Raw genomic sequence first — 288358 nt, forward strand, 5'->3', positions numbered from 1 at the left:
GAGGATCTACAAAATGAAACATAGGATATCTGCCTAAACCGAGAGCTCTATATAGATATAGGGAGTTATGCTGAGTTATGCAAGGATGAGAGAGAGACCTCTTAAATCCATAAACATTGTATTCGAACAATTTTGCTCCATTTTATAATATATATTGTATTCACGTGGCTATACTTGAATTCTATTAAATGGCCATTGCATCCACTCCACGTACATATGCTCCAGGTATGTTCTCACAAGCAGGGACACTCCTCAGTGTGTTGTGAAAGTCTGATATGCCGACGAGCACTGCGCTCCGAGTGCGATGGAGACTGAGGCTGCAAATCGTGAAGGAGGTGATCTGTCTCTGCTCATAGATGTTGCTTGTCCCTCCACTAGATCTAGTTGATTGGATGAAAGAGACGCTAAGAAGCACTACTACTACTTCTTAGCGTCTCTTTCGCTCGATCAAGTAGACCTAGTGGAGGGGTGAGCAGCATCTATGAGCAGAGATGGATCACCTCCTTCACGATTGCAGCCTCAACCTCCATCGCACTCAAAGCGCGGTGCTTTTACAAGATACGTAAAATGCACATGGGAGACAAATTCACTAGAACTTTATAGGAATCTCTCTACACAATAATCCCTCCCACTTTATGAGTTCTCTCTCTCTCTCTCCTCTCTCTCTCTCTCTCTCTACTTCTCCATGTTTTCTTCTCCATTCAATATTAAGATTAAATGTTCGTGTGTTTTCTGTAGGTATGGATGATGATGAGTTTCTTTCTTCTTTGTCACCCCAACAGAGGCAATGGTACGAGGATCATCATCGCTCTAGAGCACCATCACGTCGTTCTACTCCTTCAGCGTCTCCCTCTATTTTGTAGCATTGAGCATGCTCTGAAGCTTCGGTGTCGACGAGACGATCTTCACAATCGTCTAGGCACGGACGTTCTAGTGGTGGCAGCGGGGGTTGTTGTGGGAATGCCACCGCTGATGCCTCGACACCGCCTCATGTTCGACAAGGCTCTTCACCTTCCCCTTCTTTGCCCGCCTCCACATCAGCGACGACATTGCCATCTATGCCATGTTTTGCCTGGCTACTGGCTGTACCTGGCTACACATCACTACCTACTCCTCCAGGAGTCATCCGAGTCGACACTCTCGCTTCGGGGCCCAGACTCCAGTGGAGACACCTGACGTCCGTACCCCCATCGACACGCCGCTAGAGACCCCTGTTGAGACAATACTTTCATCAATTTACTTTTGTCAGTTTTGTATCTTTATTCTACAAACAATACTATGGGTGATGGCATTCATGGTTATATTGTCTTGTGGGTGACTAGTTCGGGTCTATACCTTGCATTTTCTTTCAAAAGGTGAATCTGGGCTTATCTTGGATTCATTTAGGCTTACTTTATTATTGAAACATTCAATATGGTTGATGGGTGATGCCCTGTCACCCAAAACATTTTACTCTCGGACATCGCTATATAAGGCTCTGCAACGTCGCTATGAGCGTCGCTATAAGTAGTTTGTAACCATCACTATATGCGTTGCTATATAGCGACAAGTATAGTTATGCATATAGCGACGCTCATAGCAACGTTCCCGTAGCGACGGTCTTAGCGAAGCCGGGAAGTATAAAAACCCAATGTATTTTCGTCGCTAAAAATGTCACAAGTGCACACAACCTCTTGTAGTGGCTTGCATTTCTTTGCTATTTTTCTCATCATGGAAGCGAAGCTCCACGACAATGATAGGTGATTTAATACCTTGCTAGTGACCGTTATTGACTTCAAGCTTTATCTAGTCAATTGGTATTTGTGACTACACCCTAGAAACCTTTCTACCATTCTTTGGTTGAATGTGCTTGTTAACTTTGACTCCATCATATCTGACAGGAGCTCATGTACATGGTATATCTACATACCTAAGGTGAAGCCCTCAGGCTCCTTACCTTAAGGTTTAGGATTCATCCCTGTAAGTGTTTTAAACCTAATTATGTGCCCAAGGAAAATCTGCATGTCACCCTTGACAACGAGAGAATCATCCTGCTCGTTCATGAAGTTTCATCAACATCAACTTGATTCTATCCTAGAAACCCAAGAAGGAAAGCTTGGATATAGAACTTTTGTTGAGAAGTATATTGTATCTTGAAAGGAGGGTGTAGAAGATGGTACCTAGGTTGGGATGATTGTAAGGTCTCTATTCTTCTTTTTTATTGAAAATATCTCTTTTACTTCACTGCATACTGATATAGTGGTTGCACTAGGTAAGTTGAACTAGCGTTATGTACCTGTTTTATACATGGTAAGATCATGACATTGTATGAATGCTAAGTTTTTTACTATTAGATTGGGAGTGAAATAAATGTGGACATTGCACGAGTGAGTGACGACGGTCATGCCGATAGCTGCAGGTTAGGCCAAACATTGGTAAAATTAGCAGCCCTGGAAAAGGCCGAATTATTTTCTTCATGAGCTTCAATTGGAAATTAACAAGGATAGGACTCTTTGAGAGGCAAGAATTGATGACAGAAAGAGTTCTCCAAATGATTTCGTTATTTATGGTTACAATAATTACCTTTGAATGTAATACATATTGAGAAGAGGTGGGTTTCAAAATGTGGGAATATTTATTTACATATATGCTAAACCTAATAACAAGGGCAGATAAGGACGTGGGCTCAGTTATATATAAGGCATGCTACTCTTTAGGGCTCGGCATTTCTACGATGGCCAAGCGGAAGTGCGTTTCCAGCGCTGGTCTTCTTGTGACTGTGGTGGTGCTGCTGTTGGCCGGGACGTATAGCTCTGATCATGTGGTGTCAGCTGATGATAGTAAGTATAGTTAAGCGTTGTGTCTGGATTAAGTGTTGATGAGTGAATTTTGATTACTGCTCATGGGCCTGCGCATGGGCAGTGGCCTCACTGCTGGGCTTCATGCAGCGCGTCCACAGCGATCCCAATGGCGCACTGTCGACTTGGGATCCAAACCCCCTGTTGGGCGGTCCTTGCGGTGGCGCCTGGGCTCACGTCACCTGCGATGGCAACAATCGCGTTATCAGCCTGTAATTAAACGATCATGATTATGTTTTTACAAGCTATATGTGGCGGACGTACTGCAGACTGCGTAATATATAATTAATCATACCGTTTATTGATGAATGCAGGGAGCTTCCAAAGCTGAGCCTCGGCGGCACTTTGGCGGCTGAGCTCGGCGATCTCGACCGCTTGCAAACTCTGTAAGCAATTTGTGCATTAATTGCAATTGGTGCGCGCAGTCTGTGAATGCGTTAATTAAGCTTTGCTGTCGCCTTCAGTGATTTGTCGCCTTCAGTGATTTGTCGCCTTCAGTGATTTGTTCATCGGGCTTATTCCCAGAGAGCTCTCCAGGATCGGGACTCTTGCAACCCTCGATCTCAGTGGCAACCAGCTCTCCGGAGAGATCCCGTGCGAGTTCGACGACTTTCTGACGGCCAACGCCCTCAAGATCTTGTGAGGCCCATTTTAGTTTCCATGTCATACCAATATATTGCAGCAGGCCACGCATCGTAATTTCCTCATTTGTCTCTGTATGCAGGCGCCTCAATAACAACGGCCTTACGGGCAGCCTAACAGCACGCATGGGCTTGATCTCCCTCCACATTCTGTAAGCGCCGGCCTCCGCCGATCCAATCTCGCTCCTTCAATTATAATTAGTGACTCGTTACAGTTCTAATCATTCCATGTTTGCTTCTGAGCAGGAACCTCTCTAGTAATGACCTCAGTGGCCTTGTGCCGCCTACTTATGCCCGCTTTGACGCTACCGAGTGAGCCCCTCTCTCTCTCTCTCTCTCTCTCTCTCTCTCTCTCTCTCTCTCTTATGCCATTAGTTGACGTCTCACGTTTTTTCTCCTGTAGCTTCTTCCCTGGAAACGCCGGTCTCTGCGGAGGGCCTCCAATCAACAAACCAACATGCCCACCGCAAACCCCAAGATGCCCATCCTGATGGGTGTCTGGCGATATATTATTGTAGCTTTCACTTCTTGACGTTAATCTTTGGAATTCTTGTAGCCGCTTAAGCAACCATACTCATTTCTTGAGTCACTTTCTCCCTGCATTCTCCATCTTCTGTTCTTACTTTTAGATGTGAATTTGCACATTACTTGTAAGCAACCATGGTGTCAATCCACTAGCTTCTTGAAAATGCAAAATACCCTATCTATACATGGATCATGTTTTCTACAAACAAAAAACTCTAAATAGATTCTTTAATATGGGAATCTATCGCACCTTTGGGTGCATTGAACATTAGATACAAAGTATTCATGTGGTTTGCTGGTAAATATTGAATACACTATGGAGTTTGCATTTGCAACAATATTTGTATGCATAACTGTCTCTTGCATATTGTATTTTATCATTTACAAGGAAATAGCTACAAGTAATACGGCACTTGACAATCCTATTGGTTTTATATAGACGTGTGATATAAATATAAATATATATATATATATATATATATATATATATATATATATTGATTGCTAGAGACAACAACGTGGCTAGCAGGTGTAATTTTAAAAAGAATTCCGCACGCGCGCGCGAGAGAGAGAGAGAGAGAGAGAGAGAGAGAGAGAGAAAATACTAGGGTGGGAAAATTTGTTTTGAAGAAATCCTGACATCCCCACATTTATGACATACCGAAGAAATCAAATAAACCAACCCAAATAGCATCATCTATAGTAGAGAACAACCCAAATGTCAGAATGTATTTGGTGCAATCAATACCTCATGAACCATTTCCCCAATATTAACCCAAGCCCACCAGTATGTAACTTCTCTACATCCCCAAAATAAGTGTCTCACTATGTCCGATGGTTTTTCTCCCTCTTTGGGTGTGAGAATAGGACAAGTAGACATTCGTTTTTATTTTTTGGGCATTTTGGATGCATTGGTCGTGTCAAAAGCTTCAAATTCTAACACTAATTAAAATTTTTATGATTTGTTTCATTTCAATGATGACAAAAGCCATATTGAATGAATGGCACCTACTTCATAAGAAGGACACTCGCATTTAATAAATAGGTGGCCGTTTTTTAGTATTGCCAAAAGTTAGGTCCGTTTTTCAAACTGTCTATTTATCCTTTTGGATGTACTCAATAAGAGCAAGTATATTTTGAGAAAATTTTCTAGAGAGAGAAATAGAGTTTCTTAGAACGTCCTTCAAATGACCTTCGAAATCTCCTAATTTAATCATGGCATGTGCTCTTTGGCAAATAGAGGTCCAAAAACACTCGATCTACACCTAGAGAGTGCTTAGTGTATCTATCCATCCCCTTCCATATTAGCTAACGAGATGCAAATTGTTGGAGCTATATATGGCTCACTCTATTGAACTTGGTCTCACTTATATATTTGTATCTTGTCCTCAATATGAATCAGTCTTTGGGAGCGTATATGGTGTCTCTTGTCTCGTCTCTCTCTTTCTCTCTACATCTCAACATGGTATCAGAGCGGTAACTGTGGTTGTTTTGTGTTAAGAAGAATATGATGAGTGTTTTATGTGGCGTTTATTTCTAATCAATCTAATCGTTGATTACGTTTTTTTGTTGATGACACCCTGAACCTCATCTCAATTTTTCTGCTCAAAATTTGGAGAAACGGAAAAAGCGCAATGGAGCGTAGCGCAATGGCACTTATCATCCAAAACTTATTCGTCTCCTCGAGCTCTTCGATTTGAGTTCTAGGTTTGCATCAATCGGAGTTCGCAGCTTTCTTCATCCTACTTCTTCATGAAGCGTCCGCAATCTTTTTTTATTTTGGCGTTAACTTTTTCGAGAAGATTTAGCTTTTTTCTATTCGTATTGTGGCCGTCAATCTTGCGTCTCACACCACTCTATTTTGAGGACTCGTTTATTATTAACGTCTCCTTTACCCTGCCTTTTTTGGGTGACGTCTCTCACATCTTTGGACGTTCCTTGAGCATCCTTCTTAGGTTTATCGTTGACAGAACGCAGTACTCATATCTCTCTCATTCTCAATTGTGGCCTTCACTATATATGGTGTGCAGATTCTGCGATCTTATCTTATACGTCTTCTCGCAACAAAATATGGCTATGAATATTCTCATCAACGGCTTTCCTTCTGGCCAGTGTTCTGTTCCTTCTTTCCAAAGTCAAGGATTTTCAGGCTGGAAAGCAAAGATGATGTTAATTCTTGAAGGCGATGAACTTGCAGATGTTGTTCTTGGAAATCGTATTTGTCCGCCTCAACCTGTTGATACGGATAATGATAACGTGCTTACCATCACTGAAGGACCTATATTTGAAGATTGGAATGTTGCCTATACGGATTGGCAATGACGTGATAAAGCAGCTAGTCGGTATATTCTTTCTACTCTTACTGATTCCCTTTTTTTTGGTATGTATAAACTGCCTACTTCCCACGACGTATGGAAGTACCTTATTGCAAACTTTCAGAAGAAATCTATTATAGAAATACTTTATTTGAGAGGGTTGCTTAACAAGTTACAATATGAAGTTGGTACTGCCATAATGGAACATATTGAATCTTTCAAATCTATTATTAATCAACTTGCTGTTGCCGGTGATCCTGTTCCACAAAAGCAACTGATTACACTTCTCCTTGATACGGTGAAGGACTCTTCTTATGATAACATTGCTACTATTCTCTCTATTAAAGATGGTCTTGATTTCGACCAAGCTTGCATGTCTTTAATTGAATACTCTCAACGTCAAGAACGTGAGAATGCTGGTCACGATACAGCTATGATTTCAGAAGAGGAGACTGAGTCACAACAGATGGAACGTGCTTTTTATGCTCGAAGGCGTCCATTTCAACGAGAAAACTGTAGAGGTGACCGTCGTGGTAATATTTTCTCTCGTCTCAAATTTCCTAATAAGGAATGTTCTTACTGCAACAAAAATGGCCATACTGAAGATGATTGTTGGGCACGTCAATATGATGAAGAAAACAATATTACCACAAAACAACCACGTTTATTTAGAGACTGTTCTTCTTCTTCTTGTGAATATTGTGGACGATCTATAAGCGTCGATTCGACACAGATCGGAATAGAGCATATGCTACTGAATATCAAAAAAACATTGTACCAGAAACAAGCTGCGTCCTATGTTCAGTTGCTCCAGACAGAATACTTCATGTACGTGATGGATCACTTTTTATTGTCGATTCTGGTGCTACAAGAAATATGACATATCAGTCTAAGTGGCTCCATAATTATCATCCACTGCCAGTTCAACGTGTTGTTTATCTTGCTGATGATACTACTTGTCAAGTAAAGAGTATTGGAGACTTATATCTTGGTACCTTATCTTCTTCCACTCGAATTTTGCGAGGAGTATTACATGTACCAGATCTTCAACATAATCTTCTTTCAGTTGCTAGAATTGTTGATCTTGATCTGTTTGTTGGATTTGATCATACCAAATGACGAATTGAGAAAGATGGACAGACTATAGCCACTGCTCCTCGAAACGATAATTTGTTTGAACTCTCTGTCAACGATGCTGTAGCAAATATTGTCACTGCTCCAGGTGATCATGATTGCAAAGTACGGCATCACCGTTTTGTTCATGCTGATTTCTCATACTCCTTGATCTTCAACGTCGTGATCTTGTTCATGGAATGGATCTTAAAGCCCATCCCGATATGGGAATTTGTGAATTTTGTGCTCTTGGGAAACACAATCATAAACCCTTTCCTCTTTCAAATACAACTCATTCTCATGACATATTGGATCTTGTTCATACTGATATATGTGGACCTCTACCTTCTTCGAGATCACAATATCGCTACTTCATTACTTTCATTGATGATTTCTCAAGGTATACGACTGTATTTCTACTTAGACAAAAATTTGAAGCCTTATCTGTTTTCAAACAATTCCACAAGGCTGCGGAACTTCAAAGTGGTCATCGCCTTAAGAAGCTTCGTAGTGACAATGGAGGCGAATATGTTTCTCGAGAGTTTGTGAGTTACTGTGCTGATAGTGGAATTCATCATGAACACACTATTTCATATTCACCTCAACAGAACGGTGTTGCTGAACGAAAGAATCGTACTATTCTCAATGCTGTAAAATGTATGCTGATTCATTCCAGCTTATCTCGTATTTTCTGGGCTGAAGCTACTTTGACAAAAGCATTTATTCAGAATCATCTTCCTACTACTGCACTCTCTGGTAAGATACCCATCACAGCATGGATTTTCGAACCTTTGGATGTATTGCTTATATTCATGTTTCCAAAGAAACACAAACAAAGCTTAATGCTCCTGGTCTTAAAGTTATTTTTATTGGATATTCTGACACTTCCAAAGGCTACAAATTCTTCTGTATCTCATTTTCGAACCTTTGGATGTATTGTTTATATTCATGTTTCCAAAGAAACACAAACAAAGCTTAATGCTCCTGGTCTTAAAGTTATTTTTATTGGATATTCTGACACTTCCAAAGGCTACAAATTCTATGACCATTCCTCCAAGAAAGTAATTGTGAATCATGATGCTACTTTTAACGAACAGCTTATGGGAGGCTCATGGTCCATGGATGATTCTGATGATACTAAATCATTGCTTCAGGCTTTTCCATTTCTTTTAGAAGATGAAACTCTTCCTATCGAGAAACTTTCTTCTTCACAACCATCCATTCCAAATGTTGCCAATGATGATATTGATATTTTTGTTGATCTGCCTATTGATTTTGAACATGGCTCATGTCATGTTTATGATGACGATATTGCTGATAATGCTTTTTCTACTTCTGAAGATCCCGTTAGTTATGATGAAGCTATCTTTTCACCATAAAAGGATCAATGGCAAGAGGCTATGGAAGCAGAGTACGATTCTCTTATCTCTAAAGGTACATGGATACTAATTGAATTACCTCCTGGTCGTACAACTATTAAATGTAAGTGGGTGTATAAGACAAAAGTAAAATCAGATGGATCTTTTGACAAGTTCAAGGCACGTTTAGTTGCAAAAGGTTACTCCCAAGTAGCTGGTGTTGATTATCAAGAGACTTTTCACCAGTTGTTCGCATTACAAGTGTTCGAGTTTTATTGGCATTTGCTGTTCAATTTGATTTAGAAGCTCATCAAATGGATGTGCGAACTGCTTTTCTTAATGGTGACTTGGAAGAGGAAATTTATATGGAACAACCAGAAGGGTTTGTTATTCCAGGTAAAGAAGACCTTGTCGCTCAACTCCATAAGGCACTATATGGTCTCAAACAAGCTTCGCGAGCGTGGTATACAAAATTTGATCTTTTTCTCACCTCTAAAGGATTCATCTCTTGCTCGTCAGACACACTTATACATAAAACGCCAAGGTATCAGTTTTGTGATTCTTGCTCTTTATGTGGATGATACCATCCTTGTTTCCAATGATTTGGGATTTCTTCAGCAAGTGAAAAAGTTATTGTCTTCTGTATTTGATATGGTGGATCTTGGAGAGATTGACTCTTGTCTTGGCATTCAAATCCAAAGGAACCGTACAAAAGGTATTTTATTCCTTGAACAGTGAAAGTTTATTGCGGATACTATTCAAAAATTTGGCATGGAATCTGCACATTCAGCCGACACACCTTGTCTTGCGAGCTCTACGAAGAACACTTCTGACAATGGCGGTCAACTTGTCACAAATCAACCTTATGCTAACTTGATTGGATGTCTTCAGTTTGTTGGCTTGAACACTCGTCCTGATTTTGTTTGTTGCTAATTATCTTGGACAACATCTTGCATGTCCTTCTCTTAAGCATTGGTCTGCTGGAAAGCGTGTATTGAAATACTTGAAGGGCACTACAGATTTTGGTTTAGTCTATCGATGACAACTCACATCGGATTCTATGCAATCTCTTTCTCTTTTGGGCTACACAAATGCAGACTGGGCAAGCTCACATTTATCTATGAGATCTACTAGTAAAAATTGCTTCTTTATAAATGGTTGTCTTGTTTCTTGGACCAGCAAGACACAACGTTGTGTTGCAGTTTCTACGACTAAGTCGGAATATGTTGCGGCATCACTTGCAGCTCGTGAGTTGATTTGGATTCGACAAATGCTGGTTGATATTGGTCACTCTCCTCTTTCTAGCACACCCTTGCGGTGTGACAACCAAAGTGCTATTAGTCTTGCAAAAGACTATGTTCAACATAATAAGTCAAAGCACATTGGTGTCCATTATCATTATGTCAGGTATGAAGTACGCAAAGGAACCATTATGGTTGAACACTGTCCAAGTGACCAGATGATTGCAGACATTTTGACCAAAGGCCTCAACGAGTCACGTTTCATCCTCTTGCGCTCGGATCTTGGAGTTTCTTCGGCCTCACTCTTTCTAGATTAGCTTCTTTGCTATTGTAATAGCTTTGTACATATGACATTGTAATCCCTTAGGTACCATGCACTATGCACACTCCACATTTTCACATTGTGATATCTAAGTCACTTGAATATTTATACATAGATGCACAATTCACTTTCACATCATCACCGCTGGTTCATATTTTCACATTGTATAGGGGCTTGGGTTTTTCCCTTGAACTCACCAAGGGTTTTTTCATCCAAAGCTAGAGACCTTTGTTTGAGTGGGGGTGTTGGAGCTATATATGGCTCACTCTACTGAACTTGGTTTCACCTATATATTTGTATCTTGTCCTCAATATGAATCAGTCTTTGGGAGCGTATATGGTGTGTCTCTTGTCTCGTCTCTCTCTCTCTTTCTCTCTACATCTCAACACAAATTTCCTAGAGGAGACCAATATCTAGGAGATCTTGAATATCCAGTTTTATGAGGGGTAATAGAGAACACTTTATCTCATCAATGTAATAGGACTAATATTTGAAGTTCTTAAAGTCGAAAAGAATGTAGCAGGGCATATCTTTCGTTAGCACGATTTGAAAGATTGTTGAATAGTCTATTAAATAGAGCTTATACGAATGAGTTGAAATATTAAGAGAGAACATATATTCTTTTTTTCTAAATAATACACTAAATACGGATTTGATAAAGATTAATGAATAACAGATAGTCTGTCTATGAACAGTAAAATTGAGATTTTTATTAATATCAATGTTTTATATTTATGTGTTTTAGCTTAAAATGCATGGGTAGGCTTAAAATAAGTTGTAAAAGTAGTGGATATCCAAAAATAGAGGTTTTATGAGTCGCGACCTAAAAGTTGCGTTTTTAGCCAAACAAAGACGTTTTTCGCAATTCTGTCCGCGTAGTCTTGTAGACCAGATCTATTCCCGTCGTTTTGAGTACCTGAATTGCTGTGTTCTGAGTTCGTTTGTAAAAGTTATGATGAAAACAAACAGAAGGCAGCAGCAGTGTAATGTACACAGGGACAGACAGACCTACAACATCATACAGTTCTCCCTGCTATCAACCAAGAAGTGGATTGTTTCTTCATGATAGAGTATGTCAATTGAGATTATGAAGGTATATAATTATGTTTTTTACTTTGATTATCATGTTGAATTGGTTGTACGAGTATGTTCTTTTGGCTATTTTGTAGGCGATGCAGAAATCAATGTGTGAAACACGATCTGTGCAAAGTGTCATGATAGAAATCTAACCTTTACGGATCGTAATTTTGCATTTTATATTTTTTTAATCAACTTTCTATACTTGTTTTTTTTGGATTCATATTGTCCAATAAATTTCATTTTGGCGACGAGTGCACAAAACCTTCCCCATTCAAGCACTTGATGACCAAGGGGCATCTCCGGTGAATTTCTTAGAAAACCGGCCAATGAGAGAGGCATCAAATGTGGCGGGACACCCATCTTGCATGTTGGTGCCCGACGGGTGCGATGGTACGAAAAAAACCCTTGTACACAATGGCGCACAAGGGGCAATTTTGACCTTTAAAAACCCTATCGCTACGATGTGCAGGGGGCAATTTTGACCAAGTCAAAACTATCCTCTACACGTCATAGTGCACAGGGTTTTTTCTGCATGGTCAAACCCCGTCGGACACCAATGTGCATGGTGGACGACGTCCCACCACCTCTGTAGGTCCCCCCCCCCCCCCCCCCCCCCCCCCCGCCCCGCTCGATCTTGTAAAAAATTCACCGGCCAATGCCTTCTGGCCATCGGGTGCTTGAATGGTGGAGGTGAGTTTAAATTTAACAACTTGAGCAATTCAAATACTAAAAGAACACAATGTACATGATCGATTGTTACAATTTAACCGAATGATAAAAATCGCATAAAGAGAGGTTCCATGGGATAAACTAATTCTTATGCAAGAACCCTTTATTTTGCAAATTGATTGCTAGAGCTAAATCTGTATATTTTAGGGTAACTCACTTAGCATGCACAATACACAAAATTCCATCCTAGAGCACCTGCACCAAAATGTCATTGGCAGCATCCTATAGGGACAATAAAGCTGCGCGTTGTATGAGGGTCATAGAATCACTATATTCATCCATTATCTCTCTCACCACCCAAGAGAAGGCCGCTTTTTGTATGCTCGGCTCTGTACTCTTCCTTCACTTTCGGATCTCTTACAAAGCAACTATGCCTGATCTCCATCTCCGTTTTGTTTGTATTGTTGGGGGCGGTGGAGGAGCCCCATGTCTCGCCCTTTGAGGAATCATTTTTGTACTTTTTCCTCCTCTCCTCGTAGGCCCTTTTCTCTTCGGGTGTCAGCTTGTCCTTCTTCTTCTTTGCACATTGTTTTGGTCTTTGAGGAATTTTTGAAGGCTTGGAGCTCCCACCCTTTGCTTGTTGGGTGGCTTGATCTCTATCCTCTATTGCTTTCCTCTCCACCTCTGCTCGTGCTTGTAAATTAGCCAAGTGAGCTCTCTCAACCTTAGCTCTCTGCCACTCCTCTTGCTCCCTATGTCTTTTCTATCTGTCTTGCATTCTTTTTGCTTCTCTCTCAACTGCCTCTTTCTTCTCCATCTCTTCCTTCTCTTGGCTTCTCATGCTTTAGAAAGTGGAGTCACATGGTATTACTTTGATCAACCTTTGTTTGAACCATTGGGAAAATTTTTATGGTGTAGTTGCCGCGGTTTCTTGAGCATCAGGTGTTGTGAAAGTAGGCGAGGTGTCCTCATTTATTAGCAAACCGTGATATTCTTCTTCACTTGCTCTTGTTCTTGTGGTGGTCTATTTAGAGATGAGATTGGTGGGGGAACTACTAGAGGTGTGTTTTTGGCATGATGTAGTGGTGAGAGATCACCAAAAAGTTTCCGCATGGTGGGTTGATCATCTCATATCTGGATTGGAAGGTTGGGGAGGCTGTTGGGCATGTTGAGAGGGTTGTAGTGTTGGGTTATCCACATGTGATTGAGGATGTGAATTTTAAGCTGTAGATTTTGCATGAGTTGCTGGCTATGGATTTTCAATGGTGTAAGTGATGGTGGTGACATTGATGTGCATAGTGGTCTGCTCTTGTGTATCGTCCATGCGGTGCAAGATATGAGTGGGTGCTCGTTTGGGCTTGAGAGGATCTTTTAGAATGTGCAAACAAGAAATGAACTTCAAGTTGTGAGTTTTGACTTAAATAGTACTTAAAGTTTTAAAGAATTTAAAAACTCAATTAAACTAATAATAACAAACTTTAAGGTGGATATCTCATCACATGTTTTCTTTGGCTTTCAAGCAGACAAAACATATCATCACACCGCCACACACACGGGCATGCTTAATCCCTAGCACTACTTTGTTAACTATGTAGGTGGTAATGTAACACACCTTTTTCCATAACTGAAACTCATTAAGACTTTAAGAGTATGAATAGTCTGAGAAAAAATGCATAAATTGACTTCCACACATACATATTTTATTAGGGCGATCTTGTGTACTTCTAGATGCCTTCTTGTCTTTTGATAGCTCAACTACCCCACCATGTACACCAACACTCGATAGAATAACCTCTAGCTCTCTTATAAACTCTTCCCTTATTTCTGTAGGGTCCATATTCCAAGCATAATTAATATGGAGCATTAGCAACTTGTCAAGAATATGTAAACGGGCATAAAGGGTGCACACGTGCACATTCATTAGTGGAATTGATAGAAGAGGATGCCAATTTGGATCGTCTATGTCTCAATTAGGGGGTAAACTTTTGTCACAATTGAGGATACTTTGAAACCATTGTTGTAGTGCTTTACCCACTATTTGTGTAGTGGGCACACCGTCGCAGATTTGACTGCAACTTTGCCACTGGACAAAAAGTAGCCTCACTTTCAATAGCATTGGGTCCTCTCATCATATGAATTTTCCATTTTGGATGCTTCTCTAGCCATGCCATTCACTACTTAGGTTGTCCCTCTTGTGGTTGAGCTTCTAGCATTTCCTATTCAATGGCTGCTTTCCTATGTATACGTTCATATTTTAACAGGGTCAAAGATGGAGAGAGTGGGTGTACTAGTCTTCATTTATGGTCATTGTCTTGAGAAGCCACAACAATTACAGAATGGAGAAGTTGGAAGTCCCATTCCCTTCCCTTCTTCTAGGGCTCTTCCTTTGTTTCTATATTTCTTCTTTCATCTAAGCTATGGACCCTTTTGTTAGGCACTGTGCTCTCTTTGAATATTTTCCTTTGAGCTTTACTTAGTCTTGGGGATATCTTGTGTAGCCTGATGCTTCCCTTTTTGTTGACCCTTACTTGATATCAAATGAGTAGTTTTAGAGGATAACCTTGGTTGTTGGGTCTATTGTGGTTCTTCTTGAGTATCCTTCTCTGGATGTGATTCATCTTGCTCATCCTGGTCATCGTCTCCATGATTGCCCATGTCAATAAAACCCAATTTCTTACAATCAAGCTTAGATAGTAAGGTAGCTACTAGGGTTTTCAAATCTTTGTTTTCCTTCTTGATAACTGCATTTTCTGCCTCGAGTCTCTCCTTGTGAGCCATTGCATTGGCATCGTGTCACATTCTCTCTTGCACTTTGACTGGCCTTTCTAGTTTTGAAATTCAAGAACTTGCACCATAAGGTGTTGTATTGGTTTTTACTAGTTGTGTCAATCAAGGGCTGGCCTTGATTTTGTCGATTATGCGGTGTTGGGCCATTAACTCTATTACCATATACATGTGGTAGTGATGTGTGTGAACACACTAGGACTGCCGGGGCATTTTTTCCCTCTTTAGGAGGTTTTTTCCCTCGAGCATTGTATATACGCCCATCACTCTAGGGCTATCCATCTTTCCGTTGCACACTAAGTAACACACTCTCATTTGTGTGCCTTGAGCTTCCTTCGTCTTCTCCAATTTGTGTGCGCTTCCCTGCAACCCTAATTCCAAAAATTGGTATCAAAGCAGGTTACGTCCTCCCAGGCTTAGGCGCCAGCAGCTCCAGCACACACCTGCTCACTTTCTTCGATTTTTCATTCGGGCTCATTTCGGCCTCCCTTTCCACTACAGGCAGCCTTTCACAGGAATTTTTGTCATTTTGTGCACAATTTTTGTCTGTGCCGTTTTTTGCATAACAGGTCCTATACAGTCTATTGCGGGTTGTGCTATATAGCACGTGCAAGTCTCACTCGGTTTCTCCTCATTTTGGGCAATTTTCACATCAGGTGTAGACATTTACCATGGCTGACAACAACACAGATGTGTTCAAGATGTTTGCTACTACTGAGGAAAGATTGGATGGGGACAATTACCCTATCTGGGCTTACATGATGCAACATGTTCTTGTGTCAAAGGGCGTCTGGAATATTGTGCAGGGAATTGATGTACATCCTGGTTCTGAGGATGCAAGCGATGTTGAGGATGTTGCAGGTCTTTATGCAATAATTGTTGCTATTAGAGTTGTTTTGCCTACGATAGAACAATCTGGTTGGGATGTAAAGGATGCCTAGGCTCATGCATTGATTGTGTTGTCTATGAAGTGCACCATTGTTCCTTACATTGGTTCAACAAAATCTGCAAAACAGGCTTGGGATATTCTAGCAGGTCTTTATGCAAGCCGCAATGAGGCTAAAATTGCTTTGCTGTGTAAAGAGCTGGAATCAAAAGACTATGAGGAAGATAATATGGACACTTTCCTTGCTGGTGTCAAGGATATCAATGAGAAACTTATTTCTACTGGTGAAGTCATTTCAAATAGTTCCCTTGTGCACACTATTCTTGATGCCTTACCAGATTCATACCAGACTTTTGCTAGTACTTGGAGACTAATGACCCAAGGAAATCCTGAATTTGTCAAGTTTGATGCATTATGCACATTGCTGTTGCAAAAGTCACTTTCCAGAAAAAACAGGAATAGGCAGCGTGCATTTGAACATACTTTTATTGCTTCTCAAAGAAAGGGGTGTAACAACAATCCAACCACTTCTTATTATTCTGCTTCGAGTGGCAAAACTTTTGTTCCTAATGCTTCTACAGGCAACAATGCGTCTGGAAATTTTGGTGATAACGGCAAAAAGAAGATGTGTTGCCATTATTGTAGAGATAATGATCATTTGATCAAGTAGTGTCCTAAGTTGAAGGCTAAAGAGGCTAAGAAGAAAGAGGGTGGTTCCACTGCAAATGCTGGTTCCATGACAAATGCAGCCATTGTTGAGTCTTCTGTAAAACAAGATTGTGATGATGATGTTGATGCAGACTGGGCTTTTAGTGCAGAGTGCACTTACAATCTTGTTGTCCATGATGCATGCTTGTCAGTTGCTGCAGATTCACATGTGTGATATTTCGACAGCGGTGCTACAAAGCACATTACCTCACATCATGAATTGTTCATCTCTCTTGAGTCTGTCCCTCACAGGAATTCAGTCACCTATGCCAACAATGCCTCTTATCCGGTTCAGGGAGTTGGAAATATTGTGCTTACTACTATAAATGGAAGTTCCTTCACACTTGTTGATGCACTTTATGTACCTAGGATCAAGAAGAATCTCTTCTCTATACCCGCACTTGGTAGACTTAGACTTGTAGTCAAATTTGTGGATGACAGATGTAAAATTCATGATCTCAGTTTTGGTGATGAAATTGTCGGATCTGGCCTTTTGTGTTGTGGGCTGTATAAGCTCACTTTGTATGACAAGTGGGGACAAAATTTTGCAAATGCAGTTGCAGATTCAAGGGCTATTTTAGATGCAAAACTTTGGCATGCACATTTTGGGCATCTGAATTTTGCTAATTTGCTGCGTTTGCAGAAATCTGATATGGTTGCTTCTTTGCCGCCTCTTGAAGCACCTGTCAAACATGTTTGTGAAGGCTGTATTTTGGGTAAGATGCAGCGTTCTAAATTTCCAAAGGATGGTTTAGTTCGGGCCACATGCAGGTTGCAGCTTGTGCATAGTGATGTTTGTGGGCCCATGCAAACTCCGTCCTTGGGCAATTACCTGTACTTCGTGACTTTCATTGATGATTACTCCAGGCATGCATGGATATTTCTGCTTAAAGAGAAGTCCGAAGTTTTTATGTGCTTCAAACAATTTCTCGCTATGGCTGAAAATGTCTCGAAATGTACTATGGGCACCCTCCGTTCCGATCGAGGGGGCAGTATATGTCTCACAAATTTAATGCATTTATGGCTAGTCGTGGGATAAAACACCAATGTAAAGTGATGTATACACCTTAGCAAAATGGTGTTGCTAAGAGAAAAAACAGGTCTCTTACAAAAATGGCAAGATGTATGGTCAAGAGTCAAGCTTTACCACATTCATTTTGGCTCGAGGCTATTGTGTGTGCCACTTATATACTCAACAGGTGTCCTACGAAAGCGTTGCAGTCTATGACTCCATCTGAAGCATGGCATGATAGAAAGCCACCTATTGAGGTTACAGGTTGTATCATCCACAAACAAACCGTATTCTGGTTTCACGGGATGTAGTGTTTGTGGAAGGTTTATTTTAGCCCTTGCTGTCATGTAGTAGAGACAATAATGTAAGCTCAGAGGACATTTATGACACTTTGTCGCCTCTTTTCAGTGGTGGAAGTTTGAATGTAAATTCCAATGAGGCAAATGTACAACCTATGGGGGTTTCAAAAAATGTTATATATCAGCCTATTACTGATGCAGATGTACATATGTACTTAATGAGGAAAGGGCTGAAAATGAGCAGGCTAGAGGTATGCCAAAATGGCTGGTGCATACATTGCGTGACAGTTAATTGGATGCACCTTTGTCTAGTCGTACTCATTCAGGCTCTCGCCATGCATCTTATGCGTCAGATTGTTATGCTTTGGACGTGTCTAGCTTACATGATGTTGAGGAACCTCTATCTTTTGATGAAGCACAGAATTCAAAAAAGTAGAAAGCACATAGAAACATTCCTGTGTACGTTTGGACTTGAGGATTGCAAACCTATTGTCACTCCCATGGAAACAGGTTTGAAATTGAGTCTACATGATGCTGGTGATCCTGCAGATGTCACTCTTTACCAAACTGTCGTTGGATGCCTCATTTATGTATGCAACACGAGGCCAGATATTCAGTTTGCATTCTCACAGGTCAGTAGATTTATGCATAGACCAGGGTCTAAGCATTGGCAGGCTGTGAAGAGGATTTTTCACTACCTTAGTGGCACTTTACATCTTGGCTTGTTTTATCCCAAGGAGGGATCATTGGCGCCAGACTTACATAATCTTTTGGACTCAGATTGGGCTGGTTGTTTTGACACGCGAGTGTCCATAAGTGGTTTTTCTTTCATGCTTGGCAGTTCATGTATATCATGGTTGAGCAAGAAGCAACCTACTGTGGCCACTTCGAGTTGCGAGGCTGAGTATAGAGAAATATTCATAGCTACGATTGAGTGTGTATGGCTCAGACACCTTATGGTTGATTTGGGTGTTGGATAGGACACTGCCAACACTTTCTACACTGATAGTCAGAGTGCATTGCCAGTTGCGAGAAGCCCAGTTTTTCATGCTCACACAAAGCACATTGAGGTGCATTACCACTATGTCACAAAGCCATTGTCTCTTGAGAAGCTTGAAGCTTTTTACAAAGATTTGGGCTTACTCCCCTTTGTGGACTGATCGTGTCCTCGGGGCATGGCACTTCCCTTTACTCATGTGCCAGCTCTCGTTCACCGCATCACTCCAGGGGGGGGTTTGTTACCGTATACATGTGGTAGTGATGTGTGTGAACACACTAGGACTGCCTGGGCATTTTTTCCCTCTTTCGGATGTTTTTTCCCCGAGCATTGTATATACGCCCATCACTCTAGGGCTATCCATCTTTCCATTGCACACTAAGTAACACACTCTCAGTTGTGTGCCTTGAGCTTCCTTTTTCTTCTCCAAGCTGTGTGGGTTTCTCTGCAACCCTAATTCCAACAAACTGATCTTCAACACTTACTAATTGAATCTCAACTAGTACGAGTTGATTTTCTAGTGTGTTGGCTTGGTTGAGGACATCAGTGAAAACCACCTACATATCTTCAATTACTTCTCTATGTTTGGCAATTGCTTGATGGGTGGTTGCTATCTTCTCACAAGCTTTAGCTAGTTTCTTTTGTTGGGAAAGTAGCTGGCTCTTTGATTCCTAGGCTTGCTACCTTGCAATCCCAGCTCCTGTGACCAAATCTTCTTGTTCATTTTTTAGCGTATGTAGCTCAACATAAGCTTCATTAAGCTCAACTTGTATTGTTGAGATCTTGTTTGTGCTATTGCATAGCAACATGATACATGCTAGCATCTACCCTTTGGAGTGCTTGGTAATAAGGGTCGATCATACTCTATTGCCAATCAGAGGTACTAGGTATGGCCTTACAGCTCTACTAAGCAAACCTGATCAATAACCTTGTCATGCCAAAAATTATTCTTGCCCTGGCAAGAGAATGATAATTTGATTCTTGTGAAAGATCCATTGTTGGGTAGTATAGTAACCGAAGGAATTGGTAAAATGATATTGTAGAGATAAAAATCAAAGTAGAAACAAAACAAAGGATCCACATTGACCTCTTTAGATTTTTGTGGATGCCCCAACTTATACCTAGGAGCTATGTTGCTTGATTGCATATACATGGACAACCCATTTGGAGTGTTTTTAGACTTGCAGTTTAAGAAATTTAGTCTTTTGGAACTTAGGTGTATGTAATAAAATTTAAAATAAAACCTAGAAGATTTGAGTATCTCCATTGGTGCTTTGTAGCACTCCTTATAAGCACGTGTCGTGGTTGAGTGCACACTTGAGTATTTTTTCAGGCAGAAGGAAGGGATTTTCTCCTTGGAAGGCTGAAACTACCTTATCAAATAGTCTGAGAAAAGAGAAACATTCAAATCCAAAGTAAATTTATGAGACTTACAACAACTTTTGAGGTGGATTTACTTTCAAGCATTTTTTTTAGTGACCTTGACGCTCTCATTTTTGGAAGAAATTGCATATTGTAGAATAAAAGGGGTTGATGATGTGTTAATGGCAGCTAATCTTTTTGGCCCAAACATACTACAAGTTTTTCTTTGAAATTTCAATTTAGTGCTCAAAAATGATATATGCATTATGCCTAGCAATTGGAAAAAGTTGTATAAAAGTCTTCTTGGTTCATAGCAAGACCAGGAAGAGGCTCAAATCTTAGAGAAGGAAGCGTTTCCCACAATTTTCTGGGCTCAATAAGAAACACTAATAATTTTTGGAAGTGAGTTAACCCAGAGAAGCCAGATGAGAGAATTCTAAGTACTAGGCGCAAAGAAAAATCAAGATTGGAAGGAAAAAGAAGAAAGTCTTACAATACAATTCCCATACAAACTTGATCGTGATGAGGAATGTGACACAATTTTTATTACTCAAGTTACGCAAGCTTGACCTTGATTTGAAGAAGGAGAAATAAGATATTCCCTTGTGTATCTAGGCTCATATGTATCTAGGCCTTGTGAATCCTGATGTGTATATACACCCTATAAATTTTCATGCCTTTCCCAAACCTGTAAGTTCTCATGTGTGTCCAAACTCTTCAAGTCTTCATGTATTCCTACCTTATAAGTCTTTAGCTTCAACCATTGGCAAGGGATCTACAATTCCAAGCTTTTCATAGACAACTCCAACTTCTTCATCATCTTTAACATGTAATAGCCTATTATTCTCAAGAAACAACTCATCGATAACATTTTCAAGATAAGCTTGATTTTTCTTGCAAATTTTGACACAGGTAAGCACATTAAGACAATCGGTTGATTCATCTTCATACATGCTTGGATCCCAATGTTCTCGGATAACGATGTTAGGAGTTCTTTGGAAGACGTGATTGTACATATGTACATACACATGCATGCTGCATTGAATAATGGATTGTCCATTTTCCAGAGCTAGGTGGTTACGTGGGGCCCACATGTGTACAGGTAGGATAGCATGTACATAATGCATCAACTTTCATTATCACCAGTACCAATGTGTTTTTTCTATAATAATGAGGAGTTGGTAGGTGTAAAACTTCTCAAGGAAGCTATTTGTGGGCCGAAGACATGAGGTAAGCAGGTGCGTCAAATGGCATCTAGTGGCGTCAGGAGGTCGAATGGGGTCAATACTTGCACGTGGGTAAAGCGAGGACACAACGTGGGTGTTTTCTTATGATGATTATGCAGAAAGGTCATCATGAGGACTATATTTGGGGGGCACTTCACATGATTACGGGATGCATTATTGGAAAAAGCTGAGTGCCATGCGTGCAAATGATGCAAAAAGGTAACAAAAATGCACTGCGTGGCCAGTTTTTGGCATGTTCGGGGTCCGTTTGAGGTCAACTAAAAATCCAAAGGTGCCTAAGGGATAAAGTGAAGTGTGGACACTAAAAAACCTGAGAAAAAGACCAGAAAATGTGGAGAGAAGAGGAGGAACAGCCGTAACTCAGTTTTGCTATGTTGGAGCCTATTTTGGCCATAAACTGCTCATCCGAGGTGGGATTCGAGCGCTTTGATATTGTAGACTGGGGTTTTTTGGCTGCTCCAGATGGAATGGTTCTGTCCATTTTGCCAAATTCTTCACTTTTTCCTACTGTTTTGGCTGTGTAAGTTTCTCCTGTGAGTGAAGCCTCTGTTCAAATTTGTGATTGTATATGGCATATTTCATCCATATTGTGTGAGCTATTTGCCCCGTTGGTGTTGGCCCAAGATCAATTGTATGTAAACATAAAAAATATTTCTCTTTTGAGCTGAGTTTTTTTTGTGTGTGTGTGTCTCTATGTTGAGTGGACAAATGGATATTCTCTCTCCTCTCACTCCATCAGTGTGTTCCATGTCTCGGCCAGGTGGGTTTTATAAGCCGAGTGGTTCCCCATAGTGTGTGTGTGTGTGTGTGTGTGTGTGTGTGTGTGTGTGTGTGTGTGTGTGTGTGTGTGTGTGTATCATCCCAAGAGTGTGTGTTGGGTCATTATAGAGGTGTTGTGTGTATTTCCATCCCGCTCACATTCTTTTGGCGTCCCCACGGAGGATCTTCTTTGAGTACCTTTAACGTCGGGAGTATAGATATAAGATTACAGGTTACAGGTTACAGGTACAGGTACATGTGATTCACACAGGTACAAGTAGTTGGAGTAGAGTGATACACTAGCAAGTGGGAGTCGCTTGCAGTTGCCCTGGGTATGCATCATTTGGCGCCTGTTTGAGCGCATTGTTTGGTATTGTACATTACTTGTGGATACTTCCATTGTAAGTTTTTGTGGAGCCATACTTGGTTTTATTTGGTAGTACCAACCATTTTTGAGACTTGGTCTAGAAGATAGTCATTTCTGAGACTTGATTATACGAGATTTGCATAAGCTTTTGTGAGAGGGTCAATAGCGTGATGTTTTATTGAGCTAGGGGATTCTCAAATGTGAGATCCTTTCGATGATACAGGTGGCTGGAACACCCTTTTTGTGACCTTGCCATAGGCTATGTAGTAGTGATTCCTACTTGATGCTCGGGTTCTATTGTTGGCAGGTTATGCATACATATACAGTCTATGTTTTGGGTTCTTACTGCTCTACTTATGGGGAAACTCTGCCAAAATGTTTCCAATTTGTGAAGGTTGGTTTTTTGGTCTTTTTATCCATTGATGTTGTTATGTTGCTGAAATTCTCGCAAAATCAGAGGATAAGCAGGTGTGCCTTCTTGGGAGCTGCATGGTTGGCTTTAATGGATGATCAAAATGGACCGCCACACTCCTTTTCATTTTGTACAAAGAATCCAGATAAATGTTAATCCAGGTTTTTTTTTCCAGTAGTGCATAGTGTTTACGTTCGGGCCAAGAAGATTAAGAGAGATACTAGAATCCCCTTTGCCTGTTATAATTCCGATGATTAACTACGAAAACTCATTTGATGTGCATGTGTTTGTCCTTATCTAAAGACGAGCTCCATTGAAGTTTCTTGGGATTGAGTCAGTAAAAAGTTTGGGTTCTTGCACGTGTGTTATAACGGGTTCTCAAAGCATTGAAACTTGGGTAGCCATGGCTTTCTATTATTTAGAATTTCATGAAAGAAGTGATGAAGATGTGGAAGACTTTTTAGAAAAGATGGAGGTTTCCTGCATTAACAATTAGATTCATGATCCTGCACAGATGTTACGTCTTCTCAAATTTGTTTGAAGAGTCATGAATGAGCTTGGTCCAAATCATTTGAAGAGGAGTTGTGTGCGGCAGATCCACCTATGAGATTAAGTTGGGACAATGTAAGGAATGGATTGGAAGTGGATTTTGTGAAGACAGAAGATCCTGACAAAGTGTGGCAAGAAGTACAGGGTTTGGTGGAAAGGGAAGGTGAGCCAGTAGATGCGTACATACGTAAAATTTCAATGGCATGCAAGCAGATGTGCAAGGCCTTAGCACCACAAGTACTCCCACCTGACGTGATGAAGAAGGAAAAGTTCTTGGTTGGTCTTTGGGAGAATATACATTGGAGACTGGAGCTAAAGAAGCATAGGACATGTGAAGATGCACTAGAGGTAGCAAGGAACAAAGAGCGGAAGCTGAGAAGAATGAGTCAGCTAGGAGCAGAGTCTTTGCCAAGGATTTCATTAACGTAATCATGATCGGGTGATTACGTCAATAACTATAGTATTTACACAAAAAAATCACGTAATCATGGTAATTGTTAACGTGACTTGTATTATGACCTGCAAAAACCTATAGAGCCGGTTAGCCAGTCAAGAGTTCTTAGAGACAAATATTAACTCCACAGATCCTATAGTGACGCCAACTAACCTTGGAGAACAACATGCGCAAGGAGAGGAAATTCCAGGTAGTGTTCCTTTTAAGAGCATCACAATGAAGGTAGGCTTAGTCAAATGCATCAAAAATCATTAGATCAAAGCTTTCCAGTGCAATCTCTAGAAGGAGCACAAACTACACTCGCCAAAGCAATATTCTTTACTGGAAGTGCTTTGGTCATGGTAGATAGCAATCATTGGAAAGCTGCTTGGAAGCAAATCATCACGTTTGGTCCAGGATTATGAGCTCCTTCTTATCACACGATAAGAAATGTTTCTTGGACAAATGTTACATCGAAGTCAAAGAGCGTGTTGGCTAAATAATACTTGGGAATATTTCGCTTTCATTATGTATGATTTTGAGTGATGGCTGGTCAAATGTTCAAAGAAGACCGCTGATCAATGTAATGCTGGTTTGTCGAAGGGGAGAAACGTTTAAAAAGGCGATTGATAGTTCTCATGCAATTAAAAGTGGCAAATATATTTTTAAGGTCTTGATTGATGTAATTAAAGAAATTCGTGTTGAACATGTTGTTCAGGTAGTCATGGACAATACAAAGAATTGTAAAAACGCTGGTAATTCAATAAAGAAGTTCTTTCCACACATTTTTGCCAATGGTTGTAATACGCACAGCTGATACTTGCTCCTGCTGAAAGATTGGTACACTAGCGAAGAAACCACATGGTTCGCCAAAATAATTGATACAACACATCAGGTTGTGAAATTTATCTTGAAACGACAAAGAGTGCTCGATTTTTATAGGATGTGCATGTCAGTGATGTTGAAACTTCCCGCTGAAACTGAGTTCTACACACACTTTTATACCTTGGAATCACTTCTCCGTAATAAATGCGCGGTGATTGACACATTCAATTGCGTGGCCTTTGATCAATGGTAGTTTGAGCAGAAAGAAAAAGTGAAACATAAAATTGCATGTCTATGTAGCAATGTAAACAAGGCTGCTTGGTGGAGGAGTGTAATGGATGCATACCATGTAATGATGCCCGTTATGTTCGCGATCCGCAATCTTGATCAAAGGGTGCCAAACTTGGGCAAAGTCTGGATGACATGGTGGTTAGTCCAACAGAGTCTTGAAAATTCCGAAGAGCTAAAAGAGTCTATAGTAGAGAAGCAGTGGCGATTACCATTCTCTGGCAAACAACAAAAAAATTTGGCCAAGTATTTTCATGCAAGGTGGAAGAACGCTCATAGTCCTCTCCATAGTGTTGCTTACATGCTCGATCTAGAGTATTGGAATTTACATTGGATGTCCAATACAGAGGTGGCAAGCGATTTTTATCACATGGTCAACACGTTCTACTCCAACGTTCATGATCGAATTGATTGCATCAAAGAAATGAGTGCATTTAGATTACAAGAAGATTATTTTGTGAATGATTTTGTACAAGTAATGGCAAAAGAGCAACATGCATGGAAGTGGTGGATAATGAATGGTGGAGAGCATTACTCTACTGAGGGCGAGCTTTTTGAAATGGGGCCTCTAAACCCAAACCAATGGGCCTACCCTCACAAAATGTTCGTAAAGAGGTACACACACTACTTGGGGCACCACCTTCTTTTGGGAGTGGAGAAGGAAACCGATAAAAATAACACTTGCACTCACCCACTCAAGCAACACACTTTGAAAACCCCCTTACTCTATATACACTTTGGACACTTGAACACCATCAACGATTATGCAACCCAATGCCGTGCATCAAATGAAATATGCAATTTGTGGAATAGCATTCACCTTCTCCCCATAAGAATACCCATAATACATCCAAACTCCTCCTCTCTGAAGCACTCATCAAAAAATCATGCGCACAAGACTTTCCTCTCAAACACACAAGAGAATCACTTACAAACTAACACACTTTGCATAGAGAGCTCATGTCCATCTATGCAATGCCGTGACATAAATAAAATCACCATGAGAGGTAGCCACATGCATATGTAATGAAGCAAAAGAGAGTTGGAGTGAGAAATTTCTTTAGACCAATTGAATAAGTGTGGAGAAACAAACCAATGGTAAATTGAGAATAGAACACTTACTTGATTTCTCGCACACCTTTTAAGGGGAGGACCGACGCTGGCTAACCATCACGAATTGCGACACTTGAAAGTTTTGAAGATGATTTAATGATCACTAACATAATCATGAGAGAGATCATGATGTATTTACAAGTTATTGAGGTGCTACAAATGATTTATTGGGTTGATGGAGTAAGAGATTGTAGAATAGAAAGAGTGGAGGATAGAGTTGCACTTCCTCCAAAGAGGAGGGTTAGGAGGGAGGATGTGAAAGAGGGAGAGTTGGGGTTTTCTCTACCATTGATCAAGAAATAACATGAAGTTGAAAATATAGGTGTGTGTCCTTGAGTCTCTCCAAGGGGGGCTATTTATAGTTGTGTAGGAGTGGGATTATGCTACACTTAATTAGGGTGAGTGATTAGCCCTAATTAAGTGTCCTTTGACCACTCATTGAATATTGGACATAAAAGGGACTATTTATTCACCAAAAATATCATTTTAGACCATGAAAGATCCATAGGGGTGCATAATGTAGGTGGGCCCCACCATGAGGCCCTACGGGTGGCTCCTGCGAGGTATCTCAACTTGTCCGTCTTGGCATTTAGAAAGCATCTTTAGGTTGGTCCCATCACATGCAAGTGACCTTGAACACTCATTGCTCTTCTGGAAGATGAGTAGGGGGAAAATAAGATCTCACTCTCTTGATTTACTTGATTTAGAGTTCCCTTTTGCTGCGAATCTGAAAGATTTACACTATTTTGACCATAACTTTTTACCTTTAGCTCGGAATGACATGCTTCAAAAGGCAAATTTGACCTTCTCAACATGTTTGATATGAATTTGGACTATTCTTCACACCCATGGACCAAGGAACTTGGTTTGGAAGGTCCACACTAGGCTAGGGAACCTTTTGCTTCCAAGTCTTCTTGTATGGGCCATTTGCTTGTATGCATCCAAGGGGAATCATGCTTTTTCAAAAGGCTATGATGCTTAAACAAATAGAGGAGGGCCCAATATTATTTTCTTATGAAAAGAATATACAATTGGAGTGTTTTTGAAAAGAGAAAAACTATATGTATATTCTTAAGAGATATTGGGCCACCTATGTAGGGGGCATAAAAGACTTGTAGAGATGGACCATAATCTTTGGTAAAGACAAGTGGAGAGTTGATTTCCATGGTAATTTATCTATATGGGATGGAAGATGGATATATTATTTTTCTACTACTAATTCACAAGAGGTAAGAAAGTTTGGGGATAGATAGTTGGTTATTGTATGCTTACTTTTATTTACAAAGCAAAAAAGAAAAGGGTGGTAATATAAATATATGAATAAGGTGACATTTTTGGGAAGAGTACAATGTATGTGTTGCCACAAAGGTTAAACGACGAGGGGGAATTTACTCTAGATAACTTAATAGCGTAGAAAAGTATATACACATATGAGGAAGAGGACGTTGAGTAGGCTGAAAAATGTTGCAAAAAGATGGTTACCATTTTGTGCCACTCAAATCAGCCCTCCCCCAAGCCTAGAGATATTCATATTTTTAGGAGGACGGTGTTGCTTCTTTTTCTTCTTCTTTTTTTTCTCTTTTTTTGGTCATTTTTTCTTCTTCACTTTTTTTTTTTTCAATAGGAGGAGTGTCATGCACTCTTTTACTCCATTAGACCTGCTTTTCATTACCTCAATCCCATAAATCGGAGATGGGAGGGTTTTCTTGGGTATGTTCAGATTCTAAGGCTGGTTCTTCTTTGCACATCAAAGCTTTAAAAATAGGTGGATCATTTGCCAAGCCGAAGGGAGCCATGCCAATTTGGAGCTTAGACGATGTAGGCAGATGACTTCCTATCAACGGATTGATACGTTGAAAGTAGGGCTTTAATCTCCATCCATTGACTCTGGTCTTGTGGAGTTTTCCTGATAAATATACTAATCTGTAACTACCATTCCCAAACTTTGTTTTTATCATGAAAGGTCCCTCCCATATTTGCAAAAACTTTTTGTCAAGTCGAGTATCAAGTCGGTTATCATAGCGAAGAACCAACATACCTTCCTTCAATCCTTTCCCCTTGAGCTTCTTGTTGATTTTGTCCCTTTGGCTTGTCGCTTTGGTGATGTAGTGATCAATGGACTCTTCTCTATCTAGCTCAAGTCGTTGGAGATCTAAGATCCTTGCATGTAAAACCTCTTTTGGTTTTTTTGCCACTCTTGCAAGAACACGCAAGCTTGAGAGCTCTACCTCAATGGGGAGAAGTGACTCCTGTCCATAAACTAGATGAAAAGGGGTGAATTGGGTAGATACCTTGAAAGATGTCCCATACGCCCAAAGAGCAGCCATCAAATGGCGATCCCAATCATTAGGCCGGTCCACAACCTGCTTAGAAATGATCTTACATATCATTCCATTCACTTTTTCCACCAATCCATTACATTGAGGATAGTAGGGTGTGGAATGCAGGTGTTTCACTTTTAACCTCCTCAAGAGATCATTCAGAAGGTCAGCCCTAAAACCTGAGCCTCGATCTGATAAAATTTCTAGGGGTGTTCCAAACCTACTACAAATATGGTCAAAAATAAACTTTGATACCTCTTCAGCTGTAATTCGGGTTGTGCTTGTTGCTTCCGCCCATCGTGTCATGTAGTCAACACCCATGATGATGAAAATCTGTAGAAGTACGAGGTAGGGGACCTATTGCTGTTGGGTTAAAGGCCCCTGTGCCCGGCTGCCCGGCTGCCCGTTGTTCAGTCGCCCATGTACAGCCACTCATTTACTCATTCATAATAACTATACTCATAACTACACATTGTAGTGTGAGTACCGCCCCGCCATACACTGTGTCTATCTCCTTCTTCGTGTTGGCTCTCTGTGTATGTGCTCTCCGATCCCAAAAAGTGGTATCAGAGCTTGGTAGTGAGAGCATTGAGAGCTTCATCATCATTGTTGAGTGTGTTGAAACTTGCTGCTGTTTCATTGCCGTTTTTCGGTTTCGCGCACGCGCGCATTTCTAAAGAGCAGAAGGTTTTTCTGAGCTTGGCATTGGAAGGTTCAGCACTCCGCGAGTATTTTCAGCAGGCGTCTTGGGGTTTAACCCCCCTTTCGGAGCCATTCGTGCCATTAGAAATCCCATCTGAGCTACAGACTAGGAGCTGCGTTTTTCAGCTCTCTTTGGTAGTTTTCTGCTGCCAGAGCTTCCATAGCCATTACAGGTGCCTTTGTTGTAGTGTCTTCCACTTACGTGAGCCCACAACTCATTTGAGAGTGTGTAGCCTCTTCTTGGAGTGGCCTCATACACACAGATAGAGTGGGAGTTTGGCGACATTGTCTTCTTCGACTACAAGTACAGGTACAGGTGCAGGTACAGGTACGGCTACAGGTTACAGGTTACAGGGAGCTTTGGATACAGGTTTCTTCTGTGGTTACAAAACATGTATTTTGACTGTGGGATAGCCATGTATATGGTTGTGGTTTGAGTGGGAGCTTCTACTCTTCTGGGCAATCTGTTTATGCGTGTTCTTGAGCTACAGGTTTACATCATCTATGTATGTTGATGGATGTGGATATGGCAGTTTGACAGACACTCTTTATGCATGATATTGTGGAGATTTGGTTCACTTATACATAGAGCGGGTTTGCTCTTGCTTGTAGTGTTGCGGTTTGAGTACGGATAGGTACTTGGTTGACACTAGAGATTGGACTTCGTTGAGCTTGTGCATTGGTTATATGCTCACTTGGATCCATTTATGCTCACGGATTTGTGTAAGCTTGGTCAGCTTATGTCTCTATTGTGGTTATTCAGACATGGAGTATGTTTATGCCTCTATGACAGCTCATTGTTGATGCATTTTATGGCACAGTTTGCCTAGGCCGGTTGAGTTACAGGTGTCACGGGTTTATGCATTTGTTTGTGGATTTCTACGTACGTTTTTTTTTTTACCATATTATGGGCTGATTTATACTCTATGCGTTTGCTCTTTGATTGAGCAGCAGGTGTTGTCAGATTTGCAACACTACTTTGTTGTGGCAGTTTGTTGGTTGGTTACAGGTTTCTCATTGTTGCATTCTTGTTGTAATGGGAACTAAAGAGGACACAGTTTTCAATATTGAGAAATTGGATGGTGCTAATTTCTCATATTCGAAAGATCAGATTTGGGATGTCTTGGTGCAGAAGAAACAGATTCGACCTCTAAAGTTGCAGGGAGTTAAGCCAGAGAACATGGAGAGGGATGACTGGGAGGAGTTGGATGAGATGTGCAGGTCTACCATTAGGCTTTCCCTTTCAAAGTCTGTTTATTACAATGTGAAAGATGCACAGGGTGGAGCTTATGAGCTATGGCAGCGGATTTGCGATATGTATGATAAGCATTCGGCTGCTTCTATGGTGTATTGGATTAAAAAGCTTATTGATTTGCGAATGGAGGAAGGTGCTTCCATGAATGCGCATTTGAATGAGTTCAATACAATTTTCAGCCAACTTGCTACGCAGAAAATTACGTTTGAGGACAATGTAAAAGCTATGTTTTTACTTGTCACGTTGCCTGAGTCATGGGACACATTTAGGACAGCCATAAGTAACTCAGTTCCTGCGGATGAGTTGACAAGTACTAATGTGGAGTCTAGTCTTCTCACGGAAGAGATTAATCGAAAGAATAATGCAGGTAGTAAGTCTTCTAGTGCAATGGTTGTCAGAGGCAGGACTATGGACAAGTATAAGTCCAACAGAGGTAAATCTAGAAGCAAGTCCCGTGCAGGCACAAGTAAAAAGGATGTGGAATGTTTTCATTGTGGTAGAAAAGGCCATTTCAAAAAGGATTGCTACAAGTGGAAAAGGGAAAATGGAGATGGTAAGAAGAAAGACCATGATGCTAAGGACAAGCCTAAATCCAATGTCAAGATTGAGGAGTTAAATGCAACACAGGGAGAGTGTAGCTCTCAAGATGACCATGTATGTGCTCCGACTAGTGCTACTAGTGAAGAGCTTGGTGATGTGTTGCTTGCATCCTATTTTGATGACGCTTTTCTTCTCACTCATGAGCGTAGTATGCCTATGGATTGGGTCATTGACAGTGGTGCTTCTTTTCACGTTACGCCTCATAGGTCGTGGTTTCATGACTATGATGCTTCGAGCACAGGTACTGTCGGGATTGCCGATGGGCGTTCTATGCAGATTCATGGCATTGGGGATATTCATTTGGCTATGCCAAACTCTACTACGTTTGTCTTGTAGTGTGTGCGTCATGTGCCGGCTCTTGCAAAAATCTTGATTAGTGTGGGTTTCAATGTATCTTTTGGTGATGGAGGTTGGAAGATCACTAAGGGCAGCCTTGTTTTGGTTAAAGGTGCTAAGAGGAATACGTTGTATTCCCTTTGTGTAGCTAGTGTGGCTGATCACATTGTGGGGATCACTGAGCAACCTCCTGCTTCTTTATGGCATCAGCGTTTGGGGCATATGTCACTAAAAGGTTTGAAGTTGTTGGCACGTGCGGATTACATTCCCGTTTCAGATTTTGGTGGTTTTGAGTTTTGTGAGCATTGCCTTTATGGTCGACATGCTCGGTCTTCTCATAAGAAAAGTGTTCCACACAGATCTTTGGAAAAGCTAGCTTTGGTGCATAGTGATGTATGTGGGCCGATGCCCAATGCTTCTCTTGGAGGTGCTATGTACTTTGTTACGTTCATTGATGATGCTAGCAGGAAGGTATGGGCATACCCCATTCGTAAGAAGGATATGGTGTTTGATATATTTAAGCAATGGTTGGCTCTTGTCGAGAACCAATCAGGTTGTAAGTTGAAGTGCTTACGTACGGACAATGGGGGTGAATTTATGTCTCATGCTTTCACAACATTATGTGTTGAGAAGGGTATATGGCGCGAGCTTAGTGCTCCCTATACACCTCCTCAAAATGGTGTGGCAGAGCGCATGAACAGGACTATACAGGAAAAAGTCCGTAGTATGCTTTCTATGGCTGGTTTGTCAAATGGGTTTTGGGCTGAAGCTGTTGCCACTTCTGTGAATTTGATAAATCGTTCACCTAGTGTTCCTTTGGGCTTCAAAGTGCCTGAAGAGGTATGGACAGGTTTACCACCTTCGTATGGTCACCTTCGTGTTTTTGGCTGTGAAGCGTATGTACATGTACCTAAGGCAAAACGCAACAAATTGGATCCAAAGAGCAAGAGATGTATCTTCTTGGGTTATGGTAGCTCTGGTGAGATGGGTTATCGATTGTGGGATCCTATTGACAGGAAGATTGTGCACAGCCATGATGTTGTTTTTCATGAGGACTCTATGTATAGAGCATCACCGCGAACTGTTGAGGTTCGGCGTGTGATATTTGAGGAGGATGGTCATCGGTATGATGGTCCCATGGCTGCTTGTGGGCAGCCCATTGACCCTCAAGTGGGAGATCAGCCCTTGTTGGGAGATCATGTAGATGTGGGACAGCCAGATGCACCTCCTGCACAGTCTTTGAGGCGTTCAGAGCGGCGTGCAAGACAGCCTCAGCGTTTTGTGCCTTCTATGGATTATGTATTGTTGACTGATTGCGGGGAGCCATCATGTTATGATGAGGCCATGTCTAGTGTTGACAAGCTCAAGTGGGAAGAGGCTATGCAGGCAGAGATGGATTCGTTGATCCAAAATGAAACGTGGGAGCTTACTCCTTTGCCAAAGGGTAAGAAGGCACTACCATGCAAGTAGGTTTACAAGATAAAATTGTTTTCAATGGATGCAAAGCCTAGGTACAAAGCAAGGCTTGTGGCTAAAGGATTCAAGCAACAGAAGGGCATTGATTTTGACGAGATCTTCTCCCCAGTGGTGAAGATGTCTACTTTGCGTATGTTGTTTGCTTTGGTAGCTACAGAAGACATGGAATTGAAGCAAATGGATGTAAAGACAACTTTCTTACATCCGGACTTGCATGAGGATTTGTACATGGAGCAACCAAGTGGGTTTGTTATTCATGGCTCAAAGAAGATGGTATGCCGGCTTCTTAAGACCTTGTATGGGCTGAAGCAATCATCTCGTGAATGGTATCGTAAGTTTGATGCATTCATGAGTTCATTGGGCTATGTACGCAATTATGAGGACCCATGCCTCTATACTCGCAAGGCTATAGATGGTAGTCTTATTGTTTTGGTTTTGTATGTGGATGACATGCTGATCGCAGGGAAGTGTATTTCTGATGTGGATGCCTTGAAACATAGGCTACATGAGACCTTTTCCATGAAGGATCTTGGGGATGCCAGTCATATTTTGGGTATGCGGATCACTCGTGATCGTTCTCGCAAGATGCTCTTTCTTAGTCAGAAAGAGTACATTGACAGGGTGCTTGAGCGTTTTCATATGGAAAGGGGGAAGGCCATTAGTACCCCGTTGCCTCCATATGTAAAACTCAGCCATGATGACTACCCTCAGAGGAGACTACAGAGATGTCTCAGATTCCCTATGCGTCAGCTGTTGGTTCCTTGATGTATGCCATGGTGGCTACGCGTCCAGATCTTGCTCATGCAATTGGTGTGGTAAGCAGGTACATGTCTAACCCGGTCAAGCGTCATTGGGATGCAGTGAGAGGTATTCTCAGATACTTGAGAGGGACTTCAGAGTTGTCCCTATGTTATGGTGAGAAGGATATGTATGTTTGCGGATATACAGATTCAGACTATGCAGGGTCAGTGGACTCGAGGAAGTCTACTAGCGGCTATGTGTTCGCAGTTGCAGGTGGACCGGTTTCGTGGGCATCACGTTTACAGCCATGCGTTGCTTTGAGAACTACAGAGGCTGAATATATGGCTGCCACTGAGGCTGCCAAGGAGGCCGTATGGCTCTCACGACTAGTGGGAGATCTTGGTATAGCTGGTGATGCTCCGATTCTACATTGTGATAGCCAGAGTGCCATAGCGTTGGCACGGAATCTTGTCTTCCATGCGAAGACAAAGCACATTGAGGTGAGGTATCACTTCATACGAGAGGTGCTAGAGGACAAGCGCATAGAGCTTGTCAAGGTACACACTGACGATAACCCTGCTGATCTACTCACGAAGTCGTTACCCTCACAGCGGTTTGCACACTGTAGATCGCTAATAGGTATGGCTTGACTTCTTTTGCTGTACTTTGGCCACTTTAAAGGCACACTGCCTTTAAGTGGGAGATTGTTGGGTTAAAGGCCCGTGTGCCCGGCTGCCCGTTGTTCAGCCGCCCATGTACAACCATTCATTTACTCATTCATAATAACTATACTCATAACTACACGTTGTAGTGTGAGTACCGCCCCGCCATACACTATGTCTATCTCCTTCTTCGTGTTGGCTCTCTGTGTGTGTGCTCTCCGATCCCAATTGTTGGGTTAAAGGCCCATGTGCCCGGCTGCCCGTTGTTCAGCCGCCCATGTACAGCCATTCATTTACTCATTCATAATAACTATACTCATAACTACACATTGTAGTGTGAGTACCGCCCCGCCATACACTGTGTCTATCTCCTTCTTCGTGTTGGCTCTCTGTGTGTGTGCTCTCCGATCCTAACAATTGCATCCACACCCCACTTTTCAAAAGGGCCATAAGATATTATTGGGACTCGAGGCTCATATTTTAGTCATCTATCCCCAGCAATTTGGCATGGCTTACATGCCTTACACCAATATTTGACATCACGATGTAAGCTCGGCCAAATAAACCCTACTTGTAAAATCTTTCTACTTGTAATATCTTGAGAAAAGTGACCACCACAGACATCATCATGACATGAAAGAAGAATTTTCTCTATCTCTTGCAGACTTGGTACTCTCCTCAAGACCAAATCTTTCCCTTTGTGATATAAATCATCCCCGATCAACTGGTAAGGTGTGGCCTTCTTAACTAGTCTATGTCTTTGCACCTTGTCTAAGTGTTTGGGATACTCACCTGCTTGTAGAAAGAAGATAATGTCTTTTAGCTCCTCTTGACCTTGATATTTGGGTTCATATAGTTTCACACCTCCTACCGCCATTTGAAGCTTTTCATTTGCGAGTAAGTTTACTTCCTTGTTATGAGTTCTCACAATGTGTTGTACCTGTGTTGCTTGAAAACCCTTCATCAAAGCTCTTACACTACTAAGCCACTCAAAAAATGTACGATTCTTGCACCTACAAGTCCCTTGGATTTTCTTGACCACTAGCAAAGAATCACATTTTATAATAAGTCTTTGTATGCCTAATTCTTTGCATTCGTCTAACCCAAGGGTTAGAGCAGCATACTCAGCCTCATTGTTAGAGTGAACATTGGGTAGAGTAATACCTTTTCTAACCATTACCTCCTTTTGTGGGTTCAAAATGATGATCCCCCGTGATGCTTTGTCTTGTTGGCGTAAATAAGCTCCGTCAAAGCTTAAAGTATGGGCATTATCAATCTCCTTCACTTTGAACTATTTTAAGACTTCCTCTCTTTGTAGTCGTGATCCTTCCCTTTCTCTCACTTTGTAGGTGAGAATGTCTGCAAGTCCCGCTCTTGTGCTATCTTCTACAAGGAAAGTGTATTCAAATTCTTGGAGTTCAAGCACCCACTTTGCTATTCTAGATGAGAGGATCATGTGTTGTACTACATATGGTAGATTGTGCTCTAAGGTGAGAAAAACAAATGGCACAGAGAGAAGATACGATAAAAACTTCCTTACCGCAAACAAGATTGCAAAGACTACTTTCTCCATTTCAGTGTATCCCTTCTCAGCCAGAGTCATCACCTTGCTTGCAAAATAGATCGGCCTCATGTATGATGTTTTAGGATCTTTTTGCATCAAAAAAACACCAATTGCTTTGAAACCTACACTTGGAGTGACATAGTAGGTCTCCTTTGGATCTGGTGGCATTAGGATTGGGAGAGAGCTAAGAATGCCCTTCACTTCCTTAAAACATTTTGCATGTTCCCTCCCCCATTCAAATGTAGATTGGATTGCCAACCTATGCAAAGGGGGATCCACTTGAATTCCTTGTGAAGAAACCACATGGCCTAGCAAAACCACCTGAGATTCACCGATATGACACTTCTCTCGGTTGAGTTGTCCCCCAAATTGATGGAGCCTCTTAAGCCCCTCTTCAACCTTTTGGCAGTGAAGTGATCTACAACTATAAATACAGAAATCATCCATAAAGACTCTTATAGATTTTCCAAAGAATGGTTGAAATACAAATATTGTGAATCTCATGAAGGTGCTAGGAGCATTGGTGAGCCCAAAAGGCATTACTCTGAATGCAAAACATCCCCAAGGTGTGATGAAGGTGGTTTTTGGTTGGTCCTCTATTGCTATTCTAATTTGAAAATATCCTGAATACCCATCACACACAGTGTAGCATTTGTGACCTGCTACTTCATTCAAAATTTCATCTTGGAAAGGGAGAGGGAAGTGGTCCCTCTTTGTCGCAGCGTTGAGGGGTATGTAATCCACGCAGACCCTCCACTTACCATTCTTCTTGGGAGTGACTACAATAGGTGATACCCATTCGGAGTTGGATACTGGATAGATGAAGCCATCCTTCAAGAGTCGATTCACTTCTTATAGGAGAGCCTTTTGTTTCACAGATCCTAGTCGCCTTAACTTTTGAGCCACGGGTTTGGTCCCTGGTTTCAATTCAATTCGATGCTCTATTACATCTACAGCTCTTATTTGTGAGTAGTCAGTGATAAACAAATTGGGATACCTCCTTAACATATTGATGTAGGACCTCTTCTCCTCACAAGTAAGATCTTTTGCAAGCATCTTCTCAAATCCTTCTTCGAGGTGGTGGCATCTTTCATCCCCTCGTGTGTGATTGTCTGTTGGCTTTTCTTCTACAGAAACATCTTGGGTGTTGGTGTTGAATACAATTCCCATTACCTCCAAAGAAGACTCCTCTTCACTGGTTGATGCACTGGTTGATGCTTCCTCATCACTTGAGTAAGGACTCTCCTCCTCGCTCTCTTCATCTTACATGGTTTCATTGTTGATATCTAGTTACTTTCCTTCTCGCCAATCATACACCACCGGTTGACCCTTCTTAAGAATCAAACGACCACTTCCCCATTTTTGATCTGCATTCATAGCAATGAGCCAAGGCCTCCCTAGGATGATGGGATAGCCCTCCCCCTTAGCTGTCATGACATACATATCCATTTGTGCATCTATGTTACATACAGAGACTTTTACATTTTCAATGATCCCCAAACACTTCACACTTGAGTTGTTGGCTAGCCTAGCTTGACAATTAGAGGACTTTGTAATTTCAAGCCCTAACCTATTCATTGATTTTTCCGTGATCACACACATTTGACCTCCACCATCAACATATACATTAGACACCTTTCTACCCCTTATGTAAGCATCCACAATGGGTTCCACATCTTTTTGTAGCTTTGAGGCCACAACCTTAATGGAAATATTTGCTTTCTTCTTTGGAATTCTTGTACTTACCAACTTTGGCCATTGCCTTCTTACTTTGGCTGATAGGTGTAGAAGTTGAGGCCATGAAATGTTTGGCTTTTGGGTTTGTAAATCCTCTAGGATGCTGTAGGGCTCTAGCTCCTTTCCCAATGGGAAGTCGTTGATACCAATTTCCCTTCGCCTTGATCTTTTCTTCCTGCTACTTTCAACTTCTTCCATCTTTGACTTCTTCTTCTTGTCCCTTCTGGCTGAATTTGTTCCTTCACTTCTCATGTCTTCATCCTTATCATGTGCTCTTGTGCGTTTTTCTGCCGGCAGAACATCAAAGTTTAGAGTATGCTCATCTATTACCTCTGCTAGCTTGATGATGTTGACTCCTCTTTCTTCCTCCTCATGTGGGACGGGAGGTATATTTGCTGGTGGTGGTGGTCGACGAAGGATTTGTGGGCCTTGAGCTAGTTCTTGCTGCACAGTGAGAGGAGGCGGTCTGGGGGATATATGTCTCCCGGAAGTTGCCTTGGATGTGGACAATTGTACATGCCATGGCCCATTTCATTGCAATTCCAACATCGCAACTCTTGAGCTTGTCTTTGTTGATTGCGATTTCCTTCTCTTGGTTGTCGTTGTTGAGGTAGACCCTGTACTAGATTCAGAGTGAGGTTCTCAAGCTGTTGAGTTAGCCTTTGTAAAACCTCTTGTTGAGAGTTATCTCCTATTTGTGAAGATTTTGCAAGAGGGGCCCTAATTGATGCTTCCATGGTTTTTGAAGACTCCCTCTCACTCACTTCATTCAAACCCCTTGCTCTATGTGCTTGGAAGTGCAATTTTCTAAACTTGATGATGGCTACCTCACGTGATTCTTCGAAGGTGGATGGGAATTTTAGCTCTACTTTAGCCTTTAAAAGTGGATACAAGCCAACCATGAATCTGTCTTTTTTTAGAAAGTTGGGTGCACCACCATGATTTTCTAATGTAGCCTCCCACCTACCCCATAGATTGACAAAGGTTGCTTCATAAGAGGGATAGTCTTCAAGTGATACTTGCTTATGTCCAATAAGACATTCCCATAGTCCTTCAGAAGTATCACCTTGCCCGAACTTGGAGAGGAAGCTTGCTCGCAGTCTCTCCTAGTTGGACTTGATTTGGGGTTGCAAGGTCTCATACCATGCTTTAGCTTCTGCTTTTAGAACCAACAGGAAGGCTCGTAGCTTTACTTCCTCTTCATCTCTCCCGGATATGAGATGTGCCATCTCCAAGTTGTCAAGAAACTCTTGCGCATCTTCCCCACTTATTGCATAGAACGTGGGAAAATAACTTGACATTTTGTTTAGACTTTTTGAATTTTTTTTTTTCCAAGTAACTTTTCTCTTACGGGTCGCACCAGATTGTTGACACTATAAATCTGATTACATTAAAATGAAGATGTACACATCCATTGTTAATTCATACTTTATCATAGGTAGAATAAATGGATTAATTGAAGCATTGATTTCATTGAGGCGAGTGGATCCAAATATCCTCCTTATGATAGATTGAAACCTAAACTTAGTTGCAATGATTATATGAATGGATTGCCGAGCAATAGGCCTAAAAGGTTCATTGTTTTGATCGTGATTCATGTGCTACTCTTCGTTGTTGGTTTGAAGACCTCGTTCCTTCATATGGCCCTTGAGCACCCCTTCACCACTCCTTGTTCCTGCCTTTAAAACAAAATGAAAATGTGAACATCAAAAGAAGTTTCATAATTGATGATTGGAAGTATAATTGGATTGGGTGATGCCAATATTTCTCTAAGTCTTTCTGCACCAAATATAAAAACAATGCGTTGCTGGAAAAAGACTTTTCTATCTATGTGAACATTTACTCTAATGTGTTGTGCAAAATGAAATGGATATATGGGAACTCCATTGTTCATCACTAAAACATTTTAAGGTAACTTGGAAATATGTTCCTCAGTGGGGGCACCACTAGGGCGAGCTTTTTGAAATGGGGCCTCTAAACCCAAACCAATGGGCCTACCCTCACAAAATGTTTGTAAAGAGGTACACACACTACTTGGGGCACCACCTTCTTTTGGGAGTGGAGAAGGAAACCAATCAAAATAACACTTGCACTCACCTACTCAAGCAACACACTTTGAAAACCCCCTTACTCTATATACACTTTGGACACTTGAACACCATCAACGATTATGCAACCAATGCCGTGCATCAAATGAAATATGCAATTTGTGGAATAGCATTCACCTTCTCCCCATAAGAATACCCATAATACATCCAAACTCCTCCTCTCTGAAGCACTCATCAAAAAATCATGCGCACAAGACTTTCCTCTCAAACACACAAGAGAATCACTTACAAACTAACACACTTTGCATAGAGAGCTCATCTCCATCTATGCAATGCCGTGACATAAATAAAATCACCATGAGAGGTAGCCACATGCATATGTAATGAAGCAAAAGAGAGTTGGAGTGAGAAATTTCTTTAGACCAATTGAATAAGTGTGGAGAAACAAACCAATGGTAAATTGAGATTAGAACACTTACTTGATTTCTCGCACACCTTTTAAGGGGAGGACCGACGCTGGCTAACCTTTTAAGGGGAGGACCGACGCTGGCTAACCATCACGAATTGCGACACTTGAAAGTTTTGAAGATGATTTAATGATCACTAACATACTCATGAGAGAGATCATGATGTATTTACAAGTTATTGAGGTGCTACAAATGATTTATTGGATTGATGGAGTAAGAGATTGTAGAATAGAAAGAGTGGAGGATAGAGTTGCACTTCCTCCAAAGAGGAGGGTTAGGAGGGAGGATGTGAAAGAGGGAGAGTTAGGGTTTTATCTATTATTGATCAAGAAACAACATGAAGTTGAAAATATAGGTGTGTGTCCTTGAGTCTCTCCAAGGGGGGCTATTTATAGTTGTGTAGGAGTGGGATTATGCTACACTTAATTAGGGTGAGTGATTAGCCCTAATTAAGTGTCCTTTGACCACTCATTGAATATTGGACATAAAAGGGACTATTTATTCACCAAAAATATCATTTTAGACCATGAAGGCTCCACAGGGGTGCATAATGTAGCTGGGCCCCACCATGAGGCCCTACAGTGGCTCCTGCGGGGTATCTCAACTTGTCTGTCTTGGCATTTAGAAAGCATCTTTAGGTTGGTCCCATCACATGCAAGTGACCTTGAACACTCATTTCTCTTCTAGAATATGAGTAGGGGAAAAATAAGATCTCACTCTCTTGATTTACTTGATTTAGAGTTCCCTTTTGCTGCGAATCTGATAGATTTACACTATTTTGACCATAACTTTTTACCTGTAGCTCGGAATGACATGCTTCAAAAGGAAAATTTGACCTTCTCAACATGTTTGATATGAATTTGGACTATTATTCACGCCCATGCACCAAGGAATTCGGTTTGGAAGGTCCACACTAGGCTAGGGAACCTTTTGCTTCCAAGTCTTCTTGTATGGGCCCTTTGCTTGTATGCATCCAAGGGGAATCATGCCTTTTCAAAAGGCTATGATGCTTAAACAAATAGAGGAGGGCCCAACATTATTTTCTTGTGAAAAGAATATACAATTGGAGTCTTTTTGAAAAGAGAAAAACTATATGTATATTCTTAAGAGATATTGGGCCACCTATGTAGGGGGCATAGAAGACTTGTAGAGATGGACCATAATCTTTGGTAAAGACAAGTGGAGAGTTGATTTCCATGGTAATTTATCTATATGGGATGGAGGATGGATATATTATTTTTCTACTACTAATTCACAAGAGGTAAGAAAGTTTGGGGATAGATAGTTGGTTATTGTATGCTTACTTTTATTTACAAAACAAAAAAGAAAAGCGTGGTAATATAAATATATGACTAAGGTGACATTTTTGGGGAGAGTACAATGTATGTGTCGCCACAAAGGTTAAACGAAGAGGGGGAATTTACTCTAGATAACTTAATAGTGTAGAAAAATATATACACATATGAGGAAGAGGACGTTGAGTAGGTTGAAAAATGTTGCAAAAAGATGGTTACCATTTTGTGCTACTCACAAGGTCAAGGATTTCCAGGCTAGAAAGCAAAGATGTTCTTAATTCTTGAAGGCGATGAACTTTCCGATGTTGCTCTTGGAAATCGTGTTTGTCCGCCTCAGCCTGTTGATACGGATAATGATAACGTGCTTATCACTGAAGGACCTATATTTGAAGATTGGAATGTTCCCTATACGGATCGGCATTGACGTGATAAAGCAGCTCGTCGGTATATTCTTTCTGCTTTTACTGATTCCCTTTTGCTTGATATGTATGAACTTCGTACTTCCCACGACGTATGGAAGTACCTTATTGCAAAATTTCAGAAGAAATCTGTTACAGAAATACTTTATTTGAAAGGGTTGCTTAACAAGTGACAATATGAAGTTGGTACTGCCATGACGGGACATATTGAATCTTTCAAATCTATTATTAATCAACTTGCTGATGTCGGTGATCCTGTTCCACAAAAGCAACTGATTACACTTCTCCTTGATACGGTGAAGGACTCTTCTTATGATAACATTGTTACTATTCTCTCTAATAAAGATGGTCTTGATTTCGACCAAGCCTGCATGTCTTTAATGGAATACTCTCAATGTCAAGAACGTCGGAATGTTGGTCACGATATAGCTATGATTTCATAAGAGGAGACTGAGTCACAACAGATGGAACGGGCTGAGATGCAGAGAGAAAGAGAGAGAGACGAGACAAGAGACACACCATATACGCTCCCAAAAACTGATTCATATTGAGGACAAGATACAAATATATAGGTGAGACCAAGTTGAGTAGAGTGAGCCATATATAGCTCCAACACCCCCACTCAAACAAAGGTCTCTAGCTTTGGATGAAAAAACCCTTGGGGAGTTCAAGGGAAAAACCCAAGCCCCTATACAATGTGAAAATATGAACCAGCGATGATGATGTGAAAGTGAATTGTGCATCTACGTACAAATATTCAAGTGACTTAGAGATCACAATGTGCAAATGTGGAGTGTGCATAGTGCATGGTACCTAAAAGATTACAATGTCATATGTACAAAGCTATTACAATAGCAAAGAAGCTAATCTAGAAAGAGTGAGGTCGAAGCAACTCCAAGCTCCGAGCGCAAGAGGATGAAACGTGACTCGTTGAGGCCTTTGGTCAAAATGTCTGCAATCATCTGGTCACTTGGACAGTGTTCAACCATAATGGTTCCTTTGCGTACTTCATACCTGACATAATGATAATGGACAGCAATGTGCTTTGACTTATTATGTTGAACATAGTCTTTTGCAAGACTAATAGCACTTTGGTTGTCACACCCCAAGGGTGTGCTAGAAAGAGGAGAGTGACCAATATCAACCAGCATTTGTCGAAGCCAAATCAACTCACGAGCTGCAAGTGATGCCGCAACATATTCTGACTCAATCGTAGAAACTGCAACACAACGTTGTTTCTTGCTAGTCCAAGAAACAAGACAACCATTTATAAAGAAGCAATTTCCACTAGTAGATCGCATAGATAAATGTGAGCTTGCCCAGTCTGCATCTGTGTAACCCAAAAGAGAAAGAGATTGCATAGAATCCGATGTGAGTTGTCGTCGATAGACTAAACCAAAATCCGTAGTGCCTTTCAAATATTTCAACACACGCTTTGCAGCAGACCAATGCTTAAGAGAAGGACATGCAAGATGTTGTCCAAGATAATTAGCAGAAAACAGAATATCAGGACGAGTGTTCATGCCAACAAACTGAAGACATCCAATCAAGTTAGCATAAGGTCAATTTGTGACAAGTTGACCGCCATTGTCAGAAGTGTTCTTCGTAGAGCTTGCAAGACAAGGTGTGTTGGCTGAATGTGCAGATTCCATACCAAATTTTTGAATAGTATCTGCAATAAAATTTGACTGTCGAAGGAATAAAATACCTTTTGTACGGTTCCGTTGGATTTGAATCCCAAGATACGAGTGAATCTCTCCAAGATCCACCATATCAAATGCAGAAGACAATAACTTTTTCACTTGCTGAAGAAATCCCAAATCATTGGAAACAAGGATGGTATCATCCACATAAAGAGCAAGAATCACAAAACTGCTACCTTGGCGTTTTATGTATAAGTTGGGGTCTGACGAGCAAGAGATGAATCCTTTAGAGGTGAGAAAAAGATCAAATTTTGTATACCAGGCTCGCGAAGCTTGTTTGAGACCATATAGTGCCTTATGGAGTTGAGCAACAAGGTCTTCTTTACCTGGAATAACAAACCCTTCTCGTTGTTCCATATAAATTTCCTCTTCCAAGTCACCATTAAGAAAAGCAGTTCGCACATCCATTTGATGAGCTTCTAAATCAAATTGAACAGCAAATGCCAATAAAACTCGAACACTTGTAATGCGAACAACTGGTGAAAAAGTATCTTGATAATCAACACCAGCTACTTGGGAATAACCTTTTGCAACTAAACGCGCCTTGAACTTGTCAAAAGATCTATCTGCTTTTACTTTTGTCTTATACACCCACTTACATTTAATAGCTATACGACCAGGAGGTAATTCAGTTAGTATCCATGTACCTTTAGAGATAAGAGAATCGTACTCTGCTTCCATAGCCTCTTGCCATTGATCCTTTTGTGGTGAAGAGATAGCTTCATCATAAGTAATGGGATCTTCGGAAGTACAAAAATCATTATCAGCAATATCGTCATCATAAACATGACATGAGCCATGTTCAAAATCAATAGGCAGATCAACAAAAATATCAATATCATCATTGGCGACATTCGGAATGGATGGTTGTGAAGAGGAAAGTTTCTCTATAGGAAGAGTTTCATCTTCTGAAAGAAATGGAAAAGCTTGAAGCAATGATTTAGTATCATCAGAATCTTCCATGGACCATGAGCCTCCCATAAGCTGTTCGTTAAAAGTAGCATCACGATTCACAATTACTTTCTTGGAGGAAGGGTCATAGAATTTGTAGCCTTTGGAAGTGTCAGAATATCCAATAAAAATAACTTTAAGACCAGGAGCATCAAGCTTTGGTCGTGTTTCTTTGGGAACATGAATATAAGCAATACATCCAAAGGTTCGAAAATGAGATACAGAAGGAATGTCACCTGTCCATGCTGTGATGGGTATCTTACCAGAGGGTGCAGTAGTAGGAAGATGATTCTGAATAAATACTGCTGTCAAAGTAGCTTCAGCCCAAAAAACACGAGATAAGCCAGAATGAATCAGCATACATCTTACAACATTGAGAATAGTGCGATTCTTTCGTTCAGCAACTCCGTTCTGTTGAGGCGAATATGGAATAGTGTGTTCATGATGAATTCCACTGTCAGCACAGTAACTCACAAACTCTCGAGAAACATATTCGCCTCCATTGTCACTACGAAGCTTCTTAAGGCGACGACCAGTTTGAAGTTCCGCAGCCTTGTGGAATTGTTTGAAAACAGATAAGGCTTCAGATTTTTGTCTAAGTAGAAATACAGTCGTATACCTTGAGAAATCATCAATGAAAGTAATGAAGTAGCGATATTGTGATCTCGAAGAAGGTAGAGGTCCACATATATCAGTATGAACAAGATCCAATATGTCATGAGAATGAGTTGTATTTGAAAGAGGAAAGGGTTTGCGATTGTGTTTCCCAAGAGCACAAAATTCACAAATTCCCATATGAGGATGGGCTTTAAGATCCATGCCATGAACAAGATCACGACGTTGAAGATCAAGGAGTTTTGAGAAATCAGCATGAACAAAACGGTGATACCATACTTTGCAATCATGATCACCTGGAGCAGTGACAACATTTGCTACAGCATCGTTGAGAGAGAGTTCAAACAAATTACCATTTCGAGGAGCAGTGGCTATAGTCTGTCCATCTTTCTCAATTCGGCATTTGGTATGATCAAATCCAACAAACAGACCAAGATCAACAAGTCTAGCAACTGAAAGAAGATTACGTTGAAGATCTGGTACATGTAATACTCCTTGCAAAATTCGAGTGGAAGAAGATAAGGTACCAAGATATAAGTCTCCAATACCCTTTACTTGACAAGTAGTATCATCAGCAAGATAAACAACACGTTGAACTGGCAGTGGATGATAGTTATGGAGCCACTTAGACTGATATGTCATATTTCCTGTAGCACCAGAATCGACAATAAAAAGTGATCCATCGCGTACATGAAGTATTCTGTCTGGAGCAACTGAACATAGGACGCAGCTTGTTTCTGGTACAATGTTGTTTCGATGTTCAGTAGCATATGCTCTATTCCGATCTGTGTCGAATCGACGCTTATAGCACATATGAGTGGGATGATCAGATCGTCCACAATATTCACAAGAAGAAGAAGAAGAGTCTCTAGATAAACGTGGTTGTTTTGTGGTAATATTGTGTTCTTCATCATATTGATGTGCCCAACAATCATCTTCAGTATGGCCATTTCTGTTGCAGTAAGAACATTGCTTATTAGGAAATTTGAGACGAGAGAAAATATTACCGCAACGGCCACCTCTGCGGTTTCCTCGTTGAAATGGACGCCTTCGAGCATAAAAAGCCCGTTCCATCTGTTGTGACTCACTCTCCTCGTGTGAAATCATAGCTATATCATGACTAGCATTACGACGTTCTTGACGTTGAGAGTATTCAATTAAAGACATGCAGGCTTGGTCGAAATCAAGACCATCTTTATTAGAGAGAATAGTAACAATGTTATCATAAGAAGAGTCCTTCACCGTATCAAGGAGAAGTGTAATCAGTTGCTTTTGTGGAACAGGATCACCGGCAGCAGCAAGTTGATTAATAATAGATTTGAAAGATTCAATATGTCCCGTCATGGCAGTACCAACTTCATATTGTCACTTGTTAAGCAACCCTTTCAAATAAAGTATTTCTGTAACAGATTTCTTCTGAAATTTTGCAATAAGGTACTTCCATACGTCGTGGGAAGTACGAAGTTCATACATATCAAGCAAAAGGGAATCAGTAAAAGCAGAAAGAATATACCGACGAGCTGCTTTATCACGTCATTGCCGATCCGTATAGGGAACATTCCAATCTTCAAATATAGGTCCTTCAGTGATAAGCACGTTATCATTATCCGTATCAACAGGCTGAGGCGGACAAACACGATTTCCAAGAGCAACATCGGAAAGTTCATCGCCTTCAAGAATTAAGAACATCTTTGCTTTCTAGCCTGGAAATCCTTGACCTTGTGAGTGGCACAAAATGGTAACCATCTTTTTGCAACATTTTTCAACCTACTCAACGTCCTCTTCCTCATATGTGTATATATTTTGCTACACTATTAAGTTATCTAGAGTAAATTCCCCCTCTTCGTTTAACCTTTGTGGCGACACATACATTGTACTCTTCCCAAAAATGTCACCTTAGTCATATATTTATATTACCACGCTTTTCTTTTTTGCTTTGTAAATAAAAGTAAGCATACAATAACCAACTATCTATCCCCAAACTTTCTTACCTCTTGTGAATTAGTAGTAGAAAAATAATATATCCATCCTCCATCCCATATAGATAAATTACCTATTAAGCAACCCTTTCAAATAAAGTATTTCTGTAACAGATTTCTTCTGAAATTTTGCAATAAGGTACTTCCATACGTCGTGGGAAGTAGGCAGTTCGTACATATCAAGCAAAAGGGAATCAGTAAGAGCAGAAAGAATATACCGACGAGCTCCTTTATCACGTCGTTGCCAATCCGTATAGGCAACATTCCAATCTTCAAATATAGGTCCTTCAGTGATAAGCACGTTATCATTATCAGTATCAACAGGCTGAGGCGGACAAACACGATTTCCAAGAACAACATCGAAGAGTTCATCGCCTTCAAGAATTAACAACATCTTTGCTTTCCAGCCTGGAAAACCTTGACCTTGGAAAGGAGGAACAGAACGCTGGCCAGAAGGAAAGCCGTTGACGAGAATATTCATAGCCATATCTTGTTGCGAGAAGACGTATAAGATAAGATCGCAGAATTTGCACACCATATATGGTGAAGGCCGCAATTGAGAATGAGAGAGATATGAGGACTGCGTTCTGTCAACGATAAACGTAAGAAGGACGCTCAAGGAACTTCCAAAGATGTGAGAGACGTCACTCAAAAAGGGCAGGGTAAAGGAGACGTTAATAATAAAAGAGTCCTCAAAATAGAGTGGCGTGAGACGCAAGATTGACGGCCAGAATATGAATAGCGAAAAGCTAAATTTTCTCGAAAAAGTTAACGCCAAAATAAGAAAAACGATCGCGGACGCTTCACGAAGAAGTAGGACGAAGAAAGCTGCGTCAAGCTCAATTGCAGTAAAAACAGCATAACTTTCTGCTGCGAACTCCGATTGACGCAAACCTAGAACTCAAATCGAAGAGCTCGAGGAGACGAACAGCAAGAAAAATTGAGATGAAGTTCAGGGTGTCATCAACAAGAAAACGTAATCAACGATTAGATTGATTAGCAATAAACGTCACACAAAACACTAATCATATTCTTCTTAACACAAAACAACCACAATTAACAAGAATCAATGCTCAAAAATAAAATTTGTAGCAATTTTTGAATCTTACATGCAAATCGCATACACATACTGTTTTGTCACCATGAATTGAATCGGCGCATGATCGTTACTGCTCTGATACCATGTTGAGATGCAGAGAGAAAGAGAGAGAGACAAGACAAGAGACACACCATATACGCTCCCAAAGACTGATTCATATTGAGGACAAGATACAAATATATAGGTGAGACCAAGTTGAGTAGAGTGAGCCATATATAGCTCCAACAAAACGTTCTTTTTATGCTCGAAGGCGTCCATTCCAACGAGGAAACTCCAGAGGTGGCCGTCGCGGTAATATTTTCTCTCGTCTCAAATTTCCTAATAAGCAATGTTCTTACTGCAACAGAAATGGCCATACTGAAGATGATTGTTGGGCACGTCAATATGATGAAGAACACAATATTACCACAAAACAACCACGTTTATCTAGAGCCTCTTCTTCTTATTCTTGTGAATATTGTGGACGATCTGATCATCCCACTCATATGTGCTATAAGCGTCGATTCAACACAGATCGGAATAGAGCATATGCTACTGAACATCGAAACAACATTGTACCAAAAACAAGATGCGTCCTATGTTCAATTGCTCCAGATAGAATACTTCATGTACGTGATGGATCACTTTTTATTGTCGATTCTGGTGCTACAGAAAATATGAGATATCAGTCTAAGTGGCTCCATAACTATCATCCACTGCCAGTTCAACGTGTTGTTTATCTTGCTGATGATACTACTTGTCAAGTAAAGGGTATTGGAGACTTATATCTTGGTACCAGATCTTCAACGTAATCTTCTTTCAGTTGCTAAACTTGTTGATCTTGGTCTGTTTGTTGGATTTGATCATACCAAATTCCGAATTGAGAAAGATGGACAGACTATAGCCACTGCTCCTCGAAACGGTAATTTGTTTGAACTCTCTCTCAACGATGTTGTAGAAAATATTTTCACTTCTCCACGTGATCATGATTGCAAAGTATGGCATCACCGTTTTGTTCATGCTGATTTCTCAAAACTCCTTGATCTTCAACGTCGTGATCTTGTTCATGGAATGGATCTTAAAGCCCATCCCCATATGGGAATTTGTGAATTTTGTGCTCTTGGGAAACACAATCGTAAACCCTTTCCTCTTTCAAATACAACTCATTCTCATGACATATTGGATCTTGTTCATACTTATATATGTGGACCTCTACCTTCTTCGAGATCAGGATATCGCTACTTCATCACTTACATTGATGATTTCTCAAGGTATACGACTGTATTTCTACTTAGACAAAAATCTGAAGCCTTATCTGTTTTCAAACAATTCCACAAGGCTGCGGAACTTCAAACTGGTCGTCGCCTTAAGAAGCTTCGTAGTGACAATGGAGGTGAATATGTTTCTCAAGAGTTTGTGAGTTACTGTGCTGACAGTGGAATTCATCATGAACACACTATTCCATATTCGCCTCAACAGAACGGTGTTGCTGAACGAAAGAATCGTACTGTTCTCAATGTTGTAAGATGTATGCTGATTCATTCTGGCTTATCTCGTGTTTTCTGGGCTGAAGCTACTTTGACAGCAGCATTTATTCAGAATCATCTTCCTACTACTGCACCCTCTGGTAAGATACCCATCACAGCATGGACAGGTGACATTCCTTCTGTATCTCATTTTAGAACCTTTGGATGTTGGGGCGGTCCGGGGCGGGCAACAAGAAGAGTGGCCTCTAGACACCCTTCAAGGCTCCCGTGCTGCTCAATGGGGCTGGGGCACAACACAACACAAACCAAAACAACAAACCCACCGCCAAATCCCAACTACACAAGGGGCACCACCTAGTTTAAGAGCGAACTAGGACGCAAAAGAGGAGAATCGTTAGAGCAACCCACAAACAAGCAAGGAATTTACACTAACCCTAACACCAATGGAATACTCTCACACACTAAAACACGAGAGAGAGAGAGAGAGAGAGAGAGAGAGAGAGAGAGAGAGAGAGATAGTGAGATAGATAGATAGAGAGAGAGAGAGAGAGAGAGATAGTGAGATAGATAGAGAGAGAGAGAGAGAGAGATAGTGCTCGGGATGCTTTGAAACGTATCGGCGATGATCAAGCAAACACAATTATATATTTAAGAAAGAGAGAGAAAGGGGGAGGGGGTGCTTGTTGCATTAATACCTTCTTACAAATCTGTCATGACAAATCAAAGTGAGATTAGTACTTGTTCAACATAGCTTGCGTAAATTTCACCACAACACATCACAAGAAAAGCCACCCCAATCACTGTCTTAAGGCTAGGGGAGTCCTCTCCACCCTGTCGCCCTCTTACAGTATGTGGGATTTATGGCTAGATTGATGACAACACCAGAGACAAGCTATCAAGAACTTAACAAAAAAAAAACACCAAGACACTTACGCATCATTGTTGTCCATTACTTCACGTTGGAAGGGAGACAAAGTATCCAAGCTTAGTCCAAATCCACCCTCCTTGATTCAGCGAATGTTGGGCTTACACTAGTAGGAGAAATGATAGATTTCCTACTCTCAATTGAATGATCACTCTCTCTCTTACAATGGCATAGATTTCCCTTGCTAATCCCCTATTACAACACATGCACATGCATAAGACAATGAGCTTCCACTCAAGAGCTCCTTCTAGAGAGGTTGAGCTTGGCTTCTCAAGCTATAGCATAGTGCTCTTGCTTATGGCTCCCCCCTTTTATGCTAGCTACACCCTCCTTTTATAGCAATTTTGAAGGCTAGGGTTACTCCTCTAACCATGGTTGGGTTAGATTTTCAGCAATTTATCTATTTTCTTTTGCTTGGAATTATCAAGAAGTTGGTGGGGAAAGAGAGAGGAGAGAAATGGAGGTGATAGGACTTTTCATAGTGGGTTAGTGTTAGTAGAGTTAGTATTAATTTGCAAATGGAATTGGATATTTACAATGGGAGTATCCATGTAGGATACAAATAAGGAAGAAAAACTCTTAAGAGGTAAGAAAAGGTGGATTTCTTACAAGGTTGATACTCCAAGTGTCTTGAGTAGGGCCAATTTTGACGCTTGTTGTTGATCCACTAGCTTTGACGGTACATTTTTTCTCCACTCTTGACCTTCCTTGAGAGACAAGGTAATTGAAGCTGAGTAATCAACCACCATGATGCTGTCTTTTAAGAGAAGGGGCTGAATTTTGTGGTTTTTTGATAGATATCGGTAATTTGGAGGAGGAAAAATAATACTAGGTGGTCAATTTTGGAATGGAATTGTGTGTGGGAGGTATGAGTTCACCATGGTTTCTCTTATTCTTCAAGGTTGAGGAGAAGGTGAGTAGTGTGCAGAGAGGAGTGGTGAGAGAGATGGGGATGATGAGTGGAGAAGTGTGTGTGAAAGAGGAAAATGATAAAGTGGAAGAGAGAGTGTGGCTGCATAGCATGGGAAAATTGGGGTCCACTAAAAAAATCATAGCTCACAGCTGGTAGCTCCAAAAATCATGAAAAAATTTGGGGTGATTATTCAGAGCGTGGGCTACATTTTCTCTTTTGACCACCGCTCCAAATTTGAAGTGGAGATAGGTGCCAAAATTCTCACCAAAAAGCCTGTTTTTTATGCCTGCAAAATTCTTTTAGTGGCCCCCTCCTTTGTTGAATTTGTACAATGCATCCAAGAGTGAGCCCCTCCTTTGTCATATTATAATACAAAGCATTCAAGTTGCCCTTGACGCATGCATGGAGGAGGATCTTCATAAGTAGAAAAATCATTATCAGCAATATCGTCATCATAAACATGACATGAGCCATGTTCAAAATCTTCTGAAAGAAATGGAAAAGCCTGAAAGATATGTAGAAAGGCTTTTCCATAAGTAGAAAGATATGTTCACCACAAAAGGATCAATGGCAAGAGGCTATGGAAGCAGAGTACGATTCTCTTATCTCTAAAGGTACATGGATACTAACTGAATTACCTCCTGGTCGTACAGCTATTAAATGTAAGTGGGTGTATAAGACAAAAGTAAAAGCAGATGGATCTTTTGACAAGTTCAAGGCGCGTTTAGTTGCAAAAGGTTTCTCCCAAGTAGCTGGTGTTGATTATCAAGATACTTTTTCACCAGTTGTTCGCATTACAAGTGTTCGAGTTTTATTGGCATTTGCTGTTCAATTTGATTTAGAAGCTCATCAAATGGATGTGCGAACTGCTTTTCTTAATGGTGACTTGGAAGAGGAAATTTATATGGAACAACCAGAAGGGTTTGTTATACCAAGTAAAGAAGCCCTTGTTGCTCAACTCCATAAGGCACTATATGGTCTCAAACAAGCTTCGCGAGCCTGGTATACCAAATTTGATCTTTTTCTCACCTCTAAAGGATTCATCTTTTTCTCTTGAGACCCCAACTTATACATAAAACGCCAAGGTAGCAGTTTTGTGATTCTTGCTCTTTATGTGGATGATACCGTCCTTGTTTCCAATGATTTGGGATTTCTTCAGCAAGTGAAAAAGTTATTGTCTTTTGCATTTGATATGGTGGATCTTGGAGAGATTCACTCTTGTCTTGGCATTCAAATCCAACGGAACCGTACAAAAGGTATTTTATTCCTTCGACAGTCAAAGTCAGCCAACACACCTTGTCTTGCGAGCTCTACGAAGAACACTTCTGACAATGGCGGTCAACTTGTCACAAATCAACCTTATGCTTACTTGATTGGATGTCTTCAGTTTGTTCGCATGAACACTCGTCCTGATATTCTGTTTGCTGCTAATTATCTTGGACAACATCTTGCATGTCCTTCTCTTAAGCATTGGTCTGCTAGAAAGCGTGTATTGAAATACTTGAAGGGCACTACAGATTTTGGTTTAGTCTATCGACGACAACTCACATCGGATTCTATGCAATCTCTTTCTCTTTTGGGTTACATAGATGCAGACTGGGCAAGCTCACATTTATCTATGCGATCTACTAGTGGAAATTGCTTCTTTATAAATGGTTGTCTTGTTTTTTGGACCAGCAAGAAACAACGTTGTGTTGCACTTTCTACGACTGAGTCGGAATATGTTACGGCATCACTTGCAGCTCGTGAGTTGATTTGGCTTCGACAAATGCTGGTTGATATTGGTCACTCTCCTCTTTCTAGAACACCCTTGCGGTGTGACAACCAAAGTGCTATTAGTCTTGCAAAAGACTATGTTCAACATAATAAGTCAAAGCACATTACTGTCCATTATCATTATGTCAGGTATGAAGTACGCAAAGGAACCATTATGGTTGAGCATTGTCCAAGTGACCAGATGATTGCAGACATTCTGACCAAAGGCCTCAATGAGTCACGTTTCATCCTCTTGCACTCGAAGCTTGGAGTTGCTTCGGCCTCACTCTTTCTAGATTAGCTTCTTTGCTATTGTAATAGCGTTGTACATATGACATTGTAATCTTTTAGGTACCATGCACTATTCACACTCCACATTTGCACATTGTGATATCTAAGTCACTTGAATATTTGTACATAGATGCACAATTCACTTTCACATAATCACCGCTGGTTCATATTTTCACATTGTATAGGGGCTTGGGTTTTTCCCTTGAACTCCCCAAGGGTTTTTTCATCCAAAGCTAGAGACCTTTGTTTGAGTGGGGGTGTTGGAGCTATATATGGCTCACTCTACTGAACTTGGTTTCACCTATATATTTGTATCTTGTCCTCAATATGAATCAATCTTTGGGAGCGTATATGGTGTGTCTCTTGTCTCGTCTCTCTCTCTTTCTCTCTACATCTCAAAACAAATTTCCTAGAGGAGACCGATATCTAGGAGATCTCGAATATCCAATTTTATGAGGGTTGATAGAGAACACCTTATCTCATCTTGATAGATTCTAGATTCCATGAAAGTATACCACTAAGAAGTATATCAGTACCCATATAACCTAGTCTATGTCTTTGAGCAAAGCATATTTGAGCAAGGTGCGGCTCTTGACATCAGCGTTAACTTCAAGGTTTAGCCACCCCAATCCTCCTTGACCACATTGTCTCAATCAATACTAAATAAGCAGCAGTGTGTGTCTCCAATATAAATCTATCTAGCTATAGCCAACTTGAACGGTGCAAGAGTTTTATTTGTCTATTGGAATAAGGGACGGTAGTATGAGAGATAGGGGAGAAGTATAGATTGAGCAATTTGAATCCAAACGTGCAAAGGCCACTCATCACAGTGCCATTTGGCCACCTTGGTCAAAACTCTATCCATTATCCAAGTGGAGAGACTTGTCATAGCTACATTCACATCAACTGGATATCCCAAGTGTTTTCAGAATACATGAACTTTATGGAGACTCTTCACATTCCATACCATCCCATCAAAGTCGCCAAAGATTATATCTATCAATGTGGATTTCACCAAATTAATCTACAAACCTGCTGCAAGTTCATAGGTAGATAAGAAGGATGTGCATCTTGTAATGTTGACATTGTAGCCTTCAAAAAAATGATGGTTTCATCAGCAAATCCCTACCCAATAAGTTGTTTAGAGCCCACATGAGGTTTATCAAAGGGCTCACTGAACAAGATTTTACGACAAAGGGTGCGGATGACCTCATTCGGACTTGGGCATGGGATGCATAGGCACCCAATTCATTTCCTCGGACATGGTTTTGGTCTTACTTGTGCTTGAGTGCATGGAGAAGGAAAAATCGAAGAAAAACTATTCTGGAGGAATCAAATGAAGTTCTCAAAGAGGTTGATGAGCAGAGTAAAGCATTTATGGCACTCGTCCTCTTGCAAAATCCCAGTTCCACTACGGAGAAAGATCGGATGATAGATTGAGATGAGCTATTGGAGGAAGTCCCTGACCTCCAAATTCTCACTCTGCACGTAGGTGTGGTATATGGTCATCCCTTTTTGTTCCTTGACAACATGGCCAAAACACTAGGAGTCAAAGAAGATATGTCACTCTTAGTGCTTGCTATCTATGCGAGCATGAAGGATCCCAGTGGAAAGGAACAAGGTCTCCCAGCCCAATGAAAATGAACAGAAGTTGGTGCAAATGGTGACCTTACAAGGAAAACTCTTGAAGAGATGGATGAAGAAATGAAGAAACGACCGTCTATTGTTCCTTACAACAAGTGTTAAATTTGTTTAAAATATTTTGCAGACTGCATACCATGTTGATAAGTTCGCAATGCGAATAGGAGATTCTCGCAACGTGCCAACGGGTAGGGATAGCTCCCTGTGGCACTACTTGAGCCGCCTAGGGCCATTGATTATTTGAGTTTCTCACATAGAGTTCTCCAAGCATGGTAGTGTAGAGCTACTTAAGTACAAAGCATTAAGTGCCATCCTCGTTGAAGATTCCCTCGCCCCTTAAGTCTCACAAATGTATGTTGGTGGACCAGGAGGCGACATTGTATGCCTTTATAGGCAAGCACCATGGGTTAGTCCTCTCCCACTGTGCCTTAAGCCTAGATCAAGGGGTGACAAAACCAGAAGAAATTGTAAAAACCCTTATTGTCAGGTCAGCCATTAGCCCCATACCCACATATGTAATTCGCAAAAACATTAATCAGTCATGATGTAATATCCAGAGCACTACATAATAATTTTGTATTTTATATTTTTTTAATCAACTTTCTATACTTGTTTTTTTTGGATTCATATTGTCCAATAAATTTCATTTTGGCGACGAGTGCACAAAACCTTCCCCATTCAAGCACTTGATGACCAAGGGGCATCTCCGGTGAATTTCTTACAAAACCGGCCAATGAGAGGGGCATCAAATGTGGGAGGACACCCATCTTGCATATTGGTGCCCGATGGGTCCGATGGTACAAAAAAAACCCTTGTACACAATGGCGCACAAGGGGCAATTTTGACCTTTAAAAACCCTATAGCTACGATGTGCACGGGGCAATTTGGACCAAGTCAAAACTATCCGCTACACGTCATGGTGCACAAGGTTTTTTTTGCATGTTCAAACCCCGTCGGACAACGATGTGCATGGTGGACGACGTCCCACCACCTCTATACGTCCCCCCCCCCCGCCCCGCTCGATCTTGTAAAAAATTCACCGGCCAATGCCTCCTGGCCATCGGGTGCTTGAATGGTGGAGGTGAGTTTAAATTTAACAACTTGAGCAATTCAAATACTAAAAGAACACAATGTACATGATCGATTGTTACAATTTAACCGAATGATAAAAATCGCATAAAGAGAGGTTCCATGGGATAAACTAATTCTTATGAAAGAACCCTTTATTTTGCAAATTGATTGCTAGAGCTAAATCCGTATATTTTAGGGTAACTCACTTAGCATGCACAATACACAAAATTCCATCCTAGAGCACCTGCACAAAAATGTCATTGGCAGCATCCTATAGGGACAATAAAGCTGCGCATTGTATGAGGGTCATAGATTCGCTATATTCATCCATTATCTCTCTCACCACCCAAGAGAAGGCCGCTTTTGGTATGCTCGGCTCTGTACTCTTCCTTCACTTTCGGATCTCTTACAAAGCAACTATGCCCGATCTCCATCTCCGTTTTGTTTGTGTTGTTGGGGGCGGTGGAGGAGCCCCATGTCTCGCCCTTTGAGGAATCATTTTTGTACTTTTTCCTCCTCTCCTCCTAGGCCCTTTTCTCTTGGGGTGTCAGCTTGTCCTTCTTCTTCTTTGCACATTGTTTTGCTCTTTGAGGAATTCTAGAAGGCTTGGAGTTCCCACCCTTTGCTTGTTGGGTGGCATGATCTCTATCCTCTATTGCTTTCCTCTTCACCTCTCCTCATGCTTGTAAATTAGCCAAGTGAGCTCTCTCAACCTTAGCTCTCTGCCCCTCCTCTTGCTCCCTATGTCTTTTCTATTTGTCTTGCATTCTTTTTGCTTCTCTCTCAACTGCGTCTTTCTTCTCCATCTCTTCCTTCTCTTGGCTTCTCATGCTTTAGAAAGTGGAGTCACCTGGTATTACTTTGATCAACCTTTGTTTGAACCATTGGGAAAATTTTTATGGTGTAGTTGCCGCGGTTTCTTGAGCATCAGATGCTGTGACAGTAGGCGAGGGGTCCTCATTTAGTAGCAGACCGTGATATTCTTCTTTACTTGCTCTTGTTCTTGTAGTTGTCTATTTAGAGATGAGATTGGTGGGGGATCTACTAGAGGTGTGTTTTTGGCATGATGTAGTGGTGAGAGATCACCAAAAAGTTTCCGCATGGTGAGTTGATCATCTCATATCTGGATTGGAAGCTTAGGGAGGATGTTGGGCATGTTGAGAGGGTCGTAGTGTTGTTTTATCCACATGTGATTGAGGATGTGAATTTTAAACTGTAGATTTTGCACGAGTTGCTGGCTATGGATTTTCAATGGTGTAAGTGATGGTGGTGACATTCATGTGCATAGTGGTCTGCTCTTGTGTATCGTCCATGCGGTGCAAGAAATGAGTGGGTGCTCGTTTGGGATTAAGAGGATCTTTTAGAATGTGCAAACAAGAAATGAACTTCAAGTTGTGAGTTTTGACTTAAATAGCACTTAAAGTTTTAAAGAATTTAAAAACTCAATTAAACTAATAATAACAAACTTTAAGGTGGATATCTCATCACATGTTTTCTTTGTCTTTTCAAGCAGACAAAACATATCATCACACCGCCACACACACGGGCATGCTTAATCCCTAGCGCTACTTTGTTAACTATGTAGGTGGTAATGTCACACACCTTTTTCCATAACTGAAACTCATTAAGACTTTAAGAGTATGAATAGTCTGAAAGAAAATGCATAAATTTACTTCCACACATACATATTTTGTTAGGGAGATCTTGTGTACTTCTAGATGCCTTCTTGTCCTTTGATAGCTCAACTGCCCCACCATGTAGACAAACACTCGATAGAATAACCTCTAGCTCTCTTATAAACTCTTCCCTTATTTCTGTAGGGTCCATATTCCAAGCATAATTAATATGGAGCATTAGCAACTTGTCAAGAATATGTAAACGGGCATAAAGGGTGCACACGTGCACATTCATTAGTGGAATTGATAGAAGAGGATACCAAGTTGGATCGTCTATGTCTCGATTAGGGGGTACACTTTTGTCACAATTGAGGATACTTTGAAACCATTGTTGTAGTGCTTTACCCACTATTTGTGTAGTGGGCACACCTTCACATATTTGACTGCAACTTTGCAACCCTTGCCCTTACCACCCTTTCACTTGTTGGCTTTTGCACCCTTGCCCTCAATTCCAATTGAGACTTTATTGTGGAAACAATAAATGCATGGAAAGAGGGTTATTGCACCTTGCTTGCACCCTAACACACTTGAGAGTTTCAAGTCTCCTACCAAATTCCACTCAACTTGGAACATAATCCTACTCAAAAGCAGCGTTTATTCGATATCAGTTTCACTTATTAGTAATGTCTTGTAGTGGAAGGGGATTGAATGACATTTGTGTTAGTTTATCAAGTAAATTAGAGAGAGAATGTGTAATGGTGACTGCTACAAGTAGGGGAACCTGGTTGTGAAGTAAGAGGGTATGAACATGAGGCGTGCAAAGAAGCCATGTATAATTCTTTCATCTGGCTGCATACCAAGGTCTTAGACTAAGCCCCAATTTCCTTCCAAAAAGGATATCAATGGAGTTTCTAAAATCCACGGCTTGTGATACATGGTAATGCATGCAACCATCATTCTACAGATCGTCTACTGCATCTGAAAGACATATTAGAAAGCCCCTCATAATGTTTGACTACTTCATGGAGAGTGTTAAGCATGTACTTTTTATCAAATATTTCTTTTTCTCTAGATCTTGGTAGTGATGGATATTTCAGTCAATTGTGATGTTTCATGCTGAATCCATCTGCGACTTGGGGCATTGGACAAAAAGTAGCATCACTTTCAATAGAATTGGGTCCTCTCATCATATGAATTTTCCATTTTGGATGCTTCTCTAGCGATGCCATTCACTACTTAGGTTGTCCCTCTTGTGGTTGAGCTTCTAGCGTTTCCTATTCAATGGCTGCTTTCCTATGTATACGTTCATATTTTAACAGGGTCAAAGATGGAGAGAGTGGGTGTACTAGTCTTCATTTACGGTCATTATCTTGAGAAGCTACAACAATTACAGAATGGAGAAGTTGGAATTCCCATTCCATTCCCTTCTTCTAGGGCTCTTCCTTTGTTTCTATAATTCTTCTTTCATCTCAGCTATGGACCCTTTTGTTAGGCACTGTGCTCTCTTTGAATCTTTTCCTTTGAGCTTTACTTGGTCTTGGGGATATTTTGTGTAGCCTGATGCTTCCCTTTCTGTTGACCCTTACTTGATATCAAATGAGTAGTTTTAGAGGATAACCTTGGTTGTTGGGTCTATTGTGGTTCTTCTTAAGTATCCTTCTCTAGATGTGATTCATCTTGCTCATCCTGGTCATCGTCTCCATGATTGCCCATGTCAATAAAACCCGATTTCTTACAATCAAGCTTAGATAGTAAGGTAGCTACTAGGGTTTTCAAATCTTTGTTTTCCTTCTTGATAACTGCATTTTCTGCCTCGAGTCTCTCCTTGTGAGCCATTGCAATGGCATCATGTCACATTCTCTCTTGCACTTTGACTGGCCTTTCTAGTTTTAAAATTCAAGAACTTACACCATAAGGTGTTGTATTGGTTTTCACTAGTTGTGTCAATCAAGGGCTGGCCTTGATTTTGTCGATTATGCGGTGTTGGGCCATTAACTCTGTTACCATATACATGTGGTAGTGATGTGTGTGAACACACTACGACTACCGGGGCATTTTTTCCCTCTTTAGGAGGTTTTTTCCCTCGAGCATTGTATATACGCCCATCACTCTAGGGCTATCCATCTTTCCGTTGCACACTAAGTAACACACTCTCATTTGTGTGCCTTGAGCTTCCTTCATCTTCTCCAATTTGTGTGCGTTTCCCTGCAACCCTAATTCCAACAATTGGTATCAAAGCACATTACATCCTCCCAGGCTTAGCCGCCAGCAGCTCCAGCACACTCCTGCTCACTTTCTTCGATTTTCGGCTATTTCTACTTATATACACACACCTAGGGGCATGATTTGGCGTTTGGCCCCATATACATACTAGCATCTACCCTTTGGAGTGCTTGGTAATAAGGTTCGATCATACTCTATTGCCAATCAGAGGTACTAGGTATGGCCTTACAGCTCTACTAAGCAAACCTGATCAATAACCTTGTCATGCCAAAAATTGTTCTTGCCCTGGCAAGAGAATGATAATTTGATTCTTGTGAAAGATCCATTGTTGGGTAGTATAATAACCGAAGGAAGTGGTAAAATGATATTATAGAGATAAAAATCAAAGTAGAAACAAAACAAAGGATCCACATTGACATCTTTAGATTTTTGTGGATGCCCCAACTTATACCTAGGAGCTATGTTGCTTGATTGCATATACATGGACAACCCATTTGGAGTGTTTTTAGCCTTGCAGTTTAAGAAATTTAGTCTTTTGGAACTTAGGTGTATGTAAGAAAATTTAAAATAAAACCTAGAAGATTTGAGTATCTCCATTGGTGCTTTGTAGCACTCCTTATAAGCACGTGTCGTGGTTGAGTGCACACTTGAGTATTTTTTCAGACAGAAGGAAGGGATTTTCTCCTTGGAAGGCTGAAACTACCTTATCAAATAGTCTGAGAAAAGAGAAACATTCAAATCCAAAGTAAATTTATGAGACTTACAACAAGTTTTGAGGTGGACTTACTTTCAAGCATTTTTTTTAGTGACCTTGACGCTCTCATTTTTGGAAGAAATTGCATAGTGTAGAATAAAAGGGCTTGATGATGTGTTAATGGCAGCTAATCTTTTTGGCCCAAACATACTACAAGTTTTCCTTTGAAATTTCAATTTAGTGCTCAAAAATGATATATGCATTATGCCTAGCAATTGGGAAAAGTCTTCTTGGTTCATAGCAAGACCAGGAAGAGGCTCAAATCTTAGAGAAAGAAGAGTTTCCCACAATTTTTTGGGCTCAATAAGAAACACTAATAATTGTCGGAAGTGAGTTAACCCAGAGAAGCCAGATGAGAGAATTCTAAGTACTAGGCGCAAAGAAAAATCAAGATTGGAAGGAAAAAGAAGAAATTCTTACAATACAATTCCCATACAAACTTGATCGTGATGGTGAATGTGACACAATTTTTATTACTCAAGTTACGCAAGCTTGACCTTGATTTGAAGAAGGAGAAAAAAGATATTCCCTTCAATACATAGCTTAATTCACCGGCAATAAGGCTATTGGTTAGATAAGATTATATAGAGCGCATGAGATAGCATATCAGAATACTAGTATGAGCTTGTCTTGTTAGAGTGAAAGAGATTTTCTTGAGAGAGATCTTGGTCCTCTTCTTTGGAAAAATCTTCTATTTGGAACATCTCAAGATGCAAGCTAGGCTTTCCACTTGTGACATGTATACTAGCCACATCTGCATGCATGTTGAAGATGGCATCTACTTCCCTATATCTTCGGTATAATGGATTTAATCGTATGTGATAACAAAAGATTGGAGTTCATTTGTCACCCCTGCTAAATAGGCATCATTAGATTTAGGATCAACCAACCACTTTGTGAGATTTATCGTATAAAACCTTGCTAAATTAGGAGTCTACACACCCTCTAATTTGTCACCTTTCAGATTTTCAAATCCATACTCTTGCGCATCCAAGCCCTGTAAATCTAGTATACCCAAGCCTTGTACATGCTAATATGTATCTAGGCCTTGTGAATCCTCATGTGTATATACACCCTATAAATTTTCATGCGTTTCACAAACGTGTAAGTTCTCATGTGTGTCCAAACTCTTCAAGTCTTCATGTATTCCTACCTTATAAGTCTTTAGCTACAACCATTGACAAGGGATCTACAATTCCAAGCTTTTCATAGACAACTCCAACTTCTTCATCATCTTTAACATGTAATAGCCTATTATTCTCAAGAAAGAACTCATCGATAACATTTTCAAGATAAGCTTGATTTTTCTTGCAAATTTTGACACGGGTAGGCACATTAAGACAATCGGTTGATTCATCTTCATACATGCTTGGATCCCAATGTTCTCGGATAACAATGTTAGGAGTTCTTTGTACGACGTGATTGTACATATGTACATACACGTGCATGCTACATTGAATAATGGATTGTCCATTTTCCAGAGCCAGGTGGTTATGTGGGGCCCACATGTGTACAGGTAGGATAGCATGTACATAATGCATCAACTTTCATTATCACCAGTACCAATGTGTTTTTTCTATAATAATGAGAAGTTGGTAGGTGCAAAAATTCTCGAGGAAGCTATTTGTGGGCCGACGACATGAGGTAAGCAGGTGCGTCAAATGGCATCTAGTGGCGTCAGGAGGTCGAATGGGGTCAATACTTGCACGTGGGTAAAGCGAGGACACAACGTTGGTGTTTTCTTGTGATGATTATGCAAAAAGGTCATCATGAGGACTATATTTGGGGGGCACTTCACGTGATTACGGGATGCATTATTGGAAAAAACTGAGTGCCACGCATGCAAATGATGCAAAAAGGTAACAAAAATGCACTGCGTGGCCAGTTTTTGGCATGTTCGGGGTCCGTTTGAGGTCAACTAAAAAGCCAAAGGTGCCTAAGGGATAAAGTGAAGTGTGGACACTAAAAAACCTAAGAAAAAGACCATAAAAATGTGGAGAGAAGAGGAGGAACAGTCGTAACTCAGTTTTGCTGTGTTGGAGCCTGTTTTGGCCATAAACTATTCATCCGAGGTCGGATTCGAGCGCTTTGATATTGTAGACTGGGGTTTTTTGGTCGCTCCAGATGGAATGGTTCTGTCCATTTTGCCAAATTCTTCACTTTTTCCTACTGTTTTGGCTGTGTAAGTTTCTCCTGTGAGTGCAACCTCTGTTCAAATATGTGATTGTATATGGCATATTTCATCCATATTGTGTGAGCTATTTTCCCCGTTGGTGTTGGCCCAAGCTCAATTGTATGTAAACATAAAAAATATTTCTCTTTTGAGCTGAGTTTTTTTTGTGTGTGTGTCTCTATGTTGAGTGGACAAATGGATAGTCTCTCTCCTCTCACTCCATCGGTGTGTTCCATGTCTCGGCCAGGTGGGTTGTATAAGCCGAGTGGTGCCCCATAGTGTGTGTGTGTGTGTGTGTGTGTGTGTGTGTGTGTGTGTGTGTGTGTGTGTGTGTATCATCCCAAGAGTGTGTGTCGGGTCATTATAGAGGTGTTGTCTATATTTCCATCCCGCTCACATTCTTTTGGCTTCCCCACGGAGGATCTTCTTTGAGTACCTTCAACTTCGGGAGTACAGATTGCAGATTACAGGTTACAGGTTACACGTACAGGTACATGTGATTCACACAGGTACAAGTAGCTGGAGTAGAGTGATACACTGGCAAGTGGGAGTCGCTTGCAGTTGCCCTAGGTATGCATCATTTGGCGCCTGTTTGAGCGCATTGTCTGGTATTGTACATTACTTGTGGATACTGCCATTGTACGTCTTGTGGATCCATACTTGGTTTTATTTGGCAGTCCCAACCATTTTTGAGACTTGGTTTATAAGATAGTCATTTCTGAGACTTGATTATACGAGATTTGCATAAGCTTTTGTGAGAGGGTCAATAGCGTGATGTTTTATTGAGGTGGGGGATTCTCAAATGTGAGATCCTTTCAATGATACAGGTGGTTGGAACACCCTTTTTGTGACCTTGCCATAGGCTATGTAGTAGTGATTCCTACTTGATGCTCGGGTTCTATTGTTGGCAGGTTATGCATACATATACAGTCTATATTTTGGGTTTTTACTGCTCTACTTATGGGGAACCTCTGCCAAAATGTTTCCAAGTTGTGAAGGTTGGTTTTTCTATCTTTTTATCCATTGATGTTGTTATGCTGCTGAAATTCTCGCAAAATCAGAGGATAAGCAGGTGTGCCTTCTTCGGAGCTGCATGGTTGGCTTTAATGGATGATCAAAATGGACCGCTACACTCCTTTTCATTTTGTAGAAAGAATCCAGATAAATGTTAATCGAGGTTTTTTTTTTCCAGCAGTGCATAGTGTTTACGTTCGGGCCAAGAAGATTAAGAGAGATACTAGAATCCCCTTTGCCTATTATAATTCCGATGATTAACTACGAAAACTCATTTGATGTGCATGTGTTTGTCATTATCTAAAGACGAGCTCCATTGAAGTCTCTCGGGATTGAGTCAGTAAAAAGTTTGGGTTCTTGCACGTGTGTTAGAAGGGGTTCTCAAAGCATTGAAACTTGGGTAGCCATGGATTTCTATTATCTAGAATTTCATGAAAGAAGTGATGAAGATGTGGAAGACTTTTTAGACAAGATGGAGGTTGCCTGCATTAACAATTAGATTCATGATCCTGCACAGATGTTATGTCTTCTCCAAATTTCTTTGAAGAGTGATAAATGAGCTTGGTCCAAATCATTTGAAGATCCACCTATGAGATTAAGTTGGGACAATGTAAGGCAGATCCACCTATGAGATTAAGTTGGGACAATGTAAGGCATGGATTGGAAGTGGATTTTGTGAAGACAGAAGATCCTGAAAAAGTGTGGCAAGAAGTACAGGGTTTGGTGGAAAGGGAAGGTGAGCCAGTAGATGCGTACATACGTAAGTTTTCAATGGCATGCGAGCGGATGTGCAAGGCCTTAGCACCACAAGTACCCCCACCTGACGTGATGAAGAAGGAAAAGTTCTTGGTTGGTCTTTGGGAGAATATACATTGGAGACTGGAGCTAAAGAAGCATAGGACATATGAAGATGCATTAGAGGTAGCAAGGAACAAAGAGCGGAAGCTGAGAAGAATGAGTGAGCTAGGAGCAGAGTCTTTGCCAAGGATTTCATTAACGTAATCACAATCGGGTGATTACGTCAATAACTCTAGTATTTACACAAAAAATCACGTAATCACGTTAATTGTTAACGTGACTTTGATTATGACCTGCAAAAACCTATAGAGCCGGTTTGATTGGAGGCCCTCAGCAGAGACCGGCATTTCCAGGGAAGAAGCTACAGGAGAAAAAACGTGAGACGTCAAGTAATGGCATGAGAGAGAGAGAGAGAGAGAGAGAGAGAGAGGCTCACTCGGTAGCGTCAAAGCGGGCATAAGTAGGCAGCACAAGGCCACTTAGGTCATTACTAGAGAGGTTCCTGCTCAGAAACAAACATGGAATGATTAGAACTGTAACGAGTCACTTATAATTGAAGGACCGAGATTGGATCGGCGGAGGCCGGCGCTTACAAAATGTGGAGGGAGATCAAGCCCATGCGTGCTGTTAGGCTGCCCGTAAGTCCATTGTTATTGAGGCTCCTGCATACAGAGACAAATGAGGAAATTACGATGCGTGGCCTGCTGCAATATATTGGCATGACATGGAAACTAAAATGGGCCTCACAAGATCTTGAGGGCGTTGGCCGTCAGAAAGTCGTCGAACTCGCACGGGATCTCTCCGGAGAGCTGGTTGCCACTGAGATCGAGGGTTGCAAGAGTCCCGATCCTGGAGAGCTCTCTGGGAATAAGCCCGATGAACTGGTTTTGGTACAAATCACTGAAGGCAACAGCAAAGCTTAATTAACGCATTCACAGACTGCGCGCGCCAATTGCAATTAATGCACAAATTGCTTACAAAATTTGCAAGCGGTCGAGATCGCCGAGCTCAGCAGCCAAAGTGCCGCCGAGGCTCAGCTTTGGAAGCTCCCTGCATTCATCAATAAACGGTATGATTAATTATATATTACGCAGTCTGCAGTACGTCCGCGCCATATAGCTTGTAAAAACATGATCATGATCGCTTAATTACAGGCTGATAACGCGATTGTTGCCATCGCCGGTGACGTGAGCCCAGGCGCCGCCGCAAGGACCGCCCAACAGGGGGTTTGGATCCCAAGTCGACAGTGCGCCATTGGGATCCCTGTGGACGTGCTGCATGAAGCCCAACAGTGAGGCCACTGCCCATGCGCAGGCCCATGAGCAGTAATCAAAATTCACTCATCAACACTTAATCCAGACACAACGCTTAACTATACTTACTATCATCAGCTGACACCACATGATCAGAGCTATACGTCCCGGCCAACAGCAGCACCACCACAGTCACAAGAAGACCAGCGCTGGAAACGCACTTCCGCTTGGCCATCGTAGAAATGCCGAGCCCTAAAGAGTAGCATGCCTTATATATAACTGAGCCCACGTCCTGATCTGCTCTTGTTATTAGGTTTAGCATATATGTAAATAAATATTCCCACATTTTGAAACCCACGTCTTCTCAATATGTATTACATTCAAAGGTAATTATTGTAACTATAAATAACGAAATCATTTGGAGAACTCTTTCTGTCATCAATTCTTGCCTCTCAAAGATTCCTATCCTTGTTAATTTCCAACTGAAGCTCATGAAGAAAATAATTTGGCCTTTTCCCAGGGCTCCTAATTTTACCAATGTTTGGCCTAACCTGCAGCTATCGGCATGACCGTCGTCACTCACTCGTGCAATGTCCACATTTATTTCACTCCTAATCTAATAGTAAAAAACTTAGCATTCATACAATGTCATGATCTTACCATGTATAAAACAGGTACATAACGCTAGTTCAACTTACCTAGTGCAACCACTATATCAGTATGCAGTGAAGTAAAAGAGATATTTTCAATAAAAAAGAAGAATAGAAACCTTACAATCATCCCAACCTAGGTACCATCTTCTACACCCTCCTTTCAAGATACAATATACTTCTCAACAAAAGTTCTATATCCAAGCTTTCCTTCTTGGGTTTCTAGGATAGAATCAAGTTGATGTTGAGGAAACTTCATGAACGAGCAGGATGATTCTCTCGTTGTCAAGGGTGACATGCGGATTTTCCTTGGGCACATAATTAGGTTTAAAACACTTACAGGGATGAATCCTAAACCTTAAGGTAAGGAGCCTGAGGGCTTCACCTTAGGTATGTAGATATACCATGTACACGAGCTCCTGTCAGATATGAGGGAGTCAAAGTTAACAAGCACATTCAACCAAAGAATGGTAGAAAGGTTTCTAGAGTGTAGTCACAAATACCAATTGACTAGATAAAGCTTGAAGTCAATAACGGTCACTAGCAAGGTATTAAATCACCTATCATTGTCGTGCAGCTTCGCTTCCATGATGAGAAAAATAGCAAAGAAATGCAAGCCACTACAAGAGGTTGTGTGCACTTGTGACGTTTTTAGCGACGAAAATACATTGGGTTTTTATACTTCCCGGCCTCGCTAAGACCTTCGCTACGAGAACGTTGCTATGAGCGTCGCTATATGCATAACTATACATGTCGCTATATAGCAACGCATATAGTGATGGTTACAAACTACTTATAGCGACACTCATAGCGACATTGCAAAGCCTTTTATAGCGATGTCCGAAAGTAAAATTTTTTGGGTGGCAGGGCATCACCCATCAACCATATTGAATGTTTCAATAATAAAGTAAGCCTAAATGAATCCAAGATAAGCCCAGATTCACCTTTTGAAAGAAAATGCAAGGTATAGACCCAAACTAGTCACCCACAAGACAATATAACCATGAATGCCATCACCCATAGTATTGTTTGTAGAATAAAGATACAAAACTGACAAAAGTAAATTGATGAAAGTAAGTCAATGAAAATTGTACACATCACAGGCAAAATCACTTGATTGTTAAGCTTTGCAAATGTAATAGTTACAACCCCATTGTCATTATAGATAATATACATGGTTTTCCAATAGTTACAAAAAGACGTATACACGTCATCTCATTATACATGCTATGACAAAAGGAAACCAATGCTATCTAGCTACGGCTAGACTGACATCGTCTAATGAGACGTCTCATCGCATCCAAGCGGCGTATCTGTCGGATTCTGCAAAAAAAAACAATAAGACATCTTTTCGTAAGTATAAACATATAATTTACAAAACAATACACCAAATAAAATATAGTAAACCCTAATACTAACCATGTTTCCACGAGAACTCAGAGTGTCCATCAGGGCGTTTAAGCCCTTTCTCCCTGCGTACTTGCGCTCGTACGGTGTGGGATCACGTTTTATCATCGACCACTGTTCAAAACATACAAAGAATCCATTATGTTAGAATTTAAAAGTACAAATAGATGTAACTACCAAACCTAAAGAGCAATGCAAAAACACTTACAAAATCGGCCTGAAATGATGTCCACCCGCTGCTCCCCAAGTGGTGCGAGCTCCCTGCCTCTACTCGCGCTTTGGCTATCTCTTTTTGTTGCTTCCGCTTGTCAGGATTCTCGTGTACTACTCGCTTCGCATTCTTCCAATCTTCTTTGGCGAGCCAATCTGCTTTGTTCCACCCATGCTTTATTTCTTTTTGCACTTCAGAACGCTTGTGCTTGCAGTATTCGCGCATTCGAACCTTCACGGGGTCTTCATTGAAGGACTCATCCCATGTTGACATGAGAAACTCGTCATGCAGCATGCTGATGACTCTGTCTTTTAATTCACTTGGCACTCAACTCCAAGTGTTTAGTATGTAGTGTCTAAATACCTAAGAGAAAAGACCGCGCATGCGCGATATACCTTCTTTCCTTCATCATCCAAGGTGATGCCGCCGCTAATGTCGACGAAGTACGGCAAGCCCTCTCGCGTGTGACGCATGAACCTGAGTGTCTCAAAAGGGTTCTCTAGCAGCGTGGCAATGGGGGTACGGACGTCAGGTGTCTCCACTGGAGTCTGGGCCCCGAAGTGAGAGTGTCGACGCGGATGACTCCTGGAGGAGTAGGTAGTGATGTGTAGCCAGGTACGGCCAGTAGCCACGCAAAACATGGCATAGATGGCAATGTCGTGGCTGGTGTGGGGATGGGCAAAGAAGGGGAAGGTGAAGAGCCTCGTCGAACATGAGGCGGTGTCGAGGCATGAGCGGTGGCATCCCCACAACAACCCCCGCCGCCACCACTAGAACGTCCGTGCCTAGACGATTGTGAAGATCGTCTCGTCGACACCGAAGCTTCAGAGCGTGCTCAATGCTTCAAAATAGAGAGAAACGCTAAAGGAGTAGAACGACGTGATGGTGCTCTAGAGCGATGATGATCCTCATACCATTGCCTCTGCTGGGGTGACAAAGACGAAAGAAACTCATCATCATCCATACCTGCATAAAACACACTAACATTTAATCTTAATATTGAATGGAGAAGAAAACATGGACAAGTAGAGAGAGAGAGAGAGGAGAGAGAGAGAGAGAGAACTCATAAAGTGGGAGGGATTCCTGTGTAGAGAGATTCCTATGAAGTTCTAGTGAATTTGTCTCCCATTTGCATTTTACGTATCTTGTAAAAGCACCGCGCTCTGAGTGCGATGGAGACTGAGGCTGCAATCGTGAAGGAGGTGATCCATCTCTGCTCGTAGTAGTGCTTCTTAGCGTCTCTTTCATCTGATCAACTAGATCTAGTGGAGGGACAAGCAACATCTATGAGCAGAGACAGATCACCTCCTTCGTGATTTGCAGTCCCAGTCTCCATCGCACTTGGAGCGCAGTGCTCGTCGAGGTATCATACTTTCACAACACACTCAGGAGTTTCCCTGCTTGTGAGAACATACCTGGAGCATACGTACGTGGAGTGGATGCAATGGCCACGTGAATACAATATATATTATAAAACGGAGCAAAATTGTTTGAATACAATGTTTATGGCTTTAAGAGGTCTCTCCCTCATCCTTGCATAGCTCAACATAACTCCCTATATCTATATAGAGCTCTCGGTTTAGGCAGATATCCTCTGTTTCATTTTGTAGATCCCTTGCATGCACCCCATAGAGAGTAGCAGCTTGATGCTCGTCTGGCACCACCTCAGTGACTTCTGATAGAGCATCTTCTCGAATATCCTCCATTGATGCCGCTTTGATTGGCACATGGTAGCCCTCATACATCCATGCACTACGAGGGGCTACCTCTATGACGTACCACTAGTTTGATGCAGACTTTGTAGGATGAAATATCACCTGCTAGAGCCACATAACTTACACGACAGCTTCAAAGCACATGACTTCTAAAATTGGATGTTACCTATTTACATGCTTACTTGTTCACAATGCTCGGGTAGTACAAAAGTGTCTCTTAGGTCGGTTCATTTTTTAGTTGAAGCCACCTCAAGGAAACCACACTCTCCTCTTTGCACAGTAGCATTCAGATCCTCCATGTTTATCTTTAACCATTGCACGTTGAAAAAATCTACAAAAAATCCTCTATAATTGATTCTCAAAATTTCTGTACCATGCCAAAGTAAGTGAGTTCCGCCACCACAAGGATCTGCATCAGAGGACCGTCGTCGACTAGACTGTTCAAATTTTGCCATGATTCCACAATCTTGAGTAAAATGCATTTTGTCAATCTGTTCCACACTACAATATCGACCTTTACACCATGCTGCTATGTATGACTTATACACAACCAAAAAAGATTATGAGTGGCCGTTCAAACATGTAACAAGACTTGATTTCGAGGTGTTTTAGTAATAAATTTTGTTTTCTAGGAAGTTTTTGTCATTTTAAAGTTAGTCCACTGTGTAGAAGGATGTGTGGATTGTTTTCGTCCGATAAAATTTTTTGATCCGGAAGGCACTTTCTGGGGCATTTTTGAAGGCGTTAACGTGGGATTTTGAAAAAGTGATGTATGAAGCGATTGAAGCCTGCGTTATAAGGAACAACTTTGGTTCTTTGAGTCTTTAGAGATTTTGATGTTTTGATGCTCGTTGAAGGCCAAAGATTAAGAAAAAAAAGTTGGATTTGCTGTTTTTGCATCGTTTTTGTAGAAAATGCTGTTTTGCAGGTTGATTTTCAGCAAATCGGAGCAGGCTATGGAAATTTTCCATCACATAGCCGTCGAAGAGCGCATCGAGGGCAACAAGATTGTATGAGACGGACTTGGGCTGTTTTGGCTCCGTTTGGGAGTTATGTTCAGTTGAAGACAGCTAACCTCTACGGATCGCTTCGCGATCACGTTTTTTTACCTTGTTCTCGCAGGTATATTGACGCGCAAGTCGAGTCGACCGAGCGCAAAAAATAGAAAAGCGGCTATTTTAAGAGGTCGCAGGCTTTTTGGAGGAGAATAGAAGGACGGGTGGTGCGTTTTGGGGGGGATTCACCATTCTCTCTTCTGTGAGTGCGAGTGCGAGTGCGAGTGCGAGTGAGAGTGAGAGTGCGAGTGCGAGTGCGAGTGCGAGTGCGAGTGAGACGCTGCATGCAAGCGAATTGAAGCTCGGGGGTGGTCGGGAGGTTCGAGCTCCGTACAACGGAGTGCGCCCATATATATATTCAATTGCTCCTCTGTTGTATCAAACACTATCAATACAAAGATTTCTTCCTCTGTTTTGCTGTCTATCTCTATTATTCGGTTCCCGTGACAATTGGTATCAGAGCAAGCGGTTGATTCTGGACATGGACGGATACGAGAAGAAGATAAAGGAGCAAGAATACCTGATTCGACGACTACGAGAGGATCTGGAAATTTCAAATCAGGAGCGTGCTGAGGCTCTGCGAGGCAAAGCAACACGAGACCCTGATATCTATGTGGAAATTAATGGTGAACAGGAAGACGGAAACCATGCTATTCCACCAGGAAACAATAATCAACGAGTGGGCGCTGGGGCACCGGGCGGTGGAGATGGTGGTGATGATGGAGATGATGATGATGGGAACGGTGGTGATGGACGTCGCGGTCGTCCACACGAAAGAGAGCGGAATGACGGCGAAGCGGAAACTAATGAAAGGAGAGGACGAAGAAGGGGACGTGATGAAGAAGATGCAGATGAAGATTCTGAAAGGGCAGCTTTGCAGCAAGTCTTCAAGAAGGCAAAGATTAACGAGTTTAATGGCATCGAGAAAACTGGTGAAGATCTCGAAGCATGGATTGAAGAGTTAGAAGATTATTTTGCATTGAAGAAGTTCTCTGAAGAGGCAAAAGCAAAGGTTGCAGTTGTTCATCTTCGACAAACCGCAAAGCTTTGGTGGAAAGCATACCTTAAACAACGAACAAAGGTTACTCCAATCACTTGGGAGGAATTTAAAATGCAAGCGTATAAAAGGTATTGTTCTCCACACTATGAGATGGATAAAAAGATGGAGTTTTACAAGTTTCAGCAGCAACCTGAGGACGAGCCAAGTCTTACTGTACATGAGTATAAGGAGAAGTTTTTGCGACTTCACAAGTATGCACCGGAAGTAGAAGGAGAGGCGTTGACAAACAAATTTATCGAAGGACTGCATAAAGATCTGTATTATCAAGTAAAGGGTGCAGGGGCTACCGATTTTCTAGATGCTATTGCGAAGGCCGAAAATTATGAGAAGAAGGTGAAGTATGAGAGCCGCAACCCTACTCCAAGCAGAATTATACCTACCGGGCATAGAATGCAGAATAGGCCTTTTCAGACAAACACTGAGTTTCTCCAAAGGAATTTTACAAATAATCAGAGAAGACCACCCAATAATTATTCAAATCAGAATCAGAATTTCAATCGAAATCAGAGTACAAATCAGAATGTTGTAACCAACCGCAATCAAAATTTGGGACAGAATACTGTAAACAACCGCAATCAAAATTTGGGTCAAAATGATGCAAATCAGAATCAAAGAAGACGACAACCGCTGCGGTGGCAACATGATCCTGCTTTTCTAGAATGAGCAAGGAGATTTGGGTTATGTTTTCGTTGTAGTGAGCAAGGTCACAAGACGTTCGAATGCCCAAATAAGGAGATCGATCAGGCTGTTCTTGCACGAATGGAAGCCAATATGAATGCGATGGACACCACGATTGGGGAAGCGAGCGAGGAAGGTAAGTGCTCTGAAATTCCTATAAAATGCATGACAACGTCTGTCCATCATTTAAGGGCATCCGTTATAAGAATTCGGGGTAAGATAGGAACTGAAATTGTGAATTTTCTCATTGATTCGGGTAGTACGCATTGTTTTATGTCTAACAAGCTTGCGCAGACTTTGAAATTGAATTTTGATTCCCAGATTAGGAGACCTGTAGAATTGGCCAATGGGAAGAAACATTATACACAGGGTCATATTCAAAACTTACCTTTTTTGCTGAACAAAGAGAAACATTCGGGAGAATTTTATGTTATTAGCATGGGTGAACGGGATGTAATTTTGGGAATGGATTGGTTGGCTGCGAACCATGCATTGATTGATTGTGAGAGGGGTGAGTTGGTTTTTAAAAACAGAGATGGTCATGCGATTAAAGCTGAGGAGAGAAATACTAAATCACTTCTAATTTCTGCCATGAAACTTTTGAGGGGGGTGAGACAAGGGTGTGAGACGTTTCTTGTGTTTGCTAACGAGATTAAAGAGGATTCTGGGAATAAACAAAAAGGGGAAAATCCAAAATTTGTAGAGGATCTCTTACATGAATTTAAGGATGTGTTCCCGGACGATCTTCCTGGTATGCCTCCGCCTAGAGCGGTAGACCACGCCATAGATCTATATCCAGGAGCAACACCTTATTCAAGGGCTCCATACAGGTTCAATATTGATGAGCTTAAAGAGCTCAAGATACAACTTGATGACCTTTTGAAAAAGGGTTTTATTAAACCTAGTGTATCTCCTTGGGGCAGTCCTGTGTTATTCCAAAAGAAAAAGGATGGTACATATAGGTTATGCATTGACTACAGGGGGTTAAACAAACAGACCATTAAGAACAAATATCCTCTTCCTCACATAGATGAATTGCTTAGCCATTTGAGTGGTGCCACAATATTTTCAAAGGTTGATCTTCGTTCTAGCTACCATCAAATCCGCATTAAGGTCGAGGACATTCCAAAGACTGCTTTTCGTACACGTTATGGGCATTATGAATTTACAGTTCTTGCTTTTGGTTTGACTAATGCACCAGCAACTTTCATGTGCTTAATGAATAATATTTTTCACCCGTATCTTGATGACTTCATTCTGGTATTCTTAGATGATATTTTTGTGTATTCTAAGAATGAAGAAGATCATGCATTGCACTTAAAGAAAACATTTGAGGTTTTGCGTGAACATAAATTGTATGCCAAAGCAAGTAAGTGTACTTTTGCAAAGGATCAGATTGTGTGCTTGGGAAGAGTGATTTCTAAAGAGGGGATTCACATTGACCTTGACAAAGTTAAAACTATTGTGGAGTGGCCAACACCAAAGTCATTAAGGGATGTGAGAAGCTTTATGGGTCTAGCACAATATGAGAGAGCACACATTAAAGATTTCTCTAAGATAGCAAGTCCTTTGACCGAATTGACCAAGAAAGACAAGGGTTTTGTGTGGACTTCTACCTGTGAGACTGCTTTTGAGACCTTGAAGGCTAAAATAGCAGAAAATTGTGTTTTGAAAGTTCCTGAGATGGGCAAACCATTTGTTGTGTCATGTGATGCTAGTGGTGAACAACTAGGGTGTGTTTTGACACAAGAAGGAAGAGTGGTTGCATATGAGTCTAGGAAATTAAGACGACATGAATTGAACTATGCAACACATGATCTAGAATTGCTTGCTGTTGTTCATGCATTGAAACATTGGCGTCATCTTTTGCTTGGTGTCAAATTTGAATTGCGTACTGATCATCAAAGTTTGAAGTATATTTTCACGCAGCCATTGTTAAACAACAGACAAAGGAGATGGATTGAATTGTTGGCTGAGTATGATTTTGACTTGAAGTATTTGTGTGGGAAAGAAAATAAAGTTGCAGATGCATTGAGTCGTAGGCCCATGTGTAATTTGTTGACTGTTGTGCGATCCAATTTGGTTGATGAGATACATGCCGAAGTTCAAAGCGATTCTTTTTACTTGCCTATTTTGAAATTCTTGCGTGAGAATATTGGTGAGATGTATGAGAACAGATATCACTTGTATAAGGGAAATCTGTATTATTATGACCGCTTGTGTATTCCTGCAAATTTTGCTTTTAAGAGTCAAATTCTGCATGAGTGTCATAACTCACCTTTTTCTGGTCATCCTGGATTGAGTAAGACATATGAAAAGATTAAAAGTTCATTCTTTTGGCCACGTATGAAATTGGATGTTAAGAATTATGTGCGTGAATGCTTTCAATGTCAACAAGTTAAAATTGAACATAAGAGGATGCCTGGTGACCTTCAACCCTTAGACATTCCTTTACAGAAGTGGGAGTCTATATCCATGGACTTTATTATTAGACTTCCTACTACTCGTGGAGGGTATGACTCGATCTTTGTGGTAGTAGATAGACTCACAAAATAGGCTCACTTCTTTCCCGTGAAAATAACTGATACTGCTTTGACCATTGCACGCTTGTTTGTGAAAGAGATATTTCGTTTGCATGGCATGCCCAAGAGCATAGTGTCTGACAGAGATTCTAAGTTCACTTCACATTTCTGGAGAGCGACTTTTGACTCTATAGGTACCCAGTTACGCATGTCTACTGCTTTTCACCCTCAAACCGATGGGGAAACGGAGAGAGTGAATCGTATTTTAGAAGATATGTTACGAATGTATGTGAATGAAAACCAATCTAATTGGAATGAATATTTGCCTTTGGTTGAATTTGCATACAACAGTTCATATCATTCATCTATTAGGATGACCCCGTTTGAAGCAATGTATGGCTATAACTGTCCCACACCTATAAATTTTCTTAGCTCAAGGAATAAGGTAGAACTGTCACGTGAGATGCTTGAAAAGATGGATAACGAGTTGGCCAAAATCAGGGGGAATATTAGAGAAGCCCAAAAGAGACATAAATTGTATTATGACAAGAAACATCGGGTTGTGGAGTATGAAACTGGGGAGATGGTTTTCTTAAAAGTTATTCCCGAGAAGTCTCATTTAATTCTTGGGAAGGATAAGCGATTGTCTCCACGATTTGTTGGGCCATTTAAAATTTTGAAGCGCATTGGTTCATTAGCTTACAAATTGGAATTGCCTTCTCATGTCAAAGTGCATCCTGTATTTCATGTGAGTTTATTGAAAAAGTATGTTCCTAACGTGCACCATGTTTTACAGGACAACTCTAAGTTGAAAGATGACGGAACATTGACAGTAGAACCAGATTTAGTGCTAGATAGGCGTGTCAAACATTTGAGAAATAGAGACATTGTGGAAGTTTTGGTTAAGTGGCAGAACTATCCAGTAGAGGATGCATCTTGGGTTGATCTTAGTGTTTTGCAAAGCGAATTTCCCTCCTTCCAACTCTGAGGACAGAGTTAATTTTGAAAAGGGGAGATTGTAACAAGACTTGATTTCGAGGTGTTTTAGTAATAAATTTTGTTTTCTAGGAAGTTTTTGTCATTTTAAAGTTAGTCCACTGTGTAGAAGGATGTGTGGATTGTTTTCGTCCGATAAAATTTTTTGATCCGGAAGGCACTTTCTGGGGCATTTTTGAAAGCGTTAACGTGGGATTTTGAAAAAGTGATGTATGAAGCGATTGAAGCCTGCGTTATAAGGAACAACTTTGGTTCTTTGAGTCTTTAGAGATTTTGATGTTTTGATGCTCGTTGAAGGCCAAAGATTAAGAAAAAAAAGTTGGATTTGCTGTTTTTGCATCGTTTTTGTAGAAAATGCTGTTTTGCAGGCTGATTTTCAGCAAATCGGAGCAGGCTATGGAAATTTTCCATCACATAGCCGTCGAAGAGCGCAGCGAGGGCAACAAGATTGTATGAGACGGACTTGGGCTGTTTTGGCTCCGTTTGGGAGTTATGTTCAGTTGAAGACAGCTAACCTCTACGGATCGCTTCGCGATCACGTTTTTTTACCTTGTTCTCGCAGGTATATTGGCGCGCAAATCGAGTCGACCGAGCGCAAAAAATAGAAAAGCGGCTATTTTAAGAGGTCGCAGGCTTTTTGGAGGAGAATAGAAGGACGGGTGGTGCGTTTTGGGGGGGATTCACCATTCTCTCTTCTGCGAGTGCGAGTGCGAGTGCGAGTGTGAGTGCGAGTGCGAGTGAGACGCTGCATGCAAGCGAATTGAAGCTCGGGGGTGGTCGGGAGGTTCGAGCTCCGTACAACGGAGTGCGCCCATATATATATTCAATTGCTCCTCTGTTGTATCAAACACTATCAATACAAAGATTTCTTCCTCTGTTTTGCTGTCTATCTCTATTATTCGGTTCCCGTGACAAAACATCTAGAAAGTCACTAGTCGTACATTGCAAACTTACCTTGGTCGCGCAACCCCAAGAGTACTCCCACTCCTCCTCATCAGTCACTTCTTCACCGCACTGTTGTGCGCTTTTCAATTGGTTGTGCAACCATCTTAAGCTCATGAATGTTGGTAGGATCTCCAAACCCGCCAAATAATGCATCGATGGTCGTCTTCCCTGTCTCTGCTCGATCGTGCCCTTTGTCGCTCTTGCTTTGCATCCTCGTATTGTGAAATCCACTTTTGCATCACTGGATTGTGAAGCATGCAAAATTGATTGATTTTAGCCTCTAGATCTTCTGTCATCTTCTTCTCAACAGAACGTTCGAGCTTGCACGTTAGACGATCATGTTACACATTGGCGAGTCTGTCTATAGCATTGGTTTGTATGCATGTACAACTAGAGAGTTATGGCAAAGATTTTGTAATGCTTTTGGCACAAATGAGTCCAGAGAGATGCCTACAGCCAAAGGATGATCTCACAGACATATATATGTTGTGTGTTGGCATTGTGGTCATACAGAGCATGTACGTAGGCGTTGTTTTTGATGGATCAAACAACGCAAGAGACATCACAGGAGGGATGCTATCACTTTGGATGATGTGGGAGCAGATCTAGCGTATGTGGCTACGCATGACGGAGATGTTTCCTTTGCTTCCATGTTTAGTCTTGGCTTTCTTATGTCGTTTTTTGACGACACATTACCTTCGCATTGGATACTAGATGTGAGTGCTGGATTTCATGTCACGCCGAGTCGTGAGTGGTTTAGCATATATGCTAGTGGTATGGTTGGACGTGTGTGTCTAGCTGATGGTTGAGTGCATGACATAGTTGGTGCAGGATATGTCAGACTATCGTTGCCAAGTGGTGCATCATACGTGTTGCAAGATGTATGCCATGTGCTAGGTTTGACGCAGAGCTTTATCTCTGTGAGTCAGTTACGAGACAGCAGATACCATGCAGTGCTGGATGAGCACAGTTTGAGATTGCATTGTGGACAGCTAGTCATAGCGAGAGGTGTTAGTCTTAGTATGATTCATGCGATGCAAGAACGTCACATACAAGACGGCACAGTCTTCATGAGTACCCTTTGCGGATAGGCTGCATGATGCCCCAGTTTGTGAGCATGTTGAGCCAGTTTTGCATAAAGTTGTGCAGCAGGGCATGTCATTTGTGGATACGATGACGAATATGGATGGCTTGAGTGTTGAGGATTCAGCCGTGATTCATTCATTCATGGATATGCTTAGGCAAGAGGCTGATGCATGTGAGTTAGAGTTAGGCATGGCTCTTACCACACAGTGTTGAGGACAAACAACTGCTGACTCCCTCCCTTGTAACATTTTTCCACATATGTAATGTGGTCTGGAAAAAAAGAGATGCCTTTGATGGTGCACAATGTGCACACACTAAAGGATCCTGCTCCAATCGTCATACCTTCTACCAAGGCTTTGTGAGGGATGCCAACAAGATGAGCGAACTTTGAATTCAAAGCCGCACATGATTGTGCCGGTGCTACTGCATGGCATCGGATTGACCTCCCAAAGCTGCTTGCACATCTTGGGCCATCTTCAATCTCTTGGGTAAGGCTGCTTGGTCCTACACTTTCACACGCTTCATCTTTACCTTCTGTTCTTCCCACAATTTATCCCAGAGCTCTAATTTTGACATGTCCCAGGCAAGTGGGATATCTTTCTTTAAGTCTTTGCAACATACTTTCATATTGTCCAACACTGTCGTAACCTTGTGGTGGGGGTCAGATTCCCGAATCCCTGCTGGAATCAACAACTCATATTGGCCTTCAACTCGCAGCCTGCGCTCTGTGTTCTCCCATATAGCGCTAGTGAGGTCTTTGATGAAGACATCGCTTTCACTAATCTGCTGTATGCGATCATCTACACATGATGAGATTGCCAAAATACATTCTTTACGAATGGCACGCATAATACTTTTCTTTTGATCTGGCATCATATTTTCACTCGACAATAAAAACCAACATATCAAATACAAATTCATGGTTACGAATGACACTAACACTCTCACACTATTTCGAGCAAACCCTTAACCACCACTGGAAGACTTTAAGAAATATGCATGAAAATATTGATAAAAATTAAAAACAATCTTCACTTATAATTGCAATTTGTTACACGTGTAAAATGCAGATCAAACAAGTGGTCTATAAGAACTTAATTTAGATCAAACAATACATGTTAACAGTCTATCACATTTCAGCATATATTAAATTTTTAACTTATACTTTTCTCCGTGAGCACATATTAGTTCAAACAGAGCACACACCGAGTTAAAAACTTTCAAAAACACTTAAAACATTGGAAGTATACAAATTGGACTAGCAAATTGTGTTCACACACTTTTTTACATGGAAATTATGTAAATGTAGCAATCAAAAAAGCGATGATAAATGATGCTCTTTAAGATAGAAAAGAATATTTAACATGCAAATTGTGTGCAAATTCCTTTTTACAGAGAATTTATGTAAATGAAGCATTAAAAATTGCGATAATGCTTGAGGTCCTTTAAAAAATAAAAAAGAATATTGTGGTGTGTGGTCATGTAGGTTGTTTGATGATAGATCAAACGGGCGCCCAACTAGTCAGACACGAAGCCAGATACTACATTTGTACTCTATCAGTTTTCCGAGCTAGTGTAGTAATACTCTGTGAAAATCCCAATTCCAAAGTAACAGTCAATCCCTGAGTTCTAATTTTGTCATGTTATTTGTAAAGGTCCGTGTGAGCTGGCCACTGGCCATTTAGATTGCCCTAGGTATAAATATCAATAACCTTAACGTGAAAAGAAGGCTTATGTTTAGAAGAGGTGGGAGCTCAAAAAACGTACGCTCAAGCTACGAGCTGCTCCAAACCTGTAATCGACGCAACTAATGATTTGGTAATCGGTTTTCAAATCCAAAACTGTTACCATATACATGTGGTAGTGATGTGTGTGAACACACTAGGAGGTTTTTTCTCTCGTGCATTGTATATACGCCCATCACTCTAGGGCTATCTATCTTTCCATTACACAATAAGTAACACACTCTCTATTGTGTGCCTTGAGCTTCCTTCATCTTCCCCAAGCTGTGTGTGCTTCTCTGCAACCCTAATTCCAACAATTGGTATCAGAGCAAGTTGCGTCCTCTCGGGCTTAGTCGCCAGTTGCTCCAGTACACGCCTGCTCACTTTCTCCGATTTCAGTGAGCTTTGGTGAGCGTTCGCAGGTCGACAAATATTTCGGGATAGCTCGTAGAGCTTTGTCTGCTCAAATTTTTGATTTGGGCTCATTTCGGCCTCCGTTTCCACTACAAACAGTACTACACAGGCTATTTCATCATTTTGTACAGAACTTTTGTCAGTGTCGTTTCCTGCATAACAGGTGCCTTACAGTCTTCTACGGTTTGTGCTATATAGCACGTGTTGTTCCCACTCCATTTCTCCTATTTTCCGGCAGTTTTCACATCATGTGCAGCATTTACCATGGCTGACAACAACAACACAGATGTGTTTGAGATGTTTGCTTTTGAGGACAGGTTGGATGGGAACAATTACCCTATGTGGGCATATATGATTCAACACGTTCTTGTGTCAAAGGGCGTATGGAATATTGTGCAGGGCACTGATGTACGTTCTGGTTATGAGGATCTAGGCGATGTTGAGGATGTTGCAAGTCTTGCTGCAAGGATTACTGCTGTTAGAGTTGTTTTTCCTATGGCAGAACAAGCTCGTTGGGATGTTAAGGATGTACAGGCTCATGCATTGATTGCGTTGTCTGTGAAGCGTACCATTGTTCCTCACATCCGTTCAGCAAAATCTGCAAAACAGGCTTGGGATATTCTAACGGGTCTTTATGCAAGCCACAATGAGGCTAAAATTGCTTTGCTGCGTAAAGAGCTGGAGTCGAAGATTATGCATGAGGAAGATGATATGGACACTTTCCTTGCTAGTGTCAAGGATATCAATGAGCAACTTATTTCTACAGGTGCAGTCATTTCTACAGGTGCACTTACAATCCTATTGTCCATGATGCATGCTTGTCAGTTGCTTCAGATTCACATGTGTGGTATTTTGACAATGGTGCTACAAAGCACATTACCTCACATTGTGAATTGTTTACCTCTCTCGAGTCTGTCCCTCATGGGAATTCTGTCACTTGTGCCAACAATGCCTCTTATCCAGTTCAGGAAGTTGCAAAGATTGTGCTTACTGCTGCAAATGGCAGTTCCTTCACACTTGTTGATGCACTTTATGTACCTGGGATCAAGAAGAATCTCTAGTTTGTATCAACACTTGCTAGACTTGGACTTGTAGTCCAATTTGTGGATGTAAGATGACAGTTCATGATCTCAGTTTTGGTGATGAAATTGTTGCATCTGGCCTTTTGTGCCGTGCGCTGTATAAGCTCATTTTGTATGACAAGTGTGGACAAAATTTTGCAAATGCTGTTGTAGATTCAAGGGCTACTTCAGATGCAAAACTTTGGCATGCACGTTTTGGTCATTTGAATTTTGCCAGTTTGCTGCGTTTGCAAAAATCTGATATGGTTTGCTTCTTTGCCGCCTCTTGAAGCACATGTCAAACATGTTTGTGAAGGCTGTATTTTGGGTAAGATGCAGCGTTCAAAATTTCCAAAGGATGGTTCAGTTCGGGCCACATGCAGGTTGCAGCTTGTGCATAGTGATGTTTGTGGGCTGTTAACCCTCACGGCACACGGACACCCTATGATCTATAAACGTTGTATTATTTAGAGTCAGGTACCGGGCTTGTCGGACCAATAGGAACAGGGTAAGGGTGATCGTCGATGAGAGGCGCACTCTAACTGGGACATTCAAGGGATTAGTTGGCTAAGCATGGGCGCCCAAGTGTGAATGGGGTGAGCTCATATAAAAGCCAACTAAACCTAAAATTCACTCATTCTCTCATTTGTGCAATAGAAGAGTGCTCTTGCTCCATCTCCATCTCCATCTTCTTCTTCTTCACCTCCTTGTGTGTGTGTGTGTGTGTGTGTGTGTGTGAGAGAGAGAGAGAGAGAGAGAGGGAGAGTGTGTGTGCGATCGAGCATTACAAAGGCACGACGGCGGCGAGGCGGTTGAGCGCGGCACGACTGCAGCTTCTTCTTCATCGCGGGGAGGAATCCACCACGAAGGCAAGCGTAGAGCGGTGAGTGACACACCCTTTGCTCTCTTGAGCTTGCTAGTTTAGGCTTGTTGTGTGCTTGGAGCCATTTGTGGCTCGCACACTATGTATTGGCAAGTCCCTTGCTTCGATAGTGCGGCAAGGAGCGCACATTTTTGGCGCCGCTGCCGGGGAAATGCCCTACGCTAAGCTCGGATAAGCACTTTACGCTTTCTTGTGGTGCAATTTCTATCATAGGAAAGGCAGGGAATGAGTGTGTGTAGTTGTGTGGAGATTTCTGTTTTTTGCGTTTTCTGCGTTTTCTGGTTTGCACTGCACAGTTAGCATTTCTTGCGTTTCTGCGTTTTCTGCATTTTCTGGTTTGCACTGCACAGTTCTGTCAAGTTTTAATTTTCTGCATTTTCTGTGTTTTCTGGTTTGTGCACAGTTAGACGCACAGTTAGTTAATTAAGCAGGCTAGTAATTAGGTGAGACAGAAAGTAGGTAGGTGAGGTCAACGCGCACCAAAACGCGTGCCAAAAAAAAATAAAAATAATAAAAAAATAAAAATCGAAAAAAAAAATTCCGAAAAATAAAAACGTGAGTGAGGGGGAGGTTAAATTTTCGAAAATAAAAAACGTGAGTTTTAAAATGGACGGGTTGGTTTGTATAAAAGTTAGATTGGGATCATTTCCCCAAGCCCAAGACCAAGCCCAAGCCCAGGCCCAGGCCTCAGTCCTCAATCTTATGATATATACTAAACTCACTCTTATATATATACCCTACCCCCTCAAGAGGGAATGAGAGCATGTGGGACAAGTCCTCCACTCTCCTCCCTTCTCTTCCCACTTGCACCCTTAGACTTGCTATTTGGAGCCTAGTTCCCCATCTAGGAAAAGACTGTTTTGGGCTTTTCTGGAGCAAAATAGAACCAAACGGTGGGCTGTAAAGCACAGCGCGTCCCTCCTAGCGATACGCTCGTTTCGAGCTATCACACGGCCCATTCCACGACACGCTCTAAAAAATCTAGCAAAAAAACAAACAAAAAACACGCAAAAAACTAGTCACAAGGCCTCCTAGAGCAGCTTTTTGACACCTGAGGGTATCAAAAGCACATGCACTTACGCTCTGGGCGGGTGCTAGAACACGAGCATATTGAGGGTGCCTCTGTTCATACGGACACCCATTACCCATCCACGATAGGCTCTAGACCCTCAGCGGGGACACAAGGTAGCACAACCCAAGACCCTAAAATAGCCGCTAGTGATTCCTCCTCTGACTCAGAGATCATGGAAGCATACCCTACCCAAAACACTGAGAGAGAAGGCCATGCACCTCCGGAAGCTCCACAGCCTAGTACTAGTATGTTTAGCCGTTTCATGGAAACATTAGGTAGAGCTACTCGCTCGGAACCTGATGCAAATGAAGCACACGAAGGGGGTGGGAAAGTGGACTCTCCTTTCACATCGCACGTGGACCCCACACCCCCAAAGAGTGTCCATGTGGATATCCTGCCAACTTCTTACCAAGAAGGCCCTGTTGAGCTGCCTCCTTCAGAAGTTCCCTCTAGAGTACCGTTGGTGACAAGTAAAACCACGGGGAGCAACATTGCTTCTACCTCACAAGAAACCGTTAACACATCGACTCTTGAAGGATTGTTCATTAATGATCATTGGACATATGACCTCCACACTGAGGTGTTGACGGATCTACACTCTAGCCACGCCTACCATGTAGGATGGATAGAGATTGTACGATCCACCTCTAGTGCCACGAGCCTCGAAGATCAACAGAAAATGATCTGTAATGTTATCCATGGCATTATTCAATCAGAAAGGCAAAACCGAGGGGTAAATATACTCTCAACTGGCCCCATGAGATTTCTGGATACGAGCAAGGCTCAACAGCCTACTCTATCACAAATGGAGACTCCTCTAATGAGCCCCATGGACCCATCTTACGTCATTTCACCTGGGGTCTCTATGCAATCTGAGCCTCCGAGTGACAACTTTAGCTTCCCTAACTTGGCTCAACCCTCTATTAAGGAAAACACAGTGCTCACTCCAGGGATAAGCCTGACAGAGAATGTACCGATGACATCTACGGTTAGCGCAGTGCCACTACCTAGTGTCATAGTACCTAATATGGGGCCTCGACCGTATGTGCCTCTAGCCCCTTATGCACACATGGCCCCCACACCTCCAATTGTACCACTTGTTCATGCTCCTCGAGAGCCGCTCCCTAGCCCTTATCCGAGTGGACCTATGCCCGGTTATGTTCCATATCCTGCATCATCCACACATATGCCAAGACCGGTACCCGTCCCTCTCCCACATATGATTCCAAGAGTACCTCCACCGGCCCTGCCTCCTCACATAGGTGACTTGGCAACGTTTTCTCAAACCATAGGTTGATCTATCGCGGAAAATATGCGTCATGCATCTGATAGAGAGCCTAGAAGTAAGGCAGTACAAATTGCCAAACTCACGCAAAAATTCAATGGGGACGAAGATGCTAGAAAACACATTGAAGTGTTTGAACAAGTATGTGATTCCTTAGGGGAACGCAACGAACTACATAAGTGCAATGCCTTAAGCTTGACATTAAGTGGGAAGGCTGGAGATTGGTATAGAACCCTAAGGGTGGATGAGAAAACAATCTACCCTACCCTTCGAAGGTTGTTTCTAAAGGAGTACATACGAGAAGGTGTGCTTTGGGGTGTAGCATCTCAGCTACAGAAGGCCGAACGTAAGGAAGGAGAGTCAGTAAGGGACTTCATTAGTCGTCTAAAGCACTTAAACTCTCGCTGCCCTGTAAATGAGCGCTTCAAAAATAACCAACTGCTTGATCGATTCATTCGAGGGTTGAGGAATGAAGGAATCTATAATGGACTAGTGATTAGAGGTATCACAACCTGGGAAGATTTCACTGCCAATGCAATCCAATTAGAGGACAACTTGATGATAGCAGGCATGAGGGTGTCTACTGACACGAGATCCACTAGCTCACAAGCCATTGAGTATGAACCCATGACTACAAAGCCCATTGCCAATGAGCCAAAGGTATTTGAGACATTCTTGACAGACCTCACCAAGGCAATCCAAGAGTCTCTTAAGGATAATCGACCCCCTCAAAATAGTCACATGTATCCAAGAAGGGAGCAACAATGGTGTTCCATTTGCTTGAGTCCACATAGCACTAGTGAGTGCCCTACATTTAGAGTAAAATTTAATGGAACTTGCAACGCATGTGGTAGGTATGGTCACCAAGCTAAGGATTTTTTAATGATCAAACGTATGATGGAAAATAGACCACCTGTAGCCTGGACGGATGCGCCTCGAGCTCCTGTATTGATGCCTGCTCCACCTGTTGAGCAACTACCGCAACACATGGTCCCTAGATCTCAAAATGTTGTACAAGCTACACCGCTACCACCTCCTGTGCTAGGACCGCAGCCCCCGCATCCAAGAGTCGCCCCTATAAACCAAGTGGGTTGCGAGCCATCAAATGCTTATGCAGATGGCTGTGAGGAGGAAATAGACACTAGTATTGCCTACGGACTTGATACATTGGAAGAGTGTCCTATATAGTACATGGAAGATTGTTGGGGGCAAGTCAAGCCGGTTTATCAAGCTGCTGCTCTCGCATCCAGAGGTCAAAATATCAACACCCAGGCTAGGAGGCCACCTCTTCAATGCTACGAGTGTGGTGGACCACATCGGGCAGCGGAGTGCCCTATTAGGCTGCAAAAGAATGCTGCACAGATGCAAATGAATCAAGGGAGCACATCTGCAATGCCAATACTCACATGTAATCGTTGTGGCATAGATCACTTGATTGCCCAATGCCCCTAGAACCCAAATGTGCCTAAAATCACACCCCTAAATTTGGTTGAAATTGCTAGTGTGACATTGCCAATACCACCCGTCGCACCCGCTTATGCGATTACACGGTCCATGCTTCAAGGGCCAGGCCATATCCTCGAAGAGAGAGATACCGCGTCAGTTATCCAAGCAAAGAAAAAGAAGAAACGAAGGAAGAGGTCGCAGAATACGGAAAATTCAAAGCCAAGTTCCAAAACAAACATAGGAACAGGAGATGACCCCGTGTATATGAATGACCTCGAGGATGATTCAGATTCAGTCGAGACAATGGAGACTAGAACCAATACCACAAAGGGAAAGACCGACAAAGAAAACCGTAACATGGAACCAAATGAAAACCGAATAAGAGAAAACCATAAACAGCCTCTGAAAACACCACAAGTGTTTCCAAATCCAATCCAAGACCCCCAAGATAAACCGCAGGGGCAAAAAGGGAAGAATCGTAAAAAGAAGATTGGGACGTACCCAAACCCAGTAGACGAGATTGAGCAGGTGAAACATCTAAGAGGTTTAGTGGAGGAGACTCAAAGGAAACTAGAACCAGAACCCATGCATGTCAAAATTCATGACACAGTGTTTCCCACGCAAGTTCATCCACCCCACATGAACCATAGACCGTTAGCCATATCTAGTATCATCCAAGAAGGGAGTGAGGACGGGACATCAGAAAGTGAGCATACACCCTTCTTGTTGGAAAGAATGTTTAACGAAGGAATACCTGATACCATTGAGGAATATGAGATTCCATCCTCACCAGTTCCTAGTCAAGGACCTACACCCTGCAAAATGCCAATGAATGTTGCCAAACTAGTGGACTTCATGTCTTCTGAGGTCCGAACCACGATCATAGCAAAGCTGTATGGAGATCCTGAGTTATTCCTTCCACTTCGAGCATTCCTTAACGGAGAGCTACGAACGGGATTACAGCAGTTTGCGCAACCAAATAGGCCTGACTCGATTATGATTGATGAGGAAAATCATGTGCAATCACTTGACTTAGATGGACACGAGTCTGTGATCGAGGTACCCATTAACGAATTAGGGCAGTATTTTGAAGGCGACGAGTCTAATGCGACCCTACCCATCACTACCAAGGGATTAACTATAAAGGGAATTCTTGATGGTGGTGCGGGAGTTAGCATCATTACAAAAGATTGTTGGGAATCCATGGGAAAACCCCGCCTCAGTGTTACTAACATGTGGTAAGGATGGCAAATGGTACCATAGCCAAACCTATGGGGATGCTCAAGGATCTTAAGATCAAAGTTCTAGGACACAAGGTACGACATACGTTCATTGTAATGGATTTCTCTAAACACCTTATGTCATATGAAATGATTTTAGGACGACCATTCATGAGGGAAGCACAAATGGTTCATGATTGGTCTAAAAATCATGTCTATTTGCAATTCCAAGACTCTGTCCTTAGAGTGGATTTGGTGACTGGTAAGGTACACCCCTTAGGGAGTAAAACCATTATTGAATATCGCTCTGACACCACAATTCACTCGGCCCCACTACAATATTGTTACACTTGTAAGAAGGATACAGACATTGGCCAAGATTCTCCTTATATGGATATCCTACCTAGGATGACTAAGTCGGACAATGTGGATTGGGTCCACCTAGCAGCAACCATAGACACTTGGGGAAATAGGGGGATGACCTGGGTAACACCTGAGGGGGATGAAATGACTGTACCCTTAAATATGCTACAAGCAATGCATATCGCTTCCGACAAGACTCATCCTAATGTAACGAAGAAAACATACAAGTGGGTCCCTAAAGCTTCCTTAGTGACCATAGCTAGTGCTAAAAAACAGAATCCTTGTAAGAAACGTACCACTCGCTCCAAGCAAAGTAAGAAAATGTTGCGATGGATCCCTAAACGACTATTGGAAGCCCAAGGCTACTATCAAGGAAATGATCAAATCTGGGTGCCAAAACGTAGATTGTGCTCTTACCTATCACCTGACCCAAGTGAGCCCAATCCCGTAGCTCCAAAAAGAATCAATGATTGTGGAAAGAAAAAAATCACAGACTGCTACACACCCGCTCCCGAGCTAGTTTGGGTACCAAAGAAAGAACGATTTGTTCCACCTAGCTCAGGAAGGGGGGAGTCCCATGAAGCTTCTAGCTCCTCATGTAATACATCCATAGAGGTAAAAGCTTCTACACAGCCTCCATCTATAGTAGTGGACCTCCATGAAGCTACAAAAGAATCCACACCTCCCAATGTACATGTTCAAGAATCACCTGATGAACCACTTCAAGTTCGATCCTGGGAGAGTACCTTACCACCCTTGCAGCTTGAGGAGGCACCTAGGGTAATAGAAAACTATTGGCAAAAATCCTCACCTATTACCAACTGGAACAATTGGTTTCAAAGGGTGACAAGCTCATTTCAAACGGTATGATCTACCCAAGGAAGGGGGGAGTGTTTGCTGGCAGTCATCATTCATTTGTTTCCCTCTCAACCTTTCTCCCTGACCTCTATATCTTCCAATCTTAGGGAATGTACATATAAAGCTTTATACTCACAAAAAAAAAAAAAAAAAATAAAGAGCAAGAGCAATTAGCAAACGAGTATGCACATTAAAAGTCAAAACATTGACTCAGACCTACACATGTCACATCTGGTACAGTGAAACAGAAACCTATGCCATAAAACACCTTTGATCCTCATCACTTGAGTGATGGAGGGTAGGTAAGATTAGTACGATAGGAGTGTTTCTGTTTTAGAGTTGAGAGATTAGCGAAGTTCTCTTTTCCCACTAATGTGCCTCCTGGAGGTATTCCTTTTGTTTCCTAGTGTGTACAGGAGCGTGTTGCTATTGATAGGATTTGGACCTTCATGGAACCTTTCTCTCGTTCACACTTCAAATCAAGCGCGACCATCAACACAATCAGGTGTTTTATGTCCATTAGCATTGCCCCTTATCTTTTTGCATCCATGTTTGTCTGCCTTGATTGTGATTGGTAGCATAATATTCAATGCATTTTCTTAGTATCAAACATTTAATTCAATGTAATGTTTGTCATAATCACTTGTCTAGGTTTAAAAATCAAGCAGTCCGACTAAGCTAGTTTGACCAAGCTAGGTATTAGAAATCTTCTCTTAATACCATGGGGAATGCCTTCCTAATAAGCAATGGTTACTTAGGTTCTTAATCCGATTTAGGCACCATTGTATGAAATGTACTAGGGCTTTCTAGTGGGCTTAACCCTATTGAACTTTAGCTTAAGTATTATAAAGGGAGTTTACTAATGTGATGAGCCTGGGGAGGGTAACAGTGTTATATGACCCCCCAAAGTTACAAAATTAAAATGCTGAAAATGAAAAAACAAAAAATCAAAGTGCCACAATGTAAAATTTTAAGCTGGAAGAGAAATCCCTGCTTAAATTGGTACTTCACTCACATGTATCGCCTATGGTACTAGAGCCCTAGAGGTTCCCAGTGTGGGCGCTTTTCCTTGAAAAGCAAAAAACCCAAGGCATACAAAATAAGCACACACATCATAATTGAATCAATGTGAAAAGACTTTGGGGGGTCAAAGAAAAGGTAATCAGTCAGGCGATGATTTCATGAGAAATTCCTTTTATCGTAGCTTAACTACAAATCTTCTAGGTATAGCCTCTAGTCAGCCCTCGAACATGAATACTTGGCTCTCGCGATTAAACAACTTAATTGACCACTGAAAATTAAGAAGCTTACCCATGGTATTAATATTCGATCTCTAGTGCCTTTCGACCGTCAAATTAGCGACCCCGGACTTGTTTAATTTTTTACCTTTACATCTGTTTATGCATTTGATTATATTGCAATTCAATGTTTATTGCTAACAAATTGTTTGAAATTCTTTTACCAATCAATTTGTCTACCTAAAACTGCATATGCTTTTTAAGAGAATGCAATTACTGTGCCAATGTTGTTTGATTTTGCAGTGACTGAAGAAGGCTAAGGACATTCATCTCAAATGCTCTTCCACCTCGACGAACCAGCTTCAACTCAATAGCTTCCGAGGACGGAATCTACATCAAGAAGGGGGGCATGTTAACCCTCACGGCACACGGACACCCTATGATCTATAAACGTTGTATTATTTAGAGTCAAGTACCGGGCTTGTCGGACCAATAGGAACAGGGTAAGGGTGATCGCCGATGAGAGGCGCACTCTAACTGGGACATTCAAGGGATTAGTTGGCTAAGCATGGGCGCCCAAGTGTGAATGGGGTGAGCTCATATAAAAGCCAACTAAACCTAAAATTCACTCATTCTCTCATTTGTGCAATAGAAGAGTGCTCTTGCTCCATCTCCATCTCCATCTTCTTCTTCTTCACCTCCTTGTGTGTGTGTGTGTGTGTGTGTGTGTGTGTGTGTGTGTGTGTGTGTGTGTGTGTGTGTGTGTGTGTGTGTGTGTGTGTGTGTGTGTGTGTGTGTGAGAGAGAGAGAGAGAGAGGGAGAGTGTGTGTGTGATCGAGCATTACGAAGGCACGACGGCGGCGAGGCGGTTGAGCGCGGCACGACTGCAGCTTCTTCTTCATCGCGGCAAGGAATCCACCACGAAGGCGAGCATAGAGCGGTGAGTGACACACCCTTTTCTCTCTTGAGCTTGCTAGTTTACGCTTGTTGTGTGCTTGGAGCCATTTGTGGCTCGCACACGGTGTATTGGCAAGTCCCTTGCTTCGACAGTGCGGCAAGGAGCGCACATGGGCCCATGCAAACTCTGTCCTTGGGAAATTACCTGTACTTCGTGACTTTAATTGATGATTACTCGAGGCATGCATGGATATTTCTGCTTAAAGCGAAGTCCGAAGTTTTTATGTGCTTCAAACAATTTCTAGCTATGGCTGAAAATGTCTCGAAATGTACTATGGTCACCCTCTGTTCCGATCAAGGGGGGGAGTATGTGTCTCATGAATTTAATGCATTTCTGGCTAGACGTGGGATAAAACACCAATGTATAGTGCCTTATACACCTCAGCAAAATGGTGTTGCTGAGAGGAAAAATAGGTCACCGATGGAAATGGCACGATGTATGGTCAAAAGTCAAGCTTTGCCGCATTCTTTATTGCTTGAGGCCATCATGGGTGCCACTTATGTACTTAACAGGTGTCCTACAAAAGCTTTGCATTGTATTACTCCATATGAATCATGGCATGATAGAAAGCCTTCTATTGAGCACATGCGTGTTTTTGGCTGTTTGGCATATGCTTTGGTGCCCGGGGCAGTCACTCATCAAAAGACCCCTATATCACGTGCGTTCAAGAGGTAATTAATAATACCCCAATATACATACTATACTTACACTGTGAGCCTATTTAAAAAAACCCCCACCCCCCTCTGTATGTATACATTTTGGTCTTTTAATAATCCTCTCCGGTTAACTCACGTGATATCATACACATTCTGAAAAGTGACCGCCCCGAGCTTTGGTGCCACAAGTGCAGCGCAAAAAATTGGATGATAAGGCTTTCAAATGTATTTTTGTTGGTTATAGTGCTGAAAGCAAAGGTTACAGGTTGTATCATCCGCAAACAAAACGTATTCTGGTTTCACGGGATGTAGTGTTTGTGGAAGATTCTGTTCAACCCTTGCTGTCATGTACTAAAGACAGTAATGTAAGATGACAAGACATTTATGACACTTTGTTGCCTCTTTTCAGTGGTGGAAATAGGAATGTAAGTTCCAATGAGGCAAATGTACAGTCTATGGTGGTTTTTGAAAATGTTACAGATCATCCTATTACTAATGCAGATGTACATGATGTACTTGATGAGGAAAGGGCTGAAAATGAGCAGGCCAGAGGTATGCCAAAATGGCTAGTGCACACTTTGCGTGACAGTAGATTGGATGCACCTTTGTCTAGTCGTACTCGTTTAGGCTCTCGCCATGCATCTTATGCATCACATTGTTATGCTTTGGCTGTGTCTAGTTTACATGATGTTGAGGAGCTTCTATCTTTTGATAAAGCACAGAATTCAGAAAATTGGATGGCTGCCATGCAATCAGAATATGATGCACTTATAGAAAATGACACATGGAATTTATGTGATTTTCCTCCTGGCAAAAAGGCCATTGGTACGAAGTGGATTTACAAGTTGAAACGCAAGCCGGATGGTGAGATCGATCGCCATAAGGCTCGACTTGTTGCAAAGGGTTATGCACAGCAAAAATGCATAGATTATGAAGAGACTTTTGCTCCCACTTGTCGTATGACTACTGTGCATTTTCTATGTGCATTGGCATCTCATTTTGGTTGGGATGTACATCAATCAGACATTGTTACTATTTTCTTGAATGGTGACATATTTGAGGAAGTTTATGTAACGCAGCCTCGCGGTTTTGTCATAAAAGGACAAGAGGACAAAGTGTGCAGATGTAAGAAGGCTTTGTATGGGTTGAAGCAATCTGCTCGTGCTTGGTATGAGAAAGATGACACTCATTTGGTTAAAGGAGGCTTTCATAACAGTCCAATAGAAAGCACATTGTATGTAAAGCGTGAGGATGATGTACTTCTCATTGTGGTTCTTTATGCCGATGATTTGCTGATCACTGGACAAATGAGAGACATATTGCTGAATTTAAGGCTGATTTGAATGCTACTTTCAAGATGAAAGATTTGGGGCTGTTGCATCATTACTTGGGTATACAGTTTAAGTAGTGTGATGGTGGTATTGCCTTGTGTCAGAAAAGTTACATAGAGACATTGCTATGTATGTTTGGACTTGAGGATTGCAAACCTATTGCCACTCCCATGGAAACAGGTTTGAAGTTGAGTCTACATGATGTTGGCGATCCTGTTGATGTCACCCTTTACCAAACTGTTGTTGGCTGCCTTATTTATAAATGCTATACGACGCCATATATTCAGTTTGCAGTCTCACAGGTCAGCAGATTTATGCATAGCCCAGGGTCTAAGCATTGGCAGGCTGTCGAGAGGATTTTCTGCTACCTTAGTGGCACTTTACATCTTGGCTTGTTTTATCCCAAGGGAAGATCATTGCCGCCAGACTTACATGCTTTTTCAGACTCATATTGGGCTGGTTGTTTTGACACGCGAGTGTCCACAAGTGGTTTTTGTTTCATGCTTGGCAGTTCATATATATATCATGGTTGAGCAAGAAGCAACCTACTTTAGCCACTTCGAGTTGTGAGGCTGAGTACAGGGCAGTCTTCAAAGCTACGGTTGAGTGTGTATGGCTCAGACGCCTTATGGTTGATTTGGGTGTTGGACAGGACACTGCCAACACTATCTACACTGACAGCCAGAGCATGTACGTATGCTCGACTGTCGACACGCAAGCACGCATATTTACAATGTGCACACGTTGCACCTTTTTCCAAACTTGAAACCACTTTGCAAAGCTCCCAAATACACCTGGCCTAACCAGCCACATTAGGCTTTACCCCAACAACCTCCCATGTAAAGGCCAATGTGGCCGTGAGAGAGAAAAGAAAGCCGTACAAAACCTGTACAAGGCCATCACAAGTATGACCTCAGCCAATGCCCACTGGCTCACTGAATCTGTGTGCATCCAGCTCTAATCATAGAGAAAGTATAGAGCAATCGACACCATACTCCTCACCAAAGCCGGACACATCCTACAGGTATCTCACCATACGCTGCAATGTGCCCCTATGCTCAAGCCTAACGTCAGTCCACTGCATGACTAACTTTCCCACTGCAAATGCAGCTACTACAAATGCAATCTCAAGTCTCGAGATGAGTATCTCGTACATGAGACTCCTGAATGTTGATGCAATCCTAGCAATATCTGTCAATCTGACCATTTGAGTCAAATTTGGCTCAGAACTCCACTCTTCGAAATCACTCTGACACCCGAACTCTGATCCCTAGAATCCATCCTCGTGTCCATTGCATGTCACATGTGCACCAAGAGCAGTTTTCTGTCTGGAACCTTGTGTGGTAAGAGCCATGCCTAGCTCTAACTCACATCCATCAGCCTCTTGCCTAAGCATATCCATGAATGAATGAATCACGGCTGAATCCTCAACACTCAAGCCATCCATATTCGTCATCGTATCCACAAATGACATGCCCTGCTGCACAACTTTCTGCAAAACTGGCTCAACATGCTCACAAACTGGGGCATCATGCAGCCTATCCGCAAAGGAGACATGCCTCGTCTCTCAGCATGGCTGCGTACTCACGAAAACTGTGCCGTCTTGTATGTGACGTTCTTGCATCGCATGAATCATACTAAGACTAGCACCTATCGCTATGACTAGCTGTCCACAATGCAATCTCAAACTGTGCTCATCCAGCACTGCATGGTATCTGCTGTCTCGTAACTGACTCACAGAGATAAAGCTCTGCGTCAAACCTGGCACATGGCATACATCTTGCAACACGTATGATGCACCACTTGGCAACGATAGTCTGACATATCCTGCACCAACTATGTCATGCACTCAACCATCAGCTAGACACACACGTCCAACCATACCACTAGCATATATGCTAAACCACTCACGACTCGGCGTGACATGAAATCCAGCACTCACATCTAGTATCCAATGCGAAGGTAATGTGTCGTCAAAAAATGACATAAGAAAGCCAAGACTAAACATGGAAGCAAAGGAAACATCTCCGTCATGCGTAGCCACATACGCTAGATCTGCTCCCACATCATCCAAAGTGATAGCATCCCTCCTGTGCTGTCTCTTGCGTTGTTTGATCCATCGAAAACAACGCCTACGTACATGCTCTGTATGACCACAATGCCAACACACAACATATATATGTCTGTGAGATCATCCTCTGGCTGTAGGCATCTCTCTAGACTCATTTGTGCCAAAATCATTACAAAATCTTTGCCATAACTCTCTAGTTGTACATGCATACAAACCAATGCTATAGACAGACTCGCCAATGTGTAACATGATCGTCGAGCATGCAAGCTCGAACGTTCTGTTGAGAAGAAGATGACAGAAGATCTAGAGGCTAAAATCAATCAATTTTGCATGCTTCACAATCCAGTGATGCAAAACTGGATTTCACAATATGAGGATGCAAAGCAAGAGCGACAAAGGGCACGATCGAGCGGAGACAGGGAAGACGACCATCGATGCATTATCTGGCGGGTCTGGAGATCCTACAAACATTCATGAGCTTAAGATGGTTGCACAACCAATTGAAAAGCGCACAACAGTGCGGTGAAGAAGTGACTGATGAGGAGGAGTGGGAGTACTCTTGGGGTTGCGCGACCAAGGTAAGTTTGCAATGTACGACTAGTGACTTTCTAGATGTTTGAACGGCCACTCATAATCTTTTTTGGTTGTGTATAAGTCATACATAGCAGCATGGTGTAAAGGTCGATATTTTAGGGTGGAACGGATTGACAAAACGCATTTTACTCAAGATTGTGGAATCATGGCAAAATTTGAACAGTCTAGTCGACGACGGTCCTCTGATGCAGATCTTGTGGTGGCGGAACTCACTTACTTCGGCACGCTACAGAAATTTTGAGAATCAATTATAGAGGATTTTTTGTAGACTTTTTCGACGTGCAATGGTTAAAGATAAACATGGAGGATCTCAATGCTACTGTGCAAAGAGGAGAGTGTGGTTTCCTTGAGGTGGCTTCAACTAAAAAATGAACCGACCTAAGAGACACTTTTGTACTACCCGAGCATTGTGAACAAGTAAGCATGTATATAGGTAACATCCAATTTTAGAAGTTATGTGCTTTGAAGCTGTCGTGTAAGTTATGTGGCTCTGGCAGGTGATATTTCATCCTACAAAGTCTGCATCAAACTAGTGGTACGTCATAGAGGTAGCCCCTCGTAGTGCATGGATGTATGAGGGCTACCATGTGCCAATCAAAGCGGCATCAATGGAGGATATTGGAGAAGATGCTCTATAAGAAGTCACTGAGGTGGTGCCAGACGAGCATCAAGCTGCTACTCTCTATGGGGTGCATGCAGAGGATCTACAAAATGAAACAGAGGATATCTGCCTAAACGGAGTGCTCTATATAGATATAGGGAGTTATGCTGAGCTATGCAAGGATGAGAGAGAGACCTCTTAAAGCCATAAACATTGTATTCGAACAATTTTGCTCCGTTTTATAATATATATTGTATTCATGTGGCGATACTTGAATTTTATTAAATCGCCATTGCATCCACTCCACGTACGTATGCTCCAGGTATGTTCTCACAAGCAGGGAAACTCCTGAGTGTGTTGTGAAAGTCTGATACTTCGACGAGCACTGCGCTCCGAGTGCGATGGAGACTGAGGTTGCAAATCGCGAAGGAGGTGATCTGTCTCTGCTCATAGATGTTGCTTGTCCCTCCACTAGATCTAGTTGATCAGATGAAAGAGACGCTAAGAAGCACTACAACGAGCACAGATGGATCACCTCCTTCACGATTGCAGCCTCAGTCTCCATCGCACTCAGAGCGCGGTGCTTTTACAAGATACGTAAAATGCAAATGGGAGACAAATTCACTAGAACTTCATAGGAATCTCTCTACACAGGAATCCCTCCCACTTTATGAGTTCTCTCTCTCTCTCTCTCTCTCTCTCTCTCTCTACTTGTCCATGTTTTGTTCTCCATTCAATATTAAGATTAAATGTTCGTGTGTTTTATGCAAGTATGGATGATGATGAGTTTATTTCTTCTTTGTCACCCCAGCAGAGGCAATGGTACGAGGATCATCATCGATCTAGAGCACCATCACGTCGTTCTACTCCTTCAGCGTCTCTCTCTATTTTGAAGCATTGAGCACTCTCTGAAGCTTCGTGTCGAGGAGACGATCTTCACAATCGTCTAGGCACGGACGTTCTAGTGGTGGCGGCGGGGGTTGTTGTGGGGATTCCACCGCTCATGCCTCGACACCGCCTCATGTTCGACGAGGCTCTTCACCTTCCCCTTCTTTGCCCGCCCCCACACCAGCCACGGCATTGCCATCTATGCCATGTTTTGCGTGGCTACTGGCTGTACCTGGCTACACATCACTACCTACTCCTCTAGGAGTCATCAGAGTCGACACTCTCGCTTCGGGGCCAAACTCCAGTGGAGACACCTGACGTCCGTACCCCCATTGCCACGCCGCTAGAGAACCCTTTTGAGACACTCAGGTTCATGCGTCACACGCGAGAGGGCTTGCCGTACTTCGTCGACATTAGCGGCGGCATCACCTTGGATGATGAAGGCAAGAAGGTATATCACGCATGTGTGGTCTTTTCTCTCAGGTATTTAGACACTACATACTAAACACTTGGAGTTGAGTGCCAAGTGAATTAAAAGACAGAGTCATCAACATGCTGCATGACGAGTTTCTCATGTCAACATGGGATGAGTCCTTCAATGAAGACCCCATGAAGGTTCGAATGCGCGAATACTGCAAGCACAAGCGTTCTGAAGTGCAAAAAGAAATAAAGCATGGGTGGAACAAAGCAGATTGGCTGGCCAAAGAAGATTGGAAGAATGCGAAGAGAGTAGTACACGAGAATCCTGACAAGCGGAAGCAACGAAAAGAGATAGCCAAAGCGCGAGTAGAGGCAGGGAGCTCGCACCACTTGGGGAGCAGCGGGTGGACATCATTTCAGGCCGATTTTGTAAGTGTTTTTGCATTGCTCTTTAGGTTTGGTAGTTACATCTATTTGTACTTTTAAATTCTAACATAATGGATTCTTTGTATGTTTTGAACAGTGGTCGATGATAAAACGTGATCCCACAACGTAGGAGCGCAAGTACGCAGGCAGAAAGGGCTTAAACGCCCTTATGGACATTCTGAGTTCTCGTGGAAACATGGCTAGTATTAGGATTTACTATTTTTTATTTGTTGTATTGTTTTGTAAATTATATGTTTATACTTATGAAAAGATGTCTTATTGTTTTTTTTGCAGAATCCGACAGATACGCCGCTTAGATGCGATGAGACGTCTGATTAGACGATGTCAGTCTAGCCGTAGCTAGATAGCATTGGTTTCCTTTTGTCATAGCATGTATAATGAGATGACGTGTATACGTCTTTTTGTAACTATTGGAAAACCATGTATATTATCTATAATGACAATGGGGTTGTAACTATTACATTTGCAAAGCTTAACAATCAAGTGATTTTGCCTGTGATGTGTACAATTGTCATTGACTTACTTTCATCAATTTACTTTTGTGAGTTTTGTATCTTTATTCTAGCATATGTGCTAAAACACTCACGACTCGACGTGACATGAAATCTAGCACTCACATCTAGTATCCAATGCGAAAGTAATGTGTCGTCAAAAAACGACATAAGAAAGCCAAGACTAAACATGGAAGCAAAGGAAACATCTCCGTCATGCGTAGCCACATACGCTAGATCTGCTCCCACATCATCCAAAGTGATAGCATCCCTCCTGTGTTGTCTCTTGCGTTGTTTGATCCATCAAAAACAACACCTACGTACATGCTCTATATGACCACAATCCCAACACACAACATATATATGTCTGTGAGATCATCCTTTGACTGTAGGCATCTCTCTGGACTCATTTGTGCCAAAAGCATTACAGAATCTTTGCCATAACTCTCTAGTTGTATATGCATACAAACCAATGCTATAGACAGACTCGCCAATGTGTAACATGATCGTCGAACGTGCAAGCTCGAACGTTCTGTTGAGAAGAAGATGTCAGAAGATCTAGAGGCTAAAATCAATCAATTTTGCATTCTTCACAATCCAGTGATGCAAAAGTGGATTTCACAATACGAGGATGCAAAGCAAGAGCGACAAAGGGCACGATCGAGCGGAGACAGGGAAGACGACCATTGATGCATTATCTGGCGGGTCTAGAGAGCCTACCAACATTCATGAGCTTAAGATGGTTGCACAACCAATTGAAAAGCGCACAATAGTACGGTGAAGAAGTGACTGAGGAGGAGTGGGAGTACTCTTGGGGTTGCGTGACCAAGGTAAGTTTGCAATGTACGACTAGTGACTTTCTAGATGTTTGAACAACCACTCATAATCTTTTTTGGTTGTGTATAAGTCATACATAGCAGCATGGTGTAAAGGTCGATATTTTAGGGTGGAACGGATTGACAAAACGCGTTTTACTCAAGATTGTGGAATCATCGCAAAATTTGAACAGTCTAGTCGACGACGGTCCTCTGATGCAGATCCTGTGGTGGCGGAACTCACTTACTTCGGCACGCTACAGAAATTTTGAGAATCAATTATAGAGGATTTTTTGTAGACTTTTTCGACGTGCAATTGTTAAAGATAAACATGGAGGATCGCAACGCTCTGTGCAAAGAGGAGAGTGTGGTTTCCTTGAGGTGGATTCAACTAAAAAATGAACCGACCTAAGAAAAACTTTTGTACTACCCGAGCATTGTGAACAAGTAAGCATGTAAATAGGTAACATCCAATTTTAGAAGTTATGTGCTTTGAAGCTGTCGTGTAAGTTATGTGGCTCTGGCAGGTGATATTTCATCCTACAAAGTCTGCATCAAACTAGTGGTACGTCATAGAGGTAGCCCCTCGTAGTGCATGGATGTATGAGGGCTACCATGTGCCAATCAAAGCGGCATCAATGGAGGATATTGGAGAAGATGCTATGTCAGAAGTCACTGACGTGGTGCCAAACGAGCATCAAGCTGCTACTCTCTATGGGGTGCATGCAGAGGATCTACAAAATGAAACAGAGGATATCTGCCTAAACCGAGAGCTCTATACAGATATAGGGAGTTATGCTGAGCTATGCAAGGATGAGAGAGAGACCTCTTAAAGCCATAAACATTGTATTTGAACAATTTTGCTCCGTTTTATAATATATATTGTATTCATGTGGCTATACTTGAATTCTATTAAATCGCCATTGCATCCACTCCATGTACGTATGCTCCAGGTATGTTCTCACAAGTAGGGACACTCCTCAGTGTGTTGTGAAAGTCTGATATGCCGACGAGCACTGCGCTCCGAGTGCGATGGAGACTGAGGTTGCAAATCGCGAAGGAGGTGATCTGTCTCTGCTCATAGATGTTGCTTTTCCCTCCACTAGATCTAGTTGATCGGATGAAAGAGACGCTAAGAAGCACTACTACTACTTCTTAGCGTCTCTTTCGCTCGATCAAGTAGACCTAGTGGAGGGGCGAGCAGCATCTATGAGCAGAGATGGATCACCTCCTTCACGATTGCAGCCTCAGCCTCCATCGCACTCACAGCGCGGTGCTTTTACAAGATACGTAAAATGCACATGGGAGAGAAATTCACTAGAACTTCATAGGAATCTCTCTACACAGGAATCCCTCCCACTTTATGAGATCTCTATCTTTTTCCTCTCTCTCTCTCTCTCTCTCTCTCTCTCTCTCTCTCTCTCTCTCTCTACTTGTCCATGTTTTGTTCTCCATTCAATATTAAGATTAAATGTTCGTGTGTTTTATGCATGTATGGATGATGATGAGTTTCTTTCTTCTTTGTCACCCCAGCAGAGGCAATGGTACGAGGATGGTAGACAAAGCGCGAGTAGAGGCAGGGAGCTCGCACCACTTGGGGAGCAGCGGGTGGACATCATTTCAGGCCGATTTTGTAAGTGTTTTTTCATTGCTCTTTAGGTTTGGTACGTAGTTACATCTATTTGTACTTTTAAATTCTAACATAATGGATTCTTTGTATGTTTTGAACAGTGGTCGATGATAAAACGTGATCCCACACCGTACGAGCGCAAGTACGCAGGCAAAAAGGGCTTAAACGCCCTGATGGACATTCTGAGTTCTCGTGGCAGCATGGTTAGTATTAGGGTTTACTATTTTTTATTTGTTGTATTGTTTTGTAAATTATATGTTTATACTTACGAAAAGATGTCTTATTGTTTTTTTTTGCAGAATCCGATAAATACGCCGCTTGGATGCGATGAGACGTCTGATTAGACGATGTCAGTCTAGCCGTAGCTAGATAGCATTGGTTTTTTTTTGTCATGGCATGTATAATGAGATGACGTGTATACGTCTTTTTGTAACTATTGGAAAACCATGTATATTTTCTATAATGACAATGGGGTTGTAACTTTTACATTTGCAAAGCTTAACAATCAAGTGATTTTGCCTGTGATGTGTACAATTGTCAATGAGTTACGTTCATCAATTTACTTTTGTCAGTTTTGTATCTTTATTCTACAAACAATACTCTAGGTTATGGCATTCATGGTTATATTGTCTTGTGGGTGACTAGTTTGGGTCTATACCTTGCATTTTCTTTCAAAAGGTGAATCTGGGCTTATCTTAGCTTGGATTCATTTAGGCTTTCTTTATTATTGAAACATTCAATATGGTTGATGGGTGATTCCCTGCCACCCAAAAAATTTTACTCTCGGACGTCGCTATTTAAGGCTCTGCAACGTCGCTATGAGCGTCGCTATAAGTAGTTTGTAACCATCACTATATGCGTTGCTATTAGCGACAAGTATAGTTATGCATATAGCGACATTCATAGCAACGTTCCCGTAGCGACGGTCTTAGCGAGGCCGGGAAGTATTAAAACCCAATGTATTTTCGTCGCTAAAAACGTCACAAGTGATTTAATACCTTGCTATTGACCGTTATTGACTTCAAGCTTTATCTAGTCAATTGGTATTTGTGACTACACTCTAGAAACCTTTCTACCATTCTTTGGTTGAATGTGCTTGTTAACTTTGACTCCCTCATATCTGATAGGAGCTCGTGTACATGGTATATCTACATACCTAAGGTGAAGCCCTCAGGCTCCTTACCTTAAGGTTTAGGATTCATCCCTGTAAGTGTTTTAAACCTAATTATGTGCCCAAGGAAAATCTGCATGTCACCCTTGACAACGAGAAAATCATCCTGCTCGTTCATGAAGTTTCCTCAACATCAACTTGATTCTATCCTAGAAACCCAAGAAGGAAAGCTTGGATATAGAACTTTTGTTGAGAAGTATATTGTATCTTGAAAGGAGGGTGTAGAAGATGGTACCTAGGTTGGGATGATTGTAAGGTCTCTATTCTTCTTTTTTATTGAAAATATCTCTTTTACTTCACTGCATACTGATATAGTGGTTGCACTAGGTAAGTTGAACTAGCGTTATGTACATGTTTTATACATGGTAAGATCATGACATTGTATGAATGCTAAGTTTTTTACTATTAGATTGGGAGTGAAATAAATGTGGACATTGCACGAGTGAGTGACGACGGTCATGCCGATAGCTGCAGGTTAGGCCAAACATTGGTAAAATTAGCAGCTCTGGGAAAAGGCCGAATTATTTTCTTCATGAGCTTCAGTTGGAAATTAACAAGGATAGGAATCTTTGAGAGGCAAGAATTGATGACAGAAAGAGTTCTCCAAATGATTTCGTTATTTATAGTTACAATAATTACCTTTGAATGTAATACATATTGAGAAGACGTGGGTTTCAAAATGTGGGAATATTTATTTACATATATGCTAAACCTAATAACAAGAGCAGATCAGGACGTGGGCTCAGTTATATATAAGGCATGCTACTCTTTAGGGCTCGGCATTTCTACGATGGCCGAGCGGAAGTGCGTTTCCAGCGCTGGTCTTCTTGTGACTGTGGTGGTGCTGCTGTTGGCCGGGACGTATAGCTCTGATCATGTGGTGTCAGCTGATGATAGTAAGTATAGTTAAGCGTTGTGTCTGGATTAAGTGTTGATGAGTGAATTTTGATTACTGCTCATGGGCCTGCGCATGGGCAGTGGCCTCACTGTTGGGCTTCATGCAGCGCGTCCACAGCGATCCCAATGGCGCACTGTCGACTTGGGATCCAAACCCCCTGTTGGGCGGTCCTTGCGGCGGCGCCTGGGCTCACGTCACCTGCGATGGCAACAATCGCGTTATCAGCCTGTAATTAAGCGATCATGATCATGTTTTTACAAGCTATATGGCGCGGACGTACTGCAGACTGCGTAATATATAATTAATCATACCGTTTATTGATGAATGCAGGGAGCTTCCAAAGCTGAGCCTCGGCGGCACTTTGGCGGCTGAGCTCGGCGATCTCGACCGCTTGCAAACTCTGTAAGCAATTTGTGCATTAATTCCAATTGGCGGGCGCAGTTTGCGAATGCGTTAATTAAGCTTTGCTGTCGCCTTCAGTGATTTGTCCCAAAACCAGTTCATCGGGCTTATTCCTAGAGAGCTCTCCAGGATCGGGACTCTTGCAACCCTCGATCTCAGTGGCAACCAGCTCTCCGGAGAGATCCCGTGCGAGTTCGACGACTTTCTGACGGCCAACGCCCTCAAGATCTTGTGAGGCCCATTTTAGTTTCCATGTCATGCCAATATATTGCAGCAGGCCACGCATCGTAATTTCCTCATTTGTCTCTGTATGCAGGCGCCTCAATAACAACGGCCTTACGGGCAGCCTAACAGCACGCATGGGCTTGATCTCCCTCCACATTCTGTAAGCGCCGGCCTCCGCCGATCCAATCTCGCTCCTTCAATTATAAGTGACTCGTTACAGTTCTAATCATTCCATGTTTGTTTCTGAGCAGGAACCTCTCTAGTAATGACCTAAGTGGCCTTGTGCTGCCTACTTATGCCCGCTTTGACGCTACCGAGTGAGCCCCTCTCTCCCTCTCTCTCTCTCTCTCTCTTATGCCATTAGTTGACGTCTCACGTTTTTTCTCCTGTAGCTTCTTCCCTGGAAACGCCGGTCTCTGCGGAGGGCCTCCAATCAACAAACCAACATGCCCACCGCAAACCCCAAGATGCCCATCCTGATGGGTGTCTAGCTATATATTATTGTAGCTTTCACTTCTTGACGTTAATCTTTTGCTTTCTTGTAGCCGCTTAAGCAACCATACTCATTTCTTGAGTCACTTTCTCCCTGCATTCTCCATCTTCTGTTCTTACATTTAGATGTGAATTTGCACATTACTTGTAAGCAACCATGGTGTCAATCCACTAGCTTCTTGAAAATGCAAAATACCCTATCCATACATGGATCATGTTTTCTACAAACAAAAAACTCTGAATAGATTCTTTAATATGGGAATCTATCGCACCTTTGGGTGCACTGAACATTAGATACAAAGTATTCATGTGGTTTGCTGGTAAATATTGAATACACTATGGAGTTTTCATTTGCAACAATATGTGTATGCATAACTGCCTCTTGCATATTGTATTTTATCATTTACAAGGAAATAGCTACAAGTAATATGGCACTTGACAATCCTATTGGTTTTATATAGACCTGTGATATATATATATGTATATATTGATTGCTAGAAACAACAACGTGGCTAGCAGGTGTAATTTTAAAAAGAATTCCGCACGCGTGCGAGCGAGACACACACAAAGAGAGAGAGAGAGAGAGAGAGAGAGAGAGAATACTAGGGTGGAAAAATTTGTTTTAAAGAAATCCTGACATCCCCACATTTATGACATACCGAAGAAATCAAATAAACCAACCTCTAACTAAAGACAAGCAAAGGAGCATAGCATCATCTATAGTAGAGAACAACCCAAATGTCAGAATGTATTTGGTTCAATCAATACCTCATGAACCATTTCCCCAATATTAACCCAATCCCACCAGTATGTAACTTCTCTACATCCCCAAAATAAGTGTCTCACTATGTCCGATGGTTTTTCTCCCTCTCTGGGTGTGAGAATAGGACAAGTAGACATTCGTTTTTATTTTTTGGGCATTTTGGATGCATTGGTGGTGTCAAAAGCTTCAAATTCTAACACTAATTAAAATTTTTATGATTTGTTTCATTTCAATGATGACAAAATCCATATTGAATGAGTGGCACCTACTTCATAAGAAGGAGACTCGCATTTAATAAATAGCTGACCGTTTTTTAGAATTGCCAAAAGTTAGGTCCGTTTTTCAAACTGTCTATTTATCCTTTTGGATGTACTCAATAAGAGCAAGTATATTTTGAGAAAATTTTCTAGAGAGAGAAATAGAGTTTCTTAGAACGTCCTTCAAATGACCTTCGAAATCTCCTAATTTAATCATGGCATGTGCTCTTTGACAAATAGAGGTCCAAAAACACTCGATCTACACCTAGAGAGTGCTTAGTATATCTAACCATCCCCTTCCGTATTAGCTAACGAGATGAAAATTGTTGGAGCTATATATGGCTCACTCTACTGAACTTGATCTTATCTATATATTTGTATCTTGTCATCAATATGAATCAGTCTTTGGGAGCATATATGGTGTGTCTCTTGTCTCGTCTCTCTCTCTTTCTCTCTACATCTCAACATGGTATCAGAGCGGTAACGATCACACGCCGATTCAATTCATGGTGACACAACAGTATGTGTATGCGATTCGCATGTAAGATTCAAAATTGCTACAAATTTTATTTTTGAGTGTTGATTCTTGTTAACTGTGGTTGTTTTGTGTTAAGAAGAATATGATTAGTGTTTTATGTGGCATTTATTTCTAATCAATCAATCGTTGATTACGTTTTTTTGTTCGTCTCCTCACGCTCTTCGATTTGAGTTCTAGATTTGCTTCAATCGGAGTTCGCAGTAGAAAGTTATGCTATTTTTACTGCAATTGAGCTTGACGCAACTTTCTTCGTCATACTTCTTCGTGAAGAGTCCGTGATCGTTTCTCTTATTTTGACGTTAACTTTTTCGAGAAGATTTAGCTTTTTTCTATTCGTATTGTGGCCGTCAATCTTACGTCTCACGCCACTCTATTTTGAGAACTCGTTTATTATTAACGTCTCCTTTACCCTGCCCTTTTTGGGTGACGTCTCTCACATCTTTGGACGTTCCTTGAGCATCCTTCTTACGTTTATCGTTGACATAACGCAGTACTCATATCTCTCTCATTCTCAATTGTGGCCTTCACCATATATGGTGTGCAGATTCTGCGATCTTATCTTATACGTCTTCTCGCAACAAGATATGTCTATGAATATTCTCGTCAACGGCTTTCCTTCTGGCCAGCGTTCTGTTCCTCCTTTCCAAGGTCAAGGATTTCCAGGCTGGAAATCAAAGATGTTGTTAATTCTTGAAGGCGGTGAACTTTCCGATGTTGTTCTTGGAAATCGTGTTTGTCCGCCTCAGCCTGTTGATACGGATAATGATAACGTGCTTATCATTGAAGGGTCTATATTTGAAGATTGGAATGTTGCCTATACGGATTGGCAACGACGTGATAAAGCAGCTCGTCGGTATATTCTTTCTACTCTTACTGATTCCCTTTTGCTTGATATGTATGAACTGCCTACTTCTCACTACGTATTATTGCAAACTTTCAGAAGAAATCTGTTACAGAAATACTTTATTTGAGAGGGTTGCTTAACAAGTTACAATATGAAGTTGGTACTGCCATGACGGGACATATTGAATCTTTCAAATCTATTATTAATCAACTTGCTGCTGCCGGTGATCCTGTTCCACAAAAGCAACTGATTACACTTCTCCTTGATACGGTGAAGGACTCTTCTTATGATAACATTGTTACTATTCTCTCTAATAAAGATGGTCTTGATTTCGACCAAGCCTGCATGTCTTTAATTGAATACTCTCAACGTCAAGAACGTTGGAATGCTGGTCACGATACAGCTATGATTTCACAAGAGGAGACTGAGTCACAACAGATGGAACGTGCTTTTTATGCTCGAAGGCGTCCATTTCAACGAGGAAATCGCAGAGGTGGCCGTCGCAGTAATATTTTCTCTGGTCTCAAATTTCCTAATAAGGAATGTTCTTACTGCAACAAAAATGGCCATACTGAAGATGATTGTTGGGCACGTCAATATGATGAAGAACACAATATTACCACAAAACAACCACGTTTATCTAGAGACTCTTCTTCTTCTTCTTGTGAATATTGTGGACGATGTGATCATCCCACTAATATGTGCTATAAGCGTCGATTCGACACAGATCGGAATAGAGCATATGCTATTGAACATCGAAACAACATTGTACCAGAAACAAACTGCGTCCTATGTTCAGTTGCTCCAGACAGAATACTTCATGTACGTGATGGATCACTTTTTATTGTCGATTCTGGTGCTACAGGAAATATGACATATCAGTCTAAGTGGCTCCATAACTATCATCCACTGCCAGTTCATGGCATGGATCTTAAATCCCATCCCCATATGGGAATTTGTGAATTTTGTCCTCTTGGGAAACACAATCATAAACTCTTTCCTCTTTCAAATACAATTCATTCTCATGACATATTGGATCTTGTTTATACTGATATATGTGGACCTCTACCTTCTTCGAGATCACAATATCGCTACTTCATTACTTTCATTGATGATTTCTCAAGGTATACGACTGTATTTCTTCTTAGAAAAAAACCTGAAGCCTTATCTGTTTTCAAACAATTCCACAAGGCTGCGGAACTTCAAACTGGTCGTCACCTTAAGAAGCTTCGTAGTGACAATGGAGGCGAATATGTTTCTTGAGAGTTTGTGAGTTACTGTGGTGACAGTGGAATTCATCATGAACACACTATTTCATATTCGCCTCAAGAGAACGGTGTTGCTGAACGAAAGAATCGCACTATTCTCAATGCTGTAAGATGTATGTTGATTCATTCTGGCTTAGCTCGTGTTTTCTGGGTTGAAGCTACTTTGACAGCAGCATTTATTCAGAATCATCTTCCTACTACTGCACCCTCTAGTAAGATACCCATCACAGCATGGACAGGTGACATTCCTTCTGTATCTCATTTTCGAACCTTTGGATGTATTGCTTATATTCATGTTCCCAAAGAAACACGAACAAAGCTTGATGCTTCTGGTCTTAAAGTTATTTTTATTGGATATTCTGACACTTCCAAAGGCTACAAATTCTATGACCCTTCCTCCAAGAAAGTAATTGTGAATCGTGATGCTACTTTTAACGAATAGCTTATGGGAGGCTCATGATCCATGGATGATTTTGATGATACTAAATCATTGCTTTAGGCTTTTCCATTTCTTTCAAAAGATGAAACTCTTCCTATAGAGCAACTTTCCTCTTCACAACCATCCATTCCAAATGTTGCCAATGATGATATTGATATTTTTGTTGATCTGCCTATTGATTTTGAACATGGCTCATGTCATGTTTATGATGACGATATTGCTGATAATGCTTTTTCTACTTTTGAAGATCCCATAACTTATGATGAAGCTATCTCTTCACCACAAAAGGATCAATGGCAAGAGGCTATGGAAGCAGAGTACGATTCTCTTATCTCTAAAGGTACATGGACTCTAACTGAATTACCTCATGGTCGTACAACTATTAAATGTAAGTGGGTGTATAAGACAAAAGTAAAAGCATATGGATCTTTTGACAAGTTCAAGGCGCTTTTAGTTGCAAAAGGTTACTCCCAAGTAGCTGGTGTTGATTATCAAGATACTTTTTCACCAGTTGTTCGCATTACAAGTGTTCGAGTTTTATTGGCATTTGCTGTTCAATTTGATTTAGAAGCTCATCAAATGGATGTGCGAACTGCTTTTCTTAATGGTGACTTGGAAGAGGAAATTTATATGGAACAACCAGAAGGGTTTGTTATTCCAGGTAAAGAAGACCTTGTTGCTCAACTCCATAAGGCACTATATGGTCTCAAACAAGCTTCGCGAGCCTGGTATACAAAATTTGATCTTTTTCTCACCTCTAAAGGATTCATCTCTTGCTCATCAGACCCCAACTTATACATAAAACGCCAAGGTAGCAGTTTTGTGATTCTTGCTCTTTATGTGGATGATACCATCCTTGTTTCCAATGATTTGGGATTTCTTCAGCAAGTAAAAAAGTTATTGTCTTCTGCATTTGATATGGTGGAGCTTGGAGAGATTCACTCTTGTCTTGGCATTCAAATCCAACGGACCGTACAAAAGGTATTTTGTTCCTTCTACAGTCAAAGTTTATTGCAGATACTATTCAGAAATTTGGTATGGAATCTGCACATTCATCCAACAGACCTTGTCTTGCGAGCTCTACGAAGAACACTTCTGACAATGGCCGTCAACTTGTCACAAATCAACCTTATGCTAACTTGATTGGATGTCTTCAGTTTGTTGGCATGAACACTCGTCTTGATAGTTTGTTTGCTGCTAATTATCTTGGACAACATCTTGCATGTCCTTGTCTTAAGAATTGGTCTGTTGCAAAGCGTGTATTGAAATACTTAAAAGGCACTACAGATTTTGGTTTAGTCTATCGACGACAACTCACATCGGATTCTATGCAATCTCTTTCTCTTTTGGGTTACACAGATGCAGACTGGGCAAGCTCACATTTATCTATGTGATCTACTAGTGGAAATTGCTTCTTTATAAATGGTTGTATTGTTTCTTGGACCAGCAAGAAACAACGTTGTGTTGCAGTTCCTACAACTGAGTCGGAATATGTTGCGGCATCACTTGCAGCTCGTGAGTTGATTTGGCTTCGACAAATGCTGGTTGATATTGGTAACTCTTCTCTTTCTAGCACACCCTTGCGGTTTGACAACCAAAGTGCTATTAGTCTTGCAAAAGACTATGTTCAACATAATAATTCAAAGCACATTGCTTTCCATTATCATTATGTCAGGTATGAAGTACGCAAAGGAACCATTATGGTTGAACACTGTCCAAGTGACTAGATGATTGCACACATTCTGTCCAAAGTCCTCAACCAGTCACGTTTCATCCTCATGCGCTCGGAGCATGGAGTTTCTTCAGCCTCACTCTTTCTAGATTAGCTTCTTTGCTATTGTAATAGCTTTGTACATATGACATTGTAATCTTTTAGGTACCATGCACTATGCACACTCCACATTTGCACATTGTGATATCTAAGTCACTTGAATATTTGTACATAGATGCACAATTCACTTTCACATCATCACCGTTGGTTCATATTTTCACATTGTATAGGGGCTTGGGTTTTTCCCTTGAACTTCCCAAGGGTTTTTTCATCCAAAGCTAGAGACCTTTGTTTGAGTGGGGGTGTTGGAGCTATATATGGCTCACTCTACTGAACTTGGTCTCACCTATATATTTGTATCTTGTCCTCAATATGAATCATTCTTTGGGAGCGTATATGGTGTGTCTCTTGTCTCGTCTCTCTCTCTCTCTTTCTCTCTACATCTCAACACAAATTTCCTAGAGGAGACCAATATCTAGGAGATCTTGAATATCCAGTTTTATGAGGGGTAATAGAGAACACCTTATCTCATCTTGATAGATTCTAGATTCCATGAAAGTATACCACTAAGGAGTATATCAGTAACCATATAACCTAGTCTATGTCTTTGAGCAAAGCATATTTGAGCAAGGTGCGGCTCTTGACATCAGCGTGAACTTCAAGTTTTAGCCACCCCAATCCTCCTTGACCACATTGTCTCAATCAATACTAAATAAGTAGCAGTGTGTGTCTCCAATATAAATCTATCTATAGCCAACTTGAACGGTGCAAGAGTTTTATTTGTCTATTGGAATAAGGGACGGTAGTATGAGAGATAGGGGAGAAGTATAGATTGAGAAATTTGAATCCAAACATGCAAAGGCCACTCATCATAGTGCCATTTGGCCACCTTGGTCAAAACTCTATCCATTATCCAAGTGGAGAGACTTGTCATAGCTACATTCACATCAACTGGATATCCCAAGTGTTTTCAAAATACATGAACTTTATGGAGACTTTCTATACTTGTTTTTTTTGGATTCATATTGTCCAATAAATTTCATTTTGGCGACGAGTGCACAAAACCTTCCTCATTCACGCACTTGATGACCAAGGGGCATCTCCGGTGAATTTCTTACAAAACCGGCCAATGAGAGGGGCATCAAATGTGGCAGGACACCCATCTTGCATGTTGGTGCCCGACGGGTCCGATGGTACGAAAAAAACCATTGTACACAATGGAGCACAAGGGACAATTTTGACCTTTAAAAACCCTATCGCTACGATGTGCAGGGGGCAATTTTGACCAAGTCAAAACTATCCTCTACACGTCATGGTGCACAGGGTTTTTTTTGCATGGTCAAACCCCGTCGGACACCGATGTGGATGGTGGACGACGTCCCACCATCTCTATAGGTCCCCCCCCCCCCCCCCCCCCCCCCCCCCCCCCCCCCGCGCCCCGCTCGATCTTGTAAAAAATTCACCGGCCAATGCCTCCTGGCCATCGGGTGCTTGAATGGTGGAGGTGAGTTTAAATTTAACAACTTGAGCAATTCAAATACTAAAAGAACACAATGTACATGATCGATTGTTATAATTTAACCGAATGATAAAAATCGCATAAAGAGAGGTTCCATGGGATAAACTAATTCTTATGCAAGAACCCTTTATTTTGCAAATTAATTGCTAGAGCTAAATACGTATATTTTAGGGTAACTCACTTAGCATGCACAATACACAAAATTCCATCCTAGAGCACGTGCACCAAAATGTCATTGGCAGCATCCTATAGGGACAATAAAGTTGCGCGTTGTATGAGGGTCATAGAATCACTATATTCATCCATTATCTCTCTCACCACCCAAGAGAAGGCCGCTTTTGGTATGCTCGGCTTTGTACTCTTCCTTCACTTTCGGATCTCTTACAAAGCAACTATGCCTGATCTCCATCTCCGTTTTGTTTGTGTTGTTGGGGGCAGTGGAGGAGCCCCATGTCTCGCCCTTTGAGGAATCATTTTTGTACTTTTTCCTCCTCTCCTCCTAGGCCCTTTTCTCTTTGGGTGTCAGCTTGTCCTTCTTCTTCTTTGCACATTGTTTTGCTCTTTGAGGAATTTTTGAAGGCTTGGAGCTCCCACCCTTTTCTTGTTGGGTGGCTTGATCTCTATCCTCTATTGCTTTCCTCTTCACCTCTGCTCGTGCTTGTAAATTAGCCAAGTGAGCTCTCTCAACCTTAGCTCTCTGCCACTCCTCTTGCTCCCTATGTCTTTTCTATTTGTCTTGCATTCTTTTTGCTTCTCTCTCAACTGCCTCTTTCTTCTCCATCTCTTCCTTCTCTTGGCTTCTCATGCTTTAGAAAGTGGAGTCACCTGGTATTACTTTGATCAACCTTTGTTTGAACCATTGGGAAAATTTTTATGGTGTAGTTGCCGCGGTTCCTTGAGCATCGGGTGCTGTGGCACTAGGCGAGGGGTCCTCATTTAGTAGCAGACCGTGATATTCTTCTTCACTTGCTCTTGCTCTTGTTCTTGTGGTGGTCTATTTAGAGATGAGATTGGTGGGGGATCTACTAGAGGTGTGTTTTTGGCATGATGTAGTGGTGAGAGATCACCAAAAAGTTTCCGCATGGTGGGTTGATCATCTCATATCTAGATTGGAAGGTTGGGGAGGTTGTTGGACATGTTGAGAGGGTTGTAGTGTTGGGTTATCCACATGTGATTGAGGATGTGAATTTTAAGCTGTAGATTTTGCACGAGTTGCTGGCTATGGATTTTCAATGGTGTAAGTGATGGTGGTGACATTGATGTGCATAGTGGTCTGCTCTTGTGTATTGTCCATGCGGTGCAAGATATGAGTGGGTGCTCATTTGGGCTTGAGAGGATCTTTTAGAATGTGCAAACAAGAAATGAACTTCAAGTTGTGAGTTTTGAATTAAATAGTACTTAAAGTTTTAAAGAATTTAAAAACTCAATTAAACTAATAATAACAAACTTTAAGGTGGATATCTCATCACATGTTTTCTTTGGCTTTTCAAGCAGACAAAACATATCATCACACCGCCACACACACGGGCATGCTTAATCCCTAGCGCTACTTTGTTAACTATGTAGGTGGTAATGTCACACACCTTTTTCCATAACTGAAACTCATTAAGACTTTAAGAGTATGAATAGTCTGAAAGAAAATGCATAAATTTACTTCCACACATACATATTTTATTAGGGCGATCTTGTGTACTTCTAGATGCCTTCTTGTCCTTTGATAGCTCAACTGCCCCACCATGTAGACCAACACTCGATAGAATAGCCTCTAGTTGTCTTATAAACTCTTCCCTTATTTCTGTAGGGTCCATATTCCAAGCATAATTAATATGGAGCATTAGCAACTTGCCAAGAATATGTAAACGGGCATAAAGGGTGCACACGTGCACATTCATTAGTGGAATTGATAGAAGAGGATGCCAATTTGGATCTTCTATGTCTCGATTAGGGGGTACACTTTTGTCACAATTGGGGATACTTTGAAACCATTGTTGTAGTGCTTTACCCACTATTTGTGTAGTGGGCACACCTTCGCAGATTTGACTGCAACTTTGCCACCCTTGCCCTTACCACCCTTTCACTTGTTGGCTTTTGCACCCTTGCCCTCAATTCCAATTGAAACTTTATTGTGGCAACAATAAATGCATGGAAAGAGGGTTATTGCACCTTGCTTGCACCCTAACACACTTGAGAGTTTCAAGTCTCCTACCAAATGCCACTCAACTTGGAACATACTCCTACTCAAAAGCAGCGTTTATTCGATATCAGTTTCACTTATTAGTAATGTCTTGTAGTGGAAGGGGATTGAATGACATTTGTGTTAGTTTATCAAGTAAATTAGAGAGAGAATGTGTAATGGTGATTGCTACAAGTAGGGGAACTTGGTTGTGAAGTAAGAGCGTATGAACATGAGGCGTGCAAAGAAGCAATGTATAATTCTTTCATCTGGCTGCATACCAAGGTCTTAGACTAAGCACCCATTTCCTTCCAAAAAGGATATCAATTGAGTTTCTAAAATCCACGGCTTGTGATACATGGTAATGCATGTAACCATCATTCTACAGATCGTCTACTGCATCTGAAAGACATATTAGAAAGCCCCTCATATTGTTTGACTACTTCATGGAGAGTGTTAAGCATGTACTTTTCATCAAATATTTCTTTTTCTCTAGATCTTGGTAGTGATGGATATTTCAGTCAATTGTGATGTTTCATGCTAAATCCATCTGCGCACTTGGGGCACTGCACAAAAAGTAGCATCACTTTCAATAGCATTGGGTCCTCTCATCATATGAATTTTCCATTTTGGATGCTTCTCTAGCCATGCCATTCACTACTTAGGTTGTCCCTCTTGTGGTTGAGCTTCTAGTGTTTCCTATTCAATGGCTGCTTCCCTATGTATACGTTCATATTTTAACAGGGTCAAAGATGGAGAGAGTGGGTGTACTAGTCTTCATTTATGGTCATTGTCTTGAGAAGCTACAACAATTACAGAATGGAGAAGTTGGAATTCCCATTCCATTCCCTTCTTCTAGGGCTCTTCCTTTGTTTCTATAATTCTTCTTTCATCTCAGCTATGGACCCTTTTGTTAGGCAATGTGCTCTCTTTGAATCTTTTCCTTTGAGCTTTACTTGGTCTTGGGGATATCTTGTGTAGCCTGATGCTTCCCTTTCTGTTGACCCTTACTTGATATCAAATGAGTAGTTTTAGAGGATAACCTTGGTTGTTGGGTCTATTGTGGTTCTTCTTGAGTATCCTTCTCTGGATGTGATTCATCTTGCTCATCTTGGTCATCGTCTCCATGATTGCCCATGTCAATAAAACCCGATTTCTTACAATCAAGCTTAGATAGTAAGGTAGCTACTAGGGTTTTCAAATCTTTGTTTTCCTTCTTGATAACTGCATTTTCTGCCTCGAGTCTCTCCTTGTGAGCCATTGCAATGGCACCATGTCACATTCTCTCTTGCACTTTGACTGGCCTTTCTAGTTCTGAAATTCAAGAACTTGCACCATAAGGTGTTGTATTGGTTTTTACTAGTTGTGTCAATCAAGGGCTGGCCTTGATTTTGTCGATTATGCGGTGTTGGGCCATTAACTCTGTTACCATATACATGTGGTAGTGATGTGTGTGAACACGCTAGGACTGCCGGGGCATTTTTTCCCTCTTTAGGAGGTTTTTTCCCTCGAGCATTGTATATACGCCCATCAACCTAGGGCTATCCATCTTTCCGTTGCACACTAAGTAACACACTCTCATTTGTGTGCCTTGAGCTTCCTTCGTCTTCTCCAATTTGTGTGCGTTTCTCTGCAACCCTCATTCCAACAATTGGTATCAAAGCAGGTTACGTCCTCCCAGGCTTAGCCGCCAGCAGCTCCAGCACACGCCTGCTCACTTTCTTCGATTTTTCATTCGGGCTCATTTCGGCCTCCGTTTCCACTACAGGCAGCCTTTCACGGGCAATTTTGTCATTTTGTGCACAATTTTTGTCAGTGCCGTTTTTTGCATAACAGGTCCTATACAATCTATTGCGGATTGTGCTATATAGCACCTGCAGGTCTCACTCGGTTTCTCCTCATTTTGGGCAATTTTCACATCAGGTGCAGACATTTACCATGGTTGACAACAACACAGATGTGTTCAAGATGTTTGCTACTACTGAGGAAAGATTGGATGGGGAAAATTACCCTATGTGGGCTTACATGATGCAACATGTTCTTGTGTCGAAGGGCGTCTGGAATATTGTGCAGGGAATTGATGTATGTCCTGGTTCTGAGGATGTTGCAGGTATTTATGCAAGAATTGCTGCTATTAGAGTTGTTTTGCCTACGGTAGAACAATCTCGTTGGGATGTCAAGGATGCCCATGCTCATGCATTGATTGTGTTGTCTATGAAGTGCACCATTGTTTCTTACATTGGTTCAACAAAATCTGCAAAACAGGCTTGTGATATTCTAGCAGGTCTTTATGCAAGCCGCAATGAGGCTAAAATTGCTTTGCTGTGTAAAGAGCTGGAATCAAAAGACTATGAGGAAGATGATATGGACACTTTCCTTGCTGGTGTCAAGGATATCAATGAGAAACTTATTTCTACAGGTGAAGTCATTTCAGACAGTTCCCTTGTGCACACTGTTCTTGATGCCTTACCAGATTCATACAAGACTTTTGCTAGTACTTGGAGACTAATGACCCAAGGAAATCCTGAAGTTGTCAAGTTTGATGCATTATGCACATTGCTGTTGCAAAAGTCACTTTCCAGAAAAAACAGGACTAGGCAGCGTGCAGTTGAACATACTTTTATTGCTTCTCAAAGAAAGGGGTGTAACAGCAATGCAGCCACTTCTTATTATTCTACTGCGAGTGGCAAAACTTTTGTTCCTAATGCTTCTGCTGGCAACAATGCGTCTGGAAATTTCGGTGATAACGGCAAAAATAAGATGTGTTGCCATTATTGTAGAGCTAATGATCATTTGATCAAGTAGTGTCCTAAGTTGAAGGCTAAAGAGGCTAAGAAGAAAGAGGGTGGTTCCACTGCAAATGCTGGTTCCACTACAAATGGAGCCATTGTTGAGTCTTCTGTAAAAGAAGATTGTGATGATGATGTTGATGCAGATTGGGCTTTTAGTGCAGAGTGCACTTAAAATCCTGTTGTCCATGATGCATGCTTGTCAGTTGTTGCAGATTCACATGTGTGATATTTCGACAGCGGTGCTACAAAGCACATTACCTCACATCGTGAATTGTTCATCTCTCTTGAGTCTGTCCCTCACATGAATTCAGTCACCTATGCCAACAATGCCTCTTATCCGGTTCAGGGAGTTGGAAATATTGTGTTTACTACTATAAATGGTAGTTCCTTCACACTTGTTGATGCACTTTATGTACCTAGGATCAAGAAGAATCTCTTGTCTGTATCCGCACTTGGTAGACTTGGACTTGTAGTCAAATTTGTGGATGAAAGATGTACAATTCATGATCTCAGTTTTGGTGATCAAATTGTTGCATCTGGCCTTTTGTGTTGTGGGTTGTATAAGCTCAGTTTGTATGAAAAGTGTGGACAAAATTTTGCAAATGCAGTTGCAGATTCAAGGGCTATTTTAGATGCAAAACTTTGGCATGCACATTTTGGGCATCTGAATTTTGCTAGTTTGCTGCGTTTGCAGAAAACTAATATGGTTGCTTCTTTGCCGCCTCTTGAAGCACCTATCAAACATGTTTGTGAAGGCTGTATTTTGGGTAAGATGCATCGTTCTAAATTTCCAAAGGATGGTTCAGTTCGGGCCACATGCAGGTTGCAGCTTGTGCACAGTGATGTTTGTGGGCCCATGCAAACTCCGTCCTTGGGCAATTACCTATACTTCGTGACTTTCATTGAGGATTACTCCAGGCATGCATGGGTATTTCCGCTTAAAGCAAAGTCCAAAGTTTTTATGTGCTTCAAACAATTTCTAGCTATGGTTGAAAATGTCTCGAAATGTACTATGGGCACCCTCTGTTCCGATCAAGGGGGGGAGTATATGTCTCATGAATTTAATGCATTTATGGCTAGTCGTGGGATAAAACACCAATGTAAAGTGCCCTATACACCTCAGCAAAATGGTGTTGCTGAGAGAAAAAACAGGTCTCTTACGAAAATGGCAAGATGTATGGTCAAGAGTCAAGCTTTACCACATTCATTTTGGCTCGAGGCTATTGTGTGTACCACTTATATACTCAACAGGTGTCCTATGAAAGCATTGCAGTCTATGACTCCATGTGAAGCATGGCATGATAGAAAGCCACCTATTGAGCACATGCGTGTTTTTGGCTGTTTGGTTTATGGTCTAGTGCCACAAGTGCAGCACAGAAAACTGGATGATAAGGCTGTAAACTGTATTTTTGTTGGTTATAGTGCTGAAAGAAAAGGTTACAGGTTGTATCATCCACAAACAAACCGTATTCTGGTTTCATGGGATGTAGTGTTTGTGGAAGGTTCTGTTTAGCCCTTGCTGTCATGTCATTAGGAAATTTCGGAGGTCATTTGGAGGGCCTTCTAAGAAAATGTATTTTTTGCACTCTCTCTCTAGAAAAAATGGCAAATAAAAGAGCTAGGTCTTTCATAGTAAAAGTTCAAAAAGTGTACTTTAAGTAGATTCCTTACTCTTCTGAACATTCGTTCGTAGTGATTGAGGGATAATCCTCTTTTCAGTTGCATTGAATGAACCTCGTCAATATGGAGGGAATGAGGCTAACATGGAGGAACAAAGGCGCAGCCGCTATTCACTTTCCATTAAACCTGCACATTTGGCTAATGGCGCACTCCTCAAATGGCACAAATGTTACCCAAAAACGAGCCAAATATCACCTTCACATTGATTTGGACAATGAGTACCAACCATTGATTAAGCGCAGTAAAACAAACACACATATACCTCCCGCTTCCATAGACACGCTCAGAGCTCAGGGAGCTAAACACATAGATATCTGGACGAGAGGCTCTCTCTACCCTAAGAATCCAATGACTAATGCGTCTCCACCGTTTGTCAATCCTACAAGCTTATTGACCTTTGCTGGTGATGGAGAAAAGGGCCTTCTGGGTTATTGTAAATCTCTTACAAGAGAAGCTGAAACTCACAAGAGAATTCTCCAAGCTCAACAATGTGAGATTGTTCGCCTTTCACATTTACATTCTACAGATCAGGTTACCATTTTGCAACATAAAACAGAGGTACAAGAACTGAAAGGAAAGGTGCGAAGTTGTCAAATGAAGGACACCATCTTGGGTGGTCGTATCCGAAAGAAGAAATTGCGCAATCTTGAAACATTGCAGGTTGCATCAGGAGGTCTCAAGAAAAGAATCCGAGCATTAAGGTGATGCTTCTTGGTTGGCTACATTGTCTTAGTTAAGTAATCTTTTTGTTTTTTCTTGTTATGCATTGTTTTCATGTGCCTAAATAATGTTAGTGAAGCAAATTTTCTGTTATTTACTTATGCATTGTCTTCATGTAGAGATTCAATCTATCCTGACAAGGAAAACATTGACCCCAAAGCCAATATAGGAAAGAGATTGAAGCCACTTATAAGTAGAAGCCTGGCAGCAGATATAGTACATGACAAGAAGTTTAAGGTCCTACAACGAAATGTAGTGGACCGCTTTATTTCAGAGAACTCAGTGCCTGCAAAAGAGATACAAGGCACACTTGATTCACTTGGTGTAAGCAAAAGAGGATATTCGGATATCCAAAAGTCTGTCTCATCCATCTTTGTTAGGAAGGGTATAAAATCCAAACTTCTACCATCAGCCTCAAGTGTTTGGAAAGAGAGGCTTCAGCTTAACGAGGTACAGGGAGACTATCTTGGACAGCCCTTACATATTAAAGCAACTTACAGTGGCCATGGAGCAAACATGGCATATGATGAGTTCAAAAATATTTTTATGGACCTGCGGATATTACAGAAGAGAATGGTGGAGTTTTACAACATCACATTTGAAGAGTCACGTGGGGTATTACATTTTGTGTTAAAACTGGATGAGTGTGAGCTTGTTAAAGAGAAAAAGCTAGAGCGTGTTACTATTACTTTAATGAATAGAGCCCTCTCAAAGTGTCCCAGTGATGATCCTTTATATTTTAGTGTTCAATCAGAATCTAACATATGGTGGCTTGGTGCGTTTGAGGTAAGCGAGATTCTCAGGTAAGCTCAAATGTTCACATCTACTTAAGTCTCATTTATTTTGTATTGCAGGTAAAGAAAGAAGATCATGAGATTCTATATTGGGTGTTCCATCGAACTAATATTCCGGAGGTGATTGATCGACAGACTAGCCAGGGAGAGGTACTACGTCTAGATGGAAGGGGAGACTTTCAAGTTCAGTGGCATCTTGCAGGTGACCTCAAAACATTAAAGTGCATGTATAATTGTGGAATGGGTGCAATGGCAAAGTCGCCGTGTTTGTTCTGCATGGAGCCTGCAAAGGTCATGGACCCAAAGTGGTGGAGAAAAGCTCCAACACGTCACATTGAGGATCCTGCTTTTCGACCGGTTTTGAAAATACCACTTGTGAATGTCCACATTTGTACAATGCATGCCCTTTGTAGAATTGTGGAGAAATTGGTCTACTTATACATCGGGTTTGCTTGGAAGATTAAGAACTCCGCAGAACAACAAGTAGCCCTGCAGTGCTTAGAAATGGTACTGTCGGATATGGGGCTTCATGGTGGCAATGTGAAAATCCAGCGGGATGAAAAGAGATCAACTGCTAAGAAGGATGTCCCATGCAAACCATCCATCGGTGGGGTGAAGGCACGGAGGTTTTTATCTAAGCCCCAAGGTACAAGAGATCCGAAGCTAACAAAACATGGAAAAATATATAACACATCTTATGTTAGCAAGGTAGAGTATCAGAGCTGGAAAAAGCTACATATTGCAGTCAAAGACCACGAACCAACTACTCGTAACGCGAAGGCTGAGGTTTGGCGATCAATAGACATCCTATTTTTGATGTGCGACAAAGATGACTGGTCACAAGGTGATATGAACAAGTTCAAGGAAAATCTCAACCTTCTGAAAAAATCATTCAAGACAGCATGGACAGACACCCAGATTACTCACTACATGGTATTATCATGTATTTCTTTCTCTCTTATGTGCAAATATGTGACTGTAAAACATTCTAACTAATCTGTTTTCATATCCAGCACATCATCTTCAATCATTTACCATATTTTATACAAAAGTATGGGAACCCGGCAATATGGAATACCCAAGGGATGGAAAAGTCTCATTACATGGCGAGAAATGCTTATTTCAGGCACACACGACATGGTGGCTCTCGAATCAAGGCTAACAGTTTGAGAGAACTATTTGAATGGTTCTATCATAGAATCATTCATCGAATGCAGGCAAAAGAAGTCTTGGCAAATTCAGCAACAGCACAATCCATCAGACATTTACAACAACAAAAAGTTAAAAGATCAATGGCATACAACAACTCCGGAGCTCGTGAAAGTCAACGAAGGTGGAGAGAGACAATGGTGTATGTGAATCACAAGTGGAGAAAGATACTATGAGTGGATGACATTGTACAAAATTTATGTAATACATGATCTTATACAATTGCTACTTGAAGTGTATCAAGATTTTGAAGGTTCAATTTTGTTTTTTGGCACGTCACCCTTGTAACGAATCATGAGATGTTTGCCATACTCTAAAAGTTCATCTGAGTTTTGTCTACCAAGAGCTAGTGCCATTGCTGTGTAGGTGTAGTAATACGTTGCCCGACCACCAGTATAGCCCGGGCAGTAACCAAAACAATCTCTAGCAAACACTTTGTCCACAAGAATGACTTTATCTGCACTTTTGGGCAGCACCGGTCCACCCAAGAAGCGTGAGTGTCTTGAATGTGTAAGTTGCTATCGAACCCTCTTGTGACATGGAATTGTGAAAAACTACTATCGGCGACTCGCAAAGCTTTGAAAGGTACTGCGCTAGGGCCGCATCCCTTCCTCGATACTCTCGAGTCCGGCGCCGAAGGAAGTCATCCTTGTCAGCAATCCAAGACTTCACATACCATGTCAGAAGTGACACAAAGAGAGAGAGAGAGAGAGAGAGAGAGAGAGAGAGAGAGAGAGAGAGAGAGAGAGAGAGAGAGAGTTACCATGAAGCTCTCATCCTGTAGAAAGAGGTTTTCTTGCCACAGGTCTACAGATGTAGTTGACCCCTGACCTGAATGGTTAAACCAATCCTCCACTTCTTTGTTACTTGTTGATGGTCTTAGGCTTTGTCTTATTGCTTGGAAGGTGGCTTCATCAGGTAGTGTCTCCTTGTATTTTTCAGCTTTCTCAAAGCATCTTCGAAGGCATTCCATTGGATTGCTGGATGTTTCCATTGCCTCATCATCACTACTATCCTCAGAAACAAATCCACTCCTCTCCTCTTGGACTCTGGAAATAATAGCCAAGGAGAAATCCTCCCTTAAATAAAAGACACTTTGCACATCATGTAAGGAGATATAGGTCCTGTCTCCAATCCTGAAGTCAGGGACAACAGGCAACATCATCTGAGCATGCTTCTCAGTGAAGTTACTGACATCCAATGGAAGTTTGATTTCTGTGGTTTTCAAAGAGAGCATCTTACTTCTTTGTACTTCAATTGCCTCGACCTCAAGGTCGACTGTGTCTTCAACCTCCTCGACTTCTTGTATATGAGTTGTCTCCTCGCATTCTTCATCTGGTTCTGCATCCTGCTCCTCTAACACCTCATCAAGATTCTGCATGAGGAATCCAAACAGGCAGTTCAGGTAAATCATAAAGCCAAAGGCTTCCTTAATGAGTTTGCATTCTTTTTTATGCAAAGGGCATGCTGAATGTCGGCAAGAAGGTGGTAATTCCCTATACTTCTTCAGTCCCTGTCCCTTTCCACCACAGTCATTTAAATGCACAAGAGTCATAGTAGGCAGAACAACCCTCCCTACCTGCACCATCACTTCAAACTTATCTCTGTAGGACTGCAAGAAATTACTGTGCTGAGCTAACAGGTCTTCAATGTCAAACTTTGGATTAAACATAGAATGAACTAGATCAAACTTGTCCCCAGCACCACAAGATGCTGCAAAATCAAACAGCCTCTCATCAGTTGCAGCTGGGTCTTCCAGAGAAGACACATCCTCTTTGTCTTTACATTTAGTTGCACAGGGACTACTTTCTAGCACATCTGCATCATCTGAGAAGTCTATATTCCTCTTTCTTGTATTTTTCTTCAGAAGTACTGTACAGGGCACCACAGCCTTGTAGGGTGAGGGATCCTCTTGCCCTGGTGACCTCTCTGATTGATCTTCACCAATTGACTTTTCTTCAAATATGTCCTGACAAAAGTCAACAGTTCTTTTGGCAGATACATTAAGCAATTGAGCCTGCAAGGGTTGAAATCCTGGCACAAGCTCTGGATCTGGTTTCAGCCTCTTCTGCCTACTGGACCTTAATCCTATTCATCAGGAAACATGACAAGTCTCTCTCTCTCTCTCTCTCTCTCTCTCTCTCTCTCTCTCTCTCTCTCTCTCTCTCTCTCTCTCTCTCTCTCTCTCTCTCTCTCTCTCTCTCTCTCTCTCTCTCTCTCTCTCTCTCTCTCTTTGTATGTGTCTATTTGTACTAAAGGCGCGCAAGGACGAAAACGTGCTTTTTGCAACTCTCTACGCGCGCCTTAAGTGCAATTGAGGGAAAGACGCGTAAAGATGTAAACGTGCCTTTTGAGAGAGTCATAACTATACTATAGGCGCGCGGAGAGAGCTGGAGCCAGTGTTTGGTTGGCTCTGCGCACCGTTAGTAATGGGGACAGAGAGGGGAGGGAGAGAGAGAATGTGTATATCTCTGTGTGTGTGTGTGTGTGTGTGTCTCTGTCTATGGAAGTATGTGTTGAGGTGTGTGTGTTGAACAACAGTCTGGGTTTTTCTTTGTTTACACACACACACACACACACACACACACACACAATTTGTACCAACTGTTGGAAATACAGAGAGAAAGAGTGAGGGATCACCTTTTGTTGGTGGGGTTTGAAGGAACTCCAAGGGAGGTGTCTCCTCCATTGCTTTTTGTGTGTCAAACTGACTCTGTCTCTCTCCCTCCCTCTCTCTCTCTCTGAGAGTAAGGAGTCCCTCTCTCTATCTCTCTCTCAATCTGTGTCTCTCCCTCTCTCTATCTCTCTCACAATCTGTTCTCTCTTTCTCTCTCTTTCTGTCTCTCTATCACTCTCTCTCTCTCTCTCTTTATCACTCTCTCTCTCTCTCTCTCTCTCTCTCTCTCTCTCTCTCTCTCTCTCTCTCTCTCTCTCTCTCTCTCTCTCTCTCTCTCTCTCTCTCTCTCTCTCTCTATTGTTCTCTCTCTTTCTCTCTCTCAAAATCACACTTATAACGGATACACACGGTGGCGCCCCACGTGTCACTATAAATTAGAGTATAATTGCATATTGTCACACGTGCGGTCATTATTGAGACCGTATACTTTTGTACGTCATATATAGAGGTCAAGAGAGAGAAAAACCACACCTCGTGAAAGAGAGTGAGTGAAAGAGAGAGAGAGAGAGAGAGAGAGAGAGAGAGTGCCAGAGCCGTCGTCTGCGTCTTCGACAGCAAGCCGACCCATCGACATAACGAAGGTCTGCCTCTCCCTCTGCCTTTGCCTCTATCTCTCTATCTCTGTTTCTGTCACTGTACCAAGCTCAGTCTTAACAAACAACACACACAAACAGTCACAAACACAACACACATACACACACACTCACAAACACACAGACACACATATAAAACATACACACACACACACACACACAGACACAAATATAACATACACACATACACACACACAAATACAGACACACACACACACACACATACCCTCTCTCTCTCTCTCTCTCTCTCTCTCTCTCTCTCTCTCTCTCTCTCTCTCTCTATATATATATATATATATATATATATATATATACCAAAGGCGCGCGTAGAGAGGCATAACCGCTGTGCATGTCTCTATGCGCGCCGTTAGTACTGTGCATTGACCAGTGTATGTCTGAGTGTTATAGAGAGAGAGAGAGAGAGTGTGTGTATTTCTTTTACCTTATACTAACGGCGCGCGGAGGTGTTTGTGAAGGTAAAAACGTGCTCCACGCGCGCCTTTAGTAATGGGGTCTCTCACTCTCTCTCTCTCTCTCTCTCTCTCTCTCTCTCTCTCTCTCTCTCTCTCTCTCTCTCTCTCTCTCTCTCTCTCTCTCTCTCTCTCTATTTAAATATGCTAAGCTATAGAAAGGAGAGAGAGAGAGAGAGAGAGAGAGAGAGAGAGAGAGAGAGAGAGAGAGACTCTTCTTTTTGTGTACAGTGAAATGGCTAGAACAAAAGCCATTGCAAGGAAGGCAGGCAAGGGACCAAGATTAGCATCTAAAGCAAGTAGCAGATCTGCAACCCCAAAGAAAAGACCTAGAAAACCCAATAAAATTCTGAAAGGGGCAAGGATGAAGAAGTTACAAACCTGCATGGGACTTTTCAGAGAAATCAGAAAGGCACAGAAATGTGTAGATTTATGCATACCAAAGCTGCCCTTCCAGAGGATGGTGAGGTCCATATGTGATGAAGCTACCTGGGGCACCAAAAGGTGGAAGGTGGTGGCATTAATGGCTCTACAAGAAGCAGCAAAGGACTTCCTACTGGAGTACTTCAGTGACATGACCATTGTTGCATCCCATGCCCACAGGGTTACTATAATGGACAAAGATAGTGAGACACTGAAAAGAATAAGGTGGAGGTATGACAAACTACTGGTCCCCAATGTCTGCAAGGATAAGAAAATGAGGGAAATTTTGTTATACCCCCCGGAGCTGGTGCCACAACTCACAGTTGTAGATGTCACACATGATGTGAATACAAGGGCAAGGGCAGAGACTATTGCTCGCCAAACAGAGGACATGAGGGAAGCAGAGCTTAAGGAGAAAGCAAAAGTAGCAGTGGAGTCCCAGAGGCAAACAGAATGCAATGTGACCCTATCCATAGAGTCAAGCAATCAAGAAACTCTACTTTCAATGAAGGATGGTTTGCTTGCAGAGATACCATTTGTAGATGGAGCCAGAAAGATAGCTCTGGAAAAAGTGGACATTAATTTATTACAGAATCCAGATGCTCAGATTTCAGACACAATTATCTATGCTTGTCTTAAGTAAGTGTTACTATCTTGCTAGCTTTGAAAACTCAGATAATAGGTTTGCTAACTCAGGTAGAGTCTCTGCAGCCTGATCAAAAGTCAACTCCCACTGCACACCCACACAGAGGTGTTTCTTCTTGATCCACAAATGTCAGTGATTATTAGACAAAAGAACAGTCCATCTGGGACCTTTGAGAGTTGGTTTCTCCACTGTGCTATGCTGGAAGTTACTGTCATCATCTTTCCATATGAGAACAACCATCACTGGAGTCTCATATGCCTTGATGTTGACCAACCAGCAGTGTGGGTGTTCAATTCAATAAAAGGAACCCACCCTGAAATTAGGTTGTAAGTGTTTTGTATCAGAAAGTGTTTCTTATAGATATCCATGTAAATTTGAAGCCTCATGCTAACATCTTGACATTGCTTTGTGCAGTTGTATAAAGAGGTTGTTGCTTGCCTATGGCAAGCTATGTGGAAGGTATGAACTATACAAGGCCCCAATCAAAGATGTACCTGTCCCAAATCAAACCGATGGAAATTCTTGCGGCTGGAGATGTCTTCTCCATGCAGAATATGTCCTGCAAAGCTACTTTGCATTAAAACCTTTCATGACTAAGGTACCCATTTGGCAATGCATTCAGTTAGTTTTGGTTTAGTCTATAAAAGAATTCTCACCATGTGGTCTTTCAATTTTGCAGAGTGCTTTAAAAAACTACACATATGATTATTTGCAAAGATACCGGGTAAGTTTAATACAACACCTGCTTACTATGTCTAGCCCTAGAGAGCTTGAAGATAGCAGCTTGGATGACCGCGCTATTGATCTAACAAAACATGACATGCCACCACGACAAACCCGTGCATCCGATACAGTGGAATCACAACGGGCCAAGGGGGTCATATCAGCAGAAGATGAAAGAGTCGAGGATGAGGAAAGGTCAAATGAGCATATGGAAGGTGCTAGTGTACAACCAGAGGAGACAATGAAAGAGCCAAGTCAGCCAGTGGAGGAGCCAAAAGAGCCTATGGCTAAAACCCAAGATGAGGAAAGCAGGCCTATAGATGAGCAAAAGGATATGGATGAGGAAAGCAGGCCTAGGGATGAGCAAACTGATATGGATCAGGCAAGGATGTATGAGGCAAGCCGATCAACCGAGGGAGAGGAAAAGACCTTGGAGGAAACCTTGAATGAGGTAGAAAGAGCCATGGGGGAGACCCCTGATGAAGATGTGAATGATGACTATGAAGATAAAGCAGAGGAGAGCAACAACGACATGAACACTACAGAGACCCAGTATGGACCCTTGCTACCTGTAGATACGGTTGTTCCGGTAATGTCTATTCAAGTATGGCAAAATATGTTCAGCTTCTAACTACTTATATGTACTTGTCAACTTTTACAGAGGTTGATTATCTTGGACGTCAATGGATTGCTGCTGATGCGGGTGCCTCTCGGTGACAGAGAACCCTTAGAGGATTTGCAAACGTTTCGGATGGGAACTTGTCGAGTCGTGGTTCATCCAGGAACCAAGGAATTTATTCAGTTTGTTCTTCCGCGCTTCAGAGTTGCCATATGGTCTTCAATGCAAAGGCAAAACTTGTCGCCACTAGTTGCAATAGTTTGCAGTGTATGCCACGCTCACACGTCAGATTTTGCCTTTTTGTATGATCAAAGAAAATGCGTTACCGTTGAGGGCCACTACCACCCTAAAAAACCACACTTACCTCTTTTGTACAAACCGTTTAGCCAAACCGGTGTACCCTTTGATGCAACTAATACACTACTAATTGATGATAATCCTGAAAAGGGAGAACTAAATCCGCCGGGAACAACTATCTCACCACCTTCTTTCGAGGGGCATTCCTTCGATTTTTACCTTGAAGACATTCTGATTCCATACTTACAGAAATTGTATCTCAGTCCATTGTTCACGGACGAGTTTGTACTTTCTAATGAATTAAGATGACTCTTCTATCATGTCTTTGTCTTGTCTAACATTGAGAGAGAGAGAGAGATTTGACATGGTAAAGAAATGTATTTCAAGCACACTTTTTCACAGGGCACAATTGAAAAATGAGCTCAATAAACTTCATGTCTTGAAAGTCATTTGTATACACTTGGGTTCACAAGAATATCTGCTACATTGACACTACTTCAACCCGACCATCCAACTCTTTGCACAAAATATCTTTTTCCCTTCGCCGCATCACCTTACGGCCAACTAGGAAAAAGGAAAAATCTGATAGTTCCTTGTCCATTGACTCTTCAATTATGTCATGCCACAAACGTTGAAGACTGCATAGCTCCCTTATTGTAACCACCAACAGTAGGCCATGCTCTTTATCAATCACTTCCACATCCACAGCAGGATTATCTTCCAAACCTGCAGAAACCTGGTCCATAGGAATGTACTTACCGTTGAGCATTTGTGATCGCATATACCAAAATGAGAGTAACAGTGATTGGCTTGCAATCATGTACTTGACAACTAGAGTATCAAGTGCGACCTCGCACCGTAAACCAATCTCTTCCTTTGCATACCATCCTCTGTCAAGAAGTTTGTCACAGGATGACTGCTGAAATGACTTGCACATGAACATAGTTTTCGTAAGTCGGATGTTGTAGCTATGAAACAGCTCTATGAAGAGTGCAGCAGGACAGAAGTTTGCAATTCTAACCAGTTTGGTGGGAATAGAGATACGTAGAGACCTTTGTATATCCTTGTAGAGCTTACTTCGCATTGCCTCCACCATTGTTTCCTCGGGAACTGGCCAGTCCACAGTGTTCCAATCAGTTGGTAGAGGCACTTTCACCAACATGCCATTCTTATTCCCTGAGCTGAGTTGGTAGAAGTGGTCATTAAAAAATATTCCCTCATCAGCCAGTCTTTTGTTGCTCCTCCCTGAATACTGTAGAGAACCAATGTGGGCATGAACAGCATGGAAGAGGCCTATTATGCACTCCACAGGCTCCCATTGCTCATTAGAAGAGGGATAAACATCTGCAATATATATAAGAAGAGTTAAACTAAGAGTATCAATAAGTACAAATGACAAATCTAATGTAATTGAGCTGTGAAGAATGGAGACATTGCTCATAACAAGCGGGAGAAACATTGCAAAATATATAAGAAAAGTTATAATGAGAGTATCAGTAAGTTCACATGTCAAGAGTACTTACAATTGCAACGTGGTTGATGTATATCTGATACATTTCCACCGTTTGCTATCACCTCTGGATGGGTAAACACATGCTGAACAAGAACTTCCTTTACAGATCTTTTGCCAATTTCAACTTTGAAATCCAACACTCTGGCCTTCCATGCTGAGCGGTAAACGTTGATACCACTAGACCTCTTGGGTCTTCTTGGTTGCATGAGGACCCATGAACCTTTGTTTATCCTTTGTCCAACCCATTGGTTCTCTGTACTTATTGAAGCTGGTATTGTAATTGAGGATATGCTACTACTTGGCCTTCTAGGAAAAGTGCAGTTGTTGGTTGTTGGTGTGAGAGACAGTAAACACCTGGAGCCTCTTGGGCGAGAAGACGTGGACGCCATAGCTCTCAGAGAAAAGCTTTAGTGGAGGGAGATTAACTTTGAAAGCATTCTAATGGAGGGAAAGTGTTTTAGAATTCCAATATCTTGTGCGGGCTTAATGGTCACCCTCCAGTACGTTAATGACCATAAGAGAATATCAGAAGTGGGACCACATGCAAGCACCTAAAAGCTCGGTAAAAGGAAGGAAATTACGATGCTACAATCCTAGATTCGAGAAAGTTTTATGCTATTTTCCTATTTTGAGTCTTTCCACGTACTTTCCTATGTAACGTAGCCTTCGTGCTCATTGGACGCGCTCTATTATTCTCTCTCTTCATATGGCCCTCCAAATGACCTCTGAAATTTCCTAATGAGTAGAGACAGTAATGTAAGCTCAGAGGACATTTATGACACTTTGTCGCCTCTTTTGAGTGGTGGAAGTTCGAATGTAAATTCCAATGAGGCAAATGTACAGCCTATGGGGGTTTCAAAAAATGATATAGATCAGCCTATTATTGATGCAGATGTACATATGTACTTGATGATGAAAGGGCTGAAAATGAGCAGGCTAGAGGTATGCCAAAATGGCTGGTGCATACATTGCGTGACAGTTTATTGGATGCACCTTTGTCTAGTCGTACTCGTTCAGGCTCTCACCATGCATCTTATGTGTCACATTGTTATGCTTTGGACGTGTCTAGCTTACATGATGTTGAGGAACCTCTATCTTTTGATGAAGCACAGAATTCAAAATAGTGGAAAGCACATAGAAACATTCCTGTGTAAGTTTGGACTTGAGGATTGCAACCTATTGCCACTCCCATGGAAACAGGTTTGAAATTGATTCTACATGATGCTGCTGATCTTGCAGATGTCACTCTTTACCAAACTGTTGTTGGATGCCTCATTTATGTATGCAACACGAGGCCAGATATTCAGTTTGCATTCTCACAGGTCAGTAGATTTATGCATAGACCAGGGTCTAAGCATTGGCAGGCTGTGAAGAGGATTTTTCACTACCTTAGTGGCACTTTACATCTTGGCTTGTTTTATCCCAAGGAGGGATCATTGGCGCCAGACTTACATGCTTTTTTGGACTCAGATTGGGCTGGTTGTTTTGACACGCGAGTGTCCATAAGTGGTTTTTGTTTCATGCTTGGCAGTTCATGTATATCATGGTTGAGCAAGAAGCAACCTACTGTGGCCACTTCGATTTGTGAGGCTAAGTATAGAGAAATATTCATAGCTACGATTGAGTGTGTATGGCTCAGACGCCTTATGGCTGATTTGGGTGTTGGATAGGACACTGGCAACACTTTCTACACTGACAGTCAGAGCGCATTGCCAGTTGTGAGGAGCCCAGTTTTTCATGCTCACACAAAGCACATTGAGGTGCATTACCACTATGTCAGGGAGAGGCTCTCAACAGGAGAGATCAGCTTGGCTTATGTGCCAACATAGGACAACCTTGCATATATTTTCCCAAAGCCATTGTCTCGTGAGAAGCTTGAAGCTTTTTACAAAGATTTGGGCTTACTCCCCTTTGTGGATTGATCATGTCCTCGGGGCATGGCACTTCCCTTTACTCATGTGCCAGCTCTCGTTCACCGCATCACTCCAGGGGGGATTTGTTACCATATACATGTGGTAGTGATGTGTGTGAACACACTAGGATCGCCTGGGCATTTTTTCCCTCTTTAGGATGTTTTTTCCCCGAGCATTGTATTTACGCCCATCACTCTAGGGCTATCCATCTTTCCATTGCACACTAAGTAACACACTCTTAGTTGTGTGCCTTGAGCTTCCTTTTTCTTCTCCAAGCTGTGTGCGTTGCTCTGCAACCCTAATTCCAACAAACTCCTCTTCAACACTTACTAATTGAATCTCAACTAGTACGAGTTGATTTTCTAGTGTGTTGGCTTGGTTGAGGACATCAGTGAAAACCACCTACATATCTTCAATTACTTCTCTATGTTTGGCAATTGCTTGATGGGTGGTTGCTATCTTCTCACAAGCTTTAGCTAGTTTCTATTGTTGGGAAAGTAGCTGGCTCTTTGATTCCTAGGCTTGCTACCTTGCAATCCCAGCTCCTGTGACCAAATCTTCTTGTTCATTTTTTAGCGTATGTAGCTCAACATAAGCTTCATTAAGCTCACCTTGTATTGTTGAGATCTTGTTTGTGCTCTTGCATAGCAACATGATACATGCTAGCATCTACCCTTTGGAGTGCTTGGTAATAAGGGTCGATCATACTCTATTGCCAATCAGAGGTACTAGGTATGGCCTTACAGCTCTACTAAGCAAACCTGATCAATAACCTTGTCATGCCAAAAAAATTTCTTGCCCTGGCAAGAGAATGATAATTTGATTCTTGTGAAAGATCCATTGTTGGGTAGTATAATAACCGAAGGAAGTGGTAAAATGATATTGTAGAGATAAAAATCAAAGTAGAAACAAAACAAAGGATCCACATTGACCTCTTTAGATTTTTGTGGATGCCCCAAACTTATACCTAGGAGCTATGTTGCTTGATTGCATATACATGGAAAACCCATTTGGAGTGTTTTTAGCCTTGCAGTTTAAGAAATTTAGTCTTTTGGAACTTAGGTGTATGTAAGAAAATTTAAAATAAAACCTAGAAGATTTGAGTATCTCCATTGGTGCTTTGTAGCACTCCTTATAAGCACGTGTCGTGGTTGAGTGCACACTTGAGTATTTTTTCAGACAGAAGGAAGGGATTTTCTCCTTGGAAGGCTGAAACTACCTTATCAAATAGTCTGAGAAAAGAGGAAACAAATCCAAAGTAAATTTATGAGACTTACAACAAGTTTTGAGGTGGACTTACTTTCAAGCATTTTTTTTAGTGACCTTGACGCTCTCATTTTTGGAAGAAATTGCATAGTGTAGAATAAAAGGGCTTGATGATGTGTTAATGGCAGCTAATCTTTTTGGCCCAAACATACTACAAGTTTTCCTTTGAAATTTCAATTTAGTGCTCAAAAATGATATATGCATTATGCCTAGCAATTGGGAAAAGTCTTCTTGGTTCATAGCAAGACCAGGAAGAGGCTCAAATCTTAGAGAAAGAAGAGTTTCCCACAATTTTTTGGGCTCAATAAGAAACACTAATAATTGTCGGAAGTGAGTTAACCCAGAGAAGCCAGATGAGAGAATTCTAAGTACTAGGCGCAAAGAAAAATCAAGATTGGAAGGAAAAAGAAGAAAGTCTTACAATACAATTCCCATACAAACTTGATCGTGATGGTGAATGTGACACAATTTTTATTACTCAAGTTACGCAAGCTTGACCTTGATGAAGAAGGAGAAATAAGATATTCCCTTGAATACATAGCTTAATTCACCAGCAATAAGGCTTTATTGGTTAGATAAGATTATATAGAGCGCATGAGATAGCATATCAGAATACTAGTATGAGCTTGTCTTGTTAGAGTGAAAGAGATTTTCTTGAGAGAGATCTTGGTCCTCTTCTTTGGAAGAATCTTCTATTTGGAACATCTCAAGATGCAAGCTAGGCTTTCCACTTGTGACATGTATACTAGCCACATCTGCATGCATGTTAAAGATGGCATCTACTTCCCTATATCTTCGGTATAATGGATTTAATCATATGTGATAACAAAAGATTGGAGTTCATTTGGCACCCCTGCTAAATAGGCATAATTAGATTTAGGATCAACCAACCACTTTGTGAACTTTATCGTATAAAACCTTTCTAAATTAGGAGTCTACACACCCTCTAATTTATCACCTTGCAGATTTTCAAATCCATACTCTTGCGCATCCAAGCCCTGTAAATCTAGTATACCCAAGCCTTGTAAATGCTCATATGTATCTAGGCCTTGTGAATCCTCATGTGTATATACACCCTATAAATTTTCATGCCTTTCCAAAACCTGTAAGTTCTCATGTGTGTCCAAACTCTTCAAGTCTTCATGTATTCCTCCCTTATAGGTCTTTAGCTTCAACCATTGGCAAGGGATCTACAATTCCAAGCTTTTCATAGACAACTACAACTTCTTCATCATCTTTAACATGTAATAGCCTATTATTCTCAAGAAAGAACTCATCGATAACATTTTCAAGATAAGCTTGATTTTTCTTGCAAATTTTGACACGGGTAGGCACATTAAGACAATCGGTTGATTCATCTTCATACATGCCACTACAAGAGGTTGTGTGCTCTTGTGACGCTGTTAGCGACGGAAATACACTGGGTTTTTATCACCCCCGGTGTCGCTAAAACCGTCGCTAACAGCGTCACTATAGACGTCGCTATAGGCGTCGCTATAGGCGTCGCTATGAGCGCTCATAGCGACGCCTATAGCGACGCTCTCACAGAAGAGTATAGCGACGCATATAGCGACGCTACAGAGCCATAAATAGCGACGCTTATAGCGACGCCTGAGAGAATATTTTTTTGGTGGCAGGGCATTGAATGCCCTGCCACCCATCAACCATATTGTACTTGATTCAATTTTTAAAAAAAGTGCAAAAGTAGATAATAGACCCAAAATAGTCACCCACAAGACGCATTGTTTGCAAAATTGACAATTGTACACATCATAGGCAAACTGAATTGATTGGCAAATGTAATAATGACAATTGTACAACATCATAGGCATAAAGAATTGATTGGCAAAAGGAATTGCGGTGACAAATGTAATAATATACATGGTTCAAAAAGACGTATAAAATCCGTCTCATGATACATAAGCTACGAGAAACCCTAAACTAATGCTATCTAGCTACGGCTAAACTGACGTCGTCTAATCAGACGTCTCATCGCGTCCAAGCAGCGTATCTGTCGGATTCTGCAAAAAAAGACAATAAGACAGTTTTCAGTAAATATAAACATATAACGACATTTATAAAACAATACAAAAAATAAAAAAGAGTAAACCCTAATACTAACCATGCCGCCGCGAGAACTGAGAATGTCCATCAGGGCGTTTAAGCCCTTCCTGCCTGCGTACTCGCGCTCGTACGGTGTGGGATCACGTCCTGTCATCGACCACTGTCAAAACATACAAAGATTTCATTATGTTAGAACTAAAAAACTCATAAACCCTAAACTATCGAACATGCATAAAGAGCAATGTGAAAAGACTTACAAAATCGGCCTCAAATGATGCCCATCCACCGCTCCCCAAGTGGTGCGAGCTCCCTGCCTCTACTCGCGCTCTGGCTGCATCCTTTTGTTGCTTCCACTTGTCGGGATTCTCGCGCGCTGTTTTCTTCGCATTCTTCCAATCTTCTTTGGCCAGCCAATCTGGCCTATTCCACCCATTCTTGATTGCTTTTTGCACTTCGGAACGCTTGTGTTTGCAGTATTCGCGCATTCGAATCTTCATCAGGCCTTCATTGAAGCGCTGATCCCGTGTTGGAACGGGAAACTCATCATGAAGTATGCTGATGACTCTGTTTTTTAAATCACTTGGTACTTCACTCCATTTGTTTAGTATATAGTGTCTAAACAGCTGAGAGCAAAGACCACGCATGCGCGAGATCACCTTCTTGCCGTCATCATCCATGATGATGCCGCCGCTGATGTCGACGGAGTAAGGCAAGCCCTCTGGTCGGTGACGCGTGAACCTGGGTGTCCCGGCAGGGGTCTCTAGCGGCGTGTCGATGGGGGTACGGACGTCAGGTGTCTCCACCGGCGTCTGGGCGCCGAAGCGAGGAGTGTCAAGTGGGGTGGCTCCCGGCGGAGTAGGTAGAGGTGTGTAGCTTCTAGGAACAGTCAGCCGTGCAAAACCTGGCGTAGATGGCGATGCTGTGGCTGGTGTGGGGGCGGGCAAAGAAGGGGAGGGTAAAGAGCCTCGTCAAACACGAGGCGGTGTGGAGGCATCGGTGGCGGAATCCCCACAACAACCGCCACCGCCACCACTAGAGCGTCGGTGTCTAGACGAGTGTGACGCTCGTCTCGTCGACGCCGAAGCTTCGGAGCGCGCCGAATGCTCCGAAAGAGAGGGAGATGCGGATGGTGTAGGAACGCGCGATGATGCGCCAGAGCGATGACGCTCCACGTACCACTGTCTCTGCTGCGGTGACAAAGAAGAAAGAAACTCCTCATCATCCATACCTGCATTAAACACACGAATATTTAAACTTAATATTGAATGAATAGAGTAGACAATGACACAAAGACCATTAAATACAATGACGTAATGACGCATATAAATACAATGACGCATATAAATACAATGACGCAATGAATCGAGTGATAAAAGAGGCAAGTCGAAAACTCAGAATTTTCAATCAAAAGATGTGAGCGCGAGTAGAAAAGAGCGTTATACACCATGGAAGCTACTTAGAGAGCCAGAGCTTTTACAGCACGGAGCTTTCAAGCACATAACTTGTAAAAGGGGGATGTTAACTATTTATATACTTACTTGTTCACAATGCTCGGGTAGTACGAAAGTGTCTCTTAGGTCAGTCCATTTCTTAGTAGAATCCACCTCAAGAAAACCAGACTCTCCTCTACGCACAGTAGCGTTTCGACCCTCCATGATTATCTTGAACCATTGCACGTCGAACAAGTCGACAAAAAATCCTCTGTAATCGATCCTCAAAATCTCTTGCAGCGTGCCGAAGTAAGTGAGTTCCGCCACCACGGGATCTGCATCAGAGGAACGTCGTCGACTAGACTGTTCAAATTTTGCCATGATTCCACAATCTTGAGTAAAATGCTTTTTGTCGATTCGTTCCACCCTAAAATGTCGACCTTTACACCATGCTGTTGTGTATGACTTATACTACAACGAACAAAGATTATGAGTGGCCGTTCAAACGTTTATAAATAAAGTCACTTGCTAGTCGTACATTGCAAACTTACCTTGGTCGCGCAACCCCGAGAGTACTCCCACTCTTCTTCAGTCACTTCGTCACCGCATTGTTGTGCGCTTTTCAATTGGTTGTGCAACCATCTTAAGCTCATGAAGGTTGGTAGGCTCTCCAGAACCGCTGGATAGTGCATCGGTGGTCGTCTTCCCCGTCTCCACTCGATTCGTGCCCTTTGTTGCTCTTGCTTTGCATCCTCATATTGTGAAATCCACTTTTGCATCACTGGATTGTGAAGCATGCAAAATCGGTTGATTTTAGCCTCTAGATCTTCCGTCATCTTCTTCTCAACACCGAGATTACACATGACAATCCCAGATATGCGCTCATCATCTATGGTTCGCCATAGCGTGTCCCGGGATTTATCAAATCCGTCTAGCCACTCTCCAATGTACACTAGGGACTCTGATACCAACCAACCTTCTGCCATGCTACCCTCCGGACGTGCCTTTTGACGCACATATCCCTTAAGCGTTTTCATGAAACGCTCTAAGAAGAACATCCATCTGGAATGAACTGTGCCAGCTATTTCCACCTCATCAACTATGTGAACAAGAAGATGCACCTGAATGGTTAGTATTGTAGTAGGAAAATGTTTCTCAAACATGCACACAAGCTCCGCAGCATTTAGTTTGGCGAATGGTATGGAGTCTACGTCGATCTCCTTTTGTGAGATCCATTGCACCATCTTTGCAAGTTTGTAGATTGTGTTACGGATGTCGAGAGACAAACATCCCTCAATGGCAACCGGTAAAATAAACTATAAAGTATGTGCAGCAATGATATTAAAGTCCACATTTTATGCAATGATATTAAAGTCCACTATGAACGTACCTGACACATTTTATGCCAATCGTGTGACTTCAAACCGGTAAGCTTTCCTTCTTTAGTAAAACACGTTCGGAGCGAGTGCATTACGCCAGTGGGGGTCCGCAAAGATCGAATGGCCTCTTTTACTTTGCGTTCTTGGGCTCCTGTGAAAATCCATGGTGCTTTAGGAAGTTTTATCGATCCATCAGACGCTGTTTGCGGCCAATATTACTCCATACGATCCACATTTCTAAGGTCAACTCTAGCTCCCAAAGTATCTTTCTTGCCGGTCAAATGGTCCCATAGTAGATTACCCACATTCTTGAATATGTGCATTGGATCGAGCAAGTGATTGATCACGAGTCGGGGCCAGTATGGTAACTCGTACCATAGAGATAGTCTCTTCATCCCTGGAGGCAATCCGTCATCGCACATCTCCTTCTGCTCTAACCATGCTTGTGCAGACATCCTTGGTGGCTCTCTTCCCAAAAAGCCGTCGCGTAACACATGATTCTCCGGAAGATATGCTTGATGACCTTCGTAGATTTGCTTCTTCAGTGAGGGTGCCCTACGTGCATTCAGTCTAGGTCCACATGCGACACATGCTCTGTATCCGCTTGTTTGAAGCCCTGCATGTATACACATGATAATAGATCAACTATGGGAAAAAACAAGATTTACAGTGTCTGAGTGAGGAGTGTCAATAGATCACCTGAGCATTCTGTTAGCCCGGGATAGTCATGCATGGTCCACATTAGAATACCTCTGATCAAAGCATTCCGTCGTCCTGTGTGTCGGCTCATATCCACCACCTCTATGCCAATCCACAATTGTTGTAGCTCTTCCAATAGTGGACGAAGATACACATCCATATTCCCCACTTTATATCGCCCTGGCACAATCAATCTTAGCCATAGGTGCCCCTTCTTCGTAGTCAACCATGGGGGAATGTTGTAGTTGACGATGACAACGGGCCATACACTGTAAGATGTTGATCTTTGACCAAATGGATTTACGCCATCCATAGCCAGGCCTAAGCGCAAATTTCGAGCTTCCCTGGCAAAATCCGACCATGTTCCATCTATATGTTTCCAGGCTGCGCAATCTGCAGGAATTCGTAGCACACCATCCGAAGATTTATTCTCCTCATGCCATGATGCTAGGGCGGCCATGGACTTACATTCGAAGAAATGCTTGATGCGAGGAAGCAAAGGAAAATGTCGCAAAACCTTTTGTGGAATTTTTGTCCCGTGGAGATCTACTCGATATCTTTCGGAATCACATTTCGGACACTTCTCCATGTCTGTGTATTCCCCTCTGAAAAGAATGCAGTCATTAGGACAAGCGTGGATAGAATTGTAATCCATCCCCAAGTTTCGCAAAATCTTTCTTGCTTCATCTCGGGAATCTGGCATCACATTGTCAGCTGGTAGAATGTGCTCTTTCAGCAATCTACACAACATAAAAATATGATACAGTCGTGTAAAAATCTATCAGATCATTATACATTTAGAGTTCTATTAAAGTAAACTAATTGTAATGGATCACCTGAAAAGCGCTGTGACGCTAGTGTCACTCCATCCAAACTTTGCCTGCATGTTGAGAAGAACCAGGAGTGCTTTCAATCTAGACATACGTGCTCCATTATACAATGACATATCGGCTTCACTTTTCATATCATCATAGATAAGCCTTTCTGAATCCATGATCGTCTCGATCATTTCATCAATCTCGGGCTCAAACATTGCCTCGTTGGGAATGTGCTCTGCATGATCATCCCCCGAGATGTCAGAGGGTACATCTTGTGGCCTCACATATGCTGCTTGACCAAAGCGCCTGCGAATACGTCTATTGGGTTGCAAGATTGCTGCTTGTTGGCCAGCGTCAGAGTCCGACGAGTTATAATTGGCAACAACTCGATCTATAATAGATGGATCGAACTCGCCAAATTCGCGAACGTGCTGCAAAGAAACACGTCTTGTCCGTCGCACAGCATGCTTGCATTGATTACAAGGACATAAGACCCTCGTTGAGAGATAGGTGTTTCGGTTGGACGGTCCCACATCCTCGTCGCTACTCATAATGAGGATAAAAAACTTATAACCTGGACAACAAATTTAATATTCTATTGGCATTCTTCGTCTTATCTCTCTCTCTCTCTCTCTCTCTCTCTCTCTCTCTCTCTCTTTACCTCACATTCTCTAGTCATGTCCAATCCCCGCACACCTCGGTCTAGAGGTGCACGGAGATCAGAACCACCGGGTTATAATCTCGTCTTTATTGGTCAATACCTATATTTGTGGGTACAAGAAATCTACACACCCACGTCTACATGATACTGCATGTAGTGGACAAAATCCCTTTGCCTCTTCTCTAGTTGTAGCACTTCACTTCATCTTAACATCTTTTCACAGTAGATCTTTTCACTGTTCGTCTAACTCTAAACCCTAAACCGTAAGTAATTCTTGCGTGGACTCGATCTAACGTAAATAAGCGTAAATCTAAATAAACGTAAATCTAACTAAAAATAAATCTAAATCTAATTTAACGTAAGTCTAATGACTAGAGGTTGTTTAGATGGTCATTGTGTCGGGGATGTAGTGACTCTTGTCGCCCTGAAGATCCACCTTCTTCCCTATCTTCTGAAGACATTTCACCAGTACTTTTGGATCGACGGAGCCCACCATGAGTGAAGGCAGCAATACCCTATATTCCATTGAGGGCTTTCTTCACCCGCTTCATGCAGGCATCGCAGTCTATGGAGACCCGCATCTAATCTAATATAACGTAAATCTAAATCTAACTTAAATAAACGTAAATCTAGTTAAAAATAAACCTAAATCTAATTTAATGTAAGTCTACATATAACCTAATCTTTAACGTCTTTTAAGATAGTTTCCTACGACGTTATAACTCTCTTCTTCCTGTGTGTGTGCGCGTGTGTGGATGTGTGTGCCAATAAAAAGAGATAAATGGTATAACCTTTCTATCACCCATGCCAAGTATGATAGATTGATTATGCCATTTCCCTCTTGAATAATAGGTCTTCAGTTCAACTCCTCGTCGGCTAGATCTTTAGGTCTTTTAATTTTAATTAGTTTCCTACGACGCTCCCTTAGTTTCTCTTTCTTTCTCTCTCAATGTGTGTGCGTTTTTTTGGATCGTATGCATGTTTTCTTTCTCTTTTCCTCTTTCAATGTGTGCGTTTTTTGTTTATGCATGTTCTCTCTCTCTTTTCCTCTCTCAATGCGTGCGTTTTTTGTTTATGCATGCTCTCTCTCTCTTTTTCTCTCTCAATGTGTGTGTGCATTCTTTGTTTATGTATGTGTGTGCGTTTTTGTTTTTGTTTGTACTCTCTCTCTCTCTCTCTCTCTCTCTCTCTCTCTCTCTCTCTCTCTCTCTCTCTCTCTCTCTCTCAAAAACACTATGTGTGTGTGTATGTGTGTGTGTGAGAGAGAGAGAGAGGGAGAGAGAAAGAGGGGAAGGGAACATGAGAATGAGGAGAGGGAAGGAGCATACCTGGCTCTCCTTCCTCTCCTCGTGTGTGTGTGTGTGTGTGTGTGTGTGTGTGTGTGTGTGGAGAAGAAAAGAGAGAGAGAGAGAGAGAGAGTGAGGGAGAGCGTTACCTGCTCTTTGCTTGAGGGCGCCGAAAAACTCAGATCTGAGATCTGAGTTTTTGGGCGCGCTCGGTTATTTTTTTTACCCCAGCTGGCGTCGCTATGAGCGTCGCTATAAGCGTCGCAAATTTACAAATAAATTTGCGACGCTCATAGCGACGCCGGGAAAAAATTTTTTGAGCGTCGCTGTGTGAGCGTCGCTAATATGAAGAGCCTTTTGTAGTGTGCTTGGATCCCAATGTTCGCGGATAACGATGTTAGGAGTTCTTTGGAAGACATGATTGTACATATGTACATACACATGCATGCTGCATTGAATAATGGATTGTCCATTTTCCAGAGCCAGGTGGTTACGTGGGGCCCACATGTGTACAGGTAGGATAGCATGTACATAATGCATCAACTTTCATTATCACCAGTACCAATGTGTTTTTTCTATAATAATGAGGAGTTGGTAGGTGTAAAACTTCTCGAGGAAGCTATTTGTAGGCCGACGACATGAGGTAAGCAGGTGCGTCAAATGGCATCTAGTGGCGTCAGGAGGTCGAATGGGGTCAATACTTGCACGTGGGTAAAGTGAGGACACGACGTGGGTGTTTTCTTGTGATGATTATGCAGAAAGGTCATCATGAGGACTATATTTGGGGGGCACTTCACGTGATTACGGGATGCATTATTGGAAAAAGCTGAGTGCCACGCGTGCAAATGATGCAAAAAGGTAACAAAAATGCACTGCGTGGCCAGGTTTTGGCATGTTCGGGGTCCGTTTGAGGTCAACTAAAACGCCAAAGGTGCCTAAGGGATAAAGTGAAGTGTGGACACTAAAAAACCTGAGAAAAAGACCAGAAAAATGTGGAGAGAAGAGGAGGAACAGCCATAACTCAGTTTTGCTGTGTTGGAGCCTCTTTTGGCCATAAACTGCTCATCCGAGGTCGGATTCGAGCGCTTTGATATTGTAGACTGGGGTTTTTTGGCCGCTCCAGACGGAATGGTTCTTTCCATTTTGCCAAATTCTTCACTTTTTCCTATTGTTTTGGCTGTGTAAGTTTCTCCTGTGAGTGAAGCCTCTGTTCAAATATGTGATTGTATATGGCATATTTCATCCATATTGTGTGAGCTATTTGCCCCGTTGTTGTTGGCCCAAGCTCAATTGTATGTAAACATAAAAAATATTTCTCTTTTGAGCTGAGTTTTTTTGTGTGTGTGTCTCTATGTTGAGTGGACAAATGGATAGTCTCTCTCCTCTCACTCCATCGGTGTGTTCCATGTCTCGGCCAGGTGGGTTCTATAAGCAGAGTGGTGCCCCATAGTGTGTGTGTGTGTGTGTGTGTGTGTGTGTGTGTGTGTGTGTGTGTGTGTGTGTGTGTGTATCATCCCAAGAGTGTGTGTCGGGTCATTATAGAGGTGTTGTGTCTATTTCCATCCCGCTCACATTCTTTTGGCTTCCCCACGGAGGATCTTCTTTGAGTACCTTCAACTTTGGGAGTACAGATTGCAGATTACAGGTTACAGGTTACAGGTACAGGTACATGTGATTCACACAGGTACAAGTAGCTGGAGTAGAGTGATACACTGGCAAGTGGGAGTCGCTTGCAGTTGCCCTGGGTATGCATCATTTGGCGCCTGTTTGAGCGCATTGTCTCGTATTGTACATTACTTGTGGATACTGCCATTGTACGTCTTGTGGATCCATACTTGGTTTTATTTGGCATTCCCAACCATTTTTGAGACTTGGTCTAGAAGATAGTCATTTCTGATACTTGATTATACAAGATTTGCATAAGCTTTTGTGAGAGGGTCAATAGCGTGATGTTTTATTGAGCTGGGGGATTCTCAAATGTGAGATCCTTTCGATGATACAGGTGGTTGGAACACCCTTTCTGTGACCTTGCCATAGGCTATGTAGTAGTGATTCCTACTTGATGCTCAGGTTCTATTGTTGGCAGGTTATGCATACATATACAGTCTATATTTTGGGTTCTTACTGCTCTACTTATGGGGAAACTCTGCCAAAATGTTTCCAAGTTGTGAAGGTTGGTTTTTTGGTCTTTTTATCCATTGATGTTGTTATGCTGCTGAAATTCTCACAAAATCATAGGATAAGCAGGTGTGCCTTCTTGGGAGCTGCATGGTTGGCTTTAATGGATGATCAAAATGGACTGCCACACTCCTTTTAATTTTGTACAAAGAATCCAGATAAATGTTAATCCAGGTTTTTTTTTTCCAGCAGTGCATAGTGTTTACGTTCGGGCCAAGAAGATTAAGAGAGATACTAGAATCCCCTTTTCCTGTTATAATTCCGATGATTAACTACGAAAACTCATTAGATGTGCATGTGTTTGTCCTTATCTAAAGACGAGCTCCATCGAAGTTTCTCGGGATTGAGTCAGTAAAAAGTTTGGGTTCTTGCACGTGTGTTAGAAGGGGTTCTCAAAGCGTTGAAACTTGGGTAGCCATGGATTTCTATTATCTAGAATTTCATGAAAGAAGTGATGAAGATGTGGAAGACTTTTTAGAAAAGATGGAGGTTGCCTGCATTAACAATTAGATTCATGATCCTGCACAGATGTTACGTCTTCTCCAAATTTGTTTGAAGAGTGATGAATGAGCTTGGTCCAAATCATTTGAAGAGGAGTTGTGTGCGGTAGATCCACCTATGAGATTAAGTTGGGACAATGTAAGGCATGGATTGGAAGTGGATTTTGTGAAGACAGAAGATCCTGACAAAGTGTGGCAAGAAGTACAGGGTTTGGTGGAAAGGGAAGGTGAGCCAGTAGATGCGTACATATGTAAGTTTTCAATGGCATGCGAGCGGATGTGCAAGGCCTTAGCACCACAAGTACCCCCACCTGACGTGATGAAGAAGGAAAAGTTCTTGGTTGGTCTTTGGGAGAATATACATTGGAGACTAGAGCTAAAGAAGCATAGGACATATGAAGATGCACTCGAGGTAGCAAGGAACAAAGAGCGGAAGCTGAGAAGAATGAGTCAGCTAGGAGCAGAGTCTTTGCCAAGGATTTCATTAACGTAATCACGATCGGGTGATTACGTCAATAACTTTAGTATTTACACAAAAAAATCACGTAATCACGTTAATTGTTAACGTGACTTTGATTATGACCTACAAAAACCTATAGAGCCGGTTTGATTGGAGGCCCTCCGCAGAGATCGGCATTTCCAGGCAAGAAGCTACAGGAGAAAAAACGTGAGATGTCAAGTAATGGGATGAGAGAGAGAGAGAGAGAGAGAGAGAGAGAGGGGGGGGGGGGGGGGGGGGGGGGGGGGGGCTCACTCGGTAGCGTCAAAGCGGGCATAAGTAGGCGGCACAAGACCACTTAGGTCATTACTAGAGAGGTTCCTGCTCAGAAACAAACATGGAATGATTAGAACTGTAACGAGTCACTTATAATTGAAGGACTGAGATTGGATCGGCATAGGCCGGTGCTTACAAAATGTGGAGGGAGATCAAGCCCATGCGTGCTGTTAGGCTGCCCGTAAGGCCATTGTTATTGAGGCTCCTGCATACAGAGACAAATGAGGAAATTATGATGCGTGGCCTGATGCAATATATTGGCATGACATGGAAACTAAAATGGGCCTCACAAGATCTTGAGGGCGTTGGCCGTCAGAAAGTCGTCGAACTCGCACGGGATCTCTCCGGAGAGCTGGTTGCCACTGAGATCGAGGGTTGCAAGAGTCCCGATCCTGGAGAGCTCTCTGGGAATAATCCCGATGAACTGGTTTTGGGACAAATCACTGAAGGCGAGAGCAAAGCTTAATTAACGCATTCACAGACTGCGCGCGCCAATTGCAATTAATGCACAAATTGTTTACAAAGTTTGCAAGCGGTCGAGATCGCCGAGGCTCAGCTTTGGAAGCTCCCTGCATTCATCAATAAACGGTATGATTAATTATATATTACGCAGTCTGCAGTACATCCGCGACATATAGCTTGTAAAAACATGATCATGATCGCTTAATTACAGGCTGATAACGTGGTTGTTGCCATCGCAAGTGACATGAGCCCAGGCGCCGCCACAGGGACCGCCCAACAGGGGGTTTGGATCCCAAGTTGACAGTGCGCCATTGGGATCGCTGTGGGCGTGCTGCATGAAGCCCAACAGTGAGGCAACTGCCCATGCGCAGGCCCATGAGCAGTAATCAAATTCACTCATCAACACTTAATCCAGACACAACGCTTAACTATACTTACTATCATCAGCTGACACCACATGATCAGAGCTATACGTCCCGGCCAACAGTCACAAGAAGACCAGCGCTGGAAACGCACTTCCGCTTGGCCATCGTAGAAATGCCGAGCCCTAAAGAGTAGCATGCCTTATATATAATTGAGCCCACGTCTTGATCTGCTCTTGTTATTAGGTTTAGCATATATGTAAATAAATATTCCCACATTTTGAAACCCACCTCTTCTCAATATGTATTACATTCAAAGGTAATTATTGTAACTATAAATAACGAAATCATTTGGAGAACTCTTTCTGTCATCAATTCTTGCCTCTCAAAGATTCCTATCCTTGTTAATTTCCAACTGAATCTCATGAAGAAAATAATTCGGCCTTTTCCCAGGGCTGCTAATTTTACCAATGTTTGGCCTAACCTGCAGCTATCGGCATGGCCGTCGTCACTCACTCGTGAAATGTCCACATTTATTTCACTCCCAATCTAATAGTAAAAAACTTAGCATTCATACAATGTCATGATCTTACCATGTATAAAACAGGTACATAACGCTAGTTCAACTTACCTAGTGCAACCACTATATCAGTATGCAGTGAAGTAAAAGAGATATTTTCAATAAAAAAGAAGAATAGAGACCTTACAATCATCCCAACCTAGGTACCATCTTCTACACCCTCCTTTCAAGATACAATATACTTCTCAACAAAAGTTCTATATCCAAGCTTTCCTTCTTGGGTTTCTAGGATAGAATCAAGTTGATGTTGAGGAAACTTCATGAACGAGCAGGATGATTCTCTCGTTGTCAAGGGTGACATGTATATTTTCCTTGGGCACATAATTAGGTTTAAAACACTTACAGGGATGAAAAACCTTAAGGTAAGGAGCCTGAGGCTTCACCTTAGGTATGTAGATATACCATGTACACGAGCTCCTGTCAGATATGAGGGAGTCAAAGTTAACAAGCACATTCAACCAAAGAATGGTAGAAAGGTTTCTAGAGTGTAGTCACAAATACCAATTGACTAGATAAAGCTTGAAGTCAATAACGGTCACTAGCAAGGTATTAAATCACCTATCATTGTTGTGCAGCTTCGCTTCCATGATGAGAAAAATAGCAAAGAAATGCAAGCCACTACAAGAGGTTGTGTGCACTTGTGACGTTTTTAGCGACAAAAATACATTGGGTTTTTATACTTCCCGGCCTCGCTAAGACCGTCGCTACGAGAACGTTGCTATGAGCGTCGCTATATGCATAACTATACTTGTCGCTATATAGCAACGCATATAGTGATGGTTACAAACTACTTATAGCGACGCTCATAGTGACGTTGCAGAGCCTTATATAGCGACGTCCGAGAGTAAACTTTTTTGGGTGGCAGGGCATCACCCATCAACCATATTGAATGTTTCAATAATAAAGTAAGCCTAAATGAATCCAAGATAAGCCCAGATTCACCTTTTGAAAGAAAATGGAAGGTATAGACCCAAACTAGTCACCCACAAGACAATATAACCATGAATGCGATCACCCATAGTATTGTTTGTAGAATAAAGATACAAAACTAACAAAAGTAAATTGATGAAAGTAAGTCAATGACAATTGTACACATCACAGGCAAAATCACTTGATTGTTAAGCTTTGGAAATGTAATAGTTACAACCCCATTGTCATTATAGATGATAAACATGGTTTTCCAATAGTTACAAAAAGACGTATACACGTCATCTCATTATACATGCTATGAAAAAAGGAAACCAATGCTATCTAGCTACGGCTAGACTGGCATCGTCTAATCAGACGTCTCATCGCATCCAAGCAACGTATCTGTCGGATTCTGCAAAAAAAAATAATAAGACATCTTTTCGTAAATATAAACATATAATTTACAAAACAATACAACAAATAAAAAATAGTAAACCCTAATACTAACCATGCTGCTAGATTCCTATGAAGTTCTAGTGAATTTGTCTCCCATTTGCATTTTACGTATCTTGTAAAAGCACCGCGCTCTGTGTGCGATGGAGACTGAGGCTGTAATCGTGAAGGAGGTGATCCATCTCTGCTCATAGATTCTGCTCGCCCCTCCACTAGGTCTACTTGATCGAGCGAAAGAGACGCTAAGAAGTAGTAGTAGTGCTTCTTAGCGTCTCTTTCATCCGATCAACTAGATCTAGTGGAGGGACAAGCAACATCTATGAGCAGAGACAGATCACCTCCTTCGCGATTTGTAGCCTCAGTCTCCATCGCACTCAGAGCGCAATGCTCATCGGCATATCAGACTTTCACAACACACTGAGGAGTGTCCCTGCTTGTGAGAACATACCTGGAGCATATGTACGTGGAGTGGATGCAATGGCGATTTAATAGAATTCAAGTATAGCCACGTGAATACAATATATATTATAAAACGGAGCAAAATTGTTCGAATACAATGTTTATGGCTTAAAGAGGTCTCTCTCTCATCCTTGCATAGCTCAGCATAACTCCCTATATCTATATAGAGCTCTCGGTTTAGGCAGATATCCTCTGTTTCATTTTGTAGATCCTCTGCATGCACCCCATAGAGAGTAGCAGCTTGATGCTCGTCTGGCACCACCTCAGTGACTTCTGACTGAGCACCTTCTCCAATATCCTCCATTGATGCCGCTGTGATTGGCACATGGTAGCCCTCATACATCCATGCACTACGAGGGGCTACCTCTATGACGTACCACTAGTTTGATGCAGACTTTGTAGGATGAAATATCACCTGCCAGAGCCACATAACTTACACGACAGCTTCAAAGCACATAACTCTAAAATTGGATGTTACCTATTTACATGCTTACTTGTTCACAATGCTCGGGTAGTACAAAAGTGTCTCTTAGGTCGGTTCATTTTTTAGTTGAATCCACCTCAAGGAAACCACACTCTCCTCTTTGCATGACATAGTTGGTGCAGGATATGTCAGACTATCTTTGCCAAGTGGTGCATCATACGTGTTGCAAGATGTATGCCATGTGCCAGATTTGACGCAGAGCTTTATCTCTATGAGTCAGTTACGAGACAGCAGATACCAGGTCGTAGTGGATGAGCACAGTTTCAGATTTCATTGTGGACAGCTAGTCATAGCGAGAGGTGCTAGTGTTAGTATGATTCATACGATGCAAGAACGTCCCATACGAGACGGCACAGTCTTCGTGAGTACGCAGCCATGCTGAGAGACGAGGCATGTCTCCTTTGCGGATAGGTTGCATGATGCCCCAGTTTGTGAGCATGTTGAGCCAGTTTTGCAGACAGTTGTGCAGCAGGGCATGTCATTTGTGGATACGATGACGAATATGGATGGCTTGAGTGTTGAGGATTCAGCCATGATTCATTCATTCATGGATATGCTTAGGCAAGAGGCTGATGCATGTGGGTTAGAGCTAGGCATGGCTCTTACCACACAGGGTTCAGGACAGACAACTGCTCTTGGTGCGCATGTGACATGCGATGGACACGAGGATGGATTCTAGGGATGAGAGTTCGGGTGTCAGAGTGATTTCGAAGAGTGGATTTCTGAGCCAGATTTGACTCAGATGGTTAGATTGGTAGATATTGCTAGGATTGCATCAACATTCAGGAGTCTCATGTACGAGATACTCATCTCGAGACCTGAGATTGCATTTGTAGTAGGTGCATTTGTAGTGGGAGCAGTTAGTCATGCAGTGGACTGACGTTAGGCTTGAGCATAGGGGCACTTTGCAGCATATGGTGAGATACCTCTAGGATGTGTCCGGCTTTGGTGAGGAGTATGGTGTCGATTGCTCTATACTTTCTCTACGATTAGAGCTGGATGCACATAGATTCAGTGAGCCAGTGGGCGTTGGCTGAGGTCATACTTGTGATGGCCTTTTACAGGTTTTGTACGGCTTTCTTTTCTCTCTCACGGCCACATTGGCCTTTACGTGGGAGGTTGTTGGGGTAAAGCCTCATGTGGTTGGTTAGGCCAGGTGCCCGCCCACTATATTTATTCATTATGTATAGAATAGAATAAAAGGCCTCACATGTAGAGAGTGAGTTTTAGCCCCTAGAAACACAAGATTTCCTCTTCTCCTCTCTTCTCCATCTTTGCACACACTCACACACGCTCCCTCTCGCGCACTTTAGCAGATGAGCCTCTGCAGGACATTTCTAAATCTATCAGCACTATAGCTGAGCAGGATAACATGTTTGCTGCAAATGATTGCATAAATAAAGCTATTATATACACAGTAGCTGATGGAGTGACCAAGATTGTGGACCCAACACAGGATGAGCCTAAGAATGCCAATGAACCTATGATTGCTACTAACAATATGTTTGCAGATGTTGTTATCATGGAAGAAGATGACATAATCGATGATTTCTTCGCTAGATCTAATGATCATGACAGTATAGAAGAGATTTCTGATATGTGCACCTCTTCAGAGGGGGTGCCAGATGAGCCTTTACAGTGCTATGATGTATTGCTAAGTAACATGGATGCAGATGAGGAAGTAGAGGATGATATGGATGAGTATGAAGATTGCTCAGATCATGTTGATTGTGAACAGATTATTGACAGGGATTTTACATCTAGGCTTGTACATGGGCTGTATGAGGAGATAACTCCTACAGTTTTGATTAATGTTGAGACTTCCGAGGGTGATTTTCCTAAAAATACTATGGATGAAGATCTGCAGGATAAAGTTTTTTTTCATGATCAAGCTGAAATCCCAACAGGTAGAAATTCCTCTGATGATACAGGTCTAGAGAGTCCCAATGTTTTTCATGATGGCTATGAAGCTAGAGGGGATGATGATGCTAAATCATCCTTGATACTACATAAAGTGCACAAGATTTTTCATTTGCTTGGATAATGTGCCAAATGTGGATGGATTTGGATGTTATTCCTAATGATGCTTATTTCAGTGATGTCTTGGCTGTCAGTAAAAGGAAGTCAAATTTCTTTATGCTTTCTGGTAATGAGCTTAAGCTGCCAATAGTTTACAGTATGTGGGTGCTGCACTATGCTTCAGGTGAAGCTCTAGTATATTGCGGAGCCCATCAATGATATGTGATGTCAATGGTGTTTGATCCAGGATATATTCTAAGGATATTCACAAGCAGATTCAATATGGATGTATATTGTGAAGTATGCATAGTAATTGCATGGTATTTGAACCAGGGGTAGCATATTTGCATCAGAAATGCTTGATGTTGATTGATATAGGAAATGTATGCTCATGTGGATATTATGATGCTCCAGTGTGTGGGAAATTCCTTATTATCCCATTTGATCCTGGGGGACTCACTACAAGAGGTTGTGTGCTCTTGTGACACTTTTAGCGACGGAAATACACTGGGTTTTTATAACCCCCCGCGTCGCTAAGAGCGTCTCTATGAGCGTCGATACGAGAACGTCGCTATACGCATCGCTATGTGAGTCGCTATAAGCGTCGCTATAAACGTTGCTATATAGCGACGCCTATAGCGAGGACTATAGCGATGCTGCAAAGCCTTATATAGCGACGCCCGAGAGGAAATTTTTTTGGTGGCAGGGCATTCATCAACCATATTGAATTTTTTATTTGTCTATTTACCTTTGAAAAAAAGTGCAAAGGTAAATATAGACCCAAAATAGTCACCCACAAAACAATATAATCATTAACTCCATCATCCATAGTACGCATTGTTTGCAAAATAAAGATACAAAACTGACAAGCGTGAATTGATGAAAGTAAATCAATGACAATTGTACACATAGGCAAAATCACTTGATTGTTAATATTTGCAAATGTAATAGCTACAAACCATTGTCATTATTTAAGAAATATACATGGTTTTCAAAAAGACGTATAAAAGTCGTCTCATGATACATAAGCTATGACAAAAAGATGCTAATGCTATCTAGCTATGGCTAAATTGACGTCGTCTAATCAAACGTCTCATCGCGTCCAAGCGGCGTATCTGTCGGATTCTGCAAAAAAAAAACAATCAGATAGCTTTTTGTAAGTATAAACATATAACGAAGTTTATAAAACAATACAATAAATAGAAAAGAATAAACCCTAATACTAACCATACCACCGCGAGAACTCTGGATGTTTATAAGGGCGTTTAAGCCCTTCCTGCCTGCGTAAAACGCTCGTACGTTGTGGGATCACGTCCTGTAAACGGCCACTGTCAAAACATACAAAGAATCCATTATGTTAGAATTTAAAATCCCATAAACCCTAAACTATCAAACATAGATGCGAAAACACTTACAGAATCGGCCTCAAATGATGCCCACCCGCCGCTCCCCAAGTGGTGCGAGCTCCCTGCCTCTACATGCGCTCTTGCTGCCTCCTTTTGTTGCTTCCACTTGTCGGGATTCTCGCGCGCTTCTTTCTTTTCAATCTTCCAATCTTCTTTGGCCAGCCAATCTAGTCTGCTACACCCATGCTTGATTGCTTTTTGCACTTCGGAACGCTTATGCTTGTAGTATTCGCGCATTCGAACCTTCATCACATCTTCATTCAAGCGGTCATCCCGTGTTGGAATGGGAAAGTCTTCATGAAGCATGCTGATGACTTTTTCTTTCAATTCATTCAGTACTTCACTCCAGTTGTTTAGTATGTAGTGTCTAAACACCAAAGAGCAAAGACCGCACATGCGCGAAATCACCTTCTTGCCTTCATCATCCAAGATGATGCCGCCGCTGAAGTCGACGGAGTAAGGCAAGCCCTCTCGTCGCTGACGCGTGAACCTGGGTGTCTTGACAGAGGTCTCTAGCGGAGTGTCAACGGGGGTATGGACGCCAGGTGTCTCCACTGGAGTCTGAGCCCCGAAGCGAGGAGTGTCCACTGGAGTGGCTTCTGGAGGAGTAGCTAGTGGTATGTAGCTTCGGGGAACGGCAGTCAGCCGTCCAAAATGTGGTGTCGATGGCGATGCCGTGGCTGGTTTTGGGAGGGGCAAAGAAGGGGAGGGTAAAGAGCCTCGTCAAACAGGAGGCCGTTTCGAAGCATCGGTGACGGCATCCCTAGAACAACCGCCATCGCCACCACTAGAGCGTCGACGCCTAGATGAGTGTGAAGATCGTCTCATCGACATCGAAGCTTCGGAGCACTGTGAATGCTCTAAAACAGAGAGAGAGATGCGCATGGAGTAGGAACGCGCGATGGTGCACCAGACCGATGACGCTCCACGTACCACTGTCTCTGCTGGGGTGACACAGAAGAAAGAAACTCCTCATCATCCCTACCTGCATTAAACACACGAACATTTAAACTTAATATTGAATGAATGGAGTAGAAAACATGGACAATTAGATAGATAGATAGATAGATAGATAGATAGATAGAGAGAGAGAGAGAGAGATGATGTAATATATATGTAAATAAATAAACTTTTCCCAAAAAGAGAGAGAGAGAGAGAGAGAGAGAGAGAGGTGCTCGTCGTCTCTGCTTGTGAGAACATACCTAGAGCATACGTATGTGGAGTGGACGCAAAGACCATTAAATACAATGACGCAATAACGCATATAAATACAATGACGCAATGACACAAATACTTAGAGAGCCAGAGTTTTATGGAGCAAAATTGTTCAAAACAGAGAATTGTACAAGAACTTGAAATGTGCTTGTAGCTTTGGAATGTTCAAAGGCTAGCAGCAAAACAGAAAGCGTTCTTCTTCTATTCAACTTGAGTGATGGAAGAGGCAAGTGAAAAACTCTGAATTTTCAATCAAAAGAGAGAGAGAGAGAGAGAGAGAGAGAGAGAGAGAGAGAGAGAGAGAGAGAGAGAGAGAGAGAGAGAGAGAGCACAATCAAATCTAGCAGTCGAAAACCCAGGTGGTGGAGCTGCATGTGGCCATGGATTGCCCAAGATGTGAGCGCAAAATCAAAAGAGCATTATACAACATGGAAGGTACTTAGAGAGCCAGAGTTTTTACAAAACGGAAGAAAATTGTTCAAAACGGAGAATCATTCAAGAACTTGAAGGTGCTTGTAGCTTTGGAATGTTCAAAGGCTAGCAGCAACAGAAAGCGTTCTTCTTCTATTCAACTTGAGTGATGGAAGAGGCAAGTGCATAACTCTGAATTTACAAAACGGAGAAAAATTGTTCAAATACAATATTTATGGCTTTAAGATATCTCTCTCTCATCCTCGCATAGCTCAGCATAACTTCCTATATCTATTTAGAGCTCTCCGTTTAAACAGATGTCCTCTGTTTTATTTTGTAGATCCTCTGCATGCACCTCATAGAGAGTAGCAGCTTGATGTTCATCTGGCACCACCTCCACGGCTTCTGACTGAGCATCTTCTCCGATCTCCTCCATTGATGCCGCTGTGATTGGCATATGGTAGCCTTCATACGTCCGTGCACTACGTGGGGCTACCTCTATGACATACCACCAATTTGATGCAGACTTTGTAGGATGAAATATCACCTGCCATAGCCACATAACTTACATGAGAGCTTCCAAGCACATAAATTCTAAAATGGGATGATAACTATTTACATACTTACTTGTTCACAATGCTTGGGTAGTACGAAAGTGTCTCTTAGGTCAGTTGATTTCTTAGTTGAATCCACCTCAAGAAAACCAGACTCTCCTCTACCCACAGTAGCATTGCGACCCTCCATGATTATCTTGAACCATTGAACAAGTCGACAAAAAATCCTCTATAATTGATCCTCAAAAGTATCTTCATCCCTGGCGGCAATCCATCACCACACATCTCCTTCTGCTCTAACCATGCTTGTGCAGACATCCTTGGTGGCTCTCTTCCCAAAAAGCCATCGCGTAACACATGATTCTCTAGAAGATACGCTTGATGACTTCGTAGATTTGCTTCTTCAATGAGGACGCCCTAGGTGCATTCAGTCTAGGTCCACATGTGACACATGCTTTGTATCCGCTTGTTTGAAGCCCTGCATGATACACATGATGATAGATCAGCTTGAGAAAAACCAAGATTTATAGTGTCTGAGTGAGGAGTGTAAATGGATCACCTGAGCATTCTGTTAGTCCGGGATAGTCATGCATGGTCCACATTAGAATGCCTCTGATCAAAGCATTCCGTCGATCTGTGTGTTGGCTCATATCCACCACTTCTATGCCAATCCACAATTGTTGTAGCTCTTCTAATAGTGGACGAAGATACACATCCATATTCTTCACTTTATATCACCCCGACACAATCAAGCTAAGCCATAGGTGACCCTTCTTTGTAGTCAACCACGGGGGAATGTTGTAGTTGACGATGCCAACGGGCCATACACTATAAGATGTTGATCTTTGACCAAATGGATTTACGCCATCCATAGCCAGGCCTAAGCGCAAATGTCGAGCTTCCCTGGAAAAATCCGACCATGTTCCATCTATATGTCTCCAGGTTGCACAATCTGCAGGAATCTGTAGCACACCATCCGAAGATTTATTCTCCTCATGCCATGATGCTAGGGTGGCCATGGACTTACATTCGAAGAAATGCTTGATGCGAGGAACCAGAGGAAAATGTCGCAAAACCTTTTGTGGAATTTTTTTTTCGTGGAGATCTACTCGATATCTTTCGAAATCACATTTTGGACACTTCTCCATGTCTATGTATTCCCCTCTGAAAAGAATGCAGTCATAGGACAAGCGTGGATCGAATTGTAATCCATCCCCAAGTTTCACAAAATCTTTCTTGCTTCCTCTCGGGAATCTGGCATCACATTATCAGTTGGTAGTATGTGCTCTTTGAGCAACATAAAAATACGATACAATTGCGTAAAAATCTATCAGATCATTATACATTTAGAGTTTTATTAAAGTAAACTAATTGTAATAGATCACCTGAAAAGCGCTGTGACGCTAGTGTCACTCCATCCAAACTTTGCTTGCATGTTGAGAAGAACCGGGAGCGCTTTCAATCTAGACACACGTGCTCCATTATACAATGGCGTATCGGCTTCACTTTTCATATCATCATAGATAAGGCTTTCTGAATCCATGATCGTCTCAATCATTTCATCAATCTCGGGCTCAAAAATTGACTCGTTGGGAATGTGGTTTGCATGATCATCCCCCGAGCTGTCAGAGGCTACATCTTGTGGCCTCACATATGCTGCTTGACCAAAGCGCTTGCGAACACGTCTATTGGATTGTAAGATTGCTGCCTGTTGGCCAGCGTCAGAGTTCGACGAGTTATAATTGGCAACAACTCGATCTATAATAAATGGATCGAACTTGCCAAATTTGCAAACGTGCTGCAAAGAAACGCGTCTTGTCCGTCGCACAGCATGCTTGCAATGATTACAAGGACATAAGATCCTCGTTGAGAGATAGGTGTTTTGGTTGGATGGCCCCACATCCTCGTCACTACTCATAATGAGGGTAAAAATCTTATAAACTGGAAAACAAATTTAATCTTCTATTGGCATTCTTCTCTTACCTCTCTCTCTCTCTCTCTCTCTCTCTCTCTCTCTCTCTCTCTCTCTCTCTCTCTCTCTTTGTTCACACTATAAACTACCTCACATTCTCTAGTCATGTCCAATCCCCGTACACCTCGGTCTAGAGGTGCACGGAGATCAGAACCACCGGGTTATAATCTCATCTTTATTGGTCAATGCATATATTTGTGGGTACAAGAAATCTACACACCCACGTCTATATGATACTGCATGTAGTGGACAAAACCCCTTTGCCTCTTCTCTAGTTGTAGCATTTCACAGCATCTTAACATCTTTTCACAGTAGATCTTTGTTTGTAGCATGCAGGTATTCCATTCTTGCAATGTAGCTGATGTCTGCTCAAGGCACTTAATTCTTACTCTAGTTTTGATGGGATGTGGTGTGTGTGTGTGTGACCCTTGGAATCGTCATCTTGCATCACTAATTTCTGTGTAGGCTCAATTTGGTCTTCCCTTAGCTGATCATGACGGCTTATTGTATGGTAGCAACAGTCGAACATGCAGATGGAATTGCTGGTCTGCATGGACTGTCGGGTTGTGAGCGTAGGAAATTTTCTCGCCATTTCTGACAAGCGTCGACGGCTCTCTGAGTTGCGCCTACACGAAAATCTAAATCTAACCTTATCTTAAACGATAAAAAGAAGAAAATGGTATAACCTTTCTATCACCCAACTGTGGTAGATTGGTTATGCCAATTCCCTCTTCAATAACAGGTAAATAATGTAAATAAACCTAAATCTAATCTAATATAACGTAAATCTAAATCTAACGTAAATAAACCTAAATCTAATATAATATAACGTAAATCTAAATCTAACGTAAATAAACCTAAATCTAATCAAACGTTGATAGACCGCTTTTGGCGTATACAAAGTAGCGTTTATATGCATGGTCATATGTACAAAAAGATGTAAATACATGCATTTGGGAGCTTTGCAAAGTGGTTTCAAGTTTGGAAAAAGGTGCAACGTGTGCACATTGTAAATATGCGTGCTTGCGTGTCGGCAGTCGAGCATACGTACATGCCTGGATAGGGTATCCGGGCCGTGGATATGGTTCTAGGTGGCTTATTTTGGCTCTATATAATGTTTTTGATCTTTCTAGAATGTAAATAATGCAAGTGACAAGTGTGGGTACTCTCATCCCGCTCGAGAAGTTTGACACATGCGGTAACTGTCTATTTGCGGCGCCTGATCTGTTGAGATGTAGAGAGAAAGAGAGAGAGAGAGACGAGACAAGAGACACACCATATACGCTCCCAAAGACTGATTCATATTGAGGACAAGATACAAATATATAGGTGAGACCAAGTTCAATAGAGTGAGCTATATATAGCTCCAACACCCCCACTCAAACAAAGGTCTCTAGCTTTGGATGAAAAAACCCTTGGGGAGTTCAAGGGAAAAACCCAAGCCCCTATACAATGTGAAATATGAACCAGCGGTGATGATGTGAAAGTGAATTGTGCATCTATGTACAAATATTCAAGTGACTTAGATATCACAAAGTGCAAATGTGGAGTGTGCATAGTGCATGGTACCTAAAAGATTACAATGTCATATGTACAAAGCTATAACAATAGCAAAGAAGATAATCTAGAAAGAGTGAGGCCGAAGCAACTCCAAGCTCCGAGCACAAGAGGATGAAACGTGACTCATTGAGGCCTTTGGTCAAAATTTCTGCAATCATCTGGTCACTTGGACAGTGTTCAACCATAATGGTTCCTTTGCGTACTTCATACCTGACATAATGATAATGGACAGCAATGTGCTTTGACTTATTATGTTGAACATAGTCTTTTGCAAGACTAATAGCACTTTGGTTGTCACACCGCAAGGGTGTGCTAGAAAGAGGAGAGTGACCAATATCAACCAGCATTTGTCGAAGCCAAATCAACTCACGAGCTGCAAGTGATGCCGCAACATATTCTGACTCAGTCGTAGAAACTGCAACACAACGTTGTTTCTTGCTGGTCAGAAGGAAAGCCGTTGACGAAAATATTCATAGCCATATCTTGTTGCGAGAAGACGTATAAGATAAGATCGTAGAATCTGCACACCATATATGGTGAAGGCCGCAATTGAGAATGAGAGAGATATGAGTACTGCGTTCTCTCAACGATAAACGTAAGAAGGATGCTCAAGGAACATCCAAAGATGTGAGAGACGTCACCCAACAAAGGCAGGGTAAAGGAGACGTTAATAATAAACGAGTCCTCAAAATAGAGTGGCGTGAGACGCAAGATTGACGGCCACAATACGAATAGCAAAAAGCTAAATCTTCTCGATAAAGTTAACGCCAAAATAAGAAAAACAATCGCGGACGCTTCACGAAGAAGTAGGACGAAGAAAGTTGCGTCAAGCTCAATTGCAGTAAAAACAACATAACTTTCTACTACGAACTCCGATTGACGCAAACCTAGAACTCCAATCGAAGAGCTCGAGGAGACGAACAAGTTTTGGATTTTGAGCAAAACAGAAAGAAAAATTGAGATGAAGTTCAGGTTGTCATCAACAAGAAAACGTAATCAACGATTAGATTGATTAAAAATAAACGCCACATAAAATACTAATCATATTCTTCTTAACACAAAACAACCACAGTTAACAAGAATCAACGCTCAAAAATAAAATTTTTAGCAATTTTGAATCTTACATGCGAATCGCATACACATATTGTTGTGTCACCATGAATTGAATTGGTGCGTGATCGTTATCGCTCTGATACCATGTTGACATGTAGAGAGAAAGAGAGAGAGACGAGACAAGAGACACACCATATATGCTCCCAAAGACTGATTCATATTGAGGACAAGATACAAATATATAGGTGAGACCAAGTTCAGTAGAGTGAGCTATATATAGCTCCAACATGATCTGCGGTGATACGTGCATTGCCCTAGAAGTGGTCAAAAATGGAATGTGGGGATGTGGAAATGTGATTTGGGTATTGAGGATCAAGAGTGAAAAATTTGGTGAATTTTGGAGTCCGTTTGGGGTTTTTCCTGCGAAAAATGCCCGCAGGAGTCAAAACTGGCCAAAACTGGGCCAAAAAGGTCAAAAATGGTAAAAAAAGGTGTGAAATGGCTTCAAATTTCCACATCAATGACGCTGCCGTGAGTGCTTGGGATGAAGGAGCATTTTGGAAGCCAAGTTTTGGCACTTTCACCTCTCTGTGTAGGGAAGGAAGCAGGGTTCCTACATGTGGTCTAGTGCAGTCCCGTTGCGTTCCCGTCCTGTTTTCGAGTGTATGGAGGAGTGAATGAGAGCTTTCTCTCTTCAATTTTGCACTTGGGAGAGTCTATAGAAGTTCTGATGTTTCCATGTATGTGTGTGTGCAAGGAATTGAGGGAAGAAGGTGCGGCTTTCTACAAGACTATGTGACCCTGTATCGGTGCCATTAAGGTTGGCGCTACTCCAAAGAGTCCAACAGAGTGGAGTTTGGTGAAGGCTTTGCAGTGGTTTGAGAGTGGCATTTCGTGGCTGGAGTTTTTGGTTTTTTGATGGTTTTTCTTGTATATTTTGGTCACCATCAAGCGTGATTTACAATGTTGATCACCTCGATTCACCTTGTAGTGTCTGCGGGCAGGCAAGGGCTTGTAGGTCAAGGTGTTTAGAGTTTGAATTGAGCTTGTGGGTAGAATTTTTAGGGAGCTTTTGAGTGGTGGTGAGTGAGGTGAGGAATTTAAGTAAATTCCTTGTATTGTGTTAAGTTTTCTGGGTGTGTGAGTGTGCACACGACATCTTTTGATCCATCATCCTTTGGCGATCCCGCTCGGGAGCGGAAATTTGCCGGTTGTGCACCCAGGTAAACCGGTTTTGCTATGAAGTTCGAGCTTCATTGAAGAAAGTGGTGGTTTGGTTGAGGTGCAAGACTTCAACTTTTGTGGAGTTACTCAGGCAAGGGAGAAGCGACTCCGAAGAGATGGCTTATAGTCGGCCAGTGTTCACAGGGAAGGAGGATGTGAAGGATTGGATTGCGGATTTCGAGTGGCATACGCTTGGTATGCACATTGTGAATGACGAAGCCAAGCTTCATGTATTTTCTCTTGCGCTCAAAGGAGAAGCTCGGGAGTGGTTTGAAGGTTTAGAGGAAGAAAAAAAGCAAACATGGGAGCAGGTGAAGCTGACAATTTTTGACAGGTTTGGAAAGAAACTAACCGCAACAAAAGCGACAACAAAATTGAGAGGTTTGCAGCAAGATGTTCATGCTAACTTTAAAGAGTTTTTGCAACACTTCAAAGGGCTTTGGGTTCAATTAGAGGCGGCGTCCCAAGTACCTCCAGGGGATTTCTTTAAAGTACGTCAGTTTATGGATTGTCTCCATCCAAGTGTAAGGGAGAAGGTCGATCAAGATGAGCCTGCTACATTTGAAAGAGCTGTGGAAATTGCCGAGGCCAAGAGCAAGAAGATCAAGAGAAGGTGGGAGCAAGGCCTTACACATACTGAGCCACTTGTGGTGCAACCAATGGTCCCTGTGACAACGGATGATAAAGTGGAGCGAGTGGTTCAAGGTCCAAATCCTGTTACGGCCCGGGTTCTACATGATCTTGCCGGTCAGTTGCAAGAATTAAGAATTAACATAATGAATAGAAACCAAAGAGAAGAGCGGCCAGCTGGGAGAGGTAGGGGACGAAGGCTACAAGGAAGATACTACAATTGTGATGAAGAGGGTCACTATGCCCTTGATTGTCCTGAACCACCACGAGAGAGAGGAGGGATATACCCCTTATATGGACGTGGTCGAGGGAGAATAGAAGAAAATCATCAAGAGCGAGCACTAGAAGCACCACCGCCGCAACAACCACCACAACCATTGCCTGCAAATGGAGAAGGTAGGGCTATCAACATCATTACCCTTGAGCATCAAGATGTGGATGTTTTGGCCAATAAGAGAGCTAGGCATGATAGGGAGAAAGAGACAGAAGAAGAGAGGGAAACAAGAGCAAGAAAGGAAAGGCTAAGGTAGAAGACAAACCAGAAAGTAGCAAGAGGCAGCGAAGAAGGAAAATTGGTCCAAAGGACTACCTCCTTGGCCAAGGTGTTGAAGACTATGATATTGTCGACGACATACGAAATCAAAAGGCAAATATATCTTTTGGTCAGTTGGTGGCTTTGAACGCTAAATTGAGGAGGCACTCGACCAAGTGTGTGAGTACGCGACTTCCTTCCAAGAAGGAAAAGCGTCAAAGCATGGTGTCATCTTTGAGGATTGGTCACCCAGTGGATATGGTGCCAATAGTTGAAGCTATGCTGGGAAAGAAGACGGAAGTGCAAGCATATGTGGATGGTGGTGCCCAAGTGTGTGTCATGACCGAGGCTATCATGAAGGAAGCAGGCGTTAAGATGTCAGTGAATGCTTCGATCCGTATGAGGATGGCAAACCACCAAAAGGCAAGGTGTCTTGGAATAGCTGAAGATGTGAAGATAAAAGTCTTGGGGATTGAGTGCTTGGTTGATTGCTACGTGATGCAAGCGGGTGAGAATGCTTATCCGATCATTTTAGGGAGGCCATGGCTTATAACCCTTGGTGCTAAGCAGGATTGGGTCACGGGCTTGATCACCATCCCCGACAAAGAGAAAGGAAGGACCATTGTCTACAACATGAAGACACACGAGAGCCGTACACAGCCCCTATTGGAGATGCAAGATACAGATTCGACAGAAACTACGCCATACGATAGTGATGCAAGATACAGATTCGACAGAAACTACGTCATACGATAGTGGATCAGAAGAAAGTGTAGAGGAAGGATTGATGCAATTATGTCCTGATATTTTTGGGATAAGTGTTGAAAAGGAAGCATCAATGCATGATGTGAATTGACTTTTTGTGGTATCATCAGATTCAACATGATTAGTAGGTCCTATGGTATCAAAATTTTTGTAAATGGACCTCTGGATTGAAAGTTAGGTCAGTTGTGGCACTTGCGCAGAGTACTTTGCAGTTTTAGGCTTTCGGACAGGTTTTTGATATCCAATTTCACTTTTGAAAAGGCCACTAGACTCCTTGTGATGGGCTCTAGCTATGGTGTAAATATGGTATCAGTCTATGACAAAGGAACATGGATCGCGATCCATGTACCTATGTGTTAGATTGCACTGAAACTTGGCACACAGCTTCCCCCTGGTCCACTGATCCCTGGTATATGGTTTTTATGTGATTTGGACTTGTTTAGGCTAGTCAAAAGTCAATTCATAGGTTTGTTTTAAGGTATTTACCCTGGACAACTTTTGGCTCTTTTCACCCAGTTTTTGAACTTTTTTGACAAAAATTATTTGGGGACTTTGGTTCATAATGGTCTCTGCTACTACAGGCTTGAAAAGTTTTTTCCCAAAAATTTATCAAAGGTACATGGATCGCAATCTATGTTCCACCACTTTTGGATCTAAATTTTTGGTGTGCTGATAGCTTATGATGTTTGTAGCTTGCTCACCAAATCTTTTTGAATTTGGATCAGTTTTGCCCTACCAAATCTGACTTCTACAGTATGTTGTGACAGTTTAGAGAATGTTTTGTTTTTGGCTCTTTGAACCACTTTTTAAAACTTTTTTGCATATGGTTCTTTTGGGAAAGTTGTTCCAAATGATACCAGCTAGCTACTACTCAAATCTCAGCCAAAAAAATTTCATGAGGTATATGGATCGCGATCCATGTTTGACCACATTTTGACATGAAACTTGGTCAGCTTATAGTCCATGTTATGGTGATACTCTTCCCCAAATCTTTTTGAATTTGGACAACTTTTTCCTAGTCAAAAGTGAGTTTTCTGTCTGCCCTGCGGTTTTTGACTAGTTTCTGTATTTGGCTATTTTCACCAACTTTTTTCAATTTTTTGACATGGTCCCTTTTGGCAAAGTTTTTCTAAATGTTATCAGGGATGTACTTGTCAAATATCAACCCCAAATGTCAAAAAGTTACATGGATTGCGATCCATGTTTGGCAGCATTTTTTCATGAAATTTGTTCTGTTGGTTCTTTATGCCCTGTAGAAGCCAAATCTCACCCCTTTTCGAATTTGGATCCCAAAATCTCAAGATTTGCTCAATTTTGTGTCTGCAATGCGTGTTTTACTATTTTTGCCGTAATAGCCAATTCTGAAGTGATTTTTGAGTTTTTCTTTCAAGCAAACTTGATCAGAGCAGTTTCCCACTGATGCTCATTGTAACTGGTCACTTTCACCAAAAATGGTTTTTTGGGGTACATGGATCGCGATCCATGTTCCTCCACAGAATCTGACCAAACTTCTCGGATTGCTTCTAGAGAGTATATTGATGCCCTAGGTCCACAAATTTTTGAATTTGGATCACTTTTGAGGTCTCTACCATCAACTTTTCAAATTTTCAGAGTTATGGTCATTTTTCCCAAAATATGGTTTTCACACTTTTTCCCCTCAATCTTTTAGCCCAAATTTGATGGTTGTAGTTTCTACTTACCCTACTCCTAAGTACTGAAATGAAACATGAAACAAAAACAAACAAAACGGTACAAAATAAAGTCGAAATGGAATACAGTACAGCACTCTGAAAGCATAGAGAAAATCGAAGAATGAAAGGCTTTTGGCTATCTCACTCACAACCCTCTTTACTTCTCAAGAATAGATCTAGCAAGTCCTCGACTTCTAAACTCTATCAAGCACTAAACCCCGTGTCTAGCTACTTCACTGCTAAGGTGTAAATGGAATGGAGAGACAAATCTTAGAAAAATAATTCTCTAAAAACACACTAGGTCACTCACCATCTAAGGATCATATCCCCGGTAGCGGCGCCAATGTTAGCGGGTCGCCGTGATGGACGTCTGCAGCATAGCTTTCTTGCACTAACATAATGTCAATACTCAGGGAAAGTGACTCGGATGGGGCACAGAGACTCTATGAGATCGTCAATCTCACGAAGTGAACCTTAACAAGCAAACACACTAGCTCAACAAGCAAACCAACACTCAGTGATCAGGGAAATCTACATATGTCCTTTCTCACAGCTCTAGGTCATCACACCATTTCCGCACTCGAACGGACTCGAAATGCAACGAAACTTTAGGAGGAGGTCTAGAACACCTAGGGGCACTATCCTAGCAAGTCTGGTTGCAATCCAACAAGGTACCAAAATCACGATCCATCATGAAAAAGCTCTTGAAAACTGCAAACAGAACTATCAAGAACTGTCGTCCTATGGTCTAAGAACACTCTCCTATGGTCAAAACGACTAAAAACAGTGATTTAAGCACTCACATCTGCAATTCTAGCTCACAGACGTGTAGTTGCGAACCACAAAAAAACTGACAATGCTTAGACTTAAATTAAAGAGCAAAGAGAGAGGAACACAATGCAAGTTTCTATTGGAATTAGGCTTGCAGAGAAACGCACACAACTTGGGGAAGACGAAGGAAGCTCAAGCCACACAATAGAGAGTGTGTTACTTAGTGTGTAATGGAAAGATAGATAACCCTAGAGTGATGGGCGTATATACAATGCACGGGGGAAAAAAGCTCCTAAAGAGGGAAAAAATGCCCCAGCGGTCCAAGTGTGTTCACACACATCACTACCACATGTATATGGTAACAAATCCCCCCTGGAGTGATGCGGTGAACGAGATCTAGCACATGAGTAAAGGGAAGTGCCATGCCCTGAGGACATGATCAATCCACAAAGGGGAGTAAGCCCAAAGCTTTGCGGAAAGCTTCAAGCTTCTCACAAGACAATGCCTTTGTGAAGAGATCTGCAAGGTTGTCCTGCGTTGGCACATAGGCCAAGCTAATCTCTCTTGCTGAGAGCCTCTCCCTGACATAGTGGTAATGCACCTCAATGTGCTTTGTGCGAGCATGAGAAATTGGGTTCCTCGCAATTGCCAATGCGCTTTGACTATCAGTGTAGATAGTGTTGGCAGTGTCCTGTCCAACACGCAAATCAGCCATAAGGCATCTAAGCCATACACACTCAACCGTAGCTGTGAAGACTACCCTGTACTTCGCCTCACAACTCGAAGTGGCCACAGTAGGTTGCTTCTTGCTCAACCATGATATACATGAACTGCCAAGCATGAAACAAAAACCACTTGTGGACACTCGCGTATCAAAACAACCTGCCCAATATGAGTCTGAAAAAGCATGTAAGTCTGGCGGCAATGATCTCCCCTTGGGATAAAACAAGCCAAGATGTAAAGTGCCACTAAGGTAGCGGAAAATCCTCTTGACAGCCTGCCAATGCTTAGACCCTGGGCTATACATAAATCTGCTGACCTGTGAGACTGCAAACTGAATATCTAGCATCGTATAGCATTTATAAATAAGGCAGCCAATAACAGTTTGGTAAAGGGTGACATCAACATAATCACCAGCATCATGTAGACTCAACTTCAAACCTGTTTCCATGGGAGTGGCAATAGGTTTGCAATCCTCAAGTCCAAACATACATAGCAATGTCTCTATGTAACTTTTCTGACACAAGGCAATACCACCATCACACTGCTTAAACTGTATACCCAAGTAATGATGCAACAGCCCCAAATCTTTCATCTTGAAAGTAGCATTCAAATCAGCCTTAAATTCAGCAATATGTCTCTCATTTGTCCAGTGATCAGCAAATCATCGACATAAAGAACCACAATGAGAAGTACATCATCCTCACGCTTTACATACAATGTGCTTTCTGTTGGACTGTTATGAAAGCCTCCTTTAACCAAATGAGTGTCAGCTTTCTCATACCAAGCACGAGAAGATTGCTTCAACCCATACAAAGCCTTCTTACATCTGCACACTTTGTCCTCTTGTCCTTTTATGACAAAACTACGAGGCTGCGTTACATAAACTTCCTCAAATATGTCACCATTCAAGAAAACAGTAACAATGTCTGATTGATGTACATCCCAACCAAAATGAGCTGCCAATGCACATAGAAAATGCACAGTAGTCATACGACAAGTGCATGCAAAAGTCTCTTCATAATCTATGCCTTTTTGCTGTGCATAACCCTTTGCAACAAGTCGAGCTTTATGGCAATCGATCTCACCATCCGGCTTGCGTTTCAACTTGTAAACCCACTTCGTACCAATGGCCTTTTTGCCAGGAGGAAAATCACATAAAGTCCATGTGTCATTTTCTATAAGTGCATCATATTCTGATTGCATGGCAACCATCCAATTTTCTAAATTCTGTGCTTTATCAAAAGATAGAGGCTCCTCAACATCATGTAAACTAGACACAGCCAAAGCATAACAATCTGATGCATAAGATGCATGGCGAGAGCCTGAACGAGTACGACTAGACAAAGGTGCATCCAATTTACTGTCACGCAAAGTGTGCACCAGCCATTTTGGCATACCTCTAGCCAACTCATTTTCAGCCCTTTCCTCATCAAGTACATCATGTACATCTGCATCAGTAATAGGATGATCTGTAACATTTTCAGAAACCCCCATAGACTATACATTTGCCTCATTGGAACTTACATTCGTATTTCCACCACTGAAAAGAGGCAACAAAGTGTCATAAATGTCTTGTGAGCTTACATTACTGTCTCTAGTACATGACAGCAAGGGCTGAACAGAATCTTCCACAAACACTACATCCCGTGAAACCAGAATATGTTTTGTTTGCGGATGATACAACCTGCAACCTTTGCTTTCAGCACTATAACCAACAAAAATACATTTGACAGCCTTATCATCCAATTTTTTGCGCTGCACTTGTGGCACCAAAGCCCGGGTAGTCACTTTTCAGAATGTGTATGATATCACGTGAGTTAACCGGAGAGGATTATTAAAAGACCAAAATGTATAAAAATGTATACATACAGAGGGGGGTGGGGGTTTTTTAAATAGGCTCGCAGTGTAAGTATAGTATGTATATTGGGGTATTATTAATTACCTCTTGAGCGCACGTGATATAGGGGTCTTTTGATAAGTGACTGCCCTGGGCACCAATGCATATGCCAAACAGCCAAAAACACGCATGTGCTCAATAGAAGGCTTTCTATCATGCCATGCTTTATATGGAGTAATAGAATGAAAAGCTTTTTTAGGACACCTGTTAAGTACATAAGTGCCACACATGATGGCCTCAAGCAAAAAAGAATGTGGCAAAGCTTGACTTTTGACCATACATCGTGCCATTTCCATCGGTGACCTATTTTTCCTCTCAGCAACACCATTTTGCTGAGGTGTATAAGGCACTATACATTGGTGTTTTATCCCACGACTAGCCAGAAATGCATTAAATTCATGAGACATATACTCGTCCCTTTGATCGGAACGGAGGGTGACCATAGTACATTTCGAGATATTTTCAGCCATAGCTAGAAATTGTTTGAAGCACATAAAAACTTCGGACTTCACTTTAAGCGGAAATATCCATGCATGCCTAGAGTAATCATCAATGAAAGTCACAAAGTACAGGTAATTGCCCAAGGACGGAGTTTGCATGGGCCCACAAACATCACTATGCACAACCTGCAACCTGCATGTGGCCCGAACTGATCCATCCTTTGGAAATTTAGAACGCTGCATCTCACCCAAAATACAGCCTTCACAAACATGTTTGACACGTGCTTCAAGAGGCGGCAAAGAAGCAACCATATCATATTTTTGCAAACGCAGCAAACTGGCAAAATTCAGATGACCAAAACGTGCATGCCATAGTTTTGCATCTGAAGTAGCCCTTGAATCTGCAACAGCATTTGCAAAATTTTGTCCACACTTGTCATACAACATGAGCTTATACAGCGCACGGCACAAAAGTCCAGATGCAACAATTTCATCACCAAAACTGAGATCATGAACTGACATTTGTCATCCACAAATTTGACTACAAGTCCAAGTCTAGCAAGTGCGGATACAGACTAGAGATTCTTCTTGATCCCAGGTACATAAAGTGCATCAACAAGTGTGAAGGAACTGCCATTTGCAGCAGTAAGCACAATCTTTGCAACTTCCTGAACTGGATAAGAGGCATTGTTGGCACAAGTGATAGAACTCCCATGAGGGACAGACTCGAGAGAGGTAAAAAGTTCACAATGTGAGGTAATGTGCTTTGTAGCACCACTGTCAAAATACCACACATGTGAATGTGCAGCAACTGACAAGCATGCATCATGGACAGCAGGATTGTAAGTGCACTCTGTGCTAAAAGCCCATTCTGCATCAACATCAGCATCACAGTCTCCTTTCACAGAAGACTCAACAATGGCTGCATTTGTAGTGGAACCAACATTTGCAGTGGAACCACCGTCTTTCTTCTTAGCCTCTTTGGCCTTCAACTTAGGACACGACTTGATCAACTGATCATTGGCTTTACAATAATGGCAACGCATCTTGTTTTTGCCCTTATCACCAGGATTTCCAGACGAATTGCTGCCATTAGAAGCATTAGTAACAGAATTTTTTCCACTCGCAGTAGAACCATAAGAAGTAGCTGCATTACTGTTACCACCCTTTCTTTGAGAAGCAATAAAAGCCTGTTCAACTGCACATTTCCTAGTCCTGTTTTTTTCTAGAAAGTGACTCTTGCAACAGCAATGTGCATAATGCATCAAACTTGACAACTTCAGGATTTCCTTGTGTCATCAGTCTCTAAGTACTAGCAAAAGTCTGGTAAGAATTTGGTAAGGCATCAAGAACAGTCTGCACAAGGGAACTGTCTGAAATGACTGTACCTGTAAAAATAAGTTGCTCATTGATATGCTTGACACTAGCAAGGAAAGTTTCCATATCATCTTCCTCATGCATAATCTTCGACTCCAACTCTTTACGCAGCAAAGAAATTTGAGCCTCATTGCGGCTTGCATAAAGACCTGTTAGAATATCCCAAGCCTGTTTTGTAGATTTTGCTGAACGGATGTGAGGAACAATGGTACGCTTCACAGACAACGCAATCAATGCATGAGCCTGCGCATCCTTAACATCCCAACGAGCTTGTTCTGCCATAGGCAAAACAACTCTAACAGCAGTAATCCTTGCAGCAAGACCTGCAACATCCTCAACATCGCCTACATCCTCAGAACCAGGACGTACATCAGTGCCTTGCACAATATTCCATACGCCCTTTGACACAAGAACGTGTTGCATCATATATGCCCACATAGGGTAATTGTTCCCATCCAACCTGTCCTCAGCAGCAAACATCTCAAACACATTTGTGTTGTTGTTGTCAGCCATGGTAAATGCTGCACATGATGTGAAAACTGCCCGAAAATAGGAGGAATGGAGCGGTAACAACACGTGCTATATAGCACAAACCGTAGAAGACTGTAAGGCACCTGTTATGCAGGAAACGGCACTAACAAAAATTCTACACAAAATGACGAAATAGCCTGTGTAGTACTGTCTGTAGTGGAAACGGATGCCGAAATGAGCCCAAATAAAAACTTTGAGTAGACCAAGCTCTACGAGCTATCCCAAAATATTTGTCGACCTGCGAACGCTCACCAGAGCTCACTGAAATCGGAGAAAGTGAGCACGTGTGTACTGGAGCAACTGGCGACTAAGCCTGAGAGGACGCAGCTTGCTCTGATACCAATTGTTGGAATTAGGGTTGCAGAGAAATACACACAGCTTGGGGAAGACGAAGGAAGCTCAAGGCACACAATAGAGAGTGTGTTACTTATTGTGTAATGGAAAGATAGATAGCCCTAGAGTGATGGGCGTATATACAATGCACGGGAGAAAAAACCTCCTAAAGAGGGAAAAAATGCCCCGGCGATCCTAGTGTGTTCACACACATCACTACCACATGTATATGGTAACAATTTGGGATTTGAAAACGGATTACCAAATCATTAGTTGCGTCGATTACAAGTTTGGAGTAGCTCGTAGCCTTTAGCGTACGGTTTTTGAGCTCCCACCTCTTCTAAAAATAAGCCTTCTTTTCACGTTAAGGTTATTGATATTTATACCTAGGGCAATCTAAATGGCCAGTGGCCGGCTCACACGGACCTTTACAAATAACATGACAAAATTAGAACTCAGGGATTGACTGTTACTTTGGAATTGGGATTTTCACAGAGTATTACTACACTAGCTCGGAAAACTCATAGAGTACAAATGTAGTATCCGGCTTCGTGTCCGACCAATTGGGCGCCCGTTTGATCTATCATCAAACAACCTACATGACCACACACCACAATATTCTTTTTTATTTTTTAAAGGACCTCAAGCATTATCGCAATTTTTAATGCTTCATTTACATAAATTCTCTGTAAAAAAGAATTTTCACACAATTTGCATGTTAAATATTCTTTTGTATCTTAAAGAGCATCAATTATCATCGCTTTTTTGATTGCTACATTTACATAATTTCTATGTAAAAAAGTGTGTGAACACAATTTGCTAGTCCAATTTGTAAACTTCCATTGTTTTAAGTGTTTTTGAAAGTTTTTAACTCGGTGTGTGCTTTGTTTAACTTTTATGTGCTCACGGAGAAAAGTATAAGTTAAAAATTTAATATATGCTGAAATGTGATAGACTGTTAACATGTATTGTTTGATCTAAATTAAGTTCTTATAGACCACTTGTTTGATCTGCATTTTACACGTGTAACAAATTGCAATTTTAAGTGAAGATTGTTTTTAATTTTTATCAATATTTTCTTGCATATTTCTTAAAGTCTTCTAGTGGTAGTTAAGGGTTTGCTTGAAATAGTGTGAGAGTGTTAGTGTCATTCGTAACCATGAATTTGTATTTGATATGTTGTTTTTTATTGTCGAGTGTAAATATGATGCCAGATCAAAAGAAAAGTATTATGTGTGCCATTCGTAAAGAATGTATTTTGGCAATCTTATCATGTGTAGATGATCGCATACAGCAGATTAGTGAAAGCGATGTCTTCATCAAAAACCTCACTAGCGCTATATGGGAGAACATAGAGAGCAGGCTCCGAGTTGAAGGCCAATACGAGTTGTTGATTCCAATAGGGATTCGGGAATCTGACCCCCACCATAAGGTTAGGACAGTGTTGGACAATATGAAAGTATGTTGCAGAGACTTAAAGAAAGATATCCCACCTGCCTGGGACATGTCAAAATTAGAGCTCTGGGATAAATTGTGGGAAGAACAGAAGGTAAAGATGAAGCGTGTGAAAGTGTAGGACCAAGCAGCCTTACCCAAGAGATTGAAGATGGCCCAAGATGTGCAAGAAGCTTTGGGAGGTCGATCCGATGCCAGTGGCACTGGCACAATCATGTGCACGGCTTTGAATGCAAAGTGCGCTCATCTTGTTGGCATCCCTCACAAAGCCTTGGTAGAAGGTATGAGGATTGGAGCAGGCTCCTTTAGTGTGTGTACATTATGCACCATCAAAGGCATCTCTTTTTTTCCAGACCACATTACATATGTGGAAAAATGTTACAAGGGAGGGAGTCAGACAAACTTTGACAGATTTCAAACAGAGAAAGCGATGCAAACGCTTCACCCCTCCATTGTAAGATGCATTGGCTTTACTACCGCAGCTCCTTGGATCACCCTATTTCCATACTACAATGGGGGTACCGTGGGCGACATGATGTGCCGCTTACCCTTCGCTCACAAATTGTTCAGACGACACATGCACAGGCTACAACACGGCTAGAGGTCATTGCCTGTAACAAATCTTCATGTACAAGAGATATACACGGTGCAGATCAAAGCAGTGATCGAGAAAATGCCAACCATTTATCACGCCTTAATCAACGGTGTTGTGGTTGCCCACTCGGTCGGTATAGTGCACAGTGACCTGCACCCGTTCAACATAATTTTGGACTTTATTCGCGCCAATAACCCCGCATCGGGATCATTGATTGGAGTACCATGCTTAGAATACTAGCTAAGCGCGCAACAACTAATTATCTACATCCAAGCGCACAGTCAGACTCTACAGTTTTGGAGGCACAGAGAGTAGGGTATGTCGAGATGGCTAAGCGACCGTGAATTGCTCCCGAACTATATGATCCACAGTACACAGATGCATACACAAAAGCGAGCAACATTTATGCATTGGGCTACCTATTCGACATGATGGCAGATTTTTTGGAGTGCAGCCAGAAAAGTTTATTTTCTAGAAGAAGTTTCTCACCACCCGAACGAAGATGTTATGAGGGCTATTCGAATTAAAGTAGATTGTTGGATGAAGTTAAAAGAGCGGGAACAAAGAAGAAATGCTTCTGACGTGTTGATATTTTTCAAAGAACACTTAAAGACAGACCCTAACCCTGCCCAACATCCCTTTGTTGAACTTACACCATCATTTTATTTGATTTAAACATTTACATATGTCTTGTCCAAGGTATTCTATTTTTTATTGAAGAGTATTATCTGGTTCGATGTGGTTCACCTAATTGAGTCAATTATCTTTAGTCATTTCAAATTTGTCATGTTGAGTGTCAGTATTTCAAATTTGCCTTGTCGTTCAATTACTCGCATTTGTTGTGGTTTGATTTAGTGGATCTTGACGTCTTTTGTAGTGAATGAGAAGTTGTTGTCTTGTGCATCTGTGAGACTGTTGAATCATGAGAATATATATTTGCCAATGATATTGAATATTTGTCTATTTGTTGATTGCAAATCTAAGAGAAAATGGCCGATGAAGAACAAGATATTGGTACCCAATCACTGCCCAATGATCAACAACGAGCAGCTATTAATGGATTTCAGTGCATGAAGTCTCTAGCACACGGTATGTCGGCACAACAAGCGACATGTACTGCTCGACGACTCTCAAAATAGACAAATCCAAACCACATGCCATGGAAAGAGATTAATAAACAAGTGACAAAGGAAATGATCAAGACAATATAGCCATGTGAGGATGCAGAGATCAGAAAAGGAAGGTGGAAGGTTTTGAAGTGCAACCATGATGCGATCAAAGAAAATGCTGAGAGGATTTATTTGGAAGTTTATGGCCATCCCATGCACAATGCAGATTGTGCGCTATATTTTGCAAAAATGTTATATGTTCACTTTGTGCAATAGCGACCAGTAGACTTCTTGTCAAAGGAGACACCTGTTGCCACTCATGATTTAAGGGAGAGTTGTATCACTTTCACCCGAGATCAGCTGGCATTGATAGTAGAAGGTGCCGACCTACAGTTAACGAGAGAGAAGGGTATTTACACGGCACAATTGGTAGAGAAAGATGAAAAAATAACACGGATTTCTATAGCCACCGAGACACCCCAACCCTTACAAGTCCGGATGGAGAAAAGCATTCAGCACTTAAGCCAGGACGTTCAAAATCTAACACAGCGAGTGAATCCAATACCTGTACAAGGGACACACATCAGCCACCTTGTCATGCATCCAGATTTGGTCCTCTCCTCATCTTCCCAATGTCTAGTTTGCTACAAGAATTTTGATGGATGGAGTGGATATTATACATTGACATGTGGTCATTATTATCATTTTGTTTGTCTTATTCGTTTAATGCAATCTATTCACAACATATTCCACAAGAAATATATACTATGTTTGGCATGGCAAATGAGTATAAATTCAAGCAAGTCCGCTAAGATACCCCTAGCACAATTAGAAATCTATTTGATGAGCAAGATGCTGCTTCAGAGCAACACAATTGAGATCGACAAACTATGTATAATCGTGAATATGAAACATTGTAATTACTCAAAACACATTTGAATACAAGGTCTTTTACAATGTTTTTTGACATTTACTCGTTCTACTCTCAAGCTATATTGAATCTATTGAGTTGTTATCTGGTTCTAAGTCTGAGTGTTTTGGTTCTCCTTGTAATTCAACCTCCACATCTAATCAAATTCTCTTCTATTTTGTCTATACTGCATTGAGATACACCAACGTTGAACTCTTCTTCGTCTTTGTTTTGACAATCATACAACCAGGTTGGCATTTCCTCCTTGTAGCCAACACTTTCAATGTGATTCAATATCTTTTTGTTGCAAAACATATACACTAAGTTTTCTACTATGTCTGCTAATAGTTTATTGTGAATAGTGTTGTGAACATACTTGTAGATACTCTAGTTTCTCTCTGAACTTGAGTTTGTTGCACATTGTGCCAGTACTTTCATTGCAGGGGACATAAGGTAGAGTAATGCTCTCCACCATTCATTATCCACCACTTCCATGCATGTTGCTCTTTTGCCATTACTTGTACAAAATCATTCACAAAATAATCTTCTTGTAATCTAAATGCACTCATTTCTTTGATGCAATCAATTCGATCCTTAACGTTGGAGTAGAACGTGTTGACCACGTGATAGAAATCGCTTGCCACCTATGTATTGGACATCCAATCTAAATTCCAATACTCTAGATCGAGCATGTAAGCAACACTATGGAGAGGACTATGAGCATTCTTCCACCTTTCATGAAAATACTTGGCCAAAATTTTTTGTTGTTTGCCAGAGAATGGTAATCGCCACTCCTTCTCTACTACAGACTCTTTCAGCTCTTCGGAATTTTCAAGACTCTGTTGGACTAACCACCATGTCATCCACACTTTGCCCAAGTTTGGCACCCTTTGATCAAGATTGCGGATCGCGAACATAACGGGCATCATTACATGGTATGCATCCATTACACTCCTCCACCAAGCAGCCTTGTTTACATTGCTACATAGACATGTAATTTTATATTTCACTTTTTCTTTCTGCTCAAGCTACCATTCATCAAAGGCCGCGCAATTGAATGTGTCAATCACCGCGCATTTATTACGGAGAAGTGATTCCAAGGTATAAAAGTGTGTGTAGAACTGAGTTTCAGCAGGAAGTTTCAACATCACTGACATGCACATCATATACAAATCGAGCACTCTTTGTCGTTTCAAGATAAATTTCACAACCTGACGTGCTGTATCAATTATTTTGGCGAACCATGTGGTTTCTTCGCTAGTGTACCAATCTTTCAGCAGCAGCAAGTTTAAGCTGTGCGTATTACAAACATTGGCAAAAATGTGTGGAAAGAACTTCTTTATTGAATTACTGGCATTTTTACAATTCTTTGTATTGTCCATGACTACTTGAACAACATGTTCAACACCAATTTCTTTAATTACATCAATTAAGACCTTAAAAATGTATTTTCCACTTTTAATTGCATGAGAACTATCAATCGCCTTTTTAAACGTTTCTCCCCTTGGACAAACCAGCATTACATTGATCAGCGGTCTTCTTTGAACATTTGACCAGCCATCACTCACAATCGTACATTCTGAAAGCGAAATATTCCCAAGTATTATTTTGCCAACACACTCTTTGACTTCGATGTAACATTTATCCAAGAAACATTTCTTATCGTGTGATAAGAAGGAGCTCAAAATACTGGACCAAACTCACTGATTTTCTTCCAAGCAGCTTTCCAATGATTGCTATCTACCATGACCAAAGCACTTCCAGTAAAGAATATTGCTATGGCGAGTGTAGTTTGTGCTTCTTCTAGAGATTGCACTCGAAATATTTGATGTAATGATTTTTGATGCATTTGACTAAGCCTACCTTCATTGTGATGCTCTTAAAAGGAACACTACCTGGAATTTCCTCTCCTTGCGCAGGTTGTTCTCCAAGGTTAGTTGGCATCACTATACAATGAAGTGCTTCATGGAAGTTTGTAGTTAATGCACAAATGAATAATCCCATTTTCTACAACTTTCAATCAGTTCAGAATATTAGGGTGAATGTGCGCATTGATAGAAAGATTTTTTTCCAACAAAGATTGGTCTTCTATTTTGGAGCTGAGAGGTTGAGAGAGATATTGTTGTCCCCTTACCCTATAATATTTCCTATTTTGGAGTATAATGTATCTTTTGATGCCCACCGCAAACCCCAAGATGCCCATCCTGATGGGTGTCTAGCTATATATTATTGTAGCTTTCACTTCTTGACGTTAATCTTTTGCTTTCTTGTAGCCGCTTAAGCAACCATACTCATTTCTTGAGTCGCTTTCTCCCTGCATTCTCCATCTTATGTTCTTGCTTTTAAATGTGAATTTGCACATTACTTGTAAGCAACCATGGTGTCAATCCACTAGCTTCTTGAAAATGCAAAATACCCTATCCATACATGGATCATGTTTTCTACAAACAAAAAACTCTAAATAGATTCTTTAATATGGGAATCTATCGCACCTTTGAGTGCACTGAACATTAGATACAAAGTATTCATGTGGTTTGCTGGTAAATATTGAATACACTATGGAGTTTGCATTTGCAACAATATGTGTATGCATAACTGCCTCTTGCATATTGTATTTTATCATTTACAAGGAAATAGCTACAAGTAATACGGCACTTGACAATCCTATTGGTTTTATATAGACCTGTGATATATATATATATATATATATATATATATATATATATATATATATATATATATATATATATATATATATATATATATATATTGATTGCTAGAAACAACAACGTGGCTAGCAGGTGTGATTTTAAAAAGAATTCCGCACGCGTGCGAGAGAGAGAGAGAGAGAGAGAGAGAGAGAGAGAGAGAGAGAGAGAGAGAGAGAGAGAGAGAGAATACTAGGGTGGGAAAATTTGTTTTGAAGAAATCCTGACATCCCCACATTTATGACATACCGAAGAAATCAAATAAACCAACCCCTAACTAAAGACAAGCAAAGGAGCATAGCATCATCTATAGTAGAGAACAACCCAAATGTCAGAATGTATTTGGTGCAATCAATACCTCATGAACCATTTCCCCAATATTAACCCAAGCCCACAAGTATGTAACTTCTCTACATCCCCAAAATAAGTGTCTCACTATGTCCGATGGTTTTTCTCCCTCTCTGGGTGTGAGAATAGGACAAGTAGACATTCGTTTTTATTTTTTGGACATTTTGGCTGCATTGGTGGTGTCAAAAGCTTCAAATTCTAACACTAATTAAAATTTGTATGATTTGTTTCATTTCAATGATGACAAAAGCCATATTGAATAGTGGCACCTACTTCATAAGAAGGACACTCGCATTTAATAAATAGGTGGCCGTTTTTTAGTATTGCCAAAAGTTAGGTCCGTTTTTCAAACTGTCTATTTATCCTTTTGGACGTACTCAATAAGAGCAAGTATATTTTGAGAAAATTTTCTAGAGAGAGAAATAGAGTTTCTTAGAACGTCCTTCAAATGACCTTCGAAATCTCCTAATTTAATCATGGCATGTGCTCTTTGGCAAATAGAGGTCGAAAAACACTCGATCTACACCTAGAGAGTGCTTAGTGTATCTAGCCATCCCCTTCCATATTAGCTAACGAGATGCAAATTGTTGGAGCTATATATGGCTCACTCTACTGAACTTGGTCTCACCTATATATTTGTATCTTGTCCTCAATATGAATCAGTCTTTGGGAGCGTATATGGTGTTTCTCTTGTCTCGTCTCTCTCTCTTTCTCTCTACATCTCAACATGGTATCAGAGCGGTAACGATCACGCGTCGATTCAATTCATGGTGACACAACAGTATGTGTATGCGATTCGCATGTAAGATTCAAAATTGCTACAAATTTTATTTTTGAGCGTTGATTCTTGTTAACTGTGGTTGTTTTGTGTTAAGAAGAATATGATTAGTATTTTATGTGGCGTTTATTTCTAATCAATCTGATCGTTGATTACGTTTTCTTGTTGATGACACCCTAAACTTCATCTCAATTTTTCTTGCTGTTCTGCTCAAAATTTGGAGAAATGACACTTTTCATCCAAAACTTGTTCGTCTCCTCGAGCTCTTCGATTTGAGTTCTAGGTTTGCGTCAATCGGAGTTCGCAGCAGAAAGTTATGTTGTTTTTACTGCAATTGAGCTTGACGCAGCTTTCTTCGTCCTACTTCTTCGTGAAGCGTCCGCGATCGTTTTTCTTATTTTGGCGTTAACTTTTTCGAGAAGATTTAGCTTTTTTCTATTCGTATTGTGGCCGTCAATCTTGCGTCTCACGCCACTCTATTTTGAGGACTCGTTTATTATTAACGTCTCCTTTACCCTGCCCTTTTTGGGTGACGTCTCTCACATCTTTGGACGTTCCTTGAGCATCCTTCTTACGTTTATCGTTGACAGAACGTGGTACTCATATCTCTCTCATTATCAATTGCGGCCTTCACCATATATGGTGTGCAGATTCTGCGATCTTATCTTATACGTCTTATCGCAACAAGATATGGCTATGAATATTCTCGTCAACGGCTTTTCTTCTGGCCAACAATCTGTTCCTCCTTTCCAAGTGAGGGCGAGCTTTTTGAAATGGGGCCTCTAAACCCAAACCAATGGGCCTACCCTCACAAAATGTTCGTAAAGAGGTACGCACACTACTTGGGGCACCACCTTCTTTTGGGAGTGGAGAAGGAAACCAATCAAAATAACACTTGCACTCACCCACTCAAGCAACACACTTTGAAAACCCCCTTACTCTATATACACTTTGGACACTTGAACACCATCAACGATTATGCAACCCAATGCCGTGCATCAAATGAAATATGCAATTTGTGGAATAGCATTCACCTTCTCCCCATAAGAATACCCATAATACATCCAAACTCCTCCTCTCTCAAGCACTCATCAAAAAATCATGCGCACAAGACTTTCCTCTCAAACACACAAGAGAATCACTTACAAACTACACACTTTGCATAGAGAGCTCATCTCCATCTATGCAATGCCGTGACACAAATAAAATCACCATGAGAGGTAGCCACATGCATATGTAATGAAGCAAAAGAGAGTTGGAGTGAGAAATTTCTTTAGACCAATTGAATAAGTGTGGAGAAACAAACCAATGGTAAATTGAGAATAGAACACTTACTTGATTTCTCGCACGCCTTTTAAGGGGAGGACCGACGCTGGCTAACCATCACGAATTGCGACACTTGAAAGTTTTGAAGATGATTTAATGATCACTAACATAATCATGAGAGAGATCATGATGTATTTACAAGTTATTGAGGTGCTACAAATGATTTATTGGGTTGATGGAGTAAGAGATTGTAGAATAGAAAGAGTGGAGGATAGAGTTGCACTTCCTCCAAAGAGGAGGGTTAGGAGGGAGGATGTGAAAGAGGGAGAGTTGGGGTTTTCTCTACTATTGATCAAGAAACAACATGAAGTTGAAAATATAGGTGTGTGTCCTTGAGTCTCTCCAAGGGGGGCTATTTATAGTTGTGTAGGAGTGGTATTATGCTACACTTAATTAGGGTGAGTGATTAGCCCTAATTAAGTGTCCTTTGACCACTCATTGAATATTGGACATAACAGGGACTATTTATTCACCAAAAATATCATTTTAGACCGTGAAGGCTCCATAGGGGTGCATAATGTAGGTGGGCCCCACCATGGGGCCCTACGGGTGGCTCCTGCGGGGTATCTCAACTTGTCTGTCTTGGCATTTAGAAAGCATCTTTAGGTTGGTCCCATCACATGCAAGTGACCTTGAACACTCATTGCTCTTCTAGAAGATGAGTAGGGGAAAAATAAGATCTCACTCTCTTGATTTACTTGATTTACAGTTCCCTTTTGCTGCGAATATGGCAGATTTACACTATTTTGACCATAACTTTTTACCTGTAGCTCGGAATGACATGCTTCAAAAGGCAAATTTGACCTTCTCAACATGTTTGATATGAATTTGGACTATTCTTCATGCCCATGCATCAAGGAATTCGGTTTGGAAGGTCCACACTAGGCTAGGGAACCTTTTGCTTCCAAGTCTTCTTGTATGGGCTGGTTTTTTTGATAGATATGGGTAATTTGGAGGAGGAAAAATGAGACTAGGTGGTCAATTTTGGAATGGAATTGTGTGTGGGAGGTATGAATTCACCATGGTTTCTCTTATTCTTTAAGGTTGAGGAGAAGGTGAGTAGGGTGCAGAGAGGAGTGGTGAGAGAGGTGGGGATGATGAGTGGAGAAGTGTGTGTGAAAGAGGAAAATGATAAAGTGGAAGAGAGAGTGTGGCTGCATAGCATGGGAAAACTGGGGTCCACTAATAAAATCATAGCTCACAGCTCGTAGCTCAAAAAAATATGAAAAAATTTGAGGCAAAAGTTAAGCCCACGAGCTACAACTTTTGTTTGTATCACCTTTTCAAATTCAGAGAGCAAGTGAACTTTAAAAATTCAGCAAAACCGACCGTTTTTTTCCACTGCACAAGGTCCTTGTGGGGTCCTTCTTTGGATGATTCTTTTGAATACCTCCAAGAGTGAGCCCTCCATAGTGCATGTATGCATGCCACCTACCCTTGACCTTATTTGGTAGGTCTATAATTGAAGATATTGTTGAGATCATGATATAAGTGAATAGTACAACTAAGAAAATCAAATATTGAGGGGTCTAAAAAATATGTACATGTCAAATATAAATAATATAAGTGGAAAAAATATAAAGGGGTCAAAAGAAATCTCTCTCATTATGAGGCTACCATAAAAAGATAAATATTTTTGGTGTTCTAATTTTTTAGAAAAAAAACAAAATAGATGTAGGAAGGGAAAAATCACAATAGTGAAAAAATATACACATAAATAAAACTAGTTTTTTTGGATTTTTGTTGGGGTGGAGTTACACCAAATATAAGAGAAGCTTACATGAAAATATTTCTATATGGAATAAAGAGTATGAAAAATGGTAAGAAAAATTGTGGTAGTGGTGAGGCAATGTACAGAGCATAAATAACACACACCTAGGTAGAAATATTTAAATAAATACCAAAATAATTATGAAAAAATCTTTTATTTAGGCCCTATATACAAAGAAATATTTACATACGCATGGGCCATAATATACTTATATTTTTTATTTTTTTGGCTCAACTAGCCCAATGACTAGCTAATTGAGGGTTTTTTATTTCAGTAAGGAGATATGGGAAAAGTCCCCTAACTCACACGCACCTATATACAGTGAAAGGGTGAGGGTAACCACAGTGTTTGAGTGATTTGATAGGGTGAGATAACTCACTATGGCAATTACAGAGAGCCGAAAAATGGCTATCACTATCAATGTGGATTTAACCAAATTAATCTACAAACCTGTTGCAAGTGCATAGGTGGATAAGAAGGATGTGCATCTTGTAATGTTGACATTGTAGCCTTCAAAAAAATGATGGTTTCATCAGCAAATCCCTACCCAATAAGTTGTTTAGAGCCCACATGAGGTTTATCAAAGGGCTCACTGAACAAGATTTTACGACAAAGGATGCGGATGACCTCATTCGGACTTCGGCATGGGATGCATAGGCACCCAATTCATTTCCTCGGACATGGTTTTGGTCTTACTTGTGCTTGAGTGCATGGAGAAGGGAAAATCGAAGAAAAAGGCCAGCCAAAAACTGTCTGTGACCATTCTGGAGGAATCAAATGAAGTTCTCAAAGAGGTTGATGAGCATAGTAAAGCATTTATGGCACTTGTCCTCTTGCAAAAGCCCAGTTCCACTGAGGAAGATCGGATGATAGATTGAGATGAGCTATTGGAGGAAGTCCCTGACCTCCAAATTCTCACTCTGCATGTAGGTGTGGTATATGGTCATCCCTTTTTGTTCCTTGACAACATGGCCAAAACACTAGGACTCAAAGAAGATAAGTCACTCTTAGTGCTTGCTATCTATGCGAGCATGAAGGATCCCAGTGGAAAGGAACAAGGTCTCCTAGCCCAATGAAAATGAACAGAAGTTGGTGCAAATGGTGACCTTACAAGGAAAACTCTTGAAGAGATGGATGAAGAAATGAGGTAAACATTTTTTAACCTAACCGACCGTCTATTGTTCCTTACAACAAGTGTTAAAGTTGTTTAAAATATTTTGCAGGCTGCATACCATGTTGATAAGTTCGCAATGCGAATAGGAGGTTCTCGCAACGTGCCAATGGGTAGGGATAGCTCCCTGTGGCACTACTTGAGCCACCTAGGGCCATTGATTATTTGAGTTTCTCACATAGAGTTCTCCAAGCATGGTAGTGTAGAGCTGCTTAAGTACAAAGCATTAAGTGCCATCCTCGTTGAAGATTCCCTCACCCCTTAATTCTCACAAATGTATGTTGGTGGACCAGGAGGCGACATTGTATGCCTTTATAGGCAAGCACCATGGGTTAGTCCTCTCCCACTGTGCCTTAAGCCTAGATCAAGGGGTGACAAACCCAGAAGAAATTGTAAAAACCCTTATCGTGAGGTCAGCCATTAGCCCCATACCCACATATGTAATTCGCAAAAACATTAATCAGTCATGATGTAATATCCAAAGCAATACATAATAATTTTGTATTTTATATTTTTTTAATCAACTTTCTATACTTGTTTTTTTTGGATTCATATTGTCCAATAAATTTCATTTTGGCGACGAGTGCACAAAACCTTCCCCATTCAAGCACTTGATGACCAAGCGGCATCTCCGGTGAATTTCTTAGAAAACCGACCAATGAGAGGGGCATCAAATGTGGCAGGACACCCATCTTGCATGTTGGTGCCCGATGGGTCCGATGGTACGAAAAAAACCCTTGTACACAATGGCGCACAAGGGGCAATTTTTACCTTTAAAAACCCTATCGCTACGATGTGCAGGGGGCAATTTTGACCAAGTCAAAACTATCCTCTACACGTCATGGTGCACAGGGTTTTTTTTGCATGTTCAAACCCCGTCGGACACCGATGTGCATGGTGGACGACGTCCCACCACCTCTGTAGGTCCCCCCCCCCCCCCCCCCCCCCCGCCCCACTCGATCTTGTAAAAAATACAACGGCCAATGCCTCCTGGCCATCGGGTGCTTGAATGGTGGAGGTGAGTTTAAATTTAACAACTTGAGCAATTCAAATACTAAAAGAACACAATGTACATGATCGATTGTTACAATTTAACCGAATGATAAAAATCGCATAAAGTGAGGTTCCATGGGATAAACTAATTCTTATGCAAGAACCCTTTATTTTGCAAATTGATTGCTAGAGCTAAATCCGTATATTTTAGGGTAACTCACTTAGCATGCACAATACACAAAATTCCATCCTAGAGCACCTGCACCAAAATGTCATTGGCAGCATCCTATAGGGACAATAAAGCTGCGCGTTGTATGAGGGTCATAGAATCACTATATTCATCCATTATCTCTCTCACCACCCAAGAGAAGGCCGCTTTTGGTATGCTTGGCTCTGTACTCTTCCTTCACTTTCGGATCTCTTACAAAGCAACTATGCCTGATCTCCATCTCCGTTTTGTTTGTGTTGTTGGGGGCGGTGGAGGAGCCCCATGTCTCGCCCCTTGAGGAATCATTTTTGTACTTTTTCCTCCTCTCCTCCTAGGCCCTTTTCTCTTTGGGTGTCAGCTTGTCCTTCTTCTTCTTTGCACATTGTTTTGCTCTTTGAGGAATTTTTGAAGGCTTGGAGCTCCCACCCTTTGCTTGTTGGGTGGCTTGATCTCTATCCTCTATTGCTTTCCTCTCCACCTCTACTCGTGCTTGTAAATTAGCCAAGTGAGCTCTCTCAACCTTAGCTCTCTACCACTCCTCTTGCTCCCTATGTCTTTTCTATTTGTCTTGCATTCCTTTTGCTTCTCTCTCAACTGCCTCTCAACTTGCCTATGTCCTGGTTCTGAGGATGCAAGCGATGTTGAGGATGTTGCAGGTCTTTATGCAAGAATTGCTGCTATTAGAGTTGTTTTTCCTACGGTAGAACAATCTCGTTGGGATGTAAAGGATGCCCAGGCTCATGCATTGATTGTGTTGTCTATGAAGTGCACCATTTTTCCTTACATTGGTTCAACAAAATCTGCAAAACATGCTTGGGATATTCTAGCAGGCCTTTATGCAAGCCGCAATGAGGCTAAAATTGATTTGCTGTGTAAAGAGCTGGAATCAAAAGACTATGAGGAAGATGATATGGACACTTTCCTTGCTGGTGTCAAGGATATCAATGAGAAACTTATTTCTACAGGTGAAGTCATTTCAGACAGTTCCCTTGTGCACACTGTTCTTGATGCCTTACCAGATTCATACCAGACTTTTGCTAGTACTTGGAGACTAATGACCTAAGGAAATCCTGAAGTTGTCAAGTTTGATGCATGATGCACATTGCTGTTGCAAAAGTCACTTTCCAGAAAAAACAAGACTAGGCAGCGTGCAGTTGAACATACTTTTATTGCTTCTCAAAGAAAGGGGTATAACAGCAATGCAGCCACTTCTTATTATTCTGTTGCGAGTGGCAAAACTTTTGTTCCTAATGCTTCTGCTAGCAACAATGCGTCTGGACATTTTGGTGATAACAGCAAAAAGAAGATGTGTTTCCATTATTGTAGAGCTAATGATCATTTGATCAAGTAGTGTCCTAAGTTGAAGGCTAAAGAGGGTGGTTCCACTGCAAATGCTGGTTCCACTACAAATGCAGCCATTGTTGAGTCTTCTGTAAAAGAAGATTGTGATGATGATGTTGATGCAGACTGGGCTTTTAGTGCAGAGTGCACTTACAATCCTGTTGTCCATGATGCATGCTTGACAGTTGCTGCAGATTCACATGTGTGATATTTCGACAGCGGTGCTACAAAGCACATTACCTCACATCGTGAATTGTTCATCTCTCTTGAGTCTCTCCCTCACAGGAATTCAGTCACCTATGCCAACAATGCCTCTTATCCGGTTTCGGGAGTTGGAAATATTGTGCTTACTACTATAAATGGCAGTTCCTTCACACTTGTTGATGCACTTTATGTACCTAGGATCAAGAAGAATCTCTTGTCTATATCCGCACTTGGTAGACTTGGACTTGTAGTCAAATTTGTGGATGACAGATGTACAATTCATGATCTCAGTTTTGGTGATAAAATTATTGCATCTGGCCTTTTGTGTTGTGGGCTGTATAAGCTCACTTTGTATGACAAGTGTGGACAAAATTTTGCAAATGCAGTTTCAGATTCAAGGGCTATTTTAGATGCAAAACTTTGGCATGCACATTTTGGGCATCTGAATCTTGCTAGTTTGTTGCGTTTGCAGAAATCTGATATGGTTGCTTCTTTGCCGCCTCTTGAAGCACCTGTCAAACATGTTTGTGAAGGCTGTATTTTGGGTAAGATGCAGCGTCATGCAGGTTGCAGCTTGTGCATAGTGATGTTTGTGGGCCCATGCAAACTCCGTCCTTGGGCAATTACCTATACTTCGTGACTTTCATTGATGATTACTCCAGGCATGCATGGGTATTTCCGCTTAAAGCGAAGTCCAAACTTTTTATGTGCTTCAAACAATTTCTAGGTATGGCTGAAAATGTCTCGAAATGTACTATGGGCACCCTCTGTTCCGATCGAGGGGGGGAGTATATGTCACATGAATTTAATGCATTTATGGCTAGTCGTGGGATAAAACACCAATGTAAGGTGTCGTATACATCTCAGCAAAATGGTGTTGCTGAGAGAAAAAACGGGTCTCTTACGAAAATGGCAAGATGTATGGTCAAGAGTCAAGCTTTACCACATTCATTTTGGCTAGAGGCTATTGTGTGTGCCACTTATATACTCAACAGGTGTCCTACGAAAGCGTTGCAGCCTATGACTCCATCTGAAGCATGGCATGATAGAAAGCCACCTATTGAGCACATGCGTGTTTTTGGCTGTTTGTTTTATGGTCTAGTGCCACAAGTGCAGCACAGAAAACTGGATGATAAGGCTGTCAACTGTATTTTTGTTGGTTATAGTGTTGAAAGCAAAGGTTACAGGTTGTATCATCCACAAACAAACCGTATTCTGGTTTCACGGGATGTAGTGTTTGTGGAAGCTTCTGTTTAGCCCTTGTTGTCATGTAGTAGAGACAGTAATGTAAGCTCAGAGGACATTTATGACACTTTGTCGCCTCTTTTCAGTGGTGGAAGTTCGAATGTAAATTCCAATGAGGCAAATGTACAGCCTATGGGGGTTTCCAAAAATGTTATAGATCAGTCTACTACTGATGCAGATGTACATATGTACTTAATGAGGAAAGGGCTGAAAATGAGCAGGCTAGAGGTATGCCAAAATGGCTGGTGCATACATTACGTGACAGTTAATTGGATGCACCTTTGTCTAGTCGTACTCGTTCAGGCTCTCACCATGCATCTTATGCGTCAGATTGTTATGCTTTGGACGTGTCTAGCTTACATGATGTTGAGGAACCTCTATCTTTTGATGAAGCAAAAAATTCAAAAAAGTGGAAAGCAAATAGAAACATTCCTGTGTAAGTTTGGACTTGAGGATTGCAAACCTATTGCCACTCCCATGGAAACAGGTTTGAAATTGAGTCTACATGATGTTGGTGATCCTGCAGATGTCACTCTTTACCAAACTGTTGTTGGATGCCTCATTTATGTATGCAACACGAGGCCAGATATTCAGTTTGCATTCTCACAGTTCAGTAGATTTATGCATAGACCAGGGTCTAAGCATTGGCAGGCTGTGAAGAGGATTTTTCACTACCTTAGTGGCACTTTACATCTTGGCTTGTTTTATCCCGAGGGATCATTGGCGCCAGACTTACATGCTTTTTTGGACTCAGATTGGGCTGGTTGTTTTGACACGCGAGTGTCCATAAGTGGTTTTTGTTTCATGCTTGGCAGTTCATGTATATCATGGTTGAGCAAGAAGCAACCTATTGTGGCCACTTCGAGTTGTGAGGCTGAGTATAGAGAAATATTCATAGCTACGATTGAGTGTGTATGGCTCAGACGCCTTATGGTTCATTTGGGTGTTGGATAGGACGCTGCCAACATTGAGGTGCATTACCACTATGTCAGGGAGAGGCTCTCAACAGGAGAGATCAGCTTGGCTTATGTGCCAACATAGGACAACCTTGCAGATCTCTTCACAAACCCATTGTCTCATGAGAAGCTTGAAGCTTTTTACAAAGATTTGGGCTTACTCCCCTTTGTGGACTGATCATGTCCTCGGGGCATGGCACTTCCCTTTACTCATGTGCCAGCTCTCGTTCACCGCATCACTCCAGGGGGGATTTGTTACCATATACATGTGGTAGTGATGTGTGTGAACACACTAGGACTGCCTGGGCATTTTTTCCCTCTTCAGGATGTTTTTTCCCCGAGCATTGTATATACGCCCATCACTCTAGGGCTATCCATCTTTCCATTGCACACTAAGTAACACACTTTCAGTTGTGTGCCTTGAGCTTCCTTTTTCTTCTCCAAGCTGTTTGGGTTTCTCTACAACCCTAATTCCAACAAACTCCTCTTCAACACTTACTAATTGAATCTCAACTAGTACGAGTTGATTTTCTAGTGTGTTGGCTTGGTTGAGGACATCAGTGAAAACCACCTACATATCTTCAATTACTTCTCTATGTTTGGCAATTGCTTGATGGGTGGTTGCTATCTTCTCACAAGCTTTAGCTAGTTTTTGTTGTTAGGAAAGTAGCTGGCTCTTTGATTCCTAGGCTTGCTACCTTGCAATCCCAGCTCCTGTGACCAAATCTTCTTGTTCATTTTTTAGCGTATGTAGCTCAACATAAGCTTCATTAAGCTCACCTTGTATTGTTGAGATCTTGTTTGTGCTCTTGCATAGCAACATGATACATGCTAGCATCTACCCTTTTGGAGTGCTTGGTAATAAGGGTCGATCATACTCTATTGCCAATCAGAGGTACTAGGTATGGCCTTACAGCTCTACTAAGCAAACCTGATCAATAACCTTGTCATGCCAAAAATTGTTCTTGCCCTGGCAAGAGAATGATAATTTGATTCTTGTGAAAGATCCATTGTTGGGTAGTATAGTATCCGAAGGAAGTGGTAAAATGATATTGTAGATATAAAAATCAAAGTAGAAACAAAACAAAGGATCCACATTGACCTCTTTAGATTTTTGTGGATGCCCCAACTTATACCTAGGAGCTATGTTGCTTGATTGCATATACATGGACAACCCATTTGGAGTGTTTTTAGCCTTGCAGTTTAAGAAATTTAGTCTTTTGGAACTTAGGTGTATGTAAGAAAATTTAAAATAAAACCTAGAAGATTTGAGTATCTCCATTGGTGCTTTGTAGCACTCCTTATAAGCACGTGTCGTGGTTGAGTGCACACTTGAGTATTTTTTCAGACAGAAGGAAGGGATTTTCTCCTTGGAAGGCTGAAACTACCTTATCAAATAGTCTAAGAAAAGAGAAACATTCAAATCCAAAGTAAATTTATGAGACTTACAACAAGTTTTGAGGTGGATTTACTTTCAAGCATTTTTTTTAGTGACCTTGACGCTCTCATTTTTGGAAGAAATTGCATATTGTAGAATAAAAGGGGTTGATGATGAGTTAATGGCAGCTAATCTTTTTGGCCCAAACATACTACAAGTTTTCCTTTGAAATTTCAATTTAGTGCTCAAAAATGATATATGCATTATGCCTAGCAATTGGGAAAAGTTGTATAAAAGTCTTCTTGGTTCATAGCAAGACCAGGAAGAGGCTCAAATCTTAGAGAAAGAAGAGTTTCCCACAATTTTTTGGGCTCAATAAGAAACACTAATAATTGTCGGAAGTGAGTTAACCCAGAGAAGCCAGATAAGAGAATTCTAAGTACTAGGCGCAAAGAAAAATTAAATTGGAAGGAAAAAGAAGAAAGTCTTACAATACAATTCCCATACAAACTTGATCGTGATGAGGAATGTGACACAATTTTTATTACTCAAGTTACGCAAGCTTGACCTTGATTTGAAGAAGGAGAAATAAGATATTCCCTTGAATACATAGCTTAATTCACCGGCAATAAGGCTTTATTGGTTAGATAAGATTATATAGAGCGCATGAGATAGCATATCAGAATACTAGTATGAGCTTGTCTTGTTAGAGTGAAAGAGATTTTCTTGAGAGAGATCTTGGTCCTCTTCTTTGGAAGAATCTTCTATTTGGAACATCTCAAGATGCAAGCTAGGCTTTCCACTTGTGACATGTATACTAGCCACATCTGCATGCATGTTGAAGATGGCATCTACTTCCCTATATCTTCGGTATAATGGATTTAATCATATGTGATAGCAAAAGATTGGAGTTCATTTGGCACCCCTGCTAAATAGGCATCATCAGATTTAGGATCAACCAACCACTTTGTGAGATTTATCGTATAAAACCTTGCTAAATTAGGAGTCTACACACCCTCTAATTTGTCACCTTGCAGATTTTCAAATCCATACTCTTGCGCATCCAAGCCTTGTAAATCTAGTATACCCAAGCCTTGTAAATGCTCATATGTATCTAGGCCTTGTGAATCCTCATGTGTATATACACCCTATAAATTTTCATGCCTTTCCCAAACCTGTAAGTTCTCATGTGTGTCCAAACTCTTCAAGTCTTCATGTATTCCTACCTTATAAGTCTTTAGCTTCAACCATTGGCAAGGGATCTACAATTCCAAGCTTTTCATAGACAACTCCAACTTCTTCATCATCTTTAACATGTAATAGCCTATTATTCTCAAGAAAGAACTCATCGATAACATTTTCAAGATAAGCTTGATTTTTCTTGCAAATTTTGACACGGGTAGGCACATTAAGACAATCGGTTGATTCATCTTCATACATGCTTGGATCCCAATGTTCTCGGATAACGATGTTAGGAGTTCTTTGGAAGATGTGATTGTAGATATGTACATACACATGCATGCTGCATTGAATAATGGATTGTCCATTTTCCAGAGCCAGGTGGTTACGTGGGGCCCACATGTGTACAGGTAGGATAGCATGTACATAATGCATCAACTTTCATTATCACCAGTACCAATGTGTTTTTTCTATAATAATGAGGAGTTGGTAGGTGTAAAACTTCTCGAGGAAGCTATTTGTGGGCCGACGACATGGGGTAAGCAGGTGCATCAAATGGTATCTAGTGGCGTCAGGAGGTCGAATGGGGTCAATGCTTGCACGTGGGTAAAGCGAGGACACAACGTGGGTGTTTTCTTGTGATGATTATGCAGAAATTTCATCATGAGGACTATATTTGGGGGGCACTTCACGTGATTACGGGATGCATTATTGGAAAAAGCTGAGTGCCACGTGTGCAAATGATGCAAAAAGGTAACAAAAATGCACTGTGTGGCCAGTTTTTTGCATGTTGAGGGTCCGTTTGAGGTCAACTAAAAAACCAAAGGTGCCTAAGGGATAAAGTGAAGTGTGGACACTAAAAAACCTAAGAAAAAGACCAGAAAAATGTGGAGAGAAGGGGAGGAACAGCCGTAACTCAGTTTTGCTGTGTTGGAGCCTGTTTTGGCCATAAACTGCTCATCCGAGGTCGGATTGGAGCACTTTGATATTGTAGACTGGGGTTTTTGTCCGCTCCGAATGCAATGGTGTTGTCTATTTTTTCAAATTCCTCACTTCTTTTGTTGTTTTGTCTGTGTAAGTTTCTCTTGTGAGCGAAGCCTCTGTTCAAATTTGTGATTGTATCTGTCATATTTCATCCATATTGTGTGAGCTATTTGCCCCATTGATGTTTGCCCAAGATCAATTGTATCTAAACATCAAAAATCTTCCTCTTTTGAGCTGAGTTTTTTTTGTGTGTGTGTGTGTCTCTGTGTTGAGTGGACAAATGGATAGCCTCTCTCCTCTCACTCCATCGGTGTGTTCCATGTCTCGGCCAGGTGGGTTGTATAAGCTGAGTGGTGCCCCATAGTGTGTGTGTGTGTGTGTGTGTGTGTGTGTGTGTGTGTGTGTGTGTGTGTGTGTGTGTGTGTGTGTGTGTGTGTGTGTGTGTGTGTGTGTGTGTGTGTGTGTGTGTGTATCATCCCAAGAGTGTGTGTCAGGTCATTATAGAGGTGTTGTGTGTATTTCCATGCTGCTCACATTCTTTTGGCGTCCCCACGGAGGATTGTTAGAAGCTGGACACACCCCACGGCATCTAACTACTCGGCGGATTATTATTTTTTGTAATTAGTCATTCATTGAGGAAAACCCGGTTTTTCACCTTCTAAATATTGGGACTTACAGAAGTTTCCAGATTGTATCCCAGTTTTGATAGTTAGAAGGAGTAGATGGATGATTTTGGAACTTTAGGGTTTAAGAAGTTGTAAGGTATATATATCACTTTTTGACCTTAATGAAGGACTTTTTGTCATTTTAAACAAGTTGAAGTTTGTGAGTGAGCGTACTGTGTATGTGAGAGAGAGTGTGAGCTTTGTCTTGACGCTACGTGTGCTACGGTGGTCGGAATCGAGTGCGGAGAAGTGCAGCGTGTCGCCCCCGACTAGAGCTACGAGCCGATACCAACATTGCGCGCATATAGTCCGGCTTCGAGAGCTTCTTCTACGAGCTTCATCGGTTGTTTGGGTGAGCATACGTTGTCCGATTTTGCATTGCAGCATATCCACACATTCACATTGAGTAGAACCACACATTAGGCACTTCAGATTTTGAAAACGAAGACCTGCAGATTTCGGCCAGACATCCTACGTGTTTCTGCACCGGGTGTTTTGGTTCGTGACTTTGGTTCACATACCTTAGGGAGAGTGGCCTATAGGTATTCGTAGGGTCTCCTTCAAGTTTTGTGGTGTTTCCGAAGTGTTTGATAGGTGTTCTGCTCTAGCAAGCGTTGTAGGAAGCATCCTCTTTTGTTCTCTTGAAGACTGTGACTTAGACAATTGGTAGGGGCCTCTGTAGGAACTAGTTAGGAGTCGGTCAAGTGTAAGTTGACACCTTATGCTTGCTTCCACGCGCCTGCGGGTCGAGCTTCGTCCTTAGCTGACATTACTTGTTAGGTGAGTTCTCGCTGTGCTGACGTCCGTCGCGGCGTATCCGTCCAACATTGGAGCCGTTGCCGGGGACGAAAACCTTAGGTAGGTGACTGAGACTAATCCTTAAGGATTGGGATTTTTGGCTTGCCAAGATTCTCGCTTTACATTTAGATAGGATCAGAGGGTGGAGGACTCTCTAGGTCTTAGAGGGAGTCTAGGAAGCGTGTGTCTGGCCTAGATCCTTCGACTGAGGTAGAGAAGGTACACTTAGGAAGTTTTTTAGTTAGTAGTCGAGTTCTAGAGTAGGAACAGGGAGTGGGAGAAGCGGTGTGAAGAGAGCTTGAGAGTCCGGAGAGGCCAAAAGGCAACCAAAAACACCAATTATCACCATTTCTTCATGGTAGGTAGGAGTAGAGTAAGTAGAACATCATGATTCAGATCTAGAGCATTTCATGCATGTATACTTGCTTGGTATAATCATTACAAGTTTGTAAAAGACGCAAAAAGACGCAAAAGTGTGGTTGAAAGACTAATCGAAGTCCAAAGAATACTGTGAGTGTTTCTGATAGGCCTAAAGAGCATCAGCAGCATTCTTGTCAGGAAAAAAATTAATTTTAAGCCAGGAGACATCCTACGCGTAGTATGTCTACAGGCCAATCTGGGAGGAATTTTGGAATTTAGAGGTGACCAGTGTGTTCTGCAGGTAGGGTTTACCCTAATTTCAACTGCAAAAGGGAAAATTTGGCCATGTCTTGACAGGATAAGGCCAGATAGACTGAAATTGCTAGACATCCTACCCAATTAGTGCAAAAGCATCAACTTGAAACCAAAACCTTAAGATGGCTGCATGAGTGTGCCTTGCATGATATATTGAGTGACTGAAAGGGTCTTCACCTCATTCGGGTAAGAAAATTGGGTTCAAAGTGGACTTTAGCACTTTTGACTGAAAGCAGAAAAACAGCAGAAGTTTGAGACTTTTGACATCCAAATTGAGATCTAAGCATACCACTGGGATACTGACATTAGGGGGAAGCTCTGGAACAAATCTGGGGTCAAGCAGGCCAAAAAGACATTCTACGCGTAGGATGTCTACTGAGTGATTTAGGACTCCAAACTGAAATCTGAGTATACCAAGATGATCAGCAGCTCAATAAGAGCTGAAGTCTTGAGTTTAAAGCCATTTTGAAGAAAAAGACATTCTACGCGTAGTATGTCTAATGAAAGAAAGTGAAGCCATAATTGGACTTTGAGCATTGTAAGGGGTTATATAGCCTAAGGCAATTGTGCTAGTCAATTTTGGTCCAATTTGGAGTTGATTAGACTGATCAACACCATCATCAGGCCGTCGAAACAGATTTCTGACTCATTGACCAGCTTCTAGAAGTCCAAATAGAAAAGTAAAAATAGCTGTAAGCTCAGCACAACAAGGGGAAAATATAGTGCAGAAATCCAGGCTAAATGCAGCATGAGACATCCTACGCGTAGGATGTCTATTGGGGCATTCTGGAGAGAAAATTTGACTTGGCCTAGACAGTGAGGTTTTATTTGGCTTAAGGGCTCTAGAACTTCTTTCAGAGGTAAAATTGGACAGTGATTGCCCATTTGACAAAGCAAATACTGAATTCAAGCTTGTTCACGTAAATTGGCCAACACCAAGGAAGGGTACTGTTTCAGATTAGCAACCTAATCAGGAACATCAACAGTGTATAGAATACAGTAGTGGTTGAGATTAACTCTCCAGTTATACCAATCATTACTAAGATCACCTCCAGCAGATAAATACGTTGATCCAATTGCCGAAATTAAAACTCTTGTGTACAGGTATATTCAGCAACAAAGCAAAACGTTATGCAGAAACTGATCCATTGCCAGGTTAGTGGTTGAACTTGTGATAAGTTGCATTGATAAGTTTGATGAATTTAAGATCAGGAAGATACATTGTTAGAGAACAGAAAGTGGCAGGTGACCAAGTTAGCGTAGTGTCCACTGAAGAGAGTGTAACTCAGGCAAGGTTAGATCCGCTAGCACCGATTATTGAGGAAGGTAGTGATACTGACACGTCGTCAGACAAATCTTTCTTCATGATGGGGAGCCAACAGCCAGGAAGTTTCGCCTATGAGGGACCTATGCGAGGAGGAAGTACCTCCCAAAATCCTTCGAATGATTCCAGGCTTACTGTGATCTTCTTGGAGGGAACAAACTCAAGAGGAGCGCTAGTCTATTCTGACTGTCGAGGTCGCAAGTGCATTTGTATTGAAGAGAAGCCAGCACAAAGATTGGAGATAATCCACGTGTATGATGATGGAGATAGATTCCGAGACGAAAAGGGAAACCACTATTTAATAGTTAGCAACCCTGAAGATTACAACAGATATGGAGACAACGTGGCTAAAGGGAAAATGATTTCAGAAACTCAAGAGCCTCCACCAAACATTGATCGGCATGGAGCTATTTTCATGTACGATAAGAAAACAATCAGGGTTCCAACTTATAACGAGAATGTGGGAATCTACAAACACGAGAGCGAGGGTATTGTCTCTTACTTTCGCAGTAAAGAACCATACGTAGACGAACTAAGCAAAGACAAAGTTCTTTACTTATTCTCTTATGAAACTGCTACGGGGAAGGGCATAGTTTTTGTTGATAGATATGGGCGAGAATACCAACGTATTCTCCCAGAGGAAGTAGAAAGAGCAACAGGTCTAGGAGCATCAGCATATGCCCCTGAGGAAATGCCGAGAGCCGTCCACACCCCAAGCAAGTCAATGAATCCATTCTCAGATGAGTATGACGCTACATCACATTCCCCCAGACTGCGAGCATTCAACAACCAAGACCAACCAGTAAACCAGCCATCATTGCAGGCATGGCTTAGACAAAGTGCGACAATGGAACCAGACAGAAACCGAGAGGGTTATCCAGCGGCTCGAGGGCTCAGGGATTTGCAAGAACCACCACACTATTCAAGGTATCAGGCAGAGAGTAAGCCAAAGACACAAGGGTCGACGGAACTTGGAGGACCACCCATGGAACGAGTTCGAAGAGAAGGACCACCTCCGGCGAGAACCTTTAGAAATTATGGCTTAGGAGCACCGTTGGGTGAGGAACCAGCCTATTACAGAAGGCCTGAGGAGGGGTATAGACTTGGAAGGGGTGATCCCATGATGAGGTTTGTAGACCATCGCAGAATTAGACCTTCTCAAGTGTAAAAATGGGTAAACAGGAAATACACAAGAAACAGAGACCCAAGAGATCATGTAGCAGCCTTTGTACGTGTGATTAGAGCTGAAGAGGTGTTAGACTTTCCTACCCAATTCGCAGGGTTTGGACTAACCCTAGAGGATGATGCTGCAACTTGGTTTGACTCTGTAGAGCGTAGAGACTTTGAGTCGATGGAGGCAGTGTTTGACGAGTTTATTGAGTAATTCTCTCAAAGGGGAATAGCTCATAATACCGTCTCACAAATCCATAAATTCAAACAAAAAGATGGAGAATCTGTACGGAAGGCATCCCTAAGACTAAAGAGATATGTTAAGTTCTGTCCTGTTGAAGAACTACCAACTCAGTCCAGACTTATGCTGATATTCATCCAAGGACTAAGGAACAGATCTCCAAAAAGACTTACATATGAAGAGGAGCACTACGTTGAATGAGTTGACCAAGGAAGCCTTGTACCTTGTGGACAATTGTGCATTTTACAAAGAAGGGGAGTTCAAGGACCTTGATGACAATTCATCTTCACAGCAAAGTGGGAGCAAATCCTCCAAGACAACACTGAAAGGAGAAATAGCGGTAAACCAAGAATAGCTTGTAGACGAAGTGTTAAAAAAGATCAACTTGTACGCCAAACCCCAGGCTAAACCGCGCAAGTGGTGTGCTATTGAACAAAAATGGACAAACCATGGGACCGAGGAATGTTACTATAACAAGGGATATGTGAGGGAGAGACCTTATGCTCCCCAAGCTCCTGTAGCTTCCCCTCAAGTTCCACCTATGCCTAGATATCAAGCAGGCAACTTGCCAGGACATGTAGGTGTAGAGAGACCACAACCGGTGTTGGGGCAACAACCACCCCTACAAGGATTACGACCAGTTGGTGTAAGATACACCCCAACGGTAACTGAACCAGAAGAAAAGGCTTTGGTGCCTATGCATGCATACTATGAGGATCCCAATGGATATGCGGCGAACCCTATCTATTATCCACCGGAGGAACCCTTGACACCAGATCCATGGAGCATGATGGGGAATCAAGGACCTCCAACTGCTATAGAGGCCGCAGGAGAAGGAAGATATATTGTTCATAGCATGGGCGGACAGAGACAGACTTACCAGCAACGGGGAGCTCAAGGAGCACCTCAACAACCCAAGGGCCCCTGTTACAAGTGTGGCGGAGACCATTGGCTGAGAGACTGTCCCCATGATGAAATCATTAGAGTCAATGCGTATTGCCCAGAATGTGGAATTACTCATTTGATTCCCGATTGCCCTAAAAACCCGAGTAAAGGAGCAAAAACCAGCTTGAACCTGTTGGAAACAGTACCTTCCAGTGGAGTATCAGAAAGTGAAACAGTCATACCTGTTCAGGCGGTGACACGGGCCCAAGCCCAAAGAAGGACGAATGAACCCATAATAGAATAACCAAAGACGGATGCCCAAAGTTCAGAAACGAAAAATCCGAGAAGCACTTGGAAGGCAAGAAAGGCGCGTAGGAAAGCCAGGAAAGAATGAGAGCAAACCGCCCTATCCGATGAGTTGAAACATACAAAGAACAGGTTGGAGCGGTTAGAAGATCTAGCCAGCCTAAGCTCACACACCACAGCAGCCATAGCACCAAAGGAAATAGTTGAGCCCAAAAGTGCAGGATCAGGAGGATTTGTGCTAGCAGACAAAGTAAACGAGCAGCTGGATGCGCTTCTAAGAGCTTATGAAGCTCGGCTTACAAAAAACCATACCCAGGAGCAAAGATGGATGACATATCCATATGCAGAAATAGAAAAACAAAGGTTGGATATGTGTAAAAAGATGATCGAGACGGCTCAATCATTGATGGAAGACCCGTTGGGAAAACCAAAAAATTGCCATGATGTGCCAGTTCCAACCCCTATCCAACCAACAATAGAAAAACAAGAGGAAACAAACGAAAGACTCACTAGTGAATATGAGTCCAGAGGAGAGCCTATCATAGTGCCCGATACCACCGAGGGGCAAGTGACGGGGTCCATCCTAGAATATCGGCAGAGATGGGAAAGGACGGTAATGGTCTAGATGATCTGTGGAGGCAAATCAGAGAGGCCAACAAGGCTAATAGAATGAATGACCACATGAATAGCACGAGAAAAGGAAAGAATGTGATCCTACCTCCTATTGAAGAATTTGAGGCAAGATCACAAATAAACTTTGAGGTGCATTCTCAAGGGGGAGACCAAGGATCTATTAGTTCGGGACACAGCCAACCAGACTCTTTGAGAACTTTACCCTCTTACCTAGGAGAATACGAAGCTAAGTCGGAAGTGAGGGCAATTCCATCTCAAAGATTTTCTTCTAACAAGGTGATGGACTCACAAGGATTGATTGAGCTGTTAGCCACCCGGGTGGCATGCACAATCACGTTAGTAGAACTCCTAAAGCTAAGGCCAAACATGTAGACCACAGTAGGAAAATTCCTGGAAAAATTTGGAGTAAAAAACCCCACCTTGAAACTACAAGAAGGAATCAGGGAGTTGGACAGGCCTAATCTAAACACTAGGCCGGTACCATTGAATAAGGTTGGAGAATATTGTGAGGGAGAAGACGGAAACACAACGCTACCTGTAGAATTCCAAGGAGTGGTTTTTAAAGCTATTCTTGACAGTGGAGCGGGAGTTGCTATCGCCACGAAGGAAGTCTGGAAAAAATGGGGAAAACCAGCTCTGAGGGCTACCCGAATGAAGCTGCAGTTGGCAGATGGTTTCATGGAGAAGCCTCTCGGACTCTTGGAAAAGGTAATTGTCACTTCGTGCGGGATCGAGTATGAGCATACATTTGCAATAGTCGATTTCGACAAAAAGAACAATTATGAGATAATCTTGGGACGACCATTCATGCGACAACTGAAGATGGTCCAAGATTGGGGTTATGACCACATATACCTCAGACATGGCGAGACGACAACTAAAATACACTTGAAAGACCATAGTTACAAGGATGTAAACCAAACACCTGTGGAAGAGTTTGATTCGGCTACAATAGCAGGATCAGAACTACCAGCATGGTTGGGGCAACCAAAAGAGCTATGGATGTGCGGAGCTTCACATTGTGGAAGCTTAAGAAAAGAGGATTGCATCTTAGAAAAAGCAATTGAAGACAAAGAGTATATTCCGGAGCCATTCCCTGAAGATGCCTTGGAGACTCTAGAATGGGAACACATACTGGCAACGTTAGATGTATGTACCATTACCGACAATCCAACAACAAAATTTTGCGATAAGGATGGTTACGATGTGCTACCTAATTACATGGTAAGCGTGATGCCAGAAAAAGAGACGGTAGCACCTCCAGAACAAGAAGAGTTTTACAACTCTTCTGAGCAAGTGGAAGTAAATGATGAGGCAGATAATGAGTGTTCGGACACCTCCAGTGAGCGTGGGAATGAAGCAGAGAATATCAAGTTTTATGATTTTGCTAATCAACACCCTAGACGCCAAGAACACTATAGGAAGAAAAGAGCCGAAAATAAAGTGAGACAGAACCTGATGCACAGGATAAAAGGAAAAACTCACTATTTGATGCTTGTAAAAGCAGAGGATTGTGTGAAAGATCAAATATCAGGAAAATTCTCAGAAAATCAAAAAGAACGAACGCGAGAACAAGCGAATCGGGAAAGAAAAGCTCGGGCTCAAACAAAATCACAAAAATGTGAAAAAACAAAAAAAGAACCAACAAAATACCAAGAGTGGACCAAACTAGAGCGTAAACAGAAATACCAAGAACTGAAATAGTCTTTGAGGGAGATCTGGACCACTGAAGAGGATAGTGATGGTAAAGGGGAGTCAGAAAAGGGCTCCATGAACGTACCACCTCACTATAGGAAATTTACTATCCAGAAAAAGAAAAATTATCTTGACACCACCAATCAGGGAGAGAACCAACCAAGAATCTTACGACGGGCCTGAAAACGCAAAAAGAATAGACCTCGCAGAACCAGGTGAAAAGCCTCAGCCGGTCTATATAGCTAATGATTTAGAGCCTGAGGAGGAAGCACAGCTTACACAACTTCTAACGAAATATAAAGATGTGTTTGCTTGGTCCTAAAAAGACCTTAAAGGAGTTGATCCATTAATATGCCAACATACAATTCCTTTAAAATCAGATGCAAAACCTAGCAAACAACATCCTTATACATATAATGACACATTTGCCAAACGAATCAAAGAAGAGATTGATAAGCTGATGGACGCAGAGTTCATCTATGAAATTGAACATACAGACTGGGTTTCACCCATTGTGGTCGTTCCCAAGAAGAATGGAAAACTGCGAGTGTGCGTAAACCTCAAAAAGGTGAATACGGCAACCGTAAGGGATAATTATCCCTTGCCAATTACAGAACATGTCCTTGAGCGAGTGGCCGGGAAACGGGCTTATTCCTTTTTGGATGGGTTTTCAGGATACAACCAATTGGCAATAGCAAGGGAGGATCAACACAAAACAGCTTTTGCCACAGAATGGGGGATTTATGCATATCGAGTTATGCCATTTGGCCTAACAAATGCACCAGCCACTTTCCAGAGGTTAATGACTCACGCTTTCAAGGAATACCTAAGAATATTCTTAGAAATTTACATGGATGACCTATGTGTACACTCTCTTCTGCGAGAAGAACATATTGACCATTTGCAAAAAGTCTTTGAAAAGTGCGGAACATATCGAATCTGTCTAAACCCGGAAAAGTGTGTATTTATGGTTAAGCAAGGACGAAGCTTAGGACACATTGTCTCAAGAAACGGCATAACCACAGACCTGGACAAAGTCCAAGTCATTGTAGACCTACCCAGGCCTACTAATGCAAAACAAGTGCAATCCTTCATGGGGCACTGTGGATATTATCGAAGATTCATATACATGTATGCGGTTATCGCACAACCTTTGTATCGTTTGCTAGTCAATTTTGAATGGACCAATGAGTGTGAGACTTCATTCCAAAGGCTGAAAGAAAACCTTATATCCGCACCTGTGCTAAAGGCACCAGATTGGGACAAGATATTCCATGTGTACATTGATGCTTCGGCATATGCCATTGGTAGCATTCTAGCTCAACCTGGAGACGGAACAATGGATTTTCCAGTTTGCTATGCGAGCCGACAGTTAAACAGTGCAGAAAAGAACTACACAACCACCGAAAGGGAAGGGTTAGGAATGATTTATGCTGTGAAGAAATTTCGGCATTATTTGCTTGCAAACAAATTTGTGTTCTTCACGGATCATCAAGCTCTTTTATACCTAGTAAATAAACCTTGCAATACAGGGAGAATCGTACGTTGTTTTATTATATTGCTAGAATTTGACTTCACAGTGGTGGTCAAAAAGGGGAAAACTCATCTGCGAGCTGATCATCTTTCAAGAATAAACAACGGGGAAGCCCCTCAAAGGGGTAGATGATGACATACCAGATGCTTATCTTTTCAGCATCGAAATGGTACCCAAATGGTCTCAGGAAATAGTTAGCATTTTATCCTTTGGAAGTGAGTTTGATAATACAGGATGTAGAAACAAACAGCAAACAATTCTACAAACAAAAAACTTCCAGTTGATAGCAGGACGGCTGTATCATCTTGAATCTGACCTAATCCTACGATTATGTATAAATCCGGAAGAATTCAAGTGCTACCTGGAAGAGGCTCATGTCCAGGGTTGTGCATTTCATTGTTCAACGGTGAAAACACACCAAAGGCTGAAACAATTAGGAGTTTATTGGCCAACTATGTATGCGAATACACATTCTTACGTTACCAATTGTACAGTATGTAGTGCCAAGCGACCAGTGGATCACACAACATTGTTTCGGGTGAACATAGCACCTGCATGGAGTCAATATATCATTGACTTTCTAACCACCAGGACATTCCCTGAGAACACTACAAGAGCACGGGAGAAAGCTATAGAGCTGGAAGCTCGTGACTTTCAGTTAATTGGAAATCAACTCTATAAACGGGGCAAGGACAACCAACTCCGAATCTGTGCAAGTGAAAGCGAATACCTGCTGATTCTAGAATATGCACATAGCGGAGTAAGTGAGGCCATTTTTCGGGTGATAAGACGGCGAAAATTTTCTTAACTCCAGGAATCTGGTGGCCTACATTGCACATGGATGCCGAAGAGTTTGTCAAACGTTGTGATGCATGTCAACGCACCAAGGTACCAATCAAAAGAGATGAGATGCCATTAAGGCCAATGATGGGGGCAAGGGCATTTGCAAAGTGGGGAATTGATTTTGTGGGACCTATATCACCCCCTGCATATCGCACCCATACCCAATATATCATTGTGGCTACGGATTATCTCACAAAGTGGGTCGAAGCCAAAGCAACACAAAAAGCTGATGCACGCACCACGGCTCAATTTTTGTTTGAGAATGTTTTTGTACGTTACGGGTTACCGATAGAAATTGTCAGTGACTGTGGAACACACTTCCTCAATGAAGTCATTGAATATCTACTAGAGGATTTCATGGTCATACATCGAAAATCAGCACCATACCATCCACAGGCCAATGGGCAAGCGGAGGCCACAAATAAAACACTATGCACGGTCCTCACTAAAATAGTGTCACATTCAAGGACCGACTGGGATCAGCAGCTACACTCAACACTATGGGCATAGAGGGTAGCTTACAAAACCTCAATAGGAACAACACCATACAACATGGTGTTTGGGCTAAACTCTATACTACCCATAGAGTTTTTAATCCCAACTCTACGCGTAGCAACAAACTTGGAATGGACAGGGCATGAACTCTCTTCAAGAATTAATGATCTTGAAAAGCTAGATGAACTCCGCTTACGAGCGGTCGCTTCGATCTATGCTAAAAAAAGAAGGCAAAAGGAGTTTTTTGATAAACATGTGCGTACCAAAGAGTTTAAAACAGGAGATTACATACTTGTTTATACATTGAAGCAACATGCCAAGAAACTGAAAAAGCGAGGGATGGGACCATTTGTGATTCATGATCTATCACAAAGTGGGGCCGTCAAGCTTGCTACATTAGCAGGTGAAGAAATACCAAACTGGATTAGTGGGTGTTGACTAAGGAGATATCACCTTCCACTCACACAGGAGATGCTCCAACAAATTCATCAAGGAAAGCAAAGAATGAAAGAAAAAGAGAGAGTACGGGAGGAAGCTCAAACCGAAGCACAAGAACGCATTGCAAAAAGACGGCTTCTGCGACAACAACAACAAAGTAAACCACCATTGAGAATCAATGCCATTCGACTCATGAACTTGGAAGAAGACACAGTCGAGCCAATAATTATAGTCACGGTGGGCAATGATCAAGTTGAAGCACCAGCCTTGCTCGATTCGGGTGCTCAAGCAAATTTGATCTCTTACGGATTATACCAACAGCTCCAAGTCGCAGATCAACTTCATCCTACTCCCCAAGTGCTGGAAAGTAGCACATCACATCCATTGAAAACATTAGGGTGGATTATATTGCATATACAGTTACATCAATATATTTACCCACACAAATTCTATGTGGTGATAGATGAAAGCACACAACAACCAATGCTGCTAGGGCAACCTTGGCAAAAAGCATACAATGTCCAAATAGACTAGAAAGCACAGGCGGTCAAAATCCAGCACGAAAACGAACAGCAGGTGGTAGCTTTTGCTCAAAAGGAACAAACGGATCAAATGCAAGCCATGCAATCACTGGAAACAAATACCAAAGAACAAATACCCTCAACGATCAACACAAAACCTGAGACCAACTACCAGCTAACGGCCAACCATGCTCATCACAGACAGCTGAAATCACCGACTACACTGCAAAAATCTAGACTACCACAACAAGGTAAACCAGTATGGATGCGGAAGGATAGAAACACCATGAGGGGGAAAACACAATGTGACAACCGAATTCTAACAAAGCAGATGGTGCAACCAAAAACCAAGGTAACCAAGTATATATGGATTCCAAAGAAAATGCTTAGCCAAAACCCTCATGTCACTCACATTTGGATACCAAAGCAAAAGACAAAGGAAATACCTACGGTACAAGCAACGATGGAAAGTAGACATCTACAGGTCAATCGGGCAAACAAATATAAGTGGGTGCCGATGAAAAACCAACAAGGGGCAAAGTTGGCCGCACCACACTACCAATGGAAAGCCAAGGCCATACGGCCCATAGCTATCACATCCTCCGAAATAGCTACGACACCATCAACAGTGTCGGCAACGCAGTTGCCTTTGACCAAAAAGACCATTAAACAAAGAGCAGTAGAGTTACAGCTGCTACTTGCCAAGAAAACAGGAAACCTCGATGGCGAATGCCAATAAGCATCTTGCTTATTCCCTTCTCTTACACAACATTAATTTTTCCATGCATTGACCGAGTATGCATAAAATAGGGCCACATTAATCGGCCACGCATTAGCACGACTTTTTCAACCTATGCACGGCACATACTCCGAGGCGAAACCTTGTCGTCCGGGAGGACTCCGACTAGGAGGGGGGGAGGCATTCTCAATGCGGAACCAATAACAGAAATAGCAAATAAGGGCACAATTTTCGACTATTTTCAGGGTTGACGTTTGATTGCGAAATTTTCTGGAGTAACCCAAGTATATATGCCCTTATACAGCATGAAGCTACAGGAATATGGGGCCAAACGCCAAATTAAGTCCCTAGATGTGTGTATATATGTAGAAATAGCCATTTTTCAGGCAAAATATTGGTAAAACGGAGAAATCTGGCCACAAAAATTGCATGAGAGTGTATATAATGTGTTGCGGTGATGTTTGTGATCTATTATGAATTATGGGGATTTTCTGGGTTTGATTTGCTATTTTCCTTTTAATTTTGCTAATTTTTGGCAGAAAAACTTCAAAAATACAAAAAGCAGGTGAAAAACAGTCGTAATGAAAAACAAAAAATATGGGGATGACCAGTGACTAAAGAACAACCTACGGTACAGTGGGGGTGCAATTATGAGACTGAAGCGGAAAGTGTGTTTTGGCCAGGTTTTGGCCGAAATGACAAATTTTTGGTAAACAGAGCAAATGGAGTCCAAATCAAGAATTTTTTGAGCCTAAACCGCATCTTGCAGAAAGATAGGGGCACATGTCAAATTTCATGAAAAATGGTTCGGGGACCTCCATTATAAGAATTTTTCACCCCATTTTTAGCTCATTCTCACTATTGACCTTGTGGAGAGAGCTTCTGCCACCTAGAGCGGATCGACCTTCCAGCAGCTTCTACGACGCGCACGTCTACCCGACCAATTCCAGACATGAGAGGTAGGCTCACCACCTTGAGCTTTTCGCTCATGTTTGTCATTCTGTCGCGAAAACTAGCGTAGAGGTCACACACAAAGCGAGCGGTAGAGACCTACAAGTAGAAATGGCGGCCTAACGGCTAACCCGAAAGCAACAAGACTTCATCAGCAACTTACCCTAGTCTAGGAGACCCTTCCTGGTTAGCCAATGGCAGTGGGAAAACATCGGAAAAAACCCTAATTCCCAGAAACCCGCAAGAGGCCACCAAATGGGAAATCGGCGAAACGCCGATCAAATGCTACCAAAATTTACGGGTAGGAGCATATCGACATGCTCGACAAGTCCATATGACCCGCATGACCAAAAAGTGACCCGAAGCGGCACTAAATCTCAGAAACGACATCAGACAGACAAAGCGTCAAAATGCACTTGTGGCCAAACCGCAAGTCCGTTTGCCACCAAACTTCACGAGCGGCTTTTCTAGACCATCAACAACCAAGTCCTATGGTGCTGGACCACCACAAATCATCAAAGGTGTGTAAACGCCTCCACGGGTGCTTCTAGAGCGACAAATTGCCAAATGAAGCTCCGGTGAAGCCAAAGTCGATAAAAATCATACGGCAAGGATCCCCAAAGGATTTGGAAGCTAAGAAGACCAACATCGAGGAATTTCATCGCCAAAAAGCACTCCAAAAGTCAGAAAACGGCTCAGAGGCTCTGAAGTCCACACAGGGAGTTTTTTACTTACCCAATTGACTTTTTTGTTGAAATTAGGCTTAAAAGGGACTTAGGGGAGCAAAGGGCAAGCACTGGGAGCACTAACAAGAGAAAAATCACCAGGAGACATGCTACGTGTAGGATGTCTCAAGGGAAATTCTTGGCACAAAACCCAACAATTCTTGCCATGCACATGTTCTGAATGACATTCACAAGCCCTACACCAAATTTCATCACCTTTGGAAGAGATTGGACTTCATATGCATGGAAAAACGCAAAGATAGGGCATAAAGGCACTAAAAGGCCATTAACCTACCAAATCTCATGAAATTTGCACAACACATTCACATACACATCAGCTAACTTTCTGTGTGGTCTGGGAGCAAAAATGAAGAAAAAGACATCCTACGCGTAGGATGGCTAATGGACCTTTTGGGCATGAAGGATAAGTTTTGTCATTTCAGAAGTAATAACCTCATCAACAAGAGCCCATATGTCAAGCTTGAAGCCCTTCTAATCACTTTTGACCCCCAACACCTTCAAGATACATTTTTTGAGCCCAAAAACACCTCATAGAGCCCTACAAGCATCAAATATTATCCAAATACAAATCCAAGAACATGGCTATGTTCCACAGGTCAAGGACAACCCACTGATCAAGTTTCATGCAGTTCTAAAGAAAAAGACATCTTACGCGTATGATGTCTTAAGCTTAGATTTAGACTTCTGTGCAAGAAATGACATCATAGGAGCTAATACCATGATGCATTGAGCCCATATACCAAGTTTCAACCCATTTGGACATCAATTGCTTCCCATGATGGACAATCTACCAAAATTGTGACTTAAAGCCTAAATCAGCCCAAAAATCCACTTTTTGACATCCAAATTCAAATCCAAGCTTATAACCATGTTCCATGAGCCTTAGAACCAGTTCTGAAGAAAAAGACATCCTACGCGTAGGATGTCTAGATGGATTTTTTTTTGGTCAAATTTGCACTGTGAGCACATGCACAGCTTCACAAGTTCCTTTTGAGCTATGATTTCAATTTTCAAGTCATTTGGATAAGTAAAACTCAGTTTAGCAGCTGATATGAAAAAAAAAATGCTAAACTTTGGATTATTGAGTACAACAGGGTCTATGGCAGCCTCAAAGTCACCGGCAAAGAAGAAGAGAATGACAATCAAAGACTATCTGGACGAGGTGGAACCATTTGTCATTCCACAGGGAACATTAAAGCCTACAAGCACCTGGATACACGAAGATCTACTAGAGTCAAACGACCTAAAAATCTACCAAGGAGTATTCAAGGACAATGACGAAAATATCATAGAGCTGCCAATGTTGCCAAGGGAGCTCAATGAATTTGTCCGGAGCAAAATGGCCAGCTACTTGGAGAAAATTGACCTCCATAACTATTTTGAAGCAATCCTAGCAGGGGTGGACGTCAAAAGAGTATGGGAGTTTGTGACCAGCATTAGAGAAGATGGAGTGGCCAAGGTGACGGATTTGCACGGTAGACCCAACACAGAGATCATTATTACGGAAAGGGTTGTCACCCATGCACTAGATCTCTCCAATTAGGGAGACAGTGTGACAAAGAGAAGGGATGAAGTGAAGGTGTACAAAGAGAAAAAGGCTAATTACACTTTTGAAGGCATCGCCAACCCAAAGGTGGCGATCATGAGCCAATTGTACAACCAATACTTCCACATGTGCACGAAGAGGCCGCAGAAGTACAGGATGCCGCTAGGTGCGATTGCCACAACCTTTACTTGGGCAATGACGAAGGGCACCCCAAAGATAATCAATTATGCGGCATACATACAAGACAGCCTGGTAAAGATGGGAAACAAAAAGCCAACCTACATAGTGCCAGGAGAGATGATAACCAAGGTAGTTTATGCAGCACTACATGCCAAGGGAAGGTGGCCTGACCCCCCATCTCAGAATGAATGGCTAAGGATAAAGGAAGACAAAGAAGACGAGCCACAATGAGCACCAAGGGTGGCTACAAGATTGAAGAGACGACTGGAGCCAGTGGAAGAGGAGCAACCTGAGCAGAAGAAAGGCAAAAAAGAATCTACTCAAGTGCCAGCCAAAGAGACTCGATCACAAAAAGCGGCTAGACTCGAGAGGCTAATGGAGAGTTTTCGAGCAGAAAGAGCCCTCAAGGGTGATCTAAACGAATTATGGAAGCCATCCCTTGAGTCGATGTCCGGATCCTCAAGAAGAGTGCAAAGGGACCACTTCGAAGACTATATCAAGAAAGCAAATGAGGCAGCGACAAAGAAATTGCAAGCAGCTGAAGAGGAGTGCCTGCAACTCAGCAAGTCATTTCGAGATGCAGAAAAAGAAAGGGATAATCTAACACTCCAGCTAGCAGAAGAAACAAAAGAAGTAGAGGCCTTGAGGAATGCTAAGGAGAATGCGGAAATAGAACAAGAAGCAAGCCTGGATGAAGTCCTTGAGCTCAAGGACCAATTAAAAGTCAAAGATCAAACCATCCAGAGGCTGAGAGCATCACCTGCGCGAGTTAGAGCTACAAGCTCAACTCAAATTATTTCGGAGAGTCAAATGTATGAAGAGAAAATGCAAGAACTCCAAAAGCAGTTGACTCTCGAGAAGAAGCAGAGGGTGATCATGGCTGAAGGTTCTATTGCAATGCAAACCAGATTGGAGGGCAGCCAAAAGGCCCTACAAGAAGAATTGACGAGCATCAAGATAAAGCTCGAGGAGGCAGAAAAAGTAAATGCTGAACTCAATGACCTCCTCGTGACTATGGGCGGCAAAGCAGAAGCGGAGAAGCACACACTCCTCACGCAAATAGAGGAGTTGAAAAGCCGACAACAAGCAGAACCAGAGAGCTCACGGCCAGCTGCCAACGAGGGGATTGACCTCGACAATGTGTCGGATACTGTGGACACACCCATGCCAGAGGAAAGCATAGAAGGCTCCTCTCAAGAGCCCCAGGATCTAACACAAGAAGAAGAGGAAAAATTGCGAAAAGCAATAGAGGCAGAGCTCAGAGAGAGCACCAAAGAGGCCTTGGAATGGGAACAGAGGGTTTTCAAATCAATGACAATTCAGAAAATCGACGCCAGCAATCTCAGGCGTGAATGGCTACAACCCTCTCTCCCATATCCATTGCTAAAATATGAAGCGGCAACAATAAACCAGCGGATCAGAGAAGAACCAACAGTCCCTCTCTACAACGCAGACACCTCGAGGCCAAAAGGAGTAAGGCTGATAGTAGATTCTCAGCCCAAGTGGAGGAAAGCTTGGCTTACCAAGTACCCGCAGTACCTAATACACTTGGTAGAGGCACCTAAACACATCCGGGACAATCTCAACTTCTGCCCTCTACCAAGGGTTAGGACGTGGAAAGCACACGAAATCTTACAGAGAAGCCAACCCACTTGGCTGAACTACCCAAAGCTGCCAGGCGTGAAGGCAGGTGAGAGAATAAGTGTACAATACATGGTGAAAACCCTAACGGGCGCCATAAAGTTGTTCACTGGCTCACCTGACCTTACATGCATCATGATGAGAAAGATCTGCAAGACCATCCTAGCAGTGTTTGAAACCTTCAAGCCAGGACAGGTGAGTAACAGCATATTCTTCTTCCAGGACACATATAGATGTGCGTATGAGATGTCAGGTCAACCTTCCAAGGAGGTGATACATGCATTATATCAAAGAATCATGTTTCTCCCATCTTATCACCTCCAGGCGTTTGAAGAAGCTTTCTATATGGGGTTCTTTACCATGCATACAGACATCTTTGGGCCAACAATGTTGAATCTACATGCACGGTACGAATCGCTACTAAAGATGCGGGAGACCATAAGGTGAAGCAAAAAGATCAAGGCCATGTCGGGGACGACATGAACAAGGAGGGGGGGGATGTTAGAAGCTGGACACACCCCACGGCATCTAACTACTCGGCGGATTATTATTTTTTGTAATTAGTCATTCATTGAGGAAAACCCGGTTTTTCACCTTCTAAATATTGGGACTTACAGAAGTTTCCAGATTGTATCCCAGTTTTGATAGTTAGAAGGAGTAGATGGATGATTTTGGAACTTTAGGGCTTGAGAAGTTGTAAGGTATATATATCACTTTTTGACCTTAATGAAGGACCTTTTGTCATTTTAAACAAGTTGAAGTTTGTGAGTGAGCGTACTGTGTACGTGAGAGAGAGTGTGAGCTTTGTCTTGACGCTACGTGTGCTACGGTGGTCGGAATCGAGTGCGGAGAAGTGCAGCGTGTTGCCCCCGACTAGAGCTACGAGCCGATACCAACATTGCGCGCATACGGTCCGGTTTCGGGAGCTTCTTCTACGAGCTTCATCGGTTGTTTGGGTGAGCATACGTTGTCCGATTTTGCATTGCAGCATATCCACATGTTCACATTGAGTAGAACCACACATTAGGCACTTCAGATTTTGAAAACGAAGACTTGCAGATTTCGGCCAGACATCCTACGTGTTTCTGCACCGGGTGTTTTGGGTCGTGAATTTGGTTCACAGACCTTAGGGAGAGTGGCCTATAGGTATTCGTAGGGTCTCCTTCAAGTTTTGTGGTGTTTCCGAAGTGTTTGATAGGTGTTCGGCTCTACCAAGCGTTGTAGGAAGCATCCTCTTTTGTTCTCTTGAAGACTGTGACTTAGACAATTGGTAGGGGCCTCTGTAGGAACTAGTTAGGAGTCGGTCGAGTGTAAGTTGACACCTTATGCTTGCTTCCACGCGCCTGCGGGTCGAGCTTCGTCCTTAGCTGACATTACTTGTTAGGTGAGTTCTCGCTGTGCTGACGTCCGTCCCGGCGTATCCGTCCAACAAAGATCTTCTTTGAGTACCTTCAACTTCGGGAGTACAGATTGCAGATTACAGGTTACAGGTTACAAGTACAGGTACATGTGATTCACACAGGTACAAGTAGCTGGAGTAGAGTGATACATTGGCAAGTGGGAGTCGCTTGCAGTTGCCCTGGGTATGCATCATTTGGCGCCTGTTTGAGCGCATTGTCTGGTATTGTACATTACTTGTGGATACTGCCATTGTACGTCTTTGTGGAGACATACTTGGTTTTATTTGGCAGTCCCAACCAATTTTGAGACTTGGTCTAGAAGATAGTCATTTCTGAGACTTGATTATACGAGATTTGCATAGGCTTTTGTGAGAGGGTCCATAGCGTGATGTTTTATTGAGTTGGGGGATTCTCAAATGTGAGATCCTTTTGATGATACAGGTGGCTGGAACACCCTTTTTGTGACCTTGCATAGGCTATGTAGTAGTGATTCCTACTTGATGCTCGGGTTCTATTGTTGGCAGGTTATGCATACATATATAGTCTATATTTTGGGTTCTTACTGCTCTACTTATGGGGAAACTCTGCCAAAATGTTTCCAAGTTGTGAAGGTTGGTTTTTTGGTATTTTTATCCATTGATGTTGTTATGCTGCTGAAATTCTCGCAAAATCAGAGGATAAGCAGGTGTGCCTTCTTGGGAGCTGCATGGTTGGCTTTAATGGATGATCAAAATGGACCGCCACACTCCTTTTCATTTTGTACAAAGAATCCAGATAAATGTTAATCCAGGTTTTTTTTTCCAGCAGTGCATAGTGTTTACGTTCGGGCCAAGAAGATTAAGAGAGATACTAGAATCCCCTTTGCCTGTTATAATTCCGATGATTAACTACGAAACTCATTTGAAGTGCATGTTTTTGTCCTTATCTAAAGACGAGCTCCATTAATATTGAAGTTTCTCGGGATTGAGTCAGTAAAAAGTTTGGGTTCTTGCACGTGTGTTAGAAGGGGTTCTCAAAGCATTGAAACTTGGGTAGCCATGGCTTTCTATTATCTAGAATTTCATGAAAGAAGTGATGAAGATGTGGAAGACTTTTTAGAAAAGATGGAGGTTGCCTGCATTAACAATTAGATTCATGATCCTGCACAGATGTTACGTCTTCTCCAAATTTGTTTGAAGAGTGATGAATGAGCTTGGTCCGAATCATTTGAAGAGGAGTTGTGTGCGGCAGATCCACCTATGAGATTAAGTTGGGACAATGTAAGGCATGGATTGGAAGTGGATTTTGTGAAGACAGAAGATCCTGACAAAGTGTGGCAAGAAGTAGAGGATTTGGTGGAAAGGGAAGGTGAGCCAGTAGATGCGTACATACGTAAGTTTTCAATGGCATGCGAGCGGATGTGCAAGGCCTTAGCACCACAAGTACCCCCACCTGACGTGATGAAGAAGGAAAAGTTCTTGGTTGGTCTTTGGGAGAATATACATTGGAGACTAGAGCTAAAGAAGCATAGGACATATGAAGATGCACTAGAGGTAGCAAGGAACAAAGAGCGGAAGCTGAGAAGAATGAGTCAGCTAGGAGCAGAGTCTTTGCCAAGGATTTCATTAATGTAATCACGATCGGGTGATTACATCAATAACTCTAGTATTTACACAAAAAAATCACGTAATCACGTTAATTGTTAACGTGACTTTGATTATGACCTGCAAAAACCTATAGAGCCGGTTAGCCGGTCAAGAGTTCTTAGAGCCAAATATTAACTCCACAGATCCTATAGTGACGCCAACTAACCTTGGAGAACAACCTGCGCAAGGAGATGAAATTCTAGGTAGTGTTCCTTTTAAGAGCATCACGATGAAGGTAGGCTTAGCCAAATGCATCAAAAATCATTACATCAAAGCTTTCGAGTGCAATCTCTAAAAGAAGCACAAACTACACTCGCCAAAGCAATATTCTTTACTGGAAGTGCTTTAGTCATGGTAGATAGCAATCATTGGAAAGCTGCTAGGTAGAAAATCAGCGAGTTTGGTCCAGGATTTTCAGCTCCTTCTTATCACACGATAAGAAATGTTTCTTGGACAAATGTTACATCGAAGTCAAAGAGCGTGTTGGCAAAATAATACTTGGGAATATTTCGCTTTCAGGATGTACGATTGTGAGTGATGGCTGGTCAAATGTTCAAAGAAGACCGTTTATCAATGTAATGCTGGTTTGTCCAAGGGGAGAAACGTTTAAAAAGGCGATTGATAGTTCTCATGCAATTAAAAGTGGCAAATACATTTTTAAGGTCTTGATTGATGTAATTAAAGAAATTGGTGTTGAACATGTTGGTCAAGTAGTCATGGACAATACAAAGAATTGTAAAAACGCCAGTAATTCAATAAAGAAGTTCTTTCCACACATTTTTGCCAATGGTTGTAATACGCACAGCTTAAACTTGCTGCTGCTAAAAGATTGGTACACTAGCGAAGAAACCACATGGTTCACCAAAATAATTGATACAGCACGTCAGGTTGTGAAATTTATCTTGAAACGACAAAGAGTGCTCGATTTTTATAGGATGTGCATGTCATTGATATTGAAACTTCCTGCTGAAACTCAGTTCTACACACTTCCTGCTGAAACTCAGTTCTACACACACTTTTTTACCTTGGAATCACTTCTCCATAATAAATGCGCGGTGATTGACACATTCAATTGCGCGGCCTTTGATGAATGGTAGCTTGAGCAGAAAGAAAAAGTGAAAGATAAAATTACATGTCTATGTAGCAATGTAAACAAGGCTGCTTGGTGGAGGAGTGTAATGGATGCATACCATGAAATGATGCCCGTTATGTTCGCGATCCGCAATCTTGATCAAAGGGTGCCAAACTTGGGCAAAGTGTGGATGACATGGTGGTCAGTCCAACAGAGTCTTGAAAATTCCGAAGAACTGAAAGAGTCTGTAGTAGAGAAGGAGTGGCGATTACCATTCTCTGGCAAACAACAAAAAATTTTGGCCAAGTATTTTCATGCAAGGTGGAAGAACGCTCATAGTCCTCTCCATAGTGTTGCTTACATGCTCGATCTAGAGTATTGGAATTTAGATTGGATGTCCAATACAGAGGTGGCAAGCGATTTCTATCACGTGGTCAACACGTTCTACTCCAACGTTCAGGATCGAATTGATTGCATCAAAGAAATGAGTGCATTTAGATTACAAGAAGATTATTTTGTGAATGATTTTGTACAAGTAATGGCAAAAGAGAAACATGCATGGAAGTGGTGGATAATGAATGGTGGAGAGCATTACTCTACCTTATGTCCCCTGCAATGAAATTACTGGCACAATGTGCAACAAACTCAAGTTCAGAGAGAAACTAGAGTATCTACAAGTATGTTCACAACACTATTCGCAATAAACTATTAGCAGACATAGTAGAAAACTTAGTGTATATGTTTTGCAACAAAAAGATATTGAATCACATTGAAAGTGTTGGCTACAAGGAGAAAATGCCAACCTGGTTGTATGATTGTGAAAACAAAGACGAAGAAGAGTTCAACGTTTGTGTATCTCAATGCAGTATAGACAAAATAGAAGAGAATTTGATTAGATGTGGAGGTTGAATTACAAGGAGAACCAAAAAACTCAGACTTAGAACTAGATAACAACTCAACAAATTCAATATAGCTTGAGAGTAGAACGAGTAAATGTCAAAAACCATTGTAAAATACCTTGTATTCAAATGTGTTTTGAGTAATTACAATGCTTCATATTCGCGATTATACATAGTTTGTCGATCTCAATTGTGTTGATCTGAAGCAGCATCTTGCTCATCAAACAGATTTCTAATTGTGCTAGGGGTATCTTAGCGGACTTGCTTGAATTTATACTCATTTCCATGCCAAACATAGTATATATTTCTTGTGGAATATCTTGTGAATAGATTGCGCATCGAGTACTATTTTGCATTAAACGAATAAGACAAAAAAAATGATAATAATGACCACATGTCAATGTATAATATCCACTCCATCCATCGAAATTCTTGTAGCAAACTAGACATTGGGAAGATGAGGATGCATCTGAAGTAGACGAGGGGACCAAATCTGGATGCATGACAAGGTGGCTGATGTGTGTCCCTTGTACAGGTATTGGATTCACTCGCTGTGTTAGATTTTGAACGTCCTGGCTTAAGTGCTGAATGCTTTTCTCCATCCGGACTTGTAAGGGTTCGGGTGTCTCGGTGGCTATAGAAAGTCGTGTTATTTTTTCATCTTTCTCTACCAATTGTGTCGTGTAAATACCCTTCTCTCTCTTTAACTGTAGGTCGGCGCCTTCCACTATCAATGCCAGCTGATCTCGGGTGAAAGTGATACAACTCTCCCTTAAATCATGCGTGGCAACAGGTGTCTCCTTTGACAAGAAGTCTACTGGTCGCTGTTGCACAAAGTGAACATATAACATTTTTGCAAAATATAGCGCACAATCTGCATTGTGCATGGAATGGCCATAAACTTCCAAATAAATCCTCTCAGCATTTTCTTTGATCGCATCATGGTTGCACTTCAAAACCTTCCACCTTCCTTTTCTGATCTCTGCATCCTCACATGGCCATATTGTCTTGATCATGTCCTTTGTCACTTGTTTATTGATCTCTTTCCATGGCATGTGGTTTGTATTTGCCCATTTTGAGAGTCGTCGAGCAGTACGCGTCGCTTGTTGTGCCGACATGCCGTGTGCTAGAGACTTCATGCGCTGAAATCCATTAATAGCCACTCGTTGTTGATCATTGGGCAGTGATTGGGTACCAATATCTTGTTCTTCATTGGCCATTTTCTCTTAGAGTTGCAATCAACAAATAGACAAATATTCAATATCATTGGCAAATATATATTCTCATGATTCAACAGTCTCACAGATGCACAAGATAGCAACTTCTCATTCACTACAAAAGACGTCAAAATCCACTAAATCAAACCACAACAAATGCGACTAATTGAACCACAAGGCAAATTTGAAATACTGACACTCAACATGACAAATTTGAAATGACTAAAGATAATTGACTCAATTAGGTGAACCACATCGAACCAGATAATACACTTCAATAAAAAATAGAATACCTTGGACAAGACATATGTAAATGTTTAAATCAAATAAAATGATGGTGCAAGTTCAACAAAGGGATGTTGGGCAGGGTTAGGGTCTCTCTTTAAGTGTTCTTTGAAAAATATCAACACGTCAGAAGCATTTCTTCTTTGTTCTTGCTCTTTTAACTTCATCCAACAATCTACTTTAATTCGAATAGCCCTCATAACATCTTCGTTCGGGTGGTGAGAAACTTCTTCTGGAAAATAAACTTTTCTGGCTGCACTCCAAAAAATCTGCCATCATGTCGAATAGGTAGCCCAATGCATAAATGTTTCTCGCTTTTGTGTATGCATCTGTGTACCGTGAATCGTATAGTTCGGGAGCAATTCACGATCGCTTAGCCATCTAAGCATACCCTGCTCTCTGTGCCTCCAAAATTGTAGAGTCTGACTGTGCGCTTGGATGAAGATAATTAGTTGTTGCGCTTAGCTAGTATTCTAAGCATGGTACTCCAATCAATGATCCCGATGCGGGGTTTATTGGCGCGAATAAAGTCCAACATTATGTTGAACGGGTGCAGGTCATTGTGCACTATACCGGCCGAGTGGGCAACCACAACACCGTTGATTAAGGCATGACAAATGGCTGGCATTTTCTCAATCACTGCTTTGATCTGCACCGTGTATATCTCTTGTACAGGAAGATTTGTTACAGGCAATGACCTCCAACTGTGTTGTAGCCTGTGCATGTGTCGTCTGAACAATTTGTGAGCGAAGGGTAAGCGGCACATCATGTCGCCCACGGTACCCCCATTGTAGTATGGAAATAGGGTGATCCAAGGAGCTGCTATAGTAAATCCAATGCATCTTACAATGGAGGGGTGAAGCGTTTGCATCACTTGCTCTATTTGAAAGATGTCAAATTTTGTCTAACTCCCTCCCTTGTAACATTTTTCCACATATGTAATGTGGTCTGGAAAAAAAGAGATGCCTTTGACGGTGCACAATGTGCACACACTAAAGGAGCCTGCTCCAATCCTCATACCTTCTACCAAGGCTTTGTGAGGGATGCCAACAAGATGAGCGCACTTTGCATTCAAACCGTGCACATGATTGTGCCGGTGCCACTGGCATCGGATCGACGTCCCAAAGCTGCTTGCACATCTTGGGCCATCTTCAATCTCTTGGGTAAGGCTGCTTGGTCCTACACTTTCACACGCTTCATCTTTACCTTCTGTTCTTCCCACAATTTATCCCAGAGCTCTAATTTTGACATGTCCCAGGCAGGTGGGATATCTTTCTTTAAGTCTCTGCAACATACTTTCATATTGTCCAACACTGTCCTAACCTTATGGTGGGGGTCAGATTCCCGAATCCCTATTGGAATCAACAACTCGTATTGGCCTTCAACTCGCAGCCTGCTCTCTATGTTCTCCCATATAGCGCTATTGAGGTTTTTGATGAAGACATCGCTTTCACTAATCTGCTGTATGCGATCATCTACACATGATAGGATTGCCAAAATACATTCTTTACGAATGGCACGCATAATACTTTTCTTTTGATCTGGCATCATATTTACACTCGACAATAAAAAACAACATATCAAATACAAATTCATGGTTACGAATGACACTAACACTCTCACACTATTTCAAGCAAACCCTTAACCACCACTGGAAGACTTTAAGAAATATGCAATAAAATATTGATAAAAATTAAAAACAATCTTCACTTAAAATTGCAATTTGTTACACGTGTAAAATGCAGATCAAACAAGTGGTCTATAAGAACTTAATTTGGATCAAACAATACATGTTAACAGTCTATCATATTTCAGCATATATTAAATTTTTAACTATACTTTTCTCCGTGAGCACATATTAGTTCAAACAAAGCACACACCGAGTTAAAAACTTTCAAAAACACTTAAAACATTGGAAGTATACAAATTGGACTAGCAAATTGTGTTCACACACTTTTTTACATAGAAATTATGTAAATGTAGCAATCAAAAAAGCGATGATAAATGATGCTCTTTAAGATACAAAAGAATATTTAACATGCAGATTGTGTGCAAATTCTTTTTTACAGAAAATTTATGTAAATGAAGCATTAAAAATTGCGATAATGCTTGAGGTCCTTTAAAAAATAAAAAAGAATATTGTGGTGTGTGGTCATGTAGGTTGTTTGATGATAGATCAAACGAGCGCCCAACTGGTCAGACACGAAGCCGGATACTACATTTGTACTCTATCAGTTTTTCGAGCTAGTGTAGTAATACTCTGTGAAAATCCCAATTCCAAAGTAACAGTCAATCCCTGAGTTCTAATTTTGTCATGTAATTTGTAAAGGTCCGTGTGAGCCAGCAACTGGCCATTTAGATTGCCCTAGGTATAAATATCAATAACCTTAACGTGAAAAGAAGGGTTATTTTTAGAAGAGGTGGGAGCTCAAAAAACGTACGCTCAAGCTACGAGCTGCTCCAAACTTGTAATCGACGCAACTAATGATTTGGTAATCCGTTTTCAAATCTGAAACTGTTACCATATACATGTGGTAGTGATGTGTGTGAACACACTAGGATCGCCGGGGCATGTTTTCCCTCTTTAGGAGGTTTTTTCTCCCGTGCATTGTATATACACCCATCACTCTAGGGCTATCTATCTTTCCATTAACAATAAGTAACACACTCTCTATTGTGTGCCTTGAGCTTCCTTCATCTTCCCCAAGCTGTGTGTGTTTCTCTGCAACCCTTATTCCAACAATTGGTATCAGAGCAAGCTGCGTCCTCTCCGGCTTAGTCGCCAGTTGCTCCAGTACACACGTGCTCACTTTCTCCGATTTCAGTGAGCTCTGGTGAGCGTTCGCAGGTCGACAAATATTTTGGGATAGCTCGTAGAGCTTGGTCTGCTCAAATTTTTTATTTGGGCTCATTTCGGCATCCGTTTCCACTACAGACAGTACTACACAGGCTATTTCGTCATTTTGTGTAGAATTTTTGTCAGTGCCGTTTCCTGCATAACAGGTGCCTTACAGTCTTCTACGGTTTGTGCTATATAGCACGTGTTGTTCCCGCTCCATTTCTCCTATTTTCGGGCAGTTTTCACATCATGTGCAGCATTTACCATGGCTGACAACAACAACACAAATGTGTTTGAGATGTTTGCTGCTGAGGACAGGTTGGATGGGAACAATTACCCTATGTGGGCATATATGATGCAACACGTTCTTGTGTCAAAGGGCGTATGGAATATTGTGCAAGGCACTGATGTACGTCCTGGTTCTGAGGATGTAGGCGATGTTGAGGATGTTGCAGGTCTTGCTGCAAGGATTACTGCTGTTAGAGTTGTTTTGCCTATGGCAGAACAAGCTCGTTGGGATGTTAAGGATGCGCAGGCTCATGCATTGATTGCGTTGTCTGTGAAGCGTACCATTGTTCCTCACATCCGTTCAGCAAAATCTGCAAAACAGGCTTGGGATATTCTAACAGGTCTCTATGCAAGCCGCAATGAGGCTCAAATTTCTTTGCTGCGTAAAGAGCTGGAGTCGAAGATTATGCATGAGGAAGATGATATGGAAACTTTCCTTGCTAGTGTCAAGCATATCAATGAGCAACTTATTTTTACAGGTACAGTCATTTCAGACAGTTCCCTTGTGCAGACTGTTCTTGATGCCTTACCAAATTCTTACCAGACTTTTGCTAGTACTTAGAGACTGATGACACAAGGAAATCCTGAAGTTGTCAAGTTTGATGCATTATGCACATTGCTGTTGCAAGAGTCACTTTCTAGAAAAAAACAGGACTAGGAAATGTGCAGTTGAACAGGCTTTTATTGCTTCTCAAAGAAAGGGTGGTAACAGTAATGCATCTACTTCTTATGGTTCTATTGCGAGTGCCAAAAATTATGTTCCTAATGCTTCTACTGGCAGCAATTCGTCTGGAAATCCTGGTGATAAGGGCAAAAAGAAGACGCGTTGCCATTATTGTAAAGCCAATGATCACTTGATCAAGTCATGTCCTAAGTTGAAGGCCAAAGAGGCTAAGAAGAAAGAGGGTGGTTCCACTGCAAATGTTGGTTCCACTACAAATGCAGCCATTGTTGAGTCTTCTGTGAAAGGAGACTGTGATGCTGATGTTGATGCAGAATGGGCTTTTAGCACAGAGTGCACTTACAATCCTGTTGTCCATGATGCATGCTTGTTAGTTGCTACAGATTCACATGTGTGGTATTTTGACAGTGGTGCTACAAAGCACATTACCTCACATTGTGAATTGTTTACCTCTCTCGAGTCTGTCCCTCATGGGAATTCTGTCACTTGTGCCAACAATGCCTCTTATCCAGTTCAAGAAGTTGGAAAGATTGTGCTTACTACTGCAAATGGCAGTTCCTTCACACTTGTTGATGCACTTTATGTACCTGGGATCAAGAAGAATCTCTGGTCTGTATCCGCACTTGCTAGACTTGGACTTGTAGTCAAATTTGTGGATGACAGATGTCAGTTCATGATCTCAGTTTTGGTGATAAAATTGTTGCATCTGGCCTTTTGTGCCGTGCGCTGTATAATCTCATTTTGTATGACAAGTGTGGACAAAATTTTGCAAATGCTATTGCACATTCAAGGGCTACTTCAGATGCAAAACTTTGGCATCCACGTTTTGGTCATCTGAATTTTGCCAGTTTGCTGCGTTTGCAAAAATCTGATATGGTTGCTTCTTTGCCGCCTCTTGAAGCACGTGTCAAACATGTTTGTGAAGGCTGTATTTTGGGTAAGATGCAGCGTTCTAAATTTCCAAAGGATGGTTCAGTTCGGGCCACATGCAGGTTGCAGCTTGTGCATAGTGATGTTTGTGGGCCCATGCAAACTCCGTCCTTGGGCAATTACCTGTACTTCGTGACTTTCATTGATGATTACTCCAGGCATGCATGGATATTTCTGCTTAAAGCGAAGTCCGAAGTTTTTATGTGCTTCAAACAATTTCTAGCTATGGCTGAAAATTTCTCGAAATGTACTATTGTCACCCTCCGTTCCGATCAAGGGGGGGAGTATATGTCTCATGAATTTAATGCATTTGTGGCTAGTCGCGGGATAAAACACCAATGTATAGTGCCTTATACACCTCAGCAAAATGGTGTTGCTGAGAGGAAAAATAGGTCACCGATGGAAATGGCACAATGTATGGTCCAAAGTCAAGCTTTGCCGCATTCTTTTTTGCTTGAGGCCATCATGTGTGCCACTTATGTACTTAACAGGTGTCCTACAAAAGCTTTGCATTCTATTACTCCATATGAAGCATGGCATGATAGAAAGCCTTCTATTGAGCACATGCGTGTTTTTGGCTGTTTGGCATATGCTTTGGTGCTCGGGGCAGTCACTTATCAAAAGACCCTTATATCACGTGCGTTCAAGAGGTAATTAATAATACCCCAATATACATACTATACTTACACTGTGAGCATATTTAAAAAACCCCCACCCCCCTCTGTATGTATACATTTTTATACATTTTGGTCTTTTAATAATCCTCTCCGGTTAACTCACGTGATATCATACACATTCTGAAAAGTGACCGCCCCGAGCTTTGGGGCCACAAGTGCAGCGCAAAAAATTGGATGATAAGGCTATCAAATGTATTTTTGTTGGTTATAGTGCTGAAAGCAAAGGTTACAGGTTGTATCATCTGCAAACAAAACGTATTCTGGTTTCACGGGATGTAGTGTTTGTGGAAGATTTTGTTCAGCCCTTGCTGTCATGTACTAGAGACAGTAATGTAAGCTCACAGGACATTTATGACACTTTGTTGCCTCTTTTCAGTGGTGGAAATACGAATGTAAGTTCCAATGAGGTAAATGTACAGCCTATGGGGGTTTCTGAAAATGTTTTAGAACAGCCTATTACTGATGCAGATGTACATGATGTACTTGATGAGGAAAGGGCTGAAAATGAGCAGGCTAGAGGTATGCCAAAATGGCTGGTGCACACTTTGCATGACAGTAAATTGGATGCACCTTTATCTAGTCGTACTCGTTCAGGCTCTCGCCATGCATCTTATGCATCAGATTGTTATGCTTTGGCTGTGTCTAGTTTACATGATGTTGAGGAGCCTCTATCTTTTGATAAAGCACAGAATTCAAAAAATTGGATGGCTGCCATGCAATCAGAATATGATGCACTTATAAAAAATGACACATGGACTTTATGTGATTTGCCTCCTGGCAAAAAGGCCATTGGTACGAAGTGGGTTTACAAGTTGAAACGCAAGCCGGATGGTGAGATCGATCGCCATAAGGCTCGACTTGTTGCAAAGGGTTATACATAGCAAAAAGTCATAGATTAGGAAGTGACTTTTGCTCCCAGTTGTCATATGACTACTGTGCATTTTCTATGTGCATTGGCAGCTCATTTTGGTTGGGATGTACATCAATCAGACATTGTTATTGCTTTCTTGAATGGTGACATATTTGAGGAAGTTTATGTACGCAGCCTCGCGGTTTTGTCATAAAAGGACAAGAGGACAAAGTGTGAAGATGTAAGAAGGCTTTGTATGGGTTGAAGCAATCTACTCGTGCTTGGTATGAGAAAGCTGACACTCATTTGGTTAAAGGAGGCTTTCATAATAGTCCAACAGAAATCACATTGTATGTAAAGCGTGAGGATGATGTACTTCTCATTGTGGTTCTTTATGTCAATGATTTGCTGATCACTGGACAAATGAGAGACATAATGCTGAATTTAAGGCTGATTTGAATGCTACTTTCAATATGAAAGATTTGGGGCTGTTGCATCATTACTTGGGTATACAGTTTAAGCAGTGTGATGGTGGTATTGCCTTGTGTCAAAAAAGTTACATAGAGACATTGCTATGTATGTTTGGACTTGAGGATTGCAAACCTATTGCCACTCCCATGTAAACAGGTTTGAAGTTGAGTCTACATGATGCTGGCGATCCTGTTGATGTCACCCTTTACCAAACTGTTGTTGGCTGCCTTATTTATAAATGTTATACGACGCCAGATATTCAGTTTGCAGTCTCACAGGTCAGCAGATTTATGCATAGCCCAGGGTCTAACCATTGGCAGGCTGTCAAGAAGATTTTTCGCTACCTTAGTGGCACTTTACATCTTGTCTTGTTTTATCCCAAGGGGGGATCATTGCTGCCAGACTTACATGCTTTTTCATACTCATATTGGGCTGGTTGTTTTGACACGTGAGTGTCCACAAGTGGTTTTTGTTTCATGCTTGGCAGTTCATGTATATCATGGTTGAGCAAGAAGCAACCTACTGTGGCCACTTCCAGTTGGGAGGCTGAGTACAGGGCAGTCTTCATAGCTACGGTTGAGTGTGTATGGCTCAGACACCTTATGGCTGATCTGGGTGTTGGACAGGACACTGCCAACACTATCTACACTGACAGTCAGAGCGCATTGGCAATTGCGAGAAACCCAGTTTTTCATGCTCGCACAAAGCACATTGAGGTGCATTACCACTATGTCAGGGAGAGGCTCTCAGCAAGAGAGATCAGCTTGGCCTATGTGCCAACGCAAGACAACCTTGTAGATCTCTTCACAAAGGCATTCTCTCGTGAGAAGCTTGAAGCTTTCCGCAAATCTTTGGGCTTACTCCCCTTTGTGGACTGATCATGTCCTCAGGGCATGGCACTTCCCTTTACTCATGTGCCAGCTCTCGTTCACCGCATCACTCCAGTGGGGATTTGTTACCATATACATGTGGTAGTGATGTGTGTGAACACACTTGGACTGCTAGGGAATTTTTTCCCTCTTTAGGAGCTTTTTTCCCCCGTGCATTGTATATACGCCCATACTCTAGGGTTATCTATCTTTCCATTACACACTAACTAACACACACTCTATTGTGTGCCTTGAGCTTCCTTCATCTTCCCCAAGCTGTGTGCGTTTCTCTGCAAGCCTAATTCCAGTAGAAACTTGCATTGTGTTTCTCTCTCTTTGCTCTTTAATTTAAGTGTAAGCATTGTCAGTTTTGTTGTGGTTCGCAACTACACGTCTGTGAGCTATAATTGCAAATGTGAGTGTTTAAATCGCTGTTTTTAGTCGTTTTGACCATAGAAGAGTGTTCTTAGACCATAGGACGACAGTTCTGGATAGTTCTGTTTGCAATTTTCAAGACCTTTTTCATGATGGATCGTGATTTTGGTACCTTGTTGGATTGCGACCAGACTTGTTAGGATAGTGCCCCTAGGTGTCCTAGACCTCCTCCTAAAGTTTCGTTGCATTTCAAGTCCGTTCGAGTGCGGAAATGGTGTGATGACCTAGAGTTGTGAGAAAGGACATAGGTAGATTTCCCTGATCACTGAGTGTTGGTTTGCTTGTTGAGCTAGTGTGTTTGCTTGTTAAGGTTCACTTCATGAGATTGACGATCTCATAGAGTCTCCATGCCCCATCCGAGTCACTTTCCCTGAGTATTGACATTATGTTAGTGCAAGAAAGCTATGCTGCAGACGTACGTCGCAGCGACCCGCTAACATTGGCGTTGCTGTCGGGGATATGATCCTTAGATGGTGAGTGACCTAGTGTGTTTTTAGAGCATTCTTTTTCTAAGATTTGTCTCTCCATTCCATTTACACCTTAGCAGTGAAGCAGCTAGACACGGGGTTTAGTGCTTGATAGAGTTTAGAAGTCGAGGACTTGCTAGATCTATTCTTGAGAAGTAAAGAGGGTTGTGAGTGAGATTGACAAAAGCCTTTCATTCTTCGATTTTCTCTATGCTTTCAGAGTGCTGTACTGTTTTCCATTTCGACTTTATTTTGTACCTTTGTGAGCGTGATGAAAACACACACAGTGCCTCTATAACGACCCGATACACACTCTTGGGAAGATACACACACACACTATGGGGCACCACTCGGCTTAGACAACACACCTGGCCTAAATAAAAGGATTTTTCATAATTATTTTGGTATTTATTTAAATATTTCTACCTATGGTGTGTTATTTATGCTATGTACATTGACTCACCATTACCATATTTTTTCTTACCATTTTGCATACTCTTTATTCCATATAAAAATAATTTCATGCAAACTTCTCTTATTTTTGGTGTAACTCCATCCCAACAAAAATCCAAAAAAACTAGTTCTATTTATGTGTATATTTTTTCACTATTGTGATTTTTTCCTTCCTACATCTATTCTCTATTACTCTCATAAATTAGACCACCAAAAATATTCATCTTTTTATGGTAGACTTATAATGAGAGAGATTTATTTTGACCCCTTTATATTTTTTCCACCTATATTATTTATATTTGACAATACATATTTTTTTAGACCCCTCAATATTTGATTTTCTTAGTTGTACTATTCACTTATATCATGATCTCAACAATATCTTCAAGTATAGACCTACCAAATAAAGTCAAGGTATGTGGCATGCATGCATGCACCATGGGGGTCTCACTTTTGGAGGTATTCAAAAGAATCATCCAAAGAAGGACCTCACAAGGACTTTGTGCAGTGGACTTAGCCATAAATCCCACGTACTGTAAGAGGGCGACAGGGTACAGAGGACTCCCCTGGCCTTAAGACAGTGATTGGGGTGGCCTTTCTTGTGATGTTTTGTGGTGTTATTTACTCAAGCTATGTTGAACAAATACTAATCTCACTTTGATTGGTCATGAGAGATTTGTAAGAAGGTATTAATGCAACAAGCACCCCCTCCCTTTTCTCTCTCTTTCTTACACATATAATTGTGTTTTCTTGATCACAGCCGATACATTTCAAAGCAGCCCGAGCACTCTCTCTCTCTCTCTCTCTCTCTCTCTCTCTCTCTCTCTCTCTCTCTCTCTCTCTCTCTCTCTCTCTCTCTCTCTGCGCGTCCTAGTTCGCATCCAAAACTAGGTGGTGCCCCAAATTTGTGTAGGGTTAGGTTGCGGGTTTGTGTGTGTGTTTGCTGTTTTTTCCAACCCCAACCCAATTGAGCAGCACGGGAGCCTAGAAAAGTGCTTAGAGGCCACTCTTCTTGTTTCCCACCCCGGACCGCCTCAAATTGGTGCCCCCACGGAGGACGAGCGGTTGTGTTAGCATACACAAGGTAAGTCTTCAAAAACTAGTTGTGTTTACATGAACAATCCACCACCTCCTAATCCTGCTCATGCAATTCAATTTCATCAGTTTCATTGGGTGCAAGGGATTAGAATAAATGTTCGCATTGATAGAAAATCTTTTTTCAACAACTTATTGTATTCCTCTTTGGTGCTAAAGCATTAAGAGATATTCTACAATCTCCAAATCCTATTATACTCCCACTTGTAGACTATAATGTCTCTTTTGATGTACATGTGTTTATCTTGTTTTAGCTAGGTTAATGAATCAAGAGGACTTGTATCGTACATTCATTCCTTTGGCTAGACAAGACGTGCATGTAATAGTTGGCACAAAGTTACAATTTCAACGTGTTTTCTGTCGTATGTTTGAACCTAGGCAAGTAGCGGCTATCAATGCTTCAGTCAATCCGTTCATTTTGCCATGGATTTGCTACTATCTAAGCTTTGACGTTTACATTTTCATTCTACTTTGAAATTTGATTTTGCAAACCAAAAAAGAAAAAAAGAAAAAGAAATTTTTGAGTAAAACCAGCAACATGGATACAACTAGGCAAATGAGTGGCTACCCCTTGTTCTTCGGAGAGCCTGGAGAGGATGCAGAATTATTTTTGGCGAATTTCAAGATGTCTTGCCGTATCAAGAGGATAGTAACTGATCAAGAACGTGTAGAAATGTTTGAGGTGGTCCTTAGGAAAGATGCTAGCACTTGGTTTGACTCTTTGCCTGAGGAAGTTAAGGGGAATTACACAGAAGTTTTGAATCGTTTCAAGAAATACTTCTTTGATCCCCAAAACACTCAAAAACTATGGCAAGACATTGTTTCTCATAAGCAAAAAGACTTAGATGACTACTACTTGTACAAGCAAGAGTTTCTACGTCTTTGGGCTGTATGGGTGAGAAATGTTGCTAACCCTCGTGATGGTGTAGACTTCCTAAGAAGGAGAGGTTCATAGCCGGACTCTTTCCTGACCTTAAGATAAAAGTTGAGGCGGGTGCACCTGCTACCTTTGATGCAGCTAAAACTAGGGCTACTGAGAAGTATAGAAAACTCAAGTGCCTAAGGGGAGAGGTTCCAATAGAAGGTCTTAGACCCAAAGGTAAGTCACAAGCATCAACATCTAGGGAGCTTCCTGAGATAACGGCGGAAGTGATTGAGAAGTTAAATGAATCTTTAAGCAGCTTGTCAATTCACCTTGCACAAGCTGTAGATCCAAAGGGACAAGCAAAGAAGTCTGAAGAGCGAGATTCACGACCTAGGAGAGTCTTGCAATGTTGGAATTGCGGAGAGTCTAGACATGGGATGTATAATTTTCCTTGGCCCCGTGGGAAGCCAGGGAGACCTAACTTGAATTACCCAGTGATGAATGCAGGTGAAGGAACTAGTCAGCAACCACGGCTTCTACAAAGGCCAAATGGAGCAAGACCACCTCCACAAGGAGTGGAAGGAATTCCACCTTTGCCAGACCCAAATGTGCATGTGGTAGAGGTGACAAATTCAAAAGAGGTTGACATGGAAGCAAATGGAATTAAGCGTGGCCGTGGAAAAGGGAAGGAGAAAGAAGGAGTCACGTCACAAAGTGATCATGGACGAGAAAAGAAGGCAAAGGAGACCAAGGAAGCTAAGAGGACTCGACGTCGTATCAATCTCCAAGAGTTCCCTCTTGGACATGGTATGGCTCCATACAACCTATCGGAAGACATGAGAGGTACGGGTCCTGATATCTCATGGCCTCAGTTTCTTGCATTATGCCCACAAGTTAGGAGGGATTTAATGAAGGCAGTTAGCACTAGGAGAAAGATAAAAGAGAGTTTTCCGGTTGTAAAAATTGCACATGCTGAAATGAATGAGGATATTACACCTGTGCTAGATTGTTACATCAAACAAAGATTGGTTAGGAAAGGTTAAGTGTATGGGGGTGCACAAATTTGCATCATGACAGAAGGACTCATGCAAAGACTAGGCATGCACATCCATGAGACACCTGAAATTAAAGTCAAAATGGCAAACAATAGCAAGGCTAGGTGTGTAGGCATTTGTAAAAATGTTTTTGTAGAGGCCTTTGGTATTAAGAAGACAGTGGATTTCTATGTCATGTCTACCAAAGGAAATGGTTACCCATTTATCCTAGGGAGACCATGGCTAATGAAAATGCGAGCTTTGCAGGATTGGGAGAGTGGAAAGCTAATTTGCAGGAATGACAATCATAAGAAGGTTGTCTTTGACATGAAGGAGCAACGCCAAGAGGAGCTCCATTAAGAATCATCTCAAAGTGAGACGGAGGAAGGCTGGACCGATAGCACTTCAGAAGGAGAAAGTAGTGGCAGCATTACTGAAGAGGAGTCTTCCATCGAAGTCATGGGGGTAAGGTTTAATCCAAACAACCAAGAGACCTCTTGCCCAGGTTTGGAAGAGGTAGGTTCCCAAGAGAACCAAAATGTGCAAGATGAAGGAATATTAGAAGGTATGTTGTCTACAACGCTTACAAAGGACGAAAGAGAGGAGTTCAAATGTGTGCTAAGGAAATTTCCTAGGCTTTTTGCTAAAGACTACACCGATGTGCGTGGAGTAGATGCTATTCAACACAAAATTGAGTTGAAGCCAGAGGCCACACCTAAGGCTCAGAAGCTACGAAGGCTAGGAGTCATCAAGGAGCAGGCTTTACTCAAGGAGGTAAGAAAGCTTCTAGCAGACAGCAGGTTTCATTTATCCAGTGGAGAATTCAGAGTGGGTCTCTCCCATTGTTGTCACTCCTAAGAAAAACGGCAAGTGGAGGGTGTGTGTAGATTATCGTTGTGAGCGGGATGAAAACACACACAGCGCCTCTATAACGACCCGACACACACTCTTGGGAAGATACACACGCACACTATGGGGCACCACTCGGCTTAGATAACACACCTGGCCGAGACAGGGAACACACCTCTGGAGTGAGAGGAGAGAGACTATCCACTTGCCCACTCCACACAGACACACACACACACACACACACACACACACCCAAAAAACTCAACTCAAAAGAGGATAATTTCTGATGTTTAGATACAATTGAGCTTGGGCCAACACCAATGGGGCAAATAGCTCACACAATATGGGTAAAATAAGGAAGATACAATCACAAACTAGAGCAGAAACTTCGCTCATAGGAGAAACTTACACAGAAAAACAGCAGAAAATATGTGAGGAATTTGGAAAAATGGACAGCACCATTGCATCCGGAACGGCCTAAAACCCCAGTTTACAATGTCAAAGTGCTCAAATCCGACCTCGGATGAGCAGTTTACGGCCAAAACAGGCTCCAAAAATCCCAAAAACACACCTGCGGCTGTTCCTCCTCTCTTCTCCACGTTTTTTCTGGTCTTCTCTCTGTTTTTTCAGTTCCCACACTTAGCTTTATTAGTTGGGCACCCGTGGCCTTTTAGATGACCTCAAACGGACCCCGAACAGGCCAAAAACTGACCTCGCAGTGCATAGTTGTCACCTTTTTGCATCATCCGCACACCTGGCACTCATTTCTTTTCAATAATGCGTCTCACAACCACGTGAAGTGGCCCCAAAAAGTGGTCCTAATGATGACCTTTCTGCATAACTCTCACAAGAAAACACCCACGTTGTGTCCATCCTCATCCGCGTGCAAATATTGACCCCGTTCGCCCTCCTGACGCCACTAGATGCCATCTGACGCACCTGCTTACCTCATGTCGTCGGCCCGCGGATAGCTTCCTCGAGAAGTTTTACGCACTATAAACTCCTCATTATTGTAGAAAAAACATACTGGTACTGGTGATAGTGAAAATCGATGCACTATGTACATGTTGTCCTACCTGTACACATGTGGGCCCCACGTAACCACCTGGCTCTGGAAAATGGGCAATTCTTTATTTGATGCACCATGCATGTGTATGTACATATGCGCAATCCCTTGCTCCAAAAAACTCCTGACATAATTTGCCCCTCCCCTAGCCTGCTAGATCATTCATGATCAGCAGCAGCAAAGAGAGATATGAGACTCGCCGCATCACAGGTCTCCTCATCCCTCACCAACACTGCTTTATCCACAGACAGCTCATCTTGCTGCACCATCATCAATCTAGCATGATACAATTTAAGACGCAATCCATTTACCCTTGACTTATGTAGAACACCATCCAGGTTAGCCAGCTGATATGTGCCATTTGGAAAACACTCCACTACCTTGAAAGGGCCTTCCCACTTAATTTGAAACTTCTTTTGGAAGGTGTTGTCCAGCTTACTGTTGTAGCGCAAAACCAGTCATGTTTCTTGATACCCTTACTTTTGACCTTTTCATTTATCTTTGCCAAACCCTTATCCTGCATCTGCCCATAATGCTCCAATGTGCTCATCCTATCCAACTGGACCTCTTGTAACTGCAAGAGCCTCTCTTTGAATGCATCATTAGGCAGCCCAAGCAACTTCTCTAACATCTTGACCGCAGGCAACTCTACCTCCACAGGCAATAGTGCTTCCTTTCCATACACCAAATGAAATGGAGTATACCCTGTACCTGTCTTCACTGAAGTACGGTAAGCCCATAATGCACTAGGCAATTCCAAATCCCAATTCTTTCCTTGGTGCTCTGTCACTTTAGAAATAATTTGTACCAACTCACCATTGAATCTTTCATTTAAGCCATTACACTGCGGGTAATAAGGAGTGGTATGCTGGTGCCTAATCTTCATCTTTGTGCATAAGAAGTCTAGCAGTTTAGCTCTAAATCCTGGCCCCTTATCTGAAAGTAGCTCTAATGGCACCCCAAACTTGCAACATATTTCATCATACACAAATTTTGCCACATCCTTTGCAGTGATCTGTTTTACTGCTATAGCCTCTGCCCATCTAGAGAGATAGTCCACTACCGTCAAGATATAGCTTTTGCCCCTGCTTGTGATAGGTAACGGGCCTATTGCATCAATCCTCCACTTTTCAAACACATCAAACGCGATAATGGTTTTTCGTAGCTCTGGCTTCAACACTCTCTTCCCAAATGCTTGACACCTATTGCAAGACCTACACCAATGGTGAACATCCTTGTGCAAACTAGGCCATACATACACCTCTTGCAAAATCTTATGCAAGGTGGTCTTTAGAGAAAAATGGCCACCACATCCGCCTTCATGATTCTCTTCCAACATTCTGTAAAGCTCCTCCCGCCAAGGTACACGTCTCAACACGAGATCAGCCCCTTTCATGTATAAGACATCACCAATCAATTTGTACATGTATGCTCTACGCACAAAGCCATACTTCTTAGACTTCTGAATCTCCTTTGGAATGATTCCTGTTAGCAAAAACTCCTCTTCTTGAGCCAAACTTTCCCGGCCGTGATAAAGAGGTAAAGTGGTCCTCAACGCAAATAGCTCCCCAATCATGCCTTGAGCTGCTTCATGTGCCTCTCCATTTAGAGCAGATTCAATGTGTCTGATGCTCCATGCTTCGAACTTTTTTAACAGGCCTTTAATTCTAAAGCACATTTCCTTCAATGAGGTGTTCTTGCTCTTCCACACACCCAGCACTTGCTTCACCACTAACAAGGCATCACCTTTTATGCTCAACCTTCGAACCCCATGCTTCAAACAAATGTGTAATCCGGCTTCCAGAATGATAAAGTGGAAGAGGGAGTGTGGCTGCATAGCATGGGCAAACTGGGGTCCACCAATAAAATCATAGCTCACAGCTCACAGCTCATAGCTCAAAAAAATATGAAAAAGTTGGAGGTAAAAGTTCAGCTCACGAGCTACAACTTTTGTTTGTATCACCTTTTCAAATTCGGGGAGCATGTGATCTTTAAAAATTCAGCAAAATCGACTATTATTTCCACTGCACAAAGTCCTTGTGAGGTCCTACTTTGGATTATTCTTTTGAATACCTCCAAGAGTGAGCTCCCCATGGTGCATGTATGCATGCCACATACCCTTGACCTTATTTGGTAGGTCTATAATGGAAGATATTGTTGAGATCATGATATAAGTGAATAGTACAACTAAGAAAATAAAATATTGAGGGGTCTGAAAAAATATGTACATGTCAAATATAAATAATATAGGTGGAAAAAATATAAAGGGGTCAAAATAAATCTCTCATTATAAGTCTACCATAAAAAGATGAATATTTTTGGTGGTCTAATTTATGAGAGTAATAGAGAATAGATGTAGGAAGGAAAAAATCACAATAGTGAAAAAATATACACATAAATAGAAGTAGTTTTTTTGGATTTTTATTGGGATGGAGTTACAACAAAAATAAGAGAAGCTTGCATGAAATTATTCTTATATGGAATAAAGAGTATGCAAAATGGTAAGAAAAAATATGGTAATGGTGAGTCAATGTACATAGCATAAATAACACACCATAGGTAGAAATATTTAAATAAATACCAAAATAATTATGAAAAAACCTTTTATTTAAGCCCTATATACAATGAAATATTTAAACACAAACCGACCATCATATTTTTATTTTTATTTATTTTTTTGGCTCAACTAGCCCAGTGACTAGCTAATTAAGGGTTTTTAAGAAAATATGGAGAAAGTCCCTAACTCACACACGCCTATGTACAGTGAAATGGTAGGGATAACCAAAATGTTTGAGTGATTTGATAGGGTGAGGTAGCTTACTATGGCAATTATGGAAAGCCAAAAAACGGCTATCATTAGCCCTCCCCCAGGATGATGGTATATTCATATACCATCATAGAGCATCTTTTCCAAAGAGAGTGCTTCAGAGTCCTTGACGAGATCTTCATTTTTTTGCCCATCAGAATTTTGGTTTGAGTTACACTCATGCTTCACGGAACAATACCTACATGAGATAGCTGCCTTTTGACAGATCTTTGGTAGATCCTTTGGTAGAAGGCCACTCAAATAAGGCTTCAAGCGATACCTGTTTACCTTCCTAGAGTGCTCTTTCCCATTCAAGTCCATAAGTTGATAGTAACTTGAATTGAAAGCCTTCTTGACTATGTATGGCCCCTTCCATCTAGTTTCAAACTTGGCATCAAAACGATTATAGAGTCGATTGTCATATCTTAGCACAAGATCTCCTTCATTGATGCCTTTGTCCTTTAGTTTCTTGTCGAGCTTCTCCTTCGCCTGCGTAGCTTTCCTCTTGTAGCACTCGTATGATGCTTCTCTTTTCCACTCAAGCTCAGCTAAGGTAAGAAGTCGATCCATCCATGCTTCTTGATCATTTTGTGCTGCTTTGCCATGAAGTCGCATTGTTGGAATGTTGAGCTCAATTGGTTGTAAAGCCTCTTGACCATAGACCAAGTGAAATGGTGTGAACTCCGTGGCTTCCCTATATGTGGTTCGATATGCCCACAAGGCACCATCCAAGAAGTCATCCCACAACTTTGTCTTGTTTCTCACCATCTTTCTAATGATGCCTGCAATGACACCATTAGCTTTTTCTACCAAACCATTTGATTGGGGATAGTAGGGTGTACTATGACGATGTAGAATGTGAAGTTCTTCACATACTTCTGTGAGCAAGCCCTTTCTAAACCCTGGACCATTATCAGAAACAATCTCCAAAGGTGTGCCAAATCTACAACAAATGTGAGTGTAGACAAATTTGCTCACTGTCCTCTCATTTACCTTTGCCACACTTTGTGCTTCCACTCACCTAGTCATATAGTCTACAGCCACTAGAATGTAGAGTTTACCATTTTTTGTCCTAGGGAGAGGACCCATAGCATCAATGCCCTACTTTTCAAAGGGTCCATTTGCAAGCACGATTTGCCTTGGACCATAAACCAATCTTCTATTCCCATTTACCTGACAATTGTGACAACTTTTACACCAATGTTGGACACCCACATGCAGACTTGGCTAAACGTACCCCGCAAGAAAAATCTTCTTCACAGTTAACTCTTGGGCAAAATGACCACCACATGCCTCTTCATGCAAACCTTTAAGAATGGCTGGAATCTCCTTGATAGTTGGTACTCTTCCGCACACTTGATCCTTCCCTCTTTGATAGAGGGATCCTTCTAGAAAGAGATACGCGCTTGCCTTTTTCATGAGTCTCCTCTTCTGAGACTTCGTGAAGTCTTGTGGAAACTCACCTCCAAAATGTAGCTAATAATGGGAGTCAATGACTCCAATCGCTGGTATCTCGGTTGCTTGACAGTTGCTGCCACCATGATGACCTGCACTTCTTTCTCAACACATGTAACTGCTTGTTGTGCAAGTAAATCGGCATCTTCATTTTGTTTCCTAGAAATATGATACAGTTGCACTTCTTCAAACTGATTAAACATCCTACGAATGGCATGAACTTTTGTACTTAAGCTCTCATTCTTGCATGCCCAAATGCCTAAAATTTGCTTCACAATGAGAAGTGCATCCCCTTTTACCATGAGACGTTGTATACCTTGGCCAATGCATATCTTTAAACCATGAAGTAGTGTGTCGTATTCTGCTTCATTGTTACTAGTTGAACCTGGTAGATTGACCTTCTCTTTCATGACCACCTCTCCACTTGGGTTGAGCAATACTAGTCCTCTCCCTGCTTTTCCTTTGACTCGTCGAAAAGCTCCATCAAAGAACAAGGTAAAAGCATTAAGAATACTTTTGTTACCATATACATGTGGTAGTGATGTGTGTGAACACACTAGGACCGCCGAGGCATTTTTTCCCTCTTTAGGAGGTTTTTTCCCCCGTGCATTGTATATACGCCCATCACTCTAGGGCTATCTATCTTTCCATTGCACACTAAGTAACATACTCTCTATTGTGTGCCTTGAGCTTCCTTCGTCTTCTCCAAGCTGTGTGTGTTTCTCTGCAACCCTAATTCCAACAACTTTTAGGTGGTGGCAACGGTAGGGTCTTTACTTCAGGCACATTAATCTCCTTCTCATGTACCCTATAAGTAAGGATCCCTGCCAATTGTGCATGCACACTATCTTCTACCTTGAAAGAGTATTGGAACTCTTGCAATTCCATAATCCACTTTGAGATCCTGGTGCTAAGATTCATTTGAGATGACACCCAAGGAAATAAATTTTCTGCAGTGAGAATTACAAAAGGTTTTGGTAGCAAGTAGGATCTAAACTTTCTCACCGCAAACATAAGACAAAGCATCATGAGTTATGCCTCCGTGTAGCCTCTCTCCAAAGCATTCATGACCCTACGTAGATGGGTCGCATCCTGGTACTATGGGGATCTTGTTGTAATACAACTGCACCAATTGTTTCCTTCCCAACACTAGAGCTAACAAAGAATGTGTACTCCCAACAAGGAGGCATGAGTATTGGTAGCTCTGACAAAATTACTTTAATGTTACAAAAGTACTCTTCAAGCTCATAAGACCATGCAAATTCTACTTGTTGTGTCAACTTTTGCAAAGGATGAAGCAACTCCGAAGCTAAGTGAATAAAGCGTGACATATACTTCACCTTTTGAATGAATGAGATGACCTCTTTGAGATTCTTGGGTGATGGGAGCTCAATAAGAGCCTTTGACTTTGAAGGATCCACCTCAATGCCTTTATAGGAAACCTTGTGACCAAGCAAGATCACTTCATCCTCACCTATGTGACACTTGTCGGGGTTGAGTTGACCTCCCATTTCGTAGAGCTTCTTTAAACCTTCTTCTACCCTTTGTAGATGCAATGATTTTGAGCTATAAATGCAAAAATCATCAATAAAAACCCTAATGGACTTTCCAAAGAATGCTTGAAATACCATGTTCATGAAGCGTTGGAAAGTTGCAGGAGCATTTGTCAGTCCAAATGGCATGACTCTAAAAGCATAACAACCCCAAGGAGTGATGAAGGTTGTTTTCAACTGATCTTCCAATGCGATACCTATTTGAAAGTAACCCGAGTAGCTATCACACACAGTGTACTTTTCATGACCAGCTACCTCATTTAGTATCTCATCCTGAAATGGGAGGGGAAAGTGATCTCTTTTTGTTGCCTCATTGAGTGGACGGGAACCCACACACACCCTCCACTTGCCGTTCTTCTTGGGAGTGACAACAACGAGAGAGACCCACTCTGAATTCTCCACTGGATAAATGAAACATGCTGTTAGAAGCTTTCTTACCTCCTTGAGTAAAGCCTGCTCCTTGATGACTCCTAGCCTTCGTAGCTTCTGAGCCTTAGGTGTGGCCTCTGGCTTCAACTCAATTTTGTGTTGAACAGCATCTACTCCACGCACATCGGTGTAGTCTTTAGCAAAAAGCCTAGGAAATTTCCTTAGCACACATTTGAACTCCTCTCTTTCGTCCTTTGTAAGTGTTGTAGACAATATACCTTCTAACATTCCTTCATCTTGCACATTTTGGTTCTCTTGGGAACCTACCTCTTCCAAACCTGGGCAAGAGATCTCTTGATTGTTTGGATTAAACCTTACCCCATGACTTCGATGGTCTGCTCAGAATTTTGATTTGGGCTCATTTCGGCCTCCGTTTCCACTACGGGCAGTACTGCACAGGCAATTTCGTCATTTTGTGCAGATTTTCTGTCAGTGCCGTTTTCTGCATAACAGGTGCCTTATAGTCTTCTACGGTTTGTGCTATATAGCACAAGTTGTTCCCGCTCCATTTCTCCTATTTTCGGGCAGTTTTCACATCAGGTGCAGCATTTACCATGGCTGACAACAACAACACAGATGTGTTCAAGATGTTTGCTGCTAAGGACAGGTTGGATGGGGACAACTACCCTATGTGGGCTTATATGATGCAACATGTTCTTGTGTCAAAAGGTGTCTGGAACATTGTGCAGGGCATTGATATACGTCCTGGTTCTGAAGATGTAGGCGATGTTGAGGATGTTGCAGGTCTTGCTGCAAGGATTGCAGCTGTTAGAGTTGTTTTGCCTACGACAGAACAAGCTCATTGGGATGTTAAGGATGCGCAGGCTCATGCATTGATTGCGTTGTCTGTGAAGCGCACCATTATTCCTCACATCCGTTCAGCAAAATCTGCAAAACAGGCTTGGGATATTCTAGCAGGTCTTTATGCAAGCCGCAATGAGGCTAAAATTTCTTTGCTGCGTAAAGAGCTAGATTCGAAGATTATGCATAAGGAAGATGATATGGACACTTTCCTTGCTAGTGTCAAGGATATCAATGAGCAACTCATTTCTGCAGGTGAAGTCATTTCGGACAGTTCCCTTGTGCAAACTGTTCTTGATGCCATACTAGATTCCTACCAGACTTTTGCTAGTACTTGGAGACTGATGACCCAAGGAAATCTTGAAGTTGTCAAGTTTGATGCATTCTGCACATTGCTGTTGCAAGAGTCACTTTCTAGAAAAAACAGGACTAGGCAATGTGCAGTTGAACAGGCTTTTATTGCTTCTCAAAGAAAGGGTGGTAACAGTAATGCAGCCACTTCTTATGGTTCTGCTGTGAGTGGCAAAAATTCTGTTCCTAATGCTTCTGGTGGCAGCACTTCGTTTGGCAATTCTGGTGATAAGGGCAAAAAGAAGATGCGTTGCCATTATTGTAAAGCCAATGATCACTTGATCAAGTCGTGTCCTAAGTTGAAGGCCAAAGAGGCTAAGAAGAAAGAGGGTGGTTCCACTGCAAATGCTGGTTCCACTACAAATGCAGCCATTGTTGAGTCTTCTATGAAAGGAGATTGTGATGTTGATGTTGATGCAGAATGGGCTTTTAGCGCAGAGTGCACTTACAATCCTGCTGTCCATGATGCATGCTTGTCAGTTGCTGCAGATTCACATGTGTGGTATTTTGACAGTGGTGCTACAAAGCACATTACCTCACATCGTGAATTGTTTACCTCTCTCGAGTCTGTCCCTCATGGGAATTCAGTCACTTGTGCCAACAACGCCTCTTATCCAGTTCAGGGAGTTGGAAAGATTGTGCTCACTGCTGCTAATGGCAGTTCCTTCACACTTGTTGATGCACTTTATGTACCTGGGATCAAGAAGAATCTCTTGTCTGTATCCGCACTTGCTAGACTTGGACTTGTAGTCAAATTTGTGGATGACAGATGTACAGTTCATGATCTCAGTTTTGGTGATGAAATTGTTGCATCTGGGCTTTTGTGCCGTGGGCTGTATAAGCTCACTTTGTATGACAAGTGTGGACAAAATTTTGCAAATGCTGTTGTAGATTCAAGGGCTATTTCAGATGCAAAACTTTGGCATGCACGTTTTGGTCATCTGAATTTTGCCAGTTTGCTGCGTTTGCAGAAATCTGATATGGTTGCTTCTTTGCCGCCTCTTGAAGCACCTGTCAAACATGTTTGTGAAGGCTGTATTCTGGGTAAAATGCAGCGTTCTAAGTTTCCAAAGGATGGTTCAGTTAGGGCCACATGCAGGTTGCAGCTTGTGCATAGTGATGTTTGTGGGCCCATGCAAACTCCGTCTTTGGGCGATTACCTGTACTTCGTGACTTTCATTGATGATTACTCCAGGCATGCATGGGTATTTCCGCTTAAAGCGAAGTCCGAAGTTTTTATGTGCTTCAAACAATTTTCGCTATGGCTGAAAATGTCTCAAAATGTACTATGGGCACCCTTCGTTCCGATCGAGGGGGGGAGTATATGTCTCATGAATTTAATGCATTTCTGGCTAGTCGTGGGATAAAACACCAATGTACAGTGCCTTATACACCTCAGCAAAATGGTGTTGCTGAGAGGAAAAACAGGTCACTAACGGAAATGGCATGATGTATAGTCAAAAGTCAAGCTTTGCCGCATTCTTTTTGGCTTGAGGCCATCATGTGTGCCACTTATGTACTTAACAGGTGTCCTACGAAAGCTTTGCAGTCTATTACTCCATATGAAGCATGGCATAGAAAACCTTCTATTGAGCACATGCGTGTTTTTGGTTGTTTGGCATATGCTTTGGTGCCACTAGTGCAGCGCAAAAAATTGGATGATAAGGCTGTCAAATGTATTTTTGTTGGTTATAGTGTTGAAAGCAAAGGTTACAGGTTGTATCATCCGCAAACAAAACGTATTCTGGTTTCACAGGATGTAGTGTTTGTGGAAGACTCTGTTCAGCCCTTGCTGTCATGTACTAGAGACAGTAATGTAAGCTCACAGGACATTTATGACACTTTGTTGCCTCTTTTCAGTGGTGGAAATACGAATGTAAGTTCCAATGAGGTAAATGTACAGCCTATGGGGGTTTCTGAAAATGTTTTAGAACAGCCTATTACTGATGCAGATGTACATGATGTACTTGATGAGGAAAGGGCTGAAAATGAGCAGGCTAGAGGTATGCCAAAATGGCTGGTGCACACTTTGCGTGACAGTAAATTGGATGCACCTTTATCTAGTCGTACTCGTTCAGGCTCTCGCCATGCATCTTATGCATCAGATTGTTATGCTTTGGCTGTGTCTAGTTTACATGATGTTGAGGAGCCTCTGTCTTTTGATGAAGCACAGAATTCAGAAAATTGGATTGCTGCCATGAAATCAGAATATGATGCACTTATAGAGAATGACACATGGACTTTATGTGATTTGCCTCCTGGCAAAAAGGCCATTGGTACGAAGTGGGTTTACAAGTTGAAACGCAAGCCGGATGGTGAGATCGATCGCCATAAGGCTCGACTTGTTGCAAAGGGTTATGCACAACAAAAAGGCATAGATTATGAAGAGACTTTTGCTCCCACTTGTCGTATGACTACTGTGCGTTTTCTATGTGCATTGGCAGCTCATTTTGGTTGGGATGTACATCAATCAGACATTGTTACTGCTTTCTTGAATGGTGACATATTTGAGGATGTTTATGTAACGCAGCCTCGCAGTTTTGTCATAAAAGGACAAGAGGACAAAGTGTGCAAATGTAAGAAGGCTTTGTATGGGTTGAAGCAATCTCCTCGTGCTTGGTATGAGAAAGCTGACACTCATTTGGTTAAACGAGGCTTTCATAACAGTCCTACCTTTGGGTCTAAGACCTTCTATTGGAACCTCCCCCCTTAAGAACTTGAGTTTCCTATATTTCTCAGCAGCCGTAGTTTCAGCTGCATCAAAGGTAGCAAGTGCACCCGCCTCAACTTTTATCTTAAGGTCAGGAAAGAGTCTGGCTATGAACCTCTCCTTCTTTAGGAACTCTGCACCATCACCAGGGTTAGCAACATTTCTCACAAAGACGTAGAAACTCTTGCTTGTACAAGTAGTAGTCATCTAGGTCTTTTTGCTTATGAGAAACAATGTCTTGCCATAGTTTTTGAGTGTTTTGGGGATCAAAGAAGTATCTCTTGAAATGATTCACAACTTCCACGTAATTCCCTTTAACTTCCTCAGGCAACGAGTCAAACCAAGTGCTAGCATCTTTCCTAAGGACCACTTCAAACATCTCTACGCGTTCTTGATCAGTTACTATCCTCTTGATACGACAAGACATCTTGAAATTTGCTAAAAATAATTCTGCATCCTCTCTAGGCTCTCCAAAGAAAAGAGGATATCCAAACATTTGGCGTTGGGCCTCCATTGAATCAGTTTTGAGGTGACAACACGTTTTTGTTTTTTTGTTTTTTTTTTAAGATTTACACAGTAATATTTTCTAAATTGCAATCTATTCTACAACAAAATAAAAATATTCACATCAAATGACCTATGATAATCAATAAGAGGCAGGATGATAGGTTTGGTGATGCCAGAATTTCTCCTACTCTTTGGGCACCAAACATGAACACCATACGTTGTTGAAAGTGGATCTTCCTACTAATTGCAACGTTTATTCTAATGTGTGGATTGAAATGGAAGGGGAAAACCTCTATTCTTGGGCCATTATCCATGGTCTAAGTATGACCTAATGTTTAATACAAAACAAAAATATAGACGTCCAAACTAAGGTCGTACCTAATGAGAGGCAAAATAAAGGGATTTACTGATGCGTTTATCTCTGCCAACCTAAGGGGACCTAAAATTCTACGAATTACACGCTGAAATTGCAACTTAGTACTAACAATTATGTGTACCTTTTGCCTTGCAATCGGAATGAAAGGATCATACAAATTCTCGTGATTCATGCAAACTACTTGATTATGCTAAAGGTTGAGCCTACACAAAACATACACAAGCCGTCCTCAGTGGGGGTACCAATTTGAGGCGGTCCGGGGCAGGCAACAAGAAGAGTGGCCTCTAAGCACCCTTCTAGGCTCCCGTGCTGCTCAATTGGGTTGGGGTTGGAAAAAACAACAAACACACACACAAACCCACAACCTAACCCTACACAAATTTGGGGCACCACCTAGTTTTGGATGCGAACTAGGACGCGTAAAGAGAGAGAGAGAGAGAGAGAGAGAGAGAGAGAGAGAGAGAGAGAGAGAGAGAGAGAGAGAGACTGCTCGGGCTGCTTTGAAATGTATCGGCAATGATCAAGCAAACACAATTATATATGTAAGAAAGAGAGAGAAGGGGGGGGTGCTTGTTGCATTAATACCTTCTTACAAATCTGTCATGACCAATCAAAGTGAGATTAGTACTTCTTCAACATAGCTTGAGTAAATTACACCACAACACATCACAAGAAAAGCCACCCCAATCACTGTCTTAAAGCCAGGGGAGTCCTCTCCACCCTGTCCTCGCCCTCTTACAGTATGTGGGATTTATGGCTAAATTGATGACAACACCCAGAGACAAGCTATTAAGAACTTTAAAAAAAAACACCAAGGCACTTACACATCATTGTTGTCCATTACTTTACGTTGGAAGAGAGACAAAGTATCCAAGCTTAGTCCAAATCCACCCTCCTTGATTCAACAAAAGTTGGGCTTACACTAGTAGGAGAAATGATAGATTTCCTACTCTCAATTGAATGATCACTCTCTCTTACAATGGCATAGAGTTATCTTGCTAATCACCCCTAATACAACACATGTATATGCATAAAACAATGAGCTTCCACTCAAGAGCTCCTTCTAGAGAGGTTGAGCTTGGCTTCTCAAGCTATAGCATAGTGCTCTTGCTTATGGCTCTCCCATTTTTGTGCTAGCTACACCCTCCTTTTATAGCAATTTTGAAGGCTAGGGTTACTCCTCTAACCATGGTTGGGTTAGATTTTCAACACTTATCTAATTTCTTTTGCTTGGAATTATCAAGAAGTTGGTGTCGATAGATGAAGAAGAGAGAGAGGAGAGAAGTGGAGGTGATAGGACTTTTCATACTAGGTTAGTGTTAGTAAATTAGTAGAGTTAGTATTTTTATTGATTTACAATTGGAATTGGATATTTACAATGGGAGTATCCTAGTAGGATACAAATAAGGAAGAAAAACTCTTAAGAGGTAAGAAAAAATGAATTTCTTACAAGGTTGATGCTCCAAGTGTCTTGAGTAGGGTCAATTTTGACGCTTGTTGACAGTCCACTAACTTTGACGGTACGTTTTTTCCACTCTTGACCTTCCTTTGGGAGCCAAGGTAAGTGAACATGAGTAATCAATCACCATGATGCTGTCTTTCAAGAGAAGAGGCTGAATTTTGTGGTTTTTTTGAGAGATATGGGTAATATGGAAGAGGAAAAATGAGACTAGGTGGTCAATTTTGGAATGGCAGTGTGTGTAGAAGACATGAGTTCACCATGGTTTCTCTTATTCTTCAAGGTTGAGAAGAAGGTGAGTAGGGTGCAGAGAGGAGTGGTGACAGAGGTGGGGATAATGAGTGGAGAAGTGTGTGTGAAAGAGGAAAATGATAAAGTGGAAGAGGGAGTGTGGCTGCATAGCATGGGCAAACTGGGGTCCACCAATAAAATCATAGCTCACAGCTCATAGCTCAAAAAAATATGAAAAAGTTGGAGGTAAAAGTTCAGCTCACGAGCTACAACTTTTGTTTGTATCACCTTTTCAAATTCGGGGAGCATGTGATCTTTAAAAATTCAGCAAAACCGACTGTCTTTTCCACTGCACAAAGTCCTTGTGAGGTCCTTCTTTGGATGATTCTTTTGAATACCTCCAAGAGTGAGCTCCCCATGGTGCATGCATGCATGCCACATACCCTTGACCTTATTTGGTAGGTCTACAATGGAAGATATTGTTGAGATCATGATATAAGTGAATAGTACAACTAAGAAAATAAAATATTGAGGGGTCTGAAAAAATATGTACATGTCAAATATAAATAATATAGGTGGAAAAAATATAAAGGGGTCAAAATAAATCTCTCTCATTATAAGTCTACCATAAAAAGATGAATATTTTTTGTGGTCTAATTTATGAGAGTAATAGAGAATAGATGTAGGAAGAAAAAAATCACAATAGTGAAAAAATATACACATAAATAGAAGTAGTTTTTTTGGATTTTTATTGGGATGGAGTTACACCAAAAATAAGAGAAGCTTGCATGAAATTATTTTTATATGGAATAAAGAGTATGAAAAATGGTAAGAAAAAATATGGTAATGGTGAGTCAATGTACATAGCATAAATAACACACCATAGGTAGAAATATTTAAATAAATACCAAAATAATTATGAAAAATCCTTTTATTTAGGCCCTATATACAATGAAATATTTATACACAAATGGGCCATAATTTTTTATTTTTTTTAATTTTTTTGGCTCAACTAGCCCAGTGACTAGCTAATTAAGGGTTTTTAAGAAAATATGGAGAAAGTCCCTAACTCACACACGCCTATGTACAGTGAAATGGTAGAGATAACCAAAATGTTTGAGTGATTTAATAGGGTGAGGTAGCTTACTATGGCAATTATGGAAAGCCGAAAAACGGCTATCAATGTGAATCTGCCAGGGTGAGAGTTTTTGGGTAACTATGGGTGATCATGTTGAGCAACAGGGTATGCATTTTGACCTAGCAACAATGCAAATGTTTCAAGCATTTGCAATGTTGATGCAACAAAAACATGCCACTGAAAGAAGGGAGATTTCAGCAACCAAATCCCTACAAGCGGTCGTCAATAGAATGGATCGGTTCAATGGAAAAGATATAACCAAATATCTGCGCGAGTATGTGAAGGAGATGGAGCTGCATCACATGTCAAAATGTGAGATGATTTAAAGCTTTGAGCTAGTTGTTGCTCTAGAAATTAGGGAATATGTTAGGGAAATTAAATATGGGCATGGGAGAAATTGGAAAGAACTCAAAGTAGCTTTGAAGGAGAAATAGTTCATGGAGGACTCTGAGAGAGTAACCATAAGGACATTCTTAGAATGGGTAGTCAAGCCAAAACAAGGACTATCAATAATAGAGCTACTTAGGGAATTTGAGCGGCGCTATGCACAACTCACCAGGACAGAAAGGGCCACACTAGATGTAGAGAAGACGGGTCTTTTCTTACAAGCTGCAGGTAAAGAGTTTCAAGAAAATTTGGAGCTTCTTCTTGAAGATAAAGATGCTGAGCAAGGACTAAAGACCAACTGGAATGAAGTTGAAGGTGTTGTCTCACTGCTTGCCAAACGACAAAGAAGAAGGGACAAGATTGTAGTAAACACTACAAGTCCTTCCACCTCAACTTCTGACAAAATGGTAAAGCCTACTTTTATCACTCCTAAGTTTGATGAGTCCATGCTAGATGAGCTTGTGAAGGGAGTGCGTGACTTGAAGGTGAAGCTTGCAAAGCTTGAAGAAAAAGGCCAATCATCAAGGCCACTTCCTAGGCAAAGACAACAACCCAAAGAAGGGTTTGTTAATAGATGTATTTGGTGTGATAGTACATACCATGTAAGAAGGGATTGTGATGATTTTAGTGATGCTTTGTCAAAAGATATTGTCTTTGTTAAGGATGGTAAAATCCACTTAAGAGAGACATGTCTACCCTTGAGAACTAACTTTGGGAAGGGGAGAATGCAAACCTTAGTTGAAGATATGGAAACTAGTCATGCCACCTCTCCAGTTGAGGCAGCTACTTATGGAGTAAAAATTGAGCATCTTAGTGATGAAGAGATGAGTGACCATCATGGTCAAATTTGGCCAGATGTCATGCAATTAGCTAAAAAGGAAAAGCTTACAAAAGAGATTCTACATGAAGCAGGTGATTACATACGTCTAGAAACAGGATGGAATGATCCAGTGGACTCATTGTTAGTGCATGCCTACGTTACAAAATGCCAACAAAATGAAGCTATTGTAAAAGAGAAGCGCAGACGTGAGAATGCTGATGAAGGACCATCAAAAAGAGCTTCTAGAAGTGGGGGAAGAAGCGACTCAATGCCTTCTTAAACACCCTCAACACAAGGAGCATCTCCACCTGAAGTACTCATGGAGGAGTCTACAACAGGAAAGAAGAAAGAAATCGTGACAACCTTAGAGATCATCCTTCACCAAAGATGAGCAAAGACTTTCATGACCATAGGGAAATGATGGGTTTTGGCCAAGTACCATTGTAAAGCAGGATTGCACTGGTACATAAAGAAAAAGGATCTTGCTTGATCTAAAAATAGGTGAAACTTTCTCAACGGGCTCCTTGGTAACAAGGAATGGATCAGTATGTTTTACAAAACTTGAAGATTTGAAGAGATGTGAGAGGCAATATGTACATAATGTACAAATAGGTATGAAAGAGAGTGGGTTGCTAGAGCCTATTGAAAATGTTTTAGGTTTGTGTGAGCAAGTTTCTTTTGTAGATACTATGGGTGAGCTTGATGCTATAATGGAGTCTAGTTTGCATCTTGAAAATAATGTTGTGGAAGTATGCTCTATGGAAATTTATCAAGTAATAGAAGCCTTTAAAGAAAACCAAACAGATGGCCTAAAAGTCCATGTTGAAACTAAATACAAGAGTGTAGCAAAGAAGGTGAAACCAGTAGCTTCACCCTTACCACCCAACAATAGGGAAAATATTGAGTAAGCTTCTTTGCAACCAAGTTTAAGGAATCCTACAAAGATTGGGCATACCTTCACAAAGGAGTCTTTTCAAGAGTTGAAGATTGGTTGCAAGGAGTTTCTAACACGGGAGGAGACAAAGTGCTTCAAAGGAATGCTTTCAAAGCATGGTAAGGCTTTTGCATTTGAGCCACATGAGATAGGATGTGTTGATCCTTCTATTGTAGCTCCTATGGTAATTTTCACAATACCTCATGTGCCTCGGAATCTGCGGCCTATTCCGGTTCCAAAGGCTCATTTGCCAAAGTTAGTGGAGCTACTGAATGAGAAGATCAAAATGGGAATTTTGGAGCATTCTTGTGCTCCATACTCAAACAGTTGGTTCACAGTTCCGAAGAAGAATGGTGCTCTATGCTTCATTCAAGATATGTAACCAGTGAATAAGGTGATAATTAGAAATGTAGGTACAGGTCCAATTGTGGATGAGTTTGCAGAGGCGTTTGTAGGGAGGGCAATCTACTCGATGGGGCATCTCTACTTAGGGTATGATCAATTTCAGCGTGCAATCAAAAGCAGAGACTTAACAACCATGAGGACACCTTTGGGTTTGGTAAGGATGTGTACCTTGCCACAAGGAGCATCCAACTCGGTTGCACATATGATGAAAGGGATGAATAAGGTCTTACGTGACTTTATTCCTCAAATCACAATGCCTTTCATTGATGATTTGCCTATCAAAGGATGTGAAGAAAGTGAGAAATATGAAGCTTTGGATATTAGGGGATGTCTCAGGTTTGTGGTAAATCACATAAATGATTGTGATAAAATTTTGTCTATGTTGGAAGAAGTGAATCTTACATTGTCAGGGAAAAAGTCTATGTTTGGTGTCAATGAAGTACTCATTGTGGGGAACATATGCGTGCCATATGGTAGGAAACCTTGTCCAACAAAGGTAGATGCCATCCAAAGAATGAAAGAAACATGCACTAGCATCACTAAGGTTAGAAGGTTTCTGGGAGTATGTATCTTTTATGTTATTTGGATTCCACATTATGCGCATGTAGATGATCCTCTTTATCAATTGCTTAGAAAGAATCAAAAGTTTAAAGGGACAGAAGCACATGTAAAAGCCATGAAAAACCTTAAGGAGTTGCTCCAACCAGCACCAACTTTGAGAAAGGTAGACTATGAGTGTCAAAGGCCAGTAATTGTGACAGTAGACACCAGTCCTACAGGGATTGGATGGGAAATAGGGCAAGATGACCAAGAAGGACACAAGTGAGATTTGGAGCAAAGGTACTAAGTGCTCGCCAAAGAAACTATCCACAGATGAAGAGAGAGTTATGGGATATGGTTACAGCCTTGAAAAATGGGAAAGAGTACCTAATTGGTGCATGTGTGGTTGTAGAAACAGATTGTCTACCACTTCTTGGGATGATTACAACTTGCTCAACGCCAGACATTGCTATGTTGCGGATTTTCTACATTAAGTCCTTAAACCCTGAGTTTAAGCACATTGCAGGTAAAGACAATACAGTGGCAGATATGCTATCAAGGGCAAGGTATAAAGATGAGTCACAGATGATTGATGAGGGAAATGATGTGGGCACAAAGTTCTATTCCATCTCTCATGTCAAAGGTAACAATGTCTACATGACTAATCCACTTGAATTGTTCTTGAAAGATCTTTATGAAGGTGATTGGCTTCTATTGGAAGCTACTTGAGTACTCTAACAAAACAGGATGATTGGTCTAAACATGAATTCAAGAGGATACGCAGGAAAGAATATGGTTACTTTTTGAGGGATGGTTACTTGTGGAAGCATCCTAAACAAAAGGGTGCTACACCACAAAGGGTTATATGTAAAAAAGAGACTCAAGTAAAGCTCATGCAAGAGTTTCATGAGAGTATATGGGTTGGACACAGGGGTGTGTGGGAAACCTTCTCCAAGTTGAAAGAAAATACAGGTGGAAGGGTATGTATAAAGATGTATCTCAATTTGTAGAGTCATGTGTAACTTGTCAAATGTATTCAAATGTTCGACATCGTGATGGATTGCACCCTACATATCCACTAGCCGTGCACTATGAATGGGTTCTGGATCTAGTCAAAATGCCTTTAGGACTCTGGCAGATGAGATACTTGGTTCTTGCACGAGAGGACCTAACTAATTAAGTTGAAGGAAGAGCATTAAGAACTAAAACCACAGAAGCTGTGTGCAAATTCCTTCTTGATGAGGTGATTTGCCGTTATGGTTGTGTGGGAAAGATCACTGCAGACAGAGGTGAACTGGATGCCGAAGAAGCAAGGGAGTTATTTTTCAGATTAGGAATCAAGCTTTCTCTTACTACAGCTTACAACTCTGAAGGCAATGGAAAAAGTGAAAGAAGGCATCCTCCTATCATCAAAGCTTTGGCCAAGGCTTGTGAAGGAAGAGTTGGTGAGTGGCCAAAACTATTACCATATGCTTTATGGGTTGATTGTACAACACATAGCTCAGTAACCGACTACATGCCTACGGAGCTAATGTATGGTCAAAAGCCAGTGATACCGCTTGAAGATACAATTCCCACATGGAATGTACTACCTTGGTAAGAGGGTCTCAACAGGGAAGAACTCCTTGCATTGTGCATAAGGCAACTAGAGGGAAGACCTGGAGACATTGAGGCTACAAAAGAACGACTCAAAAATGCAAGGTTGAAAAACAAGAACTACTTTGATAAACGGCATCGGCTCAGGAGCAAAGCAATTGACAAAGGTGATTAAGTTTTAGTATATGATAGTAGCCTTGATAATCAGCACACAGTCATGCGTAAGTTTTCAAAGAGATGGTTTGGACCATATGTTGTAAAGAATGTGCATGAAAATGCTACTTACATCTTGTCTGAAGTAGATGGTACAGAAGTAAAGATTCCCATCGCAAGAAAAAGGATCAAAATGTTTAAGAGAAGAGAAGACAATGATCCAGAAGATTTTGACGAGGAGGAAGACCAAAACACAGGTGAAGATCAAACTGAAGATGAAGCTTTGGAATCATCTAGTGAAGAAGAAATCAAGGAAGATGTACAAGAGGGCTGATTTTACAAATAGAGAATGTGGCACATACCAGAGGATGTGCACGTTTAGAGGGGGTGGATGTTGTGCTGTGACGCGTACATAGTGGGAAGGCATGCTACAAGATCTAGCTTGTAACTTTTTAGATACATAATTATATTTCCTATAATGTACATATGTATATCTAAGTATAATAATAAGCTTTCTATTTCATCCTATTATTTATCTCAAGGGTAACATATTCTTACTTTACCATCAAAAAGTACTATGGAAAAAGTGTCAATAGCTTCGTCTTTTTAACTTGGGGCAAAAAGCATTGATTCTTTATTTCTACTATCTTTTTAACTTGGGGCAAAAAGCATTGATTCTTTCTTTAACTTGGGGCAAAAAGCATTGATTCTTTATTTCTACTATCTCATTATCATCTCACACCCTAGCTAGATCCTATATCTAGGATAAATTCCAATATATATATATTCTATGTATTTTTCATCTTTTTTATATTTCTTTTAAATAGCTACTAGGAAGGAATCAAATCTAGTGGGACACTAGGTAGCATGATTTTCAAAGATACACTTATTTTAATGCATTTTTGCAAGCATGATTATAAAACTTTGTCAAGGAGCAATGTCATGCTTTCATATGGCAATGAGGTGTCCATTGGAATCAGATAAAAGCTTAGGCTAAGGGGACCACAAGAAGATAATTGTTGCCAAAACTGTACCCTATTTTGATGAATTTTTTACACAAGGTTCCAATCCGAATTGGAAACGGTATATAAAATGGGAGTCGTATCTAATGAGATGAATTTTTGGCCCATATTTTTACTTTTTTATTTGGAGCCACGTTGAGGAGATATGATCAAAATATTAGACCCCGGTCTGCCCACATCATGCAGGGACAGCTGATTTCAAGCTTTTCTAGTTTTTGTTCACACTGGCTCTTCTCTTCTTGTGTAAACCCTTGGGGTTCCCTTCACCTATAAAAGGGGACCTCTTCTTCCTTGAAAACCATTGAAGCATGCAAGACATTCATGAGATGAATTGATGAGGGAGTGAGAGTAGTAATGCCTAATTGTACTTAGCCATAAATATAAGCCTAAGCCTACACTTACTCCTAGAGGAAGACTAGCCAATCTTGTAATATTATCTTTGGAGTAGAATCTTTAATCAAAGAAGGACTTGAACTTGGTGCATCAATCAAGGCCTGAAGTCTTCCCTCTTATTCGCTCTCCATTATAATGGTGAACAACTCCCAAAAAATTAATCAAGTAAGATGTGTTTTACTTTGATATTTTGTTGATTTCTTGTTGTTTTTCTTTTCATATTTAATCCATCATATATCTCTAATTTCATCTCCCTTCTCTAACCAAACCTATTTCTCTCACTCTTAGAAATTCATTCTCTCTACAAATTCTAGGTTCTCCTTGCTACAGGTACATCTCTCCCCACAGTATCCTTATTGCCTATTGGCAAGAATAGGGTTTGGGAGGGAAATTCTCTTCTCTTCTCTTTTTTCATATCTACATACTAGAGTTATCCTAGATGAATAATCCACATAATGAGATTTCTATCGCTTCCACTCTGTGTGATCTATCAAAATTAACGTATGGATTAGCCGTAAAATACACTTTCAACAACGTATAGTGTTTCTCTTTGGCCCAAAAACGCTCAGTGAAATACTTCTTTCACCGGATCCCATCATACTACCTCTTATAAACTATAGCTTTTCTTTTGACGTAAATGTAGTTATTTTGCTATGAGTTAAGAGGATTTGTACACACAATTAATCCCATTTCAGTAGAAAAAACATATATGTTATGGTAAGCACAAAACTACAATTCCAAAGAACAATTTGTAGCTTGTTTGGTCGGCAAAGATTGAATGCCATTAACTCATTTCTTAACCCTTTCATATTACCCATGATACGATATGACTATAGCCTTGATGTTTTCATTTTTGTGATGTTGTGATATTCTCTTTTGTGTTCTTTCTTTGTGTGTGTGAGTGCAAGAGAGAAAGAGTGGGGCTTCTTTGATTGCACTTCCTTCCAAACCCTAGTCTTCATGGAATCTATGGTTTAACTCCATATATATTTTTTGGAGTTCTCTCACAAACTCTCACAGCCAAAAGCCCGATGCTTTCCTGGCAAGATTGCAAATTTCTCGACAGCGGGCTCGCGTGGCCAAGTCGACAAAGAGCGAGAGGGGGGGGTTTATGGTCAACGGGTGGGGTTTGGGTTGAGAGAGAGAGAGAGAGAGAGAGAGAGAGAGAGAGAGAGAGAGAGAGAGAGAGAGAGAATGATATCATACACCTGCATGGGCCGTCTCCATAGAGAGCGAGAGAGAGAGAGAGAGTAAATTGAGGGAGGGAGACATAGTGTGAGATAGAGAGAGAGAGAGAGAGAGAGAGAGAGAAAGAAAGAAGAGCTTGGGTGCGATGGCCCGTCGGTGGGAGGAAAACAGGGGGGGAGAGAGGGAGGGGAGAGTGAGGTCAAGGGAGTGTAGACAAGAGGGAAGAGGGAGAGGTGAGGTATGGCGGCCCACCAGTGGAGTATGGACGAGCGACAGAGGTAAGAGAGAGAGAGACTTTGTGGAAAATAATGAAAGAGAGAGAGGGAGACTTTGTAAAAGCACGGCGGCCCATCAATGAGGAAAAGCCAGTGGCGGTTTGTTTTTATGCGCCCCTTGGGCTAGGTGACGCAAGAGAAGAGATAAGAGAGAGATGGTGGATTGGTGGAGCCGAGCAGGAGAGAGAGAGACCTCTATCTTTTAGTGATAATGGAGAGAGGTGTGGCCAAATTGGTGGCGGCCCGCTGGTGGTCAAGCATAGAGGGGGTGGTGAATGTTAAAAAAATGACTTTTTATCGTTTTTTTCGAGAATGTGCTCTCCCCTACTTGGGATTGGTTCTTGCCACCGCAGTTTCAAAAACCGGGGCTAATGATGGATAGTGACGGGCCATGGCCACGGGTGCCGCCAGAGCTGGGCCGCATGGGCCGTGGCGGGGGCAGGGAAAAGAGAGAGAAAATTTGTGGCTCACCAATTGACCGGGGATTTGTCGAGCCTTCCGGTGGTGTTGTCGTGCTTCAGACAGAGGAAAGATAAACCTTTTTTCTTCTTTTTTTCTTGATTTCCAAAAATCAGCTATCACCAACAGGACTGGGAGCATATCCTATTATACTGGCTAGACCATGGTTACGTGTAGTGGGAGCTGTTCAAGATTGGAGACGTGGTACGATTAGCCTCTATGGAAAGACATGTGCCAAGAAGCTATATAATATGGACACAAGGAAAGTATTGGAGTGTCTTTATGAAGATGAGGATGCGTCTAGTGATGAAGCCTATTCCACAGTGTCTAATGAGGACAGTGATAGCACTACCAGCAGTGATGAGGATGTTGATGTTGCATTTCTTCTGATGGACAAAGAAATCCATGATTCTGGTTTAGTTGCATTTGCAAATGACATTGAAGATGAAAGTGAAGGGCCTTGTGAAGTGATTGAAGGGCTGATGCAAATCAAGGTTGAATTTTCAAAGAAGCAAGAATTGATGACACAAATGATCAGTGGAGACCTATCAGTTATGGAGAAGGAGATATATTTGCACATGCTGGCTAGTTTTCCTGATTTGTTCATTACCTTATATGAAGAGATTAGAGGGTTTAAAGGAGAAGAGATGCATATAGAGCTAAAAGAAGGTGTTAAGCCAGTGCGGCAAAGGCTAAGAAAGATGGGTCAAGAGTAGATGGAAGCCTTGCGGGAAGAGGTGGACAAGTTATTGAAGGCAAGGTTCACAGTCCCAGTGGAAACCACAGAATGGGTGAGTCCACAGCCTAAAGAAGGATGGAAAGTGGAGGATTTGTGTAGATTTTAAACCCTTAAATGCAGCCACTAAGAAGAACCCATATCCTCTTCCATTCATCAATTAAACCTTGGATTCAGTGGCAGATTATGAGAGGTACAATGTGTGTGATGGTTTTTTAGACTATTTTCAATTGAAGATTGCTCTTAAAGACGGAACAAAGACAGTTTTCATTACGCCACGGTGTTGTTATTGTTACACGGTATTGCCATTTGGGTTTGTCAAATGGACCATCTTTCTATCAAGAGAGAGCAAATTGGGTATTGGAACCATTCATTGGTAGTTGTGTTAAAGCTTTGATGGATGACTTGTGTGTCTACAGCAGTAGGTCTGAACAACATGAGAAGCTACAGATGGTATTGGCTTGATATAATGAATGTGGAGGACAACTAAATCCAAAGAAATGTCATCTAGCACAGCCAAGGGTGAAGTTATTGGGCCATATGGTGTCAGAAAATGGCATTGAAGCTGATCTAGACAAGGTTAAGTCTATTATTCTTCTTCCATCACCTACGAGTACAAAGAAATTGGCAACCTTTATACACAAAGTGAAGTACATGGCGCGGTTTATTCCATTGTCTTCACAACTCCTTTATCCATTACAGCAAGTGGAAAATCATGATCCATTGCAATGGGATGACAATTGTGAAGAAGTGTTTCAAGAGGTGAAAGAGGTGTTAGGGGGGTTGTCAGCCATGCAGGCTCCTAATTGAGCAAGTGTTTTATGTAATTCTATCAATAGGGAATGATGCCATTGGAGCCATGCTATTTCAAAAGGGGAAGAGAAGCCATTACATGAGGCCACTGTATTGTGCAAGCCGAGTGAAGTTGGTAGCAGAGAGAAAATTCTCGGAAGTAGAGCTAGTGATGGCCAGTGTAATATTTTCTTGTCGACGATTTCGTCATTACTTGCTACCACGACCTTTTGTTTTGTTAACGAGTTATGCCTTTTTTCCACACTTAATTAATGGCACTAAAATGTCAAATGTGGTGAAGAAATGGGTGATTGAGCTGCAAGAGATTGAGTTCTCTTTTTTAGTGGAAGACAGTACAAGAGCTACCCTAGCTGATTTGCTGACTTACAAGGAGAATTCCCTTCTTGTTAAGAAAGAGGTGGTGAGAAGGGTAGTTGAAGAAGTGTCACAGATAAGCAATGCACATGTGTTGTTCTTTGATGGCTCATACAGAAAGAGTCATGATGCGGCTTCAGGGGGTATAGCACTTTACGATCTAGAGGGGAAGCTAGTATGCAAGAGAGGGTTCAAATTGGATGCTCATAGTAACAATGAGGCTGAATATGCTACTTGGAAGCCGGATTACACATTTTTTTGAAGCATGGGATTAGAAGGTTGAGCATAAAAGGTGATTCCTTGTTAGTTGTGAAGCAAGTGCTGGGTGTGTGGAAGAGCAAGAACACCTCAGTGAAGGAAATGTGTTTCAGAATTAAAGGCCTGTTAAAAAAGTTCAAAGCATGGAGCATCAGACACATTGAACGTGCTCTAAATGGAGAGGCACATGAAGCAACTCAAAGCATGATTGGGGAGCTATTTGTGTTGAGGAACGATTTACCTATTTATCATGGCCGGGAAAGTTTGGCTCAAGAAGAGGAGTTTTTGCTTACAGAAATCATTCCAAAGGACATTCAAAAGTCTAAGAAGTATGTATGGTTCTGTGCGTAGAGAATACAGGTACAAATTGATTGGTGATGTCTTATACATGAAAGGGGATGATCTTGTGTTGAGACGTGTACCTTGGCGGGAAGAGCTTTATAGAGTGTTGGAAGAGAATAATGAAGGCGCATGTGGCAGACATTTTGCTCTAAAGATCACCTTGCATAAGATCTTGCAAGAGGGGTATGTATGGCCTAGTTTGCACAAGGATGTTCACCATTGGTGTAGGTCTTGCAATAGGTGTCAAGCATTTGCGAAGAGAGTGTTGAAGCCAGAGCTATGAAAAACCATTATGGCGTTTGATGCGTTTGAAAAGTGGGGGATTGATGCAATAGGCCCGTTACCTATCACAAGCAGGGGCAAAAGCTATATTTTGACTGCAATGGACTATGTCTCTTTATGGGCAGAGGCTATAGCAGTAAAAAAAATCACTGCAAAGGATGTGAAAAAAATTTGTGTACGATGAAATATGTTGCAAGTTTGGGGTGCCACTAGAGCTATTTTCGGATTAGGGGCCAGGATTTAGAGCTAAACTGCTAGACTTTTTATGCGCAAAGATGAAGATTAGGCACCAATATACCACTCCTTATTACTCACAATGTAATGGCTTAAATGAAACATTCTTTCGAAAGTGACAGAGCACCAAGGAAAGAATTGGGATTTGGAATTGCCTAGTGCATTATGGGCTTACCGTAATTCGGTGAAGACTGGTACAAGGTTTACTCCATTTCATTTGGTATATGGAAAAAGAGCACTATTGCCTATGGAAGTAGAGTTTCATGCGGTCAAGATGCTAGAGAAGTTGCTTGGGCCGCCTAGTGATGCATTCGAAGAGAGGCTCTTACAATTACAAGAGGTTCAGCTGGATATGATGAGCGCATTGGAACATTATGGACAGATGCAAGATAAAGCTTTAGAAAAGATAAATGAAAAGGTCAAAAGTAAGGGTATCAAGAAACATGACTTGGTTTTGCGCTACAACTGTAAGTTGGACAAGACATTCCAAAAGAAGTTTCAAATTAAGTGGGAAGGCCCTTTCAAGGTAGTGGAGTGTTTTCCGAATGGTACATATCAGCTAGCTAACCTGGATGGGATTCTACATAAGTCAAGGGTAAATGGATTGCGTCTTAAATTGTATCATGCTAGATTGATGATGGTGGAGCAAGATGAGCTTTCTGCAGAACAAGTAATGTATTTGAGGGATGAGGAGACCTATGACGCGGCGAGTCTCATATCTCTTTTTGCTGATGCTGATCATGAATGATCTAGCAGACTAGGGGATGGGCAAATTATGTTAGGAGTTTTTTGGAAGAAGTGATTGTGCAGATGTTCATACACATGCATGGTGCATCGAATAAAGGATTGCCCGTTTTCCAGAACCAGGTGGTTACGTGGGGCCCACATGTGTACAGGTAGGACAGCATGTACCTAGTGCATCGATCTTCATTATCACTAGTACTAGTGTGTTCTTTTCTATAATAATGAGGAGTTTCTAGTGCGTAAAACTTCTCAAGGAAGCTATCCGCGGGCCGATAACATGAGGTAAGCAGGTGTGTCAAATGGCATCTAGCGGAGTCAAGAGGTCAAATGGGGTAAATTCTTGCACATAGGTAAGCGAGGACACAACGTGGGTGTTTTCTTGTGATGATTATGCAGAAAGGTCAACATGAGGACTATATTTGGGGTCCACTTCACATGATTGTGGGATACATTATTGGAAAAAGCTGAGTGCCAGGTGTGCGGATGATGCAAAAAGGTAACAAAAATGCACTGCGTGGCTAGTTTTTGGCCTATTCGGGGTCCATTTGAGGTCAACTAAAAGGCCAAAGGTGCCCAAGGGATAAATTGAAGTGTGGAGGCTAAAAAACCTGACAAAAAGACCAGCAAAACGTGGAGAGAAGAGGAGGAACAACCACAACTCAGTTTTTACTGCTTTTCGAGCTTGTTTTGGCCATAAACTGCTCATCCGAGGTCGGATTGGAGCACTTTGATATTGTAGACTGGGGTTTTTGTCCGCTCCGGATGCAATGGTGTTGTCTATTTTTTCAAATTCCTCACTTTTTTTGTTGTTTTGTCTGTGTAAGTTTTTCTTGTGAGCGAAGCCTCTATTCAAATTTGTGATTGTATCTGCCATATTTCATCCATATTGTGTGAGCTATTTGCCCCATTGGTGTTTTCCCAAGATCAATTGTATCTAAACATCAAAAATCTTCCTCTTTTGAGCTGAGTTTTTTGTGTGTGTGTGTGTCTCTGTGTTGAGTGGACAAATGGATAGTCTCTCCTCTCACTCCATCGGTGTATTCCCTATCTCGGCCAGGTGGGTTGTGTAAGCCGAGTGGTGCCCCATATAGTGTGTGTGTGTGTGTGTGTGTGTGTGTGTGTGTGTGTGTGTGTGTGTGTGTGTGTGTGTGTGTGTGTGTGTGTGCGTGTATCATCCCAATACTGTGTGTCCGGTCATTATAGAGGTGTTGTATGTGTTTTCATCCCGCTCACAATGACAGCTTAAAACTTTCTCCAACTATCAGTATTTTGTTGTTGAGCTCCTGAACTTGCTTAATTAAATCCAAAATCACCAAACCATCAAACTTTAGAATCTTTTTCTCTTCTGTTACACCATGCAATTCTGGCTCCTCTTCATAGCACTTCAAGTATGTTGTTGGATCATAACCGTAAAAAAATACTCCGCTTACAAAAAATAGGGCATTTGGAATAATCTGTTGGGGTATAAAGCCCAATGTGGTCGCCCAGGTAAGTGGGCGGGCCGCCAGGTATGTACACATATTCTTTTGTTAAAACCTAATAAGAACTCATTATGCTCTACACATTACAGTAGAGCGAGTTCACCATATCGTCGTGCTCTTCTTCTCGCACTCTCTCTCGCGTCACACTTCCGCTCGTACTCCTTCAACTGGTATCAGAGCTCAGATCAAGGCTCGGGGCAGCACTACAGGAGGCTACAGTCACCAGCTCAGATTGGAGTGAAATTCGACAGGTGAAGACACGGCCCCAAATCTCGTGGGCGAGCCCAAAGGGCTCAGTGTTGTCAGACTTTCATTCTGAGGTCATCTCGGCCACCGTTCGGCTTCGACAAAGGTCTACACAGGCCATTTTCGACTACGTGGTCTCGACGGGTGCAGATCCGACTCTACAAATTTGGGGTTTTCGGCCTACGACTGCAGGTGCTGAGGATATCGACACTCCTAGAGTGTTGATTTGTGGCTGTCTACACATTGAAGGACGGCTCACAGTTCTTGGAGGCGTGTCACATACGACACGGGCGCATCTACACACAGACTATAGGCGACATCCACTAGTTCATCAGGTAGCTTGTGTTTGTTGCTTGATATTCCAGATTTCATCCTGACATTGCAGGTACTTCCACATGGGATGTATTGTCAGAGATGATGTATGTTTGTTGAGGGTTTGCTGGCTGTGAGTCACGCAGCAAACAACCGCCGCAGCGGTTACAGCATATAGTGGGAAATTTGTGGATGTATGACTTTGTGGGAAGTCTATGTACTATCAGATTAACTGCAGCCTTTATTGAGGGTTGAGTGAGGTTTTATTGAGCTGGGGGATTCTCAAATGTTGAGATCCTTTCGGTGATACAGGTCTTGGAGCGATCCCTGGAGCACCCTTAGATAGGCAGCTAGGATGTATTGACTGTGAGTTAGACAGTTGGGATTGCATCTTTGCTTTATTGCCGTTGAGGCATTGTCACAGTCTATGCTTACAGAACAGTGACAGGACAGTGAGAGACAGTACAGTTGCAGGACTGGTTTACCCGCAGCTTACAGTGTCAGAGAGACAGTGTTTTTTGAGTTGTTTTTTGGTTTGTTTTTTTAGTACACCATAGCCATTTTACAAAGGAGACTCTGCCAAAATTTATGCAGAATCTGAAGCTTTCTTGGTTCATTTGACAGGTTGACATTGGTTCAAACGTCAGTGTACAGGGGAAACTCTGCCGAATTTTTCCCAGGAAAGTAAACCACTGTGAAGCGTAGCTATGGCTGGATCACAGGACACTGCTCTTTACAATATCAAGAAGCTGGATGGAACCAATTTCCCATTGTGGAAGCAACAGATTTGGCACGTGTTGGTACAAAAGAAGCAGATAAAACCTATAAAGCTCAAGGGGATAAAACCAGAAGATATGGACGAAGATTAATGGAGCAAAATGGATGAATTGTCACTTTCTACCATTATGCTGACTTTGGTAGAAAGCGTTTACTTCAATGTAGCAGACGAGATGTCTGCTTATCAAGCATGGTTAAAGCTGAGTGATCTTTATGAGAAGCAGAGTGCGGCTTCACAGGTATATTGGCTTAAGAAGCTTGTTGACTTGAAGATGAAAGAAGGGACACCTATGTCCAATCATCTGAATGAATTCAACACAATCTATAGTCAGTTGTTAGCTCAATGTGTCAAGTTTGATTAACCTATTAGAGCTATGTTCCTGTTGATCACATTGCCAGAAAGTTGGGACACTTTTCGCACAGCTTTGAGTAATTCTGCACCTCCAGATGGTTTGAACATAGCAGGTGTAGAAGGAAGTCTGCTTACTGAAGAAACCAATAGAAAGACAATGGACAAAGGCAAAGGAACAGCCTTAGTTGTCAGGGGAAGGACCAAAGAAAAGTACAAAGGTGGAAAGAGGAATCAGTCTCGTAGCAAGTCCCGCAGTGCTAAAGGCAAGAGTGACATAGAATGCTACCATTGTGGCAAGAAGGGTCACATGAAAAGAGACTGCAGAGAATGGAAAGCAGAAAAAGGCAAAGAGAAAGCTGAAGACCATGGTGAGAAGAACAAGTCCTCAGTGAAGATTCAAGAAATAAATGTGACAAACACTGTTGCAGAGGATGACAGTCTAGTGTCAGGAGACATCTACTTCTTGAAGAATACAATGGACTCAGCTCTTCTTACAGCATCTGATGGAAATGCATTGAGTGGCTGGATTATAGACTCAGGGGCATCACTTCATGTGTCTCCAAACAAGGAGTGGTTTACTTCTTATGTGACCACTAAAGATCATGTTCGGCTAGGCAATGGGCAGACATGTGAGATCTTAGGTGTTGGAGATGTTCAATTGAAGTTTCAGAATGGCTCTTCTTTCACGCTGAAGAATGTGAGACATGTTCCCGCAATTACAAAGAGCTTGATCAGCACAGGTTTACTTGATGATGCTGGCTACGTCACCACTTTTGGACAGAACATGTGGAAGATATCCAAGGGTTCTATGACAATAGAGGACTTTACATGATTTATGTATCAAATGTCTCTAAAAATGTAATCAATGTAACCGAGCAGCCGAACGTTTCTTTGTGGCATAGCCGGTTAGGACATATGTCCAAGAAGGGAATGGAAATCTTGTCTCGTTCTGGTTATTTGCCTGGCTTTTCATTTAATGATTTTGAATTCTGTGAACATTGTCTGTATGGTAAGCAAACACAGCAGCCACATAAGAATAGAAGCAGTAGAAGAGATACACAGTTGGCACTTGTTCATAGTGATTTGTGTGGACCTATGCCTAACCTATCTCTAGGGGGAGCTTCTTACTTTATGACATTTATAGATGATTACTCGAGGAAAGTATGGGTTTACTTTCTCAAGCACAAGGATGAAGCGTTTAGTGTTTTCAAAACATTTGTGACACTTGTGGAGAATCAGAGTGGCAAGAAGCTTAAATGCTTACGCACTGACAATGGTGGAGAGTATGTTTCAAAGGCCTTTCAGGACTTTTGTGAGTCAAAAGGTATAAAACGTGAACTTACTGCTCCTTACAATCCTCCTCAAAATGGTGTTGCTGAGAGGATGAATAGGACCATACAAGAGAAGGTCAGAAGTATGTTGTCTAATGCACAGCTGCCAAATGGGTTTTGGGCTGAAGCTGTATCAACAGCTGTTCATCTTGCGAATAGATCTCCTAGCAAGGTTTTGCAGAAGGATTCAGTGCCAGAGATGGTATGGTCAGGCAAAATGCCCTCATACAAGTATCTCAGAGTCTTTGGCTGTGAGGCATATACTCACGTTCCAAAGGAATTTAGGAACAAACTTGAGCCAAAGAGTAGAAAGTGCATCTTTCTAGGCTATGGTAATTCTGGTGAGATGGGGTACAGACTTTGGGATCCCGAATCCAGAAAGGTTGTCCGCAGCAATGATGTTCACTTTAATGAATCCAAATATCATTCTAAACCAGAGAGGGTTGAGGAGATTAGAAGAGTTGTCTTCCAAGAAGATGGACCTGCACGTGCAAGACAAAATGTCAGGGCTCAAGAGGAGCAAGGACAGGATAGATTGGAACCACAGGTTGTGGCTAAGCCTGAGCCACCTATTGTGCGTAGATCTGGACGTGTCACGCGACCTCCTGATAGGTTTGTTCCATCTATGAACTATGTCATGTTGACTGATTGCAATGAGCCTTCATGTTACAAGGAAGCAGTGCAAATGAAGGACTCCGGGAATTGGCAATTGGCCATGTAGTTAGAGATGACAGCTCTGCATAAAAACCAGACATGGAAGCTAGTTAAATTACCACGGGACAAAAAGGCTCTACCCTGTAAATGGGTTTACAGGTATAAGATCACCGCTCATGATAGTCAGCCAAAGTACAAAGCAAGGCTTGTTGCCAAGGGCTTTAAGCAAGAACAAGGCATTGACTTTGATGAAGTCTTCTCTCCGGTGGTCAAAATGACTACATTGAGATGCTTTCTTGCATTGGTTGCCATATTAGATTTGGTGTTGCACCAAATGGATGTCAAGACAGCGTTCTTGCATGGTGATTTAGATGTGGAAATTTACATGCAGCAGCCAGAAGGGTTTGTTGAGAAAGGCAAGGAAGATTGGGTATGCCAGTTGTTAAAGAGTCTTTATGGCTTAAAACAATCACCGAGGGCATGGTACCATAAATTCCACAAGTTTATGCTTTCTCAAGGCTACAAACGTAGTGAGTTCGATCACTGTCTATATACAAAGAAGGCTAAGGATGGTAGTTGGTTGATCCTTATTTTGTATGTGGATGACATGTTGATTGCTGGAAAGCACTTGGAAGAAATTTCAGCTTTGAAGTCAAAGATGGCAAAATCGTTTGACATGAAAGACATGGGTGAGGCAAGTCATATACTTAGTATGCGCATTGAGAGAGACAGATCAAAGAAGTTGATTTGGTTATCTCAAACAGAGTATATTGACAAGGTTTTGCAACGTTTCAATATGGAGAAGGGAAAGGCACTGAGTGTTCCATTGTCACCATATGTGAAACTTAGCAAACAAGATTGTCCTGTGTCTGAGGAAGAACAGACTGAAATGGATAAGATTCCATATGCGTCTGCAGTGGGTAGTTTGATGTATGCAATGATTGCTACTCGCCCAGACATTGCATTTGCAGTGGGAGTAGTAAGTCGATACATGTCAAACCGAGGCAAGAAACATTGGGAGGCAGTGAAAGGAATATTGAGATACCTGAAAGCTACAAAGAGTATGCGTATATGCTATGGGAGTCAGGAGCTAAGTGTAAAGGGTTTTACAGACTCAGATTATGCAGGTGACTTAGACAACCGAAGGTCTACGTCAGGGTATGTCTTTACATTGGCCGGTGGAGGAGTATCATGGCGTTCTAGATTACAAGATTGTGTTACTCAGTCTACTACAGAGGCTGAATATGTTGTAGCATCAGAGGCATGCAAAGAATCAATTTGGCTTAATTGACTAGTAACAGATTTGGGAATCAAAGAAGAGATGCCTGTGTTATATTGTGATAGTCAAAGTGCTATACAATTGGCTCGCAATCCAGTTTATCACTCAAAGACAAAGCATGTGGATGTGAAGTATCATTTCATCAGGGAAATGCTCGAGGATAAGCAACTTCAGCTTGTCAAAGTTCACACCACAGAAAATCCTGCTGATCTACTTACAAAAGGACTTCCCTCAGAGAGCTTTGCGCATTTTCGCAAGCAGTTAGGTGTAGGGTAGTACTTCACTTCTCTACATCTCTTGTATATTAGCTTGTATAGTAGCTTCTCTCACACTTAAAGTACCACATTGGACTTTAAGTGGGAGGTTGTTGGGGTATAAAGCCCAATGTGGTTGCCCAGGTAAGTGGGCGGGCCGCCAGGTATGTACACATATTCTTTTGTTAAAACCTAATAAGAACTCACTATGCTCTACACATTACAGTAGAGCGAGTTCACCATATCGTCATGCTCTTCTTCTCGCACTCTCTCTCGCGTCACACTTCCGCTCGTACTCCTTCATTTTCAAGAGACAATTGTTGCAACATCTCTTGCTTTCAGGTTTTTGACTCTTCAAACTTGTTTACTTTGACACTTTTAAATTTTTTGTGTTATTTTGTCCTTCAAATCTACCTCGGGGGGTTCATCGTTCAGTACCCCCCTATATAACGTGCATTCGTGGGGTATTAAAAAAAGCCCTCTTTTAACATGTTTGAATGAATAAAATGACCCCTTATTTTAGTAATTTTTCCAGAATTGAATATGAAAACCCCTTATTTTAATGTATCTCTGTTAAATTACCTAAACTTTTTTGTATTTTAAAACCCCTCCTTTCGAACTCACGTTATACATTAACACGAATACATAGTTCACCCCTTGCGAAATCTATCCAATTCACTTTTGTAGATTCGTGCATTCATAATTTACAGCCTTCAAATTGGTATCTAGATTTTGGTTCATGGTTGAGGCTTTTCTCCTTTCTGTAGATTTTTGTTGTTGCATGAATAGAAAAAGATTGGAACATTTGCATTGTCCTAGCATCAAATTGCATACCTTGATAGCCTTGTTGATTCACCATGATTGAAGCCTTGAATCGCCTTCACAAACCCTCACCCTCTCTTTTTCATGTTGGGTTCACCAAAAAAATGTTGAAAAGTGGGCATTCTTGCAAGGAAAGCATGAGGCCTCTAGATCTAAGAGTTTGCAAATAATTGCAAGATACTGTTGAGATTTATTAGGTGAAGGTAAAAACTTTGAGTGTATCCATGTGAGCTTAGCTCTCTTACACACACATCTATACAAACCCCTCACTTAAAACAAGACAAAAATGAAAACATCAAAGCTCACTTTATAGATATCTAACCAAGGGTAGGATACAAGGGGTTAATGATGCATTAATGGTGGAAACTAATATTTGTGGCCCAAACATGCTACATGTTGTCCTTTCAAATTATAGCTTGTCTTGATAGAATGGAGATGCTTGGCTTAAGAGAGCTTGGCATGATAGAGTTGAGATGCTTGACTCAAGGGAGCTTGGCTTGGTTTCTTGGAAGTGTGGTTAGGTCTTAGCTTGACACAATACAATACAATGCATTTCCAAAAGGAGGGAAGAAGGGTCCTATTTATAGGTGAAGTTGCCTCCTCAAAGAGAAGATATTTGGTAGCATTCTTACAAGGGTCAAGCCACTTTTTCCTCAAGTGTTGAACCATGTGAATAATATGAGTGACATTTTTCTACTTGCTGTCAAGCCACTTTTTCCTCAAGTGTTGAACCATGTGAATAATATGAGTGACATTTGTCTACATGCTTCTTTAACTTTTTATCTCAAAATATATCCTTGTTAGTGGTGAGACTTCTCCTTCTTGAGGTCTTTTTTTCCTACTAGAATTCTTCTTCTTGCCACTTACCCTTTCTCTTAGATGCTTCTAGCTTTAGAAATCTTAGGCTGGATTAAGTTGTCATTTGCTTCCAAAAGTAATCGCATCATGATGGATGTAAGCACTATAAGAGGTTATGGGCACTTGTGACGCTTTTAGTGACAAAAATACATTGGGTTTTTTAATCCCCAGCGTCGCTAAGATAGTTGCTAAAAGCATCACTATGGGAACGTCTCTATGACCATCGCTATGAGCGTCGCTGTATGCGACGCTATAATCATCGCTATATATCAACGCTTATAGCGAGGCCTATACGACGATTATAGCGACGAGTGCAATCCTTCTGTAGGGAGCGCTATGACCATCGCTATGAGCGTGGCTGTATGCGACGCTATAATCATCGCTATATAGCGACGCTTATAGCGAGGCCCATAGCGACGATTATAGCGACGAGTGCAATCCTTCTGTAGGGACGCTTATAATGACGTTGTAGAACCTTTTACAGAGACGCTTATAGCGACACCTGAGAGTAAAAAAAATTTAGTGGCAGGGCATTAATTCCCTACCACCCGTCAACCATATTGAATGTTTCCAGATTAGAGTAAACCTAAATGAATCCAAGATAAGCCCAGATTCACCTTTGAAAGAAAGTGCAAGGTATAGATCCAAAGTAGTCACCCACAAGACAATATAACCATTAACTCCATCATGCACAGTATTGTTTGCAAAATAAAGATACAAAACTGACAAAAGTAATTGGACGAAAATCAATGACCTAACATTAGTGTCCTTGTGACTGGGGTGGTGGTTCGCTTGCCTGATGATAGTAAGTATAATTAAGTAGTAGAGTATGTACTAGTAGAGTGCTATAGCCTCCCTACCCCCTCATCTCTGATGTGAGATCATATACGTGGTATATCTACATATTTAAGGTGAAACCCTCACGCTCCTTACCTCAAGGTTTAGTATTTATCCATGTAATTGTTTTAACACTAGTGTGGTAACCTAACAGGACATAAAAGTGTCCTTTCAAGGTTTTGGAAAAAAATCCAAAACCGTAGTAGATCCACTCATTTTGAAAAATCCTTTCATGACCTTATAGTTCAAAGACTACTACATATGGAAAAATGAGAAATTTGTAGAATTTCTCTTGTCTTGGTCACAACAAGCCTCCAAAGTTGATGGACCAATGCATTTTGTCCAAAACAGGCATTTCTTACGGTTGATTGCATATAAATTAGAGGGGGGGTTTTGTAGGACATCAGATGAAATTCTCAGTTAACCTCAATGGGTTGGTGATCAAAACATATGGTTACTTTTGTCTGACTATTTGTTTTGGGGCAAAAAAATAGGTACAAAAAAGTTGCATTTTTGCCATTCTGCGGGCCTATCATCAAAGTTTCTATGATCACGCTCAATGCAAATAATATATACATTTTTTATTAGTTCATTTCGACCTTTGGATCCAAACGGAGCTATGGACCATGTCGAAAGAATAATGGATCTCTTACTAAGTGGAACCTTGGGAACAATGGTGAAGTGCTAAATACAACATGGGAAAACGGGGTTTAGCATTATGACCTCTAGAAACCCATAGAAACTACTCAATATCTAGCTAAATTTAAATTTTATGATTGTATATGGTTACTACCTACAAAATACACACAATTGGCGTAAGAAGCTAGCAATATTGAGAAAGCTACACTGGCTACACTAAAAATGTCTCGTATTGTTTAGCAATCAAAAAACTCAACCATCATCGTATACTATGCTATATAGAATATTATGTCTCCCAAAAATCAAGAAAGATTAGATTTATGTTCTAAATGACACTTGCACAATCAAAATTGCATTTGGATATCAAGAAAGACACCAAAAAATTCATAAAAGTGCTAATTTTGGCCAAAAAACTGGATTAGGCAATTCTTGTAATTTGGTCATAACTTTCAATTTTAACACTTAGTGCTCCCTAGAAGCATCAAAACAAGTTGAGAACTATGAAGGATTATCCTCTAGCAATATAAACCTCACAAACATGAAGTTTAGAGTGGTATAGCTGCAAAACATTGAAAAAGACCAAAAAGAGGACCTGTTTTTTAACGCATACCGTTTAGGTTCAAAAGTGTTGTGCAAGAGTAAGGTTAATGGTGAGATCGATATTCTAAAAAAAATGTCAAGTTTTTTTCAGCTCGGAAGGCAACTTTGTGGATCTGTAGTACCTAGAAGCTCATTTTCATACTCTTCAATAATTCAATAAAAATGGCCACTTAATAGGACACAAAAGTGCCCAATGAAATAAAGTGTCCTCATACCAATCTAGTGTTAAACTTAGTTATGTTCCTTGAAAGGCCGACAGTAGACTGGCATGTGATTCTCCTCCCAACCTCCCTACTTATGGCCCTTGGCCCTCGCAAGTAGGTCCCCTGACCTCATGCATGGCCCTCGGCTCCTAGCCGTACTGGCCCTTGGTCGGTTGCCCGGTCCTACCATTGGCCTGACATTACTCCCCCTTCGGAGAAGCATTTTTGTCCTCGAAAAAACAAGTGATGATATCTTCATAATAACACTAATGTTTTCTACAGTGGCATCCCTCATGGATCCAACGGTTTGTTAGAGCGGAACCTGGTTCAGTAGGAGGTTCAATGAAATCAAGAATAACATCTCGATTTTTCACATTGTCGTCCTTGTGCAACCGTTTTGGTTAACCGACTCATAACCAACATAGCATGAAGACTCCATGTAGAACTCACTTGAGAATGCTAAACGAGTTATCACGACAAAGAGGTGTCTAAATACAAACCTAGGTGTAACGTCTCTACTTTCAAATTGCACACAAGTTCTATTACGCATTTGTATTTTTTTGAACCATCACTCCTTATTTAAGATATTCGAGTTCAAATTATGAATCGTAGGTTGAGAAAACCTAGAAATTAAAATTTACGCTACAAAATTCTGACATGTTTAGCTATATGAATCACTAACCAACTTATTGCAAGACTTATTTACTGATCGTAAAATTTTCTTTTACTACTGTAAAGTTAATATAAGACTGTAAAGTTTAACTTAAAAATGTAAAGTAAATTATCATTAAGGAAATAAATAAAATAATACACAGGGATGACAAATGAAGGCACATGGACTCACATAGGAGGGGACAAAGTGGGACACACTGTCACATGAAAAAGGAGAGGCTACTCTTGACTAATCTTAATGAGGGGGGGCCTGTGTGGCCTTATCTTTTGATGATAATGACAAAGTGGTCAAGCTCATGGGTACCACATGGGTACCAAAAACGCGGGTATGATTTTTGAAAAAAAAGTTGGACGTTTTCTTTTCTGCTATAAATAGAGCATCCATGCTCACACTTTAGACATAGAGATTGCCTCTATAGTGCTCACGAAGTGCTGCCATTTCTCTTAGAGAGAAGGCTTTCACAAACCACTAAGAGAGCAAAACCTCTAGTGGACTAATAAGCGTGCTCGAACCCAAGGCGCTAATGATCATGAAGCTGGTACAAGTAACGGTGGAATCCCTGTGGAACATTCTATGTCTCCACCAATCGGAGCTATGGTACAGGTTAGTATTGCAGTTTCAAGTTATGCATCATTGCATATGCGAGACCATAGGAATATATTATTTACCTTATGAAAAGAAAACACGGACCGAAACCACGGGGCTTAACCCCAAGAAACTCGTCATATGTTTGACAAGTAGGAAAGATTGTTCGGTTAAACAGGTTGCTATAGGAAAGAATGTTTGTCCAAAACCTTCGGTATGGTTTCTCTCAAGTCTCTCTACTTATTAGCGTTGGTATTATGTGGCAGTTGCCTAGGCGTGAGATGACACCCAAGATGGCACCGCTGATGCTGTGGTGGGAGTACACCCAGATTAGCCCAGCTGGATACTGCGGTTTTGTTTTGCCGTGGCGTGAGGATGACGCCCAGATTGGCACCGTTGTTGCTGTGACGGGAGTACGTCCAGATTAGCACAACGAATACTTGTCGAGCGGTATGGGACGCTCATGAGGACAAGGGTTTTTATAAATAATGTATATACCGATCGGACATAATAGCGTCAGTAGAGATTCTTGAGTGAACCTAATCCAAGGGTTGTTGGTTTAAAATTGGATGACTTCTTGTTTGACTATTGTTTGTAATACTGTTTGAAGGGCTGTTTTAACGAACCAGTATCATAAATAAAGTAAAGGAACATGTATGTTTAAACAGTGTGGTAGTAATTAGATAACAAAAGAAGGGTGAGTGTGGTGTGGAAAGTGGGAGAATGATACCCCGACGGTATCATTCTATGGACGGGTGGACCCGATGAGTCGGGTAACTTTCCAACGCTAGAATTTTTTTTTATTAGTCATAGATCTTAAAAGAGACAAACCTTGGTGGCTGTGCTTCTGAAACATGGAGAAAAAAGCGCATAGGTTGGTCACTCTAAGATTTATACTTTTAGGTATAATTGATTAAAAATAGTTTTTAGATAGGGTTATGGTGGTCATGCTACGCCATAGCGAGATAGGACCAATCCTTCACTAACGGTTCATGCCCGTGGCTACGTAGTAGCTAAGGCAATGTCCATTGGTTTTTCTTTTTCAGGATTGGAGACCTATCAAAGGTACTCCGCTCCTCTCGACAAGGGGCAGGGACCTCACACCAGGTTTCAGACTTTCTGAAGATACTGGAACGTGCAATAAAATTTCTGGTCAACTTTCCATAAAAGTAATATGCTAACATACTCATCATCCAAGTTTAAGTCCTTGACTTGTTCTCAAATGTCATCAATAAACAACCCCACCATAACTAGTGTTTAAGATTAAGAGTCTGACTTATACATGAAGAGACTAAACTTAGTCGTAAACATGCTTTAACTGATGGTAAGCAAACTCCAAGTAAAGCAATAAATGCTTACTAATTAGATTTCTTGGTGCTAACGTACGCACTTTGCATATCCTTTAGCACCAGATTACACTTTGTAATCTGCCTATCCCCTTGGATAACTGACAGTACTAAGGTGTGTTTCCCCACGGTTTACAAATAGTCTTCACAGATGACTGGTAAATGGGGGTCACAATATCGTACAACATTGCGGAGGAATCAACAATGTCCTGAAGAACCATCTTGGTTAACGTGAAAGATCCACAAGCACCCAAACTGAGCTATGACCTCTATTGGTGATTGGTAGACCCAAAAGTAATCTCATAGAGATACTACACATAGAGTGCAAAATGCTCCATAAGCAACTAATGTCATGAATATGCATGCTGTTCCAAATCAGCCTTTGCTAAACACTAGGGCCCATAACACCAAGTGTGCATGCATTTAGCAAAAAACAGATCCAAACCTGTATCCATTATCATCCTTGCCGATACTGATGGCGAACGTGATGCTCTGAGCACACATTGAAAAGAAATTTAAATAGTTAAAAAAAGAAACTAAATACTTTCTGTTGCAATCATTTGCAAGTCGTGCTGAAACATTTGAACCATAATAGAAGGTAAAACATTAATCACTTCTAGTTACAAACAATGAAACTATTTCATAAACAACACATAGCCTTGCTTTATACTTAAACAACCATCTGTTAATGTTGTTGAGTAACACTTGTAACCTTAACAAGTCGTTCTAAGTGCCCGACAATTTTTGGCCACTAAAATTGTTCCTGATACGATGTGCAAGAAATGGCCTAGAAAACGGATTCGAGCAGCATCGAGGGACATCATCACGACACATAATTGAAGTAGCGGCGCCAGTGTTAGTCCCAGAGACTCATATTCTCCACATGTGGAATATGTCTCATGTAAGGATGTCTGAAAAAGGAACATCCTGCAAATACAATATGTACTTGGGTGTGGAGGTAATTGTAAACACGCATGCGACGTGCATGAGAGAGACCCTCATTATCCATGCTCCACACTGGCTAAACCAAACTCCTTGAGTTCCTAGACCATGTTGTGTCCCATGCGACAACATGTGCCAAACAGAACCCTACCATGTAGGTCGGTAACTGTTTCAACAAGAATCAAACCTATCATGGTATCCTGATAAACAGTAAAGAGAGAAAGTGACAACACTTTCTCATAAGGCTATGCTCTTACATGACCTTGTCACGTGGATAAAGACTTCTGCAAGTTGGGTGAAAGACTTCTAGCTTAAACATCCCCTTAACAAAGACAAAGAAATTGAAACTTGTAACCCTGGGTGTTGCCTTTGCAATCCAAACCCGTTGGTTAGAATCCACGTAGTCAAACCCTTTGGCAAGACCCTTGATAGAAACTGCTCAACTAGCAGGTAACGATAACCAACATAGGAGACCGTGTACAAAAATGATTGAAATCAACTTGAATAGTTGAATTTTTTCACTACCTCGTGGTAGATTGCGGACTTCTTTCCTTGAAAGTATAACTGGAATAGATCAAACTTTAATCCTCAATGCCGATGGGGTGATTTAGTAATTGCCCGTTGGGTCTTACCCCAAAATTGTGCTTCCATAGACACTCATAGTGCTATAGAGAGAGCAAGAGATCCACGCACAGTGGGACTCCTAAATCTTATGGACAACCATGCTGTTTGAAATGTTTGTTGCATCTATACTCCGTGGTATAGATCAACTGATGTGAGCTTAAGAGGATCGGACACTCAACTCGATTTCGGCACTAAAAAAATTTATCAAAAGCTTCTTAGATAGTTTTCATTATTCTTCGGAGAGAAAGAAGAGAGAGAGAGAGAGAGAGAGAGAGAGAGAGAGAGAGAGAGAGAGAGAGAGAGAGAGAGAGAGAGCATGCTGGGCGGAGGAACTTTCCTTAAGTTGCTGGAGTGTGTACCCAATCTGCGTGCTCTTACACATCTTATGTCTGGCTTGCAGCTTATTCTATAAGTATGCAACAATTGGCCTGTATGACGCTCTCATTGAGAGAGGTAACAGAGCACACGAGTCCCATCTTGATCCATCGGCCTTGTAGGAGTCGTGACGGTACGAGGATCTAACACAATCGGTTGTACTGAGGTTGAGTTGTGTACCCAATCTTTGAACACAACCCTCCAAAAATGATTGTTAAACTTGGGATCACGATCTCTGACACTGTTACTTGGCAAACCATACAACTTGTATAGGTTGTCCACGAATAACTTGGCTAGTTCTGGAGTCTTAATTGTTGATATGGTTGGAATAAACTTACATAGTTTAGTCAACCGAGATCTACGACCACCCATACCGAGTCATGAACTCGTACAGTGGTTGGTAAACCCACAATAAAATCCATAGAGATACTTTCCCATTTACCATTGGGAATCTCCAAAGGATGTAAGAGTCCTCCTTGTAGAGTGTGCAGGTGATGGAGAAGGTAGAAAAGAAGACTACGCACACACACCAACACACATCGAGACACACACACACACAATCGTTACCCTACAGCAGCCATTCAACGAGCTGCTCTTCTCTTCTTCTCTTTTAACTATTATCCAAAGTATATTTACAACATAGTATAGTCAGTGTCCAGCCGCCCATAGCACAATGGACATATTCTTTAACATCATATTCTTTAACACTCCCCCTCAAGCTCAGAGTGAGCTTGCATATGATGGATTCCCAATGCTTCACAAAAGTAGCAAAACCTCTCCTTTCCAAGAGCTTTTGTGAATATATCCGCAACTTGATCATTTGTCTTCACATACACCAAATCAATCTCACCTGCCAAAACTTTTTCTCTAATGAAGTGATAATGTACTTCAATGTGTTTAGTGCGAGCATGGTAGACTGGATTCTTTGCCAACATGATGCTGCTAATATTGTCACAATATATAATGACACTGTCAAGATAGTCAAAACCAAAGTCTACCATAAGTACTCTCAACCATGACTCTTCACATGCTGCCAAAGCTGCTCCACGATATTCAACTTCTGTACTTGATAATGCTACGGTTGATTGCTTCTTGCTACTCCAACTTATCATACCATTGCCAATGGAAAATGCATAACCACTTGTAGATCTTCTATCCATAAAATCTCTTGCCCAATTTGCATCTGTGTAACCATAAAGACAAAGCTTCCCATTCTTTTCATAAAACATTCCATAACTGACAGTGGCTTTCACATATCTCATAATCTGTCTCACTGCATCAAGATGACTTTTACATGGCTTTTGCATGAATTGACTCACAACACCCACTGCATAACTCAAATCTGGCCTTGTTATTGTCAAGTAAATAAGGCTTCCAACCATCTTGCGGTACATAGTGACATCCTCAATGTAATGTCCATCATCAAACAACTTCACATTTTGATCAAGAGGTGTATCAACCGGTTTACACGCTGTCATTCCATACTTCTCAAGCATATCCAATGCGTATTGTCTTTGTATCATCCAAATTCCTGATAAAGTGGTGACAATTTCAATTCCCAAGAAATATCTCAACTCACCAAGGTCCTTCATGTTGAATTCTCTCAACAAACTCTTCTTGACATGCAAAATTTGAAGGGGATCGGAGAGCACCACAGACGGAGAGTGAGAGAGAGAAGGAGACACACGACACACAGATATGGGTGGGGAGACTCAAAGAGTGAGCAGCCCCCTATACACTTATGTTATGTATAAGGTATACAAGTCAGTGGGCACCCAGACTCTGGGCGGCCGGGCAAGGCACAGGCGCCTATACCCCAACAACCTCCCACTTAAAGGAGACTGTGCCTTTAAGCAAGGGAACCTAGTCTAAAGACTACAAAAGGCGAGAGAAAATCGCTCTCAACAGATGCCCACTAGCTGGTTGTGATCGTGTGCATCCGGCTGTCCTTCTCCTATGTAAGTCCATACACCACCAGACGTACCGCACACGTACTGCAAGTATGTACGCAATACTTGCATATCTCTCTCGTGCACTATGCCATCATCAGTCAACAAATGACTGACAACCCCAACTGCAAATGCTCCCACTGCAGCTGCGATATCCAGTCTCAAGATCAACATTTCATACATGAGACCACCGAATGCCGATGCAATGCTAGCGGGCCCTGCTAGCTCTACGGAGCATGCATCAACATATATATCCCTGGCAATAGGCATCTTTGACTGACAAGGCGTGTCAGACACATGCATCTTCTGACTGTCCGCAAAAGACGCATCAACCTGTCGTGCAACCTCAGAGCAAACAAGCTGCTCTAGGTGTCTGCTGGAAGACATATCCTGCACAACTATATCCCCATGCTCACTGTCGAGCATAGAAAGGAATGACTGCATAATCGCTGACATCTCAGCCTCCTCTGCAATCATCCACTGTAAACATGACCACTCAATCTGTTGTGACTCACTAGAGCTCTCATGCTCTAACTCCTTATGCATAGACTCTTGCACAACGTCCTCTTGTCGTGACTCACTAGAGCAAGACCGCTCTACCTGTCTATCCAGCATCGAAGTATCTCGCACAACTGACTCTCTGCTTTGCTCAGTCACTAGCAAAGCATGCATTTCTGACTCTATCACCTCTCTGTGTGACTGCTCAAGTCGTGCCCCAACTGTGTGCACAACGAGCTCACTACTCTGCACTCCATGCAAAGCACCCTGCAACCCATGAGCAAAAGAGACTGTCCGGGTCTCTCGCTCTCTGTATGGCTCTAACAAGATTGAGACTCGACCATCTCGCACCAGTACTACGTGCAATGGGTACCATGTGCCAACTCTAGCACCTCTCACAATCACCAGCGAACCCAAATGCAACGCAAAAGATCGCTCAAGCAGCGATACCCGACATCCACTATTCTGTAACTGTTTGACTGAGATCAAATCCCGTCTCAGATCTGGCACATAACGCACATGACGCAGGGTAAATCTCATACCACTGGGCAAGGACAAACATACGTCTCCTGCACCCTCAATGTCATACACAACACCATCAGCCATGTGCACACAACCAAGTCTCCCACTAGAAAACGTGCTAAACCACTCACAATGCGACGTGACATGGAAAGTAGCATCTGAATCTAGTAACCAATGTGAAGACAATGTGCAATCCGATATGCAATCCGTAGACATAAGATCGTCTGAAGACAAGCTAGATGTAAATGTGACATCGCCGTCACAAGCATGTCAGTAACCACCATATTGATCTCACTAACATCTTTCATGCCCAAATCTGCATCACGCATCTGTCGCCTCCGTTGTCTCAAACGCCTGAAACATCGACGCCTAATGTGCCCTCTATGTCCACAATGCCAACATGTCAAGTCTCTATGCCGTCGAGACTTGTGTATGGGACCAATCTCTCCCATGGACATAGAAGTGGGACTAGACTCCCCTGTAGACATGGATGTCGCGTACATAGCATGTAAACTCTACCATAAAGCATGAGTTGTAGTCTCCCTCGAGACCTACCAGTAAACAAACTCAACCAGATGCAAACGAATCGTAGACATGGCTAACTCATCAAGATCCTGCCAATCATCATCACGCATAGACTTGGGCTTTGACGATAAACCACGCAAGGGTTTATCCTGCCCCAAATCCGCCAATGCAACGAGCATATGCTCTTTCCAAGCAACAAAATCTGCACCATCAAACTATGTCAGACCATAACGTTGGAAGTCAAATGAAAAATCAGCCATAATGCTCGCAAAAGAGCAACCAACAATGAGTAGCAAATGTCAACCAAATCAACCCTAAACTGGCTCGAATCGCATCAACAAAAGTCTGCAAATATGGCTCAAAACCTGATGCAAAATTGCACCAATAACCGTGCAGAACCTTGCATAAAATCACAAGTCAATATGACTCAAATCCGGCTACCTAGCTCATAGCCACGCAAGCATACATCACAATATTCACTCCTGTGAGTGTGCCAAGATAATTGTACGCCTGTCAAACCGTGAGCTAATCACCAAGCCCACACTGTGCGGTATCAATGCATACACACGCACAAATCTCCCACCTACAGAGAACACCGCACACAAATGCTGAGTGCAACCCGCAATCTCTACCTAGATCGCATAAATGATGCGCATAAAACTCCTAGGAAAATTTCGCCAGAGTTTCGACGCACAATGGCTATCAACACAAAATTAACCATTGTCCTGCAAGCTCAATACAATAAGCAATCAATGTGCATCAAACTACACTCAACATACATGCATAAGCTCTGCAAACCTCTGTCCAACAAATGCTCACAAAGAGTATCACAGATGACCATACATATCATCCACAACCAACCTCTGCACTTGCTCACAAGATCTATTGCTCACCACATAAGCATACATAGAGCATTACCCGCTCAAAGACCATGTATGCAAGCCACAACACTGTAGAAGAACCACTCAACTGTAACTGGCAACACCTGTGGGAGTACTAGACTCAACCTATACCTGGGAGTCAAACCCGATCTTGTAACACCTCATATGTGCCTGATACCTGTAGTGTGCACGGGTAAGCTGTCTGCAGCAAAGAAAACAACAGAGCCAAAACTGTCCTGAAAAACAGTCTCTGTGTTTTTAATTTGAGACCCACCTGCACTCCGAATCAGAAAACAATTCCTTCTACAAAGTCGTAGAGCTTGAATCCATATCCGTTTTGAACCAAAAAGTTTTGGAATCGAAGCTTTGTAGCTCAAGTTATGAGTAAAACAGTGGATTGCTGTCAAACTGTCAAAAACTAAATGAATTTCTTCTGTGCTTCTTTGAGCTCATAGAAAGGCTCAAACTCACTTCCCACCTCGATGCGTGAGCTGAATGCATCAATCTCACAATGCTTCCATGTCTATGGAAGCTCCAAGCTCCAATCTGTTCGTCGATGTAGCCATTGCAAAGCTTGCCGAGAAGAGGGAAAATGCTGTACACAGTGGGCTGATCTGTAGAGGAACTGTGGATTGATCTGTGAGCACTAGGAAGCTCCTGAGAGCTCTCTTGCAAGCCTTTGTATGGCTGCACACAAGCCTCCTCTATTTCTTTGCTCAGATGTGTGACCTCTCCGCCATAGCCGACAAGTTCATCGCGAAGCCGTCCATCTACGCTCTCACACCTGTCGCTCTGATACCAATTGAAGGGGATCGGAGAGCACCACAGACGTATAGTGAGAGAGAGAAGGAGATACATGACACACAGATATGGGTAGGGAGACTCAAAGAGTGAGCAGCCCCCTATACACTTATGCTATGTATAAGGTATACAAGTCAGGGGGCGCCCAGACTTTGGGCGGCCGGGCAAGGCACAGGCGCCTATACCCCAACAAAATTTGCTCATCATGACTTCCACTGAGAATCAAGTCATCAACATAGATAACAATAACGATGATCTCTCCATCAACATGCTTCAAAAACAATGAGTGATCAGCAGTAGACTGTTTAAATCCAATCTTCTGTAAGAATCTGGTTATCTTTTCACACCAAGCTCTAGATGCTTGCTTCAAACCATACAATGCTTTCTTCAACTTACACACATAATATGGAAACTCTGGATGTTGATAACCCTCTGGCTGTATCATATAAACTTCTTCTTCCAAGTCACCATTCAAGAATGCATTATCCACATCCATTTGCCGTAACTTCCAACCGAACATACTTGCCATTGCTATCACCAATCTGACTGCTGTCATCTTTGCAACTGGACTAAATGTCTCATCATAATCAAGACCTTTTGTTTGTGCATAACCTTTAGCAACAAGCCTCGCTTTGTAGCTTTCCACACTACCATCTGACTTGCACTTGACTTTGTATACCCATTTTGAACCAATTGCTTTCTTTCCACTTGGCAAGCGAACTAAATTTAAAGTGTCATTCTTCACAAGAGCATCCATCTCATCATCCATAGCTGACTCCCATTCTGATTTTCCAATTGCCTCTTGAAAACATGTAGGCTCTTTATGTTGCACACGTGAAACCATGTATGCATAATGTGTACGCATGTAACCGTTGTATGTCAATCTATCAACTGGATAACGCACCCTCTCTGATCTTCTCAACTGTGGTGCACTCTTCTCTTCAACTCTTGCATATGGGGGTACATATTTCTCAATATGCTTACTGCCAGGTGTCCTCAAATGTGGTAAACCATGCTCTTCATCGAGACTTTCATCTCCAGAACTCTCTTCAACCACTTTCTTCTTGCCTTTCTCGTCTTGCTTCTTATATCGCAAATGACCACTCCATGGGTTGACACTTCCTGTACTCTCCTCTGCCATATGTGGTCCTGAAATAGTTCTTGTTGATGGACCTGTCTTATCAACAACATGACGCACATTCTCTTGCTCTTCATACTCATCTTCTATCATCACTAGCTTTGGTTTATACCATGGTTCATGCTCACAAAATCTGACATCTCTACTGACATAAACTTGTCTTGTCATAGGATCATAGCACTTGTAACCTTTCTTTTCAACCGGGTAGCCCAAGAATATACACTTCACTGCCTTTGGCTCCATCTTCTTTCTTGCTTCATTTGGCACATGAACATAGCAAACACATCCAAAAACTTTCATGTAGGAAACTGTTGGCTTGATCCCATAAAGTCTCTCATAAGGTGAAATTTCATGAATGGCAGTTGTTGGTGTTCGATTCATAATGTGTACTGCTGGATGAACTGCTTCAGCCCAAGATGTTAATGGCATATTCATCTCGTTCATCATGGCTCTGGCAATCTTTGCTATGACTCTATTCTTTCTCTCATAAACTCCATTTTGTTGTGGTGTGTATCTGCAAGTAATCTGTCTTCTTATGCCTTGTTCACGTAAGTAATCATCAAAACTGTGTGACATGTACTCTCCCCCTCCATCTGTACGTAGGCATTTAATTTGACAACCATTCTCTTTCTCAACCATAACTTTGAACTCCAAGAATACCTCAAATGCCTCTGACTTTGCCTTTAGAAAGTAAACCCATGTCATTCTGCTGTAATCATCCGTAAATGTGATAAAATATCAACAACCATTTGGTGTAGCATGATCACAAGGTCCTCAAATATCTGAATGAACAATTTCCAAAGGACTTTGGCCAATTCTCCCCCTCTTTGGAAATGGTAAACGAGATTGCTTTCCAAATTGACAAGCTTCACAAACATGATCAAAATTCAATCTGCCAAACTTTGGTAATCCACGTACAATTTGATTTGATTGCATATGCTTTAGTCTTCTAAAATTGACATGACCAATCCTCTTATGCCATAACTCTGCCCAATTATCTTGAGTGGCTGATTTGTTTGCATACATACCATTGTGTAAACATGGATCTCCAGCTTCCAATGAGAACAAGTGACCTTTCTTTCTTCCACGTGCCAATATCTTGCCTGGTCTGCCTTTGTGAAACTCCTCTATGAAGCAGCCATAACGATTAAAACGGACTTGCAACCCTTGATTTGTCATCTGTCCAACTGATGCTAAATTCTTTGTGATTGAAGGCACATATAGAACATCTCCCAATGTGTTGTATGTCCCATCTTTTTCTAGCAATGGAACTGAACCAACATGTGTAATCCGATGCATAGTATCATCCCCTGTAGCGACAAACTCATCCTCTTTTAATTTCTCTTTTCTGTCAAACCATTCACCATGATATGTCATATGATTTGTGGCACCACTATCTAAATACCAATCATCTGTATGATGTGGCTCCACCGTGCTTCCAACAACATGCTCCATAGGAAATAAATGTCCACTCGATCTATTGTCATATATATTTTGATCATGAGGATTGTATCCAACAAATTTTCCTCCATGTCTGCCATAACCTCGACCTCTTCCACCACGATCACGATTTTGATTTAGCCTTGTGTAACATTCTCTTTCAAAGTGACCATAAATGCCACATCTGTTACAATATCCATCTCTTTGAGGATGTACAAATCGTCCACCTCCACGTCCACGAGGTCGGGCTCTCCCCCTGCCTCTTTGGCTATAATCATTGTAACTTTGACTTTGTTGGTTTTGCCATTGACCTCTTCCAGCATTGTTTCCACGACCATAATTTCCTCTTTCACCTGTATTGTTTCCACGACCTCTAGAGTAAAAAACCTGATCTCTGGAATTGTTATTTGATGTAGAAGGACCTGACTTGCCTAACTTCACCTCTTCTTGCAAACAAAGGTTTACTAACTCTTCAAAATCAGGCATGTGTCCTTGAACAGATATAGAAGTATCCAATGACTTGTTTTCCGGTCCCAAACCATTCAATGTCATTGAAACTAAGTCATCATCTGGAACTTCAACATTAATGCTCGCAAGATCTTCCTGTATTTGCTTTATCTCTGTCACATAATCTGATATGGATCTATTTCCTTGCCATACACAATGTAACCTTTGCTTCAAGTGAACTTTTCGTGGTTCTGTATTGGAGCTGTTCATTCTTGCTAGTATCTCCCATGCTTCCTTGGAGATTGAGCCTTCTTCACATGTGGTATAAAGAAGTCACTAATGCATAGTGAAATCCAATGCATCACTTTCCTTGAATTCTCGATCCACTTCTTGTAAGCTTCTACTCCTGCTTGCCATGTTTTATGTGCTTCAACATTCTCTCTATTTGGTTCCAAACCAACCTCGGGACACTCTTGTTCACCTGTAATATAATCCCATAAACCTTTGCCCATGATAAAGTTCTTTATCCTGTAAGACCATATGCTGTAGTTCTCTCTGGTCAGCTTCTCTCCAACAATCTGTGTGACTTGATTTGAACTTTCTGCCATCTTCACTCTCTCAATTTCTTCCAAAGGATTTTGACAAAATTTCGGCAGAGTTTCGTTTGTATTTGGACAATATCTCAAGTGGCAATCTCAACCAAAGTGCTCATAAACACTGACAGAAAATCTCTCATTGCCAAGGGAAAATCCACTGACTCACTTTGCCACAGACTAACTCAGTACTATGCATAAATACTCTAAAACAATGTCCACATGGACCTGTATGCAAATGCAATCCATACGCTGTCTTGTACCACATATCCATACATCCACCTTCTTCCCATAGTCGTAAACGACATATAAGGTCTTTCGCGGGGCCAGTCGGGGGTTCGCTCCAGTACCTAATCCACCTTGCCAAGGTACCAAAGCTCCCAAGGCAAGGCTTCAAAAAACCTCACTCGACCCTCACAAAGGCTGCAGTTTTCCAAAATACATTAATCGCATATCCATACATAACCACAAAGTACTCAATCTGACAATATAACCGCCTCAACTTCTTCCCACAACGTTTCTTACATAGGTGGCTATCCATAACGAACCCACAACAACCAAACATAATCTTCGATAACACAATATCATGATGCAAAAGCTCTATGTCGCTCTCCAAAACCTGTGTAAATGCTGAATTCTTCACCTGTAACCTGTAAATCTACTGCCGAGTGCAAAATTGGAAATCTCCTATGCTTGTGTGAGCTGGTTGTTTATTGTAGAAAATTGCAGATTTTGGCAAATCTGAGTATGCCAATGCGTCCGGAATGCCCAAAAACATAAAGATAGACTCCTGGATCATTGTATTCCGAGTTCGGGTGAGGGAGTTATGACAAAAAAACTCTCTTTTTTGCTGTTTTCCAGAGCTGCAAAAATCTGTGTATTGACTGTAGCTCCTTAAACTGAGCTCTGATACCACTTTGTAGAGTGCGCAGGTGATGGAGAAGGTAGAAAAGAAGACTACGCACACACACCAACACACATCGAGACACACACACACACAATCGTTACCTTGCACAGCAGCCATTCAACGAGCTGCTCTTCTCTTCTTCTCTTTTAACTATTATCCAAAGTATATTTACAACATAGTATAGTCAGTGTCCAGCCGCCCATAGCACAATGGACATATTCTTTAACACTCCTGCTTTCAGGCGCTCTGCTTTGTTAACTTGACATTTTTGGCAATGCAAGACATAATCTTGAACAAAGCCATGTAAACCTGGCCAGTAAAACTGTCGTCGTACGAGAGCATAAGTCTTTCTAATACCCGGGTGCCCTGCACTTGGACTATCATGACATTTATAAAGAATTTGGCGGCGAATGTCTGTGTCCGTCGGTACACAAACTCTCCCCTTATGGTGTAGGTACCCATTGTCGATGGTGAAATGCTTCCATCATTGTAGTTCATCACTCGACAGAGGAGAACTATGTGTGGAAGTTAACGCTACACTACCATCATTGGAGTGAGAAGGATCCCTCATTTGTACATGGCTCCACACTTTGGAATATGCGTCATCATGCTCATATTTGCCTTTTAGAGAGTCCAAAAATTCACTACGAAGTTTCGTGAACAAGAGAGAATTGATCTCTGGCATACGACTTAGAGAGTCAGCCACCACATTGTATCGTCCTTTACGATATCGGAGCTTGGCGTCATATTCGTGAAGAATCTTAGCCCACCTGGCTTTCCAACCCTTCAAATTAGTTTGTTGTGTAAACCATTTGATGCTTTCATGGTCAAAAACAATCTCAAACTGAGCACCATACAAATAATGTCGCCATGTTTTTAAGGCAGACACTATTGCATTGAGTTCGCGTTCATAAGCAGAGTAGTTCCGCTATGCTGCATCAAGCTTCCTGCTTTCAAATGCAATTGGCCACCCGTCTTGTAACAGGACTGCTCCAATAGCACGGTCACTAGCATCCGTTTCCAAAATGAATGGTTTCAAAGAATCTACAATAGCTAGTATTGGAGCTGTAGCTAATGCATCCTTGAGCGTATTGAAACTATGCTGTTGAGTGGGCCCCCACTGAAAAGCTTTGCCTTTGCCTTTCAGTTGGTCCGTCATGGGAACAACAATATTAGCGTAATTTTTAACGAACCATCGATAAAAACCTGCAAATCCTTTAAAAATCTGTAATTCTTTCAGATTTTTAGGAGAAGACCACTGTCATATTGTATCCATTTTGGATTGATCCATATGTAGGCCCGTAGCTGAAATAACATGCCCAAGATAGTGAATTTCTTCTTTCAGAAAATCACACTTAGATTCCTTGGCATATAATTTATTTGTTTGTAACAATTCAAACACCTGCCTCAGATGTTGTAAGTGTTCTTCTTCAGAAGCACTGTATACTAGAATGTCATCAAGAAAAACGATGACAAATTTGTCCAAGTACGGCTTCAAGACACTATCCATAAGTGTCATGAATGTTGCGGGCGCATTGGTTAACCCAAAAGGCATAACCAAAAACTCGTAGTGTCCAAACCTTGTTCGAAATGCAGTTTTGGGTATACCAGCAAGTCGAATACGTACTTGGTGATATCTTGATCGCAAGTCTATTTTCGTAAAAGTACGAGCATGAGTGAGTTTGTCGGACAACTCATCCACGCGTGGCAATGGGTACTTGTTCTTAACAATAACTGCATTTAAGCCACGATAGTCTACGCACATGTGCATACTGCCGTCTTTTTTCTTCACTAATAGGATAGGAGAAGTCCATGGTGAACAACTGGGTTGGATAAACCCTCTGCAAGGTAGTCAGCAAGCTGACATTCCACCTCAGCAGCTTCAGAGTAACTCATGCGGTAGGGTGGTTTACTGACAGGTTTACTGCCTGCAACTATATCGATGCTATGTTGCACCGATCGTGTCGGCGGTAATCCTGGTGGCAAATCATTAGGAAAAACATCGTTAAATTCCTTTAATAAATTTTTTAACTCACTAGCAACTTTTGCTTGTTGGGAAGTAGCCATTGGTGGAAGAGATGAGAGAGAAGCATGCGACGTTGAGGAATGTTCAACAGATTCAATCTTAGAGAGAAAATGAGTAACACAATAAAACTTGATCTATTTCATTATCAGAAACGAGCTGCATAAGATATCAATGGTGAAGAAGGTACATCCTTCTCTCTTAACAACAACACATGTGAGCCATGGGATTTGAACATCAAGCTGTTGTGCTCATAACTACGCTTCAGTGATGGTCCTAGGCTATGCAACCATTCCCTACCAAGGACCACGTCTGCCCTCTCCATGTTCATAACCTAAAAATCCAAGGATGTGGAGTAGCCTTGTACTTCCAACGAGACGGCTCGGACTTGAGTATCCCAGATTTTCGCATCATGTCCGCTCATCATTGGTACCTTGTAGCGGTAGGTACTTGGAGTTTGAGGCAATTTGAGTTTTTTCACCAATCCATAATTGATAAAATTGTGAGTAGCACCGTCATCTACCAAGATGCGCACCTTGTGCCCTTGCAGAGATCCACGCATGCGTGCTAACTCATGTGGTCCGAAGGTCTGTTGCCACATGGAAGCTGTGAGACAGCATTCATGCACCACCTCGATGTGTGCTACTTCCACTGTAGAGAATCGTGAGGAAGACTCAAGAGGCAGCAGTTGCACCGTGTGCACTGCTTTCTCCTTGCCATGAGCAACAGATTTCCCTTGGGACAATCCCTTTTGCCATGACCGCTTCCTAAACATTGAAAGCATAATTTCTCTTTCTTAGCTTTATCAAAGTCCTCAGACACACACACACACACACACAGAGAGAGAGAGAGAGAGAGAGAGAGAGAGAGAGAGAGAGAGAGAGAGAGAGAGAGAGAGAGAGAGAGAGAGACCTCTGGACCCCTTGGTTTTTTAAGATGCTTCTGAATTGTCTACTATAAAAGTCCTTTTATTGTGCCCGTACTGTGTGCATATATTACCATGTGTATTAGTAGGCACGTGATTATGATGTGATTTCTTTTCATCTAGATCATCATGAATATGTGCTTTCACTATGGCTTCCTCAAGTGTTTTAGGGTCTTGAGTCTTGACGTGCTTCAGCTCTAGCGTCAGACCACGGATAAACCCACGTACTTGCTAAAAGGTGTCTAGGCCTTCCAACTTGAGGATAACATCCCGATAGTGAGATATATATTCAAGTAATGATGGTATTGGCGCATGGAACACGTGTCCCAAGCCGTCCAATTCCGATCTGTCTCATTTGTAGGCAAGAATTCTTTGCGAAACATAGTTTCAAAAACTACCCAACTCTGTGGTATGGTATTCTTCTCCTTGAGAGACATCCACCATTTGTAGGCCTTGCCTTCCGGAGTTAAACAATTGGGATGATATTTGTTATTAGTTTCCTCAGGTTTGGGAATTGAAAGGAAATAAAGAGTGCTATGTGGTCAAAGGCTTTGGGAAAAGAAGGGCCAGCTCGTCTGGCAGATAAACGATTGCCATTGTTTGAAGCCAAGGCCAATCTATGTTCATTGAGGAGCTTGAGTGCATGCGGCTATGAGGGCTTGGACATGCAACATGAAGACTCCAAGATTATGATTTGATTGGAAGTGAAGCAGTGGTTCTAGGTTGACTGTTAATGCTGGAGCTAATGAATTTGCCCAGGGTTTTTGATCATCTAAGTGATTGTTAGAGATCGAGGCGACCATACCTTGTACAATTTATTCCATTTTTAATGGTATGATGCTTATTTTGGGTTCCTGTTGGCATTTATCTAGCTGTTTTTGTTCTTCTTCTTTCTAGCATCTCCCAAGCCAGAGGCCCTATGCATTCTTGGCTCCCCTCGCGAACACATATTCCCCAACACCGCAGGAAGAACCTCTCTCCTCTGCATTTTGAAATGCATTGTCCTTGGAGAAAAATCGATGGCAGACGTTGGTGCTGCCAGGATGTTGAGACTAGTCTCATGATCGTTCGTAGCTTGATTTCAAGTTCTCTTACGTGTTGCATAACACATGAAAATTGTAGCTACTACACCAAAGTTACTTTATTAACCTCTTTCAACTGTTCATAATAACAAAAAATGCACTAAAGCTATCAAATACTCTTTCACAATTTTTGATAATTATTTTTATTTATTTGTTTTATTTCAAGAATAACTTTTAGCATAAATACTTAATTTATATATTTTTACAAATTATTTTGGCTCTTTAATAACTACCATAACTACCATAGGTAGCTATAGCTAAGGGCTATGTACCATATTTATTTTTAATTAATTAAACTATCCTTGTAATTTTTCTACTTAATTTATATCAAAAATATTTTCTAATAAAAATCAATAAAAATTAAATATTTAAGATTATTTTAATTATCTATGATTATTCTAACAAAGACTTATTAGATCTAGATTATTGATAATATTGTTAGCTATTTATATAAATTTAAAGCCTTAATTTAGCATTGTTTTAGCTAAACTTGCCAAAATAAGTACTAAACAAACTTTAAAAATTTTCAACAAAAATTAATAGCATCTTTTTAAGGTTAAAATAAACTTTTGATAATAAGAGTTTTATTTTTAATGGTCATATGAATAATTAGTGTAAATTCTTATATCCTAAGAACTCTAAAATTAACTAAAAAATTTACATTAAGAGCAAAATCGGATAGCATAACTTTAACAACGATCTTTCCAATATCCAAAAGATTTGAAGAAATTGAGTTCAAATTTAAATTCTCAAAAAGTATGTACCTACGATTTCAGAAAAGTCATTTATAAATGGAATCAATAAACGATTCTATCTTAGCAGCAAAAGAAAATAAAGGGAAAAATAACCGGCACACCTATGTGGGCGGTTTGCGTGCTCTTGTTGGGACTCTCTCTCTCTCTCTCTCTCTCTCACACACACACACACACACACACACACACACACACACACACACACACACACACACACACACATGCACACACAGAGAGCGATGGTGCGGCCCTTCCCTTCCCCCAGCTGCGCTGCCCCCCTGAAATCGGATCCCTGCGCTGTCTCCTCCCATCTGCCCCCCTGCAAATCGGACTGCCTGCAGCATATCGTAAAGCTTCTTCTCGCAGGCCAAGCAATGGCGCATCTTCTTGCGGGCCAAGGAATGGCACTCTTGTTGTTGATTGCAAAGAGAGAGAGAGAGAGAGAGAGAGAGAGAGAGAGAGAGAGAGAGAGAGAGAGAGAGAGAGAGAGAGAGAGAGAGAGAGAGAGAGAGAGAGAGAGAGAGAGAGAGAATGTCCCTGCAATCCGATTGCTTGCAGTCGAGAGCCCTTACCTATAAACCTCCAAGATGCCAAGGAATCTTGGCAGAAATGAATTTATTTTGAAGTCTACCAGTATATACCTTTTATGTAATTTTCTCTTTTTTAATAGCCCAAAATTAAATGCATGGCTAAAAATTGACGATCAATCATGCATCAGAGAATACAATTTTAACTTCTTTTTTCTTAATTGAAATATAAGTTAGTTTATTTATACTAGTCAAAATTAAGCTCGTAATACTTGGAAAAAAATGAGAGTACTTATATTGGTTAATTGATAAATTAATGATGCATCATTATCATTTCTAATTACTAAATTAAGCATAATCAATCAAACATGATTAGCATAATCACTCTTGTTTAAGCAACAAGGTGTGTCATTAATAGGGATTCTAACTTAAAGAGAGACTTCGCATAGTTGCAAAGAGTTTTCAAGAAAAACTTGGCATAATAACACATGATTGTCTTGTAAATCTACTTGGGATATTGATCTCAAAGTGGTTTTGGATGCCCTTTGTTTGAGAGAAGTATACACCTCAAGTGCAATAGAGTATGGCCAACACCATGTGTGTGTGTGAGTGAGGCCTCTAGTTCTTTTTATAGGCTTTTCCAAGCAAGGAACATACTAAAAGTTGCCCCCCTACTGCAGGGGGCAACTCTTAGCTTAGAAAATTGCTCCAATTTCTATTCTAGTCATGTAAGGTCCTGTAGGTCAACTACTGCTTCTACATTGTCCATTTGGTTAAGTTGTAGGGATTCCAAGCTTTGTAGTTGCTTCCATGCTTGATATGAGTGTCACACTGCCTCCCCGCGATTCCATGTAAATCCCATGTGATATCTTATCCATTCTAGCTAGTATATTTGCATGCTTTTCGACCTTTATAGATTACAAAAGATCTGCAAAAGTCTAATCTTCCATTAAAGCTTCAATCTAGGTTTCAAGGCTTTGAATTTATCCATTTTTAGAGTAAATTTTTTTGTGTGAAGTAACACTTGACTTAAGATTCACAAAATATTATACTTGCTTGAGCCATTTGTGATAGAAGAATGCTAACTTTTAGTGGGTAGTAAGGTAAGTACCTTATAGGTAGATACGACACCAAAGTGTGAAGTGGAGTGGATAGTTTGGCCCACCACACAATGGCCCCCTTCATATAAATAGGGAAATCAATGTCTCACAATGGCCTACGTGTACAAAAGACAATCTTTACTACATGCTTCTCCTATAAAAAATAGGAAGAAACAGGTTTGCCATCATTAGCTTGCCATGTGGCACTAATTGAAAAACTTTATTCTGGGATCCATGATCGTTCAAGAATTCCATGCTTTACTAAGGCCTTATGCAAGCGAAAAAGACATAAAAGTTATTGAAAATTTGAAGCCCTGTATCCTTGAGCACGGTGAAGAAGGTCAAGTTTTGTCCGAAGTTGCCTTCACCTATGACTACTGGCTAAGAAAGGTCCTTCTTAACAAAGTATGCTCCACTCTAGGCCAAAACCACAAAGATGGCCCTAGCATGGAGGAATTTTTTTTGATAGAACTGACAGCTGTATTTTGTCTTCTTTTTTTTTGGGGGTGGGGGGGAAGGGAAGGTATTGAAAGGAGAAGCAATTTGAAGCATTTGAGAGCCTACCCTAACACAGGAGGGAGAGGAGAGGAGGAAGAAGAGCAGCAGCGCAGGGGAGGCGCAGAAAGGCGCATGCCGCTCCATACGCAAAATTCTAGACACCCCTTCATAGTGCAACATACAGAGGCGCAAGCCTTACGAAGGAAAGAAGAGCCCTTTTTAGAAGCAGCAGAATTTTGTCGGTTGGATCAATTCGACAAGAACCCTTCGCATTATTTACGTCCCCGAACTTGCCTTGAGTCCCTCTACAGCAGAGAGAGGAGATTTTACTTTTGGATTGCAGTGCCCCTCTTGCATTTCCTGTGTTCAGGGTTCCCTCAGCTCCGAACTTTTGCATTGGATCATGGACCAGGTTAAATCTGCTCGACCTTGTTACATCTTGAGCATGCAGTTCTTGGACTGGCACCACTCCTCGATATTCTAATTCCTGTGCCTGCGTGTGCTGAGGCTAATGTGAGTATAGCCTCACTATGGCTGGACATGTGCAGGCAGATTCTCCAATGAAGTATTTGGTGCATGGTTGGAGAGGCGATGAGGATGAGGATGTTGATGTAGATAGCTCAGGAGGAAGCAGTGAAGAAGAGATCGATGGCCTCAAGCAGAATGCGCGTACCATTTCTACTGCAGCACGACAAACTGTTGATTTAAAGCAGGTACTCGATTTTGCAGAGACTTCAGTGCAAGGGACATCCAATGCTGGAGGCCAAGAATGTGATCCTTCGGCTACAAAGTCGAGAACAGAAAGGGTCAGAACCTCAAGAGATTTTGAGCAGAAATTGAAGCATACTGTTGATGCAAAGCAAGTTGATGCAAAAAATGGTCTGAAAGAGCCCGGGGCACCAGGAGAAAACTCTGGTGCAAAAGGAATTCCACGTCTGCAGCCAAGAAAATTTAGTGATGGAAAACGGTTAGATGCACGGAGATTTCGAGACCACTTTGCTGCTAAACTTGTTGGATCAAGAAGGGCTAACATTGCAGAAGGTATTGATATTTAGCGTTCGAGTGAAAATATAAATTCCAAAAAAATTCCACACATTACAGTTACTTCTACAAGTTTACAAGAAAGAGACTTATTCAACAAGGCTAATAAAGTTCCTTTTTATAGCAATAGGAAAGGAAACAACCCCACTTTTATTTTTGTTTCTGTGATTTTTTGAAAGACAAAAACTAGTGGCATTTTGTGTATGTTGCAGGCAATGGGCAGGGAGAAGTTTCTAATGCTTTGAGAGACAAAAGTGTATCTGATGGCGCTCTTGAACCATCAAAAGGAGAGTCTCCACAGCAGGCAGGCTCAAAAGAAGTAAAAGATGGGTCGATAGGAATTGAAGAGGAAGGCGTGGTGCTGCATGTTAATTTGGAGGTTGAGCAGGAGAAGGGGGTTGAGCTACCTTGCAATGGAGAGTGCAATACAGCAAACAAAGAGAGCTTTCAGGTATTTACCAGAAAACGAAAGCAAGCATCTGAAGGAGCAACACAAAATGAGAAAGTTCTCAATCAGAACAGCAATGGAGTGCAGGTGGAGACTATTGATGAGAGCAGCTCTGAACCTAAAGTTGCTGAAGGCTCAGCTGACAAGCCACCTGAGAGCCCAAAGTCAAATACTATTTCTGGTCGTTCAAAGCGTGCTCGCAAGCACAACAGACAGACAGATTATATTCCGTGGTCAGACTTTGGGAGATTATCTGCCAAAAAAAGCGACAGTCACAAGTCTGTGGATAGTGCTACTGGTACAGAAAATGATTCCAAACGGACTGGATCAAAGGGTAGTCTTGAGAACAGGCCTGAGGACAGTACTAGTCTCAGCAAAGAAATCAAAGTTTCTGCACACCCTTCAAGTAGTCAAAACCTTGAGGTGGATGAACGAGACGGTCAAAAAGATTCACAAAATTCTTTCAGTTTGAGTGTCGTAGTAGAAAAAGAGCACGTTGCACAAGCACCAACAATTCAAATTGACTCATCTTGCACAACCAGTGGCAAAGAGCTGGAAGTACAATCTAATAAATGTGCAAGGTCATCAATTATCCAGGATAAGGATGATCAACAAGCTAGCGAGGTTGATGCTGCTGAAATGCAGGATGGGGCTGCCGAAAGCTGTTACTTGTCTAATGGAGCCATGGACTCGGCACAGGAAATGCCAATGCAAAGAAGGGAAGTGTTGCAGAACAAATCTGTAGTGGAGCATGACGTTGACATTAACCCTACCCGTCACCCTGATCCCAAGGCACAGGAGCAACTAACGCACGAAGCCCCTTCTACCTCTTCTCGATTGCACTCGAGGTATGGTTGAAACTTTTCTGTTGTAAGGATTAAGTAGTTCGTAATTGCAGGGTCTGGCAGTGGCGTCTTTTGTAATGCTACATCAGGGCATGCGCTATGTTAGCAGCCTTGTGCACGTTTGCTCTGATGAATCATGAAGATTATGCTGCATAAATGTTACTCTATCTATGGTTCATTTTAATCTGCATTTTGTTTAAATCTTGGACTGGGAAAAAAACCCCAACTCTCGGGTGTTACGAGCTTTGAAGTAGTAAAGGCAGATCATGACAGAAACTCAGTACGCAGATCTTCGTTTTGATAGATGTTCGTGTGTGTGCGTGTGGTGTGGGGGCATATACGGGTACCTAATTCTACACCCACTAGTGGGCATTGATGACAATAGTGGGGATGGCGTAGTGTTTAGTCAATACTATGCATGATGGAGCAAATGAATTTGTGGGTAAGACATTTCAAACAATCAAAATGAAATGTAGAGGGGTATTAGTGCGATTTTCTGGGCTGTTGTATCCCTGATTTAAGGACTGCTGGCATCCTTGGTCAGGAAGGTAGTTGTTGTAATAGATGGTTGTGATTTTTTTTTTTGTAAAAGTGATTGCGAAAGCGAGATGAAATGTTGATCAACAACACAAGGGACAATATGTGAGATGACTCTAACACGGTGCCGGCAAAGTAGTTTTATCATCATAGTATGATTTTGATCATACAAAGAGGTTTCTATGCAAATCTGATTTAAACCATATGATTTTTTTTCATAGTAACAGGGAATGGCCATTTTCAATTCCTCGTTCCCGTTCCGAATCCCCATTTCCCGTTCCGTGTTTCAAACGCGAGTATCCGAAACAGGAATTGGCATTTCATGCAGTTGCCGTTCCCCGTTCCGCGTTCCGATTTCCCGTTCTGGTTAACTATGTTTTTTTTCTCTAGT

The 288358-nt window shown here is 41.6% G+C and overlaps 2 protein-coding genes across 3 annotated transcripts in view; both read left to right on the top strand.

Annotated features, from left to right (window-relative positions):
- Positions 1 to 2713: 2713 nt before the first annotated feature.
- Positions 2714 to 3227, top strand: LOC147447112 (leucine-rich repeat protein 1-like). The gene is made up of 3 exons (XM_086523575.1): positions 2714 to 2819; positions 2902 to 3049; positions 3152 to 3227. The coding sequence occupies exons 1-3, from the start codon at positions 2714 to 2716 to the stop codon at positions 3225 to 3227; spliced, it is 330 nt and encodes a 109-aa protein (XP_086379701.1).
- A 281894-nt stretch (positions 3228 to 285121) lies between these two features.
- LOC147447113 (uncharacterized) overlaps positions 285122 to 288358 on the top strand; it is a 137787-nt gene continuing 134550 nt past the window's right edge. The window contains exons 1-3 of one of the 2 annotated variants that reach the window (XM_086523005.1): positions 285122 to 285508; positions 285645 to 286137; positions 286350 to 287433. In XM_086523005.1, coding sequence (XP_086379131.1) covers positions 285500 to 285508; positions 285645 to 286137; positions 286350 to 287433 — 1586 coding nt within the window. In that variant the 5' untranslated portion in view covers positions 285122 to 285499. Of the gene's footprint in view, positions 286138 to 286349; positions 287434 to 288358 lie in introns of both variants that reach the window. The other variant, XM_086523004.1, reaches the window with a different exon arrangement.

The sequence above is a fragment of the Adiantum capillus-veneris genome, chromosome 11, assembly GCF_014529385.1.
Source record: "Adiantum capillus-veneris isolate H3 chromosome 11, ASM1452938v2, whole genome shotgun sequence".
NCBI classification, from domain to species: Eukaryota; Viridiplantae; Streptophyta; class Polypodiopsida; order Polypodiales; family Pteridaceae; genus Adiantum; species Adiantum capillus-veneris.

Coding starts and splice junctions, on each gene's coding strand:
- LOC147447112 (XM_086523575.1), top strand. CDS start 2,714: ATGGCCAAGCGGAAGTGCGTTTCCAGCGCTGGTCTTCTTGTGACTGTG. Junction 2,820..2,901: donor TGTGGTGTCAGCTGATGATA/GTAAGTATAGTT, acceptor GCGCATGGGCAG/TGGCCTCACTGCTGGGCTTC. Junction 3,050..3,151: donor AACAATCGCGTTATCAGCCT/GTAATTAAACGA, acceptor TGATGAATGCAG/GGAGCTTCCAAAGCTGAGCC.